The sequence below is a fragment of the Lissotriton helveticus genome, chromosome 11 (genome assembly GCF_964261635.1).
Source record: "Lissotriton helveticus chromosome 11, aLisHel1.1, whole genome shotgun sequence".
In the NCBI taxonomy this organism is placed as follows: Eukaryota; Metazoa; Chordata; class Amphibia; order Caudata; family Salamandridae; genus Lissotriton; species Lissotriton helveticus.
In genome coordinates this window covers 947867247-948155604 of record NC_136072.1, presented here as the reverse complement: position 1 = coordinate 948155604, position 288358 = coordinate 947867247, and positions in this window count along the sequence as shown.

Below are 288358 nucleotides of genomic sequence, written 5' to 3'. Positions count from 1 at the left end.
CGAACGCCGGACCCTGATCCGAATGGAAGGTACCACAGGCAAAAATCCCTACAAAGATGCGCAAATCTCTAATGACAGTCCGTGAATCAGCGCTGCGATGGGGCCAGACCCACACAAAGCGTGTGCATGAATCAACTGCAACTAAGATGTACTTATACGCAGTATCAGATGAAAAAGGACCGCAGTGATCTAAATAAACACAACCTAGTGGTTTATTAGATATGTACAACTGAGTCTGTGGCGGACGCGCAGCAGTCGAAGGTTTAATCTGCTGACATATGTCACAAAGAAGGACATAATCACGCGTCTGTTTGTACAGTCCCCGCCACCAGAAACGTTGTTGTAATTGAGTTACAGTGGCTGAGACGCCCGCATGCGCAGACGCCACACCTTCATGAGCCGCAGTAATCAAGTCCGCCCTGCGATCCGAGTTGGGAATCAAACGTTCACCAACATCAGGGATTTTCACAAAAGGAACCTTTTCGGGACTTAAGTGGTATGTGTACTTCGAAGGGAACCCCGAAGGATGTTTACTTCCCTTCTCAGTGGCAGCAACAGCTGCCAAGATGTCACTATCAATCTTACTTTTGGACCGTGTAACTGCTGCAACTAATTATGTAGACACTGCTTATTTCGCTGCTTCATCTGCAAGCGAGTTACCGACAGCGTGGACTCCCACACGCTGGTGGCCAAGAGTATGAATTACAAAAACGAGCGGCAATATAGCCTTAAGCTCTGCCACTCGAACCCAGATCATTTTATGTTTTATTGTGCTACCCTTGGAATCACGAAAGTCATTCTGAATCCAAAAGAACAAGTTTTCATTGTAAGACTGGACACAGTAGAAAGAATCACTTACAATAAGAGTAGTAACACTAGGATCTGCGTACTCCAACGCTAGTAGGAGAGCACGAAGCTCTGCCAATTGTGCGGTGCAATCTCCCAGTGGCAACGTGTGCACTTCACTGGAGATGAACTCATCATTCAACATAGCACCGACCACAATGGCGCATGCGGAAACGTAGGCATGTTTAGAGCCATGCGCAACCTGCGCCGACCCATCAGTGTAAATGATGCAATGGAAGTCCTCCAAAGGTCGCATAGCTAGAGGAGCAGGATGAACAAACTCATACTGCAAGTACTCCTGCGACCGCAACGAGGCGTCAAATATAAACGTGACATCCGTGGACGTCAAGGACGCAGCCCACTGAATCCCACGAGGGTGCAAAGGTTTTGAATTTGGTACACTGGCTTTCGTGACTGCCTCCAAATGAGGACAGGGTGTTACAACCAACATGCGTTTCCCTTGTGACAGAGCCCGTTCCTTAAGAATAGCCATCTGCACAGCTGTTAAAACCTTTTCCACAGTGGGAAACCGCATCTCAGCCGATGTGTACAGGTGTGACTTGTAAGCAATAGGTACTGTGTCTCCTTCATTAAAAGTGAGGTACGTGAAACCCACTGTCCCTGGTATTATTCTTATCACCAGGTTGGTATGGTTATCACGAGTCAGTAAGAATTTAGAAGCGAGCAGATCAGCCTGCAAGGACTGCAAGGTGGCTGAATGCTCAGGCAGCCAGCATGATTTCGAAAAATTTGGTTGTATCAAAGCATACAAAGGCTTGATACGCTGGGCATATTCCGGAATGTATGTCCTCCCGAAATTCAAAAAGCCCAGCAAAGACTGTAATTTTTTCAGTGTAGTTGGAGCGCGCAACTGTGCGCATTTCTCCAAGAAGTGAGGAGCCAAACCTCTACCTTCATTGTTGAGCTCATAGCCCAGAAACAACACTGTGTGCTCAGCAATGTGCGATTTTGCAAAGTTAAATTTGTAACCCATGTCTACAAAGTTACAAATAACAGAATTTACACGACACAGATGCTCCCAAATATCGTCGTCTGTGAGATATATGTCATCCACATACGAACAAGCATCCGGGTCGAGTGCCTCCAAAATAGAGACAATGCGTGCGGTAAATATACCAGGACTATTCTTATAGCCCATTGGGAGACGCCGGAATTGTTTTTGGACCCCAGCGCATGTAAAACTGGTCCATTGGGAGCTAAAGCTGTCCAATCTGTGGGCATAGAAACCGTTGGATATGTCAACCGTTGTTTTAAAACGCTTACGCACAAGACTATCCACTAGGGCAGAGCCGTGAGTATTCTGTACTGCACAGTTACGGCAATGCGAGTTCAAATGCCGGTAATCCAATACCAAACGATATGATCCGTCAGGCTTGGTCACAGTAAAAAGAGGATTATTCATCGGTGACACACACGTTTCAATAACTCCCTGATATTGTAATTGTTCAAGGATTTCTGCGACGGAAGCCTTAGCCTCACGCCGAATGGGATATTGAGGTTGAGGCTGCGGCTGAGACCGCAACGGAATTTCGTGGCAAGGGGATAATTTGTCCCAACCACATTGGTTACGGTACAGAGCCGGTGCGAGAGCCCGAGCCCACTCTTCTGCAAAATGCTGCGCATGCTCTTTCGAGACAGTGTTCGCGAAACTAGGGAGGATTACCTCCTCCCCTCGCGGCGCCGCGAGCACAAAAGGTGGGGGCCAGTCATCCTCCGAAAGCAAAATATCATACGTAGAAGACAGATTTTCCCAAAATACCCCTTTGACGGTACGCTGTATGTCACCTTCTATTAACAGGACAATTTCATAAAGTCTTTCAGGGGGAGCAAGTCTCGTATCTGCTGTTTCTATTACAACGTAGACATCAGTCGCTGTCACCCTCAGTAGTGGACGCAGCGCCTCTCTCACTATGGTAATCTCCGCCGCGCTGTCCAGCAAGGTCAGAGCCCACGTCAGATTCCGAAGCCGCGTTCTCACTATCTGTGGCATATCGATGCGCTAATAAGGCCGCGACTTTCTTTTTTGCAAACTGTGGTCTTTTAGGCGTAGAATCCTCCTGCTTCGCCGCGCCATCTGTCTGGCGGGACTGGCCACGTCCTTGTTGGCCACCACGTCCCCTACCGCCTCCTCCTCCACCGGTCTTCGGGGCCGATGAGTCCTGAAAGGAACGAGGAGAGCGTTGTTCAGAAACCTGAAATCTATCAGGCGATTTAATCATCGCGCGATCGCGCAAATCATATACTCTTTCAGTTGGCGCAGGAACTTGCGGCGCAGGATATGAATCCTGAGTCTGCTGTTGTTGCTTCCCCTGTCTCTGTTTTTTAGGCCAATTCTGTTTATTGGACTTGGGCTGGACATCTGCTGTTGCAGACTGTCCCTGTGGTTGTTTTTTCTCCTTAACTGCAAAATATTTCAGACCTCTATTTGTGCGGCCGATCGTTTTATATGCGGTCACAACTATCTTCGCTAACTGTCGGGGTTTATCGGCATCGGGCAGAGCAGCCAAAGCATTCGACGCCTGAAAGTTCACTGCATCTCCCTTGATATTGGAGAGAATGAGATCGCTCACAATCTCAAAAGAACCACAGAGGCGCATACCCAATTCAACCGCTGCTTCCGGTCTGTGATCATCCTGAACACGTTTAACGATCGTAGGCAGTACGGTCATAGACGGGGTGCCGAAACACCTCGTATAAACGGCCGCAAAAGTTTTTCCCCAGCTTTCACAGTCAACGAGCTCAGGAGTTAAATCCTTAGGCAAAGTAATCGTCAACATTCTATGTTTATCAGCAGGAGTAGAATTCGGAAACACAGCCTCCAGTTGATCAAACTTCTCGGCAAGCCAGAAAGGAAAGTCATCCTTATCATCAGGACGCTTACCAAAAACCGAATTGACCATAACTGGATTTAGTCTCAAGCCGCCATGTTCTGTTTGAACGGCCGGACCCCCCGGGGGACCTCCCGGGAGATGACGACCAATGTATTGCACTAATGCACAAATCACGGCAATCGAGACAACATGTAGTCTGCGAATATCAGCAAGGGGACACGCGCCGTGATTCGGGTGCGGGGTAAATCCACCCAAAGCAGGCCAATTCGTGCCTGAAATGGACAAAGGACCTAATCTCGCAGCGGACAAAGAGTGGGGGAGGGCGCCATCAAACCAAACGCGATGTTGCCAATGATCAATAGGTATTTCCAGTGCCCTGTACGGGGTGTATTCAGCCGGTACAGGGGAGGGTGTGTAGGTGTGGAACACACCAGAAGTTGCGTCCACTGCCGGAAACGTTACCCATGAGTAAAACAGTTCGAACGGGTACGCCGGATCCGCACACACCACTAAAATCACAGCCATGCCCTCCAACGGGACCTGGTATGTCTGTAGATGGGTGCGCACCGCAATGCGACTATGCTGCGCAATGGCCACAGCCACAGCCATGATTTCACCGGAACCACAGAAAAACAAAGTCAACTTTGTAGCACAACTGGGTAGTAATTCAAAGAAACCGTTTTAGAGAGAATCAAGAACACATGAACACTCTTTCGTTATACATTCATTTCAAACCAGAACGTGGAGTAAAGAAGAACACGTGAACATTTGAAATATTTATTTACTAATGTCATCTTCTAAGGCGCAGTATCTTAGATAATACAAGGAAACATATTATCAAAAGCAAAGTTATCAGCATAGTTACTAGTCCATAAAAAGCGAATGGTGACAGCATGTTAACATGCTGTAAATGAATAAGAGTTAACAGCACTTATTTCTCACCCTCCCTAACTCGCATATTATATTAATAGCTAAGAAGGTCTCTTTGGGTTGAATTAGGGCGGGCCCATACCTCAGGATCCTAGAATGAAGAGATCACATCAGCATACAACAGCTCTCTCTGCATGCGAACAGCATCAAGTGTGTTTGTGTGTGTCCAGCAAAGCAATGTAAAACCCGCCTTAAAGCCAAAGTTGGCAGAAGCTGCACTTATGTTATGTCTATGAAGGCGCGAAGATCAGACCTCATAACAATTCAGTATCTTGTTGTTCCTGAAGCTTCAGCACTCTCGGTACAGACATAGTTTATTGAGCAAAGCTGATATCAGAGTAATAACATATTATTCTCATGTAAATCACAACGAACTACTAGGTTGAAAGCTAAATCAACAATTAAGTGTCGTGTGCAGAAGCAGCAAAAGGAAAAATGGCGTTTAAACATGTAATGTGCCTATGCTAACTTAACGCATTATAAAGATATATAGTAGCTATATGACACCATGGTGGCCTCTTCCTGGCAGGATGCACCCTCGTTGGACCCAATGGTCAGCAAGATGATGTACCGGACAAGTACAGTCAACGTCTGCAGCTGCAGGGAAGTTTCTCCTTCTCCCCATGAGAGATGCTTTTTTTTTGTCGAAATGCTGGAAAGTCCTCCAAGACTTTGGGGAGGATGTTCAGAGACATTATGACTCGTTTCTTGCAATTGTCGAAGAACAGCAACCAGGCAGGGTTTGGCACCAATTTCATAGCTGGTCCACAGTTCTTGCATTTTTGCCTCTTCGTTGTCCTTCTTCTGTTCCCAGGTAGACTAATCTGCATTCCGAGTTGGAGAGGGCAACCTAAATACTGAATTTAGGGGGGTTGAGGGGAGTGTAAGTTAGTAGCCAACGGGCTATTGACCACTGTGACAACTAGACCTCCTTTGTGACCACGTCCCGTGGTGAATTGGCATAATCCTAAACCAGAGTTCCTAATTTCAACCAAAAAAAGTTGGGGAAACCCTTCCTTGACTGTCCACTTCAAGTGGCCACCTAGGGATGTGTCCATCCATTAAGTGTGACACACCTTCTAACTAATTTATTTTCCTGTCTGCTTTGGTGCAAAATGGGCCTCAGGGCAGGGGGTGTCATTCAGGACTGGGGGGAGCCAGGGTTGCATATCAAAGGTGGCAGTGGCTTTGAAGCCTCTGGCCCTGATATGCTGTATCACTAGCTATCCTGCTGGAGGAGGTGTGAACACCTTTATCCAGGGCAGGTTTTGTTTCTGGCCTCTGAGAACATGGGTTCTCACCTCCAGGTGGCCAGAAACTCGTCTGTGGTGACAGGCTGGACGATACCAGTCAGCCAGCATACCAGAGGTCTAGTAGGGCTCAGAGGACATGTATGCATGTCCCAATACTTGCTCCCAAGCAGCCTTTAAATTCGAAGTATTTGAAGAGCTTTACGGGCCTCCCGGGGTGTCCTTCCACGATCTGGTTGTGTCGCCTGAAAGGCTCGGATTTCCTTTTTGTTTAGAACCCCCGTTTTTACTCTGGCATTTCCCAGACACGTGCTCTAGATCACATCAAGAGCCTCCTGAAAGGCTCAGACTTTCCTTTTCTTCCTAACCTCTGTGTTTGCGGGCACATTTAAGGATCACGTGCATGGTCTGGTGTTCCCTGACTCTGGTGTGTGCATTGAGGGACGTCGCCCATTTTGTTCGTCTTTATTCCCCGTCCTCCCTGGTCCCTATGCTCGGCTGTACATAGAGAGTGAAATGGGCTGGATCCTCCCTCTGCATTTGGGGGCCATCTTGGAATGGACAAACTGACAGTATCCCACATATCTGGTTCAGGAATTCTCCTCTTAACATCATCCATGTGCCACTGATAAAATGTTACCATCGGACAATAGATCAAGTACAGCTGTGCCGCAACAGCGTGGGCAGCTGCAACATCTCTACCTATCTGTTTAAAGGGCACATTGAGTGCCCTGGCGGCCTTTCCCTCATTTACAGCTGAGCATCAAGTAGTGCCAGCTGCACCATTTAGGCCTTTTACAGTTGCGCAGCGAGTTGTGCCAGCTGCACCGTTTAGGCCATTAACAGCTGTGCAGCAGGTAGTGCAAGCTGCATCGTTTTGACCTTTTACAGCTGTGCAGCAAGTAGTGCCAGCTGCACCATTTAGGCCTTTTACAGCTGCGCAGCAAGTAGTGCCAGCTACACCGTTTAGGCCACTTTATCCATGGGGACAGTTCTGACTGAGTTAGGACTCTCGCTGCATTGGCAGTAGGCTTGAAATTATGGATTCAGGGCATTTGAGTCCCCCTCTGAGATGGCCAGTTGGCCAGGGAGACTGCGAGGTTTGTAGGGTGCCAGGTCCTTTTACGCGCATATGTGGTGCTAGGAAATGTTTTTAATTTTTTATGATTTACGCACCCTCTTCTGAGTACCTCTAAAGGTGGCCTTATGATGATGAGATTGTCGTGCATATTTTGATTTTGCTAGTCAGATTTTGCTCCACCCTATGATCTTTGCCCCTAATGTTAGTGATTCTCAGGAGATTAGGGTCCAATACTAGTCTGTTGATATTATGGGCGTACAATGCGGTTAGTGCCAAATGTGGTTCTGTTACATTACAGGCTGATGCTAAGTACAGTGATCACCAGTGGTCACTGGGTGTTCGTTTATAATCTGTTTTACTTTGACTACATTTGCTTTGTGATGGTTCTGACAGTGATCCAGTTGGTCCTATCATATGTAAACAATTCCCTTATAAATATTATCTAGTGCCAGGTGGCATCATGTATACCTGGATGAAGGGCCCAGCAAATACCCACCTCACTTCCCGGACGGCACATTAGTTCAGATATCCTCACCTGACGTCTGGAATATGTGCTCTCTTTTTGTTCTTATACTTCTCTTCACCACCGCTTTCCTAGTAATACCCTTCTCATATCCCGGCAGTACTCTTACTCCTCATTTTCCCAACATGGCCACCACACGAGTTAGGGCTGGAATTAATTGCCTCAAAATCATTTATCCTCCAGACCAGACTAAAGTTTCAGTAAAACGTTTGAAGCATAACACTATTGAACGTTTCCCTGATTCCCTTTTTGTTGATCAATTTTACAATGGTCGTCTTGGGAGGCTCAAAAACGATTTCATTTTCTTCACTCACGACACGCCCTCTTGGTCCACCAGCTTATATAATTCCCTTAACGTCACCTCCTCCTCTATCTCATCATGGGAGCTCAAATTAAATATTCTGTTTGTCTAGGGGATGCCTGGAAGAAGATGAGGTAGCACCAGTTTTTTGCCAAGGAACTTTAGGTAGGTAGAATCATTGGCCATGTGTTAAATGTTTTTGGTTAGCTCATTGGGAAACATTTTAGAAAGGGAAGAGCTACCCTTGTTTCGATATAAAAAGGTGATGTAGGGAAAAGAGGAAGTGGTAAAGCTGAAGAGGGGCGGTAATGTCCTTTGAGAAAGTGAACAACTAGACCTGTGATAATAACATAGTGTTATTGTCATTTTATTTTTCTTGTGGGGTGACTCTCCTTCCCCTTAGCAGAGGAGCCACATTTGATGATGAATTGTTGACAGATTACACTATAAGGCATTCAGTAAGTTTGTGACAATGTCTGTGAGTCTAAACTTGACATAATAAAACAAGCATTTAAACACAACACCTTCCCTGTGGCCTGTCACATTGGTATTATCCACAGTTTATTTATCACCCTGGAACTTCTTAGGTCTCCCCCTACCTACAGTGCTCGCTGTTTATTTATAAAAAGACATGTTAACAGCTTTTACCAAGCATAGAGTCTGCTTATTACTTACCATTGATTGACTGTAATTAACTTTTTATCACACATACAGCAGTGTAACATTTTCTGTGTTTTAGTATATTGTCGTATTTATACTTTGTAATGGTTTTTTACTAACTATACAATAAAGTATTACTATTATCATGCTGACTGTAAGTGTGACCCTCATTTGCTACTATTTGTTAGCTTGCATGGGCCTTCCTTCCTCTTTTTTGTTTGTCCCTCCATTGGAGCATGCTCCTAATATTTCCTTCCACTGATTAGTTTTAAGCACACCATGAGTGTGCATGTGTTTTCCAACTATCTTTGATGTGCATTTATTCCACGCCCCTGCACTCCATGTTCCCCAGCTCTGTGCTTCTTCCCTATCCCTCCATGATGTGGTGTCTCCCATAAGCTTCTTCCACTTGTGTTCCATGTTGATCTCTATCGCACGTGCCATGTACAGATCTCTCGTTTAATGTGTTGCTCCACATCTCCATCCCCAATGTCACTTTCCCTTGCCCGTGCCCTCTGTGCTTATGTCCCCCACCTACACCCTCTGTGTTGCTTCCCCCACTCACAATTTTTTTTAAAGTGCTTTTTCCTTTTTTTTGTGTCATTTATTGATCTAACTTGGATTGCTAAATAAAAGAAAAAGTGTGTATGTAATTTTGTAGGTGCCCATATGCTTCATGGATGCACCATCAGAATGACACAGCAGCCGCATCATAGTGCCTTTTTTTGTTTACCACTTTTGCCATGCTACACAGCAGCATCGTAGTTTCCATAATGGTTTTTAAAAACATTGGTAAAGCCAGTAGGTCCCAAATGCTTGCTTCATTTGTGTGGATGACAACTCCATTTGTTATTTCACAAACCAATAGAGCTCATTTTGCCACAAAAACACACAAAAGTTAATAGTTCAATTAATATACTAACGTTCTCCATGGAAAATACCAAATATATACACCTCACTTCCGTATGTGGTGCATGTACCTATCAAGCACATTATACCTTGAACATAGTAAGAGACGAACAGAATTTGATCAGTTCAGCAGTTGAAATTCCCTCGATACAAACAGGAAAAAAGAAGATTGTGTATCCCAGCTTATCGACTTCTAGATCACCAAGAATTGGAAAGTAGCATTAACGATTTACAACGTAGCTCACGCAGGGTGAAACATGAAGAGATTGAGTTTCCATTCCCCAACACATTTTACACCTCTTTTTAACCTCTTCTAAGTAATAAAATGTAACCTGCCTTGCTCATATCCTCACAAAGAAAAAACGGTACTGTTTAGTCCAAAGTTTAAATAACAGATATGTAAACATAGCTCAAAACGCATCATTTTCCATCCTCTTTTGCAACATGCATTGTTTTAAAACCATGAACGGTTTTGTTTAGCTTAGTAGCATGGCCAAGACCTGTATCCTTAGAGCGCTCAATAATTAAACTATTTAGTTACACGTATCAAGTAGATGCATTGTTGTGACATAGCACTATAGTCATACACCCAAATATGAATATACAATTAGAACAGATGTGAACAGACTGAATTAATGTTAGTTAGCATTTAGGAATAAGCAATGCCAACAAATATCTGCAAAATGATTGCATTGTTTGGTATCAGGTCGAAAAAAGACAACATTGGTTTGGGAGGTCAATAAGAGCTATCCAAGTATACAATACTTAAAACAGGTAAATACAAGAAGAGGCCTATGGGGTAGAGGGAGAGTGACTGCAAAAGGTGAGGAGAGAGGGAATTAATAAATGAAAGAAGAAATTAAGAGGCTGTATAGGATGACCCCATGTCACTAGGCCGATTTGTGTGAAAATGTAATTTCTTTTTCTGTTCCGAGTCACTGCTTGCAAAGTTACGTTTCTATATAACATGTTTGGACTATTTGGCTAAAATGTTCAAATTGTGTACCTGCTTTATTAATGTTATACCAGTTTCCAAACCTCGAACTTGTCTGCATTTTATTACATCATATCCCTGTTCTTTTGTTGAATCAATAAAGTAGGGGGTCGATCTTCTGTAAGTGACATTATCTTTAATTAAACGACCACCAGAACCACGCTTTCTGGTCTTTAACTGTCTCCATAAATGCAGACCAAGGATTCCGCCCTAGACTAGATATAAAGTCTGACATTTTAGTAATATTTCTGCCATCCGAATATTTTATTCTCATAAAGCAATCCTCAAACTAATACCACAACATCGTGCAAGCTGTATTCTGAGTTAATAAAAGGGGATGAATGCTCTTTCCTTTTGAAAAACCACTGGAAGGACCTATGCTGGACCTATTTTTAGGTAAGATGGACAGTCACAAAATATGATTGTGTTTCATATTAGCAAGAGATGATTGTCAAAACATATTTGCGATGCACGCACATTTTCAACTTGGTGCAATACTCTGTGAAATTAGAGAAATAATACAGTTTAATATTAAGTCCGGTTTGACTCGTGTCGGGGAACTGCCTTGGAGCTCGGAGCTCGGTGTTCTGAGCTTGCGGCTCGCATCTGTTGGTGGGACTATGTTTATTGGTGAGTGGCAGCAGCAGCCTGGTTCGAGCCACAGGGTTTGAGCCCCTCTGCAGAAGTAGCCCAGTGGTCTCATGACCGGGTGCGGTTTGCAGAGGATCTGCGCGGTGGCTGCGTTGCCTCACTTGCCCCGCCCGGGGACTCCTCCTGCAGCCCTGCTTGCCTGGCAGCTCCGAGCTAGAACGGACTGCAGCCTGCAGCTGGCTGGGTTGAGCTGCAGCCACGCGACCGTCTCTGTCTCATAGCAGGAAGCAGCAAATCACTGATGGCACAGCGGAGATGAGCGGCTAGGTGCAGGGGTGGCAAGGACCACCCAAACGACAACTCGAGTCGACCCAGCAGCAGTGGCGGCTGGTGACATTTGAAAGTGTCGAGGCGTAAAATTATTGATGGAACACACCGTGGCGAGCGAGCATAGCGAGCGAGCCTGAACGAACTAAGGAAGGTTCGGGGGGGGGGGGGGGGGGGGGGGGGGGGGTTCTCCCCCCGAGAAAATTTTGAAAAATTAGTAGGCAAATGGTGCATTTTCAAGACTTTCGGAAGCCACTGTGCTAAACAGAAACAGGCCACTGCCTCCCCTCAAACTATTGTCAGTTCCAAGGTCTCATGAATGAGCCATTCTAAATTGCAATAAACCACAATTAAAAAACGAGTGTTCTTTTTTAATTCAAAAACAAGTTATTTAAAACATATATCCTTTATTGGCATGAGCACTGACTGCTTATATTCAAACCCCATTGCCAGTGACCCCCCAGACAGCTCACCCCCACAACCTGCACCAGCAAAATAGATTGTACAAAAGATAGAAAACACCTAGGAATCACAGGAAATTCATATAGTGCGTCATACAGCTAGCTAATCATTAACATTCTTTTGAAATGCTCCTTTTAAAATCTAATATTTTGGTCTTTTGTAGTTTAAAAAATTACTGTTTTCTTGATCAGCTTCACTTGGTCCCACCAGGCGGTTAACACATGGTGAAGCACACACAAGCCATCTGTTGTGTGACCTGTGCTCTAATCATTCTGTGTACTGTTAGAAGTTCTTGGGCTGTGAACTGTTAACATCTAAATAGTGACTACAGTCTTGTATACACTCCGTGTATGCAATAATTTGAAAGTGGATCAATCAATTTCGGGCTATTGAAGAACAAGAAAAGCATGAAGAGCATCAACATAGGAACCACTATACGAATGCCATACAGTGCAATACAATTGTGAATAATGTACAGCTGTACACTAAAAAGAGCCAAGGGCCATACAACTATAACAATTCTTCATTTGAAGTTTAAAAACACAAATTGACTCAATTTAATTTGTCTCTCAAAATTAGCTCCAGTATGGATTTGCCTTGGTGATACATGCCTTTGTGCACTCATTTTCCATCAGAAAACTAAAGAAGTTGTTTCCCTGCATTAGCACTAAAACTGCAAACTGCCATTTCAAAGCACAGGAAATAAATAACAGATGTTGCCAGTACTCAATCTATGGTGCTCAAATAACTATACTTGAAAAGACTGGGACGCTGCGCCTGCCTTGCCTGAATTTAGAATTAAAGATCATTTCAGTTGGAAAGGGAATGAGAGAAAATGGCACTTATTAATCTTAGGCCTGCAAAAGAATAATCACACTGTGACTCCGGAGAACAACTACTGCAGTTGAAAGCTATTTCTTACACCGAATGCAACAGCCCGAAGCGCAAACGCTTAAACTTTGCACTGTGTGTCTACCCCTTCTCCCCACCCCGGCTGACATCTATGGCATACATGCAACCACACCCAAGAGGGCAGGATTTCCAGGTGCTAGAAAGCACTCCAAAGTAAACCTTTTTTATCCCAACCCTGATCTGAAACACCAGGAAGCCACGGCTTCCCAAAGATACTCACCCCAGTCAGAGAGGCATGAAACCATTCTTTCCACTAGGCCCCAATTAACTCACAAACACCCAACACAATATCACGAAGAAGGGTGTAACTTTGCCAACTTCCAACAGGCATGATATGAAACGGCAGGTAAGCCTGCCAAAAAGACCTATATTTAATGTGGAAACCACGGGCCCACCTGAAATTAATAAAGAGACAACAATAGCCCCAGTTATGGGCCACCTGGCCCACCCTCTATAACGGGCCTGCAGCGGACCACCAGCTGGGTGAACTCCAAAATAGTGCCCCCCATGTGACGACACTTGAGGCTCAGTTCATAAAGTACTGCATGGATAAAAGGCTTGCCTCGCCCTCTTACAACAAGCATTCTGCATGAGCGGCAACTAATTTTCCACTGACTTAGGCCAATGGCCTCATTCATTTCACCCATATATAAACCGTCATCTATTTCCAATAGCAAAACAGAGCACAAAGCTGACAACATCCCTTTGCTAAGTTCCAGTATTTCCTCTTTTTATGACAACAGCATACTGTGTTCTTATCAGAGCTTTTCTGGCTGCCTACCAGAAGTCCGCATTAGACTGTGCATGCCTGAGCTGAAAGATGCAGAAGAAGCCATTGTTACGCAGGCCCGAGCTATTGCTGTAGATCTCAGCTGCCACCTGCTGGGCTCACAGGCCCCCATGGAGCATCCATCTCCTGTCCCTCCCTTGTCCCTAGCTTCCTCCCTTCTCAATGCGGATGTTGCTTTCTCACCCAGCAGACATTTTTTACTCAGATACCCACTACTTTCGGACCTATTCCATTAACTATACCATATGTTACTGCCAGAATTGTATAGAAAGCGGAAATAAGTACAACAATTAAATGTGGCAAATTCATGCAGACATTCAATTTGAACTAACATCTGTCACCTACTTTACTATAGTCAACAAAGCTGGGCCCCGGCAGGCCCCCCATCCACAGACTCCTTTGGTCTTATGGTTTCATGCAAAATGCATTTCTTTGCAAAATCTGTTACTGCTGTACTGTTGTATCAGTCGAACTGCCCACTCCAAACACGTTACAGATGCAACTACAACTGCTGTTCATTTTACAGGTTCAAGCTCTGGGTCAGTTCTGGTAACCGTGACCCCTAACCCCATATTAAAGCGCTCTGAAGCTCCTCAAACAATTAAGTTCTGCAGTGTGCACTATACAAACAAATATAATTGGAGGTTTAAGTTTGCATGACGGCCTTAAGGAGGTCAAATAAGATGGTACATTATATACTGGCACATTCTGCTGCTGGCACAGTGCCTACTTTGGCTGGCATTCCTGCACCACAGTCGCTGCTGAATTCCAGCAGTAACACATGCTGCTGCCCAGAACCTGGAGAGCAAGGACTCCTAAACCTGGCTTTCTAGAACCCTGTGCCACATCACACAGCGAGGGCCTGACACATTAAGAGCAGGGGACGGGGCGTTTTTGTGACTTTCCAGGAATACTGTGAGCAGGCACCATTTTCCTGAGCACTTTGATATGGAAGAGACCCGTACTTACTATGAGGTGACTCACTTCAAGGTATGAATTACAATTAATTCCACTGCAGGCTGCCAGCACATGGTCTTGCCAGAGCACAAATGTACGCTTAAGGCAGATGTACAACCGCAAGTGTGTTTATTTTGTGCAAAACTATAGAATACTACAGAGGTCAACCGGATATTGAACGAGGTGGAGTCCATGAGCTGGGCTTCAGTCTGTGGTTGCCAATGAGTGTCCAATATCAATGTAATGTCTGATTCCTTCCTTTACCGCACAGCGTGCATGGACTCAGTGCGTTAAAACACCTGGGCCATAGATCCACGTGAACCTTGCAGCCACACGTACCAATCCCACCCAATGTGACTGCAGCCAACGCCTTGCCCCCACAAGCTGAATCTGCCACTTTAATCTGCAGGTTGCACACTTGAACCCAAGTATGGTAGCTCGCCAGATCAACGCATGTGCCACCTTACTCAGGCAGATCTCAGATTCAAACCCCAGTAAAAGAACTTGCCAAGTTCATACATGCATGCACTGTTGTTTACACAAGAGGTCACGACTGAACCCTCCCATTCTTTGTTCCAGCTAACAATAACGCTTCAATACAAAAGAGCCAAGAAGCAATGTGCATTCTTGGTGGGTGCTAAATAAACTGCAACTATTCAACATAAAAAAACCGTCATCAGTGCACCCTGTCCCTGTTCGATCAGATACAACAGGAAAATAATTTACTGAAAATCGGACAACATTCCCACAATAGATCATTATTACATGGATTTTCAACTTGAAAACGGTATATTAAACCGACATTAGAGCGAGAATGTGAGTCATTACACATGCACGATACTGCACTGCTAATCTTTGCTCTCTTTCAATTTTGGAGGGCGAGGCAGAAAACAAACTTACAATTCACTGCTCTGTACTCTAATAGTGTACAGCATTACCGGATGGGGCTGAGTTCTGCAACCCGTTTTTTTATGTATCTCTGATAGCATAGAGTAGAGGGGGACAAGTGGGTCCTGACATCACTATGAGATCGGGAAGACGAGAGGAAAGGCAACCAGGATCTTGAAACATAAACCAAAGTGCATTCAAGGAGCTGGAGTTATTGGGGATGAAATCGAGTGCAAATAAAATACTAATAAATAAAATATCATGATTAATGATATTTAGCAAACTGGTCATAAAAAGTCATCTTTCCTACTGATAGTCACTTTGCACCTGGGTAACGTCTGAAAATATTATTTTCGGGCCTATTGCACCTACTACCATCTCTGTATAAACACTTTTTAATCTCAAACAAACTTTGCTTTCTACCGACTAGCAGCACTGTACCCCAATAATTACAGCACTTGAGTGAAATGCACCGACAAACTGTCACGTGGGGTTCTAAAGGAGAAGTTCGCTCGTACCCCACTGTGAGAAGCCGTATCTGTGCGTGTTCATTTTTCTGAGTGTGGGTTTCTTTCCTAAGTGTGCTGTTGCCTCGCGGCATTCCTGAAGGCTGCGGGGAGGGTGTATTTATGTCAGGGGAGAGAGGATGAAGGGCGAGCAGCGATGTAGGGTAAGGAAATACAGGAGCAGCAGCGACGGGAAACCAACGGAACAGATGAAGGGGCAAACACGGAAGGGGGCATGTCGCATGATAAACGGGGCAGGAGGCAAATGGCACAGAAGGGCAGATTTTAAATGGGTAGACCTAACGTGGGGATACAGTCATACTGAGGAGTAATTAGTTGGAAGAGGCAAATACCACAGAGAAAGCTAGAAAGAGACGGCGGGCAAAGGGCAGTATTACCTCGTTACTCCGACCAGCAACTGCCAGTCACTGTAGACTCATGCGCGGGACGCCTGAGGTGGTCGAGTCTGCGCAGACTCGAGTCCTGCTTTCCTCCTGCCACACCCTTTCCCAACTCGTCACAGGGAGGGGTCCCACCCACGCCTTGTAACGAGTTGGGAAAGGGTGTGGTGACAAGCTCCAGTCTCTCTGATTGACGTGGAGGGTTAGCGATCCCGGGCTTGTTTTCAAAACGCCTGGGGCTAACTTAACCTCCACGCCATCAGGGGGTGGAGACTGCGTTCTGCAGCTAGGTCTTTGCCAAGCTGATGACATCACAGCCTTCAAGGTTGTGAGGTTCTCAGCCGGCAAACACCTAGCCTTAGCGAGCAACAACAGGACAGGCATGGTAAGTCATTTGACATGGTGACGTGAGGTCAATTAACAATTGAAATACTATTACAATGGTGATACAATACATATCGGTGAGTGAGTGTGGGGCATTCAGGGGAGCTTGTAAATCATGGGTATTGTTGTTTTTAAATAACTGCAGAGCAAATCCAGGATTGTAACGGGGGCGGAGCCCTTACGCCCTCATAGAGAAACCGCCACTGCCCAGCAGCCGTACAGCCTTTCCCACGGTTTTAAGGACAACCTCAGCAAGCAGGCCTCCAGGTGCCCTCCGGCACTATTGGCACAAAATAAAGTGTTTTTAAAAACAACACGGAAATCAATCCAAAAGTACCGTGAAGGTGAGGGGAGGGCAGGAGGTGAGCAGTGAGGTGGGGAGGGCTGGCAGAGATCAGTACAGGGGGATCTGCAGCATGAACCGGAGGAGCCTCTGGCAGCTTATGGTCTAATAGCTAAGCAAAAGCCAACAGCTAGCAATAAAGAACCAACCAGACGTAGCAAAACGCTACCCGCCCCCACCCCCACACACCTGAGGAAGTGGCCCAATAGAGGTGCAGGACAGAGGGGGTTCCTGTAAAGTCCCCATATTTGGGAATTATTCTCTGAAGCCCCATCCAATTTCCTAACCGACCTATCTCATCCACATCCAAAAGCGCCACTATATTACGATCGCACAAGATATAGAGTTGTGGAAGGATGAGATCAGGCAAAATAAGGTGGACCCTGAAGCAGCCTAAAAATCCCGGAAGTCCCAGAAACTTAGTGACACAAATCGAGGCGAGAGAGGACAAAACGCAAACCAGCCTGTAAAAGGAGTAGAACAGGATGCAAACCAGAAAAAGTCCCCTAATTTCAACGATTCTGACTTTGCTCAGGAACCTAGAAACTAGAGGCACTAAGGGGAAAAAGCACCAGCTTCTTCTTCCTCAAAAATCCTGGGGCAGCAATTTACTCAACACCCAGCGTCGGTGCTCCGGTGCTGATGACGGAACATTTCCGTCATGAGTCAATGTGATTTATGATCTTTCAGCACTGCAGCGAAATTCGCGCAGCACTGAAGAGGTTAAGTCCAAAAACCTCATTGTGCCTCACTTTAAAGCCTGTAATGCCTACAATGCCTGCAATACCACATGAGATTATACACGGACCTACAACGGTGGCTCCGATTCAGCAGATAAACCTAGATGAAGTAAAAGATCTGGAAGAACTAGAAGACCAAGAAAACTCATGGCTTAGACTTTTAAGCCTCACTTCCAACAAGGATTTATCGCAAGAAATAGTCACAAAAGAGACATTAGGCAGAGATGCCGATATCTCCCCAAAACAAAGGGGGAATAATTGGCTCGTGTAAAAAAGAAAATGCAACTACAGCTGCCCACACATCACAGAACATCAGTCAGTCACCAGTAATTATCTGTCAAACTCTGAATCAAACTTTGAAACAAAGCCGATATCACTACAAGATAAACGCCGCAGTGGCACTAGTAGCCACCCAGAGCTATTTAGGTCTTTACCACATACACTTCAAACCTCAGCAAAGGCACTCAACTTGCAATCGGACAGCTGGACATTTAAATAGATCTAAGGAATATTATAGCATTACATATAGCAGGGATAAATACTAAGTTGGATAAACCTAACAATTTAATAACAACAGCACAATCCAAATACTCAAAGCAAAGTCCCTGCACCTGTGGCCCAATTATTGATAAACTGAGCCTTTTACCAACTCTTTTAGAACAAACAATAGCTATTAGACAGCTAAATGCATCCTGCATCAAGCACACAGGCGCTGACAACAAAATACAAACAGAAACTTCCATACAGGCTGAAATGAAAGAGGATGACAAGGAAATAAAAACACCAGCTGAGTCACAAAGACCTATGGGAATGAAGGCCGTTCCTACGGGGAGTGAGCCAGGCACTATAGCCACACCAAACCTGGAGGAGCATACTTTAATTAAACAAACAAGAAGACAAAAAAAAAGCGAAAGGAAGGTGTGAGCTAGTGGCTACCACGGTCGCCCCGCCCTCCCTTTAGCAGGAACACTGTAGACAGTATGATTAGTGTTCAGTCTCTTTTATTAAGGCTCTCTTCCAGTTTATCCAAATGCTTCTTGGGTAAATATGTCGATTCACAGGCTTGGATTGTAGAGAAATGAAAGTCACAGATGAGGGTAAAACAATATGAATTCCTGGTCCACAGGAAAGTATCTTCTTGATAAGATCCCGTCCCAGCTGTGCTTTTCTCCTCAGAGGGATACTGGAAAAGGAACAAAAAACAGAAAGGACACAGTCAGATCACTTTGGTCTGATGCCATTTGTAGGGCAGAGTGCTCCTGTCACCCATGCTCTCTATTGTGTTATGCATGGGTGCCAAGAGGGATTCAGTGTTTCGGGATGATGTGACCCATAACTCCCGCCCACCAGACCCTTAAAGATAAAACTCATTCTTGGGGCCCTTGCCTGGACCCACAACCCTCCTGGGCCGCGCGGTTGGGAGCCCAGCCTCCTCTTCTCCTGTTGGAGTGCTGGACTCAAGGGCATTGCTCCTGGAGTGGTCTCCTCTTTGGTGCTACTCTACCTCAGTCAGGAGCGACTCTCCGCTCTCCTGCTTAATTTTCCTCTGCGTCACACTCAAGTCCGATTCCTGGCGTCTCCTTTTCGTCCATGGCTCCGAGGAGCTGCTGTATGATTGGTTGTCCATGGATTCGTGCTGGGGCCGCTGGACCGCTCACCCGGCTTCCAGCCTGGAACATGGCGGCTGCCATGTTGAAATCGGCGGTAGGACTGGCCGTCACGGGAGGGATTCCTCCCAGAAGGCAAGAAACAAATTAACAATAAGAGGCAACGAGCAAAGAACAGCGCTTCACCCGGCAGAGCGGGGGAGAAAGTACCACACTTGGGGGGTGTTTGTAGCGCCCTCACCTTGCCTTTGAGTTCGCCGCTGCAGCTAGCAGCTTGCCGCCGCACATCCTGTCGGCCGAGCGCAGCTCTGAGGAAGGCAGAGCCCGTGGACTCCATTGCCCAGGATCCTCAGCGGCCGCGCAGCGTGAAACCGCACCAGGAGGCGCATAAAGATCAGCGCTTCCCCCCGCGTCGCGGGAGCGCGCGGGAGCTGCCCGGGAGAAGCCCGGGACAAGGGCGGGACAGTCTATGACAGTCATAGACAGGAAGAGGCAGGGCTGGGCCATATCTCCTGGCCTATCTTGTACCGGATCTTTTGGACGTTAAAGACTCTTAATTCCGGTAAAGTGTTCCCCTGATATATTGTCTATATTCCAGGTTGCATTGTATTGGATATATTTGTGGCTTTATTTGCACCTCAGCTTATTAACCAAGGCTTAGGATAAACCATGCCAAGTTGTTCCAAGGAGAAATTTATATCGGGGTCAGGCCCTATTGACAATTACCTGGTGAAGATTGTTAATAAAATCAACAATGATAGGAGGGCCTCCCTGGGAAGGGACAGTCACCCTAACATTACACAAGTCCCCCCGACTCCTGTGGAGAGCCTCCCAGAGGCTGTTATCCCCGATTCGGATCCTACAGTGTTTACCCCGGTCTTAGCCCAGGTCCACACTGAGCCACCAGATGTAGATATACACATAGTAAGCGAGGACAATGAGGTTAATGAGGAAGCACTGCCTGTTGCCAGACCGGTTAGAAATTGCAGGAAACAACCAAACAAAAGGGGGGGCAAGCATTCCAAAAAAAGGGTAGATACACCCTTACAAACGCAGACCAATACAGAGGAGCCTAATAAAGTACAGGTTGAAAGCACCGTGACTAATAGTACTCTTAGTCCTGATCAATTTTCGCAATTACTTCACTCCCTGGAAGCAATGTTTGAAGCCAAATTAGAGCAGTTTGTTCAACCCCTAGTGCGGAAACTCGACAGTGTTACTGCCGAAGTTAAGAGGTTAGGAGGGTTGCTTTCAAAACATTTAACAACGGCTGACAGTACTAAGGAGGTGGTGATGGATATAGGAGGGCCAGAGCAGGTAGCTAAAGGGGGAAAGCAGCAGCAAGCTACCCAGCATTTAAAGAATATTGACCCAGTCATAACAGTTCCCACCACTGTAGCGAGTGAAGCCACACGAACAACAACAGGGCCTCCTTGTTCACCCAGTAATAGTTTGGTAAGGAGAAGTAGATCTATGAATCTACCCCCAGCGTGTTCCCCCTACATTGTAGTTTTAACAAATGTTCCGCCCCAAGACACGCAATTAGCCCAGACTCATGAGGAAACACATGATGCCCTTAAAAACAAGACTGTGTCATGGCTAAACAGGAATTGTGGTTTCCCTACAAAATTTGCCCCGGATATCATAACTACTAGAAGGGCAAATTGGATCGGGCCTTCTAAGAAGACCTGTAAAGGGGACTGTATAATCATTAATTTTAGACACCCACAACATGTGGCCACAGTCCTGTTAAGGGCAGCCTCACGGACGCACGATGATAACAGCATAGGGGTCAGTCCTCTTGTTTTTTTTTATAACCATCTAACTGGAACGCCCCCACATAGTGCGAGAAGGAGACCCTATACTCCCGTTATGGCTCAGACGCCGGTTTCATTTCAGGGACTCGGCGGAGAGAATCTTTCTAATTTTGGTGTGAGAAGGAGACCCTATACTCCCGCTATGGCGCAGACGCCGGTTTCATTTCAGGGACCCGGTGGAGAGAATTACTTTAACTTTGGGCCCAATATTCCTACACACAACAGATTTGATGCGCTTTCTACCCTGGAGTTGTGCGATTGACGAGAGGTAAAAAAGGGTCCTGGGGTAGAGTCACACCCTGTCTCGGCCCCCCGGTGCAGGACCATCTTGGTTTGACCCCTCCCGCTACCCTCTGTAACCCTGTAACATTGTGTAATGCTAAGGGGGTAACGGTTAAGATGATAAGTTGGAACGTCGCTGGCCTGCGTTCAAAGAGAGATGATATCAACTGGTTAAATTTTGTGAAACAATATGATATTGTGGCTCTTCAAGAAACTTGGGACAGAGACTGTGATTTCTGGTTAGATGGTTTCACCTCTTATTTTGTCCCTGCATCAAAATCGTCGGCCGGGAGAGATAAAGGGGGACTTGTGTTATTGGTTTCTGTGAATGTAAGAGGGACAGTTAGCAGGGTAGAATGTGCCTCTAATAATGTCTTAATCCTGGAATTAAAACTTACTAATAACACCAAATTAATTTTAGTAAACTGTTACAAATCTCAGCAAGGGGATTCCCCAAATGTACACTTGTTGTGGTTGATAGAGTTTTTAAACACTTATACTGTAAAGCAAACCACTTTCTGCCAATTCATTTTGTTGGGTGATTTTAATGTCCATTTATGTAGTCATAATTGTTTACTAGTGGATAATGATGGGCCAGACTTCACATCCCGCAACATTTTGAGCATACTAGTAAGGGGGAAGCACTGGAGAAACTCTTATCTAACAATGATTTGTTTGAAGCAGGGTTTTCAGATAAAAGTTCTCGCGTCCCCACAATCTTAGGCAGGGATTGCGAAACTATAATTGATTACATATTTCTTTCTTCTGGACTTTTAAAATATGTTGTTTCTTATAATGCTATACCCTCCCCTTTTAGTGACCATAATCCAGTGGCAATTGAACTGGTAAATGGTTTTTCCCTTTTTAATAAAACCACCCCGCCATCCGTGGTAGCTGAAGTAAAAATAAAAGATCAGGGGCGGAGATTAAACTGGAGTAAGGTTGTGCCAGAGGAGTTCTTTAATATCATTACTGCGAAGGCAGCTCAGGATTTAAATATCTGTGGAGATCCCCATTCTAACGGGGAGCAAGTAATATTCTCCTATGAAGCCATCTGCTCCCAAGTGGCTAAAGAAGTCACGACCAAAAGTCGTCCAGCCAACAATAACCTGGTTACAGGCTGGTTTGACCACAAATGCACTAAATCCCATAACCTCTTGAAAAAAGCACTCCAGGAGCGACCAAGGAATAATGCTCTGGTCGCCCAGCTCAGAAGAGAGTACTCAAGGGTAGTACAGGAAAGGAAAAATAAAATTAAACAAGACGCGTGGGTTGAGCTAATGGATAAAGCAACCCTAAAAGATAGTGCAAAATTCTGGTCTATCATTAACACGCCCATGTTTTCAAATAGCAAAAATAATGTTTTAGAAGTAAATATCGCAGAAGAGGACTGGTTGAGCCACTTTGAACAAATCTACGGTAGTCATTTGGAGTTAGAAATCTTTGTGGCCCCAGCCTCAGATTCTCCCGTCTCGCCTGTAAGGTTTCACTTGGCGGAAGTTGGAAAAGCAATTGAGGACTCGGCAGGACGAAAGGCACCAGGGCCAGATGGGGTTCCCTCAGATATGTATAAAGCTAACCCATTGTACTGGGCCAACATCCTGACTAACTTTTTAACTCCTCGGCCTGTGTTGGATTCCCTAAATCTTGGTCCCGGTCAACAATAATCCAGGTCTTTAAGAAGGGCCAAAGGGCTGATCCTAGATGTTATAGGCCCATATCCCTGCTAGATTCCTCCATAAAAATTCTGGGGAAGGTAATTCTAGCAAGGATAACAGGGTGGGCCTCTGACAATAACATTCTGTCAGATGCCCAATATGGCTTTAGAGCTCGGAGGAGCACGGAGGATCAATGTTTGAACCTACACTTAATAACAGCTAAGTACACCAAGGCTGCCAGGGGCTCCATTTATTTGGGTTTTAGGGACTTGTCCACAGCTTTTGATCTAGTCAACAGGTCAAAGCTGTGGACCATGCTCCTGGAACTGGGACTTCACCGGTCCCTTGTGTATTTTTTCGCCAAGCTGCATAAGGATCTGAACGCCTCCATCAGGATGACAAAAGAGGGGAAATGCACGTCCAGTTTTAAGTCCGGCAGAGGGGTGCGCCAGGGATGCATCTTGGCCCCTATGTTATTTACTTTATATGTAAACTCATTGGAGGTAAACCTGTTAACAGCGACTCCAGACATTCCGCGTATGGGAGGAACACCGGTTCCGGTGCTCCTATACGCGGATGACGCTGTCCTGTTGGCGAGGATCCCGTTGGACCTGCAAAGACTGCTGGACTCGTTTGGAGATTTTATGAAAAGCCTGGATTTGGTAGTAAACAATGGCAAATCGCATGTTATGTCTCTGGGGCCCTCAAAAAACAAAGTTAAGACCTTTTTTTGTGGTAGTGAAGAAATCACCAGAGTGAAGGTATTTACCTACCTTGGAGTAGTCTTTGATGATAAGGGTTCATGGTCTCCTCAACTCTCAATTAAGGTAAATTCCGTGAGAAATTCTTCAGCTGCAGTGCTAGGCTTTGCTAAAAGGCTGGGGGGGGAACCCTATGAGGCAATCTTAACAATCTACAAAGCCAAGACTATTTCCATCGTAAGGTACGGGGCCTCAATATGGGGATTCACTAAACCCGACGTTATTCAAACTTTGGAAAACAAATTCCTACGGTCCATCCTAGGCCTCCCTCAATCTACTGCTACCCACTCTGTCCATCTAGAATTGGGGATTGGTTACCTAGCAGATATAATTAAAATAGCCCCAATGCTGCTATGGATTTAAATTTGGTTAAACCCGAACCTCTCCCTAAATCATAGGATCTTAAAGGACTGTATTTTGCTCGATAATATGAACAAAATCCAGTAGTTGTCTTACATAAAAATGTTAGCAATGTATATGGGGCGACCAGAGATCTTTTTTAATCCGGAATCTCTTTGTAAGGCAGACTTAGAGTGGGTAAAAACTAATTTCATCAAGCTAAGGGAGGCAGAGCGGGAAGGAGTAGAACTACGTAAATCTTTGGTTAGGGGCCATGTTTTGGTTACCCAGTCAATAGCTATGTCACCTTACTTGACCATTGTAACAAATTCTTTTTATAGATGATTATTGACTAAACTTCGGTTTAACCAAATTTACACAGTACTCAGGGATTTGGAGGGTTGGAGTAGACCTGAAGATGCTGCTCCATGCAAATGTGATGACTTTTCCCCGCAAGACACTATGCACTTTATGATCTTTTGCCCATTGTACCAAGATGCCAGGAAAAGGTTTATTCTTCCATTAATGAAAAAGATGAATTTTATTCAGTGTAAACCTGCTTTATTGTTTTTACAACTGTTAGAATCCCCGGTAACTATGTTCTGTGTCGCCAGCTTTCTTGCCGCCTCTGTCAGAAATAAGAGGGTTAGACAGCAAGCTATCCAAGAACTTGAATCCTCTTAATATACAGACAATGTATTTCTATCAATTGCTTAAACATGGGATTGAATGATCATGTATTTTATTCGATTTTGAATTGCATTTTTATCCTGTATATTATATTTTTAACAGATATTTTTAATGTTTTTGTATTTGTATAGCATACTTTTATGATTTTAAATAATCGAATAAAGTGGTTTTGACTTGACTTGACTTGAGCAAAGAACTAAAATGTACACAATATTTAGTTCAACTAGAGACAACAAAAGACAAACTCAATGTTACTAGAACATCTGTGAGAATGACTGACTCCTCAAATAAGAACCACAATGAGTTGTCTATGGAGTCGGACACTCTGGAAGACGAGGAACCTCAGGAACGGAGAGACACTAATATCCACAGTAAGGTGGAGTCTGGAACAAGTGGAAAAACAACAGTACACACTTGGGGGTGCTTAGAGAAAAGGGACAACAACAAGCACACAGAGCAGCAACCTAATTAAGGGGGATTTCGAATTTTCTCTAGAAAAGGTATAATGGGAAAGCAGAGATCAAATCAAAGAAACACTGGAATATGGGAAGAAACGACAAGAAATAAACGCTGTGCGACTCGCAAACTTCACATGGCAAACGTTCAAGACCATAGTCATACAACCGAAGCTGAAGGACCAGACAGAAGGAATAACACATAAGAAAGAAGTATCTAACTCCCTGCCGAGCAAAGACGTAAAAACTAAGGACTGGACTCTCCAAGGGCAGATGGATAAAGCCCAAGGTAGAATGGCAACCTATGAGCCAGGGATCAGAGATCATGCAGAAAAATCCTTTGAAGACAAGCACCACAATTCGACACCAACACAGGGACATATGACTCCATCTCCCAGACTCACAAAAAGGGGTATCCAGCTACCTGAAAACCTCAGATTCAACACACACAATCATGAAAACTTCGGTTTAACCAAATTTACACAGTACTCAGGGATTTGGAGGGTTGGAGTAGACCTGAAGATGCTGCTCCATGCAAATGTGATGACTTTTCCCCGCAAGACACTATGCACTTTATGATCTTTTGCCCATTGTACCAAGATGCCAGGAAAAGGTTTATTCTTCCATTAATGAAAAAGATGAATTTTATTCAGTGTAAACCTGCTTTATTGTTTTTACAACTGTTAGAATCCCCGGTAACTATGTTCTGTGTCGCCAGCTTTCTTGCCGCCTCTGTCAGAAATAAGAGGGTTAGACAGCAAGCTATCCAAGAACTTGAATCCTCTTAATATACAGACAATGTATTTCTATCAATTGCTTAAACATGGGATTGAATGATCATGTATTTTATTCGATTTTGAATTGCATTTTTATCCTGTATATTATATTTTTAACAGATATTTTTAATGTTTTTGTATTTGTATAGCATACTTTTATGATTTTAAATAATCGAATAAAGTGGTTTTGACTTGACTTGACTTGAGCAAAGAACTAAAATGTACACAATATTTAGTTCAACTAGAGACAACAAAAGACAAACTCAATGTTACTAGAACATCTGTGAGAATGACTGACTCCTCAAATAAGAACCACAATGAGTTGTCTATGGAGTCGGACACTCTGGAAGACGAGGAACCTCAGGAACGGAGAGACACTAATATCCACAGTAAGGTGGAGTCTGGAACAAGTGGAAAAACAACAGTACACACTTGGGGGTGCTTAGAGAAAAGGGACAACAACAAGCACACAGAGCAGCAACCTAATTAAGGGGGATTTCGAATTTTCTCTAGAAAAGGTATAATGGGAAAGCAGAGATCAAATCAAAGAAACACTGGAATATGGGAAGAAACGACAAGAAATAAACGCTGTGCGACTCGCAAACTTCACATGGCAAACGTTCAAGACCATAGTCATACAACCGAAGCTGAAGGACCAGACAGAAGGAATAACACATAAGAAAGAAGTATCTAACTCCCTGCCGAGCAAAGACGTAAAAACTAAGGACTGGACTCTCCAAGGGCAGATGGATAAAGCCCAAGGTAGAATGGCAACCTATGAGCCAGGGATCAGAGATCATGCAGAAAAATCCTTTGAAGACAAGCACCACAATTCGACACCAACACAGGGACATATGACTCCATCTCCCAGACTCACAAAAAGGGGTATCCAGCTACCTGAAAACCTCAGATTCAACACACACAATCATAAAAATGCAAACCCTTCGGAAGGTAGTCAAGTGAATTGGCCAACGGCAATCATCCTAGAAACCGAGCCGGGATCTGTAGAACAGGAAATAACCACAAGAGAGACTGAGAGTAATTAGAAAAACCTGCCATCGATTGTAACTTCAGTACAACATACCAAAAAGGGTAGCAAGTACCACAAGGGAAATCATAGGTTACAAAAGTCTACATCAGTGGGAAAAGACAAAGAAAATGAAACTAACATCAACACCTGGCAGCATGGACTATTACAACAACAAATATTATTAACATCAGAGTATGAGTCCCAGGGGCTGCATGATATTCTAAAATGACTAACCACCACCCCTGTACTAAAACATCTAAAGTCAACCCACCTCTTGACTGTGGAATATCGCCAGAAGGGAAATGAAAACCTTAATGAACAAACACTTACAAAATGGCAAACAGCAGAAGTTGCCCAACTCATTATGAGCCAAAACCAACAAATTGACATATGGGGCTTAAGACTTTCCAAACCCGCTATACCACGTTATCCCAGCCCGTTAGTGGAAAATTCCACCCAGAAGGTAAACGTAGGGCTAAGCCAGTTTATAGAAAAATCACAGATATACTCAGTCCTCCAGGAAGCAAAAGGAAGGAGCCCACAGGCAAAACAGCTTAAAGAGGCCTTCATGGATAAAAAGGTGAACGTAGAACTTGACAATTACCACTGGAGCTAGCTCTCAGGAACCCTGAACAAAGTGAAAAATAATTGACCATCATGTAAACAGGTGACGAACCGTCAAGATGGGACTCTACACCGTCTCTCATGGAACATAGCTGAGTGAGAAAATTACTAGAAGAGGGCAGCCTCCCTCAAGTTTGGACGGCATGCAACATAATTGTCCTCCAGGAGACATGGGCACTGGAGGAGTTGCCTTCTTGTAGGATTTATACATTTCAACACACCGGCTGAGGAACATAGGAGACACGGACATCCAACCGGTGGCCTAGCAGTTTATGTGTCAACAGCCAACAACATTCAATCGGAGCAGATAGCCCCCTATGGACCCAACAGGCAATTAATAAAATTCTCGCTACCAGCTAAAGAGGAACCTAAATCCACACTATTAATTAACACCTAGGCACATCCATCGGTGCAAAAGAAGAAAACTCACAATGCTTTGTTAACAGACATAATCATCGACATAAGAAGCAGAACCCCTCCTGGGATATTGTCGTAACATGAGATTTCAACTCAAATTTAATTTAAACACCAGAAGAAGATGAGAAACTAGCTGCAGATAACAAGTGCTAAAATGCACAACCGCAGTTCCAATTTAAGGCGGGTCCTTTTGATCTTATAGGGCAACACCTGGTGAAAATGCTCGAATACCTGGGATTGAGAATCATAAACGGCAGAACATCGGAAGACACCCCGCCAAAGCACACTTTCTTTGGAGGGAAGTCAAAGCTTGATAACACAGCAATATAATTACCACTAATGCCTTTCTCACTCAATTCATTATTGAATTTATCACCAGAAGCGACCACTCATATCAACATATTTACATATTTATTTAACTTAGGAAAACACCAGAATGGTCAGACAACAGAGGAATGCATTTTCTCAATCTACCTGAAACAGTTGAAATGGACAAAAGAGAACATTGAGGAGTTCCAAACCAAATTGCAGAGACTCAAAATAGAAAGTGAAAATATCGGTCAAACTAAGATACAAGATTGGGTAAACTTCACAGAGTAACTAACAACACTTGTCACTGGCAAACCAAAACAGGTGTTGAGATACAATAACAACTCATCATTACCGATCAAGGTCCTCACACTGAAACGAGAACTAAAAAAAGCCATCAGGAGACTCAAAAGAACAGAGCAGAGCCCGACAGGTTGGAAAGCCACATGCAACCTAAGGAAGGTATACAAAAAGAAGCTATGGGAACACAAAAGAAGATGTGAGGACAATTCTGGGGCAAAACTATTATATAACGCGAGAAAAAAAACAATTTTAGTACATTCTGGGAAACAATAAGCAATCTGAATCGGCCCCTCAATTCTCTAGTCTCAAATGCACAAGAACATGACTGGGCAATATTTCTTACAAGAAGATTTACAGGTACGAAAGCTTCGGAACTCCCAGCTGGCAAGGAACAATAGTGAGTAAACCATCAAGACCAAATGGAACTAAAGAACAATGACATTGCCTCCACAGAAAAAAAGAACAATATTGAGTATCGAAACTAATGACTGTGTAGCCAGCGGGTGAAGCACAAAGGAAGGGATTTGTAGGCATGGGTGAGGAGTTTGTAGGTGATCCTCTTCTCGACGGGAGGTCTCTAGGTGTTGGGTCATGTGTTCGTGGCGCGGTGTCCCGAGGACGAGTCTGGATGCAGCATTCTGGATGGTTTGGAGTTTGTGTAGAAGGGATTTGTTGATTACGGCATATACAGCATTACCGTAGTCCAGTCTGCTGGTAATGAGAGTGTGGGTGACAGTCTTTCTGCAGTTGGGGGGATCCATTTGAAGGTCTTATGGAAGATGCGCAGGCAGTTGAAACTGGTGGAGGTGACGGCGTTGAGCTGGCGGTTCGTGGATAGGGCGGAATCGAGGATGATACCGAGGTTTCATGCATGGTCAGTAGGCGTGGATGGATTTCCGACGGCAGTTGGCCACCAGGTGTTGTCCCAGGCGGAGGTGCAGGGTCCGAGGATGAGGACCTCGGTCTTCTCTGGGTTGAACTTCAAGCAGCTGTCTTTCATCCAGGCAGCCACGTTCTTCATTCCTTCCTGGAAACTGAGTCTAGTGTCTTCGGGATTTTTCGTGAGTGAGAGGATGAGCTGGGTGTCATCGGCGTAGGATACAACACTGAGCCCATGCTGTCTGACGATGGTGGCAAGGGGAGCCCTGTACATGTTGAAGAGCCTGGGGCTGAGCGAGGATCCTTGGGGTACTTCACAGTTGATATTGGTGGGTTCAGAGAGGAAGGGAGGGAGTCTGATCCTCTGGATTCGGCCGGAAAGAAAGGTTTTGATCCAATTCAGGGCGGCTCCTTGTAGTCCCACGTCATGGAGTCTGGCTGTGAGCGTGCGATGTGAGATGGTGTCGAAGGCTGCAGAGAGGTCTAGAAGGATGAGGGCTGCGGTGTGTCCCAGGTCGAGTAGAATGCGGAAGTCGTCGTGGCAGCGTGGAGGGCGGTCTCGGTGCTGTGGTTGCTGCGGAATCCGGACAGGAAGGTGTCCAGGATGGCGTTCTCTTCTATGAAAGCAGTCAGTTGGGTATTAGCGAGTCTCTCTGTGACTTTGTACTTAGTACTGAAATGTTGGTTATGTTTGCCTAGGTGCCTTCATACAGATAGCACATTAGCTGCAAAGGAAACCCAAATGCACGCAATATGTAAAACAGACTTACCCAGCACACAAGTTCAAATGCTTTCCCAGTCTTAAACATCACATCAACTTAGATGATTTCTTTTGCATTTTAGTTGCCTCCAAGCTATGAACCTGTTTTGATCCTTGTGCATCAACATCCTGGTGTTTTACATATGCAAATATTGTCACTGAGTAACTCAACTGGAAACCCAAAAATTCCACATTCTTTACTATTGGTCAAATTGTTATTAAATGCAACTCACATGAGAAGAGTTAAAGGTAGCAAAGACCATCAATTCATCAAGATTTCTCTAATTTGAATACAGGAATAAATATGAAACACACAGTTCCAGATACAATTTTGTATTATCACAAAGTCACATAACCAGATTTTCATTTCAGTTTTGTAATGTTTTCTAGGGGTGGAAAAATAATTGGATCTGCAATGTGAGCAATGGCAAAGGACTCAATAAAACATCACATCAAACTGCCAACAATGGACAACCCCGGTCTAGTCCTTCAATTTAGTCCTATAGAACTATTAAATACAAAATGGATTATTATGTTTGCCCCTCTATGGGTTGCATATTTAATTTTTTGAGCTGGGAAGGAAACCAAAATACAAGCAAAACCAACTTTCCCAGCACAGAAGACAAACAATTTTCCAGCATCAAGCATCATGCAGCTCCTGGAATTTGCTTATCCCTGAATATACAAATAGCCTCAATTAGGTCATAATCATAAACTTTATTTCAGCTCATTTGACCATAAAAGTTCACAAAGCAGAACACTATATATAATTAAAAACATTATAGAAAATCATCCAATTCATAGCAATGAATTTGATAATCATAGTACATCAATCGTCAAATGGAATAGCACAATGCTCAGAGAAAAACACTAGAATAAAAACCTCTAAGAAGTCCTAAAAGGAAGCTTATTAGGGGTCTGCTATGTCCCTCGGGGTCATCTAAGTAGAGAATCATACGTCTTGAGGACTGTCAGTTCTATGATAAAAAAGCATGACGACCTATCCTAACAATCAAGATAAAATCCATAGTAACCACATAAATCATCATATACGAAATGTAGCACTGTGTTTAATAGCACATTCAATGTATGTAGCAGCTTAGAAGCAAATCTTTATTGTTGGTAAGGTTTGCAGATAAATAAACGCAGCTCTGTAGTAACGATGTTGGAGTCACTGAAAATGAGCAGCAGGTAGCGTTTCCTCAGGAACGACAAAAATTTACAAAATAAATACAATATAAGGTAGTCTGTGGGATTGGTCATCACATGGGCATAAATGGAGTTGTGAAAAATAAGTGCCTTGTGATGGAAAAGCAGTAAGTATGTGCAGTGTGCAAAGCCTGAGTCTCATCAGTAAAATTGGTGGTGTAAATTTCCCATTCATACTAAGTATGCCGCCGGACTTTCAACCAGACAAATCCCCATACAGGACTGGACCGCCGGTTTGTCTACAGCACTCCACATTCTGTTTTCCAGGCATCCATTTAAAATGCATACTTTAAAGTCCTATTAGAGCTGGCTAAAGCAGTGCTAGGAGACGTAAACAAGTCCTCCCAGCCCATGCTGCAGCAAGATTCTGTATATATTTCAACCAAGGAATACTCAGGCAGTGGTCGAGTGTTTAGCAGTCTGCAAGCACAGCCCTATTAAAATATGTCTGGCTTTTGGTCCAGATGCTAAACTAAAAAAGGAGGGGTTGGAACTGTTTACAGAGTTTAAAGCAGAACTCAAATCCATAAAAGCAAAATACAACTTGCCACAGTGTATATGCCAATTAGCAGATATAGATTTAAGGATTGCTCGACTGTAACAAGTCTGGATCGGAAGCCGAAGTGAAAATCCGAGTGTATGTTACGGTCTTCTGAACAAGGCTGCAAACGGCCTAACAGGATTCAACTCATAATCTTCGCTGTCAAATTAATCAGTGAAAGAGGGAGATAACAGTGGGGGTCCCTTTTTGAGCCCTTTTTAAAAATTCACTAGGGCATCATTGAGGACATTTTTCAGTAAAGGGGCCCACAGTGGAGTGTTCACTTTAATCATGTCTGAGAGAAGACCATGTGGACCAGGAGCATGCCCAGCCGGACAGCTAGCCACAGCCCACATGTCCTCTTCAAGTTTAATAACTGGACCCAGAGAATACTTTGTTTAACTCTGGTGCACACTTGAGCTGCTAGCCTGAGGCTGAGAAGGGACTAAAAGATTGTAATCAGGAATCTCTTGATTTTCTGAATATGAATCTCTCATCTTGCTTGCTAGTCTGCCTAGTCCCCTGTTCTTTGTGCCCTTTGACTAAGCACTCCTTCTCCCTTGTTGAGGAAAGATCCAATATTTATAATCTGGAGTCTCAACGAACCCGCTGAGAGTGTCCACTGTGCCAAGGGAGCCACTCACAGCTGAGGTATGGTAAGGCACCCCTTGCCAAAGCACTCCCTCTCCCCTTTTTGTGGAAGGATCCAGAATGTAGGCCTTGGAGTCTCAGAGACTCCTCTGAGAGAGTCCACTGCGTAAAGGGAGCCTCCCACAACTGAGATAGGGAAGTGATACCACTTCCCCTGGGATCACAGCTTACTGGACTTTGGACATTGCTTTGACTCATCTACTGGTTTGTGTTCCCCCGTCGCCCTTCCCCTCCTCTTTCCATGCGGTGTCCTTCACCCTCCCCTCCTCTTTCCCGCCTTCATTACCTGTCTACTTCCCCAGCGCCTTCCCCCTCCCTTAAATCTTTCCTCCTGTCTGCTTTCACCCTTTCGTATTTGTGCTTATTGTTTATCCCGACCATACATGTTACCATGCTCTAATAACTGTGTAACCTTTGTAACGATGTAACCTGTAACTTTGATCTGATGCTCATGTAAAGCACTCTGATACCTCTGGGTCTAGCCAGTGCTTTATAAAACCTTAAAAATGAATAAATAAATAAATAAAATGGGCAGCCCAAGATTCAGATGGAATAACAGTATCAATGCCTGGTTCACTTTTTGCCAAAAAACAGTTCTTTCCTGTATCCCAAAAGGTCTTACAGTCCCTGAGTTCACTTGCCTGGATCACTGATGAAAATGCTGCCTCTCTATTAGTATTCCTTCTGTCTTTGAGGGAATCTCTATACAGAAATCAACATCTCTGCACCACACCCTCATCTCTGGGGGATTGTCTTAGAGCAGCGAGTAACTGGTTGTGCGCCACAGTAAAATTGGCGTAAATCCCTTTTACAAGTGGCTTGCGTCCCCAATTGTGGGGGACTTAAAGAAGATCGAATGCTGCTCGACAGATCTGATTAAAGCTGTTGAGGAGTGTAGGATCCCACCCCTGTGGATAATCAGCTGATAGACAAGCCAAAAAACCAGGGTAAGTGGAGACCACTAGTGAGAAATGCGCATGCGCGGGCGGCAGCGCATGCGCATTAGTATCCAAGATGGCGGCGGCGCGATGACGAGAGGCAGCCCAGGGGACGCAGCGGACAAGGTAAGTGGTTTTATAATTCATTTTAAGCTAATTTAAGCATTTACTGAGGGCGGGAGGGAGGCGGGTGGCGGGCAACTTCGCTTCGCCCAAGGAGTGGGCGTAGTGTTGCCTGCTTCTCCTACTTTGCAAAGGGCGAAGTAGGCAACACTACGCCCACTTCGTGGGCGTAGCGAAATTGCCCGCCCAGGCTTAGTTTCAAGTGAGTTCCGAGAAAATGATAAACGTCACAACAATATTCAATATTGGAGATATTCTTCATCAATACCTATAATCTTTCCACACGATAAAAAAAGATGGAAAAGAAAACTCATATTAGGGTTAATATCCCTTCTATTAATAATTTAAATATATATAAATACCCATTTATATTGCTAGAAAAACCAAAGTTACTTAAGCCTCACATGAGTGGATTTATTGGTGGGGAATCTATTCTCACCTTGTTTCCAAACATCCAATATTGACCTAGTTAGTAGCGGCTCCCCTGTCACTCCACACGTTTATTGTGCTCCTATTTTAACCATGGTAGTCTAGAAAACATCCAAGACATAGAATTCTGTTAAAATGTACTATTATTAATCTGAATCCTAGAATTGATATGCTAGTCCTATAATACTGATGAAATCTACTTATTTGTCTTTTTGTCTCCCCAAAACAACTGCTCACCTCGATTTAGAAATTCCTATTCCTCAAGGATTTACTTGTCCTCCAAAGTTCCCCCGTAAACCAAATATCATGCCGAAGTAGCCTGAAAGAATTCAAGAAAACAAGGATTCTATTAATATTAATGGCTCCTCAGCATCTCTATTGTAATAACCCCCTTCCTAGCCCAATGTCTCACCTTCAAATTCCCGTTCGGAAGTTGCATCTTGCCTTCTCGACAGCCGATGTGATAAATCTCGCTGTAACTACACGCTCCCCCATCTCTGTTATTTGTACCCCTTCTTAACCAATCACAGAGCCCTATTTCTGGCCCCGTCAAACTGTTCTTGGCAGATTTCCTCAGTGGTCCGCACTCTCATTCACATGGGGCAGTACCGGCCCCATGCTCCTTTGCCCAAAACATGCCGGAAATGCTACAATTCGTATCCGGTTTGCTCTCCTAAACCAATCCCATTCCAGTATTCGTTCAATGCATGTTCTGATGTTTCGCCTAGCGTTCACATCGCTGGCCTCTTTGACATACCGCCGGAAATACTACAATAGGTTTCCTGTTATGTCATAATCTTTCTTTGGCCCGTCGGCCGGAAGAACAAAAGGCATTCATTAGGTAAATTATGATACAACTCGATTAATCCATCCGAGTTACGTGTACCATGGATTTCTATTTGGAAAATAGAAATCGTAGAAACAACATACGCATTCATGGCCTGCCAGACAAAACGGAGGGTGCAGACCCTCTCTCCTTCTTTGTCTCTTTTTTGCATAAGTTATTGGGTATTCCTGCAGAACCAGTGCTGAACATTCAACGTGCACACAGATTGGGCCGTCAGCATGCTGATACATCTACTTCTACGTTTACCCATCCAAGAGGAGTCATTTTGTACTTTTTGGAGTATACAGACCTACTCAAAGTCTTATCAGCCTCTAAACAAAAGTCACGTATCTCATGGTTGGGTCACAAGTTGTTTTTCTCACAGGACTATGCTAAGAGTACTGCTGAACAACGTAAGGATTTTCTAAAGATGAGACCAGAGCTTCGTGACCTTGGTGCTAGATACCGTCTCTTTCACCATTGTCTTTTCAAGGTCGCATGTAGGAATACAACTACTACTTATCCACTCGAATTAAAAAGTTTTCTCAACTTCTTTAATACTGATAATATGTATACGTCTAGCGCTTCTTCCTCTCACTATGGCTAATTATATCACTTTGATCGTTATTGTTGTAATCTTGACTTCTCGCATTGTTGGATAACAAGCTTCCTTTGTTCCCTTTTGATGCAATCAGATATATTTCAGTCCAAAATAATTGCTGCTAGGACTGTGCGCTGATTATACCTCACTACCTATTTGTGTGCATGGCTTCCTTTTTCTGCTTTAGGATTTTACAGCTATTTTTTTGCTCTCATTTTTCAGATTTTGATATAAATCTTATATTGTTAAGCTCATATTTAACTATATTCTCTTTCCTTATAGGTACCCTGGTTGTGTGTTCATCTGTTGCCTCGCACCCTGTAATATTCAGTCATATCTGTGCCTCCCTTTGTTAGATCTGGTCCTTCCAGGTGGTTTCATCCTCCACCCCCTCCTATTTTTGGATCTCTATAGGTATGTGTTCTTCATTTTTTGTTCTTCTACTTCTTCTCTTTCTTGTTTTTTCTTCTCTCTTCTTGCATTATTTCTTTACTATCTCAGTGTTCTATCCGGTACTCTCTATATTTCTCCTCTTCAGCATTTTTCTTTCCCATCTCCTCTGTTATTCTTCGAACTAAAGAGTTTTTTCTCTTTCAATTTTTACCCCCCCCCTCTTTTCCTAATTGTTGTTATTTTAGGTTTTTGGGCAACCTCTTTCCCATTTTATTCGTCCTCTGCTCTTTACTATCTTCTTTCCTCTCTTTTATCCTTATTCTTTCTCTATCTCCATATTTCTGATATTTACCTTCATTTTTCTAGTTCATATTGGATCTGGTTTCATCCACATTATTTTCTCTAAAGTTAATTCCCTGTTTACTTACAAGGTTATTTCTTCAAATATTACTTTACCTTTTTTTATTTATTTCCATTAATGGTTATTTTTCATCAAGGTTACTGTTATATCTGGCCATATTTTGCATGTTCTCTTAATGGTTTTTAGATGACATTAAATGTTGTTACTTGGAATGTCCGAGGTTTACATTCTCCAATCAAAAGGCAACGTTTATTATCACATTTGTCTAAATTAAACGCCCATATAGCCATGATTCAGGAAACACCCCTCACAGAATCCGAATACTTGAAATTAAAGAAAGATTGGGTTAGGGACGTTTTCTTTTCTCCTGGCGATGGCAACATTAATCGTGTAATTACACTATGTCATAGATTTCTCCATGTTAAACTTGTTTCTCAGGAGTCCGATGACATAGGTCGCTGGTTACTTTCAGACTTATTGATTGGGAAGACTCCCCCTCACGTTATTCAATATATATGCTCCGACTACAGGCGACTGTCTTTTTTGGTCCCATCTTGCAGGAAACCTGATGCAACTCCCTCATGATAACTTGATTTTAGCTGGTAATTGTAACCAAATCATTGATCCTTTCATTGATCGTAATTCCACGTCCTCTTTTATACCCTCCAAACCTCACAAATCATTTTTACACTCTTTTCATCAAAGACATTTAGTTGATGCCTGGAGATTGTGTAATCCCGCCTCGAGGGGATACACTTTCTTTTCTCCAGTACACCATACACAATCACGCATTGACCATATCTTCATTTCTCATGTCTAGGTTCTTCAGATATTGGCTCTATTCTGATCTCCGATCATGCCCCAGTTTCCATTTCTTGGGACATTCTCCATAAATCTTCTGCCCCAAGACGCTGGCGATTTAATAATTCACTTCTACTCGATCCTATCTTTACTTCTTCCTTTACATCTTTTTCCAATAAATATTTCTCTTTTAATGATTCGCCCACACTTCATTTTTCTGTTGTGTGGGACGTCTTTAAGGCGGCTGCACAAGATTTTGTCATTGACTATGTCTCCAAGAAGCGTCATATCCCCAGTAAATCTGCCAAAATTCTCTTTGCTACGATAAAACCACTAGAACATGCCTATTACACCTCGAAATCAAAGGGTTGTTTAGAAGACCTAATAGCTGCCAAACTTAAATTTATTAAGGAATCCAGGGATAATGCTTCCTTGTATTTATTTAAGTCTTTTTTTTTTTTAAGTTCAAGAAAGTGTTATTTGATATCAAAAACAGAAAGGCAAGGTGTCAATACAAAGTACAATGGAAATATAAAACATTGAGAGTTATAGGAAATAAAACAAGCATAAAATTGTATATAGTATCAAAGGGAAAATCCGGGCATTGGAATGTAAGAGGAAAAGGCATATAAACATTGATCCTAAAAGGGAGAGAATACCTGAAAGAAATAGAAAAATAATATAATAGGAAAAAGAGAGATGGAATGTAATGAGCGTTTAAGGAGGTTTAAGGACCTCTTGTTGCGAGGGCAGTGGATGGAACGAACGATTAGCACATGTATCCAAGTAAAGCGTGATGGGGAGCCATAAGTCTAAACGTTTTGCAGCCATATGAGCCGGAAAAACAAAAGCAGTATCTAGTCTATGGTTATGGCAAACATTAAACCACCACGCGTTGAAGGAGACATTGGTAAAGTCTTTCCAGTTTACCGTTATCTGCTGGAATGCAGCAGCCAGTAACAAGTCAATAATCTGAGACTTTAAATCAACATTGTCCCAGCAGGGGGAAAGGCTACCTAAGAAAATGTTAATGTAAGAGAAAGGGATATTTGTGTGAAAAATCAAGTTGATCTGAGCCCAAACCTGTAACCAAAAAGCATGAACAGATGTACACAAGAACAACATGTGAAACAGAGTTGCTTGTGGGGAAGAACAAGACCAGCATGTATGAGAGGTGTTGGGGAAGCGCTTGTGAAGGTCAAAAGGTGTAAAGAGAAGTCTGTTATAAATAAAAAACAAGGACTGTGTCAAAGTTGCCGCTCTTGAAGATTTACGTATCTTGGTCCAAATTTTGTCCCATAAAGAAATTGGCCAGGACGTGGAGAAATCAAGTTCCCAACATTCCTCCACTTTGGATTTGGGCCTAGGAGAGTCAGTAGTATGAAGATATTTATAAATGGAGGAGGCCTTTGGGGTCTTGTGCAAAAATGAGTGAAGTGAGGAGGTGGGAGTGGGAGAGGCAGGGGGCGGATGTAGCTGAGAGAGTTGAATGTAAGTCGCTAGTGCAGCCTCCTTAAGTAAATGATAATTGCGAGTGAAGGACGCAGGTGAGTTATAGAGGGAGCGGAGAGTGATGAAAGGCAGAAAAGAAGATGTAGAAAAGAGTTGAGAGACCCACACCAGGCCCTTTTGATGCCAGGCCTTCCAAAAGAAGGATTTGTTACAAATAAGTAGGGCGGTGTTATGCCAAATGGTGGAGGAAAGGAAATCAGCAATAGTCGTGGGAGGTGAAAGGGAGGAAGATAGGAGCAGTTTAGTAGTAAATTTGTGAATGGGGGTGGAAATGGAAGGGGGTTTACGAGAAAAAGAAAGACATTCAGCGAAGGAGAAAGGAGAAAGAAGAAGGCGTTCAAATTTAGCCCATAAAGGACAAGGGACACTGGGATCCTGCAACCAGAAAGCGGCCTGTCGCAACAAGAACGCCTTATGATAAGCAGGGAAGTTTGGAAAGTTAACTCCACCCTCCGTCTTAGGACGAGTAAGTCGGGCAAGAGACATTCTGGGCTTCTTCTTACTCCAAAGAAAGGACATCAGAATGGAGTTGATTTTTTTGAAAAATTTAGAAGGAATAGATATAGGAATATTGGAAATAGTATAGAGGACTATGGGAGACAACATCATTTTAATAGTGTCAAGTCGTCCCCACCAGGACAGGTAGAGAGGGTGCCATTTGGACGTCAAGTCCACTAATTTTTGGGTGCATTTGGATAGGCATAGGGAGACAGTATCTGAGATGGTAGGAGTGATGTGCAAGCCAAGGTACTTAATATGAGAAGGTTTCCATGTGAAGCTGGATGCAATAAAATCAGGTTTGAATGTGAATTTCGTTAAAGGGAGGATCTCACATTTATCATTATTGAGTTTGTAGCCAGATATTTGGGAATAGTCATGCACTTCAGCAAGGAAGGCAGGAATCGAATCAATGGGGTTAGAAATAAAAAGAAGGATATCATCCGCATACGCGGCTAACTTAATTTGAGAATCAGAGACTTGAAAGCCCTGGATATTAGGGTTTTGGCGAAGTCTGGACAGAAAGGGTTCTAAGCCCAAATTAAAAAGAAAAGGAGATAAAGGGCACCCTTGACGGACACCTCTACCCAAATCAAAAAAAGGGGATATTTGACCATTGGCACAAACAGCTGCACGTGGATTGGAATAGAGTAATGAGATCAGAGAAATAAATTTGGGACCAAAACCAAACCAATGAAGGGTGTGAAAAAGATAGGTCCATTCAACTCTATCGAATGCCTTCTCAGCATCAAGGGCAATGGCCGCAAGGGAATGGGGCAAATGACGGGACTTAGACAAAACATTAAAAAGCAGCCTGGTGTTGTCGGTGATAAAACAACCCTTGACAAAGCCTGATTGTTCTTCACCCAGAAGATCCGGGAGAAGAAGATCAAGACGTGCTGCAAGAGATTTCGCAAATATTTTATAATCAATGTTAACCAAGGAGATTGGTCTATAATTTTTACAAAACTGAGCATCTTTCCCTTCCTTGGGTATGAGGCAGATATGTGCATCAGAAAAAGAGCCCGAAGAAGAGCCCAGGGTGAGGAATGCATCAATGAGGGAATGGAGTTTAGGGATGAGAAGTTTGGAGAAGTGGAGAAAGAATTCAACAGTAAAGCCGTCTGGCCCAGGAGCTTTATCTTTCCGAAGATTCTGGAGTGCTGTGAGTAACTCTTGTTGAGAGATATTGAACTCTAAGTGAGAAAGGTCAAGCGGGAAGTGAGCTGGTTTTTGGATACTGAAAAAAAAAAAACGATCTAATGATTGAGAGGAAGGTTGGGTTTCGGAAGAGTATAAGGTATTGTAAAAGGCAGAAAATTCAGCAAGAATATCTGAATCCTTGTGTTTGAGAACAGAGTGTGTGTCATAGATTGATTCAATATTTAACTTAATATGCTTTACTTTCAAATAATTAGCAAGAATCTTCCCAGCCTTATTTTTACCCCCATAAAACTTTGCGCTTGACTTTAATAAGTATAAAGTTGCATTATCCGTGGAGTTTTTGTTGTTCTTATATATGTTTGTTTCCATTATGTTGTTGATACTTCTCTCCTATCTGAATTCTTTCCCTTTATGTATGTTCCCTTCTACTTCCACGGTATGCTCATCTCTTTTCCAATTACTCTGGCATCCTGTTTCTATTAGTAACTCTCGTGATGTCCTCTTCTCCTCAACTCTTTTGTTATCTTTTTCCTTCCACAGGTTTTATAGTTTACAATTTGTACATCCCTTGGTTTGATGGTTCGTTCACATTGGTTGTGCTGCCTCCCCCAGTGGGCGCTCCCCCCTCAGTCTTCTCCTCTCGTCTTCCCATCCCCGTGATCGCCCTTCCTCAGTTTCACCCTTCGTAAGTATGTTTCCCTTCCTTCCCTTATTCTTGGGTATTCCCTTTTTGTCATTGATCTTGTTATCTCTAGTTATTCTCTGTTTTAAGGTGTCTTCTTTTCCTCTCTCCTCCACTTCTGTGTTTCTACCTATTCTCACTTTTCTCTTTTCCTCCTTTCTCTGCACTCTCTTTCCTGTTTTCTTTCGCTCTCCCAGCATCTTTCTTTTGCCTATTCACCTGTATCTCCTCTTTACTATTTTTCAACTTCACCCTATCTTATCCCTTTATGGCTTTCTTACTTTGTTTATCCACTTTGTTATTCTGGGCATTTATTATTCTTCTTTGCTTATCGCTGATTCATATTTTATTTCTATGATATGTCACTCAAAATAGTCACATGGAATGTTAAGGGCATTAATTCTCCTATTAAGCGACAGAGAATTTTGTCACACCTTGCACGCTTAAGTGTTGATATTGCTTTTTTGCAAGAAACCCACTTATCTGCTGAAGAATCTGTCAAGTTAAAGAGAAGTTGGGTGGGTGATGTATATTACTCTCCAGGGGACGGTAGGCGTAATGGAGTAGCCATCTTATGCCACAAAAATCTTTCTCACTCTTTGCTTAACCAAGAGTCAGATGATGATGGTCGCTGGACTTTTGTTAAACTTTCAATTAAGAATGTTCCAATTTCCCTTCTAAATGTTTATGCTCCTCTACTGGTGATCCCACTTTTTGGCATGCCTTCTCACACCAGATTTATTGATAATAACTTTATTTTAGCGGGAGATTGCAACCAGCCTCTTGATCCCTTTTTAGACAGGCATTCCAAAGTTCATTTTGTTCCCAATAAGTCGCATAAACATTTTTCTCAAGCTATCTCTCAACATAAGCTCACGGATGCCTGGCGATTATGTAACCCTGACTTACGGGAATTCACTTTTTATTCTCCCTGCCATCATTCTCAGTCCCGAATTGATTACATTTTTGTTACTCATGACATTGCCCAAACCCTTACTCATGCAGAAATTGGTCCGATACTACTTTCAGATCATGCCCTCACTTTAGTTCAACTTGATATTCTCCCAAAGTCATGTGGACCCAGGCGATGGCGTTTTAATAATTCCCTTCTCCTGGACCCCAAGTTTACTGCATCTTTTACTGCATTTTCTGAAGAATTTTTTTCAATTAATGACACTCCCTCCATCCCCGAGCACACCATTTGGGATGCCTTTAAAGCTGCAGCAAGAGATTTTATAATTGGCTTTGTAGCAAAAAAGCGGAAGGCTGCTCGTAATTTCACAGCTACTCTTCTTCTCGACATTAAGAAATCGGAGCATTCTTATTTTACTTCTCGTTCGCAGGACAGTCTGACAGCTTTGATTAATGCCAAAATGAAATTTAACAAAAACTCCACGGATATTTATTTAAGTCTAGTGCTAAGTTCTATGGTGGTAACAACAAATCAGGCAAATTATTGGCAAATTGTCTCAAAGTTAAAAAAAAAATTATTTAATGTAAATTCAATCCTTGATGAGCTGCAGATACCCAAGTTTAAAGACTCAGAAAGTTTACAAGAATTCCACACATTTTATAATTCCTTGTTTACACCAGAGACCAATCCTATTGACAAATCCATCGTAGACTATCTCTCCTCCATCACTAAACCCCTGATCATAATTTAGATTTTCAATCATTAGAGCTGGATATTTCAATGAAAGAACTACACAATGCTCTGCGCACTCTCAAGAAAGATAAAGCCCCCGGTCCTGATGGATTCACTGTCAAATTATTTTTGCATTTCTCCCAACTTCTCTTCCCCAAAAGACTTAAACTTTTGACCTCTTTCTTACAATCGGGTACTGCTTCAGGTTCCTTTGCAGAAGCCTTAATTTGCCTCATTCTCAAAGATAATAATGACCCCCGCTTTTGTAAAAACCAGAGACCAATTTCTTTGGTAAACATTGATTATAAACTTTTCTCAAAATCCTTGGCCCTGCGAATAAAATCCTTCCTTCCGAATCTTCTAGGAAAGGAGCAATCAGGCTTCGTGAAAGGCTGCTTTCTAACTGACAATACACACCTGTTCTTCGATATTCTTTTGAAATGTTCTCACTACTCTGAGGTTTTAGCTGCCATAGCCTTAGACACGGAAAAAGCCTTCAACAGAATCTATTGGCCCTTTATTTTTTCATCACTCAAATGGTTTGGCTTTGGTCCCAAAATCAACTCTTTAATTTCTCTCTTATACTCAAATCCTAAAGCAGCTATATTCGTTAATGGTCTCACTTCTTCATATTTTAATTTGGGCAGGGCTGTCAATCAGGTCTGTCCTTTATCTCCTTTTCTGTTTAATTTAGCTTTAGAACCCTTTCTTTGTAAACGTTGTCAAAACTCTGACTTTCAGGGTTTAAAGCAGCAAATGCTGATGACATACTAGTATTCATGTCTAACTTGTCTCTTCTTTACCCGCCTTTTTATCTGAAACTCAGTCTTATTCCTCCGTATCTGGCTATAAATTAAATAATGATAAGTGTGAAATCTTACCTTTAACTTAATTTACTTTTAAAGAGGACTTTCAATTTACCAACTTCACTTGGAACTCTAAACATTTAAAGTACTTAGGAATATATTTCTCTTCTTCTATTCACTCATCAGTTTCCATTAACTTGGACAAATGCTGTTGAAAGATTTCTCCCTTACTGACAGATGGCATCCCTTGTACCTATCCTGGTGGGGGAGGCTTGATACCATCAAGATGATTTTATCCCCGATTTTCTTATTTACAATATCTAATTTACCAGTTACCATACCACAGAAGTACTTAAAAAATCAACTCTTTGTCGTCCTCTTTTCTCTGGAATAAGAAAAAAAACGTGTATCACTAACAAAGCTCAGTCGCCCTAAAATAGAAGGTGGGGTTAACTCTCCCAATTTTCCAACTTCAACAATCAAAAGGCCTTTAACTTGCATCAATCTTCTCATTGGCTTACCACTCCCTCCTCTAATTCCCCCCTTTGGGTGACGCTTGAACAGTCATTTATCACTCTTTCTTGAATACCTTAATTCAACCGGAAGCCTCAGAAGTTATCTACCCCTATTGTTAAGTTCACACATAAATTATTAAACCCACTTCTATTAGACAGCTTCTCCAATATGAATTCACTTCTCCATTACTCAGTTTGGCATAATCATCGCATATTGATTAAAGAAAAACCCATCTATTGGAAGTCATGAAGACAAAAGGGCCTCATTTGGGTTCATCAACTTCTTCAGAAGGAAAGAATGATACCTTTTTCTCGAGCTGAAATTATATTTAACCTTCCTACTTCATTTTCTAATAATTATCTTTTGCTACAACAAGCTTTGACTTCAGCTGTTCAGAATTCTGTCCCTTCTTTAAGCCAATCTGATACTACTCCGATTACTTCTCAAACTTTTTTGAGTTCAAGTCCCAAAAATATTTATATCCGTGCCTCTGGTTCAGGGTGCCGCTCGCAAACATGATCCCATGGTCGGGGTCGTATGTTGCAAAAATTGGAAAAAGGTTTGGCGTCCCAAGTGTAATTCACGGCGTTTTAAATCCTGTCAGTAAGTAAAAACGTGCCATTGCGGGCAGGCAATCATGGCGTCAACCGGAAGTAGAAAGTGAAGATGGTGCCAATGAAGTCTTCACTAGCCTAAATGAATATCGCCGCCATCTTAGAGTGGACAGGAAGAGCAGTCTACTAATGTTCTTAGTTAATAAAGCTATTCATACACAACAGGCTGATTACAGTGCAAACCAGAGAGATTAAAGTCTTGGCACTGTATTAAACAGGACATAACGTAGTGTATAGATGGAGGTACAAAAAAAATGTTATATTAAAAATGAGTGAAAATAGACGGACAGTGTGTTACAGGAATTGATTACAAACAACGTCCATGTAGAAAGTAGTGTGTGTGAGTGGGTGTGTGTGTGTGTGTGTGTGTGTGTGTGTGTGTGTGTGTGTGTGTGTGTGCGCGTGTGCATGAATGCAAGATCTTTAGACTCCAACCATTACTCCCTAGTGTTACACAACAGCTGCATACTACAACAAATGGCAGGCCTTGCTCCACAGAGGTCTTGATTTTTGGTTGAAATAATTATGTTTTTGTGATCCTCCTGACATGATTGAACTCAGGATATCCAAATCATATGTGGCTTTCAATGTCTTTGAGGAACCCATCAATGGCAGGGCAAGTCTTCAATGAAGCCCATGTGAGAATGAGGGGTCATGTGGAGTGGAGGTTTTTGGGCTCCTTAAGACCCAGTCTAGGTGCCTAGACAAGTTAGGATGGGCCTCCTCTACACTACTGAGAAGGTGTTATGTTGAATGCTCCACAACATTGCCCTTTCAGGAAATATTTAATTTATCCCTGATGATGATAACCAGTAGGAACCTCAATGTGATGTTGGTGACAAGCGTCAGCAAGATGACAATGATGAGGATGAAGGCATGAACTCATCAAAAACATCTTTGTCTGAAGGCAAATTGCTGCAAAGAAAAATATAATTTGTTTGTATTGACTATTGACATTTCCTCTATTAGGATTGCACCTGTTATTCCCCAAAATACTTTTCACATTTCTTTTTGCAGTTATATATATGAACTCGACCCGAAGATATTGGAGCACTTTACATGAGCAGCAGTTATGTTACACAAGAACAAATTGTTGGTAGGCACGGGGAGATTAAGTGATTTGCACAGAATCACAGGAGGCTGAGCCGATGCTGAGGCTCGAAACTGGTTCCCCATAACCAAATTTGGAAGCTCTGGTAAAGGCCACATCCTCTCCTCTGGGGTTTGTTCAGTATATTAAAATAATCTTCTATAGCTCAATATTGTTTTTGAAGATACGCCAGATTAGTTTTAATATCACAAATATAATGTTGACAATTTTCTAAGAAATGATGCTTGACAGCTGTTAATGTGGATTCTAAACAAATTGTTTGAACAAAAAACATGACAGCAGAACGTTAGTTACAATCACGTTTTTTTCTGCTCAAATCTGTCTTAGCCATCTCATCCTGTTATCTGCTAGGTCACTAGCAACTCATTGGTGGGTACTTTGAAGTGTTGCACAGATACCAGCCATAGAGAGGTATACAATGCAAGTTGCCTGATAATTGATAGAATGGTTCTGTACCAACTAGCTATACATATCCTCTTAGCCATGCAGTGATGACAATGTAAATGAGTTTAAAAAGATATACCTGACACATGTGGTATGTGTGCCAAAGTCTAGAACTCAGACTTGATGTTATCAACTGCAGCTTATCTGTGGAAATGTGGTGTAGTTTATGACTGTGTCTGAGGATGTCTATGTAAAACATGATCACCGTCTAATGTGTGGCTAAATACTACCATTTGTGTTGTTACTATTGTACTTAGAGGCCATGCTTGGACCAATATGTAACAGTGAGTTTATAGCTTCACAATAGGAGGAATCATTATATGCCCAGCATTGAAAAAGTAAGGTGTTATTTGTTATCATACTACATACAATGTTTTCTATTTTGGTCTATCTGTATTTCAAAATGTTGTGTCTTCTGTGCATGGTGTGAATGTAGACAAGGTTTAGTATTCATTTTTGACATGACCTTCTCCTTTGCTAGGATTTGCATGTTTAACACGTTTATATTTTATATTCAAATTTCAATTTGTAAAACCACAGTTGTTGTGCAGACTGAGCTTTCTTTAATTTTAATAGTTTTTCTCTTAAATTGAGTATTGTGTTTGTAGTCCAAATGAGCAGTAAGTACACTAATTTTAGCAAGAGGTATTGTTTGATAACAAAACAATTTTATGAATAAAAATCCTTTCAGATACAACTTGTTTCACCCATTATATCATTATAACATTTATTTACAATTTAGAACAAAATTATACCATAATTTGATATCCATTCAGATTTTTAAAAAATAACTTAACTTGTATGCTGAAAGCAAATTAACAATGAACCTGTTGTTGCTGAGACTACTTTCCCAGACAACAGTCCATGAGTGAATAGGAAATTTAGCGTGACCAGATGAACGACAGTCCATAAGATGCATTGAAATGGCATGAGGGGCGTGGTGACAGGTGAGCAGCAGTTTCCTACTTTCTGTGGAGCTGCCAGCTGAAGATGTTTTAGTGGTAAATTGTGCTTGATCAAGGAAACAAAACTCTGCTGTAGTCAATATTCTGTAGCCACTCTGCACTACAACTCTCAGGTGATGCCTCATGAAAATACTTTGGGCCCTCTAGATATCATTCTGAGATAGTTTTGAGACTGTAAGAGGTAAATAATCCAGACCAGCTGTTCCTTCTGCTATGTAACTGTACCCATCAGGGCTCTACTCATGGTATTCACATTGGTGACTATTTCCTTTCTTTCTCGCAGCAGTTTCTGCCCCAGCCTTTTGCACTCCCCGGCCCCCGGGTGGTCTTGCCTGGGTGGCCAAAGGTATAGTGTGTCCTGGCTGCACAGCAGATGTTATGAATGCAGTTGTAGGAGGATCCAGGAAAAGGTTAGCCACAGTGTAGGGCCGCAAGGGATTGTGGAAGCACTGATATAGGTAATGGGTAGAGAGCTCTGCTAAATGCTATTAAGGTTGTATTCTCAGGAAGATGCAGAGGGTGCTAGCCACACAAGTCTGATGGGTTTGGTTAGTCTGCACAGCCATCATAATCAACAGCAGCAAGAGTGCTGTTACCACTGAAGGCTTTTTTCTTGTTTCCTCAGGCAGAGTGGGCAACACAGCTGAGGTTGATGACTGTGCTCTTGCTTCATCGCCTTGAAGAAAAGTATAAAAAAATAAAAAGAAGAATGTAAAACTGATAGATAGATGTTACTATATAAATGGCAGTGTTAGACCATTGAACCTTTACCCTTTATACATATTTATAATGTCAAAATACTTATCAATGATTTTGTCAACTTACTGATGGAATTGAGGGGACAGATATAGATTATAAGTTATAAAACAAAAAAGGTTTGAGTGAAATATTGCTTGCCTCCCTTGTCTCAGGTGAAGAACTGTAATCTTTATTCTCAGGGGTCTCACTAATACAATTAAGTGAGACTACATCACACAGGAGCCTTAACAACTGAATGAGGCAGTCTAAAGAGTACAGAACACAGAGGCCTTTTATATGCTTAGGGTTACAAACTCAGCATAAAAGAAAGGGGCAGTCCCAGCTTCTGTGACACAGTTTTTAGTTTCCTTCAATTAAGTACAAAAACAGTCCATTGTATAACAAGGGGACTGCAAGCAGGTGGCCTGCAATCTTTAAAGGAGTGGCCATACGACATGGGACATTTTGGTCTAGAATACACTGTCATTCTCAAAGGCAATACAAAGACAAAGGCAGTAGGCAAAACAGTGCCTTTAGCCTCTTCAATTGGTTTCCATGTGAGAGCATATCCTCTATCATCTAAGGGTAGATAGCTACATGGGAATTCTATCTGAATGGATGTCCTTACATATGGTGGCATCGTCTAATGGGGTAAACACATTTTTTTTCTGTAAATGATTACGTATAGGTATGGGTTCTTTCCAAAGGAATTACGCAAAAACACATCACTTTTCAACCAACCAAACTCACGTGTCTTGTCAGCCTTAAAATCGCCCGCTACAATCCATGAATGATCTGTGGGCAGAAGCAAAAAAAAATACACAACACCCAAAAGAGAGACATTTCTCATAACAAACAAATATCCTTTATAACTTTTAATCAGAAGACACAGTATGATACACATTAATAAACACAAAAATAAATTTCCATTACTTAACTGTTACCATCTTGTCAGTCAGCTTGCAACATTAAGCTAAAAGTAAAATTGTTTCACTGACACTCCATGTTAACTTTGTGCCATAATTTCCATTGTGAAAAATAATTCTTAATTGGCAAATCGTTCTCACTTAGGCATGTAGCCTTCAAAATTTTAATAAAGAGCTTTGTCTTATTTTCTGTCTTAGACTTAATGCAATACCTCATTTTTTGTCAAATAAAAGCAACTAGCGGACATTATTTTTTAGAGCAGAGATACAAATGTATTATTTCTGCAGAGCATTTAGCATGATGTTGGGACTTTCAAAGAAACCCTTTTTTCATATTTTCCCTTTGGAATTTAGTTCTTTAATGTATTGAGAACAAATGCTTGTTGCAATGGTACTTATTTCATCAACCTTAAATGGATGAACGTCTCAATAGGCCCAGCTAAAGTTAAAACCTTCCACCCTGATCTTAAACTCAAACCTCTGCACCGGGCACATTGGCTCACTGAGCCATTTAAAAGCAAATCCAAATGGGAACAACCTGCAAATTTGTATTATACCTAAATGTATGCATTTACTGAAGCCTAAATCACTTTAAAGCTATTGTAAATGGCAAAATGCCCAAATTGTACCCAAATTCGACTTTGATATTTGGGGCACTTAAAAATAAAGATCCTACAATTGCATCACTTATTAATCATCCTCAGAATGTTCTTTACAGATTACAGAGATTGGACATTAGACATATCTCATGTAATTCCTTAGAAAAATGTGAAAAGTGAAATTCTATATGCTAATGTCCTCATTATGCAGTATAACATAAATTAAATTAAATTATAATGCTAGGAGGTCACAGTATAAGTATTAAGCTTCATGAATAGTAAAAAACTAATTTTGTAGCACTAATTTTTAATAATTATTTTTGCTTAATTAATAATTATTTGTAATAAACCCAATCATTTTTGATAATTCCACATATTAAGGTTCTGTAATTCCTCGAATCTGACTTCATCTTCTTTTTTTTTTTGCTCTGTGCCACGTAGGCCTGCAAAGATAGCCTGACGAACAAGGTGGCCTGGCCTCCCCAGGTCATGTACACATTAACCAGATTTACTCTGAAATAAACTGCAAGAAACTGACCTCTTCACCCGAAACTGACCTCTCAAAGCCAATTTCCCTGATTGATCTTTATCTGAGATTGCCAATCAATGTTCAAGACATCGTTAACTTTTTAGTTTCCTTGCACTTGCCTTAACTGGTTTCAGCATCTGTTACTGTTTCTTTCTTTTTAAATGTTTCTTCATTACATGGGTTAATTATTATTTAGCAACAGAGCCAAGAATATGCTTACAGAAATGCTTAAAGAGAGGAAAAAAAAACCTTAATTGAAATGTCTTCCTATAATATAAAATAATGAACCTTAGTTTTGGAACCTTTTTAAAACAACATTCTGAAATGCAAAGTTTCACCCGTGCAACTGAGGGCAAAGTCCTGGCTGAATAAATATTCCTGTTTATTTAGCTTGTCTCTCAATGTTTGTAACATAAGCACGGTGGCTGTCTATTTAAAACTAAAATAAAGACATTTCAAGTTTCAAAATGCGTGTGCAATACAGCAAGGTCCAATGTATTCAGATGATGTGTTTGCCTGTTAATATCTAATACAATGTATCTAAGGAAAATGCTGTAAGTTTATTTATTTTTTGCAAAACACCCAATTTCGTTTTTGGGGGCTTTTTTATTCCTAGTGAATGTGAATTTAAATTTTAGTTTTTAAGCATTTAGACATTTTGCTTAATAGACTGAAAACATCAAGAAAAAACCACGAACAGACATTGAGCTCATTTCAGACATAAACAGAAAAGGGTCAAACACTCAGGACACACAATACTGCGTGCTTTGGCCATTTATTTCGTGAATAGCGCCATCGCTATTCACTTACAGAAATTGTACTAATGGGAAAACTACATAGACATTTAAACACATATTTAACCCACATATCAATACTCAGGACAAAAACAAAGGACAGCCCACAGACTGTACTTAAACCAAACCATTTGTAAATACTAGTTGTAAGTCATATTTACAAGAAACGCTTCTCAATTGTGTTCCAAAAGACTGCAAAAACAGCCCAACAGACTGATGTATGTCCAAGAAGCGAAAATACTCTCAATTCACTAGCTTTGGTTGGCAGAACACCAAAAATCGCTCTGCATATCTTCATTCATAAAATTGCACAGAACAAAGGATCCTTGTATGTATTATGTCCATATTTTAATTCCCTGGGGATACAGAATCACCAAGGAAGAAATATGTTTGTATACCTAAACCTATTTAGGTATTCCTTCTAGGAGAGCCGGCTAATTAATTTCACATCACACTATGGACACTATGGTACTGCCAAGAAAAAGCAACACATTCTTCTATGTGAGCTTTGAAACAGGCATGCCAAAAATATTGCAGAATATACAATATTATAATCAAAGTAGTGCTTAATGTACTTTTCGTACGAGCACCGTTCAACAAAACCAAATAGAGAAAAATATCCTCATTACCTGTCTACACAAATTGCAATTCGCATATACAAACCTATACAAATCCAAAGTTGACCAACACAAATTCCAAAATTCCAAAGCTACAGTAAGCGTTACTAAACTACCTTACTCTTACCAATCAAAAGGCTGTCCAAATTCTAACTGCCAAGTTCTAAATGACCTAACGGTCCTTTTTTAGAATACTCACGCCAAAAAGGTTCTCAGTCAGGAGTGACATCATGTGGAGGATCAAAATCAGGAAGATCAGAAATATACTGGGCTGCAAAGACAAAGAATCTCCAGAATCCTTGTGCACAGAGTAGTAGAGTCCCGTCCTGTCCTCCTCAGTAGATTTCAGTCTCCTGACAAGATCACTCCTTCAGAAAGTCAATTCTCTGATGAGGCCCGCGTTGTTGGGCGCCATTTGAAGAACTGTAATCTTCATTCTCAGGGGTCTCACTAATACAAAGAACTTGGCACAGAAGCTGAAATATGAAAAGACATATTTATTAAACTTAATTAAGTGAGACTACGTCACACAGGAGCCTTAACAACTGAATGAGGCAGTCTAAAGAGTACAGAACACAGAGGCCTTTTATATGCTTAGGGTTACAAACTCAGTATAAAAGAAAGGGTCAGTCCTAGCTTCTGCAAGCATGCAAAATACCTAATATGGACATACAAGATCTGAAAAATATTAGCCAATAGGAGAACATTAAAAAAAAAGCATCATATAACCAGAATGTCCCCCTTACGTCGTGTTTCTGCCCAACCCACAAGTAAATTAATTACAGCACCTATAGGTCAATCAGTAATGGCAGGACATGTCTGTATGCAGTTAGGCCAGCTGGTGTCTGAGATTGATTTCAAAGCAAGGACAGAGGGGGGTTTTCAACACGTTGCAGTCCAAAGGGCAGAGACACTTCATGAATAGAGCAGCCTGTGTAAAGGCAACACAAAAATGACGACAAATGTAAAATGGAGTCAAAATTAAAGAACCTCACAGGGCCCATCGCACTGTGCCATAACAACATTGGGTAAGTACAATCTCGCCTACACTTGGATATAAGTATTATTAATGTTGAACAATCATAGAGGTCTTAGGAAGGCTAGTGCATGCATACAGTGCACTCTGATTGCAACATGCAGGATAGAGGATTGTTTTAAAAACATCAACTTCAGAATTATTTCTTTAGAAATAAGAACAAATAGAAATACACTGTGCTATGTTGTAATATTTATAAATCAGTAAACAATCAATGCTTTTCTGCAAGTGTGAGTCGAAGATACATAGGGCTGCTGATTCCCTGTACCTCAACTCACGCCCTTTTGTAGAGGTGAGTATATTAGCTAAATAAACGATGTATGAGAAGCTCTACCCTCAGTTCCTATTCTATCTGTATACTATCTGCAACAGTAGTTTTCTTCTAGACTGACAAACAATCTCTGTGCATCAGCTGGAAACAGTGTCCATCCACTGACAAACTGCTGTTAGTTGTGCCACAGTTGAGTAAGACAGCTGCACCAATCTGGTCAGAATACACAGGCAAGGTGCAGTGGTCTTGAGTGACTTATGTATATATATCACTCTATTTCCACATCAATGTAGATAAACCAATGGATGTTTGTTTGTTTATCTCTGGCTCATGGTCGCTGTTAGAACAGAGCTTCAAACAACAGGGGCTCAAATCCCTATTATCTCATCTACCAGTACAGTTAACTAATTTTAAATAATGTTAACAAATTTTCTGAGAATATTTTTGATTGTTAATGTGGAGTTGTGCTGCTATGTGCTGTCCGTAGTAAATTATTTGTGCCGTTTGACAAGTATCTTATTTAGTGGGAGCTGCAGGTGTTGTTGGTGAGGTGATTTTCCACTGACGGATGCGAACGCTATCTGAAACCTTGCACACTATTGCTGCCCTTCATGGTGAGGACCCCGCCGCCCCACTCCTTCGCATTCTGATGGCAGGAAACTTTAAATATGAGGAGGGACCAACAATTGAGGACTGAAGGACAGCACATGATATTCCTCCATCATGACAGATGACGGTTTGTAAGGCCAAACCCTAAAATATAGGGGATTGATAACCATGGGACTGACGAAGGAATGACAGTCATCTGACAAACTTTAGATCAGGCCCCATAATTTAATCTTGTCACCAACAGAAGAATCACAGTCAGCTATATCAGGGATAACGCATACAAACAAACTGTTATTTCTTTGTAACAAGAGACCACCCTCTACCTCATTCCTTTTGCAGAGATCTGTAAAACCACAATTATGACATCAACTTCAATATCTACCAATACAACTGTGGGAAGAAACTAAAACCACATTATTCTAAAGGTGAACATGTACTTTGCAGACAAACTGGTCCTACTCTCCGATGCTGTTAGACCTGGCCCACTCTGCAGTGTCACCCCCTAATGTTTTGCCTTTTACCCTCCACTTTTTGCTGAATCTGTTTTTGTTGGCTTTATCACTGCTAACCATTACTACGGTGCGTGTGCTCTCTTCTCTAAATATTGTTTGATTGGCTTACACCTGATTGACATACTTAATTTACTTGTAAGTCCCTTGAAGTGTGGTATAGCATATGCCTGGGCATGTAAATTTAGTGCTACTAGTGGAACTGCAGCACTGATTGTGCTGCCTACTTAAGAAGCACTTTAAAGCCTGTCCCAAGCCTGCAACTGCAGCCTTAATGCAGTTTTAAACTGCCAAGTTGACACTTGTTGAGTCCTAAACTCCTCTTTTATAACATATAAATCACTGCTAAGGTAGTCCCTAGATAGCCCTAGGCCGGATTGCCTTGCAATTGCTTCCAAATAAAAGGTTTTTCATGTACTTTTTAATTTTAAATATCCTGGTAGTGAAAACCACCTAAAATATTTTTTCAGTACTGTGAGGACTACCCCACCCATAGAATAACATTGGTGATTCCTTCTTACATTTAATAATCTGTAATTAACTACTGGGAGCATGTAACTATATCGTATTTGATGTTTTTTGAACTGTAATGAAATCCCTATTTAATGGTAAAGTCAGGTTTTTTTATTACAAAATGTCACTTTTAGAAAATCGCCATTTTCCATCCCCCAGCCCTTTTGTGCCTGCTGCCTGGTTTAGGTCACATGACTGAGTGTAATTGACCGTTAGACTTCCTCCCAGACAGTCACAGAGTTATGGAATTAGATGTACCTGAATGGGCCATCTGCTGGCAGGATGGTGGGCAGAGCTGAGTACAGCCCCACTTGCAACTGAGCAGGGTATGCTCTGCCATCACAGAAAGGCCAAATCACATCCACATTGTTAAGGCAGCCACCTTACAGCCAGGGTAGGGCAGTGAGGAAATGCCATGAACTTCAAAGACACTGTCTAGTAACTTCTCCCACCTTCCAGGAGGAGGGCACCAGGGTATAAAAATTGGACCAACCAATCTTCTAACCTCAGTACCTGCTCTGCACTCTGCAAGACTGCTTTGCTATACCTGAAAGGACTACTTTGATGCAAGGAGCCTGCCTTGAACCCTCAGCGGCCTGCTGCTAAGCCGTGCATCATCACCTGACTACCTGCTGGCCTCCTGTTCAGAGCCACAGGGACATAAATAGCTCCCACCATCTTGAACCTGCAGCTGGACCCAGCCTGAGTGAGACTTAACTCCTCCGGTGGTGTCCCATCAGTCCTGGACCTTGCTAAAGGTGCCCAGATGGCCAAATACTAAAAACTAAGGACTTAAACAAATGTTGGCCAAAAAATGCTCAGAGAACCAAGATCAGACTGGGACCAACTTGCTCATCTATCCACCTCAGGCACATCATTGGTCAGATTGACTCTGTAGCTTCTCCATCTATGAGTTTCCCTGCAGCAGCAAATCCTTTTCAAGGGCTCTTTGTCAAAGGGATATCCGGTCTTCTGGAACTGTCCATGGCTACAGCCCTCTGCCTTGATCCGCTGCAGATGTTCTGCTTCCAAAAAAGAGACTAAGTCCCAACGTAGATATGTTCATCACTGCTCCAACCCAAGGTTTCCCTCGACAACGCTCCTTCCTGGGACACCGCCTGCATGTTCACCCTTTGAACTTTACCTTCTCAGAACATTTTTCTCAAACTTTCTTTTAAGTCCAACGATAAACACTGGCTGTGCCCAACCACTTCTTTTATCCTAACAGCACTCCATCCCGATGGGCCATATTTTTTAACTTTGAGCCGGTCTCACGCAACTAGATGTCTGCAGTGGTGCTTTGAATAAATAGCTACATGTAGATGCTAGTTTTTACTAAAAACTTTAAAAATTCATAACTCCGGGTTTACTGATTGGCTTTTTGTTGTTTTGGTGTCAAATTTACTTTTTAATTTGGTGAGGGATTTGTCTTGTGTTGTGTCTTCACTTTATTGCTGTTTGATTTCTGAATAAATACTTTATGCATTGCCTCTAAGTTAAGCCTGACTGCTTTTTGTGCCAAGCTACCCAGGGATAAGCATAGGTTAATTTAGTGTCTTTTTGTGGTTCACCCTACAAATAATTGTGGCTGATGATTTGACCAGGCACACACCTCAGTTAACCAACAACCCGATTTCTCACACATACCCATCTGCGGATGCAAGAGAAGACCGTCAATGTGGCAACCATAATAGCAGCACTTGCCCCTAACATCAACTGCAGACAAAACACCAAGATCCTGAAAGCTAACATGGCTAGCATAACAGCAATCACTCTTGCAGGCATTGCACTGGAACAGGTTGATACCTTCACCTACCCAGACAGTGTCATACAGGGGAAGGGTGGCACAGATCCTGACATCAAGGCAAAAAAGCAGCAAAGCAAAAGCTGCCTTCATTCATCTAAAGAAGATCTAGTGCTCCAAGGATTTACCGATGCAAACCCGGATTAGTCTTTGTAACAACAATGCAAAATCGGTCATTCCGTATGGAGCAGAAACTTGGAGGACAACAGTGGCCACCACCAAAAAAGTCCAGACCTTCATCAACACCTGTCTGAGAAAAATCCTCCAAATCCACTGGCCAAACACCATCACCAACAACGACCTATGGCAGCAGACTTTCCAACTTTCCCACTATAAAGTCCTGCATAGAATCAAAATGCATATAATTCATCAGTTGCCTTGGGGAAAAGACGGGAAAACAAAGCTACACAACACTGTAATATTGACTAAAAATATAATTCCTCACTGAATGTGGATTTTGGGCAAATATGTCACAAGGAATGAATATAATAAAGTTGATCATCTCTATCCGAAGCCTACATAGTCTGCTAGCTGGTTCTGGCATACTATAACCCCAACAATGGTAGTAATTAGATTCCTTAGCCCTTTTGAATAGGTATGAAGTTTTTCCCTGCGAAGAACAGATGATCTTTGAGAGCAAACAGCCTGCTAGCAGAAGTTTGTCAGGAACTCAGAAAGTGGCTTGGCGTCTGGTCACCTTTGAAGAAGGTCGGCCCAATAGAAATCCTGACTCTGCTGAAGATTATTTAGGCGCAGAACTAGTTTGAGTGGTGTCTTGCTGGGAGAGAAAGAAGGTGTATGATTTCCATAGGCCAGCCCTTCATGGACCCTCGTACAGCGGACCTTGGGTTGTGTTATACTTAACCTCATGGCGGCTGAAGCGATTCCCCTGCAGTGGTGGGCAATAATAAAAACGGGTGTGGTCATGACGCGCTCAGCTCGTCATGAGCACCTGAGCGGTATATGGCATGATGACACATTGTTTTAAACAGAAACAGTTGAATTAATATCTCTGCCTTTCGGGTTTTCTCAGTAGACTAAAGATACAAATATATAGCACAGTAAATTAAAATCATCGGGTAGTACCATACAAATATGTGATAGGGTACCCCTAAGTAAAGGGGAGGCACTTATATTAGTTTGAATATATACACTTTACTTATTCAAATCACCATCAGCAGTAAACATTCACATCACACAGTATAACACAGAACCGAGAAAGTTGTTTTGCACTCAGTACTGATGGCATTTATCTGATGTCTTGAAGATGGAGTTTGAAGAAGGAGAGAATAGGCAGGGGCAATGAGATTTAACTAACATCATCATCCATTACAAACGTTATAGAACTGCAATTTGCCCTTTCGGTGTGCAATCTAATTTACAGAATAATTTCTTGTTTTAAATAAGATTAGTGTTGTAATGCTATAGATTCAGTTAGTTACTTAGCATGATATTGTGATGTATATAAGGTTCAATTAACACCATTTGTCCTGTTATGCACCTGTTCTGCATAGGTTCAATAGTTGATATTTAAACCGTAGTAATAGGTTCAGTTGAGAATAGATGCTGTAAGAGTTGAACATAAATCTGCTGCCTGGAGTCATTACCACAATTATCCACAAAATATGGTTCCCCTAACTTTTTTTTGCCCTGCACTCAAAAAGAAAACACCAAGAACAACTAACAGACCTAGTGAAGTGTAAAGGCTTTTAATGTTGTTACATTAGTCATGTTTTATTCAAAACACTGTTTTATCCATGTATAATTGGAACTTTCTCTTCTCTCCACGCAGTCAATGGGGCTCCGGGCTGGCGGGAGAGGGGGCCGTCCTGCTGGTGGTCCTGGACTCTCTGGCCCTACCCGAAATGTCGGTGCTTGGTAGAAGCAATTTGGTGAAAGCTGGTGCGCAAGGAAAGGCGCAAAGCAGTGCCCTGGTGACCGCGTCTAGGGGGTAGACGCAGTGGCGGGTGGTGACATTTGAAAGTGGCGGGGCGTAAAACTATTGGTCGAATACACCGTACTCAACGGACTAAGGAGGGTTCGGGGGGTTCTCCCCCCGAGAAAATTTTGAAAAATTAGTAGGCAAATGGTGCATTTTCAAGACTTTCGGAAGCCACTGTGCTAAACAGAAACAGGCCACTGCCTCCCCTCAAACTATTGTCAGTTCCAAGGTCTCATGAATGAGCCATTCTAAATTGCAATAAACCACAATTAAAAAACGAGTCTTCTTTTTTAATTCAAAAACAAGTTATTGAAAACATATATCCTTTATTGGCATGAGCACTGACTGCTTATATTCAAACCCCATTGCCAGTGACCCCAGACAGCCCACCCCCACAACCTGCACCAGCAAAATAGATTGTACAAAAGATAGAAAACACCTAGGAATCACAGGAAATTCATATAGTGCGACATACAGCTAGCTAATCATTAACATTCTTTTGAAATGCTCCTTTTAAAATCTAATATTTTGGTCCTTTGTAGTTTAAAAAAATTACTGTTTTCTTGATCAGCTTCACTTGGTCCCACCAGGCGGTTAACACATGGTGAAGCACACACAAGCCATCTGTTGTGTGACCTGTGCTCTAATCATTCTGTGTACTGTTAGAAGTTCTTGGGCTGTGAACTGTTAACATCTAAATAGTGACTACAGTCTTGTATACACTCCGTGTATGCAATAATTTGAAAGTGGATTAATCAATTTCGGGCTATTGAAGAACAAGAAAAGCATGAAGAGCATCAACATAGGAACCACTATATCAATGCCATACAGTGCAATACAATTGTGAATAATGTACAGCTGTACACTAAAAGAGCCAAGGGCCATACAACTATAACAATTCTTCATTTGAAGTCTAAAAAACAAATTGACTCAATTTAATTTGTCTCTCAAAATTAGCTCCAGTATGGATTTGCCTTGGTGATACATGCCTTTGTGCACTCATTTTCCATCAGAAAACTAAAGAAGTTGTTTCCCTGCATTAGCACTAAAACTGCAAATCTGCCATTTCAAAGCACAGGAAATAAATAACAGATGTTGCCAGTACTCAATCTATGGTGCTCAAATAACTATACTTGAAAAGACTGGGACGCTGCGCCTGCCTTGCCTGAATCTAGAATTAAAGATCATTTCAGTTGGAAAGGGAATGAGAGAAAATGGCACTTATTAATCTTAAGAAAAGGGGGTGGTGATGAACAGAGTGTCTGAATTAAGCAGACCACTCTTACCCAGTCCAAAGATCAGGGCTTGATCCATCACCGTTATTTAGCTCACTGCCCCATCCCAGCTCAGAACCTGGCTATATGCAAATTAGTCTGTCCCTGGCCCAGTGCATCATGGGAACAGGGCAGACCAAACTACCAAGCATATTCTTCACTAGAAAGGAGACAAGCTTCCGGGACCGGTTTCTGCCATTCCAGGCGTCGTCGACCCGGCTTGCTTGAATCCTGATGGAGCAGTGAGCAAGGGACTCATGTCTGAGTATACCCTTCCACGCTTATGGTGGACAAAATGATTAAGAAAAGGGGGTGGTGATGAACAGAGTGTCTGAATTAAGCAGACCACTCTTACCCAGTCCAAAGATCAGGGCTTGATCCATCACCATTATTTAGCTCACTGCCCCATCCCAGCTCAGAACCTGGCTATATGCAAATTAGTCTGTCCCTGGCCCAGTGCATCATGGGAACAGAGCAGACCAAACTACCAAGCCAATTCTTCACCAGAAAGGAGACAAGCTTCCGGGGACCGGTTTCTGCCATTCCAGGCGTCGTCGGCCCGGCTTGCTTGAATCCTGATGGAGCAGTGAGCAAGGGACTCATGTCTGAGTATACCCTTCCACGCTTATGGTGGACAAAATGATTAAGAAAAGGGGGTGGTGATGAACAGAGTGTCTGAATTAAGCAGACCACTCTTACCCAGTCCAAAGATCAGGGCTTGATCCATCACCGTTATTTAGCTCACTGCCCCATCCCAGCTCAGAACCTGGCTATATGCAAATTAGTCTGTCCCTGGCCCAGTGCATCATGGGAACAGGGCAGACCAAACTACCAAGCCAATTCTTCACCAGAAAGGAGACAAGCTTCCGGGGACCGGTTTCTGCCATTCCAGGCATCGTCGGCCCGGCTTGCTTGAATCCTGATGGAGCAGTGAGCAAGGGACTCATGTCTGAGTATACCCTTCCACGCTTATGGTGGACAAAATGATTAAGAAAAGGGGGTGGTGATGAACAGAGTGTCTGAATTAAGCAGACCACTCTTACCCAGTCCAAAGATCAGGGCTTGATCCATCACCGTTATTTAGCTCACTGCCCAATCCCAGCTCAGAACCTGGCTATATGCAAATTAGTCTGTCCCTGGCCCAGTGCATCATGGGAACAGGGCAGACCAAACTACCAAGCCAATTCTTCACCAGAAAGGAGACAAGCTTCCGGGGACCGGTTTCTGCCATTCCAGGCGTCGTCGGCCCGGCTTGCTTGAATCCTGATGGAGCAGTGAGCAAGGGACTCATGTCTGAGTATACCCTTCCACGCTTATGGTGGACAAAATGATTAAGAAAAGGGGGTGGTGATGAACAGAGTGTCTGAATTAAGCAGACCACTCTTACCCAGTCCAAAGATCAGGGCTTGATCCATCACCGTTATTTAGCTCACTGCCCCATCCCAGCTCAGAACCTGGCTATATGCAAATTAGTCTGCCCCTGGCCCAGTGCATCATGGGAACAGGGCAGACCAAACTACCAAGCCAATTCTTCACCAGAAAGGAGACAAGCTTCCGGGGACCGGTTTCTGCCATTCCAGGCGTCGTCGGCCCGGCTTGCTTGAATCCTGATGGAGCAGTGAGCAAGGGACTCATGTCTGAGTATACCCTTCCACGCTTATGGTGGACAAAATGATTAAGAAAAGGGGGTGGTGATGAACAGAGTGTCTGAATTAAGCAGACCACTCTTACCCAGTCCAAAGATCAGGGCTTGATCCATCACCGTTATTTAGCTCACTGCCCAATCCCAGCTCAGAACCTGGCTATATGCAAATTAGTCTGTCCCTGGCCCAGTGCATCATGGGAACAGGGCAGACCAAACTACCAAGCCAATTCTTCACCAGAAAGGAGACAAGCTTCCGGGGACCGGTTTCTGCCATTCCAGGCGTCGTCGGCCCGGCTTGCTTGAATCCTGATGGAGCAGTGAGCAAGGGACTCATGTCTGAGTATACCCTTCCACGCTTATGGTGGACAAAATGATTAAGAAAAGGGGGTGGTGATGAACAGAGTGTCTGAATTAAGCAGACCACTCTTACCCAGTCCAAAGATCAGGGCTTGATCCATCACCGTTATTTAGCTCACTGCCCCATCCCAGCTCAGAACCTGGCTATATGCAAATTAGTCTGTCCCTGGCCCAGTGCATCATGGGAACAGGGCAGACCAAACTACCAAGTCAATTCTTCACCAGAAAGGAGACAAGCTTCCGGGGACCGGTTTCTGCCATTCCAGGCGTCGTCGGCCCGGCTTGCTTGAATCCTGATGGAGCAGTGAGCAAGGGACTCATGTCTGAGTATACCCTTCCACGCTTATGGTGGACAAAATGATTAAGAAAAGGGGGTGGTGATGAACAGAGTGTCTGAATTAAGCAGACCACTCTTACCCAGTCCAAAGATCAGGGCTTGATCCATCACCATTATTTAGCTCACTGCCCCATCCCAGCTCAGAACCTGGCTATATGCAAATTAGTCTGTCCCTGGCCCAGTGCATCATGGGAACAGGGTACACCAAACTACCAAGCCAATTCTTCACCAGAAAGGAGACAAGCTTCCGGGGACCGGTTTCTGCCATTCCAGGCGTCGTCGGCCCGGCTTGCTTGAATCCTGATGGAGCAGTGAGCAAGGGACTCATGTCTGAGTATACCCTTCCACGCTTATGGTGGACAATAAGCGTGGAAGGGTATACTCAGATGTGAGTCCCTTGCTCACTGCTCCAGATGTGAGTCCCTTGCTCATTGCACCATCAGGATTCAAGCAAGCCGGGCCGACGACGCCTGTAATGGCAGAAAACGGTCCCCGGAAGCTTGTTTCCTTCCCAGTATAAGAATTGGCTTGGTAGTTTGGTTTGCCCTGTTCCCATCATGCACTGGGACAGGAACAGACTAATTTGCATATAGCCAAGTTCTGAGCTGGGATGGTGCAGTGAGCTAAAAAACGGTGATGGATCAAGCCCTGATCTTTGGACTGGGTAAGAGTGGTCTGCTTAATTCAGGCACTCTGTTCATCACCACCCCCTTTTCTGAATCATTTTGTCCACCATAAGCGTGGAAGGGTATACTCAGATGTGAGTCCCTTGCTCATTGCACCATCAGGATTCAAGCAAGCCGGGCCGACGACGCCTCAAATGGCAGAAACCGGTCCCCGGAAGCTTGTTTCCTTCCCAGTATAAGAATTGGCTTGGTAGTTTGGTTTGCCCTGTTCCCATCATGCACTGGGACAGGAACAGACTAATTTGCATATAGCCAAGTTCTGAGCTGCGATGGTGCAGTGAGCTAAAAAACGGTGATGGATCAAGCCCTGATCATTGGACTGGGTAAGAGTGGTCTGCTTAATTCAGGCACTCTGTTCATCACCACCCCCTTTTCTGAATCATTTTGTCCACCATAAGCGTGGAAGGGTATACTCAGATGTGAGTCCCTTGCTCATTGCACCATCAGGATTCAAGCAAGCCGGGCCGACGACGCCTGAAATGGCAGAAACCGGTCCCCGGAAGCTTGTTTCCTTCCCAGTATAAGAATTGGCTTGGTAGTTTGGTTTGCCCTGTTCCCATCATGCACTGGGACAGGAACAGACTAATTTGCATATAGCCAAGTTCTGAGCTGGGATGGTGCAGTGAGCTAAAAAACGGTGATGGATCAAGCCCTGATCTTTGGACTGGGTAAGAGTGGTCTGCTTAATTCAGGCACTCTGTTCATCACCACCCCCTTTTCTGAATCATTTTGTCCACCTTAAGCGTGGAAGGGTATACTCAGATGTGAGTCCCTTGCTCATTGCACCATCAGGATTCAAGCAAGCCGGGCCGACGACGCCTGAAATGGCAGAAACTGGTCCCCAGAAGCTTGTTTCCTTCCCAGTATAAGAATTGGCTTGGTAGTTTGGTTTGCCCTGTTCCCATCATGCACTGGGACAGGAACAGACTAATTTGCATATAGCCAAGTTCTGAGCTGGGATGGTGCAGTGAGCTAAAAAACGGTGATGGATCAAGCCCTGATCTTTGGACTGGGTAAGAGTGGTCTGCTTAATTCAGACACTCTGTTCATCACCACCCCCTTTTCTGAATCATTTTGTCCACCATAAGCGTGGAAGGGTATACTCAGATGTGAGTCCCTTGCTCATTGCACCATCAGGATTCAAGCAAGCCGGGCCAACGACGCCTGAAATGGCAGAAACCGGTCCCCGGAAGCTTGTTTCCTTCCCAGTATAAGAATTGGCTTGGTAGTTTGGTTTGCCCTGTTCCCATCATGCACTGGGACAGGAACAGACTAATTTGCATATAGCCAAGTTCTGAGCTGGGATGGTGCAGTGAGCTAAAAAACGGTGATGGATCAAGCCCTGATCTTTGGACTGGGTAAGAGTGGTCTGCTTAATTCAGGCACTCTGTTCATCACCACCCCCTTTTCTGAATCATTTTGTCCACCATAAGCGTGGAAGGGTATACTCAGATGTGAGTCCCTTGCTCATTGCACCATCAGGATTCAAGCAAGCCGGGCCGACGACACCTGAAATGGCAGAAACCGGTCCCCGGAAGCTTGTTTCCTTCCCAGTATAAGAATTGGCTTGGTGGTTTGGTTTGCCCTGTTCCCATCATGCACTGGGACAGGAACAGACTAATTTGCATATAGCCAAGTTCTGAGCTGGGATGGTGCAGTGAGCTAAAAAACGGTGAAGGATCAAGCCCTGATCTTTGGACTGGGTAAGAGTGGTCTGCTTAATTCAGGCACTCTGTTCATCACCACCCCCTTTTCTGACTTATTAATCTTAGGCCTGCAAAAGAATAATCACACTGTGACTCCGGAGAACAACTACTGCAGTTGAAAGCTATTTCTTACACCGAATGCAACAGCCCATAGCGCAAACGCTTAAACTTTGCACTGTGTGTCTGCCCCTTCTCCCCACCCCGGCTGACATCTATGGCATACATGCAACCGCACCCAAGAGGGCAGGATTTCCAGGTGCTAGAAAGCACTCCAAAGTAAACCTTTTTTTATCCCAACCCTGATCTGAAACACCAGGAAGCCACGGCTTCCCAAAGATACTCACCCCAGTCAGAGAGGCATGAAACCATTCTTTCCACTATGCCCCAATTAACTCACAAACACCCAACACAATATCACGAAGAAGGGTGTAACTTTGCCAACTTCCAACAGGCATGATATGAAACGGCAGGTAAGCCTGCCAAAAAGACCTATTTTTAATGTGGAAACCACGGGCCCACCTGAAATTGATAAAGAGACAACAATAGCCCCAGTAATGGGCCACCTGGCCCACCCTCTATAACGGGCCTGCAGCGGACCACCAGCTGGATGAACTCCAAAATAGTGCCCCCCCATGTGACGACACTTGAGGCTCAGTTCATAAAGTACTGCATGGATAAAAGGCTTGCCTCGCCCTCTTACAACAAGCATTCTGCATGAGCGGCAACTCATTTTCCACTGACTTAGGCCAATGGCCTCATTCATTTCACCCAGGTATGAACCGTCATCTATTTCCAATAGCAAAACAGAGCACAAAGCTGACAACATCCCTTTGCTAAGTTCCAGTATTTCCTCTTTTTATGACAACAGCATACTGTGTTCTTATCAGAGCTTTTCTGGCTGCCTACCAGAAGTCCGCATTAGACTGCGCATGCCTGAGCTGAAAGATGCAGAAGAAGCCATTGTTACGCAGGCCCGAGCTATTGCTGTAGATCTCAGCTGCCACCTGCTGTGCTCACAGGCCCCCATGGAGCATCCATCTCCTGTCCCTCCCTTGTCCCTAGCTTCCTCCCTTCTCAATGCGGATGTTGGTTTCTCACCCAGCAGACATTTTTTACTCAGATGCCCACTACTTTCGGACCTATTCCATTAACTATACCATATGTTACTGCCAGAATTGTATAGAAAGCGGAAATAAGTACAACAATTAAATGTGGCAAATTCATGCAGACATTCAATTTGAACTAACATCTGTCACCTACTTTACTATAGTCAACAAAGCTGGGCCCCGGCAGGCCCCCCATCCACAGACTCCTTTGGTCTTATGTTTTCATGCAAAATGCATTTCTTTGCAAAATCTGTTACTACTGTACTGTTGTATCAGTCGAACTGCACACTCCAAACACCTTACAGATGCAACTACAACTGCTGTTCATTTTACAGGTTCAAGCTCTGGGTCAGTTCTGGTAACCGTGACCCCTAACCCCATATTAAAGCGCTCTGAAGCTCCTCAAACAATTAAGTTCTGCAGTGTGCACTATACAAACAAATATAATTGGAGGTTTAAGTTTGCATGACGGCCTTAAGGAGGTCAAATAAGATGGTACATTATATACTGGCACATTCTGCTGCTGGCACAGTGCCTACTTTGGCTGGCATTCCTGCACCACAGTCGCTGCTAAATTCCAGCAGTAACACATGCTGCTGCCCAGAACCTGGAGAGCAAGGACTCCTAACCCTGGCTTTCTAGAACCCTGTGCCACATCACACAGCGAGGGCCTGACACATTAAGAGCAAGGGAGGGGGCGTTTTTGTGACTTTTCAGGAATACTGTGAGCAGGCACCATTTTCCTGAGTACTTTGATATGGAAGAGTCCCGTACTTACTATGAAGTGACTCACTTCAAGGTATGAATTACTATTAATTCCACTGCAGGCTGCCAGCACATGGTCTTGCCAGAGCACAAATGTACGCTTAAGGCAGATGTACAACCGCAAGTGTGTTATTTTGTGCACAACTATAGAATACTGCAGAGGTCAACCGGATATTGAACGAGGTGGAGTCCAGGAGCTGGGCTTCAGTCTGTGGTTGCCAATGAGTGTCCAATATCAATGTAATGTCTGATTCCTTCCTTTACCGCACAGCGTGCAGGGACTCAGTGCGTTAAAACACCTGGGCCATAGATCCACGTGAACCTTGCAGCCACACGTACCAATCCCACCCAATGTGACTGCAGCCAACGCCTTGCCCCCACAAGCTGAATCTGCCACTTTAATCTGCAGGTTGCACACTTGAACCCAAGTATGGTAGCTCGCCAGATCAACGCATGTGCCACCTTACTCAGGCAGATCTCAGATTCAAACCCCAGTAAAAGAACTTGCCAAGTTCATACATGCATGCACTGTTGTTTACACAAGAGGTCACGACTGAACCCTCCCATTCATTGTTCCAGCTAACAATAACGCTTCAATACAAAAGAGCCAAGAAGCAATGTGCATTCTTGGTGGGTGCTAAAAAAACTGCAACTATTCAACATAAAAAAAACGCCATCAGTGCACCCTGTCCCTGTTCGATCAGATACAACAGGAAAATAATTTACTGAAAATCGGACAACATTCCCACAATAGATCATTATTACATGGATTTTCAACTTGAAAACGGTATATTAAACCGACATTAGAGCGAGAATGTGAGTCATTACACATGCACGATACTGCACTGCTAATCTTTGCTCTCTTTCAATTTTGGAGGGCGAGGCAGAAAACAAACTTACAATTCACTGCTCTGTACTCTAATGGTGTACAGCATTACCGGATGGGGCTGAGTTCTGCAACCCGTTTTTTTTATGTATCTCTGATAGCATAGAGTAGAGGGGGACAAGTGGGTCCTGACATCACTATGAGATCGGGAAGACGAGAGGAAAGGCAACCAGGATCTTGAAACATAAACCAAAGTGCATTCAAGGAGCTGGAGTTATTGGGGATGAAATCGAGTGCAAATAAAATACTAATAAATAAAATATCATGATTAATGATATTTAGCAAACTGGTCATAAAAAGTCATCTTTCCTACTGATAGTCACTTTGCACCTGGGTAACGTCTGAAAATATTATTTTCGGGCCTATTGCACCTACTACCATCTCTGTATAAACACTTTTTAATCTCAAACAAACTTTGCTTTCTACCGACTAGCAGCACTGTACCCCAATAATTACAGCACTTGAGTGAAATGCACCGACAAACTGTCACGTGGGGTTCTAAAGGAGAAGTTCGCTCGTACCCCACTGTGAGAAGCCGTATCTGTGCGTGTTCATTTTTCTGAGTGTGGGTTTCTTTCCTAAGTGTGCTGTTGCCTCGCGGCATTCCTGAAGGCTGCGGGGAGGGTGTATTTATGTCAGGGGAGAGAGGATGAAGGGCGAGCAGCGATGTAGGGTAAGGAAACACAAAAGCAGCAGCGACAGGAATCCAACGGAACAGATGAAGGGGCAAACACGGGAGGGGGCATGTCGCATGATAAACAGGGCAGGAGGCAAATGGCACAGAAGGGCAGATTTTAAATGGGTAGACCTAACGTGGGGGTACAGTCATACTGAGGAGTAATTAGTTGGAAGAGGCAAATACCACGGAGAAAGCTAGAAAGAGACGGCGGGCAAAGGGCAGTATTACCTCGTTACTATGAGGACCTAGCCAAAAAATGCACTCCGACCAGCAACTGCCAGTCACTGCACACTCATGCGCGGGACGCCTGAGGTGGTCGAGTCTGCGCAGACTCGAGTCCTGCTTTCCTCCTGCCACACCCTTTCCCAACTCGTCACAGGGAGGGGTCCCACCCACGCCTTGTAACGAGTTGGGAAATGGTGTGGTGACAAGCTCCACTCTCTCTGATTGACGTGGAGGGTTAGCGATCCCGGGCTTGTTTTCAAAACGCCCGGGGCTAACTTAACCTCCACGCCATCAGGGGGTGGAGACTGCGCCCTGCAGCTAGGTCTTTGCCGAGCTGATGACATCACAGCCTTCAGGGCTTTGAGGTTCTCAGCCGGCAAACACCTAGCCTTAGCGAGCAACAACAGGACAGGCATGGTAAGTCATTTGACACGGTGACGTGAGGTCAATTAACAATTGAAATACTATTACAATGGTGATACAATACATATCGGTGAGTGAGTGTGGGGCATTCAGGGGAGCTTGTAAATCATGGGTATTTTTGTTTATAAATAACTGCAGAGCAAATCCAGGATTGTTTCGGGGGTGGAGCCCTTACGCCCTCATAGAGAAACCGCCACTGGGTAGACGACGGGTAGGTACCTGAAATAGAAGCAATGGAGATGGGTTGTGGCCTACTGGAACAACTCGCATGCAGTGTGGTGCTGAAGATCCTGAATTGTAAATACAAATGTAACCTGTGGTACAAAAGAATACTGCACAACCCAATGTTTATCAATGTGTGTTGGATTGGTTTAATAAAAGTTGGTCTAATGTTGACAGTGCATCAACAAATAAAGATTGCGTTATCTGAGAATTAATAAAGACTACACAGTGAATACCAGTCATTTGTATGGTGCCTTTTTGTGGTGGACAAAAGGGGGGTACATTATATGCCTACTATGAGAGGCCCCCCCACACCTAGGGGCAAGGGGCCTTTAGTGGTATTTGGGGCAAGAGGCGAGAGAGAGAGGCTGGGCAAGTGCACATCTGGTCAAGGGGAATGGGAGGGGTCACCAGGAAATATGAGGAGGTGGGGCAAGCTATTAGTGCATCACCTAGGTGCGCAGACTACCCCTCCAGGGAAAGGGCCATAAGGGCACTGAACACGAGGGAGAAGTCCTCTTTGTCCTCTCTTCTTGGGCGCCTAGGGAGACGCAGCCAGAAGCAAGTTGCCCACCCACCCATCCCTGTTTTAAAGGTAGAACTGGTGGGGTACTGGGTAAGGAAAGTGGTGGGGACTCCTTTTTGGCAGGGACTGGCTGATCCTGAAACAGGGACGGCAGTCAATGGGGCTCTAGGCTGGCGGGAGAGGGGACAGTCCTGCTGGTGGTCCTGAACTCTCTGGCCCTACCAGAGATGCCGGTGCTTGGAAGAAGCAATTTGGAGAAAGCTGGTGCGCAAGAAAAGGCGCAAAGCAGTGCTCTGGTGACCGTGTCTAGGGGGTAGACGACGGGGAGTCACCTGAAATGGAAGCAATGGAGATGGGTTGTGGCCTGCTGGTAAAACCCGCTTCCAGTGTGGCGTTGGAGATCCTGAATTGTAAATACAATTGTAACCTGTGGTTCAAAAAAATACTGCACAACCCAATGTTTATCAATGTGTGTTGGATTGGTTTAATAAAAGTCGGTCTAATGTTGACAGTGCATCAACAAATAAAGATGGCCTTATCTGAGAATTAATAAAGACTACGCAGTGAAGACCAGCCACTTGTACGGCGCCTTTTTGTGGTGGGAAAAAGGGGGGCAAAGTCTCGTGGGCCGAGTCGCACGTTATATGCCTACTATTAACTAACATCATCATCCATTACAAAAGTTATAGAACTGCAATTTGTCTTTTCGGTGTGCAATCTAATTTACAGAATAATTTCTTGATTTAAACAAGATTAGTGTTGTAATGCTTTAGCTTCAGCTAGTTACTTAGAATGATATTGTGATGTATATAAGGTTCAAGTGTAAAGGCTTTTAATGTTGTTACATTCTTCATGTTTTATTGAAAACACTGTTTTATCCATGCATACTTGGAACTGTCTCTTCTCCCCACAACTTTGAGCAGCTGCCTTTTCGAAGAAGGGTAATTCCGTTCACTGATTTTCTTTTTTTCTCCATATTTCTTTATAGATGTGTTTAGTCAGTTCACATTGAAATCTAGTGACCTCCCCAGACTGGCCATACAATTTGACTTTCTTCATGGTCTCCTTATAAAAGAAAAAGCAAAAAATAAATAAATCAGAAACTAAAACTTAGACCTTGCAAGGTATTGGGACTTAGCAGCCTCCTTGGAAAGAAAGGCAAAGACAGCCATTTTGTTGGAACTGTTCACATTTTCAGAATGGCTACAACATAGCACAGATTGTGGTCTGCCTTTTCCTTAGGGAAAAGAGCATTAGGTTATTTTGTTTTGCTAGCCCATTGTTTTGAAGGTAAATCTGATTCTTTCTGGACGGAGACACACATTCTCAGAAAATTCCATCCTTTCCAATGCATGTCACTACATGTTTTGCTTCTTACACAGATTTATGTGAATGCTCATTGTAGACAATTTTCCTGGATATATTTGTGAAAACACTATGATGTAAACTGCAAACTGCTCAATACAAATAGGCTGCACATTGTAGCAAAACAACTCATAAATGGTGGCTGATGATAGAGAACAAGCAACAGTGTTTTCGTTCAGCTTCTCAACATTGTCATGCAATTTCAAAGGTAATCAGTTCTGATAATTAATCAAATAAATATCCCGGGGGGCGTGGCCAAGCACGGACTGAAGATGGCCGTGCCGTAGAGGGGCTCCGCCGACCATCCTATCCCACGACTATCCTGTCATTGATCCGCTTTACCCCTTGACAGTTTCGGAAACCGGAATACCAGCGGAGCCCATCCCCCCGGCTCCGGTGCTCGTAGCTCACCTCACTGCAGAGGAATTGGTCCCAGAAGCTTCAGCCAGCACCGGGGCCAGAAGCGGGGATCCACATGGGAGAGCCCAGCCGGGCGAGGAGCTCCATCGTGCCCGTCGCCAGCTGGCGGTGGTGCTGCGATGTGTATGCCAGTTCAAGGATCCTGCCCCTGAGCGGCCTGAGGGATATCCCACCGGATGCCCGGCAACGGCAGCGCTAGTGCCCCGGGAGCAGTGGCTGAGCTCCAGAGCGGCACTTAAGTACCCCGATTGTGGTGTGATAGGGCGCGCCCGCGGCGAGGAGGAAGATGGTGGCAGCGCGACCCTGACGAGGGGTGCCTCCTGTTGTTCCCCCATCATCAGGTCCTCTGTTTGCCCCCAGGACTGCTGACACTCTATTTGGGGCCCGTGGCTCACTCCCTCTGCCAGCTGTGGCCTCCCCGGCGAGACACCTTTGGCTTCCCCCTCATGCAGAGTGGTGGCGCGATAGTTCTGCGTGCCTCTGTGTACTAGGGCCATAGAAGTATCGGCCACCAGAGACCGCTTGCGGACCCGGCGCGTGGACCATTGACCTGTTGGGGGTGCCTGGACAACCCCCTCTGCTCCGACCTCTGTATTCTAAACCAGTGGAACAACGAGATTCAACAGGTCATCTGTGGCTCAGTGCAGCCAGTAGTGCTTGCCCACGCATCCTTTGTATAGACTGTTGTGCTGCCTGTGCTGCCAGCCTGGACAAGAGGCTCACTTCCTTGTTTGGGGATCGTCTGGGGGTGTGGAGCATATGCTGGCACCCCCCTCTTTGCTGGGGGGTGTCTGGGTAGAGATGGACACGTACCTGTATCTACTGCCTTCCTGCCTTGACCTCTGATGATATCGAAGTTTGACGCTGTTGCTGGGGCATAGCTTCGGATCCCTCACTGTATTAATGACTGAGGAGCAAGTGTCTGGCACCCCTGGAAGGGATCTGTGGGTCTGGTGGCAGCGGTGAAGTCCTGTTGGGACACGCAGGAGCAACAGTGGGGTGCATGGTGATGTCCAGGGTGGAAGTATCTGCCACGTAGTGGTCACAGAGGGTGGAGTGTCCCTACAGGTGAAGAGTATCCTCCGCCAGCTTTGTCTCCGCCGTCCTCGTCCACCCCCTAACTGGGGACGTCTCGCTGCGTTTTGTGAATTCTCTGCTAGAGCGGTGTGGAGCAGTCGGAGATGGTACTCAACAAGACCACGGAGGACCACGGCCTCAAGACCAGGCAGTTAAACAAACTGGACTGCTATACTGTCCCTAACGATGCACAGCAGGTCCGAGCACCCAGCAACTCTGGAACCAGGGGACTAGGCGAGGAAGAGCAAGAAATCTCGCTTAAAGATGTTATGGCCGCCATCACTGGAGTTAAGACTTCTCTCGACACTGTGGCAATCGAGGTTAACTTCATCAGGGCTGATATGGGCAAACTAAACGAAAAGGTCAAGCAGGTGGAACTCACGACAGCCTGCCTGGTGGATGATGTCTCGCAGCTCTAGTGGGCAGTTAGGGAACTCCAAGATTTCCGCAAATTTACTGACCTCAAGCCGGGTGACTACGAAGGCCGCCTGCGTCAAAATAACCTACGCATCCTTGGGGTTCCGGAGAAATCGGAGGGGCAAGCACCGGACCTTTTTGTCGAGGACCTCACCCTCAAGCATCTGCAACCCAAGGGCCTCAGTAAGTTCTTTGTGCTTGAGCGCGCCCACCGGATCCCGGGCGGCCGTCCCAAACTGGGCGCTCCCCCAACGCCCATGTTGGCGCGGGTTTTGAATTTCCGGGACAGGGATGTTATCCTCCAAAACTCCAGGGCCGGCGCCCCCCTGCACTATGAGAACTCTGATATTTCCATTTTTCCAGACTTTCCTCAACCTGTACAGCGACAAAGATGGTCATTTATGTCAATCAAGCACATCTTACGGGACCAGGGTATGAAGTATTCCATGCTGTTACCTGCCCGTCTCCGAATTGAAGCGGAATGGGCGAGTGTGGTTTTTCGATCATGCCAAGGCGGTGGCAGACTGGATGGTGAGCAGGAGAGTGAGAAGCCCGGCTGACCAAGGAGGAGGTGGTACGGACAATTGTCAACCGGCCTGAGAGGTCACCCGTCCAGCGATTGGGCTATTACATTTTGTAATGTGCGGTGGGTGGAAGGAAAGGGTGTGGGGCTTTCAGTTTTCCTTGTCAGTTGGTAAGTGGACTTACTTGACAGGATCTATTTGTCTTGTGTGGGTATATCGTAGGCCTGTTGGGCTGAGACGGAGCAGACTCTGTCTCCCCCTCCTAAAGTTTTTTCTTTTCTTTCTTGAAATTTTTCTAGGGTGACAGGAACTCTGCAAGTTTTTTCATGGGCAGTTCTAGGCCCAGAGGGCAGGGCAGCGGGGTGGGGGGTGTTGGGAGGGATCGTTTACATTTTTATTTGAAGTTTTGATTGCATCAGCAACTGTTATTGACACATTGATCGGGGACATGGCATGTCATTCAGTGACATTCGTAATATTTGGATATGGCTTCAGTTGGTCAGAGTGGGGTCAAACTGTTGAGTTGGAATGTCAGTGGGCTGGGGGACAAGGTGGAACGTAGCGCGGTTTTCCAGTTCATTAAACGCCAGAATCCAGATATTGTCCTACTGCAAGTAACCCATCTAGTTGGAAATACATGTAGAGGGCTACGTAGACGGGCTATGTCTTACTTGCACATGCAGGGTTCACCATGGGCTCCCGGGGGGTTGGCATATTGATGAGAAAATCCTTATCCCTTGTGGTGCAGGACACTTGGTCAGATGCTAGAGGACGGTATGTTGGAATCTCTGGCATATGTCAATGTCACCCCGTCACCTTCCTTTCAATTTATGTACCCATGGGCCTTTAAGCAACCTCGTTCAGGGATTTGGGTATACTGCTGCTAGGGGTCGTGGAGGGCCACCTGGTGTTGGGAGGGGACTTGAATTCGGTGGTCTCTGGGGATCTAGATCAGTACCCTCTGTGTGATCTCCCTCGCTTGCAACACTGGCTGCCTGAATTCCTAGACTCCATGGGACTGGTAGATGGGTGGAGAGTTTTTCACCCTGACACGTCTCAGTATACTTTCCACTCCAGTGCTCACTGGAGTTTATTCAGAATTGACTATTTTCTCTTACCCGCATCCCAATTTCCTCAGGTCCAGGAGGTTGATGATCACCTAGCTAGGGGTATCTCAGATTACTCGCCGGTGTGGCTTCAGCTGACGTTTGGTCACCAACAGGTGGCCCCCATCAATCCATGGTACCTGCGTGATCCCCATATTTTCGGCGAGAACTGCTTTCGGCTATTGATAACTATTTTAATGAAAATGATGACTCAGTGGAATCCCCTCAGGTGCTATGGGAAGCGTTTAAGACAGTGTTACGGGGCCAGGCCCTTTCCTTAATTTCTGGGAAAAAGAAGGAACAGTGCAGAGAGTTGGTGGCACTGGAGGAGGAGGTGGGGAGACTTGAAGCAGAGTTAGAAGTGGACGTCACTCCCGATAAGCTCCACCTTCTCAAGCTCAAACAGCAGGACTACAGGGCACTAGCGACAGACCAAGCCAAGATCATAGGTAGAGTGGTTCAGGGATGACTGTACAAGGTGGGGGACACGGCCGGGAAACTGCTGGCCTGGTTGGATAAGAAAGAGTGGGCAAACAAATTAGTGCCTGAACTACGAGGGCCAGAGGGTAACTCCCTGACAAATCCGCAAGCTATTGTGGACTGTTTTGCGGCCCACTTTAGGGTTGTTTACACCTCAGTAGCCCCATACCCCATAGATGATTCCCGCCAGATGCTTACTGATTTTGCTCTACCCAAGCTGTCGGATGTCAAACACGACCTCATGGACAGCGACATGTCTAATGATGAAATAGCGGCGGCAATATGGGCGCTCAATCCGGGTAAAGCCACTGGCCCAAATGGACTGCCGATCAAGTTGTACAAGCTGAAACCAGATAAGTTGGCTCCATACTTGAGAGCCATGTACGAGGATTCAAGACATGTGGGTGTTTTGCCATTAGACTAGCATTCTGTCACTATTCACAAGCAGGGAAAGCCCAGGACTGACTGTGGTTCTTACCAACCGATATCCCTACTGAATGCGGAGCCCAAGATCCTGGCTAAGCTCCTTGCTACTCGCCTCTTGACAGTGATCGGGACCTTGGTCCACCCGAACCAATCTGGTTTCATACCGCGCCGTAATACAGCACTGAACCTGCGCAGGGTCCACGGGGTCTTGGGAAGGGCAGCTTCTATATTGGAACCAGTGGTTACATTTTCTCTTGATGCAGCCATGGCCTTTGACACCATCTAATGGCCGTACCAATGGCCAGTTTTGGAGAAGCTGGGGTTTGGTCCCAAGTCCATTCAATGGCTGCAGTTACTATATTCCCAGCCTGTGGCCCAAGAGGTGGTCAATAACTAGAAGTCGGATGTTTTTGGGTTGGGTGGGGGACCCGCCAAGGCTGCCCCTTGACCCCATTGCTGTTTGCCATAGCGTTGGAGCCACTAACAGCTTGGATACGTCAAGATCTAATGATTAGGGGTATGCGTTGGTCTTCAGACTGGGAAGAGCAGATTTCCCTTTATGAGGACAATATCCTTCTATATTTGTCCTCTCCTAGGAGATCCTTGATAGTAGTTTTGGATATCTTCACGATCTTTGGACGATACTCCGGTTACTCCATAAACTGGAGCAAATCCCTCCTGTTTGTGGTGGCGGGTGAGCTTCTGATCCCGCCTCGCGGGTGCCATCTACAAACGTGTTCCAAATGGTTTACTTATTTGGGAATTTCCCTCTCTCTGGACCCCTCTCTTCTCTATTCCCATAATCTCCAGCCCCCGCTAATCCAGCTGTGCAAGGATATCGTCAGGTGAAAGTCACTTCCCCTTTCCATGTTAGGTAAGGCCGCCCTTTTTAAAATGATGTCCCTGCCCCTGTTCCTGTATGCCATTCAAAATTATATGGATCCAATACCCACGTCATATTTCTGAGTGGTCGAAAGTCTCCAACGGAAACTACTGTGGAACGGTAAGCCTCGCATCGCCCTCGGCAAACTTTCCTTGAATTGGTATGATGGAGGCATCAGCCTCCTGGATATCAAATTATATTATTGGGCGTCTCACCTGTCCTCCATTAACCACTGCACCTAAGCTCTCAGACCTGGGCTACAACATGGATAGGTGGCTCCTCCCTGGAGGAACCTTCAGTAGAGCCATTTACTCTAGACCCCGGTGCTTTCCTCTTATGGGCCCCACTAAACACGCAGTACATGTTTGGCAGGCAGCTACTGCTCACCTAGGCTGGAGACGAAAACTAATGCTCGCATCACCACTATGGGATTCCGAGCAACTGGGTGACCTGTGGAAAAGTAAGGAGTTTGATAAATGGGATCTCATAGGTATTACCTGTATAGAGGATCTGTGGGACAAAGCTGACATCAAGTCTTTTACAGCACTGCAGCTGCAATATAACATGGCCGAATCGGAGCGCTTCTGCTACACACAGGTTCGACACGCACTTCGTGCACACTTACAGCCCGGGACCACACTGCCGGAATAATCCCCATTGGAGGATAAAGTACTAGATGGTCATCTCCCTGACAGCACTATTTCCCTGATATATAAAAAGTTGGTCAACAATCTCTCGGATCCTCTCCTGGCCCTCCAAGAGAAGTGGACTAGGGACGGCATAGAAATGGATGATGAGGAATGGCAGGAGGCAAGCTCTTCTCCCAGAGTCGTAGCAATTCCTACCCGCCTTCACCTGGACCACCTAAAACTACTCCACCGTATCTATGTAACGGGACCCCAACTGGTGCAAATGGGAAGGGTTGAGGAGGATGCCTGCAGGCGGGGTTGTGGCCAGATGGGGACCTTCTTTCATATAGTCTGGGAATGTGTACGGATTTAGCCCTACTGGCGTGACATCCATGACATCATCAATTATGTCCTGTCAGTGCGGCTCCTAACATACGTGCTGCTGCGTTCTGGACCCTCTGCAGGCGCTTAATGCTAGCTTTATTGGCACCTAGGTATAAGGCGTTGCCATAATCGAGCCTCGCAAGGATGGAAGCCTGCAGGATGGTCAGGCGTACTCTGGGAGGGAAGAAGCCAAACAAGGGCCTTAATCCTCTCAGAAGCCCAAAGCAGACTGCTGCCACTGCTCTTGGCTGCTTATCGAATGTTAGTCCGGTGTCGAACCAAACACCCATATGCTGTTAATAAATCTGCAAACACAGTTTTAAAAATTACCCATAACAAAAATAAATATAAAACAAAGGAAATAAAAGCAGAAATTAAATGGTTTCACATATCAGCCATGGCACTTAAAGGTACTAATTGTTAGGTAAAAGGTCACAAGCAATACGAAATTAATAACAATGAAGTTCAATGTGCACATATTTAGTTTAAAGGATTTTATTAATCGAAAAGATAGATTAAAATACAATAATCAAGGGCATATTACATAGAAATAGAATTAATGTTACTAAATCCTATGGGGGAAGGGAAAGGGAAAAAAGGAAGAAAAGAGAGGGGGAAAGAAAGATAGAAAAAGGGAAAGGAAATGTAAATGTCATGTTAAACCTTATAAGCAACAACAAAACAGTTATGCATAGAAATTGCTCTATAACCATAGGATAAAAGTATTCAAAATAACAGTAACTATAAAGTCAAGGAGGTTTGGATAGTTCTTCAGTTAGCGGGCTGTGTGAAGGTGTTATTTTAGCTGATACATTTAAGAAATCAGTAACAGGCAACCAGAGTACATCTCTCTTAATAGCAAGCGTGATTGGGTATACAAAGGCTCTATCAAATCTATGGTTGTAGCAAACTCCATACAACCATGCTTGAAAGGATACAGCAGAGGTATCCTTCCTTGATTTAGGGATTTGTTGAAATGAAACAGCTATGAGTAGATCAATATTACGAAAATCCGTAGTATGAGAGGACCAAACTTCAGAAATGATACCTAGAAGAATATGTGAGAGAGAGAAAGGAAAATGAGTATGGCAAACAGTATTGATTTGTTGCCAAACTCGGGTTCAAAAGGAATGAATGGTTGGACATGGAAATAACATATGTTTAAGATCGGCTGATGAGGCTGTACAAGACCAACAGGTAGAGGGGGGGGGTGGGATCAATATTGTGTAGTTTAGCTGGGGTAAGCAAAAGCCTATTGTAAATACAAATTTAAGTTTGAGTAGTATTTGCTGCTCTAGTAGACTTCCTTATTTTAGTCCAGATTTTATTCCATGTTGGAATTGAAAAAGATTCTCCCAAGTCAGATTCCCAACTTCATTCCATAGCTGATTTATCACGAGTAATGGGAATATCCATTAAGTTTTTAGAAATTTGAGTTGCGGACGGGAAGTTACATAAAAACGATTTTGTGATAGAGGATGAAGAGGAAGGTGTATGAAGAGAAACAAAAGAGTCATAAGAGGCTTGAGCAACTGCAATTAAAGACATATATTTGGATTGATATGAAGAGGGAAGGGGATAACGGGATTGCATTATTGAAAAAGTACTACATGCACCATCCTGAAATAGCTGATGAATCCACTTAAGGCGATAAGTTAACCAGTCTTTCCAGAAAATAAACTTATTATTAAGTTTGATATGTTTATTATACCAAATTGATTAAATTAATAATCTTGTACGATTATCTTGAGCTGATGAAAAAAGTGGTTGGAAAATTCTTCGAACATTTTTAAGGACAGGAAGAGATAGCCATAAGGGAGCTTGAGAAAGATAAATATATTCTTCAAAGAAAATAGGATGAAAAGAGAATTTTTCAATGTCGACCCACAAAGGGTAAAGATTAGAATCTTTTCCATTATCAGATAATAAAAAGGAAGAATGTTTAAGAAAAAATGAGGAGTGATAGGAATGAAACTCCGTAAAATGAATTCCACTCATGCGTTTAGGTTTTTTAAATCTGCAAAGAGACATTCTAGCCTTTTCATTATGCCACAGAAATTTCGAAAGATTACTCTATCTGCTTTTATAAAAGGTTTTAGGGATATTGATCAGAATATTGGACAAATAAAACAATGTTACGGGAATCAGCATCATTTTTATAGTATCCAATCTACCCCACCAGGATAAAAATAAGGGGTGCCAATGTGATGTGGAAGCAGTTAAAGTTGATTGTAGCTCTTTTAGATTTTGATATGTTTATTATACCAAATTGATTAAAATAAGAATCTTGTACGATTATCTTGAGCTGATAAAAAAAGTGGTTGGAAAATTCTTCGAACATTTTTGAGGATAGGAAGAGATAGCTATAAGGGAGCATGAGAAAGATAAATATATTCTTCAAAGGAAAAAGGATAAAAGGAGAATTTTTCAATATCGACCCACAAAAGGGTAAAGATTAGAATCTTTTCCATTATCAGATAATAAAAAGGAAGAATGTTTAAGAAAAAATGAGGAGTGATAGGAATGAAACTCCGTAAAATGAATTCCACTCATGCGTTTAGGTTTTTTAAATCTGCAAAGAGACATTCTAGCCTTTTCATTATGCCACAAAAATTTCGAAAGATTACTCTATCTGCTTTTATAAAAGGTTTTAGGGATATTGATCAGAATATTGGACAAATAAAACAATGTTACGGGAACCAGCATCATTTTTATAGTATCCAATCTACCCCACCAGGATAAAAATAAGGGGTGCCAATGTGATGTGGAAGCAGTTAAAGTTGATTGTAGCTCTTTTAGATTTTGATATGTTTATTATACCAAATTGATTAAAATAAGAATCTTGTACGATTATCTTGAGCTGATAAAAAAAGTGGTTGGAAAATTCTTCGAACATTTTTGAGGATAGGAAGAGATAGCGATAAGGGAGCATTAGAAAGATAAATATATTCTTCAAAGGAAAAAGGATAAAAGGAGAATATTTCAATATCGACCCACAAAAGGGTAAAGATTAGAATATTTCTCATTATCAGATAATGAAAAGGAAGAATGATTAATAATGAGGAGTGATAGGAATGAAAAGCCGTAAAATTAACTCCACCCATGCGTTTAGGTTTTTTAATTTTACAAAGAGACTTTCTAGCCTTTTCATTATGCCACAAAAATTTCGAAAGATTACTATATATGCTTTTATAAAAGGTTTTAGGGATATTGATCAGAATATTGGACAAATAAATGTTACGGGAACCAGCAGTTTGTAACCTGAATCAAGAGCAAAATCATAAACCTCTGATAGAAAAGCTGACAAGGAATTTTGTGGGTTTGAAATAAATAATAAGATGTCATATGCATATACTGAGAGATTCAACTGATTGACACCATACGAGAAACATGTGATGTCTGCATTCAATCAGATTTCTGTCAAAAAAGTTTCCAGGGCAAGGATAAATAAAAGAGGGGATAATGGGCAACCCTGTCAAACTCCTCTATGAAGATGAAATGTAGGACAGACGAGTCCTTTAGCCAGAATAAAAGATTTGGGAGAGGAATAAAGTAAAGAGACATAATTGATACATTTCGGACCAAAACCAAACCAAGTAAGAGTTGAGAAAATAAAAGGCCAACTGACTCCATCAAATGTTTTTTCGGCGTCTAGTGAAATTGCTGCTAACGATTTTTTAGAAGTGTTAGATCTACTAAAGACATTAAAAAACAATTGTGTATTATCTGACAAATGCGGACGATCAGGTCCGGTAGCTTTCTCTTATTTAATAGATTGAATAGCAGTAAGAATGTTCTTGAATATCATCCTCTAAGGAAGAGAAATCTACATTAGACATGTAGGTGCAAGAATAGAGGATAAATACTGAAGAATGTCAGTCTCTGAGGAGGCGATTCAGGAGTATAGAGGTTTTGATAAAAGTTTGTAAATTCCAAAAGAATATCCTCATTTTTATGAACTGTAGTATTGGCCGAAGTTAAAATTGATTCAAATTTAGTGTTTTTTTTTATCTTAAGATAATTGGCAAGACGTTTGCCAGCTTTATTTTGTGCACTGTAATATTTAGCACTAGATCTAAGTAGATATAGGTTAGCAGATTTAGTTGAAAGTTTATTGAAAGTAAATTTGGTCTTGATAAGTTCTTTCAAATCAGAATGGGCCTTTGTAGAAAAATAGGAATATTCCAAATGCTTAATACTTGAGTTAAGCAAGTGTATGGATTGAGAGGAGGATTTACGTTTCTAATCTACAAATGAAATAATTAAATCTCTAGATGCAGCTTTAAAAGTTTCCCAAATAAGTTGAGGAGAAGTATGAGGAGATTCATTTTCTATAAACAAAAGTGTCAGCAAAATTCTGGAAAGCGGGTGTAAATTTAGGGTCTACTAGAAGGGAGTTATTAAATCTCCATCTCCTAGTTCCTTCAATGGGAGGGAGTAAGTCGAGATCTAGGGAGACAGGTGCATGATCAGAAATTAATATAGACCCTATGTCAGAATGGGAAATGTGTTGGGTAAGGTCTTTAGAAATAAATAAGTAGTCTATAGGAGATTGAGAGGAATGAACTGGAGAGAAATAAGTTTATTCGTGGAGAGTGGGGTGACATAATCGCCAAGCATCAACAAGAGATCTTTGAGCTATAGTTGATGTGAATTGAATATGTATGAAAGACGGAGTGAATTTAGAATTAGAACGTCTATCTATAAAGGGGTCAACAACCATGTTGCAATCCCCACCAAGGATCAAATAATCATCAGCATATGTAATTAATTTGGATAAGATCTGAGGCCAAAAAAGCTTATCAGGATTAGTGGGTGCATATCAATTAAAAATGGCCTTAGGAATCTTATTAACAAGTAAAGAAACTGAAACCCATCTACCTTCAGAATCAGTGTCCTGATGTATAAGTTGAATATCCAAGCGTTTATGACAAAGAATAGCTACACCATTTCTTTTCCCAGAACCAGGAGAGGCAAAAACATGACCCACCCATTGCCGCTGAAGTTTGGCTATCTCTTTACTTGTCACATGAATTTCTTGCCTTAAAACTATATCACCGTTCAACCCAGCAATATGTGATGAAAAACTGTTGACATTTTATGGGAGATCACACAACTTTAACATTCCAGGATATAACTTTTAACAACATCTAAGTATACAAAACAGTTAAGAAAGTTTGATATAAAAAACTGCAATTAGCTAAGTATAATAATCAACTATAATTAATTCTCCAGTAAAAGGAAACCAATAGAGCAACAGTATAGATGAGAAATAATATAAAGTAGGAAACATAACCAAACAAAATCAAGAAATGAGCAATAATGAAACGTAAAGAGGGAGGCCCATAAGAGGAAAAGGAAAGGAAAGAGAAATAGGAGGAAGAATTTAAAATATGTATGAAGCAATAAAAAAGCAAATCAAATAAGAAAAGTGTGATAGGAGAGATACTATGAATAAGGACAGTACAAAGAGAAAAAAAGAAAAACAAGAAGACATACCACAAACATATAATGAACATGGGGATGTTGGACCCACATAAGGAAGACAGCAAAATCAAGTGGGACACTCCAAGACGAAGACGGGAAAGGGAGACATCATCCAGGTGCGAAAAAGGATCACATATCAGAAGACCACGATAAACCGCACCTCATAGTAGAAAAGAAATTGATTATAAGAGGTACAACAAAACAACACAACAACAAAAAAAATATAACATTATAAGTAGACTGCAGATAATAACAAACAACAAGGGAGCAATCAAATCATCGATGAACTAAGAACATCTGTGGTTTCTTTTCTGCAAGTATCCAAGAAACGCTCTAGGCGTGAAGGATCCTTATAAGTAGTGGTTTTAATGTTATAAGTGACCTTCATGAGACAAGGATGGAACAGACCATATCTAGCATTCAAACTGCGAAGAACAGGTCTCATGTCGAAAAAAATGGCCGTCGGTCTGCTGTTGCCTTGGCATAGTCCTGAGCGAAGAAGAGGTTGGATCCTTGCCATGCCAGGAAATGTTCCCTTTGTGTTTGGCAGTGTGCAAGACCTTAAGCAAATTGGTGTATTCCTAAAAATATAAAATGACGCCTTTTGGTTTAGTTGAAGAAGATGATGATAGTGGGTTTTGTCGCAAACAATGAGCTCTTTGAATATTCAATTTTAGAGTCTCGGGAAAACCCAGAAGCTGTGGTAAAAAGGACTGAAAGAAATTAAGAGGATCTGAGCCTTCAAGATTTTCCGCAAGGCCATAAATGTGTAAATTGTTACGCCTGTTACGATTTTCCAAATGTTCCACGTGTTGTTTAAAGATGTCAAATTTCCAGATGTAGAGAAGGCACTTGGTTAGTAACAGCTTGAACAGAGACCACTCATCATTCCAAGTGTGTAACATTTTGCTCTAAATGTGACAATTTGTCTTCAATACTTTGGAGACAGATATTTGCTTCCTCCATGCAAGGTTTGAGAGCACGTATTTCTTCCAAAATTAATTCCATAGATATTGACAATGGAGAGCTGGAAGGAAAAGGCGGGTCTTTCTTGACACGTTTACCAGATACATTTGATGAGGCAGAGGGTAATTTAGATGACAGCTTAGAAGCATTGGAAGGCATATTGGGCATCGCACCACCAGTAGCAGAATGACTAGGTTCCAAATCCTCCATATTCTACTGTAAAACGCTGAAAGGATTATAGAGCACGCTTTTGACATAAAATATACAAAATCAACAGGAATTTACTTGTGGAACACACTGACCAGAAGACACCTCTGCAACAAATTCCTTCAAATATATGGTATAAAACACTATATACCGTGTGAGGAGAGAAGAAACACACAAATTACATCATGGAAGATGAAATTCCCAGAGTCAGCAGTCACCAGAATGCTTGTGGGTCGACATGGCCATGCAAAACTTGAAGCGACTAAATATCATAAGGAGAAAGTGCCTGGGCGTCAAAAACTGAAAACGAAATGGCGGCCACGAAACACAGTGCGCAGCCGAGTGGGAGAAGAAACAGAAAGAAGCGCTCACCACAGACACCTGTAATTAGTTTTTAAAGATTCATTGTGCGATACGGGCGGTTTTGGGGTTGGGACAGCGGGCATCTATCTTCACTGGCGCTGAAGCCAGGCCCCCTCAATTTGCACATATAACCAGCCATACACCATCGCTGAGTAGAAACAAATACAGTTGTTGGATTTACAGCCCCATCCTGCATGCTTGGGTGAGCTGAGGCAAAATGTCACTGACCTGTGACTATACCAATATTTTTATGACAAGAGACTGGCCAGAAGGAACAAGGAGGGCAAGTAGGAAAACTGAGCAGAGCAATAAACAAGGAGTTGCTAAGAAAGTGGACAAAAAAGTGCAAGACCATAAATGGGAAATGGCAAAACAGACCCAGAAGGGACAAGCATAGCAAGAGGAGTTGGGGGGTGTGAAAAAGAAAGGACGATACAAGCATAACCACCATTTTAAAAGAAGACACTAAGTACAAAAGCAGTCACCAAAGGCGGACAGAGGAATGAGACAATGGCAAATGAAGTTTGACATAAACCAACCATTGAACTTTACGCTAAATCTGATAACTTGCAATTGCAATGTGTAACACCTTTTCTGGATTGTTAACAAGTATTTTAGAGAGACCCATACTACCTGAACTCAACTGGTAGCAAAAACAGAATAAAGTTAAGACATGGAATTTGAACATCGTCACTTAATGCTTAGAATAAATAAGTAGATCTCAACAAGTTTTGTGGTGCTGTCAAATACTTTAAGTAGATAAAATATTAATTCATTGATAAGTAGCATGAAATTTAAGATGAGCCTACAATTATCATTTATGAATATGTAGTTAAGTACCACTGCATACTATAAAAACTGTGTATTTACTTCCCTTTTCACAGATACATTATCACTTAATCAGACTTCTAAGTTTCTGTGAAAAAACATCCAGGCATAAAAAATTGCGCAAAAGCATGGATGCCTCATCCATCTTTTTTCGAGAACAAGATTTTTTTTTTAGGGTACATCCAAAGGCCTTATGTAAACCACAGTGGAAGAAATAGACAGGGCAGCAACACCTTAAAGAAAACCATTATGAATGTCAATAGGAAACAGTCAATATAATTTTGGAGCCAGGGTAGGAGTTACGGGTATAAATAAATTCTGCCATCTCACAGAATCAAGATCAGAAAACTCAATATTAAAATAAGAGTGCACTTAAACCCAGTTGCCTATTGGCAAGTACATTTCATTGTTTCACAAGTTACTTATATTCTTGTCCTCATCTGACGGGTTGCATTGAAGCAGAAAATGGTTCTGGGCATTAAAATAAAAGTGGTCCGCATTAGAGAAAGAGAAAACTAGTAACGTCGCCCATGGTTGCATGTTTGGGTCAGTTTTGAACTTATAAAGACACACTTTATATGTGTTTTGCAAGTTATGGAAGACTGCATTGATTTGAGCTTGCTATAGGGAGTGTTTGTTTTAATACCAGGGAAATCTACAGTAAAACAGGCCAAGCACACCATAAAACATGCAGACTGTTAGAAATTGGGTTGCTGGTTGGCTAGGGTGTGAGCACTGCTCAAGCAGCAACCACAATCCTAGCCAGGGTAAGGCACAAGTAACCCCAAACCCATCTGTGCTAAATCCCCAGGTAGCTTGGCACAGAACTGTCAGGCTTAACTTACAGAAAATGTGTAAAGTATTTGTGCAACAGCAAAACAATTAAAACAGCACACAAAATGACCCCACACCATTGCAGAAAAACAGAGAAACATGTGATAACATAAACAAGACCAAAATGACAAAACTGCAATCAGTAGAACCAAAATTGGAATTTTTAAAGAAAAACTGCAATATAGCGCTTAAAAGCATTATGTTTAACCTTCTGAGGTTTTGTGACAAGATTCCCGTTTGAGTTAGAGAGGCCTGCAGTGATCAATGAGAGGGTTGTGGGTGGTTATCGGGTTGGTGCAAAGAGCAGGCCAGGCCTCATGGATGGGCCAGCTGGAGCTTCATGCTGGTGGTCCTCCCTGGGCGATTGATACTTGCTGTGCGAAGAGATGGGCTGGTGGGGGCTCAAGCTGGACTTCAGTGCAAGTGGCACAGTTCCAGTGAAAACAGACCTGTTCATGGTCACAAAGAGCCCAAAAGCTTGATTTAAAAATCACATGAGTTACACCTAGGGTCCAGGACCTGAGAGGCACCACTTGGGGGTTAGGAACTCACTGCAGCTGTGTCCAGGCTCTAGTTCGGGAGTGAGTTATGTCAATGAGGCTTTCATAGGGAGACCAGCAGACTAGCACTTTGAGTCACTGTGAGTCCTTGGGTTCAAGATAAAGTTTCATGTACAGTTCTTCTTCCCCAGGAAAAGCATCCTTCCTCCCCAACTGAGTTTTATTTAAATGGCCCATATGATGCATTAATATCAAATGTTTTAATCACCAGAATCAGCTGTTACAAAATCAGCCTTAACAGATATTATTGCACATGGTCTGTTTCAAATAGCCACTGGATAAATGGTGAGCTAATCTATCACATAACATATTGAATATATCCAGATGTTGGCATGATGGATCCCACTTCATCTATAGCATCCAAGATTAATTCCACATGGTCTAAATTAAATGTAGAATTTCTTCCTTTCAGTGATGCTTTTATTTTTATTTAATTATTTATTTATTTATTTTATAGAGCGCAAACCAGACCCGTGAGGGTATCAGAGCGCTTTACTGGATTGAAGGGTGGTATACAAAAGAATTAGGAGGGGAGGGAACCAATTGGGTAAAATAGGTAGATACATTATACAAGAAAGAAGCAAGCAGTCTAAAGTCCCAGATACAATTGGGATACAAAAACAGATAGATACATTAAAAGAAGGCACTCAGTCTCTACTCTTGGGTGGGATGCCTAGGAGTGCTGGGTAGGTATCATCAGTAAAAGCCGTGGATAATGCTGAAGTGGTGGGTGGAACATGTCACTGAGGTTGTTGCAATGTGATTGTTACGTGAGGAATTTGCCCATTAGGAAAGTTTTGGTCTCCTTTTTAAAGCATGCCAAAGACGGAAGTCTTCTGATGGCGGGCAGGAGAGAGTTCCGAATTCTTGGAGTGGCCCCCGATAAGGCCCGATTGTAGGTTTTTTTCCTGAAGAGCGCTGGTTGGAGCAAAAGGTCCCTGGCAGATCGGGAGTTTCTGGCTCTCCGCATATCACGAGTTTCTGGGCGAGAAATGCAGGGGAATTGAAGTAAAGAGCTTTGTGAGTAATGCAGGCCAGTTTAAGTTGGATTATGGCCTCAAGAGAAAGCCATTTCACAGCTTTGAGGTGGGGAGAGATTTGGTCAAATTTCTTTGAGCCAGTTAGGAGTCTGGCGGAGGTGTTTAGGCAGGCTTTCAATGGGGCCAGAGAGTTCTTGGGTAGTCCTGCCAGAGTAGAGGATCCATATTCTAGTCTGGAGATGACCAGTGCCTGGATTGCCATTTTTAGGTAGGAGGCATCGAGGAAGGGTTTCAGGTTTGGAGATGACTAGTGCATGGATTGCCATTTTTAGGTAGGAGGCATCGAGGAAGGGTTTCAGGTTTCTTAGGTAACTCAGGTGAAATCTGGTAGTTTTGGCCATCAAGTTAATATGGCCCCGCATTTTCAAGGTGCCGTCAAGGGTTATTCCAAGGGATTTCGCAGAGTCAACAATGGTAGGAGGGCAGTTTAGCACTGTGATAGCCTTGATCCATTCCTGGATGTCTGGATTGGTTTTGGGTGGGGAGATTAGAAGAAATTCTGTTTTATTTGCGTTAAGTTTAAGCTGGTTGGTGGTGAGCCAGTGGACAGTCAGCTTCAAGGCCTCATTCAAGGAGAGAATGTCCTCAGGGAGAGAGATTTTAATGTAGATCTGTGTGTCGACGGTGTACATGAGGTTGGAAATATTGGCGGTGCATAGCACCTCTGTGAGCGGTTCAAGGTAAAGATTGAAGAGGGTAGGGGAAAGGGTTCATCCTTAGGGGACTCCAACCAAGATGGGAGAGGGAGCGGATAGATTACTGTTGATGAGGACTCTCTGTGAGCGATTTTTGAGGAAGGACCTAGACTATTCAAGGACGGTGCCATCCAAACCCATCCTGAGTTTGGGGCGTTCAAGGAGTATTTCGTGGTTAACCGTATCAAATGCCGAAGATAGGTCTAGGAGGATTAGGAGACAGGTTTTGCCTTGGTCGAGGGCTTGGAGGGCGTCAGCCACGATGTATAGGAGGGTGGTTTCAGTGCTGTGACAAGGTCTGAACCCGGATTGGAAGTCATCTAGAAGGTGGAAGTTGGTGATGTGTAGGCTCAGCTGCTGTTACACACATTTCTTCAGAACTTTGCCTAGTAGTGGCATGTTTGATATGGGTCTATAGTTGTCGTCGAAAGCTGGATCCAGTGTAAGTTTCTTTAAGATGGGGATGACTTGGCTAGCCTTAAGAGAATCAGGTATCGAAACAGATAGGAGAGAAGAGGTAGAGCCGACAGGTGGTGTTTAGGTGCAGACTTAAGTTAGTTTCCTAGGGCAGAGATTTTGTCGCTGAAGAAGTATGAAAATTCCTTGCATGATATTAAGGGTTTAAGCGTTTCTTTGTAGGTTTTTCTAGTTTGTTGGGTTGGTGTTTGACCAAATCAAATAGCTTGCGAGGTCTATTCCTGGCGATCTCAAGTTCTGTTCTGAAGAATTCTTTTTTAGAGTTGGGGATTTTCTTGTTGTAGGCATTTCTGTCCTGGCGGAGAAGTTTTCAATGGGCTGCTGATGGGTGCTGTTTACAGTTTGTTCAGACTGTTCAAGGGATCTTCTCTCCTTGTTGAGGGATCTGATGAACCCGGGATTGCTGTCTTTGATCTGGGTTCTTTTTAGTTTTAGTGGAGCAAGGTCATCAAGAAGGTAGGATATAGTTGAGGAATAATGATCCACGAGGTTGTTGACCGATGTGCACTGAGGGGGGGTCGGTCTCACAGCGCTCAGCCAGTTTCCAATGATCAAGGTTCTTGGTCTCCCTAAACCATCAATTTGGAAACACAGGTTGTGGTGTCCATGTCTTGTGGGTGCTAGGCTAGAGGAAGGTGATAGCGCGGTGGTCAAACCGATTGCATGGGTCAATAGAGATACGTTTTACCACTGATTCCTTAGCGATGATCCAGTCTAGGGTGGCGTCTTTCATGTGAGTAGGGACAGAGCAGGCTTGGGTAAGGGCTGGGTACTTAGGATCGTTCCATTTCAAGTTGAAGTCGCCAAGGAAAATGTAATTCGAGTTAGGGGAAACCTTCACTGTGATGATTTCCATGAGGTGGTCAGTGAAGGTATCATTCTTGCCTGGGGGGTGGTAAAAGATGTGTAGTCGGCACAGTTGAGAGGTGTTGTTGCAAGTGGAGAGTGCAAAGTATTTGCAGGAGTCTGTAGGGTCCGCCGGAAGTTCAGTAACAAGGAGGTTAGAGCAGTAGATGCAGGCAATGCCTCCCCCTTTTTTCTTTGAAAGCCTGTCCAGCCTTACGATGTTGTAATTGGGCTGGACTAAGAGGTCTTGGTAGGGCGATGAGGATTCCTTGAGCCAAGATTCAGATTGAACCACCAAGGACCAGGCTCTTGAGGAGTTTTAAATATTACTAGCTAATAACACATAATGCATTGTAACTCAGTACCAACTTCGGCTACATTGCTTCGCCAATATGCCTTTGAATTAGTCAAAAGTACAAAACACCATTGAGGGTGGGGCAAAGATGGAGGCCGTATTGGACGCTGAATGAATTTTCTCTGCTTAACAATCCCCTCTGACAACTTCCTGATTCATTTCTACCCCCTAGGGCAGGTGCTGCCACACACTGGAGACGCCGCTGGTGAGGAGGGCCACCTGGAATTGGGGTATTTGGCATGAAGGGGCTGTGGGAGAACAGCAGACTCCCTGATCCTCGGGATGCATCCTCATGTGTTGCCCTTCTGCAGCTGGTACGACACCTGCGGAGTGGTGCCAATGCTCTGATCAGTGTCTTATAGACCGCCTTGTATGCTCCTGAGGCCACCGCTGCGATACATGGAATTGATTGCTGAAGCTCCCTGCTGGGAGTGAGACTGCCCAGGGATTGTGATTGTGGCTTTTGTGCAGCCCATGGAGAGGAAGGCCTGCATCAATGGTGAGCCTCAAAAGTGACCCAAACCTTCCATTGTGGTGGGACTCCCTCCTCCCCCGATAGAATGTCTGAAGCTGTGTGGCAGGAGATATGGGGCTCACAGGCTGAACTGTATGGGCCTGCTTACGGTTTCCTGCCCAGAAGACTGGAGACCAGGAAACCCCAGCAACCCATTGGCTCCAGCTGTCATTTGCCGTTGAGGCTCAGACCTGGGGAGTGGCCCCTGCCTTATCTAGGTATTGAACCCAGGTACCATCGGGGTGCGGACCCCCATCTAATGAGAAGGAGGAGGACTAGTTGGGCATCAGCTTGGAGAACCTCCCCCACCTGGTATAAAAGTGCACCTCATCAAACGAGCAGAGCAGAACAGTGTCCCCGGACCAGTGGCAGGCATGCTGAACTGGTAGACATTTAAGGTCCACCGAACTGTGCTCTGGGCCCGATAAAGTCATCCTTGGTCTTTTCAGATTAGGGAAAATCATTGCCTGCAGACAGGTGCAGGCAGCACTACCTCTGGCTGCCACCCCAACACAGTGACAATGGTCAAACAACAGCCCGCACAGGAGTGGCATAGAGGGGGTGGCGAACATCACCAGCCCCTTCCTGCCAATTGGAAGCATCAAGAGATGCCTCTCCCACCACTGCACAATAGAAGGGGATTGCTTTGGTAAACTGCTATGGGCTTTTAAGGATGTGCAAACCGCCTTGAAACCAAAACTAGATTCCTTGGTGATTGATATGGGCCTACTACAAGCTAATCAAGCCAATCTAAGAGACAGAGTGGAGACGAATGAATCTACTTTGGCAGGAATGTGCCCCACCCTAATGCAGATGTAATCCCAAATCGGAGCTCTGCAAACAGAAGTCTCTCAACAGCATGACAGGGCAGAGAATGCAAAGGGCTGAAAGTGATGCAACAACATTCACCTGGTGGGACTACTGGAGGAGGCTGAGGGTCATAATATGGAGCTGTAACTGGAAGATTAGCTCCTCCACAATGCCCTGACTGGCAGTGGGAGAGTGATAGAGTCAGAGCTCCAGAGTCCCTCCCCCGGGTTTGTTACTGCAGCCAGTGGTGGCTCACCTTTTCAATTATCAAGATCTGGAACACATTATCCAAGTTACAAGGACTGGGGACCCATGGCAGGTTGATATTGGACTGTTGACTATATACTCAGACTATACTACAGAAGTAAAAAGACTCAGAGGATCCATAATGCCAGTTAAAAATAAATTGCAACAATTTGGTTTGAAATACTCCTCAATTGTTATGGCTAAAATGTGGGTAGTAGCTGCTGATGCTATATTATCCTTTACGAAAGCAGCGGACACCTGGGAATGGCTACAGTTGAAGGGGTTTCCCCAGTGTCCCCCCACAACTGGTCAAGACAAAAGCAGGCAAAGCCCACGTTTGGGAAGGTGACACCGCAAGCCTCCCAGAAGCAAACTCATGACTTAGCAAGCACTGCAAGAATGAGCCATGGTTACCTCTGTCGCCAGATAGCTGGATGGTCGACTACCCAGGCCAGAATTTGGCCTCTGCCCTGGAAAACAGTGGAGCTGTGATTGGGTCTGGACCTGACTCCGATGACAACGGACCTGACAATGTGACTTGTAGTAAAATAGACTGACCCCTTCTCTATTAGTCTGCCCCCCCAAGAGGAGAGATGGGGAGGGATAGGCCTCCCACTCTCAATGTGGAAGGGAGTGCATATATTGTAATTTCAACTGGGCTTGTTTTCACTACATTGTCACAATGATGCTCTCTTTTGCGGAGAGTCCCCTCTAACAGCAGAGGAACCTGACTACCAATGTAATGGTTATGGGTTATTGGTGGTTGCAGGCTTGTTCTGTCCTGACCAGGGATAGGGAGCTGTGGAGTCACTTCTAAGTTTATTTTCCATGGACCTGAAACACTATGCTGCAGTTGAGATATGGGTGGGGAAATGAGTAGGTCACATTGGGGTTTAACTTGCAGGAGAGGTGCGGTTATAGGGCAACATGACAACACGTCATTACACACAATTACACATATGCAACATCATTACCTGGGGAATGTCTTGGGAATGGTTACTCCTAGGCATCACCAATTATTATACTCCTACCTGTGACGCAGACAGATCCATATAGCCTATCTTCAAGAAACCCATATGTCCGCATCAAAAATCCTCAAATTGCAAAAGAGGTGGAGGAGCCAGATTATTGGCACCTCCTCCTCGGAATATGCCAGGAGGGACCCTATCTGAATGGCACCTCTGGTGCTGCTGATTGTAAGCTGGACTGTAGTGGATCCTCAGGGCAGAAATGTGGCAGTGGACGGGACCCATGACAGGGCACCCATTATTTATCAGGCCCTCCATGCTCCCAAAGGTAACCATCAACTGTTCCTAGTGAACCTACCTCCTACACTGATACACGGCAATCAGCACCAAGCATCTGGGGAGAAGATTCTCAACATCACCCTAGACAGATCTTTTCCTCCACTTCACTGAGCTTCAGTGGCCAGAACAGTGCATCCACTAAGTGAATGTCTTACATGTGGGCAAATGTATGACATATGGTGATCAATGCACCATTGCACCCAGGAGTACTCATTTTATTCCCCAATCCACCAACTGCATACTAGAATAGACCAACTTGTATGCAACTCTCAGATAGCCTCCCTGGTCTTAAGCACTGAGTACTTGGCCCTAATGCTTTCTGATCCCAACCCCATTAAACTGATGGCGAGTTGGGGAAACATCCTTCACAACGCAACTTTTACCACGCAGTGCCTTTACGACGCAACTTTTACAACGCAAACCATTACAACGCATTGCGCTGGGGGGCGCTCTAGGATAGGGAATACGTTTAATTTACTATCCAACACCTTCCCTAGTGTCCACGGGGACTGGAGTTGGAATAGTAAATTAAACTATTCACTGTCCAGCACCCCAAAGCGCTATGTGTTGTAAAGGTTTTCGTTGTAAAAAACGCATTGTAAAGGCATGTGTGGTAAAAGCATGTGTTGTAATGTCATACATCCGGTGAGTTGGGGTAGACAGCAGCCATCAATACCCATATGGAGACTGGACACACCAGTGTTGCAAGACGGAGCCTTTAGTAACACAGTCGGCACACACATACCTCCTCAAATTGCAAAAGAGGTGGAGGGGCCAGATCAGTGGCACCTCCTACATGGCATATGCCAGGGGTGTCCTTATCCGGGTGGCACAGAGATGCAGCTGATTGCAAACCACACAAATGTGATCACATCACACCAGATCTCATCCTACTCAACTGTCTCTCTCTCAATGCAAGGATCCGGTACAAGATAGCCTGCTTGATGCAGAAAGCGCTGCATGATAAAACTCCCACTTACTTGGCAAAAACACTTTAGCTATCTGGTGTGAACCATGCCCGAAGTAGTTCCAACAGTCTACTGTTGAAACCACGAAAATTGTTTAAAAAAAGAGCCTACAACCGTGCTTTAAATCCTTGTGACAAAACACGTGTCGGCTGGCTGTTTATTTGAATTAAGTCGTTGCTTCATTAAAATAACTCTTCAAACATTATACTGGTGTTGACCGTTGCAAATTGTGATCCAAACGAGACTCTCATACCATTGCTATACCCCCACTATGTGTGCCCGGAACTGTGCTCATTCTACAACCGTGCCTTCTCCGCTCTTGCTACGAGAATTTGGAACGCTCTCTCTCCTGAAATCAGAGCTAACCCCTCGATCGCTTCATTAAAAAAAAAGTCAAAGGATTACTCCTGAATATCGGCGATAATAGACCTGTTATCAGCCAAACCAACTTTTATTTCTTGTTTACAGCATTGGCCTACCTTCTTATTATTTAATGTGCATTCTATGTAACCTCTTATCAGTTTATTATTCTCTCTTTGACAAGTCTAATCTGTTTGCTTCAATGTATAGCGCTCAGATACACTGAAAGGTCTTGTTCATGCTAGATTAAACTTTTCAAATAAATAAATGAATAAAATAAGTAGTGGATGCCGAAGGCAGATATGTGGTATGGAGGGGATCCTTGATGGGGCACCGATCGCTCTTCTGGCACTCTCTGCACCCAATAGTAACCAACAACAGTTCCTGCAAACCTACCTGCTACACTGATTTTCAACCTAGCAGCACTACACATCTTGGAAAGAGATTTTAATGCTGTACCATACATCACCCTAGACAAATCTTTTCCTTCTCTTCAGGATACATCCGTGGTCAGAACAGCTTACACATTGCATTGAGCGTTACAAGACAGAGCTCACACATAGCTGCTTATTTCAAACTGCTACAATGCGGGGACTGTGGCTAACACTTTCATGGTGGTCATATGGGGTCTATGCAACAAAACCTCATATAGTGCAAACACCTGTTACAAAACCAGATCCTTGAACTTGAGTGTACTATATGAACAGTGGAGACATGAGCAGGGTGATTGCAGGGTACAAGAATGAGGTATTTCCCCTCCAAAGGTAACATGGGCCGGTGGTGGCTAGGCTTGGAAAACTAGATGAGGCAGACTACGTGGCTCGGCAACAATAGTGGCTTGCTTTCTTAACAAGTGATGGGTGGTGAAAAGGGGCAGGGGTAGGGGAATATAATCAATAAATAAATAAAACACTTACCTACTGCAGTGCTGCCGACCGCTGTCTCTGGATTCTTCTCCTCAGGGTTCCCTGAACACTGTGCAGGCTCCTATACGCCAATAAAGATGCTGCTCTCATGAGAGCTGTGCCATGATTGGCCTGAGCTGGCTAGTTTTCCACTTGCTCAGGGCCTAGGAGCCTGTGCCTCTACCCCACCCATCTGTATAACACAGCTTGGTGGAGAAAAATCAAAGAACACATGACAGTTTGAATGGCAATAAATAGCCGCCCAAACCCTCATGTGCACTTTACAGTGTGCACTGATCCTCCCCCTGAACTCCTCATGGCGCTGCCCAGACTTGGCTCCCTGCAGCAGAAAGAAAAAAAAAATGATGATAAAATGGTTTTATTATCATTTTATTTTTTCTGTTTCTGTCTGCTGCCTGGCACTTGAGCAGAGAAGTCAATGCTCCTCCACCATAGCGAAGGAGCTGCCGTTGCTAGGCACCACTCAGAGGGAGACAAGGTGGGATGTATATTGGCATGGCTCCTGCGGTCAGCGGCCTCTAGGATGCCAATAACCGTGATCAGATACCTGACAGGAGAGGTTTTGAGCATGCAGGCTGATATAAACCAGGTCTTTCTTGATTACTATGCCTTACTCTAACAAGCAGAGGGACCTCTTTTTTCAGAGCTCCTTGGAGCACCACACTCTAGACGAAGCACTAGCTAAAGAGGAAATTAATCTTTCTATCACTGTGATAGCAAACAAGAAAGCCCACAGAAAGTACGACCTCCCAGTGGAGTTCTACTCAATGTACAGAGCATTTTCCATCAGTGGACGGCTGATACCAGACCTGGGACCACTCACCTGCTCGTTGCCTCGCCGCCTCTGGGGTGCTCACGCTGCAGTTCTCTCCCGCCGCAGCGGTCCAGTGAAGCCTGTGGACGCCGCGGGGAGACAACAGCTCCCAGAGTGCTCGGCGATCACTTCCGCCCACTTCCGCCTGACAGCGTGCCCGGAGGCGCTTCAAAAGGCGTAGGCTCCATTTGAGGAGCGGGGGCATTTTCCATCAGTGGACGGCTGATACCAGACCTGGGACCACTCACCTGCTCGTTGCCTCGCCGCCTCTGGGGTGCTCACGCTGCAGTTCCCTCCCGCCGCAGCGGTCCAGTGAAGCCTGTGGACGCCGCGGGGAGACTACAGCTCCCAGAGTGCTCGGCGATCACTTCCGCCCACTTCCGCCTGACAGCGCGCCCGGAGGCGCTTCAAAAGGCGTAGGCTTCGTCCGCGTCGCGGGACGCGCGCGGGCTTGCGCCGGGCTAAGCCCGGGCAAAGGGCGGGCCCTCTGAGGCCCTCAGAGGTCAGCAGTGGTCGGGCGGGCCACCCATCTAACTTCCATTGGAAGGTGAGACTTATCGTCCATTATGGGGGAACGTAACAACACCTCCACTAGTACAATTAATATGGATACGAAGATTACCGAAGCCCCTGCATCACTACAACTTTCCTTTGAGAGTCTCCTGGAAAATGCGTTTAATGAGATCGCTGAGACTGAAAGGAGATTTTCTCTGGCCTCTCAAAGTAATGGCCAATCGACCATTGTTATAAGTCCTAATCACACTATACCCCTATTGCCAGAAGTAATTATAGTAAAATCTAGCTCTGCGGCGAGCTCATCTATTGCATCGCAAGAAGGAAACACCCTTGTTATAGCTACTGATGTTGCTAGCGATTCTGCACCCTCAACCGTAAATATTAAGACTGCAGGAGCAAAACGTAAAAGGGGCCCAGCAAAGACTGTTTTAAACAAGAGGAAGCAGCCCCCTAGGAGTGTTAATCAGCCTACCCCACAGAGTATGTGGTCTAGGGGGAAAAAGCGTCAAACAGAAGCCCCAACAGTTTGTTTGGATATAGGGGAACATTGTGATACCGTGATAACAAATGATGGTACTAATTCAATCTGCACACAGACGGATTTTCCTATTGAAAATGTTCATCAATTTAAATCACAGGGAAACCTTATAGAGACTGTTGCAGATACAATTTTTAAACAACTTGAAGGTCAAATGATGAAACAATTTAATATTATTTTTAAAAGGTTTGACAGACTGGAGACTCTTGTAAAAAATGATGAAGCTAAGAGGAAAGGGATGGTCTGTCTAGACCAAATTAGAGGCGACCGTTTGTTAAAAGATTTAGAGTCTATTACTAGTACTCTATCTAACGGAGAGCCTAATAAAAATTGTGATTTAGCTAAAATTCAAGGGGCCACAGGGGTACCAATTGTTAACATTCCCTCCTTGACACCAGCGGAAGCTAAAACAAAGCAAAATGATTCTCCACAAATCTTGAAAATCCCGCCTCCCATTCCTCCACCATCTTCCGGTCTGATTAAAACCACAAACATTACCAAAAAGAGCATTTTCCCTACTGGTACAGCTAAGCAGAAAGTACCTACCAGACCTGGCCAGCACAGGGCTCAACCTGAGGATAATAGACCAATAAAACATCAAGGTCCAGCTTTACATCTTCCTCCTGAGTCGTGCCCTTATGTCTTGGTTTTGGCCGGTATACCACCACTTAGGGAGGGCCAAAGCGAATCTTGGGTACAGTTACACAACAAATGTATTGACTGGTTAACTAAGCACAAGGGGGTTGGCTACGACATAACAAATGAAATTCTCTCTGCTCGCCGGGTGACCTGGGTCGGTCCCCTGTTTAAAAATATCAATGGGGACTGTATCACAATTAACTTCAGGAATCTGGGCGTAGTAAAATATTTACTAAACAGGAAGAATACTCAGAATGGTCCATCTACCGTGGTGACCCCCTTACCTCTGAATTATTTTTACAGACCCCCCAACAGATTGTTGCAATCACCACCAACATTCCCGTTATATAATAGATTCTCAGCATTATCAGACCAGGGCACTTTAGATTGACTGCCTGCAATTCTGGAAGATTCTGCTGCAGTGTTGCCCTTTGCTGATGATTCTTTAAAGACTGTAGATTCTGGGACGGTCTTGTCATTGCCCCACCCTCCTCTGCCATTAAACCCTCAATGTGATCAAGTGTCTAATTTAACAACTATTGTCACTTATGATGTTTGTCCTCGTGTTTGTGAGAATTTGTCCATTGTAAGTTGGAACATTGCAGGGCTAAGGGCAAAATTAGAAAACAAAGCTTGGAAGGATTGGGTAAATTGTTATGATGTTTTAATGTTCCAGGAAACTTGGAGTACAACTAATCTGTTATTAGAAGGGTATAGCTGTCACAACAGTATTGTGCCATCCCCACCCTTAGGCCGTCCAAGTGGGGGTTTATCAATTTGGATAAAAATAATAGCAGAGGTAAAAATAGAAGCAATACAAACTAATAACCCAAGTTTTATGGCACTGGTATATGTAAGAGAGGTAAAATTATGTCTGATAAACTTTTATAATAATGATTTTTTATTCCATCCGAACCGTAATTTTTTAGACTTGTTTAATTTTTTTTTTTTTCGATGATATAATAGAGGGGCATAAATACGGGAAGTTTGATGGGATTTGTTTAGGAGGGGATTTTAATGCTCACATCCATTTAAAGAATCCCCCATGCAGGAGAGGTGTAGAATTATCCGATCTCCTTGCAACTAGAGAACTCTTAAATTTGCTGGTAACGACACAAGCACTAAACCAGTCCCTACATACATTGGTCATGGGAGTGCAACAACTATTGATTATATATTTGTTTCATCTTCCAATGCCGATGTTTTATCAAAGGCAGAGGTAGTGTGCAATGTATATAGTGATCACTACCCAATTGTGATTCATTTGAAATTATCAAGGGGGAAAACATCACATAGGGAAATCGGCGCAGCTAACTTGGCGGCGACAACGGATGGATTAAGGGTTGTTTGGAGGGGTGTGGATAACAGAGGTGTTTTGGGCACCGTAATTAGGAAATATCCTGTATTGATCTCGGACTGTCTAGATATCGATAATTGCGGGGGCAACTTGATTCAATCTTTTGGGGAACTCTGCTCCGCAATAAAAAGCGAAATTTCCAAGCCAACATCAAGGAAAGCTGAGGGAGCCCCAAAATGGTTTGATGCCTCTTGCTCAAAGGCAAACCGCGATCTAAGGGTTGCTCTCATGGCCGAACCACAGGATATTTCCCAGGTAAGGCTTCTGAGAGCAAGATACAAATCCACGCTGCGCACTAGATCAAATGAACTAGTTAAAGGTCATTGGGAATCTTTAGCACTTTCAGCCGCCCTAAAAGACACCCCGGGTTTCTGGAAGGAGGTAAAGAAGTTAAGATCACTTGGTTCGAATATAACATCGATCAATTGTAATATCCTGGGACCTGCGTGGGTGGAGCATTTTTCAACGATTTATACTGTACCTGATCACCCTGTAGTAAACCTTCCTCCTCCAACTCCCTTAAACATCACATTGCTTGAGGTAGAGGATGCTATTACTGAATCCGCCAGTAATAAAGCACCCGGCCCAGATGGTCTTTCCATCGACCAATTAAAATGTGAAACTAATTTCTGGGCTCCATTATTATGCAATGTTTTTAACAATTTAACAAATGAATCCATCCCTGAAACTTGGTCAAATAGCACTATCGTCCCCATCTTTAAAAAAGGTAATAGGCTTGACCCTGGGTGTTACCGCCCAATATCATTGATTGATAACACCTTGAAAGTATTGGGCAGGGTAATTTTTAAAAGAATTAGAACTTGGGCGGATGAAAGTTCTATTCTTCACCCAAGTCAGCTAGGGTTTCGTAGTAAGGTGGGCACGGTAGAACAGTGCCTAAATTTAAACTTGATAATGGCCAAATATACAATTGCCAAAAAATCCCCCTTATATTTTGGTTTTATGGACCTGAGTTCAGCTTTTGATTTTGTAAACCGCTCCCGTTTATGGACTGCCCTTCTTACTTATGGTTTAGATGAAAATTTGGTGCATTTCCTATCTTACCTTCACAGCAACCTAAGAGCCCGTGTGCGCATTAACTGTTATGGTGAAGTTTCAGATGATATTTTAATTGACAGGGGGGTCAGACAGGGTTGCGTCCTGGCCCCGCTGCTTTTTATCTTATATATTAATGAATTGAGCAGCTCATTAGGAATCCTAACTAAAGATGTACCTTATATTAAGGGCATGCCGTTACCCACCCTTCTTTATGCTGACGATGCGGTCCTAATGGGCCGCACTCCAAAGGCCCTGCGTACTCTAATCTCAGGGTTCGTTAGCTTTATGGCTGATCTGGGTTTAAGTACAAATTTTAAAAAATCCCTTATTATGTCCTGTGGCCCAAAGAAGCATAAAATTACAAGGATAACCTCAGGGGAGAATGTTTTACATAGCACATGTACTTTTCCATATTTGGGGCTGGTGTTTTCGAACAGCGGTTCATGGCAACCGCATGTTTCTTATGCCAGAAACAAATTTGGTAAAGCCATTAACTCCATAATTTCTTTACGCCAACCCAACCATGCGGATGTGATAACACCATTAATTAAGATTTACCAAACACAATGCATCCCTACCGGCACTTATGGTGCCGAGGTATGGGGATATACAAATTGTCTCCATATCCAGACGGAAGAAAATAGATTCTGTCGGAAATCGTTGGGAGGAGTTATATGTGCTTCAAATTACATATGTCATAGTGAATTAAGCATCCCCTATATTGAGGATTTTGTTAGATCAAGGCCTGCCCTTTTTTGGTTAAAGCTATGGACGAACCCGGCAGCCATATTGACCCAAGACATAATATTAGACTGCTTAAAATGTGATAGGGCACATTATATACCATGGTTAAAAGCAGTAAAAGAAAGCTTAATAGATGTTGGGTATGGCTATTTGTTTACATCTCCCAACCTTATTGATCGTTCTCATAAGAAGTGTATTCAAGGGGCTTTGTTTAACCTGTACAGAGAGAAACGGGAAAGGATACACTTCCCTAAATGTACAGTTGCCAAATATTTGGGCTATTCAGAGCTCATTTCTAGTTACACTGCCCCACCCCGGAAATACCTACGTTTAAATCTTGGTAGGTGGAATAGAAGTTTACTATTCCGTTTCCGGGACGGCAGTATAGTAAATTTGTTAAATTTTCCACTGGGTTATAATAAACATTTGGAAACACTAGGTTGTCCTTGTAACCCGTGTATGAAACAAAGCCTCATGCATTTCATGTTTTTCTGTGATTTTTATAAATTGTTTACTATGCACTTTTTAATGCCTTATTGCAGGAAACACGATCTGGTTGATTTTAAGATTGCTATGAGGAATCTGTTAATGTTAGGTACTGATGAAATTATTTTTAGAGTGAGCTGTTTTTTAAAGGCTTCTGTTCGCTCACGAGCTACTTTGAGTATTGATTGATAGGAATTCACAATCTGCATATTGCACCTTATATCACCTTCGTTTGTTATATGTTTTAAGCTGTGTATATATATATTTATATGTATCTGTATGGATAACTGTCGCTATTTTTAAGATTTTTTTTTAGATTGTATATATTGCCTTGTCTCTTTTTAAAAAAATGTTTTTGCACTTTTTGCACATCAGACATATCATCATATTTGCCAGTTGTCTCATTTCTTGTATTGTATTGCATGTCATAACAATTGTTGTGTACTTTTATGGATTTATTTTTTTCCGAATAAAGATCTTTGACTGACTGACAATGTACAGAGCGACCCTAGTCCTGAAACTACACCAGATGTCGCACAATGGCCAGAGAAGAGGGTGCCCTCCCCTCATAGATGTGGGAAGCGAATATAGTCGTCCTGCCCATGCCAGGTGGAAACCCATTGGAGGTACAGTCCTACAGGCCATTGTCCATTCTAAATACAGATTATACTAGACTTGGAAAGGTCATGAGAACAGATTACTGCCCTTTCTCCCCATGCTGGTACATCAAGATCAGAATGTGTGCATCCCGGGAGAAACACATTTCTAAACCATAGACATCTTTTCTCCCTTATGGAAGAAAATCTGCAGTCGATGCTTCCATGCACAGCACTTTCTCTTGATATTGAGTAGGCTTTTGATACCTTAGTGCTGGCCTTATATGTTGGAAATGCTAAGATGCATGAGGCTGGACCTGGAGAAAATGCTTTCGGTAGCCCTAATTTACGCCAACCCTGTTACCAAGGGACGCACAGGTAAAGAGATCTCAGCCACCTTCGTAGTAAAAAGGGGCAAAAGATAGAGATTCTTCATTGTCACCGGTTTGCCCACTCGCAGGACTCTTCCAAAAATGGGGTCCACAATGGGGGAACCACTTGGGAGATTATATCCCTGTACGCGGACAATGCATTGATGTATCTTTGAGATGTAGACAAAGACCTACCAAGCTTGATGGAAACTTTAGAAGACTTTGGTAAAGGATCAGGGCTTCGGCTGAATTGGGAAAAGTCTTGCCCGTTCCCTATGCACAGACTTACTCAATTGAAGTGAGATGCACTGCTTGTTTGGCATTGGATGGGCACCTCAATCCTTTCAGGTATCTGGGCCTTAATGTTTACCACTCAGATGACAACCTCATCCAAGTGAATGTGGGTGTAGTTGTAGCCCTCATGCATAAATCTTTGGTATTTTGGGGCTTGCTACCACTGTCAGCTATCGGCAGAGTAGCCATCGCCAAAACACTGGTGCTGCCCAGGTGACTTTGCTACTTTTTGGCCCTCCCAATTACTCTGCCTAAACAATTCTTTAGGGACCTAGGATTATGCTCTCTCAGATTGGATTTCGGGGACTGGCCAAAAGAGAATGGTGCTCTGTAAATTGTATCCCCCACTGGAACATGGCAGATTAGGAGCACCAAATTATGAGTTTTATTTTGAAGCTGCATAGTTGCAATGGCCGCTGCAAGGAGCGACTCTTGACCTTCCTGGTAGGTCGCCCCTCCCCCGCTGCAGCTCCGCCAGCACCCCCGCTGAAGTGTCCTCGCCCCCTGCCTAAGTCGAGGCCCTCCTCCACCTGCAGACTTCCACCTGCGCCTCATTCCTGGTGGCCACTGGTAACCGTGGATTGTATCTGTTATACTGTGCCTTCTCTGCCTGTCTGGTCCTCCTCTGTGCCCCCTTGTTCCCTGCTCGCCGCTCTGTTCTGTACCCCATCACTTGATTCTGTGCCCTGTTTTCTCTGCTGCTGCCCCCTTTAGTTCTGTGCCCCGTTTTCCTCTGCTGCTGCCCACTTTGATTCTGTGCCCCGCTTTTTTCTGCTGTTGCCCCATTGCCTGATTCTGTGCCCCTTTTTTCTCTGCTGCTGCCCCCTTTGTTTCTGTGCCCCATTTTCTCTGCTGCTGCCCCCTTTGATTCTGTGCCCCGCTGCTGACTTCCATGCCCTCCTGATCCCTGCCCCTGCCCGTTTCCTTCCTGAAATCTCCCCGCTCCTCTCCCCTTCCCCCGCCACTGCTTTCCCTGCAGCCCGCCCCCTCCACGCCCATTCGCTGCCCCTGCTACCACCCCTCCCTCCTCCCAGCTGCTCCTCCCACCCCTCCTCCCTATATATGACGGCCGCGTTGCGGCCACGCGCAGCTGGGGCGCCTAAGGCAAGATCGTCTGCGCCCATATGCACCTGGACCGCGCCCAGTGCCAGAACCCCTGCCCCCCACACCAGCCACAAAGACCGCTGCCGCTACGACGCCAACACCCTCGTTGCTCTCAACCCAGGAAGGACCCACGCCTGCTGCAAGGCCACCCCAAAGCGCACCCACGGTTCATTCACCTGCCTAAACTGCAGCTTCTCCTGCCCCAAGACGCTTGCCACAGCGGAACCCAACCAGCTTAGATGCATCCTGATCAACACCCGCTCTGCACACAAACACACCGTCAATCTCTGGGACCTACTCGACACCGCATCACCGGACGTCGCCGTCCTGACCGAGACCTGGTGGAACGAAGCCTCCTCGCCAGATATCCCCATAGCCATCCCCGATGGGTACAAGATCACCTGCAGAGACCGCAACAACAGGGCCGGAGGAGGAATTGCTATCGTCCACAAAAACACCATCAGGGTCTAAACGACACCCTCAGCACCGCCGAACACGTGCACTTCCAGATCAACACGGACCGCAAGACCACCCTAAGAGGCACCCTTGTCTACAGACCATCAGGACCTCATCAGCACGCACGCGCTGACCTCCACCGACTACATCCTCCTCGGAGACCTGAACTATCATCTGGAGAACAACAACTCCTCCACCCTGATCGACAACCTCGCCAACCTCGGACTGAAACAGCTTATCATGACGCCGACCCACATCACTGGTCACGCGCTTGATGCCATCTTCTCCTCAAGCCCCCATGTCACCTTCAGCCACGCCTCCGAACTCACCTGGACAGACCACCACTGCATCCACTTCTCCTTCCGTAAACCCCTCATACACCAACGCGCCCTTCAGACCCCCTGCCACTGCTGGGGCAAAGTCACTGAAGAACAACTACAGACAAGCCTCGCACTTAACCACCGACCAACCCCACCAACCCTGATGATGGTGCACTCACCCTCGAACGCTGGATGAACGACTGCACCAACACCGTAGCCCCCAAAAAAAATTCACCAACAGAGACACCAGCAAAAGAGTCAAATGGTTCACCCCGGAACTCCTCGACTCAAAGCGCACCTGCTGGAAATTGAAGAACATATGGCATAACGACAAGAAGCCGGACAGCCGCGCCACCCACAAAGACGCCATCCGCAACGACCACCACCTCATCAGGACTGCCAAAAGGACCTCCTTCACAGACCGCCTCGACAACAACTCACAGAACAGCAAGGAACTCTTCACCATCTTTTGTGTCCGCACAGGTTTTCTTCATAGGATTCCGCAGCAGCCACAGCACCGAGACCGCCCTCATCGCCGCCACAGACGACATCAGGATCCTTCTTGACAACGGCGAGACAGCGGCCCTCATCCTCCTGGATCTCTCCGCTGCCTTTGACACCGTCTGCCACCACACACTACGCACGCGACTCCAAGACGCAGGGATCCGGGAGAAGGCCCTGGACTGGACCACCTCCTTCCTCTCTGGCAGAACTCAGAGAGTCCGCCTCCCCCCGTTCCGGTCCGAGGCCTATGAGATCATCTGCGGTGGAGAAGTGTGGCTCAATGGTTAGAAGAGGTAGACCATGAAGCAGAGGTCAGACCCGGGGCCAGGGTTCAATTCCCGACGCGGCAGGGTCTTGATCCCAAAATGTCCACGGACTCGATAATTCTCTCTTCGATGCCTGCTCGAATCATGGGTTCACACTCTGCAACTCCGGGCAATAGCTTGCTTAATCTCCTCTATGGCCCCCCGCGGCGGGATGCCTGGCTTTCACCTCCGGAGTGCCCAGTACGGGTTATCTCACAGGGAAAAACCAGGACGGGTTCCCAAAGAAAGCGCTTAGAGACCGTTGGTGATAATGCGCTATATAAATATAAATTACAATGACAATTACAATTACAAGCATCTTCCCTCAGCCCGACGCTGTTCAACGTCTACATGGCACCACTAGCACGCATCGTCCAACAGCACGACCTCAACATAATCTCCTACGCCGAAGACACTCAGCTGATCCTCTCCCTCACCAAGGACCCTCTCACCGCCAAATCCAACCTCCACCAGGGAATAAAGGCAGTCGCTGACTGAATGAAGGTAAGCCGACTTAAGCTGAACTCAGACAAAACGAAGATCCTCATCCTCGGGTCCAACCCCTCAGCATGGGACGACTCATGGTGGCCTGCATCACAGGGGACCCCCCCAACCCCCACCGACCATGCACGCAACCTGGGAGTCATCCTCGACTCGAAACTCACCATGACCTAACAAGTCAACGCTGTCTCCTCTACCTGCTTCAACACCCTCCGCATGCCCCGCAAGATCTACAGATGGATCCCGACAAACACAAGGAAAACAGTCACCCAGGTCCTAGTCAGCAGCAGACTCGACTACAGGAACGCCCTCTACGCCGGTGCCCCAACCAAGCTCACCAACAGACTGCAAAGAATCCAGAATGCCTTATACGCCTGATCCTCGACGTCCCGTGCCGCGACCACATCACTCCCCACCTGAGGAACCTGAAGTGGCTCTCCGTTGACAGGAGAATCTCCTTCAAGCTCCTGATCCACGCACACAAGTCACTCCACAAGACAGGACCAGCCTATCTCAACAGTCGACTCTCCTTCTACGTACCCAACAGGAAACTCCGCTCTGCTGACCACGCCCTGGCCACGGTCCCGCGCATCCGTAGATCCACTTCCGGAGGCAGGTCCTTCTCCCACCGCGCCGCCAAGACGTGGAACACCCTCCCCCTCTACCTACGACAAACCGAAGACCTGCTGACCTTCAGGAGACAACTCAATACCTGGCTCTTCGACCAGTAGCAGCAGCACCCCCCCCCCAGCACCTTCAAACCCTTGCGTGAGTAGTGCGCTTTGCAAATGAAATGATTGATTGATTGATTGGCTATCAGAGGACGTCAACTCCGAGCGGTAAAGCATAATGCAGCAATTGGGAAGCTGCACAACAGTAATATAAGGGGTATTGGACCCCGATGGTCTGCTATACTCTCTGGTAAGCATGGGCGGATTTTGCGAATCTGGCATTCGCGAATGTGCGTATTTAAGGATTCGCAATCTGCAAAATCCGCGAACTCTCGCGAATTTGCGGATTTTTTTTTTTTGTGTTCGCAAGGGTTTCTGCCAGTTCGCGAGGATTTTGTACCAGTTCGCAATTGCGAACTTACTTGTCGGCTCGCAACGGCCGCGACTATGTTGTTTCTACGTCTGGTTCATCATCACAGCTTCACAGCACCCTCTGTTTCACCACTGCCACCCTCTGGTACACCCATGCCACCCTCTGGTACATCACTGCCACCCTCTGGTTTGCTTATCACTGTAGATTATGGGGGTGAAAAAAAGCAAGCACACCTGCCCTGCTTCAACTGACATGAATTAATTTGGGGTTGATTAATGTGTCACTGAATTTAAACTGCCAGTCTGGCATCGCTTCCTTATCTGTAATTTGCTTTCTGTTGCAGTGCAATTTTTTTTCACAGGACCTTTGTGGCCTACTTGTAGCTATTCTATGAGCCTGCTGTGAGGGTCAGAGCAGGGTCATAGAATAGTTGCAAATAGGCAACTGAACTCTGGAGGGGCCCCTCAGGAAGCACTAGAGGGAATGGTTACAAATGTTAAGATTGAACTTTTGCACCTGCTGAGTGCTTTCAGTTTTGCAAAAATCGTTTTTCTGCAATTTCGCGCGATTCGCGGGGCACGAATTCGTGCGAGATCGATTTCGGAAGCCGCAAATTCGTGCGAATACAGGATTTGTTTTTTTGCGGCGTGTTTGTTCGTGTGATTTTTTGCGTGTTCGCAAGCCGCTTGTAGCGCAATGTTTGCGAAGTTACCCTAGTGGTCGTACATGGGCGTGGCCATCTTGTTTGCGTGACGTAATTCCGTTTCCGGGCGCTATGTGTAATCTCGCAAAGTGTGCGGCTTGCTAGTACAATTTCGCGTGTGATCGCGAGGAAAATCTCACGCGAACTTACCCACGCGGTCGTGAACGAGCGCGGCCATCTTGTTTCTGGAACGCCCCCTGATTGCGCAGGGCTTTACAACGTGATGCATCTCCCATATGCGTCACGTTGTTAATATACGCCGCACCATGGCGCCTCTTTTGTTCTGCCGCTGCGTCACAAAAGTCACGCAACAATGGAGCAAAAGAGCCGCAAGGGGCTTCTAAATCAGACCCTACAGACTCAAGTCCAGTCCTTCCTTTGTACACATGGCGATAAGAAGAAATAGTGGTGGTGGATTGATAGTTTGAGTATTCACTGATCTGCAATCACGATGGACTTTGTCTGTGACTTCGCGTGCTGTGGACTGCTGCCTGCCAGTCCTAGGCGAACCTTTTTAGTAGTTTGTTTAGTGAGTTACATAAGAACTTTCCAAGTCGACGGTCCGCAAATCAAGCAATACTAATAACGTAGTAGACCACATGAGATCGGCCAATATATCCTGTGGAATAGTTGTCTATTTGCTATTTCGCCAAAATATTTTGTATTGTTCTTTTGAAATGTTTGATTTGGTTGACAACAATCATCCATGTTTTCGGGTCTTTCTTTCTTTCATGTTGTACATCAGCTCCCCCCAGGGGCAAGAGGACAGAGGAGGAGGTGGTTGCTGCTGCTGTAGAAGGCCAGGATCGGCCAGGCGAGGGCTCCTTTGCTGGCCCCAGTAAGTTTTCATTTTAATATAGAGTACCTATTTTTTCCTAGCGTTCCTCATTCGATTTTTTCTAAATCGTCTTTGATCTTCTTTTAGACTGTATCTAAATTCTTATCCTGCCTCGACTATGACTCCCTGTGGTATTACTAGATTATTATTATTAGTCTGTCTATGTAGCTAACTAAGATTGCACATTTGGCAATTCCATTGGACTCCCATTCTAGTCAGCAATAGCTGTATGCACTGAGCCTTCCCTGGAAAAAGGAACATTTTTACTTTAGATTAGACAGTCACAAATTATTACATTGTTTTCTGTTTTTTTTTCACATTTCTTTACTCCTAGACGAAATATTATATAGTAGTGAGTGGTGTATTCTAACAATCTTAAATGTACTTTGTAGGTGGAACATCTGGTGGCGGGGCCAGCGCGGAGGTGGTGGTGGTGGTGGATGATGACGAGGAGGACAACACTTCTGGGGAGGAGGCGGTGCAAGTGCCGGACGACACCAATGTGCCTGTGAGGGTGCACACGGTGGTGGCGGGCAGAGGTAAGCTATATATTCCTTACTTATTGAGATTGAAGACTGCAGAGTGTGCTTTCTGCACGGGTGTATTATAAATCAACCAGGTAGTAGCCTCCTCTAAATGTACTTTGCCTTAGCTGTGAAGCTTTTGGCGAGAAGAATGCCAATCAGATCTGAGATGAACTTGATGGATGGGATGAACGAAAAGCGAAAGAAGGGTGTAAGTAAGTGTGGAAGGACGAGAAATTTAATGATGACTGGCAAAGAAGAATGATATGTGTTTGCTTGGTCCCCGAGGTGGCTGAGAAGGAAAGAATATGGTATGGTGCATGGCTGGGTGAATGATGAAGCAAGAATGGGTGGAAGGAGAACAGCCTTGGTGGGTGAAACAGAAACTGTATGTGTGCATATACTTTGAATGGATGGATGCCTGGATCATGGTACTATCTGACTCTCAGATAGCATATGTGTATCTAGAGAGAGTAAGTAGACGGTCACTTGATGAACTAAGTGTTACTTTGAAGAGCATGTAACACCGCACCCGCACGTCCGTTCCAGTGTAGGAAAGGCAAGGAAAAGTAGTTGTAATTTTGTCCAAATACTACCATGAATAGTAGCAGTAGTTTGTATTGCAACTGCAAGCACAGCATATATCCGGTTATTACGGGGGACCCTCCCTACCTCTCTTAATAATTTTAGTTTAGTAGTAGTACGTCATTCATGTGTGGGTGTATCACTGTTCACTCAATAAAAAGCAAAGCACCTAAAGTCATCCCATATGTAATCAAATATACATCCCATGTGAAGTGATAGATAATCAGATTATTTAGTTTCTTCTTTTTCCTTTTCTAGTACTCATTTGCACTGTAGGGTGAAAGTTAAATTAATTAAGCAGTAGCCCTTTTAACAGAGTATTCTCAGTGCCACCTGTAATGGAAAAATATGAGCTTCACCACCTGCATGTACTGTACCGGTACAGTAACGCAAGCCTGTCTCACTCATCATGGTGTGCGACTGTTTTTCTCGGGTGCAAGTTCACTGCCTGGCATTATGCCGGCTTGCAGAAGATAACGTACCAATTTTCCTAAACAAGAGAAAAGAAGAAGAATAAGACTGGTGTATTGTCATAGTCGACTGTAATGGAAGTCCATAGTGCTCGTAGAATGTGTTCCTTAAACTCACACTAATGTTAGAGCAAGGATGAAGAAGTGGGAGGTTAGATAGATACTGGCCTCAATAGTTATGTACTGTGCTTTCAAGTTGCTAGTTGTACTGTGACACAACTTTCTGCTCAATCATTTTGTGTTAATCTTAAGAGCATTGGTTACAGACTATGTCTTTCTTTCTTTATATAGTTGCTCCTTCCAAATCCAAAAAACCATCAAGGAAGGAGCAGGCTCGAATGGCCCGGCAACGGAGGCTGGATGCCACTGTCGCAGAATATCGGCGGCTGCTGGCCCTGGAGGAGGAGGAGGACACGCAGTCTACTACTACATCTACTGCGACAGCTGCATCCTCCTCCGGGCCCACACGGGCTGCCAGCCAGCGCAGTGCTCCAGCGGTACGGAGTCAGGCTACCAAAGCCAACCGCCACCGCCGAGCAGCAAAGACATCAGCTGCCCCCCACAGGAGTTGCAAGGCACGCCAGCGCCGCTTATCCCTCAGAGTGTCCTACCTGGAGCAGGAGGTCTTAACTTATAAGAACTTGGTGGAGGGCCTCCGCTCCGACCATTCCACCCTCCGCAAGGAGTATGATGCCCTGGCCGCTACAGTGAACAGCATCCTGCCGTAGTGTCCCTTGCCCCCTTTTTAGAGACTTTTGGGGGGTGGGATTTGGGAGTTGGGTTCTTTTTGGGACTTTTGAAAGACAATCGTTGGGGTTAGGGAGGGTCTTGAGGGAGATTATTTTGTTAGGGCTATACAAATATACTTTTTGAAACTTTATCTGAGCATACCTGTTTTTTACTGCTTTTGAGTCTGGTGGGTGGGGGTTTAACAGTAAGTTTGTTTTCCTGAAACTTAAGTCTGTATCATTTTCTTCCTTTAAGTGTAAATGGCTAAATGTTTTCAACACTAAGTGCCCCTCACAAAGTAAGTCATCCCCCCTTTCCCACCATGGATTTTCTTCAAATCACTTGCAACCAAATTACACATTCCCACGAGTGCTCTAAGACCCCAGAACTCAGTTGCAAAAATCAAGAACACCCCGAAACACATGCAATCCTGCTGCTAGGGCTAACCCTAACAAACCCTAAGTTACAAAAAGTGACAAAAGGCTTTCCCGCATGGATGTTGTCCAAACCAGTTTTATCCGGTATTAGACCTTCCCAGCAATGGTCCCAGAGCCGTAAACCCAGGTGAAAACAAGTGGAAGACCCCCAAACAGCCAAAAAGCAAAAGTACAAAAATTGGGACTTAGTCACTTTCCTGAAAATTTCCAAAATCACTCAGCGCGCGCTCTGCAGCTAGGCCCTAACGCCCCTCTGCCTCCATGGATTCCCTTCAAACCTCTTGCAATGAAAAGTATCTATACCCAGCAGTGCTCCCAGACCCCGAAACCCACCCACAAACACCAGGAAGCCCCCCAAACAGGCCCCCGAAAACGCTACGTTGAGCGAAAAGTCAGAAGATGCAAAAAAAATTTCCTCATGGATGTTGTCCAAACCAGTTTTATCCGGTATTAGACCTTCCCAGCAATGGCCCCAGAGCCGTCAACCCAGGTGAAAACAAGTGGAAGACCCCCAAACAGCCAAAAAGCAAAAGTACAAAAATTGGGACTTAGTCACTTTCCTGAAAATTTCCAAAATCACTCAGCGCGCGCTCTGTAGCTAGGCCCTAACTCCCCTCTGCCTCCATGGATTCCCTTCAAACCTCTTGCAATGAAAAGTATCCATACCCAGCAGTGCTCCCAGACCCCGAAACCCACCCACAAACACCAGGAAGCCCCCCAAACAGACCCCCGAAAACGCTACATTGAGCGAAAAGTCAGAAGATGCAAAAACTTTTTCCTCATGGATGTTGTCCAAACCAGTTTTATCCGGTATTAGACCTTCCCAGCAATGGCCCCAGAGCCGTCAACCCAGGCGAAAACAAGTGGAAGACCCTCAAACAGCCAAAAAGCAAAAGTACAGGTGATTAAAGTTGTAATTATATTAACTGTGCAAAACAAAGAAAGACAGAAACACAGGAATAAAAGTGAATAAGTAAGAAAAAGAAAATTTTGGATTCATTGGCTCATTTTCAGTGCTCGGTGTCAGGGAAGAAGAGTTCGTCCTCATACTCTGCAAATTCAGGCAGGAGTAGGTCAGTGTCACCTAACACAGAAGAAATTCCCTCATCTACGTTGCTGTCCGCCTCGTCTTCTTCCGTCGTGCAATCTGGTACTTTGAAATCTGGTGGTATGAGGTGCTCATTCATCTTGATCATTGTCAACCTCTCCACATTTTTGGGCGAGAGGCGGGTCAGTTTGCAAGTTACAATGCCACCAGCAGCACTGAAAACACGTTCAGAAGACACGCTTGCGAGTGGGCAATACAAGTAATGTATAGCCAGGTTGGTGATCTCTGGCCACAATTCTTTTTTCCCATGCCAATACGCCAATGGGTCAGCATTAACATAGACCTCTGTTGAGTCATTCAGATAGACCTGCACCATCGACTCAAAGTTCTCCACAGTTCCTCCACTTTGCTGAATTTTTGCTCGGACCTTTTGAGAACCAAACCCAAGCTCAGCTAGCCAATCTTCTTCACTATCATCACCCGATATTTCTGTTGTGTCTGGTGCAGATGATGCGGTTGCCGGTGTCTTTAACGGCTGAGAGGTCACTTCTGCCACAGCCACAGGTGCAGAAGTGGAGTCTTTTGACTGGGGATGGCCTGCTGATGCTGATGTACTGCCTTTTCCTTCAATTTGCTTCCGTTCTCTTTCAAACCTCATGGCTGACAAGGCTAGCCAACGTTTGTACTTTGTAACATCTTCATCACTAAAAGGAAATAATGCACTGCCTGCCAGCGCCTTTTTGTAGCGTGGATGCAGAATAGTAGCACAAATGTAATGCTGTTCTGAGTGGATCTTTTGAAGATGTTCATCGCCAAGTAGGCGCTCTAATAATTTCTCCGCCAAAACAAAAGCTTCTTGATTTTCTTCATCTTTTTGAAACTTAGAAGACACTGCCTTCAGTTTGTGCTCCAGCATGCGGAACAATGGGATAGCTTTTCCCAAATTACAGTCCTCCCTGCTGACTGCACGCGTGAAGACCTCAAAAGGACGAAGCATGTCTGTCAGGCTTTTAACTAGCTCCCATTCTGCCGCATTTAACCTCAGGTCCTTCACAGCTGTACCCAGTGTTAAGAAATACTGATCGAGTACCGTAAACTGCTCATACAGACGCTCAAGCATGTAGAAGGTTGAGTTCCAACGTGTTGGCACCTCCTGGATGAGTGCTTTCACTGGCATTCGACGTTCATGTAGCAGGCGCCTCAGATGCTTCCGGGCCTTAAAAGAATGGCTGAAATGGTTGCAAATTTTTCGGCAGGTGACCACTAACTGGCATGCTGGACTGTCTTTATCCAAGAATTTTTTAACAACCAGGTTTATACAGTGCGCCAAACACGGCACTCTGAAATAGTCACCCAGATCCATGGCCTTAACTACATTGGCGCCATTATCCGTGGAAACATAACCAATGCCGCGTTTTTTTGGGGACAGCCAGTGAAAGACCTTTGTGTTGAACTCATTCAAAATGTTTTGTGCTGTATGACGTTGCTCCAAGCCAAACATGGCTAGTGGTGCATGTTTCCGAGCAGCTTTAAAAACTTGGTCCAGGCCAACACCTGCGTTTAGCTTTGCTTTAACCCCTGAAAAAGAGACCCAGTGTGCAGTGATGCACATGTAATCAGTGCCTGCGCCACTGGTCCACATGTCTGTTGTCAGATGTATAGTGTGAACAGCACTCTTCTGCAAAGCTGCCCCAATCACTTCCAGCACATCTTGATGTAGTGCTGGAACCGCAACTCTGGCAAAATAGTACCGGCTAGGAACCTTCCATTTAGGACAGAGCGCTGCAACTAATTCTCGAAAACCAACACATTCTACAAAAGAAAAAGGGAGAAGATCCAGCGCTAGCATTTTAGCCAGCTTAGTATTATATAGACGCGCCGTTGGGTGGTTGCGTTCATATGGCGCGTCTGAAAACAACATGGTTTTAATGTTGCCCTGGACCATTTTATGGGATGATGATGATGACTTCTTCGACCCAGTTACGCTCGCTGATGAACTTTTTCGCCTTGGTGTCTCACTCTGTCCCAAACTCTTAGTGTGGCTCACAGGGGGTGTGCTGACAGGGGTACTGGGTGTAAGTGAAGTGTGTGACGCTTCTTCCTCCTCGTCATCATCAGATGGAACATCAACGTTTTCTCGACTTGCAATTCGGGCTTCCTTGATCTCCTTTAGGTGCGCAAGCCATTGGACAGGGGGCTGTCTCTTAAGATGACCTCTCTGGCCTCCAGTCCCATAGTTGGTACCAAGCTTACCATGACTAACTGCAAGCTTACAAATGCTACAAATGGCTATGTTTTCCCTTTTTGGGCAAAGACTAAAGAAGTCCCAAACTGCGGACTTGAAATGTCTGTGGGGCCGGAGGAGGCGATACTGGTGGTGTCACTGGTCATGCTGCTAATGCCAGATGAAGTGGAGGATGTGTATTGCTGAACTTTACTACGTTGTGCACTTTCACCACCACTAATTGAGGTCGAGGTGGATGGAGGTCCCTTCTGGCGAGTAAGAAATATGGAAGCGGAAGGTTGTGGTGTACTAGTTAACTTCAATGATTGTGGTGTTCCCATTGCCTCCTCGTCGACTTCATCATCACGCTCAGCAGCTTGTCGGGCTAGGGTCAAAATGTCTGTTTGCTGCATGCCCGCTGGGGCTTCAGTGACGTTAGTGATGACTGCGTCGTCGTCGTGAGAGTCTTCAGCAGCAGGAGTATACACCACTTCTTGTTGAGCGTCATCACACTCCCTAACAATGAGAGTTTTGACGACCTTCCTTTTACGCTTAGCTACCTTTGTCAGATCATGGTGTGCCTGAGCCTCACTCTCAGACGCCAGTGGTGCTGGTTCCCAAGTAAGATCCATATCATCAGAAGGAGGTGGGCTTGAAGAAGATGTAGACACCACCTCCCTTGATCTTTTCCTTGCTCGGGATGCGGAAGACAATGAATGATCATCAGGAGGAGTGGCTTCCTCGAATGATACCTCGGCTTGATTGTCGATTTCCAGATGTGCCCCTACTTCTGGAGGAACAACTATTGTGGCCACTTGTTGTGCCCCTCCATGCACCTCTGCTTGCTCCTCTCCTTGCGCCGCCTCTCCTTCCACATGTACTTGGGCTTGTACTTGCACATGTGGTTGTTGTTGCGGCTGTGGTTGTTCAACACTCGTCAGATGAGTTACAACAACAACGTGTGTTGATTGAGGGACATTGCTGCTACTTTCTTGCGATGAGCCAACATCACTGGTCGATGGTGATTGAACAAGTAGACTGGCTACCTCTGCAGCACTCAAGGGCTTGGACTTAAGTTGGCGTGGGGGTGGTGGCACTGAGCCCAATGGAGCGGGGGTGCTGCTCCCAGCTTGGTCCCCAGCAGATCCCGCTGCTGCTGCAGGCGTACTTTTTTTTTTATTCCCCAAAAATGTGGCGGGCGGCACACCATTCTGCTTCGTAACTTGCTTCTTCTGCTCCTTTCTGGCATCTTTCTTGCTAGAGGAGCAACGGGGAACTTGTTTTGGGGCCATCTTCTTCAGATGTCACTCTGAACAGCAGGCCGCAGTTCCACAAGTTGCAGAGTTGTCTGTGGCCACACATGACGTTGTGCTGCACACACCGCAGCAGGACTTCTTCCTGGCACTGGTGGTTCTCTTGTGCACCTAAAAGCAATGGAAGACAGAGGAACATCAGTTATACACCCCAAAAAGTCGAAAAAACACACAAAAATCAACACAATCCCAGCCCATCCATGGCCTCAATGATGTTTAAATTCAAGAAGACACCCCACAGAAAGACTAGGCCCATGCACCACTCACTACCCCTGGGCAAAAGGCCCCACCAGCAGCCCCAAAAAAACAACAAAAACCACAAAACTCAGCACAGTCCAATGCCATCAAGGATGTTTACATTAAAGAGAGTGAGACCCCACAGGCAGACTCAGTCCATGCACCACTACCCCTGGGCAAAAGGCCCCACCAGCAGCCCCAAAAAAACTACAAAAACCACAAAATTCAGCACAATCCCAGCCCATCCATGGCCTCAATGATGTTTAAATTCAAGAAGACACCCCACAGAAAGACTAGGCCCATGCACCACTCACTATCCCTGGGCAAAAGGCCCCACCAGCAGCAACAAAAAATCGACAAAAACACAAAATTCAGCACAATCCCAGCCCATCCATGGCCTCAATGGTGTTTAAATTCAAGAAGACACCCCCCAGAAAGACTAGGCCCATGCACCACTCACTACCCCTGGGCATAATGGGTGAAAGTTAGGCAAAATGGGTGCAGGCCTCAGACACTGCCTCTCTTCAAAATGGCCCCTTGAACCCCAAGCACATGTTGCCTGTACCAGCACTCAAGATGGCCACCACCACCACCCACATGGCCAGTCCACATCAACAGTACACCCCAAAAAAAACGAAAAACACACAAAAATCACCACAATCCAATGCCATCCAGGATGTTTACATTAAAGAGAGTGAGACCCCACAGGCAGACTCAGTCCATGCATCACTACCCCTGGGCAAAAGGCCCCACCAGCAGCCCCAAAAAAATCGACAAAAACCACAAAATTCAGCACAATCCCAGCCCATCCATGGCCTCAATGATGTTTAAATTCAAGAAGACACCCCACAGAAAGACTAGGCCCATGCACCACTCACTATCCCTGGGCAAAAGGCCCCACCAGCAGCAACAAAAAATCGACAAAAAACACAAAATTCAGCACAATCCCAGCCCATCCATGGCCTCAATGGTGTTTAAATTCAAGAAGACACCCCCCAGAAAGACTAGGCCCATGCACCACTCACTACCCCTGGGCATAATGGATGAAAGCTAGGCAAAATAAGTGCAGGCCTCAGACACTGCCTCTCTTCAAAATGGCCCCTTGAACCCCAAGCACATGTTGCCTGTACCAGTACTCAAGATGGCCACCACCACCACCCACATGGCCAGTCCACATCAACAGTACACCCCCAAAAAAACGAAAAACACACACCAATCACCACAATCCAATGCCATCCAGGATGTTTACATTAAAGAGAGTGAGACCCCACAGGCAGACTCAGTCCATGCACAACTACCCCTGGGCAAAAGGCCCCACCAGCAGCCCCAAAAAAATCGACAAAAAACACAAAATTCAGCAAAATCCCAGCCCATCCATGGCCTCAATGATGTTTAAATTCAAAAAGACACCCCACAGAAAGACTAGGCCCATGCACCACTCACTACCCCTGGGCATAATGGATGAACGCTATGCAAAATGGGTGCACCCCAAGCACATGTTGCCTGTACCAGCACTCAAAATGGCCACCACCACCCACATGGCCAGTCCACATCAACAGTAAACCCCAAAAAAACGAAAAACACACAAAAATCACCACAATCAATCCAATGCCATCCAGGATGTTTACATTAAAGAGAGTGAGAGCCCACAGGCAGACTCAGTCCATGCACCACTCACTACCCCTGGGCAAAAGGCCCCACCAGCAGCCCCAAATAATCGACAAAAACCACAAAATTCGGCACAATCCCAGCCCATCCATGGCCTCAATGATGTTTAAATTCAAGAAGACACCCCACAGAAAGACTAGGCCCATGCACCACTCACTACCCCTGGGCAAAAGGCCCCACCAGCAGCCCCAAAAAATCGACAAAAACCACAAAATTCAGGACAATCCCAGCCCATCCATGGCCTCAATGATGTTTAAATTCAAGAAGACAGGGTACCTTCTCCTGGGTTCACTATGACACAAATAGTATTCTTATACCATTCATGGGGGCATTAAATAACGGCGCAAGGGGTTGCAGTGTTACACCAGTTACCAAATTTACACATTTATGCTTATGGTGCCTAAAAGTATCAACAATGACATGAAACAGTAGTGATTTTTATAAAAATATTGATCAATCATTTATTGCAAAACAGATTAAAAATAAATAGTGACATGTACAGGGTAGAGGCCCAATTTATCATGAAATTTTTAAACAAAAACATACATCATATTTAAAAGGTTGCTATTATAGCAATGTATTACGCAAACATTATACCATCATCATTACAATAAAAAAAAAATTCTTAAAAAAAAGTATGTCATGGGAACAAAAAAGTGTCGACGCGGCGTTTCGGTGCCTCTTTATTCTGCACCTTCTTCAAGGACTCGTTCGCAGTTCAATTTTAATCTATAAAAACATATAGTGATACATAGCATTAGGCCCATGTTTTCGTACATTTGCACTTAGATAGTAATAACATTTTTACTTCTATCCTAATATTTGGTAACTCTGAACACCATTACAACCACCCTTGGATTCCTAAGCATTCGTTTTGTTAGAGAATGCCGGGGATGGAATAATACAGAAATTCTATAGGGGGGTCTAGTTTTATTTTATAGACACCTCAAGTTCTACTATCAACAGATTTTTAGTGGAAAAAGTGACAGACTAGGTTCTCTTTTAATCTTAACCTACTGCTTGTTTATTTAACTTACCCAGGTTCGTTTTTCCTGGTTGTATTTCTTATAGTGTGGCTGAGCACGTTTTTCATCCGCTCACTTTATTCATCCTTTTTTTCTTTTTTCTAAAAGGGATTGTACCATATATCAGATAACTATGTTTGTGTTACATTCGTCTAGATTTTGGTTGGCAGTTATAGGTTTTTATATAAATTTTTACCTTGTAAAAACACCTTTGATGAGGCGTCACTTGTTTTATAAAAATGGGGGACACGCTTCAATCCTGTTAGGGGATGTATTTTAGTTATAGCGTTAGTTTTCTGGTAGGCTTGCTACAGCATTTAACACTTTTTAACTACAGTACCTAATCTCAGCCCTCTATGGACTGCGTCATTATAAAGGCAAATTTATATGTCTTACCGGACCACCTTTTCTTGATCTTATCTGAGGTTGGGAGGACGCCTCTGGGAGCTACCTTCTGCTGGTTTCGTCAACCACTTGCTCTGCGGAGTAATTTGTTATCTTTATTGCTCTTACTGAATTTGATATGGGACTAAATGCATTTTTTAGAAAGAAGTTCTTACCTTTATGGTAAAAACGAAATGGCTTGTGTTTATTTCCTTTTCCTCATATATTCATCTTAGTGGGGCTTTTTTGACACATTAGCGGTCCACTCTAAGTGAAAGAATGAGATATCATAACATGAAAATGCAATGTGGTATTTACTCCTTTTTAAAAATGCATTTAGTCCCATATCAAATTGAGTAAGAGCAATAAAGATAACAAATTACTCCGCAGAGCAAGTGGTTGACGAAACCAGCAGAAGGTAGCTCCCAGAGGCGTCCTCCCAACCTCAGATAAGATCAAGAAAAGGTGGTCCGGTAAGACATATAAATTTGCCTTTATAATGACGCAGTCCATAGAGGGCTGAGATTAGGTACTGTAGTTAAAAAGTGTTAAATGCTGTAGCAAGCCTACCAGAAAACTAACGCTATAACTAAAATACATCCCCCTAACAGGATTGAAGCGTGTCCCCCATTTTTATAAAACAAGTGACGCCTCATCAAAGGTGTTTTTACAAGGTAAAAATGTATATAAAAACCTATAACTGCCAACCAAAATCTAGACGAATGTAACACAAACATAGTTATCTTATATATGGTAAAATCCCTTTTAGAAAAAAGAAAAAAAGGATGAATAAAGTGAGCGGATGAAAAACGTGCTCAGCCACACTATAAGAAATACAACCAGGAAAAACGAACCTGGGTAAGTTAAATAAACAAGCAGTAGGTTAAGATTAAAAGAGAACCTAGTCTGTCACTTTTTCCACTAAAAATCTGTTGATAGTAGAACATGAGGTGTCTATAAAAGAAAAACTAGACCCCCCTATAGAATTTCCGTATTATTCCATCCCCGGCATTCTCTAACAAAACGAATGCTTAGGAATCCAAGGGTGGTTGTAATGGTGTTCAGAGTTACCAAATATTAGGATAGAAGTAAAAATGTTATTACTATCTAAGTGCAAATGTACGAAAACATGGGCCTAATGTTATGTATCACTATATGTTTTTATAGATTAAAATTGAACTGCGAACGAGTCCTTGAAGAAGGTGCAGAATAAAGAGGCACCGAAACGCCGCGTCGACACTTTTTCGTTCCCATGACATACTTTTTTTTAAGAATTTTTTTTTATTGTAATGATGATGGTATAATGTTTGCGTAATACATTGCTATATTAGCAACCTTTTAAATATGATGTATGTTTTTGTTTAAAAATTTCATGATAAATTGGGCATCTACCCTGTACATGTCACTATTTATTTTTAATCTGTTTTGCAATAAATGATTGATCAATATTTTTATAAAAATCACTACTGTTTCATGTCATTGTTGATACGTTTAGGCACCATAAGCATAAATGTGTAAATTTGGTAACTGGTGTAACACTGCAACCCCTTGCGCCGTTATTTAATGCCCCCATGAATGGTATAAGAATACTATTTGTGTCATAGTGAACCCAGGAGAAGGTACCCTGTGTTTTTTATATATTGTTGACCCATTCCTTTTCCTGATAGAAAGGGTAGCTCCCATAAAACTTTTTCTAAATTCAAGAAGACACCCCACAGAAAGACTAGGCCCATGCACCACTCACTACCCCTGGGCAAAAGGCCCCACCAGCAGCACCAAAAAATCGACAAAAACCCCAAAATTCAGCACAATCCCAGCCCATCCATGGCCTCAATGATGTTTAAATTCAAGAAGACACCCCACAGAAAGACTAGGCCCATGCACCACTCACTACCCTTGGGCATAATGGATGAAAGCTAGGCAAAATGGGTGCAGGCCTCAGACACTGCCTCTCTTCAAAATGGCCCCTTGAACCCCAAGCACATGTTGCCTGTACCAGCACTCAAGATGGCCACCACCACCACCCACATGGCCAGTCCACATCAACAGTACACCCCAAAAAAAACGAAAAACACACAAAATTCACCACAATCCAATGCCATCCAGGATGTTTACATTAAAGAGAGTGAGACCCCACAGGCAGACTCAGTCCATGCACCACTACCCCTGGGCAAAAGGCCCCACCAGCAGCCCCAAAAAAACTACAAAAACCACAAAATTCAGCACAATCCCAGCCCATCCATGGCCTCAATGATGTTTAAATTCAAGAAGACACCCCACAGAAAGACTAGGCCCATGCACCACTCACTATCCCTGGGCAAAAGGCCCCACCAGCAGCAACAAAAAATCGACAAAAAACACAAAATTCAGCACAATCCCAGCCCATCAATGGCCTTAATGGTGTTTAAATTCAAGAAGACACCCCCCAGAAAGACTAGGCCCATGCACCACTCACTACCCCTGGGCATAATGGATGAAAGTTAGGCAAAATGAGTGCAGGCCTCAGACACTGCCTCTCTTCAAAATGGCCCCTTGAACCCCAAGCACATGTTGCCTGTACCAGCACTCAAGATGGCCACCACCACCACCCACATGGCCAGTCCACATCAACAGTACACCCCAAAAAAAACGAAAAACACACAAAAATCACCACAATCCAATGCCATCCAGGATGTTTACATTAAAGAGAGTGAGACCCCACAGGCAGACTCAGTCCATGCATCACTACCCCTGGGCAAAAGGCCCCACCAGCAGCCCCAAAAAAATCGACAAAAACCACAAAATTCAGCACAATCCCAGCCCATCCATGGCCTCAATGATGTTTAAATTCAAGAAGACACCCCACAGAAAGACTAGGCCCATGCACCACTCACTATCCCTGGGCAAAAGGCCCCACCAGCAGCAACAAAAAATCGACAAAAAACACAAAATTCAGCACAATCCCAGCCCATCCATGGCCTCAATGGTGTTTAAATTCAAGAAGACACCCCCCAGAAAGACTAGGCCCATGCACCACTCACTACCCCTGGGCATAATGGATGAAAGCTAGGCAAAATAAGTGCAGGCCTCAGACACTGCCTCTCTTCAAAATGGCCCCTTGAACCCCAAGCACATGTTGCCTGTACCAGTACTCAAGATGGCCACCACCACCACCCACATGGCCAGTCCACATCAACAGTACACCCCCAAAAAAACGAAAAACACACAACAATCACCACAATCCAATGCCATCCAGGATGTTTACATTAAAGAGAGTGAGACCCCACAGGCAGACTCAGTCCATGCACAACTACCCCTGGGCAAAAGGCCCCACCAGCAGCCCCAAAAAAATCGACAAAAAACACAAAATTCAGCACAATCCCAGCCCATCCATGGCCTCAATGATGTTTAAATTCAAAAAGACACCCCACAGAAAGACTAGGCCCATGCACCACTCACTACCCCTGGGCATAATGGATGAACGCTATGCAAAATGGGTGCACCCCAAGCACATGTTGCCTGTACCAGCACTCAAAATGGCCACCACCACCCACATGGCCAGTCCACATCAACAGTAAACCCCAAAAAAACGAAAAACACACAAAAATCACCACAATCCAATGCCATCCAGGATGTTTACATTAAAGAGAGTGAGAGCCCACAGGCAGACTCAGTCCATGCACCACTCACTACCCCTGGGCAAAAGGCCCCACCAGCAGCCCCAAATAATCGACAAAAACCACAAAATTCGGCACAATCCCAGCCCATCCATGGCCTCAATGATGTTTAAATTCAAGAAGACACCCCACAGAAAGACTAGGCCCATGCACCACTCACTACCCCTGGGCAAAAGGCCCCACCAGCAGCCCCAAAAAATCGACAAAAACCACAAAATTCAGGACAATCCCAGCCCATCCATGGCCTCAATGATGTTTAAATTCAAGAAGACAGGGTACCTTCTCCTGGGTTCACTATGACACAAATAGTATTCTTATACCATTCATGGGGGCATTAAATAACGGCGCAAGGGGTTGCAGTGTTACACCAGTTACCAAATTTACACATTTATGCTTATGGTGCCTAAAAGTATCAACAATGACATGAAACAGTAGTGATTATTATAAAAATATTGATCAATCATTTATTGCAAAACAGATTAAAAATAAATAGTGACATGTACAGGGTAGATGCCCAATTTATCATGAAATTTTTAAACAAAAACATACATCATATTTAAAAGGTTGCTATTATAGCAATGTATTACGCAAACATTATACCATCATCATTACAATAAAAAAAAAAATCTTAAAAAAAAGTATGTCATGGGAACGAAAAAGTGTCGACGCGGCGTTTCGGTGCCTCTTTATTCTGCACCTTCTTCAAGGACTCGTTCGCAGTTCAATTTTAATCTATAAAAACATATAGTGATACATAGCATTAGGCCCATGTTTTCGTACATTTGCACTTAGATAGTAATAACATTTTTACTTCTATCCTAATATTTGGTAACTCTGAACACCATTACAACCACCCTTGGATTCCTAAGCATTCGTTTTGTTAGAGAATGCCGGGGATGGAATAATACAGAAATTCTATAGGGGGGTCTAGTTTTATTTTATAGACACCTCATGTTCTACTATCAACAGATTTTTAGTGGAAAAAGTGACAGACTAGGTTCTCTTTTAATCTTAACCTACTGCTTGTTTATTTAACTTACCCAGGTTCGTTTTTCCTGGTTGTATTTCTTATAGTGTGGCTGAGCACGTTTTTCATCCGCTCACTTTATTCCTCCTTTTTTTCTTTTTTCTAAAAGGGATTGTACCATATATCAGATAACTATGTTTGTGTTGCATTCGTCTAGATTTTGGTTGGCAGTTATAGGTTTTTATATAAATTTTTACCTTGTAAAAACACCTTTGATGAGGCGTCACTTGTTTTATAAAAATGGGGGACACGCTTCAATCCTGTATGGGGGATGTATTTTAGTTATAGCGTTAGTTTTCTGGTAGGCTTGCTACAGCATTTAACACTTTTTAACTACAGTACCTAATCTCAGCCCTCTATGGACTGCGTCATTATAAAGGCAAATTTATATGTCTTACCGGACCACCTTTTCTTGATCTTATCTGAGGTTGGGAGGACGCCTCTGGGAGCTACCTTCTGCTGGTTTCGTCAACCACTTGCTCTGCGGAGTAATTTGTTATCTTTATTGCTCTTACTGAATTTGATATGGGACTAAATGCATTTTTTAGAAAGAAGTTCTTACCTTTATGGTAAAAACGAAATGGCTTGTGTTTATTTCCTTTTCCTCATATATTCATCTTAGTGGGGCTTTTTTGACACATTAGCGGTCCACTCTAAGTGAAAGAATGAGATATCATAACATGAAAATGCAATGTGGAATTTACTCCTTTTTAAAAATGCATTTAGTCCCATATCAAATTGAGTAAGAGCAATAAAGATAACAAATTACTCCGCAGAGCAAGTGGTTGACGAAACCAGCAGAAGGTAGCTCCCAGAGGCGTCCTCCCAACCTCAGATAAGATCAAGAAAAGGTGGTCCGGTAAGACATATAAATTTGCCTTTATAATGACGCAGTCCATAGAGGGCTGAGATTAGGTACTGTAGTTAAAAAGTGTTAAATGCTGTAGCAAGCCTACCAGAAAACTAACGCTATAACTAAAATACATCCCCCTAACAGGATTGAAGCGTGTCCCCCATTTTTATAAAACAAGTGACGCCTCATCAAAGGTGTTTTTACAAGGTAAAAATTTATATAAAAACCTATAACTGCCAACCAAAATCTAGACGAATGTAACACAAACATAGTTATCTTATATATGGTAAAATCCCTTTTAGAAAAAAGAAAAAAAGGATGAATAAAGTGAGCGGATGAAAAACGTGCTCAGCCACACTATAAGAAATACAACCAGGAAAAACGAACCTGGGTAAGTTAAATAAACAAGCAGTAGGTTAAGATTAAAAGAGAACCTAGTCTGTCACTTTTTCCACTAAAAATCTGTTGATAGTAGAACATGAGGTGTCTATAAAAGAAAAACTAGACCCCCCTATAGAATTTCTGTATTATTCCATCCCCGGCATTCTCTAACAAAACGAATGCTTAGGAATCCAAGGGTGGTTGTAATGGTGTTCAGAGTTACCAAATATTAGGATAGAAGTAAAAATGTTATTACTATCTAAGTGCAAATGTACGAAAACATGGGCCTAATGTTATGTATCACTATATGTTTTTATAGATTAAAATTGAACTGCGAACGAGTCCTTGAAGAAGGTGCAGAATAAAGAGGCACCGAAACGCCGCGTCGACACTTTTTCGTTCCCATGACATACTTTTTTTAAAGAATTTTTTTTTATTGTAATGATGATGGTATAATGTTTGCGTAATACATTGCTATATTAGCAACCTTTTAAATATGATGTATGTTTTTGTTTAAAAATTTCATGATAAATTGGGCATCTACCCTGTACATGTCACTATTTATTTTTAATCTGTTTTGCAATAAATGATTGATCAATATTTTTATAAAAATCACTACTGTTTCATGTCATTGTTGATACGTTTAGGCACCATAAGCATAAATGTGTAAATTTGGTAACTGGTGTAACACTGCAACCCCTTGCGCCGTTATTTAATGCCCCCATGAATGGTATAAGAATACTATTTGTGTCATAGTGAACCCAGGAGAAGGTACCCTGTTTTTTTATATATTGTTGACCCATTCCTTTTCCTGATAGAAAGGGTAGCTCCCATAAAACTTTTTCTAAATTCAAGAAGACACCCCACAGAAAGACTAGGCCCATGCACCACTCACTTCCCCTGGGCAAAAGGCCCCACCAGCAGCACCAAAAAATCGACAAAAACCACAAAATTCAGCACAATCCCAGCCCATCCATGGCCTCAATGATGTTTAAATTCAAGAAGACACCCCACAGAAAGACTAGGCCCATGCACCACTCACTACCCTTGGGCATAATGGATGAAAGCTAGGCAAAATGGGTGCAGGCCTCAGACACTGCCTCTCTTCAAAATGGCCCCTTGAACCCCAAGCACATGTTGCCTGTACCAGCACTCAAGATGGCCACCACCACCACCCACATGGCCAGTCCACATCAACAGTACACCCCAAAAAAAACGAAAAACACACAAAATTCACCACAATCCAATGCCATCCAGGATGTTTACATTAAAGAGAGTGAGACCCCACAGGCAGACTCAGTCCATGCACCACTACCCCTGGGCAAAAGGCCCCACCAGCAGCCCCAAAAAAATCGACAAAAACCACAAAATTCAGCACAATCCCAGCCCATCCATGGCCTCAATGATGTTTAAATTCAACAAAACAGTTGTATCATGCACCCATAACCAACCCTGGTCCTATTTATTTTTTATTTTATTTAATACATTTGTAGAGCGCAGCTGTCACCTGGCAGGTATCCTGGCGCTGAGAGTTTTACACCTGAGTTGGAAGCAATGGGGGACTGTTTAGGGAAATGAGGGAAATGAGGTGGCGGGAAAACTAGGGGAAGAGCCACGTTTTGATTCGCTTTCTGAAAGGTAGGAGCTGTGGAGTTTGACGGATGTCTGCGGGCAGACTGTTCCAAAGTTTAGCAGCAGCCACTCTGAAGGATCTTCCCCCGGTCCTTACCTTGTTGAATCTAGGTAACGTCACAAGGCAGGCTGTAGCGGATCGTAAAGTTCTGGTGGGGGTGTACCAGGAAAACATCTGTTGTAGGGATCTGGGGCCTGATCCATGTAAAGCCTTGAAGACCAGGCAGAGAGCCTTAAAAGCTATCCGTTGTTTCAGAGGAAGCCAGTGTAGCTCGGCTAAGGCTGCTGTGGCCGAAGATCTCCTTGTCCAGCAAAGGGCCAGTTTGGCTGCTGCCGACTGGACACGTTGGAGTCTGTACAATAGTACAGCTGGGGACTCGAGCAGGAGAGCATTACAGTAGTCAAGGCGACTAAGAATAGTACACCTGACTATCAGCGCTCTGGCCTGGGCGGGGAGTAGTGGCAGGATTTTGCGCAAAGAACGCATAAGGGCCGAGCAGGTGGAGACTGTTTTGGTTACCTGTGTTTCCATGCTTAGGTTATTGTTGAGCATAACGCCCAGATTGCGGACACTGGTAACCGGCTGTGGTTTATCAGAGTTTTCCGGGGGCCAGAATTCCACTGGAAAAGGACGAGGGATTCGGCTCCTGGGACAGAACAAGACCTCGGTTTTCGAGGAATTGAATTGCAGGGAATTCAAATGCAGCCAGCCGGCTGTGTCTCTTAGGCAGTTATGGAATGCTGCTATGGGGATAGAGTCTTCTCCTTCCCAAGAAAGAATAAGCTGGGTATCGTCCGCGTAATTTACTGTTTTCATTCTGTGACTTCTGATTAAAGTGACCAATGGTTTTAAATAAATATTAAAAAGGATCGGACTAATAGACGAACCCTGAGGTACACCATGAGGGACTGGGGAGAAGGCGGATTGAAAAGGGGGAAGGGATACAGCTTGTTTCCTATCTCTGAGATAAGAATGGAACCAGAGCAGAGCTGTGCCACCGACCCCTGCCTCTCGCAGTCTCTTTAGTAGAATCACGTGGTTAACCGTATCGAATGCGGCAGACAGGTCCAATAGGATTAAGGCCACTGCATGGCCCCTGTCTGCACGCATACGAAGTTCTTCCATGGCTGTGAGCACTGCTGTTTCGGTGCCATGTGCTGGTCGAAATCGTAATTGGAAGTCGTCCAGAACGTGACTCTGCTCGAGATAAGTTGATAGGCAGGCGCTAACCCAGCGTTCCACCACTTTCGCTGGAAAGGGTAGAAGCAAAATAGGTCGAAAGTTGGAAAGACACTCTGGGTTCAAGGATGGTTTTTTCAGCAATGGGGTGATGAGTGCTCGCTTCCAGGGGGTGGGGACGAATCCGCAACACAGCGATTGGTTACAAATCTTCCGGAGGGTGTGGAATAGTTCTGTTCCGCACGCCTTCCAGGTTTTTGGGGGCAGTGGGTCAAGGGGAGACCCAGAGGTGATTCCGTGTGCCAGTCTGTTGAAGTCCTCCTCGGGGATAGGGGGGAGAGCCGGTAGACCTTCCCTAGGTAGGCAGCCAGGGCTTGGTGGATCACAGTTGGTGGTGTCGACTACGGGGGAATTAAGATTGTTTGGCGGTGGGGGAGTTGCCAAATTATTAATGATGGTCTCAATTTTGTCCGTGAAGAACTGGGCGAGATTGTCGCAGAGGGTCTGTGAGGGGGGGATGATTTTCTTAGCGCAGTCAGGGTGGATGAGGTTATCAAGGATCTGGAATATACTTTTCGAGCTATTAGCTGCGTTAACTATAGTGGAGCACGGAAATCCATTGTCTTCTTTTGGATCATAGTTTGGATGTTTTATTCCTTACGGAAACGTGGCTTACCACAAGTTCCGACCCCGACATTGTTAATGCTCTTCCCCCGGGATACCTTATGTTTCACCTTGATAGGCCGGATGGGAGAGGGGGTGGAGTGGCCATTGTTTATAGAGACACATTTGTATGCAAAGCAGCAGACTGCGGTATCAACAACGCGGAAAGCTGTCATTTCACTCTTTGCATTTCTTCGACTGTCTCCATCTCTGGCCTCTTGGTGTATCGGCCTCCCGCTACGCTAGGGAATTTTGTGGATTCCTTTATGGAAGCTGTTATCCCACTGGCTGCGGCATCGTCCAACTTTCTCACTCTTGAGGACTTCAATTTTCATTTTGACGACCCCAATGATGTGGTGGCAAGGGATCTTATAAGTTCGCTTGGTGTACTTGACCTACATCTTGTCAATATGGGAGTCACTCATAAAAGAGGTCATCAGCTGGATGCGGTCTTCGCAAATTCGGCGAACTTGCAGCCCCTCCAGATGTTGTCACCATTTCATTCCGTTTAGTTGGTTGCCTGGGAACCGGAGAGATCCTCCACCTAGGCAACATACTGTGGATCGTCTCTGGTCGAAGCTTCCGGTAGACAGGTGGGCGGAAGAGCTAGCCAGAACCTGTCCCCACCCTGTAGATGACCCCAACATCGCTGATCAGCTCTTGGGCAATTGGCTAACTAACTCTTTGGACTTGCTGATCCCGAATAAAAGGAGGCTTGTCAGGGAGAGAAGAATTGGCTCTGCTCCCTGGTACACCCCCGAACTTAGGTGTATCAGAACCTCTTGTAAAAGGCTTGAACGTGCTTGGAGGAGAGAGCAGACGGAGGAAAGTCGGGCCTTCTACAAGAAGGAGTTGAGGAAATATAAAAGGGCACTGAAGGACGCTAAAAAGGTTTTCTTTCGCGAGAGGATTGCGAGGGCAAGTAATTCTTCAGGAGAATCGTTTAAAATCTTTAAAGAACTTCTGAAAGCCCCGACCCCCCCAGTGCTACACGATAATCCTAAAGAACAATGTGAGGATCTGGCCAGATTCTTTCACTCTAAAATAGAGAAAATATTATCCTCCTTACCCTCTATCCCTCTAATTCAGGAATCAGTTATTAGTTCTATAAACTGCCCGACTGAGTTTACATCCTTTGGCTCCTTCTCGGAAGAGGAGGTTACAAAGGTCCTGTTGGAGATGAAGAGTGGCTCTCCGAGCGATCCAGTCCCGATGAAACACCTTAAGCCCGTGGTTAACATCCTGTCAACTCCTCTGACTGATCTCATAAACCTTTCACTCGCTCAGGGCATAGTGCCACAGAGATGGAAAAAGGCTGTGGTGAAAGCCTTATTGAAAAAAACAGGATTGGATCCATCTGATTTGACCAACTTTAGGCCAATTTCACTCCTTCCTGGTTTTTCAAAAATTGCTGAGAAGCTGGTCAACCGTCAGCTTTCTCACCATCTTGAAGCTAACCACCTGCTAGGAGACTCCCAGACTGGTTTCCGCCCCGGCCATGGAACAGACACTGCCCTGCTGGCAGTAGTGGAGGAGGCAAGGAGCACTCTAGATACAGGGGGGTCAGTGGCAGTGATCCTCCTGGACTTGAGTGCCGCTTTTGACACCGTGAATCATCAGGTGCTCCTCCAACGGTTGTCAGAGGCAGGTGTCTCGGGGACAGCTTTGAAATGGCTGGGTTCTTTTCTTGCGGATCGTTTCTACCAAGTCTGGGAAGGGTCAGAGCAATCTGCCCTAATCCCTCTTCAATGTGGAGTCCCGCAGGGCTCATCGCTGAGCCCTACCTTATTTAATATTTATATGACTCCACTTGAAAGAGTGGTCGCCCCTTCGGGGGTGAAGATCATCAGCTATGCTGATGATACTCAGCTGGTGGTGGGCCTCACGCAATTGGCGGCACACCCTGAGGTATTACATGACTGCCTCGACGATGTTTATCGCTGGATGTCCATCTCTGCTCTAAAGCTTAATGGAGGTAAGACCGAGCTAATGCTCCTGGGCAACTCCAGTCCTTCCATCATTGCGAGTTGTTGGCCCCGGTCTCTTGGCGACCCACCATCCCCCAAGAAGGAGATCAAATCCTTGGGAATATGGTTGGAAGACGATCTGTCCTTCAGGACTCATGCCAAGATGACCGCAGGGGTCTGCTTTGGTTTGCTGAGATCAGCCCGAAAGGTGTTACCTTTGCTTCCCGCTCCATCAAGGAAGCTGTTGATACGTGGCCTAATTCTATCTAGGCTCGATTATGGGAATGTGTTGTTTCTCGGTGCCCCTGAAGCTACCTTCAAAACCCTCCAACAGGTGCAAAATGCAGCTGCGAGAGTCCTTATGGATGTTCCTAGAAGGCAGTCTGCTGCTCCGGCCCTTAAAGCGCTCCACTGGCTCCCCGTGAAGGAGCGGGTGAAATTTAAAGCGCTTTGCACAGCTCACAAAATTTTATGTGGTAAAGGCCCTCCCATTCTTGCCAATATGGCCCGTCCCTACAAACCCCCTCGTCTGTTGCGCTCTGATCAAAAACATCTCTTGCAGTCAGCGAGAGTAAGAAGAGCCCGGTCTGGGGGCAGGCGTTTTTCTGTGCAGGTGGCCTCTCTTTGGAACTCTCTGCCCCTCAAGATTCGCTCAGAACCCCAGATCCTATCATTTAGGAAGCTGCTTAAGACCCATCTGTTTCCCCGGTAGTGATTAGCTGAGTCTTTCCTTTTTTTTTCCTGTGGTCTGTTGCGCCGGGATGCCCCTGGGTAAGCCGAGCGCACTACAAGTTTCATATTATTATTATTATTATTAGCAGTAATAGGTCGATTTGCTCTCTATGATGGCAGATTTATATTCGAGGAGCTTGTTTTTCCAGGTGGTTTTATTAGTGTCGCAATAACCTTGTCTCCACTTCCTCTCAGCCTGTTTGCAGGCAAGCTTGAGGTTCTTCAGGGCATCATTATACCATGGCGCAGGTGCTCTGCCTTTAGGTTTACAACGTTTTAGTGGAGCAATAGAGTCCGTGGTGGATACTATCTTCATGCTAAAGGCTCTGTAGTTGTTTTCAACCGAGTTGGTTGATGAGAAGCTATCTTCCACATTGAAGACAGTGGTGGAGGAGCTCAGTTTTTCCAGAGCTTTCCAGTCTCTGTACGTAAATTCTGGTAGAATGCGGTTGTTCAGTTTTCTAGTTTTTGTGCAGGTAATATAAAATGTGATAAGAGCATGATCCGTCCAGCTCATAGGCAGAATGTCATTCACATGTGTTAAACCAGGACTAGAAAAGATAAGGTCGAGTCGATTGCCTGCTGAGTGGGTAGGTTGCTTGACCAACTGGTGAAGTCCCACGCTGTCACAAGACAGCAGGAGGTTTTCTAGACCAGTGTCTAGGCTACCGTTTGGCCAGAGGTTAAAATCCCCCAAAATGATAAGTTTGTTATGGGAGGTTGCCATGTTCGTAAAGGTAGTGAGTAGTGCTTGCTGTTGATGGGAGGTAAAGGACCCTGGAGGTCGGTAGCAGATGATCGCCGTGAAGGTATCTCCTGGGTGGCAGTTTATGGAAAGGCCGAAGAGCTCAATCCCAGCCACTGGATCTATATCTATGGTGTATATCTGCCAGGAGGCTCTGAAGATAATGCCTACTCCGCCACCACGACCCTTGGGTCTGGGAAGGTGCAAAATATTAAAATCTTGCGGGCAAGCCCATGCTAAGTCAATGTCGCAGTCGGCGTGAGTCCATGTCTCAGTTAGAAAGAGGACATCTAAAAGGTGGGATTCTATAAGGAGATGGATTTCGTTAGCATGCTTTGGTAGTGATCTAACGTTCAAAAGACCTCCCAGGAGCAGACCCTTAGGTGTGAAGTCAAGCAGTGGAGAGGCTGTGTCGGCAAAGGTGAGCTTACCTTCATGAGCGAACCCTTGCAGATTAATCAGTGTGTCCCGGGTGTACTGTGGGGGCTGCGGGCCAATTTGGGCAGAGTTGGCGGCGCTGGTCGCGTCCTCGTCGTGGACGAGCGCAGACGAGCTTGCCTTTAGCGCGCCTTCGGCGCGCAATCGGCGCGCCCGCTGCGCTCGCCCGCTGCGCTCGTCCGCTGCGCTTCCGGTATGGACTCATTACTAGTAGTGGTGGTTCAGGCGTCGGAAGGGGGGTGTGGCCAGCAGAGATGGGCGTGTCTCTAGGCTCCCACGGCGTGGGAATGGCGCCAAGAAGCGATCGTTTTGTGCCCCAACAGCTCTAATATCAGCTGCTCGGCGAGGCTGGGGTAGGTGCCAGAATCATTAATGTGCAAAATAAGGCAAGTTTAAAATGACAGAAATACTATGTTAAAAAAATCGCAGTATCAGACTCCCGGCTTTTCGCCTCAGGAGTGTCACTCTCAATAGGGCAGCGCTTGTGCTCAGCGCGCTCTATTTGTATCTGTGGTGGGGGGCGTGGCCAGCAGAGATGGGCGTGTCTCTAGGCTCCCTCGGCGTGGGAATGGCGCCAAGAAGCGATCGTTTTGTGCCCCAACAGCTCTAATATCAGCTGCTCGGCGAGGCTGGGGTAGGTGCCAGAATCATTAATGTGCAAAATAAGGCAAGTTTAAAATGACAGAAATACAATGTTAAAAAAATCGCAGTATCAGACTCCCGGCTTTTCGCCTCAGGAGTGTCACTCTCAATAGGGCAGCACTTGTGCTCAGCGCGCTCTATTTGTATCTGTGGCGGGGGGCGTGGCCAGCAGAGATGGGCGTGTCTCTAGGCTCCCTCGGCGTGGGAATGGCGCCAAGAAGCGATCGTTTTGTGCCCCAACAGCTCTAATATCAGCTGCTCGGCGAGGCTGGGGTAGGTGCCAGAATCATTAATGTGCAAAATAAGGCAAGTTTAAAATGACAGAAATACAATGTTAAAAAAATCGCAGTATCAGACTCCCGGCTTTTCGCCTCAGGAGTGTCACTCTCAATAGGGCAGCGCTTGTGCTCAGCGCGCTCTATTTGTATCTGTGGCAGGGGGCGTGGCCAGCAGAGATGGGCGTGTCTCTAGGCTCCCTCGGCGTGGGAATGGCGCCAAGAAGCGATCGTTTTGTGCCCCAACAGCTCTAATATCAGCTGCTCGGCGAGGCTGGGGTAGGTGCCAGAATCATTAATGTGCAAAATAAGGCAAGTTTAAAATGACAGAAATACAATGTTAAAAAAATCGCAGTATCAGACTCCCGGCTTTTCGCCTCAGGAGTGTCACTCTCAATAGGGCAGCGCTTGTGCTCAGCGCGCTCTATTTGTATCTGTGGCGGGGGGCGTGGCCAGCAGAGATGGGCGTGTCTCTAGGCTCCCTCGGCGTGGGAATGGCGCCAAGAAGCGATCGTTTTGTGCCCCAACAGCTCTAATATCAGCTGCTCGGCGAGGCTGGGGTAGGTGCCAGAATCATTAATGTGCAAAATAAGGCAAGTTTAAAATGACAGAAATACAATGTTAAAAAAATCGCAGTATCAGACTCCCGGCTTTTCCTACTGGATACTGTGGCTACCCACAATATATTTTATTTAATATTCTGAAAAAGTTCCAAAATTGTAGTTGCAGCAACTGTAATGCCCCAAACAAACTTACTTGTGAAAGTTGATTTCTAATCCAAAAGTGATCCAAAGAAAGTCAAAAAGGCCTCAAATCCAAATATCCAGCAGCATCCACAAAAAGTAATCCTTCCAGGTCAAGGTCCAAATGAAAGTGACCAGCACATGAAGAAAGCACTGGGAGGAGCCTGCTGGACAGGAACAGGAAGTTGGAGACTGTGGGGCACTTCCTTCTCCCCCTCACCCCCCCAAAGAAAATGGACTCCTTGCAAAAATAGGTGCAGGCAAATGTCAACCTGAGGAGTGATTCTGATAAAAATCATCATTTTCTGAAGGTTTATGCTGTTTGCTGGTGGATTTCTTGGGCAGAATTGCAAAATCTCTATTTCGCGAGTGCGAGATTGTTGCTGCCCGCCGCACCTACGTGTTCGCAATTGCGAACTCTTGCGATGCGTGCTGTGCAAGGTGGCAAGCCGCGATTACGTATTCGCGGTCGCCATACTCCCGCGGATCCCGCAGCAAGATCCAAAATGGCGCAGCACTCGCAAAATATCGAGAAAAACAACTCGGCAAACGCTGAATGACGGAAAGTGAACACCGTGCGCCACGCCGCGCGCCACAATATTGTATCACCAAGCAAAAAAATCCGCCGCGTGCGGATTTGCGGATTTTTGGCAAATTCGCGAGAGTTCGCGGATTGCGAATTTGCCGAAAATCCGCAAAATCCGCGAGCAGAACGGATTTTACGCCCATACTTACTCTCTGGCAATTTGGGCAGGGTTGCTAAGTAGTGCTGGCACAGATATGTTCAGTCTAAGCGTGTCACCCTGCCATATGCATCAAACTTACCAATATAGGCTCTTCCAGCTCTTCACACTATGACTGAGCACACCAACACCAGACTGTGAAGGGAAGCTTTCCTCATAATGCTAGGAGTCCTCCACACTCACAAACCTTTTACTGAGCTTCCAGGAACTAGAAGAGCATTATGGCATCAACGAGGGTCAGTTGCTGCTTTTTAATGCACTTTTGACCAAAACAGGAGCACTATGGGGACCTGAGCGAAATGAACCAGAACCCTTCTCACCTTTGCAGATCTTGATCATTCATGGGAGTGCTAGTTGGGCGGTCACGAAGATGTATAAAGTGCTGCTGAACACACAAACAATTACTTTTCCTGCTCTTAGTGGCAAAAAGGGCGTACTCACTAGGCCATAACCTTACAGACTGAGAATGGACCGTAGCACTTGAACATATAAGCTGGGTATTTTGAAATCCTCATTTAAAATATACACAATTCAGCTATGTAAACCAAACGAAGCTTACAACTATGCAAATTCACCGAATGTTCCAGATGGTGGACCCCAGGTGCCCAAGATGCCCATATTTGGAGGCGGATGTCTACTATATGGTATGGGCTTGCCCCATTATGTAATTCCAGATGGTGGTAATATCACACCTGATGGACATAACTGGATGGACACTACTTATTGATCCCTTTCAATGTCTACGAAAACACGAAACCAAGCATGCCATGAAATATACTGGCATGGCGTATATGTTGCCAACGCAACACATAGCTATGTCCTGGAAGGAAGAGGATGCCCCTCTTGTGCAACACTGGCTGGTGGACCTGATCAAGTGGCTGACAGCAGAGGTCACGACCTGGCACTCTGTACACATTCACATCAGAAAGGCACACTGCAGTGGGACGCCTGGGACACATGGTAAAAAAAACTCACAGCTACGATGAAGCATAGGCCCCCATGTGAGAGGGATCATGTTATGTCTGTACGATGTGTGCAGGGTGAATATAACATACTTTGATGTGCTGTTGTATGAGTGTGGTTGGTGTGATAGTTTTCCTTTACCATATGTTATTCATGCCTCAAGCATAATTACGCCTTATTGTATTATTACCTGGTTCTATCTCTAATGTATCCACATGACAAATGTCAATAAAGGCCCACTTGAAAAAAAAACAGTACAAAACGCTGTGTGACTGTGTGTATATTCCTGGAACTTTAAATATCTTCATAGATGCTAAATGAGCCCATGGACCTTCCAGCCAACAGTGCTATATATGTTAACATTTTAAAGCTCATTCTTACAATTTTAAAGCTGAAACTACAACATAAAGGTGGCTAACAATGGCTAAAAAAGCAGCATTGGCTCAGTTTGTCAACCTGGACATGGGCCCACATTGTTATTATATATGTATATGTATTTCTCTTTCTTGACCAACTAAATACTACAATTACAAGAATGATCTCATAATCTACGGAGCAATGTGTAATCAGGCTTCAGCGCAGGTTGGGAAACTGAATTATCTCTGTTTTGATTAAGGGAAGGTAGAGAATTATGGTAACGCTGCTTTGTTTGTGCTTTTGGAAGAGCCTACTGCCCTTGACACCATAAATCACAAAATCCAGCATGAAAATTGAGGTTGAGAGGTGGATGTCCAAGCTCTAAATGTGTGTTCTTTTTTATTGGAGGTAGAACCTCTGACGTTTCATGCAACCGGATACGTGCTCTACTATTAGAAGATGAATGCCAGTTCCCCAGGTCTCATTGTGTCCCAGTTCTGTTCAATGGATATGGATATGGAAATCCTCTCCATCATCTGCTACTCTACAGTAGGTTTGGGGTTTGACAAAAACATGGGTAGCACCCAGTTGATCATTCCACTTTGCAGCAATGATGAGAAAAAAATAACATAATTTTAGTTATTTATTTTTATCTATTTATGTATGCGTTTTTATATAGCGCGGACTTTACCCGAAGGTGTCAGAGCACTTCACAATAGGAACAGAACTGATACATGAGAACATTACAAGTGAACAAATTACAAAAGCAAACGTTACATTACATGAGGCAAAAGTGACAATAGTGAGCAAACAAAATACAAGAGGTAGCAAATGGTGCATTACAGGAGGAAAAAGTGACCTGTGTGCAGGTTACAAAAGCGTACAAAGTACAAGTAGAGGTATTATACTGCAATAAATGGAGGATACTCAAACACAAGAACAAACGTTACATAGGCAACACTGGCACTTTTGCAAGTATCGAAAGCAAACAAAATGTAAGAGGTAGCAAACAGTGTGTTACAAGAGAAAAGTGAAGTGTGCATGTTACAAAAGAGTACCAAACACAGGTAAAAGGGTAATACTGCAATAAATGGCAGACTCTCAAACCACAAGAACACACTGGGAAGGCGCTTCCATAGTCATGGAGAATAGAAATTTCCTATACTAAAAGGTCTTCCTTCAGATAATAGAGAGGGTCCATAACCTTTAGTGATAACCTTTAGTTCTGGTCAAGAACCTTTAGTGATAGTATTAGTTTGGCACGCAGCTGCATGTCTGCTCTAAACTCCAATCTAGGTAAGAAGTTAAGAGCTTTTAGAGGGTTGTCAGTAAAATTGGATCAAAAGATCAAAGTACTCGATAATCTTTGGAGGATCACCCACCTTAGGTACTGGGCATCTCGTCTGAAAACCCACCTAAGATCTTTCTTGTGGAGTGGATGAATTGCTAGTAGGTTTGATAGGTCTGCAAAAAGCAAGATTGATAGTTTGGTGGAGAAGGTGCATAGGTGCTTGCACTCTCCCCTCAATCCTTTAGTTCTACAGTGGAGTTCCCTGGCATCTGAAGATGGACATTGTGGGTTCGAAATGTTTAGTTTCTCAAGTTGATTCAACAAGGATTGTATTTCTGAGTCTTCGCCCAGACACCTGTTAAATAATTATCTGAGAATGGGACCAGTGTCAAGGGTGCCTAGTAGTACTCCCCTGGAAGGATGAGGCAGAGTTATAGGGGTCAATTTTGCTTTTAGCAAATCTCGTCAGAGTCCCTTTCTCTTGTTAGGATTAAGAGAGACACAATTACTCTTTCTCTGACTTGCTCTGCAAGGAGAAGTAAAAACTGTTAGTTCCATTGGGAGTGTTCAAATACCTTTTTCCTTAAAGAGGCACGTCCAGAACCTTACTCTGTCTTAGACATGACCATGAAGACTTGCTTCACAAAGACTTTTCTATGGGGATTTGCATGTTACCACAGGATTAGATATCACTGATGGATTTCCAGGAGTAAGAATTCACAGAAAAAACATTTTGAGATTCACTAATCTACACTGATCTATCGTGGTTGACAAAGCTTTTCTTATTCTTGAAAGCTGAACTGAACTGAACTGAAAACTCATAAGTATTTCATGGCGTTGGACTGGCCTGTCAGACATTCTGACACAGACAGACAGGTTCAGTCAAAAGGGCCAGTGTGTGAGTGTGCGGCCCGTGATGTGTAAAAAAAAAAACGCCGGCCCACACATTAGCCCTTTCCAGCTGGTCCATCTTGCAGTGCTGGAAATCCCACCAGAAGAAAGCTAGAAAAGAGTGTCTATCTGTCAGTGCCAGAAGGCCTCAAAGGCCAGTGTACTGTTACATCATGCTTAAGATGCGAGTACTTGCAGGAAGTTCTTTCTGTAGGAGGTCTGGCAATTTAGGAATATTCAGGAATAATTCACATCTAATACAGGAATTATACAGATCTAGATATCGAAAAAACATTTGTGAGTTATTCATGGTCAGCTGGTGACATGAAAAAAGGTTGCACCTGTTAAAGCATGCAAGTTTAGTCACTGTGGTTCTTTTCCTGTGGTCTTGGTATCCCTGGGGATCTGTGAAGCCTACTCAGGGGGTCCACAATGGCTTAGAAAATTAAATAGTATTAACAGATTATTAAAGTGCATATAAATATGGAAGCAAAATATCAAATTAGAACATCTAAAACGTTTTTATAATTGTGAAGGAATTTAAAATTGGAAGGTAAAAGTTAAGTTGATTGGTGGGAGCGGCACAAGTGCATCAATATAGTGTGGGCGATAAGTGGCCTCAATTAAATTGAGAAAAGCTCCAACCTCACATTAAAATTATTTTTTTTTTATATTCCTTTTTGAATTAAATAAAATATTTAATTATTTGGGCATTAGTTTAATAAATGTTTGGTTCTGCAATTTTGGAGGTACTGTTTCGGGTTCAAATCATTAGAAAATTCTTAACCTGGGGTCCCGTCTTACGGCAGTGCCTTAGTGGGGGTCCCCGAATTTCAATAATGATTCAGAGGGGGACCCTGGGTTCTAGGAATGATTAAGTGGGGGTCCATAGAAGTCAAAACGTTAAGAACCGCCGTTGTAGCACAAATACACACACATAGATAGTTTTGTAAATACTCATGAAACTATTTTAATGAACGGGCATTTGAAAGTTATGCCTAGTATTCAAACTGCAACTCTTGTGAGGTTCTCCCAGTTTATATTTGTGTTTAAATGTTACCACTGTTCCAGCCGCTTATCGAGCTTTTATTGGCAACTTGAATAAACGGTGCTACATTGTTGCTCTCTTTCTGCATCTCTGGCATCCAAGATCGACAGCTCAGCAAGGGCGCAGGCGAACACTGGGGGTCACAGCAAAAGGCCTCGCACTGCCTACCGTAGTTCTCCGAGCCCAGACAGTATTTTCAGCCTTTGTCATCAATATTCAAAAGGGCTGCGGCACTCTACAGTACAGAGATTTACACGTTCTGTTTTCAGAGTCGGAACATCTACTTTAGTTAACTGGAGTTAACCGTGAAAATGTGTAGCATCTCAAAAATTAAATAAATAAAAAGCTCTGTGGGTAGTAAATTAGTAATTACAAACAGCTGCTCGACTGCCCAGGTGCTGGATGGGGAAAAGTATGAGAAAGAAAACATATATTAACGTGCATAATCTTTTAGCAGGGAATGCTTTTGCTCCATTTCACAGAATTTCAAGCAAGTGTCTGGAGGGCAACAAAAATCTATTTCCCAATACTACTGCTGCAGCGTATTTTTACCAATCGACTGTCCTTCCTGGTACAGACAGTGTGACATTGATTTTTTTTCTAGAGCATCATCCAAAAATCTATCAATACAGCAACATCTTTACAAAAACTAAAACCATTAAAAGACAGACTAGTCTTTTTCTCCATTTAAGCCGAGGCACGTTTAGTGACAAGCATGTAAAAAAATGTGAAGAAAGCTAGGAATTGCGTCTCAAAATGACGAGTGGAAAATAAAAATAAAATAATAAAAATAGGCCATGCTCGACATCGTTTTGCAAATCTTGTCTGAGTGCAGACTCCACACTTTGACCCAGAACAGAATAACCAGTCCAGTGCAAATTGTGCCAGACTCAGAGATTGTCCCTGCGATTGGTGGCAGGAATATCGACCACAAATCGTTGTAGAAAAAATTCTATTAATAAAGTTGTTATATGATATGTTACACCCCCGGGGCCTCATTTATGAAAAGTGACGCCTGCATAGCCGTTTTTGCTGCCACGTTACTTGCCTGCCTGCCATCCGGAGGAGCTCCGCTCCAGGAGCATCGGTCAGGAGACTTCTGCCTGCGGGGACCGGGACGGGACTGCGAGACCCAGCATTCACAGCGCCTTGACCAACACAGCGCAGCTGGTGTCTCTTCCCGCCCCCAGCACTCCCGCAGGCTAAAAGCGGCTCGCGGACCCTGCTACACGGGTGCCGCCTGCATAGCCGTTTTTGCTGCCACGTTACTTGCCTGCCTGCCATCCGGAGGAGCTCCGCTCCAGGAGCATCGGTCAGGAGACTTCTGCCTGCGGGGACCGGGACGGGACTGCGAGACCCAGCATTCACAGCGCCTTGACCAACACAGCGCAGCTGGTGTCTCTTTCCGCCCCCAGCACTCTCCACTTAGCCCCGCCCTCCCCCGCGGACCGCGGGACGCGCGCGGGACGCAGCTCGGGGCGAAGACCGGGCAAAGAGCGGGCCGTTTGAGGCCGTTCGAGGACGGTAGAGACCGGACCGGGCCAACCCCATTTCACGTCTGTGACCCCCTCTCCTTATAACATCCTAAGGACTTTGTCCGCATCCACAATCAATGAGTAATATGGAGACAAGGAGTAAAGCCAATCTGGCTGGCGCTGGATCTACCACGGCCCAAGGTAAAATTGACAATTATTTTCTCAAGGCGGGTTCCCTGATGATTGATGACATCACTGTTTTAGAAAGACGTATCTCCCAAGAAATCGATTGGGTTAGGAGATCATCTATGGGCATTATAGCGTTGGCCAAAACCCCTGAGGAAAGGCGGAATACAGTTGGTTCGCTGGATGGAGCTCGTGGAGCGGACCAACCACCCACTAGTCTAGATCTTTCAGAGGAAACCTTAAGTGACCTCGAAGACATGAGTTTACTGTCACTTCCACTGACCCAAATCGTACAACCTCCAATATCCATTATTGTGGGGGAACACAACGAACTAATTCCTAACTCATCTAGGGAAGAACCGTCACTGGTAAGGAACACCTTAGATGTAATTGATCCATCAAGTACAGCTATGGGTGCAAGGGAAGGAGCAATACAGAAAAGGAAAATGGGGAAACCGAGTCATAGAGAAAGGAAGGCGAAAAAGTCGAAGTTAAGTACAACACTTAATAAACCCAGTACTGACAACACTAGACATGAGACTCCAACATCAGTTAGAACAGAGCTCCCGCCCCCAGTTATTGCTCCCAACACATCCACCGAACTTCCACCTCCCATAATAGAGAATAACTCGGAGTTACCCGAAGAGGATATCACACTTGCAGACATAGGAAACCTGCTTAGGTTATTACTCAGTCCTATAGAAGCCCGCCTGATTAAAATAGAAGCGAGGCTTATTAAATTTGAGAAATCCACCTCCCAGTTCATGGATAGTTGGAAACCTGTGAACACTTGCCCCATAGTACCTAGTGTAGACCCAAAACACAAGAAGGGCCTCGAGTCTCAGAACTCGACTAAGAAAAACGGGGCTGAAAACGCGAAATCTTCAACTATAACTGCAAACTCAAAACCAGTTCATCAACACACACCCAGTCTAAAGCAAAATAATCCCCTCTCCGCAGCTCAACAACCAGCTACACCTGTGGGTGAATTCCATAATCAACTCCCTAGCTCACAGCAAACAGCTGTAGCTACTGATGCAACTCAGTCGCAGTTACAACATACAAGCGCATCCAAACTCCCACCAACTAATACACAAAACCCCCAAGATCATAACATTACATTCCAAAAAATACAAAAAACAGTAACAGTAAACCTTCCACCAGAGGTAGCTGCATACACCGTTATTCTAGCTGGCGCTCCGGAGCTAAAACCTGCGACAAGCGAAACAGGGGCCTCGCTAAAAAATAAAGTAATTAACTGGTTATCCACATACAGACCACTTCCTAGAGGCATGACAAGCGATATTCGTATGGTAAGGAGAGTTTCATGGGTAGGGAAGACGCCCAAATCTATCAGTGGCGACTGTATACTAGTCAGTTTTAAAGAACAAGGAACAGTTTCCTATATTTGTGGTTGCTTCCCAGAGGACGAAGGAAATAACATCCATCCACTCCCTCTCTCGTTCTTTTACCCATTAAACACCCACACAGCTAACGATCAAAGATGGGGACACCCACATGAGCCACAAGGAAACTGGGGGGGAAACCTGGGAGCGAGGAGAAACCCTTATATTCGAATGCGAATGACACCTAGTTACCCTTTGATTCATGATGAGGCTCAGGGATGGGAGACCGTCAAAAGAAGAGGAATGGGAAGGGGTGGCTCTGAACGAGGAACAACTTGGCCCCTCAGACATTACCAGCCCCCATTTCTGCTGATTTTCAATCGATTTGATTGTCTTGAAATGGTGGATTGCCAGCATGCTTCTGAAGACAGGGCACCCCCGTACCCACCCGAGCAAGCCGCATCTAACTTCTCTGATGACGGTGGGCATAAACCTTCAGACCCTATCCATCGGGAGGAGCATTCTGCCCCCAGTAATTCAGAGACTCCCCAACAGAGAGTAGATAGGGTATCTGAACCAGAGGGTCCATACAGGGTACAAGGGCTGATACAGGGGACATCCCCAAAAGCCCACATAAACCTAATGACAAACCATGGTGCAAAGGGAAACAGCCAGTGTGTCCCTCAAATATTAAAGCTCCTCTCATGGAATGTCGCAGGAATGGCAAACAAAATAGATTCCCAATTATGGGCTGAATTAATCAACTCCAAAAGTGCTTGCCTCTTCCAAGAGACCTGGGCAAGAGAGGAGTATACCTACAGGGGCTTTGAGACATTTTCGATACCAGCAATATGGGGTGGGAGAGGCCGACCATCTGGTGGTCTAGCAATCTGGGTGGCATCAGATCTGGGCTGCATAGCTTCACGATATAGCGTGGACTCAGAAGACATTCTGGCTGTCCTCCTTGAATGGCCTAGATCATTCAAACTAATCATAATAAATGTCTACTCTAGACGAGTTTCCATATCTAGCACCTCTAAAACCATTGTGGAACTGTCCTCTCTTCTAGAAGCTATTCCAGAGGGTATATCATACTTAGTAGGGGGAGACTTCAATTCACATTTTGAACCACTACTGGGCCTACTTGATGGACCCTCCCTAGAGGAGGATTCAAGTTGGCAGGTTCCACCGACAGTGGCCCCCCCTCCGAGAGCATGGACACCATTAGCCATGCAGATAAATATGCTTACCCTTACCCATGGCCTTAGGGCTTGCAATGGTCGTGTCAAGTCCGATATCCCGAGCAAATGCACGTACAATAAAACCGGGAGAGAATCTAGATTAGATTACTATCTGGTACATCTAAATGCTTGGAAAAGGGTGGTTGACTTCAGTGTAACATCTAGAGAGGACAGTGACCACAATGCCCTGGAACTGGATTATGCCATCCCCCGCATGGAGGATCGGTAATTAAACAAACAAAAGCCCAGAGAAGGATACCTCCTTGAAAACAACAGAAGGAGGATAAGATGGGAAAAGCTTTCCACTGGTGAAGACAAGCTAGCTACCCTCTATGCTAGGATTATCCCAATCCTCGCTGAGGCATTTGACCTTTGGGCCCCAGTGTGCACGCAGGAAAATAGAGAGGACCTTGCCCACGTACATGAACAATTAATAAAAACACTTGAGGCAGACCTCTTCAGCAGCAGACCACCCAGGACCCATGGATCACATAAAGGCACCTGGTATAATACCTCTTGCCGAAATGCCAAACGTGACCTTCTATTTACCATTAAAGCTGGAGGTCCAAGGGAGGAGATCCGCATTAGAAGGAGGGCATACAAAATACTCGTGGCTAATGCTAAGATTGAGTGGGATCTCCAACACTGGGAGAATCTCTCGGAGTTATTAGTAACAAGAGACTCCCGTAAATTTTGGCGAGTAGTCAACCATGGTTCTGAAGACCTTCCCTCGGCAACCAAACCAAACATCGCCCCTAGTGTCTGGCAAAATCATTACCAGTCACTATATTCCTCGGAGCCTGGAGGGATAGAACCTCCGCCTCCCACCATCCGAGATAATCAGGCCTCGGATCCTTTCAGTGAGAAAGAGATTAGGATGGCGATAGCGGGGTTATCCTCAGGAAAGGCACCTGGCCTGGACGGGGTGCCGGGCGACCTATTCAAACAGGAGCCAGGAATATGGGCACCCTATCTGTTAGTGTTATTCAATGCAGTGCTTGGGGGGATGGAAATACCTGATACTTGGCTGGGGGCGGAGGTGGTCCCGATTTTCAAAAAGGGCTCGCCTCTGCTCGCAGTCAATTATCGCCCAATAAGCCTCATTGATGTCTCCCAGAAGTTATTTGGTAGATTAATACTTAACAGGTTACAATCTTGGATGGAGGAGACCGATATCCTAAGTCCTCTGCAGGCGGGATTTAGAAAAGGAGTTTCTACAGTTGATCAAATACTCCGAATGAACATCATTTATTGGAAGACAGTACTGATCGAAGGCGGCACATTATACGCGGTCTTCGTGGACCTCCGTGCTGCCTTCGATCTGGTCCCACGGGCCAAACTGTGGGAGGTACTGTCAGAGTTGGATGTCCCAGGAGATATCCTCCACATCTTAATTAGATTGCACACAGGCAATTATGCCCGAGTTAGATGTGGGAAAGGTGGTAGGTTGACGGAAAGGTTCCCCGTTCGCAGAGGGGTACGGCAGGGTTGCGTGCTGGCCCCGACACTGTTTTGCCTCTTTGTGAACGGGGTCATAGAGCATCTGAGTAGGATTCCCAACATTGATGCACCACAATTGAACGGCAGCAGGGTGCCCGCGATTATGTTTGCGGACGACACCCTGCTGCTGTCCAAATCGTCAATGGGGTTACAGAGGGTCTTGAATGGGTTCTTGGGTTTCTGTAATGAAAGGGGCCTTGAAATAAACCCTTCAAAAACAACATTTATGATCCTTAACCCCAAGCCCAAAAATTGCCCAAATCCCCGCCTAGGCTCTACATTTCTGGAAAGGGTCCACACAATAGAATATCTCGGAATAACCCTAAACCAGAATTTAACATGGCTGGCACACAAAGCAAAAGCAACCACAAAATTAGCTCAGAGGGCGGGAGGCATTACAAGAATTGCTAAGAAATCCCCTCTTAGCCCGCTGGTACCTGCCATTCACATTTATAAAGCTCAAGCTCGGGGGGGCATCATCTATGGGGGCGAGCTCTGGGGTCATACTCCGCTACACACCATACAGGTTGCAGAAAATAATTTTATTAGACAACTGGCTGCACTCCCCCCAACCACCCCGCTTCTGCCCCTAAGACTGGACTTGGCACTGCAACCAATTACTGAGGAACTGGGCCTTATACCGCTGACCTATTGGCATCGCTTGTGGAGCAGTCAGGACCTTGTAAATTATAGAAATGAGTTGCAGGAATTTCTTCGGTTAACCAACGCCACCAAAATTCCCTGGTTAAAGTACATCAGGGATATGTGCACGACTCTTGGAGTGCCAGAGCTATGGACAGAGCCGGAAAGTGCGTCCACGAGGATTTCTAGAAAAGCACTTTCAAATCTATTTTATAGCTTTATGCTCCAAAAAACATTGAACTCCACCCGGGAAGGTTCTTTAACCGACACCTTCATCAAAACAAAAGACTTATATTGCCACGAATACGCATTAGATGGCATGACACCAGTATTCGCACGGAAGATCTATATGCAATGGAGGTATGGATCTCTCCCTTTAAGGTCCCTCACAAAATCCTGGGTTGGCAGTTTGGAGTCAGGGGTCTGTCCGGCCTGTGCATATAAACTGGAAAGCGATCTACACGTGGTCTTGTTCTGTAGAGCCTATAGTAGAATTAGGAGCTACTGGTTGGTTCCGCACTTAAAAAACCTGGGCTTCAGAACATACGCTCTGGCCTACAGAGTTTTAAAGACAGATCTATCTGCACCAACAGTGTTTGCTATGGTAAAATTCCTGACCGCAATGTGGCGAGTGCGTGCAAGAATAATCAAGGACACTATAACTGTGTGAAAAACCTTTTTTACTCTTTTGTATAAATGGTTTGATTCTGTTTTTAAAAAAAAGAAAAAATGGCACTTTATTAAGCACTGCCCTAATCATCTTCTTCGGAAATTGTATCTTAAAAAGGACAGTATATTTGTATAATATTTTTAAATTGCTTAAAAAGTGATCAATTACTGTATATCTTTTATGATCTTTTATGTTCGAAATAAAGATTTTTGAATTGAATTGAATTGAAAAGTGACGCATCGCTGCATGAAAACAGCGATGCGTCACTTTTCACTGCGCTCTCCCTGCGACATGATTGATGCGTCATATTTATAATATGACGCATCATGTCGCAAGGAGTTACAGATACGTCAGTATTTCTGACGTATCTGTAGGCGCAAAAGTGACGCATTTGCTGGAGTGTGTCACAAAAGTGATGCAACTTCAGCAATGCTTCCTTTCACATGGGGAAAGCCCCATGTGAAAGGGCGTGCATCACTCTGATGCCTGCTGTGAGGCAGGCGCAAGATTTTGACGCAACAGCGTCCTAAAAGTGACGCAGTGAAATCTCATAGATTTCACTGCGTCACTATTTCGAGGCTTTTTGCGGGTGAACACCCCTCTGCATACATTATACCTGACGCAGGTATAATGTAGCGCAGGGGTTTACAAAGTGACGCATCTGCTTAGATGCGTCACTTTGTAAATAGTGCGCATCCGGAGGCATGTTTTATGCCGCCGATGCGTCACAAAAAGTGACGCATCGGAAGCGCAAAACTCATGCACGGCCTCATAAATGAGGCCCCCGGTGTCTGGTTAAATGATACACAAATTAAAAGTGATTCCGCATTCCTAGTTGTTTGAAATGTTGTTGGGTGCAAATTATACATCAGTTAGTTAGTGTACACGGCACACAAAAGAGCAGTGTAAGTGGCACCTGCGACTCATTGTAATTACTGACAAAACAATTGGTTATACATTCTATTATTTATCAATGAATGATTGTTTCTCATTCTACTGTTTTTGTGTTAAATTCTCTTTGAACAATGTCAGTCATACCATGAACAAGACATTTCTGGTTTAAACGCATAGGTGATGGTTATGGTGAAAGGTGTACTGGTGAAATAAAATCGTTTGAAACGATCACCTCTTTGGAGTCCGGTGTTACATTCTGTTGGGAGAAATATAATTTTCACGGTCTGCCTGCCATTGACGCTGGAAAAAGCTGCGAAAGTTGTGGAGGAATATATATATATATATATATATATTCACTGAAAAAACCATAGGTTATAGACCATATATAGTTAGGAATTAGCATTTAAAAAACCTTATTTTACTCACACAAAACCATTGAAATTCCATATATAGTTAGTTGCACTAACTATATATCGCGCACCCGCAATCCACTGCTGATCATGTCACATATTACATCATTCATGACATGGTCAGTGACATCACTGATGACATCACTGATGACATCTCAAATGACATCACTGATGACATCACTGATGACATCTCAAATGACATCACTGATGACTACATCCAGTGACTGTATAAGTCTGTAAAGTTAAAATATGTCTTACATATTGAAGAATTAGTGGATGTATAAGTGTCTGGACGAAGGATTTAGTAGGTGCATGACTGAATGTATGAGTGAGTGATTAAATGTGTCTCACTGAGTGCATGGGTTAGTGACTAAACTGTCTTAATTTGTGCATCATTATGTCTGTTGTTCTGTAAACTACTGCATGTGTTGATCAGTAGCTATATGATTAACTATATGGGTTATTGATTGATTGTCCAAGTATTTGTATGGGAGACTGAGTGTGTGTGTGGCTGGCTGGGAGGTGTGTGACTCTGTGCAGATCAATGTGTACTTGTATCAATGATTGTATAAGAAAGTAAGTATGTGTTACTATATGTTTGAAAATGTAAGGTGCTCTATGTTTAACTGTATAGACAAGAAAATGGAAGTGTGATTGATTCTTTACAGGACTGACTAGGTGTGTGAGTAACTCCATGGATGAGTGGCAGAGTGTGAGTGTCTGTATAGGTGTATGAGTGCATATGATAGTGTTGTAAAGATGAGTGATTGTATGTATGAATGATTGTATGGGTGAATGAGTGAATGTGTGTGTAGACGTAGGAATCAGTGAGTACGTATGTAGTAACTAGTATTGGTGTGTCAATGGTTTCAAAAATTATACTCTGTATTTAACACTGGGTGAAACAGAGGTTATATTAAAATGTGAGGAGATGCATTGTATTGTCACATGAATGATATCATCAGTGATGTGGTCATTGATGTCAAATGAGATGTCATCAGTGATGTCATCAGTGATGTCATTTGAGATGTCATCAGTGATGTCATCAGTGATGTCACTGACCATGTCATGAATGATGTAATATGTGACATGATCAGCAGTGGATTGCGGGTGCGCGATATATAGTTAGTGCAACTAACTATATATGGAATTTCAATGGTTTTGTGTGAGTAAAATAAGGTTTTTTAAATGCTAATTCCTAACTATATATGGTCTATAACCTATGGTTTTTTCAGTGAATTTTCAAGGTTTTGTAAATGCTAATTCCTAACTATATATGGTCTATAACCTATGGTTTTTTCAGTGAATTTCAATGGTTTTTTAATAGCAAATATCATAAGCTGTCGAATGTCAAGTACGTGGTAAGTGAAAACATTTTCGTGTTTATGCACACTGATCTGCTTTGAATGGTGCCCCCCCCCCCTCATTTCTATTAGGAGTACTCTCTCTTTGCAGATAGTGAAAGGTAGTTAACGCAGGCATTTGCCCCCGTTGTAATCCGTCGTGCCTGCTTCTCTCTCCATTTGATTGATTGTTATCCAAGTATTTACTGTTTTAGAATTAGTTCTCTTTGGTTCATTCTCTATTTACAAACAAACACAGAGTCGCAATACTCTGTTTAGTCTTTGCAGATAACGAAAAATCGTGTAAAAAAAAAGAAAAGGAATCGAGCAAAATCAGTAGGCCACTAATGGGATCTCTTTTTGACCTCGCTAAAATAGAAACATTAGGAACAACCCCTCATGACAAATACAAAACTAGTGAGATGAACTGAACTCCACACAATGATGGCTGCAAAACAGCTCGGCTCCGCCACCCACCCCGCCCAAAATAACGATAAAGAGCGGCTGCCATGATTGGTTGCGGAATGACCACGACGGAGCTACGAAATGGTGCTGCTCTCATGCTAACCCCAGCTTCAGTCTGAAACATCCAGAAACACTGTAGACTACCAATTCGATCAGTTCCGATAGCGCCCCAATGTAACCCGGTAGAGAAGAACTAGCCCTCCCCTCTTTGACTGATGGTTCTTGTTGCCTGTCCCTTCTGTTGTCATTTAACAGAACTATTTAGCCTGCTGAAAGGGGTAGTGTTTCGACCGCTGGTTGGTGGAGACATTTTGACTATATTCTGGACCTGCGTTGTCGCGTAATGCGTCATATGACGCGCCGCGTTAGCGCATCCGGAAGTCATCCGGGGCGCGCAGCGCGTAACGTAAGCATAACAAGTCATGTGACTTGTTAATAAAACTTTTCATTGGTTCATTTTACTTTTCTTATTCTAATGATGAAAGCCTTGGTCATATCACCTAAAAATTACGCTTTTAATTACATCCGAACATTATTTTCTCTTAAATATATGTTATAATGTTCCAGGCTAATGTACTTTCCCGGAAATTTTACAACTGTCCTGCAAGTAAAATATATTCTTTTTTCGAGAAAAAGAGCGTTTCTTCGTCCCATGACGGAGCCGTTGAGCAAAAGAGGGTCGACCTGCTGTCTTAGTCGCCGATACGCCTGAATATGAGATTCTTATCGATCACTTTATGTTGCAGGAATAGAAAACACAACAGCCCTTGACCATTTATCTTTACTGCGTTCCTTCGTATTATACCTTTTACCCTTCATGTAATTGGTCTGCTTTATTTCACTTGCCTTTTAATGATTCTAAAACAGTGACTATTATTAAAAACTTTACCAATGTATACACTACTACCATGTTTTCTTTTAAAAACCTTTATTGTGAAAATTTCATTATACAAATACGAGCCTATAACCACGTGGGCCTGCCACGGAGCAAACTGTAATCGTATATGATGAATAGACATTTACACTGTAGAGGAACGTAACGGGCGGGCCATTAGGTTGCAAAAACTAAGGTGTCTAACAGTTACGGAATCGGTGGACGTACATTTTATAATTAAAATACGACAGGGCCAGTTACAATAAAATTATCTAGATATACATTTGCGGGCAAGTACCATGGGTGACGTTAATTCGAATTTTCAACAGTACAGTAATCAATAACACATCAGAACTTAATATCAATAGGGATGTCGAAATATTCAATCAATTCTCGTCCCCGCCCGCCATGTGCTTCAAAACTGCATACGTATCTCGTGATTTCAAGGTTCTGCAACCAGTACACAACAAGGAGTTACGAGTCCCATTTATTCCGGCGCCATTTTGGGCGAGGACGGGCAGGTCCAGGATATAGTCAAAATGTCTCTACCAACCATCGACTATGATGATGTTCATATGCTGTATTTATTAGAGTAACACTCATCTGCCCACATGAAATTAATTTACCACAATCTAAACATGTCATTTTAATCTTTCCAAAGTTCTTCTAAATATTTGGGACCGTTTCCCTTGCCTCTGAAGCTCTCAGTGCCACTTCTTTGATGAATGTACTAGCAGGTCAGGGGTTCTCCTCCAAATCTCTCTTTTATGCAGCACTATAATTAATTGGTGCCACCTCTCCATTTGACGATGCATGGTATAGTTACCACAACTATATTTTTTTTTGGTTCCTCTGGAGAGTTCATCGTGGCAGATGAAGCGTGTAACATACCGGGCATTTACCTTTTTTTGCATGTACAGGAAAGGAAAAAAAAATCGAGCGTCCGAGTTCTAAGGTGTCCCAGGGCCATTTTAGTGGACCAGGCCCAAATCCAAAGAACAGGCCGCCATTTTGAGAGTCCTCTTGCAGCCGCCTGTCGCTGTAGCATCAAGAGCGGCCGAAACTCAGCTGAATGGCAACTGAAACGGTAAAGGGGCGCCCCACTACATTTCAGCATTGTAGGATGACCACACCAGTACAGCAACTTGCTAGACATCACCTCGGTGCCACCCGGATCTTGGCGCCCCACTGCAGATGAAGTGCCTCTCAACTATGAAACCACCACGGTGACATCCGGATCTTGGCGCGTTGTGCTGCCTTCGGCCTATTCGCACATCGGTCCGCTACTGACGCCATCTCACAGGCTAATGGGGTGACCCACGCCGAGTTTCAGCATTGTAGGATGACCACACCAACTTGCTAGACATCACCTCGGTGCCATCCGAATCTTGGCATCTCAACGCCTAGTGGTATCTTCCATACAGAAAATATTGTTACGCTGCCTCTGGCCCCATTCGCACATCAGTCCGCAACTTAGACATCACCTCGATGCCATCCGGATCTTGGCATCTCAGCGCCTTGTGGTGTCAGTCAGAAAATATTGTTGCGCTGCCTTTGGCCCCATTCGCACATCAGTCCGCTACTGACACCATCTCACAGGCCAATAGGGCGCCCCACGCCGACTTTTACCATTGTACGATGGCCACACCAGTGGCACAACTTGCTAGACATCACCTCGGTGCCATCCGAATCTTGGCATCTCAACGCCTAGTGGTATCTTCCATACAGAAAATCTTGTTACGCTACCTTTGGCCCCATTCGCACATCGGTCCGCAACTTAGACATCACCTCGGTGCCATCCGGATCTTGGCATCTCAGCGCCTTGTGGTGTATTCTCTTCAGAAAATATTGTTGAGCTGCCTTTGGCCCCATTCGCACATCGGTCCGCAACTTACACATCACCTCGGTGCCATCCGGATCTTGGCATCTCAGCGCCTTGTGGTGTCTTCTACTCCGAAAATATAGTAGAAAATATTGTTGCGCTGCCTTTGGCCCCATTCACACATCAGTCCGCTACTGACACCATCTCACAGGCCAACAGGGCGCCCCACGCCGACTTTTACCATTGTACGATGGCCACACCAGTGCCACAACTTGCTAGACACCACCTCGGTGCCATCCGGATCTTGGCATCTCAGCGCCTTGTGGTGTCTTCAAATCAGAAAATATTGTTGCGCTGCCTTTGGCCCCATTCGCACATCGGTCCGCTACTGACGCCATCTCACAGGCCAACGGGGCGCCCCACGCCGACTTTCAGCATTGTAGGATGGCCACACCAGTGCGGCAACTTACTAGACACCACCTCGGTGCCATCCGGATCTTGGAGCGTTGTGCTGCCTTCGGCCTATTCGCACATCGGTCCGCTACTGACGCAAACTCACAGGCCAACGGGGCGCCCCACGCCGACTTTCAGCATTGTAGGATGGCCACACCAGTGCGGCAACTTACTAGACACCACCTCGGTGCCATCTGGATCTTGGCGCGTTGTGCTGCCTTCGGCCTATTCGCACATCGGTCCGCTACTGACGCAAACTCACAGGCCAACGGGGCGCCCCACGCCGACTTTCAGCATTGTTGGATGGCCACACCAGTGCGGCAACTTACTAGACACCACCTCGGTGCCATCCGGATCTTGGCGCGTTGTGCTGCCTTCGGCCTATTCGCACATCGGTCCGCTACTGACGCAAACTCACAGGCCAACGGGGCGCCCCACGCCGACTTTCAGCATTGTTGGATAGCCACACCAGTGCGGCAACTTACTAGACACCACCTCGGTGCCATCCGGATCTTGGCGCGTTGTGCTGCCTTCGGCCTATTCGCACATCGGTCCGCTACTGACGCAAACTCACAAGCCAACGGGGCGCCCCACGCCGACTTTCAGCATTGTAGGATGGCCACACCAGTGCTGCAACTTGCTGGACACCACCTCGGTGCCATCCGGATCTTGGCGCGTTGTGTTGCCTTCGGCCTATTCGCACATCGGTCCGCTACTGACGCCGCCTCACGTGCCAACGTATTTTCTCCTAATTTTACACCCTATGCCGCATAACAGGTCATGTGACTTGTTTATAAAACTTTTCATTGGTTCATTTTACTTTTGGTTTCCTAATGATGGAAGGCTTGATCATGTGACCTAAAAACAACACTTTTCATAGGATGAAAACTTTTTTTTTTCCCCAAACGATGAAAGCCCCACCTTGTTTCTGGATGTTTCAGACTGAAGCTGGCGTCAGCATGAAAGCACCACCATCTCGTAGCTCAGTCGTGGTCATTCCGCGAGCAATCATGGCAGCCGCTCCCCACCAGAAGCCTGCAGGAGTCGGAGCCCCCAAAACTTTTGATGAATTCTCAAGGCGGAGGGGACGCTTTCGAGAATGAGGTCCAAGACCTAGCAGACAAGCGTCCGATTTCCAAGGTGTCCCAGGGCCATTTCAGTGGACCAGGCCCAAAAAGGAAACAGCCTGCCGCCATTTTGAGAGTCCTGTGACAGCCGCCTATCGCTACACCGCCTTAGTGGGCGCAACTCAGCTGAATTGCGGCTTTTGACACAGTGGACCAAAAACGGACGGAATGGCAACTGAAACGGTAAAGGGGCGCCCCACTACAACAGACGAGACTCCACCTGGAGAGGCCCGTTCACGCCGCCTCCCCCGGGGCGCTCCACGCCGTTATTCGGAGCAGCATTGTAGGATACCAAAACCAGTGCGGCAACTTACTGGACATCACCTTGGTGCCATCGTTCTGCTGCCTTGGAACTATTCGCACAACAGTTTGCTACTGATGACCCACCCCCCGCGACGCCCCACGCCAGAAATCTGGACGTTGTGCTGCGTTGGGACTATTCGCACAGCCGACCGCTACTTCGTTGTTTTTCCCTAAAAATGTTTATATGTTATTACTATTTTTGTTTTCTTGTATATATTTATAAATTATTAAAGTTTTATAATCTTACTACTTTGTCGGAGTGCTATATATTTATATGTGACACATAATTGTAAAAACTTTGATGTACAAAGAGTCATCCCTGGAATCTTCCGCTTCAGGCTCGGTCCCCTCCCCAATCACAATACAGGATGGTTTTCAGATAATAGCAACGCTTCTGCTGTGACGGATCTCATCGAGTGTGGGCCTTGATCTACTATAACTCCTTTGAAGAGGGGTGATTCTTTACAGCTGTGGCCATAAACTACATCTGCAGGGCTAGCTGATACCCTAGGACCAGCCTGGACAATCGGACACAGAGGAAAAGGAGTGTCAGAGGGTGCGGTAGTGAATAGGGCGAAAGGGAGGTGTCGGGCGGGCACAGGGTGTGATTCTCAGGGAACAGCAGCGCAGATGGGGGAGGTTTATTACCCATGCATAAGACAGAGAGCGGGGGTGACCACTGCCTGGGGGAGATGCTTGCGAGGGTGGGGAGCCATGCTAAGGATCGACAGCGTGCACAGAGTGGGTCTGGTCAAGGCATCTAAAATGGCTGCCGTGCACGACAAAAGTGTGGCATTTGAAAAAAGACAAGATGGCGCAGACAATGTTTTTCAACACTTCCTGATTTCCTTCGAATCGAACGTTAACAGACGTTGGGGCATATTACCAAAGTTAAGCGATATTTATCCCTAACGATGCTTAGCAACGATTTTTTTACCGTCAGAAATTATCGCAGATAAACCTTGCTATTATCAAGGTTTATCGGAAATACGATAAAAAACGACCGCAATGCATTAATATCGCTGAAAACTCAGCGATATTCATGCATTACCGAGCTAATGCTCTTAGCCATGTTATCCACCTCCCATTGGATAACATGGCTAAGAACTGCTCAGGGCAGGTGGTAGCTTTTAGAGATATTCGCCCTTATCTCGAATATTTCCAAAAGTTGATAATAGGAGATAGCGATGTTAGCGACTGTTTCCAGTCGCTAACATCTTGGCATGCCCACTTTGCATGTCATTAGTGATAAATATCACTCACATGCAAAGTGGGGCCCAAGATGGTCGCTATCTTCTACTAGCCGTCGCTAACTGGTGTTAGCAACAGCTAGGTAATACACATATAATTTTATCTCCGCGAAGCGGAGCGCTGTTACAGATATATATCTTGTTTCTGAACGTTAATTTCTCAAAATGCACTGAAGCACATATATTGAGACCTAGCAAAGGCACATCGGGCTACCAGTCCCTACAATTTTGCCAAGTTTCGTGCAAATCCATTCAGCTGTTCGATCCTACCGAGAGACAAGATGGCGGCCGCTACGGACTGTTTGGAATGTTTACAGACACCGGAGAGCCAATCAGCTTCGCTTCGCAAAGCTCCGTAACGCGAAAAGTACGCGAAGCGGTGCGCTGTTACAGATATATACCTTTTTTTGAACGTTAATTTCTCAAAATCCACTGGAGCACATATATTGAGATCTAGCAAAGGCACATCGGGCTACCAGTCCCTACAATTTTGCCAAGTTTCGTGCAAATCCATTCAGCTGTTCGATTATTATTATTTTTATTTTTTTTTGCCCCGCGGGGCCCTTTTAAAACCTCCACATCAAACCTAGGGGGTGAGCGACAATGTACTATGCCCCCTTATGGTCATTTGCCCCTTCGCTTTGGCCTCCTCTTGTCTCTCGATCCTACCGAGAGACAAGATGGCGGCCGCTACGGACTGTTTGGAATGTTGACAGACGCCGGAGAACCAATCAGCTTCGCTTCACAAAGCTCCGTTGCGCGAAAAGTCCGCGAACCAGAGCGCTGCCCGGTCCGCTGTTACAGATATATATCTTTTTTTAAACGTTAATTTCTCAAAATCCACTGGAGCACATATATTGAGACCTACAAAAGGCACACAGTTATTAGACATAGAATTTTCAAAAAACCCATAGAGAAAAAATCCTAACTATATATACCTACTGGCGACCGCCAGTAGGTAATATATATATATATATATATATATATATATATATATATATATATATATATATATATATATATATATATATATATATATGCTTTTATTAGTGCATAAAGTGGTACATGTCTATATATATATATATATATATATATATATAGACATGTACCACTTTATGCACTAATAAAAGCATTTGTAAAGAAGAAGCCAGACTCTGGCCCATTTCTGCTGTCTGCTTACCTGTCTGTGCTCGAGGCACTTTGGAGGCAAGTCGGATTGCATATTTATATATATATATATATATATATATATATATATATATATATATATATATATATATATATATATATATATATATATATATATATATATATATATATATATATATATATATATATATATATATATATATATATATATATATGAACGCTCGGTAATCTCTCCAAAATCCTCAGAAAAGATACACAGCACTCACGGGATCACACACAGCGGGTTTATTGCCAAAGACAGACGCGTTTCGGGAAAGCTCCCTTCTTCTGTGTCAAACCATAGCAAGTTTAGCGCCACCATTTTAAAGTCAGTCGTGGTTAATTGAAACAGATGAAGGACATTGCACGCCTTGTCAAATCGTGGGCGCCATCTTGTAAATAAAATGTAAAAAACTATCGCCGAGCTTCCCAAGCACAACTTAACACATGATGATAGCATCAGTGTTCTAGTAATACACTTGGGCGGACCATAAATGCACACTTAAATGTCTAGATGTGCTTGGGAAGCTCGGCGATAGTTTTTTACATTGTATTTACAAGATTGCGCTCACGATTTGACAAGGCACGCAATGTCCCTCATCTGTTTCAATTAACCACGACTGACTTTAAAATGATTGTATTCCTGCTCCTAGGTAGGTATGGTTAAAAATGGGGTGAACACTGTGTACCTATCTTTAATGAGAAGGGATTTAGTGTGTGGTCGACATGTTTCGAGCTTCTTCTAGCTCTTCCTCAGGACCACACAGGGACCAGTCCTGTGTTTGCCACTCCTGTATAAACCTTAATAGGAAAACAGTAGGAAAGTTATGGTGAAAAGGTGAATGCTGCTACTAATAAAGCATGTATTTTGGATACATACGATTGCTAGATCTCGTTGTATATCTGCAAATGGAAAAATAATAAAGAGAAAACATTAGACATAGCAGCCCCCTTCTATCGAGTGGGGGTACACATCCTGTTCTTCCATACTGCGCTCATATATTGGTGGTATGCCCCATACTGGGGCGTGCAAACTTCCAAGGCGCATGTGGTTGTGCCTAGAAGAATCTTAAAAACAAGCGGTGGAAATGCGTGGCGTGAATTCACACATAAAAAACAACACAGGACTTAAGTAGTGACAATTATAAAACAGCCCATGTTTTGCACAAATTGAAAGAAATGATTAGTGTATCTCCAAATTTTTGAATGAGAACATGAATGAATGGACGAATTACAATTTGTCTATGAATTCTGATTAAGGACGAGTACAAAAAAAAATACAGTGTTCAATAGATAGATGCATGGATGGATAAATAAGCAAGCAAGACAGGGGCAAAGAGTGAATATGAATGCCATGATGGGCACGTGAATAAATATCCATGTAGAGGGATCAATGGATGAATGAGTAACAATGGATGAAAAAGAGAGAACGGATGTGAAAATCAAAAACATTTGATCAGTGATGGATGAAAAGATAGGTTTTTAAGTGTGAAGATGAATGGACTGATAAAAGAATGAGTATGTTTAGTGATTTAATGTTTGGACCAAGAAACATGTGAGGCTGGATGAATGACTAGAAGGATTAATAGATGATTGATAGTGATGGCATATGCACCTGTCACATTCATACTCAATGCACATGCCTTTTGTGCCCTGCAAATTCACTGTACTGTGCAACCATAACACTGGGACTCAAGATAATGGTAACAAGAAAAGGAATGAGTGGCCAACGACACCGCTGACTACTCAAGACTAGTTAAAGGTACTAAGAATCACAGCAACCTACATGTCATATTTGAAACTGGGGATTATTCCTACTTTAGAAGCAAATCTACTGAGAAAGCTGCATTTTCTCAAACCATAAAGGAGTAAACAGACATATTTCTCATGCTAATGTTCAGTATTTTTATGTAATAAATTGTTTCACAATTAGCATTTGGATGTTGTGCCTTTTCCCTTATGTTTTGTCTTCATATTAAGCAGTACATCTGCAGTTGATGACCTGCTAAGAGATGCAGATTTGCCATGGGTGTTGTGAGAGAGCGCACTTTGGAAACCCATTACAAAAGTGACATTATAGATGCACAGGCCTGTTTCTTTTCACCACTTATAATTTGCGATGGCTGGAGGTGTAGGTAAGCCAATGTTGGGACGTCATGCATATAGTGTACATGGGGTGTCCTTTCTAAAGTTTTCTGTTGCATGGCATATAGTTAAATGGCGCTCTGTAGTCAGTGTTAACACATTAGATTAGTGTGCTTGTCTGGATACTAGGAGAGTTGTGCAGTGGAAACTGTTACCTGTATTAGTAGCATTATCCGTGGGTGATGTTAGCACATTATCTTGCTTATCTTGTTACAGTGAGTGTCGAGCATTGAATGAAAGCTGTTAACTGCATTAGTGGCGATATGATAGGGACAGTGTTAGCTCATTACTTTAAACTGCTTACCTTGCTAGAATATGCACAAAGAGTGAGATTAAGTGGGAGGTCATTTGTTGATAAATGAAGTAACACCTTTAATTGCTTTACTTTAAATGTGTAGCAGTTTATTTTATGCAGTGTGTTGCAACTGAAAACTGGCTTGCTTTTGAAAAATATTCTGCAGTTTCTTTCTTGTGGGAAAGAGTTCACTGCATTTCAAATATGTAGCTCATGGAGAAGAGTGTGTTACTGTCTCTGTATATTCAACCTGTAGATTAGTGTTCTTTAAAAGTAAATAAAAGGGTGTTCTGACAGTATTCTGTTCACCCGTTGCACTAGAGATATGAGAGATGGCTGCGGATCCCTGGGACACCTGGGTATCAACGGTGGTGGGAGAGGTGTTGAATGGGAAATCAAGGTTTTAGCATTATGTTTAGCCATCGTAAATGTTCCTCAGATTGCCACAAATATACTGGCAATAAGGCAGGTGCTGGATCCATGTTGGAACCCCGGAGTAAGTCAGGAGTATTTAAGCCACATGAATTGGCCTACTATGTTTTCATAAAACAAGTGTGGAAGTTTTTTTCTAAATGCACAATTTTGAGTGACAAATTATTTTTGAATACTAATGATTATTATGGTGGACCTAGTCATACATGATGAATTAAATAATGCTGCAATTAAAATTATTTTTATTAGACAAATTAAAGTGTGTTTATTAATGTAGGTTATTTGTGCCACATTTAAGAGGGACACCATTTTATAATTATGGATGGTGGTTTGGTGTTCTGTTTATCTTGCTCCTGCTTATTACCCCTGCCAATTCCATGCCCCCTGTGTGAGACTTCTCTCCCCACAGTCTTCGCAGAGCACAGGTCACTACGGCGTAATTATTTCCCTTAGAGAGCATGATTGTAAATAAAATGTTATTCCTGTACTGAATGTTTCCATTCCAAGGACACATCCGCAGTAGCTTCTTAAGCGGGTCTGCTAGAATATACTGATGTACGGGCCTTCGTTTGAAAAACATTTTATATTGTGCATCTCTGGACAGCAAAAGCACGAGAGCTGCTGGAGCCTTACTAAAAATGGTTTAGTGTTATGTACCCTATTGTGGCGATTCTGATTTGCCCAATATGTGTTATCCCTAGTCATGGCATGCTGAATCTGCAGTTTTTGGTTATTACCTATTCATTAGAAGTGTATAAAAACCCATTGATTTTTGAGGTGAGCCTTTATTTTTTATTTCCTCCTAGAGATGATTTCCATGTTTCTTAATGAGTTTGCCATTCTTTTGTACTTCGAATAATTCTGATTTCTAACTATGTACTCTGTACCTGAGCCTTCATGGCATATATTCTGCATTTCTCTGTAATGCTTAATTTGAGATTTTCTTTAATAAAACCCTTTAACTTTTTGATGATCTAGAACTCAGTTATTGAGTGGTTCTAGTTACAATTTTAATAGTCTCCTAAACTAATTTTGGGTCTGATGTTGAGAAGGCTGTTCTTTCATGCTAGATCAGTATTGTGCGGACAGACCTCTGAAGGGAATATTTCAAGATTTTAAAGATTTAGAGGTTCAGAGTTCTTCTCCCATATTAGCATTGGCATAGCCAATAGGTCTGGAGTTGAGTTCAAGATGTTTGTCTTTGTCAGTGCTTGTTTTGCCATGATTTTTGTGCAATATTGTTTGGGATGTGCCAGGCCCTCCCCAATAAAAAAAAAATGGAGAAAAGAATAAAATACATACTTTAGTCCAAAAAAGCATACATTTCCATAGTGATGCCTGCCATTGCTTGACACATGAGAAAATGTGAATGATGCACAATAGGGCTTTGTGGGGAGTTTTGGGCCAGGGGGTGCAGCCAGAGCCCAATTGGGCTTGTTTGGGCTACACATCGGCTGGTATTGGGCTGATCTTTGGCTGGTTTTGAGCTTGTTTGGGCTACACATGGGCTGGTATTGGGCTGGCTTGGGCTGGTTTTCGGCTAGGAAGATATTTAACCAGCCATTTTGTGACTCCAGCCACCATTTCGGTGGGTTGTCTCAACAGCCGGTTGGGGACCAGACAGGGAAAGTTAATTTTTTTGGGGAAGTTCATTTTGTTAAGGGTATTCTGGCGCCATTGATGTCGCGCTTCGTGCGACACTAGGATGGCGCTTTCACATCTTGTCAGGGGCGGACCGCTCAGACATGAGGCGACCTGCGTGAACGGTGAGGCCTCTGAGGCGTGCGGCAAGCAGGGTTGCGGGCCCGAGGACAGCGGCATAATAAATCTGAGGGGCACGGCCGCATGTCTGAGCCGGCCACGTGTCAACATCAGCAATGGCTGTGCCTCAGGGTATGGAAGCACGAGTAGGGGGAGAGCTTTTTTGAAGTAAGTAGGCATCAGGGGGCAGAGTCTCACTTTTGCAAAGCGGCCCATAACGCTGAATGGGGCTGCTAGGGCTGTGTGCAGCCGGTGCTTGACCCGGGTGGCTGGGGGAAATTTAGGATACAGAGCATTCTATGCCCAGTTTGTAATCGCTCACTTGAAGTGCAGGCCCCCAGGTGGGGGGTTAGCGGGGGGCAGGAGGGGCACCATGGCGAGGTAAGGCCCAGTGGGAGTGCACCCATGGCGTGGGCAGCAGCCGAGATGGTCCCCTGTGGGTGGGGTGCAACGGGGAGGCGGAGTCGGTAGGGAGGAGGTGGGGCTGCTGCAGGCCAGGGCGGGGAGACCGCAGTGGGGATTTGTACCGCCACTGGAGCAGGAGAGCTGGCGGGAGGCGGACTCGGCGGGGCTCCATCAGCAGGGGCCGGATGTGGAGGGGTGGGTGGGGGGAGCCATGGAGCAGGGAGGAGTGCAGGGGGTTGGGGAGCATAGCTACCAATGGCCAGGATTTGGGCGGCCGTGTGAGCAAGCGGATGGTGCTCCTTGGCGGGAGTGAGGGTGAGGTGGGGTGTGAGGGCAGGGTGGCGGGAGGATGGGACCATCGGGGGGAAGGGGGCTAGCCAGAGGGGCGGGGGTACACTTGTCCGGGACTGGGGGGAGGGTGGCAGAGGCATGGTGTCAGCTGTATCCAGGGTGTTACGGTCAGAAGTAAGGGCTAACCCCGGCATGTCGGAACCCACATTTCATTGGCAGGTGCGGCAGGTGAGGTGCTCGGGGAGTTACATGCGGCTCCACTCCACCGAGAGGATGGGCAGGATATGCCTCATGCGGGCTGCCGGGCTCCAACGAGGGACCCGCAGGAGGTGGTGCACAGTGGGAGATGACCTATCTCCCATGTCACCACCCCGGTGCGTCGGTGTGGCCCTGGGCACATGCATGGGATTCATGGATGACAAAGCAGGATGCACGGGCTGGAGTCCGTGGAGGACCGCCCAATGCTATAGAAGAGAGTCTGGGATTGAGCAGGCTGGAGTCCACGGTGGGCGGCCTTTGCCAATCCACAATGATGGTGTGGGAGCAGAGTCATGTGGGCTGGAGTCCGTGGAGGACGGACCATGGCTATAGGATGTGAGGAAGAGAGTGTGGGATTGAGCTGGCTGGATTCCACAGCGGGCGGCCCTTTGCCAATCTACACTGATGGGAGCGGGAGGTTTCGTGCGGGCTGGAGTCGGCGGAGGACGGCCTTTTGCCAATCCGCAATAATGGTGTGTGAGCAGTTTCCTCTGGGCTGGAATCCATGGAGAATGGCCCGTTGCTATAGGACTGTGATGGAGGGAGTGTGGGATTGAGCAGGCTGGAGTCCATGGTGGGCTGCCTTTGTCAATCCATGATGATGGGGAGCAAGCACTTTCATGCAGGCTGGAGTCTATGGAGGATGGCCCATTGCTATGGGACTATGATGCAGAGAGTGTGGGAGGAGGGGAGATCAGAGCGGGGGCGGGGGTAGGCAGGGGGGACGTCAGTAATGAAATGTGTAGTTTTTCTACAGAACAGTTGAGACAGTCGGCGCAAGTGAAGAGCGTGGCGCTCCCACGGACAACTGGTTAGGCAGCTGGATCTGGTCAGGACGCCAACCTTGACGCCAGGTAAGGCAAAGGAGCGCACGCAAGGGGACGAAAGCTGGTGGGGCACAGCGAAAGGGGGGAGGACACCCAGTTTTGCACAGGAAGTAGGGTATCAGTGGGTACGGAGGCTCGGGGGTAAAGGGGGTGGTGCGACGGTGGAAGGGCATTGAACGTATAGAGTTCGAGGGCAGGGATGGCGACAACCAACCCCGCCGAGGGGGCGGCGGGAGTAATAATTGCGTGTAGCGAAGGGACAGATAGTGTGGACAAGGAAGGGACTAAGGGGAGTTAATACATTCAGAGAATAAGGTTGCCATACATGGGGATTAACAAGGCCTTGAGAGCCCACCTTATGTTGGCCACCACAGAGAAGATCTGAAGGGCGAATATGGGGGAACGGAGCTGGGGCTTGCCAAGAGCCTGCGCGGGACAGGGACATTGCGAATGGGTAGGTAGCGTTTCTGATTTTCGCCAGTGTGTACTGTGAGAAGTACCCTGCCGGGTCCGCTCATTATGTAATTACATAGACGTGATTAGATGGGCACAGGTGGCGTACGGGGTTGCATGGTCCCATTACGAAGAGGAACTGCAGGGCAAGGTTGGACTGGGAACCGGAGGCTAACTGGGGGGGGTAGGGGGCTGGTGGGCAGTGACAGCATTCTCTCTCAGCCACACAGCATACTGCACAGCTCGGGCAAAGGCTAGTCTGCACATTAAACCGAGCTGTCTTGGGGAATTTTATCGTCCCATCCACTGAACAGGGACGCCAAACGCTTGCGGCGGGGTTTCTTCAGGAGGGTGTCCGGTGGCACTATGGGGGTCTGAGGGTCACACGTGGGCTGAGAAGTGGTAGTCCGAAAAAATGCGCTGTTTCATAGGGCAGGCAGAGGTGTTAGGCTACGTGCGGGAGGGGTGTATGGCAGCTCCGTTAATGGGTAGCCCCATGCAGTACCGGATTGTTTCCCCATTTGACGTGGTACCACGGGGGGAGCCGGGGTGGTACAGGGTGATACATCACGCGGCAGAGCCAGAAGGAGCGTTGGTGAATGATTTCATAGCGGCCGAGCTGACTGCAATGTCTTACTCCTCGGTAGCCCGACATCTAGTTGCCACGATAAAGTGTGACTAAAAGTCAGCCTTTAGATTGTACCCACACACCTAAGGAGTAGTAGTGGTGGGGCATACAGTTTGAGGGGTCCAATTTGGGGACAAGGCGCTGCCAAGGGAATGTCTCCATAGCCGGTGCTGTATTTTAGCACTTTAGTACATTCCTGCAGTAGATTAACATGGCGACCCGTGATAGAATCAGATGGATGTCCCACTGGAGGAATAGGGGATGGGTATTGCTTTTCTTGAAGTTGGGGCCGCAGGTAGTGGCCTTGATAGGACGGGCGCGGGAATAGGCACACAAGAAGGTGATTTTTCACATGGACAATTTTGGCAGTAGCCCGGGTGGTGAAAAGGATGCTCAGGTGCTCCAGTTGGTGAGAGTCTTGGGTTGTAGGGTTGGTGCACGATATCTTGTTTCAGGCAGAACATGTGCCGGAAATAGACAATGACATGACAGACGTTTTGCCCTTTTCTCAGTGGCAGATTTTCAACGGCTAGTCACAGAAGAGGTTTAGGGGAGGAAGCCGGTTCCAGCAGGGAGGTGGTATGTGGAAGACATAAGGGTCGTACAGTTTGTAACAAGGCCCCTGGCGCCAGCTGCGGGAAGGCATACGTGCATGCATGGGCGGAATTTCTCGACACCAGTTATTTGTACATGCCTGGCAGAGGTTTGTTTGGGTAATGTGGCAGGCAAGTGGTTGGCCTAAAAAATTTCATGGAAACTTGTGGGGGGCAGGGCGCCCTCGGCAGGGTGAAGTAGGCAGCTAATTGCTGGAAGGTTGGGCGCGTAAGAGGCGATTGGGCGGCAATCACAGACGCAGCTGGGAGTGGTTGGGGGCGGGACGAGATCATGCGCCTAGGGCGCTGAAAGTCAGACTGTTCTAGAAAACCCACATGCGGCTGCGGGGCTTCGGGGGAAGGGGACGCATGATGTTTATTTCTTTCCTCATATATGTGTCTTTTCAGGTGTGTCAGCAGGGCCTGATGTGGCGGAGTTATCGATCTGCATCATAGGACACCCCTTTTTATTCAAGATGTATAACGTTATGAGTTACAATTGGAAACGGGTTGAATTAGGGTTTTGGATCAACGGTTGTTACAGTGTGCCTGGGACGGAAGGGGGTATGAGGGGCACAAGTTGGTTCCCAGCATTACTCAGGATGATTAGGGGTGGGGTTTGTCTGGCTGGGTTGATTATTCATTTGGAGGAGAAGTATCTTGTTCAGTGTAAAGGTTGGGCCCGGTTAAAACTGAGGAAGTGGTATTTTGCTGATTAAACAGCAGTGGTCAGGTGGCTGCATTATCTGTTGGAGTTCATTCCAGGAGGCAGTGGAGGGGGCAGAGAGACCAGTTCCGATAATTAAAGACAGAAGAAAGTTCAACCGGAACATGCACATTTGATGACAGGGATAGCAGAGGGGAGTGGTACATCCGGAGCTTAGGTGGGCAGCACTCTATTTTCAGAGAAGAGTGGGTGCATGTGCCCCGCTATGTTTTGGAGTTGTGTATAACACAGATTAAGGAGATTTTGGCAGGGTTTTGTCTGGTGTCCGAGATGACAGGGTGCCTAGTGGGGAGGATCAGAAAAGTCTGGGGCCAGAATTTTCTGAGTGGCGTTTTTCCTGAGTTATAGTTGGTAGATCTGTTTACAGTTACAGTTTATTGGTTGGAAAATGTCACTCTGGGAGCAAGCAGGAAGGGGAAGTAGCATAAGAAGGTTACATAGATAGTTATGTTAGGAAATGATGAGAAGTTACAACTTTATCGGGGCAGCAAGGAGGACAGATTTGGTGGTTTAGAAACGGTTGCAAAGAGGAAAACTTTAGGGGAGAGGGTGGTGGGTAAGTCAGGAGGAAAATATTTAGTGAGGTTAAGTTATGTACGGCACAGGCCAAGGAAAATGATTGTAAGATGCACCTGTCTTCAATAAAGCGGCCTTTTCCACACCTAACAAACTGCGTTGGTGGTCTGTGCTGCCCCGCCCTTTTTTGGCCCAATAGGGCTTTGCAGGGGCGGCCGACCAATGGGAGGCCTGCCTCCCTCAGGGAGTTTTGGGCCAGGGGGTGCATCCAGAGCCCAATTGGGCTTGTTTGGGCTACACATGGGCTGGTATTGGGCTGATCTTGGGCTGGTTTTGGGCTTGTTTGGGCTACACGTGGGCTGGTATTGGGCTGGCTTGGGCTGGTTTTGGGCTAGGGGGATATTCAACCAGACATTTTGTGACTCCAGCCACCATTTTGGTAGGTTGTCACGACAGCCGGTTGGGACCAGGCAGGGAAAGTTAATTTTGTCTGCCCTCCCGCCCCGATTTTCACTGTCTTTTCCCTGGGAGTTAGGAGTGGTCTGTTTGGCCTTTTGGGTATAGGTTTATGGCCAATGCTTTTGTTTGGATTGGGTGGTTTGTTGGGTACAGGTGCATCGGGTAGGGAAACATGTACATTTGGTTGTCGCTTGAAGCAGGTGCTGATGTTGTTTTTGATTTATTGTTTCTGGTGTGCGTTTTTCCTGGGTAATAGTTGGTAGATCTGTTTACAGTTACAGTTTATTGGTTGGAAAATGTCACTCTGGGAGCACGCAGGTAGGGGAAGTAGCATAGGAAGGTTACATAGATAGTTATGTTAGGAAATGATGAGAAGTTAAAACTTTATTGGGGCAGCAAGGAGGACAAATTTGGCGTTTAGAAACGGTTGCAAAGGGGAAAACTTTAGGGGAGGGGGTGGGGGGTAAGTCAGGAGGAAAATATTTAGTGAGGTTTAGTTTTGTACAGCACAGGCCAAGGAAAATGATTGTAAGATGCACCTGTCTTCAATAAAGCGGCCTTTTCCACACTTAACAAACTGTGTCTGTGTTGTTGGTCTGTGCTGCCCCGCCCTTCCCTTTTTTGGCCCAAAAGACCATTAGATGAAGATAACTGATGAACGCCCTTGTAATTAAGAATCACACATTTATTAGTTTGCTAACAATAAAAGGTCATGGCTATGTGAGACCTTACCAAGAACATTTTTCAAAAATCCAAATGGTAGGAAAAAAACAGCAGCATGCTGGAAGCATAATCATGTTTCTTCTATTTATCCTGCAAACAGTGCACAGTGTGAGATGAAGTCACACTTTTGTTTCCTTATCCAAACAATGAATCAGTTTAATCCACATACTACAACAATTTGTTACAAAACCTCTTAGGAATCTAATGCATCTATTGACCTTTTTTGGCTCAAATGCATAGTAAAGCATGCCAATTCTAGAATCTACTACAATCATCACTTTTCCCTGGGTCCATTCTACACCCTGACTCCCTTGAAATCTACTCTTCAATGGCAGCAAACGAATAAAGAAAATTAAGCCAACCAAGTCCAGGCTCAAATCAATTGCAAAGAGGCATATTTTCCATACTGTCAGGATATGAATACTGTCCTTCATCCCTAGATCTTCAACATTATCTGAGCTAGAGGTTGGACAAGGATAACATTTAGTGGTGGAAACAGCGGGAGGTCCTGTTTAATGTTAAATTCTACATGTATGTGCCATTTGCCCGTTCCAAATCATTTTGGCTGAGACCCCTTTGTACAAAGCCTGTATCCGTATGTTAAACTGAGAGGTGAAGTCCATTCACCACAGGTCGAGCAGCAAAGCACCCAGTGCACCAAATCAAAGTGTAATGTGAATAGGGTAGAACACCTCAGCCAGGTAAAAACACAACATGAGCACAAGAGACGAGCTTGTGTACCGCCAGAGAAAGCTAACTATCCAACATGTACATTCATCTCATACTCTCCACTTACACACGAAAGGATGATGTGAACTTTTCAAACTGGGACAGACTCTTTATAAACACTTATAAATAATTAATGTGTCCTTTGTTTTAACTAAATGATGTCTTTTTTCAGAGTATGTACAATTGTGCTGACTGCATATTCAAGAGTATGTCTTGCCAGTAGCACAGCAGGAAGACACAGAGCAGTGGAGCGGCAGTAATACTGTGCACAAACATGTGCACCAAAGTTATAATCAGGTGTGCAATTCGACCACTAAACTATTTTTCTAAAGCTCACTAATAAATAATATTCTCTTTAATAACTGTGCTTCTTTGCAGCTTTTTATCGCTTTTTTTCAGAAAATATCAAATGCATGTCTAAAAAAAGTCAAGGTTTTTTGTTGTTTTTTTTGTATATTGTAATACCTTTTTCTCTATGAGAGTTTCACACCCGTGGTGTCTGACATGTATGTTTATTTTCGACTGCTCAGCGCTGCCGCCATTTTTCTAATTTAAGGAATTCTGTGAGGTTGGCACCTACCACCATTGGGCTCAGAGAATACAATATCAGCGATCAGGCAACCAGAATAATATTTGAAAGATAACTGATTCTAAGATTACCTAAAAACAGATCTCACCATTTCACTATTAGATAAAAAAGTAACTATGTGAGAGAGATCCTTACTGTGTCGTGCCCCTCCCTGACCCCCGCTGCCCCCTCGCCCAGACCATCCCACCCATTTTACAATTCATCTAATAGCTGAAAGCAAGCATAGGAAGCTGTTCAGTGTACGCCAAATACAAACTTAGATTTTCAGCAAGGTTAGCACAGTTGGGAGTTAAATTACTCACAGTCTGATATTCTGAGCTCAAGAACACAATGCCACATTTCTGGACAAGGTTCAACAGCATGTGCTAAGTAAAGCGTACAGGCCACAGATAAAATGCCATGTCATAGTGCAAACTGTAAGGTCTAGCAGAATACATAACCAGAAATTCAATAAAAGAGAGAGACACCTTTTGGAATACGTGCCCATAGGGATATGAGCAGTTACCAGAATTAAACAAAACATCCCAAATATACAATGCTGCATTTTACATAAGAAGCTAAGCAGGGACAACAAAATCAACCATTGCACAAACAATGCTACAATGGAATTAACTACAGTGTACATGCTGTAGAAGCATACAAGTCCACAGAGGGTTAACACTTGAAAGTCAATGCCCTTGTCTAGCAGGCAGCCAATATTTCTATCAATGAATTATGCAGCAGCACTAGTAATGACCTAGTAGGGAGAGCTATTTAAAACAAACCAATCAATTGTGTTAACGGAAAACTCAAGGGAAAACAAGACACCACTCGCACAGCTTGTATAGGAGACACTGCTGATAAGAAGCCCAGAATAAAACAGGATATTTTAGACCAGGTCATCCTTTTCTTTCTGGGAAAAATTAAATATTAACTCATGCAGAACACGGACAATTAGTTGTACGATGCTCTACGCGCCTGGGATCTCAAAGAGGTTGCATTACAGAATTAAAACGTTGTCAAGAAATCTATTTTGAGGCACAAAGCACCAAGGAATAAACAAGGATTTCACCCAAATTCTGGAATAGACTATCTCATGAGAACCGCAATTATTTTGCTGCGCTGATTGTTAAAAAATACAAATCTAATATGTTGCTACTTCTGGTTGCTCTTAACAGAAAGCTAGAATTGTAAGTAACTGTAGCAATCATTGACATAGCCCACAACGTCAGGGTTTTTTTTATTAATGAAAGTGCTTATTAATGAGTGAACTAGTTTGCATTTAGGTGGGGGCAGTATGGTTGCACAAGTCAGTGAATTCAAGTATTGAATGAGAATGTGGGTGATTGAATCAGTAAAGGTTAATGATAAGGCGACTGTTAAAGAAAATAGGTAGTGAGGGTAAGCAGGACACCACACATGTAGAGACAGACAAAGCTTGCAGACTACGCACATGCCTGAGTGATGCCTGCACGCACAGTAACACATGCGTGCATGCTTCCAATAAATTCAAGAACACACCACACACACGTACATACACACACACAGACTACATCCACAAAGGTGTCAATGTCTGCCTATTTTACAAGCACAAGGATGGGAATCCATTTGTGCTATTTTCATCACGTTCTTGAGTATTTGGTCCTACTGAGCAGGGTAGAGCACACGCCCAAGAGGTGGCAGAGTTTGAATTTGTCACTGTGTTGCTCTGCCAATACAGATGTAATGTGAACTATGCATGTACTCAGGGCTAGGACTACTATCACTACTTCTCACTGCTGCTGGTGGCATAAATGTATGACCCTGTGTATTCTGACAGTTGTGGAGTGCATCCTGGAGAATCTGAATGTGAGGGGGTCGCCAAGTCCAGCTAACAAACTCAGAGGGTCATAAGTGCACATGATGGGCTAGAACTGCTCTCCTTTGTGTTTCCTGTGACCTTCACTATCCTTCAAGGAGGCATCACAAGTGGTTGACAAAGGTGGTATTGGGTTCAGTGGCATGTTTCAGTTCCCCAGGTTTTTAGTTTTCATTTTGTGATTTCTATTATTGCTACCATTCCAAAAGTTCAAAAAAAACGTTATTTCGGTCGCTAGGACCATAAAAGTATACAAATAAACAAACAATAGATATAAAAATTTGAACAGGTGGTACAGTACAAAACATCGAATTCTAAAAGTATTTAGTTTCCAATTTATAAGGACATGAAAAAATTGCCAGATAAAAGAGGGGGGGCACATGAGGTGGACATAAGTGCCAGAGCAATCAATTCAACTAGTGTAGGTATACTCAGCGGACAAGAGATAACAGAAGTATTTCAATAAACAATTAAAACTACCTAGTTATGTTAAAAACACATTCAGCATAAAAGCTTTTGTAAAAAGAGCAAATTAAAAAGACTGTATCCCTAGTGTAATGACCACTTGCTGCACACTTATGTTGATGATACATGTTGATTGGCAATTTATAATTGTTTTTCCTTTTCAATGAAACCCCATCTCCTTCGCCACATGGGCTTGGAGGTGTCATACTTTAGAATTCGAAAAGCCTTCCTACAATGCTCAAACCCCAAATTCCGGCAAAGTTGTACTATCCAAAAACGCATTGCTTCCTGGTATCCAGGGCAAAAGAATAAAACATGCAGTTCTGTTTCCTCTTGGCTATTGCATGCAGGGCACCCATGATCAGATTGCCCAACCCATTTTGCAGTGAAAGCACGTAGGGGTAAGGTACTGTGTCTGAACGGCACATACAGTTTCCTTGCTGCCTGTAGTAGAATATCGTCCAGGAAGATTTCGGGTTTATAATTATCCTTCCCAGTGAGAAACTGGTTTTGTAAGGGAACCCAGTTTTGGGTTTGACTGAATCGCCTCAAGCTTTTGGGTTCTATAAATCCTCGGTAATATAGCTTGGGGAACCAGGGGCTAATCTCCCCTGATCTGCTCCACAGAGTTGGTTTGCCTTACTTTTCACATTCTTGATTTACATGTGCAAACCAAGGAACCTCTTTCAATAGCCCAGGGTAGGATAGTAGCTCGTTAGTTTCTGACTGGAATGTTGCTAATTCACTTGTCGCCCACAATCTTCGCCAAAAGGTTAAAGGTCTTAAGGCAACCTCGTCTTCAATCGGGGAGATGCCAAGATCTAGCCGCAAGGGGATTAGCGGGGTACTAGCTGGAAGACCCACAATTTGTCTAAGGAAACTGTTCTCCACTGCTATTAAAGGAGCGGGAGAGCACTGTCCCCAGAGTTCCGCCCCATATGATGTGGCTCCCCTCGCTTGCGCCCAGTACATCTCAATCACGGGGCCAATGAGTTTAGTTGATGACTCCCTTGCCATTTTGGCTATGCCCCCAGCGATCTGGGCTAGCTTGAGCTTGGCTTTAGCTATCTGGGCTGCCCACTGCATATCTTCTGTAAGAGTGACACCCAGATACTCAAACACAGACACCCTTTCCAATGCTATCCCATTTAATTGTGGGTTGGGCCATGTTTTCTTGGGGGGATTAACAATCATGAACTTAATTTTAGTGGTGTTAATCACCAAACCCCTATTGTTGCAGAATATGGGAAACCTCTCCATTAGCCTCTGGATACCCATCGGCGTCTTGGACAACAAGAGGGTATCATCAGCAAACATCAATGCTGCCACCTTGATGTTTGCTAACTTAGGGGCATCATTGTCTACGACCTCTGCAAGTAGTGGAATGAGTGCGTTAACAAAGAGGCAAAACAGGGTCAGTGCGAGCACACAGCCCTGTCTCACACCTCTGTCAACTGGGAGCCTGTTGGTTAATTCTCCCCCCCCTTCCACATCTTACTTGAGCATAGGTGGCATCATGCAGCTTAATACGCAGGTCAAGTAGGTAAGTTGGAATCCCCATATCTCTTAGGACCCCCCGAAGTTTGGATCTGGGCACCAAATCAAAAGCCGTTTTCAGGTCCACGAATATCAAATAGAGGCTAGCACCCTCTATTGTTACAGTCTTCCAAGTAATTAGTTGAAATCTAAATACTTGGTCCACGGTGGAGGTATTTTTCCTGAATCCAGCTTGATAAGGGCCAATGATGTCATTTTCTTCCAGCCAGCCCTATATCCGTCCTAATGTTACCAGTGCAAACAGTTTTTGTGTGACATTGATCAAACTGATCGGTCTGTAGTTTGCAGGGAGTAATGGAGAGCCCTTTATGAAAATTGGGACTATTTCTGCCCCGGCCCAGGTGTCAGGAATGGGCATACCGTTCATAATGGCACTAAATAGCACCCACAAATAGGGGCCCCAGATAGTTGGTTCCTCCAGAAACAAATCCCCGGGCAGTTTATCAACTGTGTGCTTTTCCAGCTGGTAGCTTTTCTATGACCTCACGTAATGTTATCCCATCGCACACCTCAATTGCCTGTCTAGAAGCTAATACTGGTGAATCCTTTGCACAACTAGTCTCTATTGAAAGTGTGTCCATGGGTTCTCTGTGTGCGTCCTGTTCTGGGTCGATTGCATACAGTGCCTGGAAATGCTCAGTCACAATTCTGCTGGTAGATTTGGTTGACCCGCAAGGTTACCCTCCTTACTACCCGTTCTGACTATGGCCCAAATTTTTTTCATGTCCCGGGTCAACAGGGCGGTTTTAATATCCGTCCATTTATTTTCTTCCCAGGCCAGTTTAGCGCTAGAGACAACTTCTTTGTATTGAGCCCTCATGATTTTGGTTAGGGACTTATTTTTCCCTTTGATAGCCGCTAGTAACGCTCGTTTAGCCTTACGGCAGCTGTCATTGAACCACATATGGATTGACGTTTTTTTGGGGGGGGGCGGGTAGTAGGATCAAAAATATCAGCTAAGTTGTCTATCAGCTGCTTATGGAGTGTTGCAATCAAATGGGTGTGGGCTGGTTTATCCCCATCAACCAGAGCACTGCCAAGTTCCTGCAGGGTTGGAATAACCATTTCATATAATGCTCGCAACTTCTCATGAGATTGTTTAATTATCCCCACTTTATTCTTCTCCTATTATTAGCAAGGGTTGGCCTGTCATCCAAGGGAGCCTCAAAAGCAGGAGATATGCCTGAATCCGGGACCTTCAAAGATAATGTCAAAGCATTATGGTCACTATCAGCATGTGAAATGACCTTAAAATCCATGACCCTATGCCATGACTTACACTCTACCAAAATGTAGTCTATGTGAGAAGCCTGTCTGGTTCTGTTAAATGTGGGCTTACTCGGCCTGTCCGAGGGTGTACGGCCATTACAGGCCCTCAGGGAGTGGTCTAAAAGGATGGCATTGGTTTAGAATATTAAAGGAGACCAGGTCTTAGCTGGGTGACCTTGTGGATCGGGTATGGCCCACTGCAAGTCCTCCTCATTAGTGATGACATCATAAGTACCTAAGAGGGGTTCAAAATGGCAGTTTAAGTCTCCCCCGACTATCAATCGCTAGTTAGGCAGCAACATCGGAATAAAGAGGTTTAACTCTTCAAGAGTTTTTGATTCCTGGGCCAGGCTTACGGTCCGCGAATAGATATTTATAATGGCGACTCTCAGTTTAGAGGGAAATGTGACAAAGCCCACCCTTGCACAATGCTCGGTTGCACATGTCTCCTGGAACAGGCACACATCAAACTGGTCCACAAACAAGCCCCATTCAGGACAAGAGAGTTTGCCCTTAATGCCAGCCAGATTCCAGGATAGGATCTTCAAGACTCAACCCAAGCTAGAGGCTCCTCTCAATGATTATGGGGGGGGGGGGGTCAGTTATGTTTGAACAGTTTAGCAACTTTGTGGTATCATCAGAGAAATTAATGGGGATTACGTCCGGAGGGGGGGCCACAGATGGAATACTAGGCGCAGCAAAAGGGGAGTGGGCCTCTATCAATGCACCATGGTTTGTTGTGTTCACTGAAGCTATGTTAATAACATTTAGTCAGTCTTGGTTGTCAAGCCCGATTACACTTCACACCTATTTGTATTCAGAGTAAAGCTGGGTGTCTCATTTAAATTTCTCTTGGGGGGTTTATAAAATAGCCAAGTGGCAATGCCCAGATATAAGTAGAAGATAATGGGCAATGATCCTCGGCCTTTAAAATCGTTTGAGCAACAGATCGAGTCCGAAAGTTAACCACCACACAGTCCCCCAGTATGTTCTTGGGGGACTGGCCCACCCACGCCACTCTGCGGACCATAATGATGTTATTGAACATGGCTGCCCTAAGCCCTTTGTGTCTAATTAGCCAATCAGCTGTTTTATTCCTCAACTGTACCCAAGATTCAGTTTGGTCGGATCTTAGCGCAAGTACACCGGCCAGGACCACAACCAGGGGACAAGCCGCCGGTGGTAGATCTAAAATATCCCGTGCAGGCTTATTGGGCACATGGGGTAACGATCTGGGACCATCTCTTTGTGGTGCTTGTACTTCCCTGTGGGGGGCTCTTGAGAGGGGAGAGTTTGGGGACCTGATTGCACCCTTTTCACAGACCCACTCATCCCTTGGGAGCCAAGTGGAAGATGCTGGGCCTGCACACAATCGGTGCGCACATGAGGGACACCTTTTTTCGCCACTTCGTAGGCCTGTTCCCTGCTTTGTCCCCTAGGACACAGCAAGGACGATACTTCTGGGCTCCCCCCTCCTACATCACTGCTACGGGTCCTAGTCACCTCTGGATTCGCTATCAAGTAAGTGCCCTGTGACAAAAGAGATAGTTTTCCCTCAATTGCCCCCAATCTATTCAGAAAAGGCGCTAAAATGGCCGTTATCAGCGTCTCAATATGCTTCCAGTAATCTAGGTTGCTTTCTCGGTCCCCTGCCATAGAAATACCAGCGGTGTGGGTGAAGGGCACGTCATTATCAGATCTCAGAGTCAGCTTTCCACTGGCCCCTGAGGATCGAGATTTAAATTTGGTTTTGGCATTGGCTCTGGACCTCAGAGCTGCCCCACCCCTTACACGCTTAGCAGAATGTTCCCCGGTTCCCCCCTCTTGGTTGGGATCTGTCCCCGATTTAAAAGCACCTCCCGCAGCTTCATTATCGCGAGCAGATCTTTTAGATCTGGTGACTCGGTCACCTCTATCTACCCATGACGATTTTGGCGGGGGTACTTGCTGGATGGTCAGGACAGCAGGAAAATCTGGCACAGGCACCTGGGGTGAGCCCATCGAGACCGTCAGGATGCTTACAATGGGGGAAAGAACTCTAACCAAACCACTCGATCCCCTCGGGTTTACCACCTCAACTACACCCACATCAGGATTCGGTTCGGTGGCAACTGTCCTAACCGTACCTGCATCAGTCGGGTCTGTACTGGAGTAAGTTATGGTTCGAGGAACTACTACTGGTGATTTAGCTTTACTGATGGCCCCTAGAGATGATCTTTTTTGCTCCATAAACGGCCCCAAGGAGAGTCTTTTCTCAGTTAGGAGTATTTCGTGCTGCAAACCAGATTCTGCCCTGTTTAAAAAAGCATCTAGGGTGCCTGCCACACCACCACCAACCCTCTGCCCGGGTATTTTACGTTTGGTGGCCATTGATGAAATAAACAAGATCCACAAAGAATAAAGTCATGTAAATGTCACTGACCGAGTCCTTAATGGTCCTTAGGGATGCGAACAGTCCAGATGAAAGGGAGGTGGCCCAGCCCAGCCTACGCCGGCTACGACGGGCGCTGCGGGAGCCCTGTTCTGCTTAAAAGCACCTCCCAGCGTGCTGGAGTGGCATCGGGGGCGTGTCCCCAGTGGTGCCGCTAGGAACTCTGGATGTTGTGTTCCCGTGCGGAACAAAGGGATGGCCCAAGTGACTCTCCCGGCGATGGATGGCATGGAAACAGCATCTCCGTTTTACAGGGAGATGTAAAGTGCCCAGATTCAGCCTCCGATAAGTGAAGGAAGGTTCAAACTCAAAATTTACTGCAATGCTTCTTTCAACCACTCCAGTACTACGACTTTGCCACTGCACCCAGTTAGCTCTCACCTTCTAAACACAGCCTACCTTCTTTTCACCTAATTTTTCTACCTGAAAACAGGCTCACAGCGTTTTCTTCAGTTTTCGGTAGTGTAGCGACGACGATCTCAATCTGGTCAGCTCTACACAGTTGCTAGCCCCAGCTTGGGTAATTGAAGAGGATCCCACAGCCTCGACCTCAGGCAGTACGCAACAATCTGAGGCGTCGGCTAAGACGGCAAAAGCGAACTCCAGCAAGCCGACTAGAAGCAATTATGACCACTACCACTGCGCATATCAAACGCAGCTGGACGATATTCAACAATCACATTCCGTCATCCGCTTTCCATGACTAAGCCAGATCGCCGCCGTACTGAAAAGTAGACGAGAAACCACATGGATTTCACCCACAGTTCTCAACATTCCACAGCACAGACGTGTCGGCTCACACAGTGCAACCTTGTGCCACACAATATTGGTTCCCTTTACGCAGCCATCCTGTGAAAAGCCATTTTCACACTGTAGAAAGGAAGGTGGTCTGCATGTCCCCGCACAGAAGAGGTTTCCAGTACCTCTCGGGAGGCTCTGAACAGCCGATGTCCATTACTAACTTTAAAAACACTCCAGTATACAAGTGTAGCCTTTGCAACCTTCTATTTGTTTTTGAGTGGGGGAGAAGTTGTTGGGTTGAGGTAGTTCTTGGCAAGAAGCCCTTTCACCTCATGTCACACTGTGAAAGTTGACAGGTCTACAAGCATCAACATGTAAAAGGAGGCTGGACAAGGCATGTTTCTCACAATCAACATAGGCATCTGCAAACCGGGCCATCCAAGACCCTTCACCACAACTTACTTGCTTGCTTTTCCTGTGACTGGCCAGGGTGGAACTCGGTCCCCCAGCAATCTGCAAAGAGCGGGAGGTAGGGCAGCCCTCCCACTGCTGTAAGTAACACCTGGTCCGTCCGACAACGCAGGCTCTGCAAACTGGGCCGTCCAAGGACCTTCACCACAACTCACAGACACCTGTTTTTTCTGTGGCTGGCAGGGGTGTGACTTGGTCCCCCAGCCTTCTGCCTGGTGAAAGAGGCGGGGTCAACCCTCCTGCTGCCGTAAAGGGGGCTCTTCCATCCTGCAGCGCTGGACATACACGGCGTGTCCAGGCCAAGGGTGGCCCTGTCTGCACCAGTTAAAGCCCAGAAGAGGCCAGGCCGGGGGACCACCCTTGGTCTTGTCATTTGCTTTGCTTCATAGGTGGGATGCGCCCCAATTCTAGGGTCCAAGAAGCACCAAGATGGGTAAGAGGAAATTAGGAGGGGGCTGAATACAACACAAACACCCTCCAAACCCACTTTATTGGATAGAATGCTGCAGCAAGCTATGACGCTAATTAACAATGAGATTGATCATACAGAGAGAAGGCTATCCCTTACATCTGCTGTGGTTGATGTCCCTAATAGTTCTATGGTTTCACCCAGCCCTATAGCTCCTCTACAAACTGCTCAAGTGCAATCTTTTATGGACACAGTGGCACAAGATTCAAGTGCTATATCGATACCACTAAGAGAATGTTCTCCCAATAGTCCACCTCATTGCAGGCAGGTAAAACATCCGAAGTGAATACCTAAATCTAAGGCTAATAAAAAAAGCTACTCGAAGTTCCTTACCTCTTAAGTCCCCTGATTTAGCCTCAGCCTTAATAGAGGACAGAACAAGCCGGGGAAGAGGAAAGACAGAACTTGAAAGGTGGCTGGTTGTTGGAGGGGGAGATCTTGGCTAAAATTACATTGCTTCTATGGGCTGAACTACTACCAATATTTGCCTAACTGGATGTTTTAAATAATACCATATTGGATATTAAGAAGTCGTTGGGCAACTGGGAGCAAGCATGTTCTTTTTGTGATAATTATTATTATTATTATTATTATTATTATTATTAGTATTATTATTATTATATTATTATGATTATTATTATAGGACAGATAAAGGAAGGTCATGTACCAAAGCTCCTTTAGGTAGGCTTGAGAATCATTCCTATGGGTCCCCGCAACCTTGTCCACCAGCCAAAATCACACATTTCTTTCCCAGAGTCCCTAAAACAGGTGGGAATTGTCCTAATTCTCACCCATATCCACATACTCCGAGGGGCACCATAGCTCCTAAGAACAAAACCCGATTGGAATAGTCACCTCCCATAGCACTAAAGGGTCAAGGAAGTGAAGAGAATGAGGAGAGGGGAGAAGTCTGAGTGGGAGTACAACCGGTGATAGGATTGCCCTCAGCCTCTTGCCCATACATGATCATTCTTTCTGGCATTCCAGGCTTAAGGAATGGTCAAAAGGAGTCATGTGAGCAGTTATTCAACATGACTGGGAACTGGTTGGGCCGCTGCAGAAGTTTTCCGCCTAGATTGTCCAATAACATCTTGATGTTAAGGTGGGAGGAGTGGATTGTACCTAGGAGGTCGGATGTACAAGGAGACTCCATTATTGTTAATTGTAATACTCATCATTTGGCTAAAAGCTTGTTACTTGGGAATTTGAGTGCCCAGATGGAATTCAGCAACATTGTTTTATTGCCTTTGGGTTATCCTTATAAAGTAAATTATCAATCGAGTTGGGCACCTTATGTATTCTAGTGGGATCGCATAAATAGCCGCAACAGTAAAAGTAGGAGCCCAGTGAGCATGTCCAGCTTTTCTGGTATGCCTACATATAACCGTTTCGATGCTATTTCAGGTGTAGAATGACTTTCCAGAGAAGAGAATGGCCCCCCTCAGGATGATCCCAAAGAGGAGATGAATTTGTGTGTTAATGATATAACAGAAGATGGCAGGGGAAGGAGTACACTTGAACACTCCAATAAGGAACTTGTCCATGCTTAGTTGGAACAATGCAGGGTTAACCTCACTATTAGCGGATAAAAGAGAGGTGGACCTATATAAACCATATGGGATAGTGTGTTGATGCGAGGATGTAAAGACAATGCGGGCACGCCCAGCGCCAGTGCGGCGAACTCAGTAGCTTTGGAGCCGCAACAGGCCCTCTGACACGCTTCTCCGGCGATGCGACGGTGACCTTGCGGTGGCGACACGCCTCTCTGGTGATGTGTAGTGTAACAGCTTCGATGAAGTCACGCTTCTTTTGCGATGTGACTGCAACATCGCCGGCGGCGACACGCTTCCCCTCCCCGGTGATGCGATGGCAACAACTGCGACTGTGACACCTTTCTCTCGATGCATCGCGCTTCCAGCTTCCAGCTCCCAGCTCCCAGCTCCCAGCGACACACAGGCTTTTGTAGACAGAATTCCCAGCAAGGAAACTCTGAGGGGAGCTATAGGTGAAGTCTTTTGTCCCTGAGACTTCAGTAGGCGGCAAGCACATGTTCAAGCCCTTGGAGCAATATTTTGCAAGATGATGAAAGTTCTTTGAAAGTTCCTTCTTCTTTCCTTGGCAATGAAGAACCACTGAATGCCAACCCAGCAAACAGCACACTGAAAGAGGGGCAGTCCAAACTCATGTAGCTTCCTTGGTTCTTCTACTTGGCAAAAGGGTTGTCTTGTTCCCAGAAGTGATCTAAAGTTCTTGGGTCTGGGTCCCGATATTTATACCCCAAAATCCTTTGCTCTCTGAAGGCAGAGAGGCCTCTGCCTAGTCCAAACCAGTTTTGGAGCACTGTGTTTACATGACTCCTTCAGTCCTTTCACAGTGCAGGGCAGAAACATCAGATGCCCCACAGGAGGTGGAGCCAGCATTGTGGAGAGAAGGCACAGCCCTGGAGCACTTTGTTGACATGAGTCCTTCTCTCCTTTCACAGTGCAGGGCAGAGACATCAGGCCCACCACAGTTTTGTGGAGGGAAGGTCCAGCTCTACTCAGGTCCCATGTGCAATTCCTCCCTCCCATCTAGATGCAGATCTCTCTATTCACCACTGGGTTGACCCCTCCTGTCTCCAGGAATCCCCCAGCCCTGTCACTCACACTCCAGACAAGGAATGCACAACCTAGCAGAGGCAGGCTTGGATAATTAGACAAGAAAATACCTACTTTCTAAAAGTGTTTTTTTCAAACACAGAGTGTTAAAACCAACTTTATTAAAAGATGTACTTTATCATTCTTTGTTCAGGCATACTAAATTCAAATTTCTACCATGTTCCCTGAGTCAGTTAGGATTATAAGATGTAATAATTTAACTGCCCATTCTGGCCTCTGGAGAACAGATAGCCTTGCAATAGTGAAACACGAAAATAGCTGTAATTCACTATTAGGACATGCCACACACTCTAGGGCATGTCCTACCTTGTCTTTACAATACACCCTGCCCTTGGGCCTACCTTAGGGGTGTCTGATATAAAGAAAAGGGAAGGTTTAGGGACTGGCAAGTGGGTGCACTTCTTAAGTTGACATGGCAGTCACAGACTGCACTCAGGCCTTGCAATTGCAGGCCTGAGACACACTTTACAAACTACTTCTGTGGGTGGCACAACCAGTGCTGCAAGCCCACCAGCAGCATTTGATTTATAAGCCCATGGCATATGTGGTGCACTGCATTAGGGTCTGACAAGTAAATCAAATAACCCAATCATGGAGTCACTAATCAGTACATCAATATAACATAGGGAGCACTTGCACTGTGGCCCTGAATAGCAGTGGCACAGTGCCCAAAGCATATAACCAGCACAACATATAAAAACGGAGGAGGCAATCAGTAAAAATGGAAGGGAGGCTCACGCCAATGATGCCAAGTCTAACACGTGTCCCCTCTAGCTGAAATGTGAGGAGAACTACCCTTCCCCTTGGGAGTTCTCTTCACTAAGGCGGAAAAATCTGGACAGACCATCAGCATTGGAGTGTTCTGTACCAGGGCGGTGTTCCACTGTAAAGTCCATACCCTGTAGGGAAAAGGGCCACCTCAACAACTTTGGGTTCTCACCCCTCATCTGCATCAACCATCTGAGGGGCCTGTTGTTGGCCTGAACCAGGAAGTGAGTCCCAAACAAGTATGGTTTCAACTTCTTCAGTGCCCAGACCTCAGCAAATGGCTCATGCTCAGATGCACTCCACCTCTCTTCCCATGGAAGTAACCTCCTACTAATAAAGGCTACAGGTTGGTGTAGCCCCTCTTAATTAATATGTGATAGAACAGCCCCCTCACCATGCTCTGAAGTGTCTGTCTGAACAATGAGTTATTTTGAGAAGTTGGGCGCCTGAAGCATGGGTGTTGTACACATAGCAGTCTTCAGGGCGTCAAAAGTCTTCTGACAGGTGTCAGCCCAGTTCACTTTCTTGGGCTGCTTCCTGGAAGTCAGCTCAGTCAAGGGTACAAAAATGTTGCCATACCCCTTGATAAACCTCCTGAAGTACCTTGTGAGTCCTAAAAAGGCTCTAACCTGTCTGAGTCTTTGGGGGTTCCCATGCCAGGATGGAATCAATCTTGAGTTGCAGGGGCGGCACCTGGCCGCTCCCTACCTGGTGTCCCAAGTATACCATCGAACCCTGTGTGATCTGGCACTTACTCACCTTGATCATGAGGCCTGCTTTTCACAGTGCCATCAACACATCCCTGAGATGGTGTAGGTGTTCTTCTCAACTGGCGCTGAACACTGCAATGTCGTCCAGGTAGGCAGCACTGAAATCCTCCAGTACAGCCAACACCTGGTTGACCAACCTCTGAAAGGTGGCAGGGGCATTCTTCATCCCAAAGGGCATAACCCAGAATTGGAAGTGCCCATCTGGTGTGAAGAATGCTGACCTCTCTTTGGCCCCATCACTCAAGGCGATCTGCCAGTACCCAGACATCAAATCAAACATGCTGAGGTACCGGGCAGCCCCTAACCGATCAATGAGCTCATCAGCTCCGGGGATGGGATGCGCGTCATTCCTGGTAACTGAATTGAGTCCTCGGTAGTCCACACAGAACCGGAGTTCAGGTGCGGCACCAGGCTCGGCAGCCTTTGGGAACAAAAACACTGCGCTGACCCAAGAACTGTTAGAGGACTCAATCACCCCTAAGGCAAACCTTTTTAGAGACTTCCTCCTTAATGTAAGCTCTGACCTTGTCTGTCACCCTGTAAGGCATGTGCTTCACAGGAGTACTGTCTCCAGTGTCCACATCATTAACGCACCACTCTGTGACAACAAGAATCAAGGAGAATAAATAAGAGAATTGTCCCAATATAGAAAATAGAAACCTTCTCAGGGGTCCCACTGATACTTGGTCCTTTTAAACCAACAAAGAAGAAATTGGCACAGAAGCTGAAATACAAAAGTAACATCTTTATTATCCTCAAATGAGGGAGACTACGTCACACAGAAGCTTTAGCAAACTGAATGAGGTAGTCTGAGGAGTACAGAAAACAGAGGCCTTATATATGCTTAGGGTTACATAGTCAGCATAAGACCAAGGGGCAGTTCTGGCACATGTAAGCATGCAAAATGACTGATATGGACATGCAAGATCTGCTTGCTCAACAAAGTGGGAGGAGCTAACAGTTGCTAATTCTGGTGAACACATCCTGACCTTTACAGACTAGGAACAGTTGCAAGGACAGCTGCAAGCTCAACTGAGCATGTGCGAAGGTGGAAGATGCTAAATATAGTTCGTTTCTAGGCAGATTACAAGAGCAGTCAACACTGAGGGAGGACAGAGCACATGGCGAGCATGTGGCAGCACATGGCAAACAAGATGGCTGCCAGAAATACAAAATGGCTTTCAGCTCATGCTAACAAATCCCTGCAATATTTAACAGATAGTCCTTTTAGCATGAACTAAAGACATTCCTATGATCCAGTAGGAACATAGAAAATATTTGCACATTTATTTTCATAAATTTATCAATATCCTAATTCATTGCTAGGTGGGCAATTTCCATTCAAAACATTTCATCAAGGGGGTATATATAAAGTATAAGCAGGAATGCAAAGAGAAGGGAGCATTGGGTCATAATTAGCATTCAGATAGCAGGAGAAAGTAATGGCCACTATTACAAACAGAATTATCATTTTTCCTAGTCCTAAGCTAAAGCAAATACTAAAACCGTCTAGTAAAACATTTTCAGGGCTACTTGTCCATTTTCCTTTGATGAGGGCTAGAACATCAATTATATTTGGGACTAGGAGGACCCCACCGGGCCATAGGAATTAGAACGAAGAGCTGCACAGGGCTGCTCCTCCTTAAAAACGGAACATCCAAAGGGGTACATTATTGACAAAAAGAAGAAGTCCTTGGGGAAATTGTAGCCGCTGTACAACCAATCAGAGGGGAGTCTTCTCCCTGTGTCCGTTTGAGCCTCACAGGCAGGCAAGCTCTTGTTGTTTCCACGGTGGAGCTGCACAACTCGCAACTCAAGAATCACAGCCCAGTCTCAAGGGAAAAGTCTCTTCTTTAAGGATAGGGCAGTCACCCACCAGGGTGCCTGTCCAGTGTCTCAGGCAGTGCACCAGATTTCTTCACTTCAATCTAACAGGCCCCAGAGACACAGCACCTGTACCCTAAACTCAAGTCCTTCCCTAACTCCTGTATTGCTCTGCTGGTGCACTGCTCATTCATTGGGGCCACACATTGCATCCAGTGTGCTCAGGTATCTCTTGACCAACAAACAAAGGAGCAAACTTGCATTCACTTTGGGACCAGGATTCAGAGGCCTGATGCTAGGATCTCTGAAGCAACCCTTGTTTCAAAAGGGGGTCACCTTAAGCAAAGCCTCCTCGCCATTCTGGTCAGTCTGTGACTCTCAGCTGGGCAATAAATACTTGAGCCACAATTTCTCCTTTCTGATTTGTGACCCCGTCTTTCACCCAAGACAGTGGCAGGGGTACACACTTGATCACAGGGCTTCTGCCTTCACTGAGGTCCTAGTTGCCAGCAATGCCTATGCTGGTTACCTTCACTTTGGCTTCAAGCTGGACTGGTGCTGACGCAGACTCCCCAGGCTGAATCTGATGTCCGGGCCCCTTTGGCAATGGTTGTAAAGCAGCAAATATCTATTGGTGGACAGAACAAAAGGCCTTTAGACAAGGCACAGAAACAGACTATCAGCAGAGAGAATAGTTTCAGAATATTTCCTAGTCTTGGGACGCCCCATATATTAGCAAAGTAGACAACAAAAGAATGCCCGGCCGCCTCGTATCTTAATGGTACGATTCTTATAACAAGACCAAATGTCAATTAATCAAACCTGGTCAGGTACTTTTATTTATACCCATCAATCATTAATTTACTTTTTCAGAAAGTGCATGTTTTTTCTAGGCAAAAAAAGATATGTACATTAACAACATTACATTACATTACCAAACTGACAAATTTTAAACAAAAACATTTAACAAAGAGGCATCCATACAGCGTAGAACCAAATGACATACACATTAAATATTCACATTTCAAATAAACAGAAAACAAAGCAGAATTTAATCACAAGAGAAGCAAGATGTAAATCTGTATTTCACAATGTCAATGAATGAAAAAGTGACTCTTGTTATAATACAGACGCGTTTCAGGTTCGAGTAGAAAGTTGTCGAACCCTCATCAGGGCTTTGTTAATTCTCTGTGTAGGATGCAAAAAAACAATAAAGTTTTATTGACAACCTGTATGCCTCATCATTTTTAGAGTCATCACACTCGTTGTGTTTATTAGAACATAGAGGGCTACCTTTATCAAAAAGACGGGCAGCCTTTTCGTTCATGCCTACTGGCTAGCGCTCTTCTCAAATTCAGTTTTCTGAAAATGGACCAAACGAAAACTAAATGAGCATTGTCATTGATCTGCATGTTATTCACGTTCAGTGCTAAAGCTTAGTTTTACATACCTCCACGTGCACCGTCCGGCGCCTCTTGGAGGGAGGAGATCGTGGAATTTGTGGAATCAATCCTAACAAGAAAAACGGGGAATTTTTAGGCTTGGTTCATTGCAATTCGAAAGTGTGCCATGACTGGATCCCCAGCTGAAGCGTACTCATACCTTATTGATGTGTCGTGTTCCACATTTGAATATTGGAAATCAATCCGGGACCGTGAAGGATCTGTCCAAAAACGGATTGCTTATTACAAACCAGTCTCAGGATATTTATGTCTAACAACGTCGCTCTCATAGCAGTGTAAAACATGCAACTGGCGTACCTGTGATTCTGTTAAGTGCGCTGTCTCCCTCCCTTAATTTGCTTCAAAAACTCAACGGGTCAGCCCAGCTGGATCTGATGTTGCGGTTCGTGAATTATTGCGCACTGCGGGGCAAAAGAGGGCAAAAGTTCAAAACTCATGTCCACCGCGTTCTTTGGGCGGGTCGCGGTGTGCTAAAAAAAGTCTTAAAATTAGTGCCGCGTTCTCCTACCTTAGTTGAGGCATCTCTCAGCTTCCGGCTCAATATGGCACTTAAAAATGAATATCCTATAATTGTTTTGCATAATAGTCATCCTCAGAATGTTCTCTAGATAGCCCAGGAGTGAAAAATTCAAAAATACATCATATATACCCTTATAAAAATGAGTTTTTTACGCCTGCGCAGAGTGATATTTCATATGCAAATTACCTCATTACGTGGTACAACACAACTTAAATGCAATTTTAATGGTAGGAGGTCACAGTATGAGTATTAAGCTTTATAAATGTTGAAAAACGAATTTAAAAGCACTTATTTTTTAATAATGTTTTCATAATTAATAATTATTATTTTCTTTTTAATAAAACCAATCATTTTGATAATTCCACATAGGAAAAGCAAGCTTCATTCCTTGCCTATCATATTTAGATGCATTCATTCATAAGCCTAAGCACAGAAGCCTAACTTGAAACATGAAAAGTTTTGCACCACTTTTTAAAAGGACAATTATTTAACATCAGAACCACAAATATGCTTATAAAAAGGCTTTAAAAAGGAAATACTTACTTTAAATGTTTTCCTGTTATCTAAAATAATGACCCTGATTTGTGTAACTTTTTAAAACAGCAGTCTGATATGCAGGATTTTACCCCGTGTTTAACTGACAAATTCCTGGCTGAGTCAACATTCCTGTCTCTCCGTGGCCTACAATCAAAACAACAGCTGTTCCTCAGGGGCAGTTAAAACCCAGCTGTTGGAAAGCTTTTTTCAGTGTTGAAATGGAAGCACGGTGACTGTCTATTTAAAACTGAGGCATTTCAATGCATGTTCTATAATATGTGTTTTAGTACAACAAAATCCAATTTACTCAGATGATGTGCTTGCCTGTTTATATCTAACACAATGTGTCTAAGAAAATGTAGTAATATTTTATAATTGTTTATTTATTGCAAAAACACACAAATTCGTTTTTGAGGCCTATTTTATTCCTATTCAATGTGAATTCTAATGTTAGCATTGTGGCCGTTTGTACATGTTCACATTTGCTTACTCTATACATTTAATAGTAACATGTAGCTATTTAGCATATCATATGGTTGATTTCTGGATTTTTATTTGATTTTTATTTTATATTAATTAAATTACATTTTGCAGAACAGACTGATGACAGCAAGAAAACACAAACAAACACATTGAGCTCATTCCAGACATATACAGAAGGGGTCATACACTCAGAACACATTATACAGCGCGCTTAAGAGCCATTACTTCACAAATAGCACAATCACTATTTACTTACAGAAGTATCACTAATGTGAAACCACAAACCACATACACATTTAAACACATGATTAACCCACAGATCAACACTTAGGACAGAAACAAAGGACAACCCACAGACTGTACTTAAACCAAACCATTTGTAAATACTAGTTGTAAGTCATATTTACAAGAAGCCCTTCTCAATAGTATTCCAAAAGACTGCAGGAAAAACAGCCCAACAAACTGTTTTATTTTCAAGAAGCCAAAATACACTAAAGTCACTAACTTTGTCTGCCAGAACACCCAAAAATTGCTCTGCATATCTCCATTTATAAAAGTGCACAGAAAAGGATCCTTGTTTGTATTATTGTCATATTTTAATTCCCTGGGGATACAGAATCACCAAGGAAGAAATATGTTTTTATACCTAAACCTATTTAGATATTCCCTCAGTTGGGCTGGCTAATTCACTTCACATCTCACTATGGTACCTCCAAAAAGCAACACATTCTTCGAAGTGTGCTTGAAACAGGCATGTCAAAAATAGTGCAGAATATGCAGTATTATAATCAAAGTAGCACTTAAGGCACTCTTCGTACGTTGCGCCATTCAAACAAATTCAAACAGAGAAAAATCTCCTTATTACCTGCCTACGTAAATTGCAATTTACATATTACCTACATACTAATACAAATATTGGCCAATCATACTAATCCAAAGCCACAGTAAGCGTTACTAAACTACCTTACCAATCCAAGGCATCAAAAACCAACAGCAAGCACCACAGAACGACTCTTACCAAACAAATGGTTGTCCAAATGCTAACTGCCAAGTTCTGAATGACCTAACGGTCTTTTTTGGAATACTCACGCCAAAAAGGTTCTCAGTCAGGAGTGACATCATGTTGAGGATCAAAATCAGGAAGATCAGAAAAATACTGGCTGGAGAGACAGAGAATCTCCAGAATCTCTGTGCACACAGTACCTCTTTAGTAGAGTCCTGTCCTGTCCTCCTCAGTAGATTTCTGTCTCCTGACAAGATCACTCCTTAAGATAGCCACTTCTCTGATGAGGTCCACATTGGAGCACCATGTGTAGAAAATAGAAACCTTCTCAGGGGTCCCACTGATACATGGTCCTTTTAAACCAACAAAGAAGAAATTGGCACAGAAGCTGAAATATAAAAGTAACATCTTTATTAACCTCAAATGAGGGAGACTATGTCACTCAGAAGCCTTAGCAAACTGAATGAGGCAGTCTGAGGAGTACAGAAAACAGAGGCCTTATATATGCTTAGGGTTTCAGAGTCAGCATAAGGCCAAGGGGCAGTCCTGGCACATGAAAGCATGCAAAAGGACTAATATGGACATGCAAGATCTGCTTGCTCAACAAAGTGGGAGGAGCTAACAGTTGCTAATTCTGGTGAACATATCCTGACATTTACAGACCAGGAACAGTTGCAGGACAACTGCAAGCTCAACTGAACATGTGCGAAGGTGGAAGATGCTAAATATAGTTTGTTTCTAGGCAGGTAACAAGAGCAGTCAACACTGAGGGAGGACAGAGCACATGGCAAGCACGTGGCAGCACATGGCAAACAAGATGGCTGCCAGAAATACAAAGTGGCTTTCAGCTCATGCTAGCAAATCCCTGCAATATTTAACACCAACAGTTGGTGACAATCTTGCTGCTGATCATGAGTCAGTGTGGCAGAGAGACTGATACCATCAACTGACACATCTTGCTTTGTTGCAGACAGGAGGTCAGGGAGAGGCTCTATCTCATCATCTGTCGCTAGGAGCATGCCACCTCGGACCTTTCTAAGTGGGGCTTCAGGCTGTTAACATGTAGGACCCTCAAAGGGTTCCTGGGAGACTGCAAGTTCATCAGATAGGTGACATCACTCTTGTGCTCCACCACCTCAAATGATCCAGTCCACCTGTCCTGGGGTGCACAAGGCTCTACAGGGGTCATGACCCAAACTTTCTGTCAAGGCTGAATCTCAATCAGAGTGGCATTCTGATCGTACCACTGCTTCATGTCCTCCTGGCTGTCTGGCTTCCAGATATGTCTGAGCGAGCTGTCTGAATTGCAGAGTCTGGTTCCTGAAGGCCAACATGTAACTGTTTACATCCTGGGAGGTTTCCTGGGAGATTGCTCCCAGCCTTCCTGACCGGACACAAAGGTCATCTTACCGGGTGTCAATACAACAGTTCAAAGAAGCTGAACCCTAGGGACTTTTGTGGCACCTCACAGTAAGCAAAAAGAAGGCATGGCAAGAGGACGTTCCACTTACGCCTCATAGGTTCATCAAGACCCATAATCATGCCCTTAAGGGTCCGGTTGAATCTCTCAACAAGCCCATTACCACGTGGGTGTTAAGGAGTGGAGAACTTGCATGTAACACCACACTCCTTCCACAGAGACTTCATATAACAGGAAATTAAGTTTGTACCTCGGTCAGACACCGCCTCTCTGGGGAACCCCACACAGGAGAAAATCCCCATCAGTGCACGTCCCACCACGGGGGCTGTCACTGTCCTGAGCGGGATGGCTTCCGGGTAACGGGTAGTATGGTCCACCAAGACCAGGATAAACCTGTGGCCCATGGCTGTCTTGGGGTCCAGTGGCCCCACAATGTCAATGCCCACCCGTTCAAATGGGGTACTAACTACAGGGAAAGGTTAGAGAGGAGCCGTGTGCTTCCTTCCACTTTTCCACTGAAAAGACCTACAAAGAGTATCTGAACTCTTCCGCTTCTGGGGACAATAAAAGTGGGTGCCAAGCCTTTCAAAGTTCTTGTCCTGAACCAGATGTCCAGCTAAAGGCACGTCAGGAGCCAACATTAGTAGGAAGGCTCTGAAGTGCTGGGGTACCACCAGCACATGGGCTGACCCAGGCTCAGCAACCTTAGGCTTGCTATACAAGAGGTTGTTCTCCCAGTAGATCCAATGTGATCAGACTGATCACCTGCTGCCTGGTTTGTGGTCTGTTGCCTCAAACACAGAAGGGCACTTCTTCTGTTCTGCACAAAATTCCTCCCTGGAGGGGCCTCCTTCTTGCTGCCAATGGGTCAGCTCTGGCAGGCCCCCCAGTAGAGCAATTTGTTCCCCTAAAGCAGAGGTCTTCAAACTTTTTGATGCCGGGACCCCCTTGTAAAACCTTTTTAGGCGTAAGGACCCCCTTCCGACAAAAGTTTCTAGAAACTGGTACTCCTCATCATCAACTTTTGACAACCATAAATGCGCCTGTTAGACCTCATCACATCCCTCCATCATTCATCCACCCACACTTTCACACTTCCATCCACCCTTTCATCCTTCCAGCCATCCTTCATCCATCCACCCTTTCATCCTTCCATCCATACATCCATCCTTTACCCATCCATCCATCCATCCATCTACCCATCATTCATCCACCCACCTTTTCACTCATCCATCCATCATTCATCCATGCAACCTTTTATCCATTCATACATCCATCCACCCTTTCATCCTCCCTTCCATACATCCATCCTTTACCCATCCACCCTTCCATCCATCCACCCATCATTCATCCACCCACCTTTTCACTCATCCATCCATCATTCATCCATGCAACCTTTTATCCATCCATACATCCATCCACCCTTTCATCCATATATCCTTCATCCTCCCACCCTTTCATCCTCCCATCCATACATCTATCCTTCACCAATCTATCCTTCATCCATCCACCCTTTCATTCTTCCATCCATACATCCATCATTCATCCATCCACCCTTTCATCCATCCATTCACCCATCATTCATCCACCCACACTTTCACACATCCATCTATCCACCCTTTCATCCTTCCATCCATCCATACATCCATCATCCATCCACCCTTTCATCCTTCCATCCATACATCCATCCTTTACCCATCCACCCTTCCATCCACCCATCCACCCACCTTTTCACACATCCATCCATCCACCCATCATTCATCCATGCAACCTTTTATCCATTCATACATCCATCCACTTTCATCCTCCCATCCATACATTCATCCTTCATCTATCCACTCTTTCATCCTTCCATCCATACATCCATACATCCATCATCCATCCATCATTCATCCATCCACCCGTTCATCCATCCATCCTTCATCTCTCAGTGGTAACAATGAGCAGGCAATACGAGTCTCGTAGTTAACTGCCAAGGGTCTGCTTTCTGGGCCCTGTTGCTTTCTTGAACAAATTGTGCACTTTAAACGCCGCTTGGTGCTGGGTTTAGACTAGCAGGCTTCTAAGCGCATTCGCTCTGTACCTTTAAATACATCGATGCACATTGAGTCTGGGTGATGAGAGCAGGGTCGCACAGTGTGCTCAATTTGGCAAATGAGTATTAGAACCCTGAACTCTTGATGCCCTTGTCTGCAAATAGATACCTACATGAATATCTCGCTAAAACCAGCAAAGGCAAATGTCACCCAAAAAAGGCCTTGCCGGATCAGCTATGCAAAAAGTGCTTCAACTACTTTTTAATAGCCACGCACTCCTTTATTTAGCACCTGCTGTGCTTTCCTGAGGCAAATGTCAATAATTTTTGTGTGCAATCCTGCAATCCTGTCCTGTTTGTAAGTGCTTCCAATACTAGTAGATAGAACAATCGTGGCGCAGGTAGATAAAAATGTGTCCAGGAACACACAGCTCTTTTGCAAATGGAGGATCTGGGATTACATGCAGGCCAAGTTATGCAGAAGGCGCCATTACTGCAAGAGGGCTACTTCCCTTTACAGGAAAAATGCAAAGCAAATACCGTCAGCTGCAATTGATGATTGCCACTAGAATAAAACAACGCGTATTACAGAAAAAGGAAACTCACTCCCTGCAAAAATCCACTCTGGAAGGTAAAATTACCACTGACTGTAAGCACATTTCCATTGCCAATATCCACCATCGAAAAAGATAGGCCAGAAAATGAAGGAATGTACCACTCAAACTAAGAACAGTTGTGAAGCAGTTTTCTAACAGGTAAAATCGACTAAAAGCTTCCAAAATAAGAAATGTAAGTTGCACGGGCAAATAAACACTCATCTAATGAGGCAAGAGAATTTTGTCTTGCAAAGGACTTTTTCTTCCCTCAAATAAAAGTGTATTGTTGGTTTGGAAGTAGTTTTACCAAAAATAAATGTTATCATCACAATTATACACATATACATGCTCTTTGTTGTCTTCTCCAAAATGGAGACATTGGTACTCATAGTGTTTTCGAAAGCATCTGGAGCACCCAAAAAAAGTCGACAAGGAGCAGATATTTTAAATATAGGATGCATGAGAGGGAATGGCATCCAGGGGTTCTGATTACATCATAGCAATCCATGCCTTCAAATGCTACAGGAACAATAACAAATGGCAAACAGTAAGAAAACCTTGTGGCTGGGTGGTTCAGGCCTGTGACTTCCATTCGATTTTCACCTCAGAGAGAACGGCCCCCTCCAACCCCCAAGCCCCGCTCGCATCTTCCTTTGTGGACACAGTACATTAACAGGCGTGCTGGGCTCAATTAAGCTGGTACTTGACCCCCCACAGCAAGACCCATCCCCCTTCATCAGCTGGTGAGGAGTGTGCACAATAGGTTTGCTTCTCAGAGCAGCGCCCAGTGCGAGGCTCTGTCTGGGACAACCGCCTCGAGCTGATGCCATTCAACAATCCTTGCGTGCAGACAATAAGGCTGGGGAATGCGCGACCCCCTTCCCAGGACGCCACGGCCCCCCTGGGGGTCGCGCCCCACAGATTGAAGACCGCTGCCCTAAAGGTTCCAGAGCATCCCCCTAAAGGTCTGCCTCCTCCTGGATGGTGGGAACAATGAGGGCTGGTTTCCCACACCCCTACCTCTTCTCTTTAAGGCAGTTTCCTTGGCCATACTTTCAGGCTCCAGGATCTCTTAAGCACCCTTGGCTTCCATAGACCGAGTGGTCACACACGCCCAGGCAGACCCAACATCTCTAAATGAGCCCTCTTCTCCACCTTAGCCCAAGGGGAGCATTCCAAATCATTGCCTAACAGACAATCAACAGGCATGGCTGTCCACACAGCTACTTGAAGACTACCAGAGACCCCCCACTCAAAGGGAACCTGAGCCACCTTGCAGTGGGAAGAATGCATGGGGGACAACCTGCTCTTCAGACACCAAGTGACACTTGACAGATGTCACACTTGCTCCGGTGTCTCTAAGAGCCTCCACTCTATGGCCATTGATAGTCACCCACTGCCTGTACTTTTTAGTGTTATCAGGCAGCTGAGTTTTAGGGACCATCTCAAAGTCTCCTAATGAGACATGGGACATTTCTTCGGGACCCTACCCACTTTGGTCACACTTCCCCTCTATTCCCCAGGCTACACTGGCCATCTGACGGGGGGTGTATGGGGTGGCACATACTGACCCTTCTGGGGACACCAGGGATCATACCAATGGTGTCCCACCTGCTTACACTGAAAACAGTTAGCTGGCCCCCTACGAACAGGTTTACCTGTCGGGGCTCTGACTTCATCTAAGGGGGAGGCTGGGAACCCTTACCTTGGTTCCCTTGGGAATTACTTTGGGGCCCTTTCTGGAACTCCTTCTGTTTACCCTTGTCACCCACACTTCTGCTGGGGACCCTGCCCACCTTTGGCTCACTCTCCTACATGACCCTTGTGGACTCTGCCACCTCAGCAAGCTTCCTAGGGTTAGTCAACTTGCTATCAATAATGTGCTGGCGTAGCTCTGGAAAACAATTAGCAGACAAGTGCTCACTTGCAATTAAATCATAGAGCACTTCAAAAGTATCCACTTTGCTACCCTTCGCCCAACCATCAATAGCTCTGCAGAAGAAAGATACATATTCTACCCAAGTTGTTCCCTCCAGTTTCTTACAGTTCCTGAACCGCTGTCTATGGAGTTCTGGATTCAAACCATATCTTGTCATCAGTGCTTCCTTCATTTGGGCATAGGACATCCTATTCTCACTGGGAAGGTATCCCTCCCCTCACTCACAAAGTGGCCCCACAACCCAGCTCCCCAATTCTTCTCAGGGACCTGATGGGGCAACATTGCTATTTCATAGGCTGCAGACCACTGCCCAATATCTTCATTTTTATGGAAATCTTTGATGACATCCTTGGGAATAAATGCCCTGCCTTCCCAAGGCACAGATGGTGCACTTCCACCAGAGAGATTGATCTCTAGGCCCATTGCATTGATCTCTAACTCCCTCAACATCCTCTCATGTTCCATTCTCATTCTCTCTCTATCCAAGGACAATCTGTTTTTCTCTGCTTCCTTCTGACCCTCCATCTTAAGCTTAGCCATCTCCAACTTGTGTGCCCTATTTCTCTCCCTGTCGTCCAACTCTCTGGGGGACAGGTCTTTGGAAGAGATACTACTGCCAGGTGGGGACGGTACCCCTCCCCTGGCTGGAAACACAGGCCTATCCAGTTGCCCATCTGCATCCCCAGCTGCTCCACCACAAGATCAGGGGCATTTCTTGCTTCTACCCAGGCCCTCAGCACCTTTTGATAGTCATCCTTTTTAGAAATGCCTGGTGTAGCACCTTTCAAGTTCTTGTGAGATGCTTGAGCTGTTTCAAAGTGTAGGTTTCCAACCTCTCTTCCTCAAAATCAAGATCTATAGATGCAACAGATGCTGGTCTACTCATGGTAGTAACAATTGGGAGTTTTCAGGAAAAAATAAGAGTCTAAGGGAAAACAAATTCTACCCAAAAAAATATGTGGTTACGTTTGGTCTGCACTCTCTAGTAGTGTGCACCAATTACTGTATTGAAACAAAAATGCAGGTCCAAATCCTCACCGCTGACCACCAATGTTATAACAGGGGGTCTCTACTTGGCAATGTTGTACACCTTTGACCAAATAGGGATCCTTGCCTCTAAGACAGGACAAGGGGTTTACACACCTAGATAACCCCTGCTCACCCCCTTGGTAGCTTGGCACGAGTAGACAGACTTATCTCAGAGGCAGTGTGTTAAGCATTTGTGAATATACACAGCAATACAGTGAAAACACTACAGATGGGCACCACACAGGTTTTATGAAAATAAGTATTCTTTACATAGACTTAACACAAGATGACAAATGACAAAAATCCACAATACTGTTCTTAAAGTTGACTTAAAGATGGTAAAAGTCCTTTAGTTCAAGTTGGTGATAAATGCGACACAGTTCTCACAAAAGTACCTGGATGCGTAACGCAAAACAAACAAAAGGCTTGCAGAGTGGGAGATGAGTCGGTTCCGTGATTCGGGGGAATGCTTGCGCAGAGTAGGGGGATGCGTCTTGATCCTTACCGCTGCGCAGGTGATGCGTAGATTCTCGTCCTGCGGCCTGGTTGCGATGCGAGACACTCCGGGTCCTTGATGCGTTGACGTGAAGACGATGCGTGCACGCCCAGTGGCCTTGCGGCGAACTCTGTAGCTGTGGAGCTGCGATAGGCCGTGCGACCCGCTTCTCCGGTGATGAGTGAGGTAACAGCTTCGATTAAGTCACGCTTCATTGGTGATGCGGCGGCAACCTCTGCGGCTGCGACACGGTTCTCCGGCGATGCAATGGCAACAGCTGCGACTGCAACACGTTTCTCTTGATGTGCCGCGCTTCCAGCTCTGAGCGACACGCAGGCTTTTGTAGACAGAATTCCCAGCAAGGAAACTCTGAGGGGAGCTGGAGGTGAAGTCTTTTGTCCCTGAGACTTCAGCAGGAGGCAAGCACAAGTTTAGGCCCTTCGAGCAATATTCTGCAAGATGATGAAAGTTCTTTGAAAGTTCCTTCTTCTTTCCTTGGCAATGAAGAAACCACTCTAGGCCAACCCAACCAACAGCACACTGGCAGAGGGGCAATCCAAACTCCTGCAGCTTCCTTGGTTCTTCTCCTTGGCAAAAGGTTTGTCTTGTTCCCAGAAGTGATCTAAAGTTCTTGGGTCTGGGTCCCAATATTTATACCCCAAAATCCTTTGTTCTCTGAAGGCAGAGAGGCCTCTGTCTAGTCCAAACCAGTTCTGGAGCACTTTATTTACATGACTCCTTCCTTCCTTTCACAGTGCAGGGCAGAAACATCAGACGCCCCACAGGAGGTGGAGCCAGCATTGTGGAGGGAAGGCACAGCCCAAGGTGCTCCACCTTGTTGACATGATTCCTTCTCTCCTTTCACAGTGCAGGCAGAGACATCAGACACAGGGGGTGGAGTCAGCATTGTGGAGGGAAGGCCTAGCCCTATTCAGGTCCCAGGTGCAACTCCTCCCTCCCATCTAGATCTCTCTATTCACCACTGGGCTGACCCCTCCTGTCTCCTGGAATCCCCAGCCCTGTCAATCAAACTCCAGACAAGGAATACAAAACCTACCAGAGGCAGGCTTGGATAATTAGACAAGAAAATACCTACTTTCTAAAAGTGGTATTTTCAAACACAGAATGTTAAAACCAACTTTACTAAAATATGTATTTTATCATTCTGAGTTCAGGCATACTACATTTGAATGTCTACCATGTTCCCTGAGACAGTTAGGATTATAAAATGTAATAATCTAACTGCGCATGTATAACAGGTAGCCTTGCAATAGTGGAAAATGAAAATGGCTGGCATTCACTATTAGGACATGCCACACATGCCAGTGCATGTCATACTTTATACTTACAATGCACCCTACCATTGGGCCTACCTTAGGGGTGTCTGATATGAAGAAAAGGGAAGGTTTAGGGAACGGCAAATGGGCACTTGCCAAGTCGACATGGCAGTCACAGACTGCACACAGGCCTTGCAATTGCAGACCAGAGAAACACTTTACACGCTGCTTTTGTGGGTGGCACAACTAGTGCTGCAAGCCCACAAGCAGCATTTGATTTACAAGCCTTGGGCACACATGGTGCACTGTACTAGGGTCTGATAAGTACATCAAATAACCCAATTGTGGAGTCACTAATCAGTACATCAATTTAACACTTGCACTGTGGCACTGATTAGTAGTGGCACAGTGCCCAAAGCATATAACCAGCAAACCATATCAAAAACGGAGGAGGCAATCAGTAAAAATGGAAGGGAGACTCACGCCAATTAGGCCAAGTCTAACAGGAGTGCTGCTATCTTTTCCCCATAATATTAGGGTGCTGGTAATCAATATTCATAATTCACCATCTACAGAGATAGACTGGACGTAGAGCTTAGAAGATTCTGCGAAAAAACATTGCTAGAGTGGTCATTCTCACCAATAGTCCTGCTGTTTGGGGATTTTTACTTACATTCTTATGAGACATCTGGTGAGAAAAGGAGGGATTAGGAACCTATGTAGAGTGCAAAGCGGATTCATTTCAGACCTCAGGTTAGGGTGATAATCTTAACCTACTGGTCTCAGAGATAAACCTTATTAATCTTTTATCTAAAGAAATGTATGATTCCCCATAGTCTTCCCAACTTTCAAGGGTAGAAGTAACAATACAACTTATCCCAGAGGACTTTCTGAGGAACTTGGGCCCAGATGTAGGTAAACCGATTCTACTGATTCTAAAATACCGAATTTTACCGAATCGGTATTTTAGAATCGGTAAATGGTATGTAGATAAAAAATCGGTAAAAAATACAGAATTGGTAAAAATTGGTATTGGACATTCGGAAAATACCGATTCTGTATTTACCGATTCTGTATTTACCGATTCAGAATCCTCCATGCATTCCTATGGGCCTTTCGCCACATAGGAATGCATTGGGAATACCGAATCGGTAAATACCGAATCGGTAAATACAGAATCGGTAAATACAGAATCGGAAAGCAAACAAAAGTGAAACTTAGGCAGGCAGCCAATCAGGTGCTACCACCCTCCCCCTCCCTCCCAGGAAGTGGCTACAGAGGCAGCTGCAACTAATTAGAAGCTCCTGGAAAAGGCAGTTGGAGCAGAGCCGAGTCACTGAGCAGCAGAAAGGGTTTGGTGCACTTTTAAAAGTGTAAAATGGCAAGCAGCAAGGAAAAACAGCAGCCTGAGAGGAAGAGGAAACTCAAATTCAGCAACATGGAGTTGCAGGTCCTTGTGGAGGAGGTGGTGAAAATACACCACAAACTGTTTGGCAGGCTGTCCCTCACTGTGGCAGAACCTGCCAAAAGAAAAATCTGGCTGGAAATTTTGGACAAAATAAATGCAGTTGGGGTGACCACCAGAGACACAGAGGACCTGAAAAAATAGATTGTATGACCTCAGGAGCCAAACCAAAAAGAAAATGGCTGAACATCACAACCAGGCATCCAAAACTGGTGGAGGCAAGAACCCAGCACCCCCCCTTACTGACCTGGAGGAGATGGTGGCCTCACCCATCGAACCGGACAGCGTCTGCGGACTGGGAGAAGTAGACAGTTCAGCTAGAGCTGCAACCAAAAAAGGTAAGAGACATGCACAGCATACCCCTCCATACCATCATACTTACCTGTACCTTTGTGGCCCAGTGAACCCCAGTCCAGTACTGCTAGCACTATACAGGGCCAATTTATGATGCGATATGTAGTCAAGAGATGCAATAACATGTCACACAGCACAACAACCAACTAGTGAAGTAAAGGACTGCATAGAGAATATAGCCAATGTGATACACATTTAATTGTAGTGACTGTGAGATAGTAGCGCTTAGCTAATGTACGCTCATATGTCCACAGGTGAAACGTCTCGCAGGCGCTCGCAGGAGACTGAAGGCACACCACCTGAGAGGGAGGACAGTCAGGAAGCAGGTCCAACTACCCACACCGTACCACAGGACACAGGTGCATCAAGTAGCCATCCTCCTGCACAAGACACAGAGATGCCTCAAGACTTCCTGGCGTTTCCTGACAGATCACAATCCCCTCTATTGCTGTCATCCCCAGAAATGCCAGCATCACAGCATGAGTCCACACCTGCATCACAACCCAGCAGGAGGCATGTAGTGGCCCCACTCCTAGGAATGCAGTCTGCAGCAGCTGACAGTGAGGGCGATGACACACACAACTTGCCTGCAGATGTCAGCACTGGTACAAGGCACTCCAGTGCAGGGGTGGTCCATAGTGGTGCTAGACGCCGCAGAGTCCAAGAGAGGCCAGCAGATGCACCAGTTGAGGGTCCAAGTGTGTTCCGTGGTCTGTAGGGGAGCATGGTGAGAATACGGAGGATGCAGGGAAGAGCCATCCAGGCATGCCAACGGCAAATGTGGTCCCTGAACAGCAACATTGGAGAAATAGGAAAGGGCATCAGTGAGCTGGTACAAGTCAACAAAGAGATGGCAGCAGAGATGCGCATAATTGGCAACTCGGTGCAACTGCTATGCACCAAACTAGACACTGATTTCGAGGCAAGGCGCGGAGAAAGGCAGCGTGGTCATGGACTAAATAAAGTCATCAACCGCCTGGCCACTACCACATCCCTGTCATGCAGGAGAAGCAGTAACATGCAGGAGGCCATGACCCAAAACACCAATGAGGTCACTAGGGGCATGGGCAGGATGACCAGTGATCTTGAGGCGCTGTTAAATGTCCAAACTGCACATACAGCTGCTCTGGATGTGCCTGTCAGTGAGGAGAGCACAAGCAGGAGCAGCATGGGAAGCACCCTTGTCCCTGAAACAAGGAGGAGCAGGCGCCACGCTGAGGCCACAGGCCAGCAAGACAGTGAGCAGGGTGAGCAACCTACAGGTGTTACAGGGAAGCGAGGAAGGAAATGACTTTTAAAGTTCATGGTGATGTGAACCAGGACTGACATCATTGCGGTTAAATACTTTTTGTTGCACAGTTGTGCCTTAAACATCTACCTCTTTACCAAATTAAACTACATTTGGTGCATACTCCAACCTATCTGTGTCTCTTAACTTACTTAAAAGTAGTTGCGTGTGATCTCATCCCGCCTGTGTCTGCCATCAGTAGGTGTTGGAAACTCCAGATGCGTGTGGTTCAGGCACTGCTTCCTCATCATCATGGTCCTCATAATCTGAGAGTTCCACTGCTGTGCCCTTCTTGACCGCAAGGTTGTGCAGCATAGCACAGGCTGCAATCATCTTGCAGCAGATGATTGGTGTGTACTGGCGGGCACCTCCACTCTTGTGGAGGCAGCGAAACCTGCTCTTCCACATGCCAAAGGTGCGCTCCACAATGTTTCGGGTTGTCTTGTGTGTCCTGTTATAGCTCCTCTGACTTGGTGTTGTAGGGTTGAGGTAGGGAGTGAGGATGAAGGACCGGAGGGCATATGCACTGTCCCCTAATGGCAAGAGAAAGAACATTACTCACGTGCACACACACACATCCACCTGTAATACGTATCAAGGGAGTTTCACACAGTGTGTTACCTAGCAAGTATCCTTCGCCAAATTCCCCCGCTGTCAGGCGTGCGTAGATCCCACTGTTTTGGAAGATGTAGGAGTCGTGGGTACTCCCGGGGAATTTGGCTACTAGGTCAGTGATCATGTACTTGGAATCACAGATCACCTGTACATTTATGGTGTGGATGGACTTCCGGTTCCGATAAATGTACTCTGTGGCAGCAGGTGGGCATATTGGTATGTGGGTACCATCAATACAGCCAATTATGTTTGGGAAATGCGCCATCTGATAAAAGTCTGTCTTTGTCCTTAGCAGTTCTGCATGCGTTGCAGGGAAGCTGATGTAGAAATGCATTCTCTGCAACATGGCATCAAGGAATTTTTTAAAGACACGTGACAGACAGCTCTGGGACACCCCACCTACCACAGCAACCACACTCTGGTAACTCCCAGAAGCGAGCAGGTGTAGGTTGCACAGCACCTGCACATGGGGGGGATGGCATGTGCCCTTGTGGTTGGATGTTCCAATAGTGGGTGAAGGTCCCTGATTAGGTCCAGGATAGTTTGGGGAGCCAGCCTGTACCTTTGGAGGATCTCAGGCTCTGTAAGCTGGAATAGAGTGATCCTCTGGCTGTACACCTGCTCCTCCCTCCTCCAGACCCTCTCTCCTTCTGCCTGTAGCCGTATCCGCCTCGCAATGAGATAGTATGCTGCCATTCTGGTGAAAATGTTGCATTTTGGGGCCTTTTTTATACCATGCACCACCTGATTTGAATCCATGGTAAATACCGACTCTTAAATACCGAATTTCATGCAAATTCGGTATTTAAGAGGTTTCCTACATCTTAAAAACTCATTTTACCATTTCTTATTTTCCAAATCGGTAAATTTACCGATTCGGTAATGTTTCCGAATCGGTATATTTTCCGATTCGGTTAATTTTTCCGATTCGGTAAATTTACCGATTCGTAAACTTGTCCGATTCGGTATATTTTCCGATTCAGAAAGGTTTCCGAATCGGAAACGTTACCGATTAGGTAAAATTACCGATTCAGATGTTTTCGGGTCCCCTACATCCTGAATGCCCAATACCGGTCGGTAACGGCCGAAAATCGGTAAATTCGGCCGTTACCAACCGGTATTGGCTTACCTACATCGGGTCCTTGGTCCAGAAGTGTAGTTGGGATTTTGAGGTGTGTTTTAATATTGATGCTCATGATCGTGCCATTGTAGACTCATTTTTTACTATTTGTACTGAGGTCCAGCAAGCTCTGACTAGACACAACACCAGGACACTAAAACTAGATCCTAAATGGTACGATAGGAATTGCACTAGGGCCTATAAAGATCTAAAGATAGCCCTCAAATCAACACCAAGGCAGACATGCGCTGTTAGTGGCTAGGAGGGCACATGCCTTGGCTCGCAGGATTAGATTAAGTGCCCTGAAGAGAGAAGCTTGAGATACGCTTAAGGAAGTTTGCAGTAAAAGAAATGGTGCAGCCTTCTGAAAAGTTGTTAACCAACCCTATTTAATGAGGGAACAGCACCGAATCTGAGTGGAACTATACCTGCTAAAAGTGGGTAGATAATTTTGGATGTGTATATGTGAGTGACAGTGATTGTAATCATATTGCATGTCTGGCCAAAGGAACTCAACCAATGACTATTTTGAATTGGAAGAAGTGAGGGAAAGCACAATGGAATTGTCACCTGGGAAGGCTTAGCGTCCAGATGGGGTTCCAGGTGATCTTTTTAAATCATGTGCAGATCTATGGACCCCATTAATTACCCAACATCTAAATGTGGCAGCACGAGGCCACATTCCCTCTTCATGGAAGCAGCCAGCTATAGTACCCATCTTCAAAAAAAGGAATCAAGCAGATCCAGCGTGCTACTGTTCAATCGCTTTGACAGATGCAGGAGCAAAAGTGTTGGGTAGGATCTTGCTGAAGCGATTAACAGGCTGGGCTAACAATAGGAATATCTTGTCTAGTCGCTGCCGGCTTTAATCGCGGGTGGGGGATAGGGGGTCACACAGGGAGAAGGGGTAATTTAATAATAAATAAAAAACATACCTGTCTGCCTTCCGGGTCTCGAGTTTTCTCGGCTCCTGTTCTCCTGCCTCCGGTAGGAACAAGAAGCAGGCAGCCTCCATCCCCTCCCCTGAGGCAATTACAATGCTGCAATGGCAGCGTTGTGGTTGGTGGGGATGACGCCCAGCCAGGGGCTTGCGGGGAGTCCATTTTATCTATGTAGGCTGCATTGCAGCCTCCATGGAGTAATGGCAGAGTGTGCTTGAATGGTTTGGGTGACGAAACATTCATTGCACCCTCAGGAGTCGGCAATCCACCCATCCTCTGCTCGGAGAGCAGCCCCACCCAACCACAACTAAACATAAAATGGCGATAATGGGAAGTTATTTCCATTTTATGTGTCTGCTTCTCGCACTGTGAGAAAGCAGTGGGGCAACGGTCCTCCGCCCTAGTGGGGGAGCCGCCCCTGAACTTGTCAGAAATTAAATATGGATTTAGGCCGAGTCGAGGCATCCTAGAACAGAATTTGAAGTTATACCATTCCGTCAATAAATACACTGTGTTTAAAAGGGAAAGTAAACGGACACTGAAAGGTAGGAGGAGGGCCTGAGGGATTTTAAAGACCAAGACACATTCCCTAGCTACATGTACAAAAACAAAAACAAAAGAGTGTCAGAGGGTCTAACTAGTCTATGTGTGGGTCATTAAGCTAACAGAACCGCGTCAAATCATCTAACCAAAACAAAAAGAAGAATTGCTGGATACCAGTGATCACTTACAGGTTATCCATCAGTCACCACACGGAACCGCCCTTCATCATTTGGCATTCCTGTTGTTCACAATCATTGGTACGTCACTGGCTCAGGCAAGCGGAGGTCAGTTGGTATAACCTCCTGAGAGCCAAGTGGCGGCCAAATAGTGGTAGAGTGTCACTAGCTACCCATCAATTTATTTGGTGGGTGACTGATTTGCAGTGCTGTGAAAAGGGGTGTGTGGATAGGGTGAGTAAAGGTGTATAAAATTGGGTGAGTGAGCAATAATAAGAAAACTTTATTAGATCATATGCTCGCTCCGCCAACATTAAAAAGCAGCATAGGTAGTTTTAACAAATATCTACCCTGATATTAAATTGGTCGACATGTTTCAGCAAACTTCTGGGGACTAACGAGTCCATTGCTTTCATCAGGACCGTAAAAACGTATGAAGGCTACTGCAAAACGTGGAGTGAAGTGGAAGAATGAAATTAAACGTGACTTTATACTTATATTTCTTACAACATGAAAAAAGATCACCTGATTTATGAGGTGTATTCTTTAGTTTGTAGAAAGTATACTCGTCACATGATAGTAGGAGTAGAAGGCTCCACCCCGCCTGGCAACGGCTCAGGAGTCGAGGGAAGCACCGCACTCTCCGTCGGTACTCCGTTGCCTCCGTCTGAGCCAGTTGGGGAAGTTATACCATTCCGTCTGAGCCAGTCCCCAACTGGCTCAGACGGAGGCAACGGAGTACCGACGGAGAGTGCGGTGCTTCCCTCGACTCCTGAGCCGTTGCCAGGCGGGGTGGAGCCTTCTACTCCTACTATCATGTGACGAGTATACTTTCTACAAACTAAAGAATACACCTCATAAATCAGGTGATCTTTTTTCATGTTGTAAGAAATATAAGTATAAAGTCACGTTTAATTTCATTCTTCCACTTCACTCCACGTTTTGCAGTAGCCTTCATACGTTTTTACGGTCCTGATGAAAGCAATGGACTCGTTAGTCCCCAGAGGTTTGCTGAAACATGTCGACCAATTTAATATCAGGGTAGATATTTGTTAAAACTACCTATGCTGCTTTTTAATTTGGCGGAGCGAGCATATGATCTAATAAAGTTTTCTTATTATTGCTCACTCACCCAATTTTATACACCTTTACTCACCCTATCCACACACCCCTTTTCACAGCACTGCAAATCAGTCACCCACCAAATAAATTGATGGGTAGCTAGTGACACTCTACCACTATTTGGCCGCCACTTGGCTCTCAGGAGGTTATACCAACTGACCTCCGCTTGCCTGAGCCAGTGACGTACCAATGATTGTGAACAACAGGAATGCCAAATGATGAAGGGCGGTTCCGTGTGGTGACTGATGGATAACCTGTAAGTGATCACTGGTATCCAGCAATTCTTCTTTTTGTTTTGGTTAGATGATTTGACACGGTTCTGTTAGCTTAATGACCCACACATAGACTAGTTAGACCCTCTGACACTCTTTTGTTTTTGTAAAAGGGAAAGTATACATTTAGCCTTCATGGACCTCAGCACAGCGTTTGACACAGTGGTGAGATCTAAATTGTGGTCTGTCCTGAGGGACATTGGGGTAGGCCGTAAAGGCGTTTTTGCATGATTTGCACATGGGGCTCAAAGTCTCGGTAAGATACGGCGCATTAGGGTAATGAACTGTGGACTTTCAGTTAGGGAAGGAGGTCTGGCAGGGTTGTATTTTAGAGTCTATGCTTTTTTATCTTATATGTCAAACAATTAGATCAGATGTTCGAATGTAGGACACTGAATGGTCACTACCTTGCTGTACGCCGATGATTCCGTTCTTATCTCCCATACAGCTAATGACTTGCAATTGTTATTATGCCCATTTTATGATTTTATGGAAAATCTGGACCTAAAAATCAATTACTCTAAATTGTATACCATGACCATCGGAACCAGAACTATCAAGACTAAAACTTACGTAATAAAGGGTGACAATACAGGCAAGGTTGAGAAATTCTGCTATTTAAGGATCTTGCTGCATGATAAATTGTCCTGGGACCCTTTATTGAAATCACATATTCAGTTGTTTAATAGGGTCTCCTTTAGTATTGATGAATTTTCCAAGCATCTAGGCTACAGTCATATAAAGTCTGTATTACACCTCTATAATGCTATGTGTGTTCAAACCGTAGCCTTTGAAGCAGCGATCTGGGGTTATAAATGCTCCATTACTGTACATATAGCAGAAAATAATTTTTTAGAAAACTGTTACGAATTCCGCAGAATGTCCCTGCAGAAATAGTACACAATGTAAGGTAGATACACACTAAAAGATAACATGCGCTCATCCTTTGTTAGCTTGGCAGTGAACAGTCAGGCTTATCTAAAGAGGCAATGTGTAAAGTATTTATACAACCTACACACATTAACACAGTGAAAAGACCGCAAAATTACTCCATACAGTGTTAGAAAAATAGTTAATAACAGTATGAGCAAATGAAGACCAACGCGACAAAAATCCAATTGGTAGAACGGAGTTATGAATTTTTAAAGATTAAATCAAATTATAGTGCTTAGAGTCATAAAGCACCAACTGGGATAAATCCAAAGTGCAGGCCGACCACGATGGAGGGCAGGCCAGCTACGGGACTCATGCAGGTCCTGCTGAAAAAGTATGTTGAATGGAGGAAAATGTTGATGTTGAATACTCAATGTGAAGATCGGAAAAGGCAAGGCGTCATCAATCCCATGGATGCAGGCGATGCGTTGTTTCCTATCTGCACAGACGATGTAGGCAAACCCCTTTATGATGCACGTGATATGTCAACACTGAGCCACGCAGTATGCCAATGTTGATCAGTGCAGTCCATCAAAGCGATGTCATTGAGTGGCAGTTGCATTGACACCAAGGGCTATGCATCAGTTTTGATTGGTGCAAAGTTGTTGCTGCATGTGTGTTGATGGATCAGCACAGCAGAAATCACCTTTCAAAGGTGCAGGGCTGGATTGGCACCACTTGGCAGGGCAGGACACACACCTAGTAGAGTCCAGATGCTGTTGCAGAGTTTAAGGAAGTCTTTGATGGCCCTGAGACTATAGAACAGGGGGCAAGTCAGCAAGCCCATGGAGTCACTCTGGGTTCAAGTGAGATTAGCCCAGTCCTTGTCCTCAGCCGGGTAGAGAACAGCAGGCAGCAGGGCAGCACAGTAAAGCAGAGAAGAAGTTCTTCCAGAGCACCAGTCAAGCAGACTGGAAATCCTTGTAGCACTGCAGTCTTTACTCCTGGCAGAGTTCTACAAAGGTCCAGTTGTGTACTGTTTTGGTAGGATTAGAGCCACAGTACCTATATGCAGTTGAGAATTTGAAGTGTGAGTGACTTCATAGAAGGGTCTTTGAAGTGCAGACATGCCCATTCTTCCCAGTAGGGGGTAATCAGCCCTTTGTGTGGGAAACAGGACACGGCCCATACAGATGTGTCAGCTTCGGCTCCCCCTTCCTACCAAGAAAGAACTATCTAAATGCAGATGAATGCAGAGGAGTTCTCTGTCACACCTACCCTTCCTGTGTTTGTGGCTGTGTAGAGGGAATGCACAAAGTGTAACAGTCACCCACCCAGGCATGTATTGAAGCAGGCTGCAGGCACACAGAGCAGTAAGAACAGAGAAATGCCCACTTTTTAAAAGTGTCATTTCTAAAATAGTAATGTTAAATCCAACTTTGGTATTAAGAAGGATTTATCATTACCTTTCCAAAGATATACAACATGATGGAGCTATTCCTTTCTGATCAGGAATTACTGCTTAAACGTGTATTGAGGAATTCCCAATGTTAGACTATGAGAGGAGTAGGCCTCACAGGAGTGAAAAAGGAATTTAGCAGTTTGTCACTACCAGGACATGCAAAACCTAAAAGTACATGTCCTACATTTTCCTGACACAGCACCCTGTCCCATGGGCTACCTAGGACCTACCTTAGGGGTGACGTGTATTAAAATGGGAGTTTAAGGCTTGGCCAATATGTGTCTGTGCTTCTCCCCTAAACAGGGTAACATTGGTGTATACACAAATGGCATATGTAATGTACTTGTAACTCCCTTGTAATGTGGTATACCCTATACCTAGGGCTTGTAAATTAAATGATGCTAGTGGGCCTGCAACACTGTTTGTGCCACCCACATCAGTACCCCAGCAAACATGTAACGTAACATGTGTATTTGTAAAGCACACATTCACCTGTAGGCACCTGGGCACTGAACAACAGATGTTTATTGTTACCCAACTTAATAGTACTCAATTTAGTAACCTCAGGTGGATGAAAGGCTGAGTGGATCCACCGGGATTGGAACCTGCGGCCATGAGGTCGAAAAGAGGCCCCTGCAGGGGCTGCATTAGTCCATTGAGCCACCAGACTCGGCTATTTCAAGCTTACTACTGCAGAGCCTGTGTGTGGAATTGTACTGCCACTTTGACATGGCATTCGAGGCCCTCTGGAAATCATGCACACCGGTATTTCGAGATAACCTAGTAACTCTTTGGTGGTTTGCAAATTAACTGTTATATGTATCCACACCCTGAGCTAGAACTAAGGCTTAGAGATCAGCCTAGTTAACTCCGCCTTTTGTTTTACAAGAACAAGATGTGAAATTCCATTTGTTGATGTCACTTTTATTCTGGATTTTCTGAACAATCAAGCAGATCTTGGAAAGTCTTGTCATATTGTTAATTGGTATTGTTTAGCCAATTCTGCAGAATATGTTTGCTTCGCCGGTAGACATATCAATGAACGTTTCCTTATTTATAAACTCCCTCGAGGAGTTGTCTTTTCAAACCTTCTACTCCAAAATATTACAATTAAAATAAAAACTAGATATCATGAGAAACACATTTGAACGTTTTTGTTCACGACAACTGAATAAAAACACATAAGGTGCTTTATGGTGCTGGAAAGTCACTAACCAGAACGTAAATGAAAATTAAATCTATGAAAAGATTTGAGTTGTCATCAATTGTTTGCGTAGTTTTAGTGGCTTTACTGTAAGGTTATGTGATTATCTCGCCAAGGCGAAAGCTGGTCTGATCTACTTCCCTGTAACTCTGATTCTGAATAAGGGAATTCAAGCAGAGGTGGAATAGAATCTCCAACAATGACCCAAGGCAATTCAGATAATGGCCCGGTCATTGTGCCACACATTTCTCATATTTATTTTTGTGACCATTTTCACTGGGTACTGTGAAGGGGCGCCTGGTCTATGTGTCATTAGTAATGCTGTCTCTTTTCAGAAACGAAATAACAGTGCAGAGGCTTTTAATATCTCGAGTTTCCTTTTTGAAAGGTGGTACATCTCTGGGAGTGTCTCCAAGGGGAGAGGGAAATATACTCATTTTCATCACATCATCTTTAGCTACTGTGAAGGGTAACCAAATATTTTTTACCGCCAATCGAATATTTTATGTTTTTAAAATAATAAACATAGCTAGAAACATAGAAATATGGCACCCAGTCTTCGTTTCTCTGTAAACGCAGCCTCCACAATATGTCCATTCCAACACAGGACAGCTCCCATCTTTCGTTTTATTTAACGTCTTCCTTGATAGTATGCCTTTCTGGTCTGCACTGCATTTTTATATATCAAGCTCTCTCACCTCCTAATCGAAACCTATTTACCGCTTCTTCTATGTTACAGATACCGTTGCCATTTGTTCTCGTGTGCTTGTGCCTGGGATGTTTATTTAATGGACAAATAAATAACATATGCCTCGTGCTCTCCATTGATTGGGCAGGCACACAATCTTTGTTCTCTAGGATGTCCTGTCTTGGGTCCCATCAGCCAGTGTAATTGGAGCATGATGTCGGCTTTGGCTCAGCCTTGCCTTCCCTCTTCAGGCACTAGAATGAAGTATGACTATCAACCATTTCACTATTTTGTTTTGCTCATAGAAATTCGGTAGGTGTAAAAAGCCGAACCTTTGCTTGTTAATTAACAAACTTCGTCTTAGGATATTACACGGATCGGGATCACAATTTAAACTTCCCAAGAATCAGATCTATCCATAGATGTTTCACGCCATCTATAATTTGCAGTACTTTAAGCGATCAAGAGTAAGAAAATAAACGTCAAACTGCTTTGCAATACTCACATGGGGGCAGATTTACGTTTCCTGGCGCATCCCTGCAAATCAGCTGGGATGCGCCAGGAAAGATGCGTGATGCAAGTTTACCCTTGCGCCACCACAGATGCGCCGCATTTACAGTGCAGTGCATCGTGTCGCATCTGCCGTTGTAAGGTTGGCGCACCGCTGGAGATATGTCGGGGGCGCAACGCAACTCCAGCACTGTCCCAAACTGGCATAGCCACAACATGGTGCGTCACTCCTTGCGCCTGCTTATAGCAGGCGCAGGGTGTTGGCGCAACATGGCCGTAAAAGTGACTCAGTGAAATCTTGTAGATTTCACTGCATCACTTTTACATGGCGTTCTGGCGACAGAACGCCGACCCTGCGCCAGAATGCCCACATGAAACCTGACGCATATTTCTTGTGGCACAGGGCTATAAAACGTGACACATCTACCTAGATGCGTCACGTTGTAAATAAGGGACAACGTGGAGCATGGTTTACGCAGCTGCTGCGTCACAAAAGTGATGCAGTGGCGGCGTAAAAGTGTTGCAAGGGGCGTGTAAATCTGTCCCATGGTGTGGAAAGTTGCCGCAGACGAGAATGGGGTTAGATCAATGAGGGCCATTACTATCTATGTTTACAAGACAATGAATGATATGGGTTCTGAGAAGCAAATTTCCTAAAAAACAAAACACAACGCACCGCAGTAATCAAAATTGCTGTGTTACATTGCATGGAAGGGGGAAAGCAAGACAAAGCCATATCTAACAAGATATGACCCTGTTGTTTTCTCCCTTTGCGCTGGCACATTTTAAGTTGATTTGTACCACACTCACACCATTGTATCATAATCGAAAGATCTGTTTGTGATGTTTAGTAGAGATTTTGTATAGAAAAGGTTCTCTTCCAGTAAAAATATACTACACTTTGAAATATTTTAAAATTCTTCTAACATTGCGTGTGAGCTGTATGGTTGAGCACACATGCAAAGTTAGGAAAGTCATTGAGAAATAAAAAAGTTTCTCGAAGTTATGCCGCTTTAAGGAGGCATACTTTTTCGTGCAAAGTCCTGTCTACCTATTTTAGCCCCTTGGAATTACCGCCGCGGCGCTGAGGGGGGAGGGGTGGTCGCACGGCGCTACCATGCTTGTGACAGAACCACTCCGTCACGAGCCACGGGCGCACTGTGCTTATGACGGTGTGGTTCCGGAGCGGCTGCGGCGTGATGGAACCACTCCGTCATGAGCAGAGCGCGCCCGTGGCTCATGACGGAGTGGTTCCGTCACTAGCACGGAAGGAGTTAGTAGATAGGGTTTTGGATCAAAATCCATTGGTGTTGTATGGGAATGCCCATGTACCACCAATGGGACGCCCTCATAAAGAAAAGTAGTGCAAATCACTACTTTGCTTTCTGTTAGGGACACTTTCCAATCACATTTCAAGACTTTACGCTGATTTGCATTGCTTTTTCTGACATTGCACTGATGCAAAGCCTTCATAAATCTGGCCCTGAATGTGGAAACCATCACAAACCAATGTTTTAGGCCAATCCATGTTACAATCTTTTATGTATAAGGGATACATATTACCTGTTCTCACATAAGCACACATGTAATTCTTCATCATGGTGACTAGCTTAGGTTACGTAACAAAAGAGAGACCTTAGAGAAAGTGTTTATGTTTGACCCTGTGAAAAGCAATGTGAAAGTCAATGAAAAAACAGTAACCTTGTCCCTCTGTCTGAATATATGATGGTACAACGCATGCAATTACAACGCATGCTTTTACAACACAGTCTTTACATCGCTTCCATTACTTTACATGATTTAACAATGCATGCCATGACAACACATTTTTTAAAACTACCATTCCTACGCATTCCAAGCAAAGCATACCTTTACAACACATACCATTACAACGCATTAACCAGTAACAGCATCTGGAGAGAGTGCTGCGGGGCGGTGAGGCGGGGTGGGGGAGGGGCAGGATTGGGGTAGTAAACTCCAGCTCACAGCCGACCAGGGAAATGTAAATAAATAAATAAATAAAAATAATTGCATTGCGCGCGCAGAAACACCAAATGGCGATGCAGCGTGTGCAATTAAATACATTTTTATTTATTTATTTATTTACATTACTCCAGTCGGCAATGAGCTGGAGTTTACTACCCCTCACTCTGCCCCTCCCCACCCGCAGAGTTCCCTCCAGGAGCCGCTACTGCGCATAATACTTTTAGGGCAACAGTAAAGTAAGTGTTGGATAGTGTAGGGGTTAAAATTACTATTCCCACTCCAGTGAGTGCAACAGTAGGGAACGTGTTGGATAGTGTAGGGGTAAAAATTACTATTCCTATGTACCCGAAAATCCATACCCACCCTAATGCTAAAAACATCTCCATTATTTACCTTATAATGCGTTGTAATGGCATGTGTTGTAGTGATATGCGTTGTAATGGCATGCATTGTAATGGCATGCGATGTAAAGGTTGCATTGTAACAGTTGCATTGTAAAGGTAGGTCATTGTAATTACTGCATTGTAATGGATGGTTTCCCCCCTGTCTACTTATTAGACATCAAAGCTGAAAATGATTTTGGTATCCAATCCAATAAAGAAGCTCAATAGATGACAGTATCTGACTCCTCACATGCTTGCAGATATTGTCAAACAGAGCATATCTTTTCCCCAGTTCATCCAATAGGAAAAGAACACTCTACCGTCTAAATTAGATTTTCAAGTTTTGCCTACAGACAGCATTAGCTTGTTTCTAGAGACTGCATGATGCTAATGTACAGGGTCGAATTGGGATCGCAATTTTGCCCGGGAGCTGCCATAGTGTCCCACATTGGTGGGGCATGCCCTTTAATGAAACACCATTTGGTTACTCCTAAAGGTCTCATTTGTAGAGAAATGTTTGGTAAATTTAGCCTTTTCAAGTTTATAGAGCCAGTACCATTGGAGCACTGCAATTCTGTGTAACAATCCTTCACAATTCTTCACATGTCCCTCCTGGTGTAAGATGCATGTTATAGCACCAACTCTGAATCACGTTCTGGGGGACACATGCATGATAACAAAACACAACCAACCAGAAAAAGTTGCGTAATACCAAATGGCCCTCCTCTCGCAGGAAGAATAGAGCCACGTGTTCGAGCATAACAGGGCCTAAGCCCTTAAATAGACCCGAGGAAATTACGTTTCAGAAAAGCTCCTCTATGGATGGCAAAAACCATGAAAATTATTACAAATCAGCAAAAAAGAATATATAACCTGAACATGCTGGAAAAGGGAATCCTTCTGCACAGAGAAAGAAGTGTCAAGTTTGCAAATTTTGCTTAAGCCACGAGCAGGGCCTAGCTTACAATGATGCTCAAACAGTTCTCATTTGAGAAAGCACATTGCACAAAGTCTTAGACATATTCTGAAATCAACACACACACATGTTGCCACATTATGGCCTAGGACCTAAAACAGAGTCCAGTCGGAATAACCTATAAACTACAGCCTAAAACTAACCAAAATGTACTAATGAATATTCCTGGCATATAGAGAATTATGTCCCTTGTCTACATTTTGGATGATGCCTTGAAAATAGAGTTAAAATGTTAATTGGCACACAAATGTATTAGTTAATTGTGTAGACAATTGGTCAAAAACTCTCTAAAAATGGTTCCTCCCTGTTCCTTCTTGCTTCAGAGGGAGGGATTGGCTAGCAACACATTGCATTTCTGTGTGCTGGATGTGGTAAGTCAGTAAAGCTATGGTGCAGACCTACTGCACTGAGTCTAGTGGAAGATTTTCTGAATGTGGTGGGACAGCGATGTGGCTTTGATTACTGCTTTACTCAGCCTTCTTTGGGCAGCCCTGTGGAGAGTGGGGTGTCAAGGTGATTAGATGGCCGTCTTAAGTTGGAGCTTGGCCTTGTGGTGCATCTGGTTAGAAGAGTAACCAAACAGAAAAAACTGGGTAAACACTCTGTAGTTCTGTATGGGAGGTTCAGGACGGTGTTCTTCCTAAGGCTCGGGAGTTGGGCTGGGTCACTGAATTCCTATGCATGGGTTCCTTCCTCCTGGGAAGGGTAGTAAAAAGTTGGGGCCTAAAGAGATGAAGATGTAGGCTGAAGCAGCACCCTGTTGAAGCAGGTCTTATGGGCTGAGTAGGTCTTCACTTTGACCTCCTGTTGCAACTTCTCCATAAGATGCTCCGGGTGGTGGGTGCTATAGAGTCCAACTTGAAGTTGTCTGGTGCAAGCTGCTGGCCAGCTGATTTTATGTCCCTCCAATGTGGGCATGGTAATCAGGAGGGGAAAAGTAAATCTATTAATTCTTAACCCCACTTCAGTCCAGAAAGTGCCTCTTACTGGCTGACTGAGGAAGGGGGTGTGGTCAGAGCAGTGAGACAGAAACCTATAGGCCTGCTGTTTTCCCCCTCATGCAATCAGTGAGTGAGCGGTGTGTCCACATGGACATTTGAGTGTCTTTTTCTTCTGAGGATGGAAAGGAAAGCCAAAAACATCACTCAACAAGATTCCCCATTACAAGCTGAGGAGGGAGTCACTGGGAAATATGAATGAAATGAAATGTTATCTTAGTGCAAGCTTAGACTCTCCTAGAATAACAAAAAGAACATGGAAGTAGAATGGTGCACCCGACAAGAGGTACGGAATGGCTTAAGTGTCAGAGCGCAGCCTCCACAACATAAGAAAACCAGACATTGAGGCACTAAGGGGAATTAAATGGAAATTTCGCATCAGAAAAGCTGTGTTAAAAATTCGGATGTGGTTTTATAAAGCGTCATCAATCATGAACAAATGGTTATATTTTATTGTTGTTTTTCCTTTTGACAGTTTTATATAGTGTGAATTCAGTCAAAGAAAAAGGCAATATGAGTGCTATTCATGAGCACCAATTACAGTACAAAAGATCTGATTTTTTATTTAAGGGCCTGGGAGATGAAGTGATTTGCCCCAAACCACAAGTGAAAAACAGTGAGGCCCCTCCTATTACAAAATAATTCACCAGGCACTCAGAACAGGAGCACCCAAATAACAGAATGGCCCCTGCTAGTACTAAAGTACTCAACCCTACCCAGCCCACCACGTCCTCAGGGCAGTGCGGAACATACCACAACTGAGGTTTCCACTTCCCCGCTGCAAGGGGGCAATCTCTGCATCAACAGCGGGGTCCGAACTTCCCAAATAGTGAATGAGGTCCCCTCGCACCAGACCTCTGGGAGAACCCACCAGAAATCAAGGGTGCTCTCACCTACCTTCCCTAGTCCACACTTGAGGTGTCAAGATGCGGCAGAAGCCTAGACAATCTGAAGCTGCTCAGAGGCCATCAGGTAGGCTGCAGGGGGGAGACTCTGACCAAGTAGACCAAGCTGGTCACGCCACTCTCGGGAGATTTCCCTTCACCATCGCCGCGGAAGATCTGCCTGGGGACAAGACACATATTTCCTGCTTGAGTAGAGGCCAGTCAGCATTTCATCCCTGGGGCTAATGGAAGATGCCTTGCGATGTCCTGTGGCCAGAGACTGACTTCACTGGTGGACGTCCAGGTCGGAAAGAGCCCTGCTTTTGAGTTCACCTGCTGCTGGTAAGTGCTGTATGGGCACACATGCTGCGCTCCTTCCTGTGGGGGACTGCCTGTCCCTATAAATAATTGATGGAGCGGGGTTTTCACGAAATGAAACCCGCTCGGATTGAACCCCCATAGTGTAAAGTACTAATCGTGTGATGTACAAACTATATGCGAAAAAGGCTAACACGAGGGAAAATTAAACTGCGCAAATGTGAACTAAGATGCTGCGTAGGCCGCAAATGCTTATGACTAATGGAAAATAATAGACTAATGGTGCTTGTTTTATTTTATACTAATTTGCGTTTAAAATAACATTTTATGGGTGCGCATGGGTATAAACGGGAGATATGCAACACACAGGGTAGGTACATTCATGGTATAGCATTATAAATGATTAATAATAACTGTGATTGCTTCCCCTAGAAGTATGATTTTCTGCTCAGCAGAAAAGGCCCGAGAGTCATTTTAGAAAATAAATGCGTTTTTAAACTGTGCAAGAAAGGGGATTCTGAACCTGTCCGTCTTTCATGGGTCCTGTGTGCCTGCCAAAATTTGCGTGGAGAAACAAAATAATCTTCGGTGGCGGAACACTTCCTTAGAGAATGGCATATTTCAACAAGCAAGGCACAAAAGTTGTTACATGACCAAGATGGAGGAAATGTGTGAACAAAGGAAGTTTGAAATTGTATTTACTTATGTGGAAGTTGATAAAATGAATAAAACGGATAATAGTCTATTTTGCAAGGTTGTCACGACGAGAGTGGTGTGACAGTACAGCCCCTTCCTCAATGAATAGAATGAGGAGAAATTGTGTGTTATGATACATTGTGGGTTGGTCTTTCTTGGGATTTAGAGTATAATATGGCTATCTGGTGGGAGGAGTTAGGTTAGTGTGATTTTCTACTTTGCGAGAGGAGAGGGCTGCGTTGCTGTCTCCTATTCCTTATTGTGCTGGCTGTTCCTGTTTTGCTGAATCCTGACTTTAGTCTTTGCTCTTCAAACTCTTCTTAAGGGGCATTTGCTACTCTCACGGCCAGAGGGTAGTTCACTAAATTCCTATTGTAGTTTAGTATAAATATCTGAATTTGCATACTCACTCACTCAGTGCATCGATTATGAGATGTTCTTTGTCATTTCTCATTTATTGCTTCTTGTATGGTAATCAATGGTTTGAGCTGTATTGTATTTGATGAGCAATCACATTATTTTAGATAAAGCTTTATTAATTCATAAGTGAATTTGTCTTTATTAGAGTTTGCTTATTATGATGAGCATGCAAACTTATAATTCTAGATCCAAGTATTAGTTTGCCAAACCCTGATTACATAAATAAAGATCACATTGCCAAAAAGGATAATGCGAGGATGATATGGTAATGGAAATTGGTAAGATTGGTATTTACTCACCCAGTGTGAAAGGACTTGTAGGGTAATGAACTGGGTCTAGGTAATGAAAAACTATTAGTCCCTGAACTCTGGATCAGTTTTGGTAGCAGCTTGATTATTTTAATTAATTAATTTGGCAAATTAATAGGTTGGAATTAATGATTTTGGTTATTGATACATTGTGGTAGCGTTTTATGTCGTCTGGAAGAAACAGGTACCGAGTTGCCCTGAGATCCCGGGATGTTTTAGCCTCATTGGCAGAGGAAGAGTGTCGATAGTACACACTAGAGAAGTATTTGTCTTCTTGTGTGATATTAAGCAACTAAAGTGGTTGTTGATATTGCTTAGGGAAGCTATTCAGAAGTTAGTAATAGTGTGAGATTTTTGGGAACCTTTGGAAAGCTCACCTGAAGAAGTCCAGAGAGTCTTTCGCTCGATTAAGAGTGGGGTAATGCTGGGCGATATTCCACTAGAGGTGAAAGTAATTCTTTGAGTGATTGAACTATCACTTTTTTTAGTGGGGCAGAAAAAGTAGCAGTGTTTTGTGTTGTTTCTGATCATTTTTATTTGAAAAGATTTTGTAAATTCATTGCTGCAATATTTTATAAAGGGAGGGTCAGTAGAAGGAGTTATACTGACATCACAGAGAGCCGCGCTGGTATTGGTCAGTTTGTGGAAATGTCACCAGAGAGTATTGTGTTGTTATTGGTTGGTTGGTGTGAGTCACGCTGGTATTGGACAGTGTGAACGAATAGCGTGAGTGGAATTACGGAAGGACTTTCTGAGTTTAGAGAAACAAGAGAGAGTTAGAATGAAGTTATTAAGAATGATGAAGACTTTCTTTGGAAAAGATGAGCCTATACCTATTAGAGAGTGAGTTCTTGTGCCACCTGCTGGTTCACCTGCTTCTTTTATGACATTAGAGCGAGGATATCAGACGTGTACATGGTTGGAAAATTGGGTAAAGTATACTGAAGGAGATTGAAATATGGCTTTCCCAGAAAATTTTAAGTTGAATGTGAGGGTTTTAGAAACCTTGAGATATCAGATGAATCAATTAAGACCAAATCCTAGACATATGCAGTATGAGGCGCGTGAGGAATGGGAACATGGGGCGTATATAAGACAGAGAGACAGAACTGCAACAAAATATAGGAATACAATGAGTATGTATTCAGAAGCAAAATGAAATGCTCAGAAAGAAGAAAAGATGGAGAAGAGATGTGATCTCAGAGGGTTTATATCCGGTGATTATTGCTGAGGAGCAGGCTGGAGGGAAATGCAAGGAGAAATGGAATAACGTAGACAGCACAGAAGCAGATCCAAATGAGATAGATGATGAGTTACTGGATGAGTTGTTATTAAATAGACCTCCACCATCTCAGGAAGATCAGGAAATAATTTCTTCAAATGCTCCTTTGATTGAAATAGAAGCTCCACAAGCTTCACAAGCTCCAAAGTCTTCACTTAAGAGAGATATAGATGCAGTTAATAAGGCGAAAGATGAGTTGACACAGAAAATTAATCAAATGAGTTTGAATGCAGAGACATAATCAGTTCCGGTGACAATTGGTTCCATTGTCCCATTGTATAGTAAGGCCCAAAATATTTCATGAGTACATGCATTACCGGTGCCTATGAGTAATGATAGGAGTAGTAATGGTGTTGGAGGAAATGAGATGGGAACCCTAATTGATATAACAGAAAGACAATGGAAACCCCAAAGAGAAATGTGCAAGTAAAACCTAGGAGATTGTTGCAGAATGTGAGAGAAGTGACTCCTACTGCAGGGGGATCAGTAGGACCGTCTCCAGAAGAGTTAGATGAATGGATTAGGGGGATGGTGTCTAGTAAAGTGAACCCGAGTGTAGATTTGAGTAGATTAAAAGCAGATTTAGAAGAGATGATCCAAGGTACGATTAGTCAGCGAGATTAAGTAAATATCAGGAAGGAGAGTTCTTATTCTTGTGTAAGAACATCACGATGAGAGCAAAGAGTTTACATGAGAGGTTTGCTGAAGTTGCACAGACATATGGAATGGACATTGAGAAATCAAAGACTTTGCAAAAGACATATAGATTAGATTTTAGTGACAAGCATTTGGAGAGTTTGAATGCTTCTGGTAAACAACTGCAGATAAAAGAGTTGATTAATACCTTGAAAAGATGGAGTGAATTGGAACGCTGGAAAGGCAGATGGGCTAAAAAGACGAAAGAGGAACTTGCGGATAAAGGTCCAACTACATCTCCTTTGTTTCCGATGAGGGAGACAGAGTCAGGAATAATGACAACTGAAATGATATATCCAATGAGAGAAGGTTCGGGTGGTGTATATGTTCACATACATTGGTCAAGGTCAAGGCAAGACATATTGTCTTTTACGAAGTAGAGAGGTTTGTGAAGGTTTCAAAAGTTTTGATGAAAGAATTAGATAGTTTGTTTGACATTGGGGTTCCGGTGTCAAATTGCAATAGATTGGCCGAAAGAGGAATATCCTAGAGATGTTAAAACTGGAGCCCAGTCAGATGAAGTGATGAAAAAATATAATCAGGTAATTACTAACTTGAAGAGTAAGATTTCACCATAAGAGGCAGATTGGGTTAAGACTGATAGAACAACTCAGGAGTCAAAAGATTCAGTACCTGCTTTTTATGAGAGACGTTTACAAGTGTTCAAACAGTATGGTGGTTTTGAGAGCATAACTGACAAAGATATGGGACACTTTGTATATAAGTTTGCGTTTGGATTGACACCAGAAATGAGTAACATGATTCAGCAGCATTTGATTGTTGGCAAAATAAAACAATGGATGAAATACAGTGATATGCAAAATATTGTAGTGATGATATTGAATCAAGACATAGGAAATTGAAAGAGAAATTGATGTAGGCACAAATGAACGCAGCACAGAAGAGTAGGAATTTTGTGGATTATTCTCAAGCAGGTTTTCAAGCAAAAGGACAGAATAAGAATGTTCAAAATGGTCAGGTTTTTAACATGGGTGGTGTTGTGACAGATAGTGGTGTTCCTGTTCAAGGAAAAGGTAGAGGTAAAGTTAATAAAGAAGATATGAGAAACTGATTTCCTTGTCATGCGTGTGGAAAATGTGGACATTGGTAGAATGAGTGTAGGACCTTATCAGGGAATTATGGAATTAATTAACATGTTAATCCACAGATGCAGAATGAGGTGATTATGAATCAACAGCAGCTGCAGCAGGCAACAGGTAGTTACACCACAGGCACAAATACCACAAGCTCCTATGTTGATGATGTGCATGCTCAAGAGATACATTGTAAATGCTGGTTTCCATACAGGAGAACAAGTTGGTCAAAATCAAAATGTACAACTGGTTCCACAATGCTGGTTACAGTGCCCAGAGAGTTATTCTGATACATCTCAATGACGGTGACTGACGGGGCACCAAGAGTGTGTGCTTGGCGTATCTCTTGAGGTAGATCACTGTAGTCCTTTTGTGGATTGAAAGGTTGAAGGTAATGTAATTACATTCCTTGTGGACACTGGTGCTACCCGATCTACTGTGAGAAAAACAGAAATTCCAAACCTACCCATCTCAGTAGATAGTATCCAAGTTGAGGGCATTTCAAATAAGTTTATCAAAACTCCAGTGACAAAACCAAAGAAGGTTCACATAGGAGAGTTTAGAGGTTTACATTGGTTTGTGGTATGTGATACAAGTCCGGTAAACCTATTGGGTAAAATGAATTGCACCATCTATTGTACACCAGATAGCATTGCATTCCAAATGCCATATGAGGATGTTGCATTTAAAGTTATAATGGCATGGCAAGGAACATAGGTTAATGATGTGTTTCCTTTATTTACAGTGAAGGATTTGCCTGTTGAATTGAGAGAAACAATGATGAGAGATGTGTGGGATTTTTTTAGGGAAAGACATTGGATCCATGAAAGGAGTTGATCCTATTCAGATCTTAGTCAAACAGGGAGCAGAATTTCCAAAAACGTCACAGTACAAAATGAGTCCTGAGACTATTGCAGGAGTGACAGCTTTAATTGAGCAAATGATTAAACAAGTCATTTTGAGAGAGATGCTAGGGAGTCCTTGTAAGTCACCTTTTATGGGGATTAAGGAACCGAGTGGAAAGTACAGGATAGTTCAAGACCTGAGAAAGGTGAATAAGATTGTAGTAGCTTGTTGTTTAATAGTTCCAAACCCAGCAGTGATTCTGTACCAAATTCACTGTGACGCAGAGTGCTTCATAGTGATTGATTTGTGACAAGCGTTTTCTCGATACCTTTGCACCTGGATAGCCAATACCTCTTTGCATTCTGGTTTGGAGACCGGGTTTTGGCATGGTGCTGAGTTTCTCAAAGGTATACAGAGATAATTCAAAGTGTCTCGCGTCATTGGTAATGCCAAAAGACTCCGGGTTGGTGCAGTACATAGATGATTTGTTGGTCACAGATGCAGCTGCTCTACTGAACCATTTGGCAAGAGGTGGGCATAAGCTAAATAACAATTTTGTAAAAAAGAGGTTCAGTATTTGGGGCACAGAATTCAAAAAGGAGTCAGGAAATTATCACAAGATCGAATTGCTGTGATCTTGTAAATCGGTCCTCCCAGAACACAAAAAGAAGTTCAAAAGTTTCTGGGCATGGTTGGATAATGCAGAGAAAGGATCAGTGGTTTCTCACTGACAATCAAGCCATTACAGCGATTGACACACAAGGATGTAGTCGATCCAATTCATTTGGATGAGGAAAGTATGAAGGCATTTGTAGAGTTGAAATATAGTCTTTTTTGAGCACCTGCATTGGGAATGCCAGATTATAGCAAGGACTTAGCACGATTCTGTTGTGAGAAAGATGGACGTGCACTTTCAGTCCTAATGCAAACGCATAGAATGGCACGTTGTCCATTGGCATATTTTCATATGTTTATGCTACTTTGGATTCAGTAGCTGCAGCATTGCCAGGTTGCTTGAAAGAAGTGGCTGCTACTTGTGTGAGTTTGGAACAGAGTGAGTCAATTGTAATGGGACATTCAGAGAAAGTGTGTGTGTCACATTCTGTTGAGATTTTGTTCACAAGAACTCGGACACAGCACCTTACGAGTAGTCGATTCACTAGATATGACAGAGTGATATTGGGAGCGGAAATGTGACTGTGACAAGATGTATGACACTAAACCCAGCAACTTTGTTGCCAAGTTGTGAGGAAGTGGTGGATAATGCAGACCATGATTGTCTGGATGTGACAGAGTTCTGTACTAAGCCAAGGCCAGATATAAAAAAAACATCATTGGTAGAATCAGATTGTGCAATGTTTGTAGATGGCTCTTGCTTGAGAGATGAAAGGGGCGCTCTTTGTGCTTCTTATGCTATTTGTTCCCTGGCCATGGGTCTTGAAGCATCATACCTGAAAGGACTAAATTCAGCACAAATTTCGGAACTGGTTGCTTCAACTAGGGCATGTATAATTGGCAAAAGTCTGAGAGTAACCATATTTACTGACAGTCAATATGGTTTTGTGGTGGTGCATGACTTTGGACAATTGTGGATGCAACAGGGTTACCTAACTTCCTCCGGATCACCAATCAGGAATAGTACAGATGTAAAGGATATGTTGGTTGCACTACAATTGCCTAAAGAAATTGCATTGGTCAAATATCCGGCACATATGCCTGGAAATTACTGTGTGACAAGTGGGAATCGGTATGCTGTTCAAGTGGCACGATTCTGTGGCAAAATTCAATTTCAATAAACAAAGGAACAGAAAAATCAAATACAAATTGTCACCTAATGTTCTTTTCTGTAGAAACATGGGAGGAAGTTAGACAATTTCAGGAGGAAGCTGGTGAAGAGGACAAAAATCTGGACCAAAGTAGATTGTACACGAAGAGTAGAAGATGAAGTATGGGTGTATACTGACGGAAGACCAATAATGGCAGATAGCTCATTGTCTCAGATGGTGAGGATGTATCATGGCTTAACACATGTAGGGAGAGATGCGATGATTAGGCTTTTCAAACAGACTTGGCATAACCCAAAATTTAGGGTCATTGCAGAGAGTCTTTGCCAGAGATGCATAGTATGCCAGCAGCAGAATCAGCGGGGAAAAAACTGTTGTTAGTTGGGGATGAATTGGAAAAGCCACCCGACCATTTACTTGATTACAGGCAGATTTCTTCGAGATACCTCCTTGTAATGGACTAAAATATTTATTAGTTGTAGTTTGCTTGTTCTCTCGTTGGGTAGAAGCATATCCAGCAAGACAAAATGATAGTCTAACTGTTGATGAATTGCTTTTGAGAGAGATAAAACTGTAGTTTGGATTCCCAGTCTTTTTAGAAACAGTTAGAGGGACACACTTTAACAATGTAATCATTCAAATGATTTGTGTAGCATTACAAATTGAGCAAAAGCTGCATTGTACCTATTGACCAGAAGCATCAGGTGTGATTGAGCAGATTAACAGAACTATAAAATCAAGACTTTCAAAAGTTTGTGCACCCACAGCATTGAAGTGGCCAAATGTTTTACCCTGGTTTTGATGAGTCTCAGAAGTATACCTGATAAAAAGACTGGATTGTCTCCACATATGAAGTGATTATGGGGAGAAGGATGAGACAGCAGAAAGTGCCAGCATATCAACTGATGAATATATCTGAAGATCTAGTGCTCGATTATTGCAAAGGACTGGCTGATGTGATGCGTTCTGTGTCTCATCAGGTTAGAGAAGTTGTAACCACAACACAGCAAGAACAAGCACATGACAAGTCCAGGAGAGTGGATTCTGGTGAAGAAGTATGTGAGAAAGTCATGTCTGGAGCCACATTGGCATGGGTCATACCAAGTGATACTGGTGACAACAACAGCAGTGAAGTGTGGTGGCTTGCCAATTTGGATAGATGCGAGACACACAAGAAGAGTCCCAAGTCCGCTTGAAAGACTAGAAGAAGAATAGGAAGAGGGTCAAGAAGAGCCTGAAACTGAGCCTGAGTTTGAACCTTAACTTGAGCAAAGTCAAATAAAGTGGGCACCAGCTACTGCGTCTCGTGAGATTGCTGTTGATGTCAATGAAGGAGAAGTGTTGAAAGAAAAATGAGATCAAGAACAAGTACAGCAGAGAAAAGAATCTAGCAAGAGGAGTTGTGAACTTGGCTCTGAAACTGGTGAAACTGTGCAAATTAAGAAAGCCAGAAAAGAAGATGTGCAGCCAAAGGGAGTGAAAAGACTGAAATACACTCTGAAAGAAAAGACACCAGACACAATATTAGAAGTATTGAGCCAAACAGAACAAAGTGACTCAGAAGAAGATACAGTTTGGAGAACAAAAAGATCGAGAGTTCCAAACAAGAAATACACAGCACCTGATTGGATATATGTGGTGTCCGAAGCAGCTGAACACACAGATCAGTGTGTCGAAAATACTGTTGCAGAATTAAGTCACTAAAACAGTTACAAGCCACCATAAATGAACTGTGTAAAAATTGGGGTGAAGATAAATGTAATGTTCACTCGAAGGATTGTGGAATATTAAAGCTGGAAATGAAAAAAGAGAGATGGGTGAAGCAAGAAGACTTAAAAAGTGTTTGGATACACTGTTTATTTTTAGTTTTTAGTTTTTTTAGTAAATCTTTCTATTATGGCTGAGGTAAATATCACAGAGACTGGATATCAAAACCGGAGTTTTAAACGTAGATGTATTAATGCTTGCTTTATTCATGTTTTATTGCTAATGATGGTTTGGTTAACATTATTTGTTGTTGTGCCTTACTTTATATTTCCTACTAGAAATAATAATACTAATAGTGTGTTCAGTGAGAAAGTAGATGTGGATAATCTTAAAAAAAAATGACAAACTAACATAGAAAAGATCATAGATGATAATGTCTATCATCGAGATAACTTGATTAATGACTTTTCGTTAAATGTTTTCACAAAATTATTGTATGAATATGTTGAGACAATGGATGCGAGAGATTATTATATGTGCATACGACTACCATTGTCTGTCTCAGAGGGAGTGACCTCTCATCACTTACCTTTAACATATGGAGTTTGTTTCTTTTAGTGTATTATTCAGTAGGTTTTATGAAAGGGGTATTTTACAATATTATTACTCGAATATGAATATGTGATGTAACAACGCAATTAAAATGATCGCGGTATGTTACATCCCAGTTTTTACAATGCAAGTCGTTACAATGACTTGCGCTGGAGGGCGCTGGACTTAGGAATAGTAAGATTTACTATTCCAACACCAGTATACGTACAGTAGGGAAGGTGTTGGAATAATAAATCTTACTATTCCTTAGGTTAAAGGGCCATCCAGCGCAAGTCGATGTAACAACTTGCGTTGTAACAGCTGCGTTGCAACTGCATCGTGGTGTACTCACCGCAAGGCTGTTTCCCCTTGAATATTGATCTAGTGTTTTCTGAAATTCCAATTAGAAGAATAATGAATAGAGGGTCTAGTGTTAGAAATGCTGAGTTTATGTGTGAGTTTTTCCATTCGACTAAAACAATTGACACAGAATATGCGCATAAAATTACTTTACCTGCAGATTGCATTAAGAGGAGATTGAGTTTATTAATCTGGTAGATGATAGAAGACAAAGTTTTAAGAAAACAGCTGCTGAGCAGAAGTCCCATGTACCTCCGTGGGCTTTTAGAGAAGGTGATTATAAAAAGGGTGCGACATATGCTGCAATGACTCTAGATTAGCATCATAAAAGAAAACTTTGTTTGCTTGTATTAAAAACTGACTTTAATAACTATTTAATTGGTTCTAGTGAATGTGATCACATTTTTCTAATCACAGGAGGAGGTACTGATACTGTTTTCTCTGTAATCTATTATGTGTGTGATAAGAATGCCTATTACAGGCTGCCTGCACATTGGTGTGGGTGTTGTTATATGGGAATAGTTTTTCATAAGGTCTATCATTTAGACAAGAGTCATGGAATCAATGAAAGAAAGAGTGAGCTAACTCATAGTAAGAGGGGAATTAGTGCTGCAGAAATTGTGGGTGATATTTTTGAAGCATTGATACCTTCAGTTGGGGTAATTTTCAATTCACACAACATTCGGAGTTTGTTTACAGTGGTTGATCATTTATCAACAGACACTGCTGGTGGGTCCTTGATGATTGATACTGAGATAGTTGCGATAAGGTCTATGGTTTTACAGAATTGAACTGCTCTTGATGTATTATTGATGAAAGAGGGTGGAGTCTGTAGCATGTTGAAAATCCAACAATGTTCCACATATATCCCTGACATAAGTAAGAGTTTAGAGAGATATATTAAGAATAGTACACATTTGCGGGAAGATTTGGCAGAACTGAAGGTTGACCATGCTTGGGAGAGACTTGATAAGGGTTTCTCCGCTGTGGGAAATTGGTTTTCTACCTTTGGTAATAGCTTACTAGGGAGAATACTAACATCGATAGTTGCAGTACCTACAGGAATACTAATGCTGTTATTGATATATAAGTGTTGCAAATGTAAGAAAGGAACACAGGATGTTAAACGAAGAGCAAGAAAGAGGAAGCGGGAAGAAATAAAATTAGAAGAAAGTAGATGAAATTACTATGAAATAGTAGAGGATATTAATGGAGTTATGTTAAAACTACAGTTTTTAGATGACAAAATGGTGACAAATTGTATTGTGGGTTGGTTTGGTGATGGGTCAAAGTCGCCATCAATGGGGGGATTGAAGGAGCGGGGTTTTGGCGAAATGAAACCCACTCTGATTGAACCCCCATAGTGTAAAATACTATTTGTGTGATGTGAAAACCAAATGCAAAAAAGGCTAACACGAGTGTTGGACTTGGCCATTTTTGCAGGGTCATCCCTGAACTTTTTGCCTTCCTCCTAGGCTCTTCTGACATGGTGTTGGTGGTTTCAGGACTCTGGCCACTGTTGCACTGCTGTCCAGTGTAAAGTGCGTGTGCTCTCTGTGGTAACCATGGTAAGATTGGTCTACACCTGTTTGGCGTATTTAATTTACCTGTCAGTCCCTTGTAAAGTGGCATCTCAGACACCTAAGGCCAGTAAATTAAATGCTACTTGTGGGCTTGCAACACCGGACTGATCGCCACGCCGCTCGTCTGCTTCCTGAGATTGATTCTCCACAGGACCAATCGTTACACCGCTAGATCGGTACATTAACTGCTCATCGAATCCATTTCCTCTACCGGACCCATGCTGCTTTCGTAATTGATCCCCCGATTGCGCCTTCTCTCAGCAATCCTTGGTACCCTGGAGTCCTGCCCCTAGCCCTTCGACTCTCCCGTGATTGCCGCCCCGGACTCCCTAGATTGACATGGATGTCCCGCACTGCAACCAACCCAGTCTTGAAGAAGATCACGATTCAAGTGGATCAAAACGCTGTCGACCATTCAGCGCGATCATAGGCGCTTCATACAAAGTGATTTATGAACAAGACAAATAGAACTGCACTCTCCAAGTCACCTGAAATCTTTTGTCGTCATTTAATCACTGTATATATTTCTCCACCAGTCACTTCGCGCCGTTCTTGCTGATCACATTGTCACTTGCGCCGCTACCGTGTTCTTCACTCACGCACACCTAGCACCAAGTACAATTTGGGTTGTTATCCATTGTTTTAATTACTTAAGTGCAGTGCTGCTACAACTGCCAATTGCCTTTTTTTCCTTCCTTTCTTTATATTCCTACATAAAATGATGCCCTGCGCACATGTTATAACCAAATATGAGTCTCCTTATTTCCTTTTGATAATGTTGTATACATATAATTTCATCTTGCCTTTGAATAATACCAGTTGGGATATTATATGTCTGTATATCATACTTGTGGGCTTGCAGCACTGATTGCACCACTCACCAAAGTAGCCTTTCAAACCTGTCTCAGACCTCTGCCATTGCAGGGCCCGTGCATGCAGTCTTACTGCCGCTGTGACGTGGCACATGAAGTGTGTGTCATGTCTGTGACCCGCCTTTTGCTGCATGTCAGTCACACCTAATGTAGGCCCTAGCTAGCTCTACAGGCAGGGTGCATTGTAGGTAAAAGGTAGAACATGTACCGTAAGTGTGTGACATGTCCTGGTAGAGACAAACAGCCATTTGGTTTCTCACTGCTGTGAGGCTGCCCTCTCATACTTTGGGGATTCCCTGATAAGTGTTTCAGTGGTAATTTCTGATGTGAGAAGAGCAGAGTGGTCACGTTTGGTATGTTTGGAATAGTGATAATAAATGCTGTGTAATGGTGTGCACAGATTTATAATCACTATCTTAGAAACACCACTTTTAGAAGTTGGCATTTATGTATGCTATGTGTCTGCCTGCCTGATGTAGATTGCATTTCTGGCTCTAGAGTAACAGGGGCAGGTGAGGTATGTGGCTCCAAAAAGGGCAGAGTGAGCCAGTGCTAGACTGAATAGGATATCTGCATTTGGAGTAGCGGGAGGAGGAGTGCCCTGACCCTGAATAGGTCTGTGCCTGCCTTGGTGAATGCTGGCTCCACCCGTGGTGTGTCTGATGACCGGGCCCCCACCTGACAAAGCACAGTAAACAAAGTGTTCAACTACCCCCAGAACTAGTTGAGAGTGGCTCCTGAAGTCCTGTGCCAGGGCAGAACAAAGAAAAATGCTGTATAAATATTGAGACCGTGACCCCATGTAAAGTGTGCTGTTCTGGTGCTTACTTGCAGCTGACACGCTGCTAGCCTGCCAGGAGGAACCATCGCTGGGGATGGACTTGTTGCCCGGCTAGGCAGCTGATGGGTCTGCTGGCCTTAGAGCCCCAGCATCCTGACCTGCCTGTGATCTTTTTTGCCAAAGCTTTGCCCATCGACAAGCTCCAGGACGAGAGGAGAGTGCCGACTCTGCAGCGCTGGCCTGCAACTTGCTCAGAGGGAATCACGGCATGGGGATTCCCCTGTGTTCCCAGAGGTAAATCGGGAGCCCACCCCACAAGTTGGTGCCTTCGTGAGTGCGGCAGGAGCCTACACCGCATTTTTGTGCTACTCTGAGCGGGAGCCCGCCCGCATTCTCTGCTGAAAGGAATCACCAAGAGCGGCAAAAATGGAAGCCAGGCACCCGTGACTGACTGTTGAAAGGGCCTGCCCAATGAGCTGAGAGGAGGCTCACGGGCTCCATGTCCGCCTTCCCCGCCTTGGACCTGAGTGAGGAGAAGTGGAAGACAGGCTGAGGAAGCGTGACGGGGCCTCGTCATCGGCGGGGCTGGCGAAGGGAAACCTAAGAAGAGGTCAGGCATCATGGAGGCCTGAAGGTGGGCGGGGCCCACAAGCAAGACAGAGAGGCAAGGATTAGGTTAGCATGATTTTTTACTTTGTGAGAGGGCTGCGTTGCTGTCTCCTATTCCTTATTGGGCTGGCTGTACCTGTTCCTGTTCTGCTGAATCCTGACTTTAGTCTTTGCTCTTCAAACTCTTCTTAAGGGGCCTTTGCTACTCTCATGGCCAGAGGGTAGTTGCAATGGCGAGAAGATCATGCTGTGTAAATATATATATTATATTTGTCCAATCCTAAACACTTCAACTTTCATTAAAATGTAATTGCGTGAATTTGCAACTTGTGTATATGTAACTCTAACCACTAGTATCTGTAGTAAACGTTTGTACTTACTACCATTCTTATGTGAATTTAGAGTTTTTATGTTTATATCTTTTATGTAAATCATGTAATCTGAAGTCCTTATGCTTTGTACCTGGTGCTTTTGCAAAGTGCTCTGACACCTTCAGGTAAAGTTTGTGCTCTATAAAACTGCATTAAATAAATAAATGGCCTGGCCTGGCAGGTGAGGGGACAAAGCACACAACTCAGCTGCTGGGCCATCCTTGGGGTGGGAGGAGGATGAGGTGAAGAAGATGTGAGTTCACAACATCTCCTGGCCCCCACAGCGAGCCCCATTCTTCCTTGTCCACTATGCCTGAAGCGTTGTTGGTGAGGTATTTGTTAAAACACTGTTTCTGTGCTGTGTGGGCCCCAGGGGAGCCGAGGTGAAAATGTCTCAATGGCCTGAGCAACACCTGGCATACAATCACCCACTTCCCAGCCCATCATCAGCGTGATTGCTTGGCTGGGCAGGAGGTCAAGGAGAGGCAACAGCTGATAATCGTTGAATGGCCTTATCACATGGCCGCCTAGTGCGGCTGTTTTACTCTCCCTGTCCACTGCCCTCTGTGGACTGGGAAAGGAAAAATATGACGGCCCACAGGTGGCACTGAGACACCGGCCCTTCGGCCAATGCCTGAGTGCCTGTAGTACCAATCCTTCCCTGCTAATATACTAAAGAAAACAAGCACAGAGATGGCACCCTACAAAACATTGTGTATAGAGGGAGTGGGCTAGGGGCCAGCCCTTTTCAGTGTTTGTCATAGTTCGAGATTTCTAGCCTGGCAGACTATAGGGCCCATGCTATTTCGTGTAATTTTATATAATCCCATTAGGTAGTCCTCACTTCAATTTCCTTCATTTCCTAATAATTCTTTAAGCCACTTTCCCATTTTCCTGTCATTTCCATCATCTTCCTCATTTTTATTCCACCTGTCTTTGAAACACATGCCTGCTGTCATCCATCATCTCCACTTCTGTCTTCTCATGGCTTGATCCCACTCAAGCCACATTGCTCCATCTGCAATTTGAATTCCTGTGCCAGCATTGCTCAGGCCTTCGATAAATACTTTTTAAGAAATTGGTTATTTTCTTAGTGCCTGTTTCACAAAATTTGAAATAGAGCACATTATCCCCTAAGTGGAGTGGTGTGGCTCAGTGGTTAGAGGCGGCAGACCCAGAAGCAGAAGTCGGCCCGGGACCAGGGTTCGATTCCTGACGCGGCAGGGTCGTGGACCAGGGTCAGCGGACTCGATAATTCTCGCCTCGGTGCCTACTCTAACCAGGGGTCGTACTCGGCAACTCTGGGCATTAGCTTGCCTAATCCCCACAACGGCCCCATCAACGCCGGGGATGCCTGGCTCCACCTTGGGGATTCCCAGCAGGGACCATCCCACAGGGAAAGCCAGAACGGGTTCCCCAGCGGTATACAGCGCCAGGACGCCGGCTGGCAACAGTGCGCTTTACAAGTATACACATTACATCACATTACATTACATACTGTCCTCTCACTGAATTGCCTGTCTTAGTGAATGGAGTCTAACTAGACAGGAATGCAGCACTCACTTGATTCCATCCCATCTACTCCAAGATCCAGAAACAGGACCTGAGAAATCATCTGCTGCAAACTCCTTATAGAGAATTCAAGCACACTGCTTAGCTGTCAACCTGCTGAAAGCAGCAAACTTGAGTATGGTAATTGACACACATTATTCTGCAATCACCTAATCATTCTGTCCCCCAAACACAGCATACAGAGGGGAAGAGCAGACCAGACAAACAAATCAACAGCCAGTGAATCTAAAGCAACTCATTTCATACCACTCCATTACTCCAGACCCAGCAGCTAGTTCCACAAATAGAGTCTGATTGTTTCTTGCAGTCAAATATGGCTCATTACATTGTGATGTGTTACATTGCATGCTTTTACAATGCGGTCTTTACAACAACTGTGTTGTTAGTATGGGATGTATTTACATCGCAAGACATTACAACAACTTGCACTAGGGGGCGCTCTGGATGGAGGAATCATATTAATTACTATTCCTGCTCCAGTTTGCGCAACGGTAGGGAAGGTGTTGGAATTCATTCCTAATACCTCAGCGCCCCTAGTGCATGTCGTTGTACTGACTTGCAATGTAAATGCATTGCGTATTAACAACGAGGTTGTTGTAACAACCGTGTTTTAATAGTGGCACGATGTAATGGCAGCGTTGTAAGTGCTGTTTCCCCTTGCAACCAGTCTCAATGCATGGAGACTGATCACTTTGGCAGCAGCAAACAGTGGATACCTGACAATAAGAACTTAATGCTCATAGTGTTATCACTGACCATGGCAAACATCTGCATCGGGCAGTTTGACCACTTACTGCTCTAAAGATATGGCCCTCCAAACCCACACTGCCCATTTTCTTTGTATACCAGCATTTTACCCTGTCCAGTATAAATCCAGGACCACAAAAAAAGTGGACAGGACACTTTGTTCCCTGCACCAAGAAAGTATATAACTTAACCAACACTTAGTTCAAGATGCCTATGAAATTGATTGCTACAAGTGCTGTACATTACAGCCTATAATACCCATCACCTCAGTTGTGGAATATCCCTTGGCACATTCTGTCTAGGAGCACAACTCACTTGACCCCACATGGGTGACTATAACAGCCTTTTATTTAAAAAAAATATGTTTTCTTTTAAAACTGAAGATATTGGCTAAGATTAACACTCACTAGTTTTTAATCACTGCCATTTGAAATTAGAAGCCTCAAGTACAGATCACAGCTCAATACAATTGGAAATCAGAACCCTCAAACACAGATCATAGCTTTCCCTAAAATTTGCTTCTTGCCAAACAGAACATGCTGCTCTTTTCTTGCCCACAACATTAGCAAATGCAACCATTGCATAAAACCAGGGATGGGAAGGACAATCTATACAGGGACTATGAAAACCAATGCCCTCAGCATTGACAGTGGATCACTCTCCTCACCTGCTGCCCAACCACAACTGCATGGGGCTCATGGCAGTAACAGAAACGTTCAGAAATCCTTCAGGACTGAGTTGTTCAAGAAAACTCTACTCTCAACTCTATCCCTCAACTTAAAACGTGCCATGTGGTGCATTTGCACAGTGGTGAAGGCAGGGGGCGAGCCTGATGTGACAAGTGAGCTAACGCGCTCCGTGGCACGTTTTAAGTTGTCGGATTAAGTCCCCTTGAATCCTGAGGGTCCCTGGGGGCCGACTAGCCCACCAGGTACCTTCAGTAAGTGCAACAGAGTTGCATTACAGATAGGTGTAAAAAAGGAGTGTGGCCTAGGGCCACCTCTCTGCAAGGCAGCTCTGTGGTGCTTAGTGGAGGTACCTGGTGGGCTAGTTGGCCCCCAGGGACCCTCAGGATTAAAGGGGATTTAATCCCCCAATTTAAAATGCACCACAGTAAGTGCCACGGCGCTGCATTGCAAAGAGGTGTAAAAAGGGGCGTGGCCTTGGACCACCTCTCTGCAAAGCAGCTCTGTGGCGCTTACTGGAGGTACCTGGTGGGCTAGTCGGCCCACAGGAACCCACAGGATTCCAGGGGACTTAATCCGCCAACTTACAATTTGCTAGGGGGCGCGTTTGCACAGTTGTGCAGGGAGCGGGTGGGGCCTGATATAAGAAATTAGCAATCCTGCTGTGTGGGACTTACTGGTGGTAATAAATGGGATAGTTGGCCCCCAGGTTGACGTTGGGGGCTAAATACTCCTCCTGTTACCTCCAGTAAATCCCACACAGAGGCGTTTGAAGGCCACACTCAACTTTCTCCACCACTCTGCAAAAGCGAATGCTATGTCTTAGTTAGAAATTAGCATTTAAAAAACCTTTGAAATTCACTGAAAAATCATAGGTTTCAGGGACGTTGTAGTTAGAAATCAGCATTTAAAAAACTATTGAAATTCACTGAAAAAAACATAGGTTTCAGGCATGTTATAGTTAGAAATTAGCATTTAAAAACCTTAGAAATTCACTGAAAAAAACATAGGTTTCAGGTACGTTAGAGTTAGGTGAACATTTCTCTCGAAAAAAGCAAAGAAATTCCCCAAGTATAGTTAGTTCAGATAACTATAACTTGTGCACCCGCAATGCACTGCTGAGGACGTTAATATTACATCAAGTTTATTTATTATATGATTACGGAACTCACAAGAGATCCACATAAAAGACAAAGTATTACATTCTAAAAAATCTTCAATAAGGAACATTATATAAACAACGGAAAAATGTTAAAAATGTACAGTGTAAACTGGACAACAAAAACCTTCGCCTAATACAGATTCAAAAAGCATTTGAAGAAATTATATAATTTAAAACAAAACATTTCATTGGGGGGGTTATTCATAGCCACAATGAAAGCAGTAGCAGATAAAATATTCAATTGGAAGCAGATGGGTCTTAGCCACTTTCGCCTATACGACATTAAAGCTGGGCAAACAAAGATGACATGAAGAAAATCCTGATTTTTCATATTGCAAAGATCACATAAAGCAGATGAGCCATACCATCTGGATAAGAGAGATCTCAAAGGAAGCAAATCCTGCCTTAGTAATAGCACCATACACCTAACACCATGAGGAATATTCCAATGAACATAAGGTTGCGCTTTCCTCATCAAACAGGAATCAATAACTGGAGAGGTGCTCTTATTCAGAATGCGAAACTCTCTATCCAGGCTAAACCCTAATTCCCAAGATCTTGCCTTCAGAAGGGATTTCAACTGATATGCCGATAAAGAGAATAAAACAGCTTCATCTAGTTGTTAATGGTTCACAGCATATCTAAAAAAATTTAGAATCAAGGAATAATCATTAAGATTCCCCAACAGCTTAGTTTTAATGAGGTATCTTAACGTACCAGGTTCACCCTTAGCCAGGCTAAAGACCCAGCGAACACTCCCCGCTAGACCTTGAACCCAGCTGCTATGTAAACCAAGTTCCTGTCTAAGAGCAGCTGTTGAACTAGCTGTAATGATGGTTAAAAGGCTACGTAGGATTTTACCTTCAGAGGAGTTTAAAAAACTCCAACTTTTAATATCGATTAATTCCATTCCATAAAGTAAGGAGGCAGGTATTTTTGCACGAAATACCTCCAACAATATCGAAAAGTGTCTTCTGCCTGTGGCATTATATAGGGAGACCAAGCTCTTTCCCTGGACGATAGCTTTCCGGATGTTATTAGCTATGTGAGCTTTTTCACTTAAGTTGCTCATAACAATTTTGCCAAGGAAAGTATAGGATTTTACTGTTTCCAATTTTTGGCCCCCCACCGTCCAATGAAAGTTCGCATATTTCGGATTTTTCCTGCCCGATAGCCACATCACCTTACTTTTTGCGATATTTATTGTCAGATGGTGCTTTCCTGCGTACTTGTGTAATGCATGCAGGCGATTATTCAACCCTTTGGGTGTTAGATCAAGAATCAAAATGTCATCTGCATACATAAGACATGTAATTGAGGAACCCCCCAAATTCGGTGCAATGCCTGTACTTACAGAGAGAACCTGCGGTAGATCGGCTATATATAGGGAGAACAGCAAAGGAGCCAACAGGCAACCTTGCTTTAACCCATTGGATGTAGGGATAGTTCTAGATAAACCTCTTTCCCCCCCCAACAACACTCTGCACCAGGTATCCGAATGCAAAGCACGAACCAATCTGATGAGGGTGGATGGCATCCCCAGATCGAAGAGCTTTCCCCACAGTAATGATCTATCCACTTTATCAAAAGCTGTGGAGAAATCGATAAAGGCGCCATAAACGCGCCCTCCACGAACCTTAACATATTTCTCCGTTATTACCTGAAGTGCAGTTAAATTATCTAGGGTACCGTGCCTCCTCCTAAAACCGGTTTGTTCATAGGGTAAAATTTCAGCCATAGACACCCAATCATTAATTAACTTAAGAAGGCATTTTGCAAAAACCTTACCAATTGCATCTAATAGTGCAATTTGGCGATAGTTTTGAGGGAGATCTCTGGCCCCTTTTTTAAATAGAGGAACTAGTATACTCCCTTTCCAGGATAGAGGAACAGTACCACTAATAAAACAAAATTTAAACACTGGATATAGGATTTTACTCCATAGTTCGCTATGTTCTTTTAAAGCAGAAATCGGGACCTCATCCGGACCCATCGCGCCAGAAGAGCGCATGCCCTTGATAGCTGATTCGATATCCTTTTTGGACGGTGGATCATAGGGGAGAGTGTCCTCGTAGAGAGAGCAATTATCCTGTTGCAAGCCATTACTGCTGTACAAATGTTTAATGCATTGAACCCAAGTCTGCTCTTCAATAGAGATTGGCGTGGGACTAGATCTCGAGCCGCAACCTTCGGCATATAAAGACCAGAATGTCCTTGCATGACCCTTATGAGAGGATTCCCGGAGTTTGATCCATAAAGAATCGTCCTTATCTCTTTTTAATCTAGCCTTCAACCTTGATCTCCTTCTTTTTAACAGGACTAATTTATGATGCCGTTCCTTGTTAAATGATAGATATTGCCCCCTTATCAATTTATTTATTTCAATATTTAATTGTCGAAGTGGTTTGGGGAAAACAATATGTTTTTTAATAGGAGGAACTTTCTTTGCAGTTAAGGTTACTGATTCCAAAAAGTCTGAAAAACCGAGAAGTTCCCTCCCGTCCCACTGGGACAAATTCTCCACGGTACATACCAAAAGACTCAGCAGATTCTTAATGACCCCAGGATTCCAGTAACATTTCCCTGTCTTGGCTCCAAAATTCACCAAGTTAGTATCAATGTGCCAAGAATCCGACAGGGGAGGATTGAGATCAACTGTAATAGTTAATACCTTGTGGTCGCTTAGTTCAGAATTAACAACCAGTACATCCTTCATATAAGAAAAAAAGGAGCTATCTGCCACTACATAGTCAATAATTGATTCTCCATTTTTTGATTTATGAGTAAAAGCAGCGGGGATGTCAGATGGAAGCCTACCATTTATTACTATGCAATCCACTTTAGAAAGTCCTTCCAAAAATAATTTCCCTCTTTTGTTGGACTTAATATTCGCCGGGAATTGAGCTTGTGGAATATGGAGAGACTCTTCCTTAAACTTGTTCCCGAATATATCAAGACCACAATTAGAAAATTTACAGTTAAAATCCCCTAATAACAATATATATGGAGGGGATGGGACCTCCAAAAGTTTAGATATAAATAAGAAAAGAGTTTTTAGGCCAACATTAAAACACGTATCAGGCGGAATATACGTGTTTATTAGAACAAGAGACTTATTTGAACCATCTTTAACCAGATTTTTCAAAGTTATTGCCTGGAACAATTTATTCGGGTCTAGAAAATGGGAAAAATTCCAATGAAACTTATTGGAGAGTAAACATGCCATTCCACCCTTCGCGTGGCCTCTCCTGGAGGGAAGTGCACTACCATCTAAAACAAAATAATCTTTTTCCATCATTAGTTTACCTTCCACCCAGGTCTCCTGAAGGCAAATAATATCAGCTTCTAGGGAATGTAGGAATAATATGTTTTCCGGACTATTATTTAATCCCGCAATGTTCCAGGAAATAATCTTTAAATCAATGTTAAAAATTTAAGTCAGATTTAGAGGTAGAAGAGGATTTACTTGAGAGAATACCAGGCAACCAACTCCATTTAGATATATCATTTATCAAAACTGGTTTGGAAGGGGGAGGATTTTTGTATAGTACTTGTCGTTCGTTGTTTGCTACACAAATTGTTAAATCCTTAGTCTTAGCTGAGGACCAATCTGTAGTGATCGAATTTACTCCTTGGATGGTTGACAAATTAGTGGGTAGGTTGTTACATCTATCCCCCTAATTTGTAATTCCTCAGCCCAGTGTAGGATGTGATTTAATACCAGTTTCGAATGAAACTTAACCCTAGCTGTTTTCCCCATAGTAGAATTCAGAAGTGTTACTAAGTCCAGATCGGAAGTCTGAATTAATTTCAGACTCTCGATCTCTCGGAAACACTTGAGAAGTGCCGATCTATTTAAAATAAGATCGGTATCAAAAAGAGGAATAAAGTCCAAGAAGGTGGTATCAACAATTTCGTTTTCCTGAATAGACAAGGGGGGGGACAGGCTCCAATTCTGGTAAATCCTGAAATGGCTTAGCTAAAGGATTAAGAATTGGTGGAAAGACATTTACAGGGAAAATTGATTCAACAGGTTGTGAAATCCTCGAAGGTCCTGCAGAATCAATAGTAACATTCACCAGGTCCCCTTGTGATACCCCAGCAGAATCATATGGGAAAATTAAGAGATAATTCTTTCAAACAGGATTTTTGGGAGCAACCTTAACATCATTATTTGGGGGCTCAATGAATGCCTCTTTACCTATTTTTAAGTGTGGAGTAAATATAGGAAATACAGGAGGCATTTCTATATTTTGCGTATAAACTGGGTCTGTCAAAGGTTCTATCGCATCGTCAAGAATGGCAATACAATTGCTTCCAGCAGACACTTCATTGTTGACAATGAGACCCTCCGGAATAGTCGCTAGCATATTTCCAATCCGCCCAACAGAAACAGGATTCGAGTCCCTTTGAACTGGATCTAAAGTTTCCATTTCCTTAGTTATCCTCTTGTCTATATTCGTATTCAACAATAAGTTGTCGGACTCAAGAAGCGACCCAAGAACGGACCCCCCTTTATTGTGTAATAGCATCCTAAGGATTTGGGTTACCGTATATAGGACGCAATCTTAGCCTCCAACAATTTTTTCCAATAAGTGGAGAATAGAAGATAACAAATGTTCCAAAGAAGACAAGGCTTTAGAGATTAGATTATCATTGCCAAGAGTAGTCGGAAGGATGTTATTCAGATTAGTACTAGGGCTAGACGAGAGGTTTAGCTGAGCTAGTGAAAAATCTGATTTATTAGAAGGGGTGCTGCTGTACAGATGGAGCCTAGGGGTAGGGGGAACTTCATTGTCACTTGTCGTAACCATAGCTTTAGCATGAACGGATTCAGCGTACCTCTTTTGCGCCTGTAAGTCAATATCAGGTAAGGTAAAATCACCCTCCATAACTAACCTGGAAGAGGAGGGGCCAGGAGACACTTTTGATTCCTCCTTAATCGGAAGAGTTGGAATAAGCACTGTTGACTCAGGTAAGTTTAAGAAAATGCCATTAGAGGATTTTAGAGTGTTAGAACCAGAAGCCCCAAAAGGGAGCTCCATTTGCCTCTGTAAATTAGGCATAATAAGAGGGGGACCCTCCACTGTTTCAAAGGCGGGGTTCCCAGAATGAGCCGATAATTGAAACTCAGTCAAATTGATATTATCATTGACAGGGAGAGGAGCTATCTCTGATACTTTGTCCTTTAGATCATCGGGATTTGAAGTATCAGACAAAATTTTATCCTTTCCCCTTTCCCATAGATTAAACAGTTGACATTGACCTTTCAATTGCAGGGTAGAATTAATTTTATTACGTAGGGGATTCGATTTCGTTTTGGAGCCTGACCTCCCCATTAATACACGACCTGAATGAAGTTTTTTTGCTGTCATATGTAAAAAATAAGATAATTAAAACAGCAAAGAAGTACAGCTAAAATACACAAGAGTAATATAAAACTCTTAACTTTAAGAGACAATGAATTCAATAAATAGATATATGAAACTCAAGCAAAAGGGACGGGGCCCAGCCCAGCCTACTTCAGCCTCTGACGGCCGCAGACGGCCCGCCCTTTGCCCGGGCTTCGTTCCGCGCTTCGTTCCGCGCGCGTCCCGCGTGCGCGGGTAATGTGCTGATTATGACCGTATGCACTGTGGGCGTGGCTACAGGAGAGCGGGCAAGGTGTCAAGATTTGGCCTCGCAGAGACTCCTGGTAGTTTAAGTCCCTGCCGTCACGCTCGCAGCCCTGTAAACTTCCACCAACCCCAGAGAATGTCCAGGTGAAGCGGGACCCGCATAGCGGGTCCGTCGAACTGTAACTTTAAAATCAGCAAGCAATACACAACAGAAAGGTCAGAGTCCTCTGCTCCGTTATCAGCAGAATGCAGGCGAAGGAGAATATTACATAATTCATGACATGGTCAGTGACATCACTGATAACATCTCAAATGACATCACTGATGACACAAGTGACTGTTTTTCTTTAAAGTTTCAATATGTATTATATATATGGCAAGGTGTATTAAGCTGGCAGGGACTGCGGGGGCCTTCAGGCTCCCGCCGCTGTCCTCAATGAAGTAGCCTGGCCCCGGGGGATGGTGTCCCTGGGGCCAAAAATTTACTGGGTGGGGGGCAGCTCAGCCCCCCACCTTCAAAGAAAAAAAGTAACCCAGTAGATGGATTCGGGGGCCGAAATCAGCCTCAGGAGTGTGGCCGCGCAGCCCCTCCCCTTTTAAGAAACAAAATATCAAAAAAGGCAGGCACCGTGGGATGGAGCCCCCTGGGCTGAAATTTGCCCAGGAGGGGGGACACTCAGCATCCTCTCTTTGAATTATTAAAGATTAATAAAGACATTGGCTTGGGAGGGGGGCTGCATTGCCCCCCTCCCCTCTTTTAATTACATTTTTTTTTATAAAAGGGTCAGGCTCCAGGGAATGGGGTCCCCAGAGCCCAAAATGGGCCAGGGAAAGGGGGCCATGGGGACTCCTTTCCTAAACAAGGAACAAGAAGGGAAAAAAGCTGGCAACTCACCGGAGGCCCTGCCCCCTTCCTCCACTGCGTGCAAACGTGCCTCCTGGCAGGCTCCTGGTTGGGGGATGAAGTCCCCTTCACTGCTGAAGGTTCTTAGGGGCCAACAAGCCCTCTTGTTACCTCCAGTAAGCCCCACACAGTGGGATTGCTGAGAGGTGGTTGGAAAACATGCCTCTTTCCCCCACCACTCTGCAACGCAAACATGCCTCTCAGCGCACTGCTCGTGGAGGTATAGGGTCCCTTTGCCTCCTGAGTGCCTCAAGACTAAAGTAGACTTCTTCCCCCAAAGGGTAGTGTGCCAGGCGGCGTGATTGCAGAGTGGTGGAGAAAGAGGGACTGGTATCTGATTACCTCTCAGCAATTTACCTGTGTGGGTCTTACTGGAGGTAACAGGAGGGCTAGTTGGCCCCCAAGGGTCCTCGAGAGGCAACAGGACTGCATCCACCAACTAGTAGTGCACCAAGAGGCATGTTTACAAAGTGGTGGAGAAAGGGGGCGTGGCCACTGAAAACCTCTCAGCAAACACACTGTGTGGGACATGCTGGAGGTAACAGGAGGCATTGTTGGCCCCCAGGAACCTTCCATAGCCACGGGGACTTCATCCTTGTACTAATATGTGTGCCAGGAGACACATTTGGTGGAGAAAGGGGGCATGGCCTCCTATCGGATTGGAGCAATCCCACAGTGTTGGACTTGCTGAAGGTAATAAGAGGGGTAGTTGCCCCCCATGGATGTTTGAGGGCCAGCTACACCTCCTGTTAGTTATCCCACACAGAGGAATTGCTAAGTGGTCTTTGGAGGCCACGCCCCCTTTTTCAACCACTGTGCAAATGCAGCTAGTGGCGCACTACTGGCAAAGAATACAGCCCCTTACATACATATTTAGAAAACTATAGATGTCACAGAGACCATCATATACCAACATACAAACATATGCAATCACACCCCCATATAGTGACTAAGATACTCATTCAGATACATGTAGAACAGCTGACACTTTCAAGTCTACCATTCGGAGAAGTAGCCCTTGCATTATGTATTGCGCCTGCTAGAGTTGAACTTGTGCATGCAGTTTTACTGCTAGTGCTGTGTTCTCATCTAAAGCTCCTAGACAAGGCTTAAACTGCACTTCAACATGTAGAACTCACCACTAAGGTAGGCTGTAGCTAAGCAATGAGGCAGGGTGCTTTGTGCTTAAAAACTAACATACGCACTCTGAAGATTCAGTGACCTATACGTACTCATAGAGATGCATATGCTCAATAATACATCCACCCTGAGACCCAGACTTCAATCTCACATATCTGTAGAAAAATAGACAGACTCTGGAACACCCAGTCAGACTGTGACAGAAGAACTTAAACATTCACTCACACCAAACAGGCAGAACTGTTATGTATCTAGTGCTAATGGAGGCAGTTGCACACACAGTTAAATAATCCAATACTCACTAACACACCCAGGAGGCAATGCTTGCAGCCCCTTACATACACATCTAGACACCTATAGTTGTCACAGAGAGGCAATCATATACCAACAAACTTACATACATGTGCAATCACACCCCCACATAGGGACTGAGACACTCATTCAGATATCTGCAGAACAACTGACACTTTCAAGGCTACCATCCAGAGACGTAGCCCTTGCATTATGTTACAGGCCTGGAACACTTAGGCCTGTGGATACAGTTTTACTGATAGGACAACCTTCTCATCCAAAACTCCTACACAAGGCATACACTATTCTTCATATACGTATAAAGCACCACTACGGTAGGATGAACTGGACCATAGAACAGGGTGCTATGGGCCAGATGTAGCTCGCCAATTACCGGTCGGTAACAGCCGATTTCGGCCGTTACCGACCGGTATTTGGGAATTGACATGTAGGGGGCAATTTATTTACAGAATCGGTATATTTACCGAATCGGTAAATTTACAGATTCGGTAAAATACCGAATCTGTAAATATACCGATTCTGTAAATCAATATGTAGGTGGCACTGTAATCAGTGCCACAGGCCCTTACCGAAGCGTTATTTACCATGGAATACAGTATTCCATGGTAAATAACGAATTCCAGTGTACATGCACATCTGTGCATGTACACCTGTGCCGTGTGGCACACAGACATGCCCTAAGGGCATGTATGTGTGTCACGTGACACACAAGCCCGAAACAGGGGTGCAACAGGGTGTCAAAGTGACACCCTGTCCCCCTTGTAAAATCGGTAATTTTACCGATTCGGTAATTACCGAATCGGTATTTGCTATTGAATCCTATGGGCTTCAAGGCCCATAGGAATCAATGGCAGATACCGATTCGGTAAATACCGAATCGGTAAAATTCGGTAGTTACCATTCGGTAAATTGCTATTACCTACATCTGGGCCCTAGGTGCGTACAATGTTTGGCATGTACTCTGAAACTTCAATGAGGTATATGAGACTCTTACAAACCCACACAGAAATGTATAGGGTAATGTTAGCTTTATTAGAATAAGAAAACTATTTATGTTGGTAGTTAAATATTTTAAAAATGTAATCTGATACTAAAAAAAATAAAAGATACATTTATTTATCTTTTTTTCTTTTCAGACCTCAATATCTACTTAACTACAGACAGTTGCAATGCCAATGAAACTGAGAGAAGCAAGAGACAGAAGCAAGAACTCTATCTCCTCAGAACAGAGAAAAAAAGGAGCAAAATGGGGAAAAAGAGGTGAAAGAGAAAAGAGCTGCTAGTAAGAGGACAATGACAGTTCTTTAAATTGTATGTGCACAAGTGGAAAGAGTGCAAAATCTAGTAATTAAAAAATAAAGTTTGAGATGCCCTAGGGAAGGAGAAAAAGTGGATGAAGAGGAGACTAAAAAATCTAACAAAAAAAGGAAAGACTTTAGCCAGGAGGCAGCGACAGTTTATGTAAATCAGAGTTAGAATGTTTCATAGCAGAGTAATTCTAAATCTAATTAGAAGTATGAAGAGTGTATAAAAGAAGCGAACCAGTCAGGCACAAGGAACGTGTTGAGAATGTAGTTGATAAGGCCTTTGCTTTCAAAAGGAAGCTATTTATTTTGATTCTAAACAGAATGAAGACACTGGACAAAATAGTGTTCTGTATGAGGGGACGAAGGCAAAAGAAAAGACCTGTGAATAGAGCCAAATACTACAAGTACTGAGCCTTTCTTTAACAGATAAAACTACTTCCAAGAGAACACATTAGTGCATGCGGTTGATGAATCGAGTTGATGTTATGAAGTGAAGCATGGTACTCCTATTCCAAAAGAAATAATCAAAGCTAGAAATGAGGAAGAAGTGATTGATGAAAAGACACCGGGAAGACGCAGACACGCCCCTGTATATTAATAGAACTGAAGTTGTGTTTGAAGTATTCAACAGCAATCAATTGATGTATCGAGAAATTTCCTACATAATATACGAAGCAGAAGTCTAAAACAGAGAATAGTGGCTTTACAAGGATTAGATCCATGCAAAGTAAAGAAGCATACTAATTTACAAGGACACTAACTAGCATGTCTCTTAAAGAAAGTGTGCCAAAGTACCTTTCATGATTTCGGAACGTTAGGTGTACACCACTCAGAAATGCAAACTTTAGTTAGGAGGTGTTATTATATGAAAACTCCTGCCCTGTGTTTAGGAGAAATTAATAGAACTCCTTTGCATGGTACAGTGGCAAAGGTAAAAAAGATTTGTGATGATGTACATGTGTGTTTGTTTGGTCCTGAACAGGACTGTAGCGAAAATGGGGATTTGTTATCTACAGGTGAAGCAGAAAAGGAGACAGGTATTACAGTTCATAATTGTCAAGAGGATATTAGAAAGTTGAACAGTGTTTCTTCAGAAAAACCAAACTGTGTTTGCATTTGTTGTTGACATGCTCACTACAAAAGTCAAACTCAGACTGTCAATTTGCATTTAAAAAGAGAAAAAGAGAACAATAATCCATGGCAACAATTTACTGTTATCTTATTTGTGGAGGAACAGTTTGATTTGTCCACATGTTTAGGTTGAGTGTTTATGAATCTATACTTACACAACATATACATCCATTACAAGCTATAGTCCGTATGGAGCCAAAGACAGGGAGGTTGCCTCCAAATAAGCTTCAGAAAAGTCTTAAATGTAGAGTTCTGTACTTGCCATTAGAGTTCAAGCAGAACATTGAAACTGTAGGGGTGTGAGAGATTTGGAAGAAGCACTAATAATTCTAGTCAATTGTGTCCCTACCAAAAGCAAAAAGATAAAGCAAGAGGTAGTAGATGTTAGTAAAGTTTAAAAAAGCAACATTGTATCTGATACCAAAAAACGTTTCTTATAAAAATCTAGATGTTCTTCAAAATATTACACACATGGAGGATGTCACATTACCATTGACAGGTCTGATTGAATAGGTGGCTCAATACAGATCAGAAGAAATTAATGAACACTTCAATGTTCACCCTCTACATTCTAAAGAGACCATTGGTGATGCCATTGATCTCTTTCAAACGAAAGAAGCAGAATGAGTTCCCTTAAGTGTGTGGGAGATGAGTTGAGAAGCTCGCTGTTTTCCACATCTGTTTCCTACTGGAGTAGGTGGTAGATATGATTACCGTCCTGTTCTAATACCAGCACCAGAGTTCAGATCAACTAGACTATTCAGAGGATCCAAAATTCGCCAGTGTATCCCCTACAATGCGAGGCAACTTGTCTGGGCTATCCTATACAGTAAATCAAATTCTCAAAACAGGATTAAGTCTGCAAAATCTGTCAGTAAGGGAATTTGTAGAAATATGTTCACAGAAAAAACGAAAACCTGGATTTCAACTTGACTAATTTGATGGTGTGTCAATGTGGTACTTACAAGTATTGGGATCGTCATCATGGTGAGCTGAAATGTATTTTGAGAAACGTAGGAGCGCATACTTGGTTTTTAACACTCTGTACTAAGTATGTGTGGGATAATCTGCTTGAAATCCTAAGGGAAGCAAACTCAAATATAAAATACATCAATCTGAAGACACCAGGAGAACTCTGCTCCTTGCACCCTGTAAATGTTTGCAGATATTTTAACCACATATTTAAAGTCACGATGGCTTTTATCTGCAACAAAACTAAAACCCTCTTAGTGAAGTGACTAATTTCTTTTGGCGCAAAGAGTACCAAGCAAGAGGTGCTCCACATGTTCACATGCTGCTATCGGTAAAAGAAGCCCTGAAGTTTTGAACAGGCACTGATGAGTCTGTCTTGTCTTTTATAGAACAGTATGTGATATGCAGCATCCCAAAAGATACTGCTGACAAGGGTTTGAGACAACAAGCTCTACTATTTCAAACTCATGGATGTGGAAAATAATGTTGTGGAAAATACAGATACAAAGGACATTATTTACACAAGATGTTGCTTTGGATTTCCACGAACTGTGATCTCAGAAGAAAGAGTGAACAGCTTTTTGTCTGCAGTGAGACACGAAAGTCACCAAAAAAATACATCCAACCTAAGAGCTGAGGCTTCAAAATATAAAAATGACAACAACCATGTCATTCTGAAGATGTAGAATGAAAATATGGATCTACAATTTGTTGAAGACAACTTCATTGCTGTTGCTCGCTACATACCTTCATATATAACAAAGTCCAGAGGAATTGTCTGGGAAAGCCTATGCCTTGCAAGCACTCGTAATAGAGTATTAAAGTGTTTCTCAATACAGTACCTTGCAAAATTTTGTCCCAAGAGTACAGACATGTGGAAGACTAAAACGCTGGATACACACTACTCAAGAAGGAGTCTTCACCCGGAAACATGTGTTTATAGGAAGTACTTAAGCATTATTCACATAGACCTAATGTAACTGAAAACATAGCAGAAGGCAGATATGCATTCATTGGATGAGCAGTTGTTTAGTGAGAAATCTAATTAACCACAGAACGCTTAACAGACAAACGGCAGAGAGAAGAAAGTTTCTCTACTTGGTACTTTTGCAGTTGTTCAAGCCTTGGCGAGCTGAATAAAATGTACTTGGAAAGAATGACTGTTGTGAAGACTCATTCAACGTTGTCAAAGACACTATTAAGTGTTCTGTCTTTCCAACCAATCTGCAAATGTGGAAAGATGGAAAGATGAGATTGAACAGGAAGAAACCATCGCTGTTAGATAGCCAAAGAGAGTTCACAAAGCAAACAAAGCTCTGCACCAGCAAGTCAAGATTCTCGTGGAGAACCAATAATTCAAAATGAAGCAGCTATAGCAATAAATGAGGTGGAGAATGCAGTGCAGCAAGTAAGAGTAGAACATTTGAACAATGGACAGAGAGAAATTTCAGTGCAGTTAAAGATAAAATAGAGCATGGATTTCTTCACGAGAAGAAACAACATGAATGTATTGTATTGTATTGTATTGTATGTTGCTCTTGTATAGCGCAACTGCCACCCTACGGGTATCCTGGCGCTTCTTGAAAAAACCTGATCAGATGGAAACGGCATATAGAAGGCTGGGTAGTGGGCGCCAAGGTCTCAGACTTTAGCAAAGAGCCAGGTCTTAGGCTCTTTCTAAAACCTATCAGAGAGTCGGATTGCCTGATGTTCTGGGGCAGCTCATTCCACAGCCGGGACGCTACTGTGCAGAAAGCCCTGCCTCCCATCCTAGATCTCTTGAATCTGGTGGTTGTTGCCAGGCTTAGACTGGAGGAGCGAAGAGACCTGATGGGCTTATACCATGTGAATCTTTCCTGCATGGGCAGGGGGCCCATGCTGTGTAGCACTCTATAGACGATGCACAGAGATTTGAATGTGACTCTGTCCCTTACTGGCAGCCAGTGAAGGTCTCTCAAAGCCATCGTAGTAGAGAAGCTGCATGGTCTATTGAGTGCCAGCTTGGCTGCTAACGACTGGACTCTCTGCAGTCACTGCAAGATGTATAAAGGGGCACCTAGATATAGGGAGTTACAGTAATCCAGTCTGGCCAGGATTATACTCCTTACCACCAGAGGTCTGGTCTCATCGGGTAGGAAAGGTATAATCTGTCTAAGTGCTTTTAGCAAGCCAAAGCAGACACTAATTGTTTTGTTTGTTTGTGATACCGTTTGCAGGTTTTCATCAAACAAAACTCCCAGATTGCGTACGGTCTTAACTGGAATGCAGAGATCGCCCCCTGGGGAGAACCCAAGCTCGCACGGTAGTTGCTGATTCGGTTTAGCCATCGAGCAGTAAACTACCTCCGTTTTCCCCTCATTAAGTTGGAGGGAGTTGGCACTAAGCCATCCAGAGACCCGACACATGAATTCTTGGAATGTGTCCAACGACACCGCATGTTTCCCTTCAAGGGAAAAACACCAATTGGGTGTCGTCGGCATAGTTGATCAAATCGATCCCATAAGATTTTATGATAGGAATCAAGGGCTGCAGGTATATATTAAAAAGGATAGGGCTGATTGACGAGCCCTGTGGCACTCCATGGAGAACCGGGGCCTTGGGGGAAGCATACAGAGTCATGGTCACTACCTGTTGTCTACCGAGCAGGTATGATTGTAACCATTTCAAAGCTTTGCCTCTCACACCCAGTTTCTCCAGTCTACTTAGCAGGACTGCATGACTAACCATGTCGAATGCGGCTGACATGTCCAGTAACACTAATACTGATGAGTTACCATTGTCGGCTCGCATTCGCAAGGTGTCCAGCATGGTTGCAAATGCAGTTTCTGTCCCGTGACCTGGACGGAATCCAAACTGATCCCTGTCTAGAAGGCAGTTATCTTCTTGATAACTTGACAAGGACCTACTAACAACCTTTTCCAGGACTTTTATAGGATAGGGAAGCAGAGATATAGGCCTAAAGTGAGCTGGAATTGTTGGGTCCAGTGAGGGCTTCTTAAGTAGGGGAGTTACCACTGCCTGTTTCCATGCCTCCGGCACTACTCTTTCCTCCAGGGACTGGCAGCAGATCAAACACATCCAGGGAAATAGCTCTGGGCCATACTCCTTCCAGATCCTATGAGGAAGGGGATCTAAAGGGGACCCAGAGGATATGCTGAGCGCCAAGCTGTTAAAAAGCTCTTCTGTGAGAGGTGGAAAGCTCTCCATGGATGATACTGCTGGTAGTTCCTCCTCTACCATCTGAAGTAATGTGTCCTGACAGCTAGCCTTACCCTGAGCAAGCCCCCCCACAACTTTGGTAATCTTTTCTTCAAAGAAGATGGCAATTTCGTCACAGAGTTGTTGAGTTGCTACCACCTTATTGCTCATGCAGGCAAAGTTAGAAAGGTCTCTTATAATATTAAAGAGGGTTTTTGTGCTGTTCGGTGACTGAAGTATGGTAGTGGCATAAAAAAAAGTGCCTTTGTTTTAGCAATGGCCCCTTTATATTTAGCCTGCGCTGTCTTTAGCAGTCTCTTATCAGACTCTAAATAGAGTCTTCACCACTTCCTTTCTGCCTGTCTACACTGAATACGTAATGATTTCAGCTCCTCACTGAACCAGGGGGCTGAAGGCTTCCTTCTGCTCTTTATCTTTTTCAAGGGGGCAAGTTTATCAAGGGTCTCAGTGATATGGTTAAGGTAGACATGATAGTTCTGGTCTACCGAGCCGTCTGGATAAAAAAGTGTCTGATTGGTAAAGGTAGAGTTTATTTTATCTTTTGGTAATTTGGACCAGTCCCTTCCCTTCCGGTAAGTTGCAGGGCAAACCTGTTTATTCACCTGGCTAGATACAATAATCTGAAAGTGAATCAGAGAGTGGTCAGTCCACCATTGGTGTAAGATGCCAATCACCTTTGTCTCAGTCTGATTTGCGACCACCAGGTCCAGTACGTGTCCGCCTAAATGGGTTGGTTCCGATATCAGCTGGTCAGGCTGCAATTCTCACATATGTATTGTAGACCCTTCAGGTGACTCCCCAGGGTCCTGTTGCTCCATAGCTTAAAGTCCCCTAGGAGCAGCAGTCTGGAATGGGTTAGAGCAAGGGCAGCGATAGTATCAAACAGTGCCTGGTACTGCGTGTCCAAACCTAGCGGCCTATAGCAGATCATTCCAGTTACTATCCTTCCTTTAGTTTCTTGCAGGGTAAAGCCCAACAGTTCTATCCCTGCGACTTCGTCAATCTGTCCTTGTAGATCACCCCGACCCCCCCACCTCTTCCCTGGGGCCTGGGTTTGTGAAACATCTTATACCCACCCGGGCATGCAAGACCCAGCTCAACAGAGGAGTTCGCACTGGTCCAGGTCTATGTAATAAAGAGAGCATCCAGGTCCATATCTTCCAACAGACCCGACACCTCCTGATGGTGTTTAACCAAGGCTCTACTGTTGATCAGGCCACATACTAAAATAGCAGAGGTCTGTGACTGATCTTTTTGGGTCCCTCCCCTTACCTACTTTCCTATATTCAGTAAAGCCTCCTTAGAATACTTTAATCTGGCAGCATTCCTAGCGCTAAGCGTGGCCGGGGCGCGGACGGCGCGTCGCTGCGTGTATTCGCTGCGCGCCTGCATTGGTCTGCTTAAATAGGTAGCCAGTTGCAGGCAAGCCAACCACTAGAGCGCTAACAAAGATGGCGCAGGGGTAAATAGTATTCCCCGAATCCCGCTAAAGCAGCGGAGTGCTTTTGAAAGTTAATTTTTATGGTGCGAGTGAGAGGACGTGAATTCTTGACAATTAAAAAGGTATTTAAAACAGCAAATTCAACTACAAAGTCCCGCAAAATTTCCCGATGTTAATTTTAGTTCCCTGTACCTTGTGGCAACAAAAGTACTTTTAGCAGCAGTAATTCGGAAAACAAATAAAAGTAAGGTAGAGCTCATGCGAGCACCACCAGCACAGAGCGTTCTCAAGATGTTTTTCAATGTTCCTCATATAAACCCATATTACTCTACATCAGTGGACAAGCTGGCACTATGGGAAGCTTTCTAATTAAAATTCTCACCGGTTATCTACAGAAGACTACGGATTCAAATGTGCCATGTGTAGTAACCAAGAGTGGAGGGTGGTGCACAGCGAGTTTTGAGGCGGTTCTGGAACCGTATTATAAACGTTTTTGGGTGCACTCGTGGGTGGTGTTTCCGTCCAAAACACCAGAATTAATCATAAATAGTTGTGTATGCATGCGCGATGCAAAATACATCCCCAGGTGAGGCACTCCGGGCTCAAATAATGATTCAAAGGTTGATTATTCAGATGTTGAGATTTATTTAAACAAAGTTCATCACGAGTATTGAATTGATATTGCTTTCATATCAAACAAATGTCTATCGTGTATATTTTTCACAAGAAGGATTATCAAGGTGAACAACTCCGATGCATTTCGGGCGGGGCCCTTTCTCGAGGAGTGCTGTAAGGAAGACGGAAAGGAGTGAGGATGGGGATAATGAGATGCGCTGAATATATTAGTTAGGTGCCGATCAATAAGTGCTCTGTGCTGTTTATAAAATGGACATAGTGTGCATATGAAAGTGCCGATTCGTGAACTAGAAAGTACGTGCCCATAAAGATAAATGGACGTGGGAAGATGGCCAGGGTAAAGCGAAACGCAAATCAACTGCATGACTTACTTCTATTCCATAGTAACGCAGCGCGCTACTTCACAAAGTCTGGCGTCTAGCGAGAACGCTACAGTAGAGTGAACGGGGAAAGAGTGATGGAGGCTGAGGGGAATCGAGATGGACGAAGGACTGGGGAAAATAAACGAAGGACTAGAAAGGGTAAAGGTGTGCGATGACAGCGTGGGGGCCATATTGAAACGGTGTGAAAAAGCAAGGGAAGTTACAGTGTGGGTAAATGATGGGACATATAAGAGCAATGTACAGTAAAATGATACAACATGTTATAGATAGCAGCTATATTCACTCTACTGTAGCGTTCTCGCTAGACGCCAGACTTTGTGAAGTAGCGCGCTGCGTTACTATGGAATAGAAGTAAGCCATGTGTAGTAACAGCACCAACAGGTTTAATAGCACATAACATTAAAAGACTTACTTTACAACGAGTACAAATACTGCCTGTTTAACATGAAAATAAACTGGAATACCAGAAATTATCTGGTGACGCTTCCCATTATGTATCAAGTTAATTGAAAAACAGAAGCTTCTACTCATTGATGATCTAAGCATCTAAGCATGGTATCGACTATATTGCGTGCCTTGATACACTTAAGAATGCAACAGATTTTAAGAACAAATTATTATGTACTCTGTGAGGAAAGCATTTAATTGTGCTCAGTGTCCTACTTCAACTTACCCTGGTAAAAGGACAACCTGTTTCAAAACACTTCTCCATAATAAAACAAGAAATTCTCTGGGAAGTATTGGCAAAGTCAATCTTTGGTTAAGCTTTGAAAACAAAGAATTCATGAAAAATATGCACCAAGCATCTGATGTAAAATATGGAGACATACTGAAGGATATTGGAGTGGGAGTACTGACAAAAGAGGGGAAACTTGCTTTGAAAAGTCACTTTATCTACCGTCTATTCCCATCTAATTTTATAAGCAGCAGAACTAATGTACAATGTCATCAAAGAACATAAATCTAAAGTTTGTTTAAAGTCAACACTTCAAGAGTGCTCCAGCTTTAATGAAGAATGACTACAGCTGGAGAACAAAGGGGCATATTTACAAGCCCCTTGCGCTACCGGTACGTCACTTTTTGTGATCTACTGGCGGCGCAGTGTGGTGTTCCATATTTATAAGGACACATAAAGCCACCCTGCATAGCTTTTCGTGTCCTTGTAAATATTGCCTCTTTTCAAGCAGCACTTTGCGTGAAAGGAGCGTTCCCTTGGTGTTGCTGTGGGTGTTCCCAGGCAACACCCATGGATTCTGCCACATTCCCAGATTTACAATGTTTCATAAACCTGGAAATTTGTCAGAATCCTATGCCTCCTCAGGGGAGGAGTAAGGAGGTGCAACAAACTTATTTCTCCTTGTTTTTGCCTATTTCTATGTGTGATGCATTCTGCAGCATGCATAGAAAGAGGAATACACATCTTGTTTTTGTGCAGGAAGGTATTCCTTCCTGCACAAAAGCAATCATCCCCACAACGAAGGTACTCTTGCACCATGGTGCAAGGGTGCATGCATTGGTGCATGGCATCCAATTGTGCTCCAGTGCAGTGGAAAGCTCAGTAATACATCATATTGGTGTAATTATGATGCATCCCTTTGCTTCGGAAGTAATGCAGCTCGGTGCTCCCAAATGGCATGCAGCACTGTGCTGTATTATTTCCTGGTAAATATGGCTCAAGATATTTTGGAAAGTATAGCTATTGACATCAGGGAGTCACTATACTACAAGCAAAATTTAATTATTTGGACAAGCATCCAAAACTGCAGGATTAGAGAAGGATTTATGTGTAAGCAAAAACTGTCGGGTAATTTTACATTGTAATTTAAATGTTGAGGAATTGTTAGCAAATGGTGCAATGGGTAAGGATATTGATTTCATTAAATTCCCAAATTAGGATGAGTTTGAATACTTGGCTATGAAATTTGATCAAATTGATGGTGAAAAGCAAATTGACTGATGGGTTGACCGCTTTTTTGCTTGTAAAAGACTTATACGTGTGGCATTAGCAGTTCCCACACTCTCCAGTATATGCTGTAACCACTCATAAATCATAAAGTTTATGTGTAGATACAGCTTTTGTTAATATTTAAAGTTCTGTATTCAAAGTAACCGTGGGTGGAGAACTACACTCTGCACGCAGAGTGTGCGAAGATTTGCCTACTCCGCGTTCCAGGGAGAACGCAGAGTAGGCAAATCTCTGCACACTCCGCAGTGGAGCAGAGTTACGCCCGCCGCCCGCCTCCACTCCCTATTAAGGTATAAGTTGCAAGTAATTGAAAAAAAAGTAAAAGCCACTTACCTGTTTACAGAGGTGTCCCTGGGATGCCCTCCTCCTCTTCCTCGCCATAGAGGTACTGCTTGAGAGAAATGCGTGGGCACCAGTGCATGCACATTTCATGTGAGAAACGCGCATTCAGGGGCACGCGCATGCACAGTTCTGTCAAGCAGGACCCGTATGGCGAGGAAGAGGAGGAGGGAACCCTGGGGACAATGCGGTAAACAGGTATGTAGTTTTTACTTTTTTAAAATTACTTGTAACATATCTTAATAGGGGGTGGAGGTGGGCAGCATAGCGGAGCTCAACGGAGTTCCACAGAGCTTGTTTCCAACTCCGTGGCCCTTCACGTAGCCCCGCTATGCGGACTACGCCCAGGGTTAATTCAAAGAAGGAATATCATATGTAGCATTATCGCGATTCATAACATTGTCCAGGTTAGTTTTGTCATTGCTCATGACAATGGTAACGACAGTCCTCACAGACAACATATTTATGTTTGGAGAAGATCTATACCGACAAAGCAGCGGGACAGCGATGGGATTTTCTTTCAGTCCCAGTTACGCGTGCCTCACTATGGGGTGGTGGGAGCAGGAGAAAGCATGGAATATCGCAAATGAGGAATCAGTTAACAAAATTGTAAACTGGAAGAGATTTATTGATGACCTTCTAATAATCTGGGATGGGAGCAAAGCAGAATTCGAGGAATATTTTAAAGTGATGAATAACAGTACCTACGACCTGAAATTCACTTATACCATAAGTAAAGACAGGGTCATATTCCTGGACACTGAGATTTACATTAAGAACAATCAAATCCACACCACATTACATAGAAAGGTCACAGCCACAAATGCGACTTTGAAAGCAACCAGCTTTCACCAGAAATCTCTCCTATCCAGCATCCCTTATGGGGAATTTTTGCGAATTCGCAGAATTTGCAGCGAAGAAGAAGAATGGGACACACAAAGCAGTAAAGCAGCAGAAGGATTTTTGAAGAAAAAATACCCGTCAAAAACAGTTTTGAAATGTTGGGAGAGAGCTAACAACAAGACACGAACAGAATGTCTAGCGAAAAAATCTTGTGAGGAAGAGAAATCAACGGAACCAATCAGGATGATAATGGATTATTCACAAGAAAGCAAACAAATTGAAACTAATCTCAGAAAAAATTGGAAAATTCTACAGCTGGATACGACAGTTCAGAATCCGATGGGAAATCACCCTACTGTAACATACAGAAGGTCGAGGAATTTAAAAGATCACATGATTCACAGCCATATTCCAGAAAGGAAAAAAGGGAGATGACTGGTTAAAAACTAAAGGATTTGTGAACTGCTACTCGTGCAAGATGTGCCAAATAGCTAAACCCACAAAAGAAATAACTTTGGCGAACAACAAGAAATGGGAAATATGCCAATTAATCACATGCAAAACACCCTACACCATATATGTAGTGGAATGTCCGTGTCCCAAAAGATATGTGGGTAGCACAACGTGCGAATTAAAGAAAAGAATAATGGAACACATGCGAGCAACCATTCATAAAGATCGATCCAACGCAGTAGCAAAGCATATGGAACAAGAACACCAGGGAGATTGGAAAAAACTGAGATTCCTATAAATCTATTCTAAACAGTTTTTCCCGAATGTTGAGACCTGAGCAACATGGCTGATGCCCGATGGAGTTTGCTAGACAACTAATGAGGGGATTGGCCCTGGTTTCCCCCTTAATCGTCACCTACCCAGCTGGACAATGGACACAGTTCTTCCTCGTATCCCTGCTATGGCTCCTTCCTCCGCTCCTTTCCTATAAATTCTCTCAACCTCGTTAATTGTTTACTGTACCTTACTATGTTATTGTAACTGATGTAATTTGTAATGCAATGTTCCTCTGTTATAGCGCTCTAATACCTATGGGTCTAGCCAGTGCTTTATAATCCTTTTGATGTACCTTCTAATGCAAAGTTACCCGGTTAGCGCTCCGATACCTCCGGGTCTAGATAGCGCTATATAACTGTCACAAATCAAATAAACGTTAAACTATTTTTTCCTGAACGCTGAGACCTGAGCAACATGGCTGGTGACAGGTGGAGCTGCTTGATAGCTAATGAGGAGATTGGCCCTGGTTTCCCCCTTGACCGTCACCTACCAGGCTGGACATTGGGCATAGTTCCTCCTCGTCTCCCCGCTGGTACTCCTTCCTCCCCTCCCTCCTACGAATTATTGAAACATTGTTTATGTGTACTGTACCTTACTATGCTCTTGTATCTGATTTAACTTGTAACGCAACAATCCTAAATGTAAAGCGCTCTGATACCCTCTTGGGTCAAGTTCGCGCCATATAAAACTTTATAAATAAAATACATCTAAAAAAAATAAAACTGCACTTTGAATGTACATTACAGCAAATAACAACATACTCGCTTGTGGAGAGATTGTAGAAGTAGAACTCATCAAGGGGTACCGGTGCTAGGCGTTCGCCCTTCTCTGCACACTAGTCCACAGACCAATAAGTAGAAGTTGGCACAGAAGCTGGAATATCAAGAAAATAGTTTAATAAACCTCATGGGGTGGAACTACATCTATACAACACCCTTCAGCAGTGTATGAGGTAGCACAAGGAGTAGAAAAACCATGGGTCTTTTATACCCACACAGGGGCTTAGAAAGAGGCGCTACAAGTACACATAGGAATAGCTTTCTACATATATAGACATACAGAAAATGCTCAGTCAACAAAGTGGGAGGAGCAAGGAAGTTGCTTGCATCCGTTGAAACAGTCTGACATTTACAAAGTAAGACAGGTGCAATAGCATCTACAGGCTCTTCTGAGCATGTGCAGAGTTAAAGAAGCTAAATATAGCCAGTTCTTGAGCAAAGCACAAGGGCAAGTGTTAGACCTGGCATCTTTGGCGTGGTTTTCCCTGTCTTTTTGCCTCTACCTCCTGTATTTTTTATGCTGTGCTGATTTCGTTTTTGCTGGTTTAGATGCTTTGGGCACTTTGCCAATGCTGATCAGTCTAAAAGTGCAAGTGCTCCTTGAGTAAATTGTAAGTGTAATTGGTTATCCATGATTGGCATATTTGTATCACCAAGGAGTCCCTAGTAAAGTGCACTTTGTGTGCCAGGGCTGGTGATACAAATGCTACTAGTGGGCCTGCAGCACTGATTGTGCCACCCACATGAGTAGCCCTAAAATGGTGTCTCAGGCCTGCCACCAAAGGTCCTGTGTGCAGTCTGTGAACTGCCATGTCAACCTAGCCAGTGCCCCCACTGACCAGGCCTAACCCTTCCCTTTCTATAAACATTGGTCACCCCTATGGAAGGCCCAAGGTACACCCTTGGGCAGGGTGCAGAGTATGTGAAAGGTAGAGCATGCACTGGTGCAGGTGACATGCTCTGGTAGTGAATTACAGCCATTTTCGTTTTTCACTATTGTAAGGCTATCTTGCCCTATAGGCTATCATGGGGAATGCTGGCTACAGTGACTACCTGCATATCTTTCCATTGGAGCAAGAAAGGACATGCAAGTCTGGTATCCCTGAACTCAGAATTGAATAACACATCTTTTACGAAAGGTGGTTTTTAAATTCTGTGTTTGAGAACAGCATTTTTAGAAAGTGGCTGTTCTCTTGTCTGACCTTTCTGAGTGCCTTGGCCTGTTTGTGAATTGACTGTCTGGTTTGTGAGTGGCAGGGGCTGGGTAGCTCCCAGAGGCGGAGTGGGCCATCCCTGGGTTGAATAGCTCCATCTGCATCTAGAGTGGTGGGAGGGGGTAGCACCTGGGCCTGAATAGGGCTGTTCCTGCCCTCCACAAGGCTGGCTCCACCTCCTGCTGGGCTACTGATGACCCTGCCCCTCTCTCTGAAAGGAAAGGAGAGGCCAGGAAAACAAAGTACTCAAGGAACACTCAGAACTGGTTCAGACCGGGCTCAGAGACCTCCTGCACAAAGGGAACAAAGACTTTTAGGGGTAAAGTATAGGACCCCAGACTACAGAAAATTAGATCATCCTGGAATCAAGAAGGAAAGTAGAAAGCTGGAAGATTGAAGAGGAAGGACTGTCCTGCTGTGCACTTGTGGGCTGACCTGCAGTTGCTTTGCTGCCAAGGAGAGGCGAAGGACTTTGCTTCGTGCTGTGTCTCCTTGCTTGAAGAGATCTCCAAGGGCCTGAATAGAGCTGGCTCTCTGTTAAAAAGTCCCAGGAACAAAAATACTTCACCCCCAGCTTCCCTGAACTCTACTGAGAGAGTTCTGTCCTCCCTAGAGTGCTTGGGCCAGTTGTGGTGCCTCTGGAAGTTGTATCTGTGTTTGGGAAGCTGGAAAAGAAGATACTAAAGACTTTCTGCAAATTCTTGTTGCATCACTCACTTGCGGAGCGCAACCCCGTCAGTGCGAGGAACTTCCTGCCGCCGCGAAGATCGACATCGTCGTAGCACCTGTTGCCACTGCAAGAACCGATGCATCCTTCGCTTGCGGAACATATCGCTCCGGTGCGGGAAGAGTATCATCACTGCGAGTATCTTCACAGAGCCTGTCGTCCCTGGGTGAGATCGTCGCACCGCTTGCTTGCGGACCGCATCACGCCGCTGAGAGAGTCTTCGCAGAGCTATCGCATCGAGGGGCTGCGAGAGGAGTAGATTGACACTGCGCCTCGCATCGTCGCCGCACCTGAGATTGACGCTGTTCCAAAGATCGTCGCACCGTACCTTTTGCGAGCCACATCCTACAAAACCTGCGCACCGGAATCCATACAAGGTATTGCATCCCTCCCCATACAGACCGGAGTCATCGCAACACGCCCGCTGAGTCCAGCGGGGTTGTCGCATCGCCTCCCAAGGGTCTCAGGAGTGACGAATTGCTTGTTTTTCAACTCTGCAGCTTTCACTAGGAACTTTTGTTGTATCTAAAGGTACTGTTGGCTAAAACGTGACGCAACTGTGGATTATTTTAACGCAACCTTAAGAACTCTTTTGAAACCATATTCTTGAACTGTGTATGTTGGATTGTTGTTGTTTTGATCTTGGTTAGTTTAGATTAAATACTTCTATTTTTCTAAACTGTTGTGGAGTCCATTAGTGGTGTTTTCACTGTGTTACTGTGAGTGTTGGTACAAATACTTTACACATTACCTTTGATAAGCCTGAATACTCGTGCCAAGCTACCAATGGGGTGAGAAGGGGTTCTCTAAAGAGTGTATCCTCCTTACCCTGACTAGAAGCAAGGGTCCCCATTTGGACATTGGTACCTACCTCTGCCAACTAGAGACCCCCAGATTTAACAGCAAACAACTGCGAAGAAGGAAGGAGCACATGGTGAGCACATGGTCAGGCAAGATGGCTGCCGGAAACAATATGGCTTCAGCTCAATGCTAACAGTGATCTCTGCCAACTTTCCACAAGATACAACATTTGAGAGAGATATCCAAAAACATACAAATAGAACTATAAAAAAGCAAATTATTGTATTTTACAATATGTTTTTTAATCCCCCTGTAATTATTAATTTATATAACATATTTGTGACATAGCAGGAAATGAATTGATGAACGTTGTAGAAATCATTCTTGTCTATGATCATATGGATGATTATTGTGCAGATTAATGTAAAGGCAATACTTGAATCAGTGGTCTAATTACATTTAAATTGAAGGTGAGGGGTATTTTGGCAATGGCCCTTTAAATAGTCACTCTGTAGTATTCACTCAATGCCCCAATAGAAGGCTTCCGAGGAAAACACGTAGGCCTTAGTTTTTTGTTTGGTAGCATGATGTACTTTCGCTATAAAAGAGAAAGAACAATAAAAAAATGTACCTGAAGGATCCGTTTATGGCTGTGCAGCTTTCCTGTCTACCGAGTTCCTAGGATTTGGGTTTGGATGTTTGAAATGGTGTATATATCATCATGAAATATATATATATACACGGTAGCCACAATCCTGAGAACGATCCTTCCCTGAGCCAAAGCAGGTATGGACCACAGCGTGGAGGTAAATTTCCTTTTATTATGCAGATTCAAACGTGCAAGTGCATAGTATTTACAAGGAAGTGCCCAGCCTGATGCGTTTCGACAGCCTAACGGCAGTCTTGATCTCATCATTATAAAAAATACAACAAAAATAAATTACATAGTTAACATATATTAAAACGTATGAATATTATTGTAAAATTGCTAACAGTTGTTGCATTTCTCTTAACAGCGTTTTAAATTGTTATAAATATATTTTGTCATTATAAATCACTTTAAACATCATGAATATTGTAAAAATAGAACCTTAAAAAGTTAAATTAAAGGCTATACATTTCTTATGCTAGCTAAAATATTACAAACATTGGAAAAGTAAAGTTAAGAATTTAAATGTGCATATTTACTTGGGGTAGGTAATAAATTCTGCTCTGCCAGCTTAGTTCACCGTTTTTTTTGCCCACTCCACGTTCCACTTGGAACACGGAGTTCCAGCAAAACTCTGCCAACCAACTTGTGGTGGGGGGTTTTCTCATGCACGGCTCTCCAGAGTTAAGTTGGTGAGTGAGAATTTGCATACCCTAGCTCGATTTTTGGGTTCTAGAACGCCTCCCGGTGAGATTTCTCAATGCTGGTTGTTGCAGCAGGTTACGAACATTTTTGGTAAGAAAGCTTCCGCTCGAGTAGAAAATGTACTCGAGCAGCAGGGGTAAGCACTGCCCTCTGATGTGTCATGTGGTGCAGGAATGTCTAAAGAACTATAGACCAATCTCCTTGCTTCAGTTCCCTGCAAAAATTGTTGAACGTTGGGTTAGCTCCCTCCTTTCCAATCATCTGGAGCAGCACCAATTTCTGGATGAAATACAATTTGGCTTTCATCCGACCCACGGGACCGAAACGGCACTGATTACCGCCATGGATGATCTTCAAAGGCGTGCAGACAGAGGTCAAGCAGCAGCTTTGATTCTGCTTGACCTGTCTGCTGCATTTGATATGGTAAATCATGAGATCCTCCTGAGAAGACTGAGTGAGGCCGGAATGTGTGGCTGTGCCTTGCGATGGTTCCGCTCCTTTTTGCAAGATAGACAGCAGGCGGTGTACCTCCCCCCTTTTCAATCTGCATTCTCTCTGGTGTCACAACGGGTTCCTCAGGGTTCGGCAGTTAGCCCGATCTTGTTTAATCTTTACCTGAAACCCCTGATTGCATTGATCAAGTCTTATAAGATCAATGCAATCAACTACGCAGATGACACCCAACTTATTCTGTCTTGGGAGGGTGAGGAGTCGATCCCGCTGGAGACACTTCATGACTGTCTGCGGGACACTGCCGGCTGGTTACACAATAACTCCTTGCAGTTTAACGCTAGCAAGACTGAGGTGCTTTTCTGTGCTGGAAATCAGATTCCTCTCCCTTTTCCGGATAATTTCTGGCCTCCAGAAACATCTATAAAAGTTCAACCGCTTACCACTGTCCGTAATTTGGGCGTCATATTGGACAGCAAGTTGAGCATGGAAGCTCTGGTAGCGAAAACGGTGTCCTGCTGCTTTGCCCTTATCAGGTCCCTTCGAAAGATCTTACCGCTACTTCCCTCGCAGGCCCGGGCTTTAGTGGTCAGGTGTACTATCTTGAGTAGACTCGATTATTGTAACGCCCTACTGCTAGAGTCTCTGAGTCTGCTGATAGACAGACTTCAAAGAATTCAGTCCGCCGCTGCCAAGCTGGCCCTCGGCTGGCCTAGAAGATCTTCTGCCTCAGCGGCGCTGGCTGAACTCCACTGGCTCCCTCTTAGGCAGAGAGTATTTTTCAAATCCCTCTGCCTTGTTTTTAAAGTCCTTCATGGGCTTGATCCTAGTTCACTGCAAGCTAAATTCGTATGGTACACCCCAACCAGAGCACTCCGCTCAGGGACGGCGCGTCTGGTGAGAGTACCCAGATTTAAGAAAGCCAGGGCAGGGGGTAGATTTTTTGGAGTTGCTGCTGCTAAACTCTGGAACAGTCTGCCCTTGGAGATCCGTCAAATTGAGGAAATTCTCCCCTTTAGGAAACGTGTTAAAACCTGGTTGTTTCCAAAGGTTTAACCTGAAGGTACTCCCGCCACTGCCCTCTGTTTGCCACTTTCTGTGGAGCCTCAGTGCCAGGATGCCTGTAAGGTGATAGTGCGCTTTATAAATCACTCAAACAAATAAATAACATTTGTGCTGATTTGCAGCGTAGAACAATCTCCCACTGCTAAAAAACATTGCGAGCTGTGCGACATGCTGTATTTTGCCCGAGAGCGAACTACGCAGAATCTCGTGGAGGTTTTATATACCTCAACGGAATTCCACAGAGTGTAATTGCCAGTTACACCCACCCTTAATATTTACTGTTCTAACAACAGTCCCTCAAACATTGACGAAAAGGCATTCATTAATGGTAGTCATATTCACTATTTGAACCCCAATTTCATAGACATTGGGAAAGTATATGCATAGGAAGATGGTTCACGTTTCTAACACCAGGCTCACTTGTTTTGAGGAAAGGGTATATTTATGGGGGCGAAGGTTGATTTATTATTCTACCTTCAGTCCTATTAACATTGGTACACATATTGGAGGGTGTCAGATTTACTAGTCAAACTAATGCTCAAACTTAAGACTTTTTAAGTGGGGGTTGAGGTTATATTTACTATTAGAGCTCCAGTCCCGAATACTTTGGACGCAGTACAAATATATGGGGGGTGGGAGGGTGAGATTTATTTTTCTAATAGCTCAACATACATTGTGGGAAAGCAGATATAATTAGGGGTGTTACATTTAATTTTCTAACTGTTCTGCTGTTTTCATCTTTGTGCTTGTGCATGTGTACCTTGGGACACAGATGCAAGTCCCTTACACAGGGATTATGGGCAGTATTTTAGAGTGTGTTTTCTACATTTTTTTTTAATTATTCACTCCATCTACATGCACCACCCCATATAAGAACCGTAATGCAAGTCAATAAATGTGCCAAAGGGTCAGAACTGTCCCTGTCATGTGAATATAGAAGAAAATATTAAAACGTACAATAACATCCAGTATTTTAGTAAGATACCTAATATGAGAGGGAAATGCGATTGAAAGAAATGTGACACAAAGGATAGATTGATAACAAGTAATCAGGATTACTCATGCATAGAAAATCTCAGCATCCTTCAAAAAGATAACAATTCTTACTAATAGAGAAAAAGCAACTCCTACACAGGTCTAAAAGGCTTTGTACATTGGACCTCCACCACAGTACTGAATGCTACAAGGTATTTTATTGATTTAAAAAGCAAACACTTCTTTGAGAATTGTTTCCTCAATTAGTCAAATATTATTCATAACATCTATGATGTTGCAAACAAACATTTCATTCCAATAAGGGTAATACAAAAATACTGGGACCGATTCACAAAAGCATTTAGGAGTAAATAAAGTAGATCTTCTGTACTACTCTGTCACTTAGGGCATGATTATGATGTCAGGCGGATGACACTGTTGCAATCTCTGGACCGACCGACCTCCGGTCGGCGGTCCGGACACCGCAATTACAGCGCTACCACACATGGTGCGGTCGCTTACTCCCATTTCTCTATGGGAGATTGTGCTGCAGCTGTAAACCAGCCAAAGCACAAGCTCCCATAGAGAAATGGGAGCCTGGTTAAATCCCTGCACTGTGAGCCTGCCACATAGTACAGGGGTTTACAGAGAGGCATAACAGGTGCCCCCTAGCCTCCAACCAGAGGGCCAGGGGGCAAAGGTGCCCTGCCAGGGTCCCCCAAAGGCACTTTCTAACAACATATCCATGTAGGAAAGGCTGACATGGATTTGCTCTTGGAAAGTGGTATCATAATCCCAAAGGTGGAAACGCCTTCCTCATGGGATTATGCGGCCCTTCTGACTGGCCAACGGGCTCCTCGAGCCAGTCGGAAGTCATCCAGATTGACCGGTCAGTTTTGTAAAATGGTGGTTGGAAATCATCACCAGCGATAACTGTCTGAAAGCCTCTGACCAGAGATCTGAGGCTTTCCGACTGACATCCTAATTAGCCCCTTAAAGTTACAAGCCTTTGGGAATTGATCCCAAAACATCTAAAACGGTAAAAAATGGGAGTATTCAGAGAATATTCAAAAGCAGTTTATATAAATAGAAAAGGCTGTACCTTCTTTACAATTTTAGTATTAGGGAGCCGGGCGTTTAGGGGCCTAATCACAGACATGAAAGTACATGAAATATCGCTCCTTCAAAACTACCTCCCAAACTCAAAAATATTTGAATTAAAGTAAAATGATTGCATGTTTTTTTTTCCCAGCGCACTATCACTTATTTGTGTCTCATGAAAATGAGTCCTCATGGTTCTGGCAATTCTATTAAATGTTACGAGGTAAAAAATTGATTAGGCACTGGTATGGCTGTACATTGCTCCCAATGTTATTTAATTAGCAGTTAATGCTAAGCTTCTGTATGAGTTGAGGGGATTATGAAATTGATAAAACCTGATTTTAATATAGAAGTGAACGTGTATCGTTCCTTAATATTTGATACAGTATATGAAATTATACATGTTATGAGCGAAATATATGGGCTGTAGTTTGACATTTGGTAGTTTAAAGAGAACTGTTTCAGTCTCTGTTCCATAATGTATTCACTTACTCACAGATGAACTTGTGTCTTGTAGAAAGGAATGTGGCAATCAAGATGGGGTTTATCCTGGATCTTGGGTCAGATTATCACATCCATGGTGGGTCCATGATCATCTCCTAGGCCTTCTGCCCTCTACAGTGATAGCTCAGGATTGTTAAGGGGGTTAGTAGGAGCTCTCAGTTTTACATCTATATGCAAATGTGAGTATTCATCTTTTGTATGGAACATAACATATAATTGTAGAAATCGTTTTTCCGGTTGGAATCCTCAAATTAACAATGCAAGTTCATGGGCAAAGTTTCCAGCTAGAAGGTGCATTTTTAGCTTCCGTTCAGTGTTTTGTGGAGAGTGATTTGAGAAGACGTAAGGCAGCCAGAAGAGGACAAAGCTAGATATGTTAAAACAGCCTCAAAGGGAATTAAGGGGTTTCGGTTGACACACTGTTTCAAAGCAGGTTGCGAAATCCAGGTGGTTTAGAATTTTAGGTTGAAGAGATTGAACAGGAGGTTAATTGGTTGAGGGTTCCTCCAGAATGCCCTCTCTGGCCTTTTAGCTAGTTTTCTGCTATAGAAATACTATATACATCCATACATTCATAGTAACATGCATACTTACAAACATACTTGTTTCACAGTGTGCTATATTTTGACAAAGGAGTGATATATTAAAGCAAAGGAAATTTAGAAAAACAGCTAGGATTCTAGGTTCAGCTCTATTACTGAGAATACATTTGTTGAAAATATAATGTGTGGTGGTTAATCCTCTGTAAATTCACTGGGGCAGGTTGGTCATACTTCTTTCTTCTTAAGAGCCTACTTTTTGACAATACTTTCATAGTTTCGTTTATTGATGTCTTCATTAAACTCTATCTTCATTTAGATTAATGATTTTTGTGTTGTGGGAGGCGAATTTTGGGGCATATTATCATAGATGTGAACACATTTAACATGGGCTGCGATTGGAATTCATGGAGCATATTATCAAGGCCATTATCGCCGCTTTATCGGCAGTTTCCTGCCGATAAAAGTGGCGATAATGTATCGCCTGTCCTTGATAATATGACCCTCTATGTGTTAAATATGGATGCCTAAATGTGTAATCCTTTGTCTTATACTATTACAGTTAATGTTACATTTGATGGATTACCATCTTACTTTTTCATGTTTTGGCAACCTATACAAATTCATAATTTCTTCTAGTTTGTTATTAGTTTGGTGGGGGGCAGAGCTACATTTTGTGTTTACTTGTTATTCTGTTTTTCGTGCCATTCTTCTCTGATTTTTCAAGTAGGATAAATATTCGTGTCTCCTGCTTCTATGACAGAACTGTCTGTCTCGTGTTCGAATCCATACAAACTTTTCTTCCTAGCAAACACTGTGCCTCACCCGTGTGTCTTCTTTTGATGATCCATATTTTGGTATAAATGTTGTTCTTCCTATGTATCTAATGCATCACTCTACAAACCTTATGTGCATCAAGCGCTGACCTGAAAGAGCCACATCTCATTGTAACACAAGCGTTTAACCACAGAAAAAAGCTGAGTTTGTCTGCTGAAATTTTTAAACAAAAGTTACTTATTTAGGTTAATTTCCAAATTGCATCTGTTATTGGATGGTACAACGCCCAGACTCATTGGCTATTGGTGAAGGAGAGGTGAATAAAAGACAATTAGGAAGATCGAGTCACATGATCAAATATATTTCATGCACATTTTTCTAATACTCTCATGGACACATTAATGAATATGCAATTTGAAAAATTAATGATAGTAGTGCTTTTAGTGCCACCCTGTGCTAATGTTGGAATTGATTGAAAGTCACCCTTCTCCATTAGAAATCCAAAAACCCCTTCTCCATTAGAAAGTCAAAAACTGTATTCCTTTTTTTTGGTTACTGAAATTATTAACAAGGTGAAGTAGTTAACGATTTGCTGTTGACTGATTTTGGAAGGTATACACAATCTAGTTTTTTCTGTTCGTATCAGATAAATATAGTCTCCTTTATTTAGCTTTATGTGCAGTTTATTGTTTGAAGCAGGCCACAAACATTGGAGCACCCTCTAAAAAGGACAGAGGTAAACAACACACGAAATACAAATCTAAGCAACCGAATACAATATTGAAACATTTAACCGTGCAATGCAAAGGAAACAGATGCACCTTCCTATTTTTGTAGAACAGTCTGGACTATGACAGAAGCCCAGGATTCCAAAAATGCACTTCCTGTACCAGTAAAGCTTTGCGGGGCAGTGGGGGGGGGGGGGGGGGTCGGGGGAGGGCTATATCCTTTTTTATGAACGTGTTGATTCTGCAACTGCAGGAATGGTTGTCTTTGCGGTAATCTCCAACCAGCTGAGTTCACCAACTTCAGGGCCAAATAGGTAGGATGGTCAAGGTGAATCACCGCCTTTTGAACAAGCGCCTGGTATTTTAGTCTACCTCTCTGATTGCCGCAGTGTGTCTACACTACACCAACATAAGGTGTGGGCAATGTCAAATGACACTCCACTTCCACTCATATTTATTTGAATAAAAACGGATGTACCGTGTTAGCTCCACAGCAAAAGCAGAAGTGGGTACAAAAACCACAATTTTATTTTCAAATGTTTCAAGTGACATTTTCGCAAGAGGATGCTATGGGAGTGCACATGACATACCGCAGTAGAATAAGAGATGGATGCACACAGTTATAGTTAGTTATTTAATATAGCGCTGAATCACCCATGAGGGTATCTCGGCACTTAGGCTGTGGAACCCTGTGAGGGGCGGAGCCAGGCATCCTAGCGCTGATGGGGCCTTTGTGGAGATTAAGCAAGCTATTGCCCAGAGTTGCAGCGTGGGACCCATGATTAGAGAAGGCGACGAAGCGAGAATTATCGAGTCCGCGGGACCCTGCCGCGTCGGGAATAGAACCCTGGTCCCGGGCCTGATCTCTGCTTCAGGGTCTGCCGCCTCTAACTAGTGAGCCACACTTCTCCACATAACCAAGATGTTGTAATCACTCACTCTCCTGTTCCTCTTTTTAAAGCACTGACCAAGTATGCAGTTATAACCCAAAAACCATTATGGACAGAAACATCTTGGATACATTTCGAGCTATTTTTCAGACACAAAATAAATGTTGACACATCCAGCGATCACATATTTATTTTGTGTCTGAATAATAGCTCGACACTCACAGACCCAGTGACACGGAGGGTGAGGGGAATGCAACGGATATGACCAGCAATTCAACATCTTCTTTGGAGGCCTCCTCCAATGAGTACTCCCTAGTGGTGGTAGATCATACTGCTCCTGTTACCCCAGCATCTCTGTCCACCACCCATCCACACAAACACCCACCTTAGAATACACACCCAAAAAACACAGATTCCCACACTCAAGCACACAACAGACACCTAGCAAGCTAGACACACCCAAACGTGCACGACAAACACCAAAACCCACAGGCCCCTCCACTCCCAATAGACACATGCACATCAGACAATGCCACTTGCTCTACCTCCCATACCCAACTCCCTCCCAAACACCCTACTCATTTTCCCATGGATGATGTCCTTTTTACCCTTGCCCTAACACCTCCTAAGCCCCAACCCACCCCTAACAAATGCAAATCTACCCCTCCCACACCCCAACCCACCCCATCTGCACCTCAATTGCATAACTTTGCTTAGTCAATCTGCCCCATAGATTTCTCCTTTCTTATATGTCAAAGAGTGAGCCATATCTTTTTATTTCAAACGTATTTATTTACACTAAGTTAGACAATACTAGATGTAAGAAAATCATAGTGAATGCAATAAAATCATTAGCACAATCAAATATTTAAAATGCTAACAAACAGGAAATTCCAAATGTTTTAATAAGAGCTAACAAACAACTACATTTGAAGTTCAGCTTGTGTTTTTTTGAACGAACACTCTGAAATCTCTAGATCTGTGATGGTGAGTTCACTCTTTGTTGATCTGATGTTCTGAATTCACAGACGGGCCACTAAGGGGACCAGAATAGTGTTCTCCTAGAAATCCAGTTTCACTCCTAAATCATGAGAACAGTCTTTGTTACCTCCCTCGCCAGACAGCACCACACCTCAGGCCACAACAAGAGAAGTTATCCTTTAATGAAGTAAAAACATGTATGATGAATGGGCTGTGTTTCTGAATAGGCACAAAAACAGGCTTTTATATAATGTTGCTGAATCTGAGGAAAGGTAAATATGAATAAAGTTGAATTATATTCAACTATTGTGTGCCCCAATCAAATAACAATTATCAGTAATCCACAGAAAACTTTCATAGAATGACTTTATTAAGGCATAGTCATTTAATGTTCCTCTAACATGAAGCAGGGATCTCAGGTCAAAACGTTTATAATAGCTGATATTCACAATGCCAGTATTCTCAAAAATATAAGCACACCTGCTCACATGTGCATACACACACAAACACACACACCTGTTATGTTGGTGTAACGATTTGGACTGAATCCCTTTCATAGATTGCGCACCCTTATGATGCTGTAGTTGAATTATCCCATTTGATTGGGCATTGTTGTTCGGTTTTCTTTATGGTTAGTTGAGATGTATTCAATATATCATCTATTGTAATGATTTTGATGGGTAATGCGCAAGTTAAATATGTTTGATAATGCTAATGAACTTTGGGGTTTATCAAGTGAATAGACGGGTTTGACAAAGACATTATCTGATATCTATTGAGCTTGTTCTTTAGCTGTCCATTGTCCAACGTATGTTAATAATTTTCTAGGCTTCATCACTTGCCACATAAATAGCTAGTATGCAATGATGTACATGTGATGGCATGTATGTTCATGTAACTTTTTCTAAATTAAAAATAATGTTGGTGTGGTGAAGATGAGTCCTGTTTAGTTGGCAGCTTTTGACAAATATATGGCATTGTTGCCCAGCTGAGGTCATGAGGGGGCTAGGTGGTCTTTCTAGTGTGTGATTCGTAAAGTGATGTCTGTAAAGTATGATATTTGTCTTGCTAGTGTGTAGTAGGTGGCATGCATGCACGGCAACATTTGGAAAGCAGAAAGCTGGAGATTTAAAAGAAAAATCAAAGGTATTTTTTAATATCATTAACTTTATTCAGGTGGGGTAAGTTTCAGGAGGGAAAATGCTAAATCTAAGACATTTTTGGCGTTAGAAATTGCAAGCCTGACGCTTGAGTTTGGTCTACTGACATGTGTGGGTTTGCCATGGTGACAAGTGCTCTTGTGTTAACGATGATAGCCAACTGCATTGCATAACTGTGTTATTATTGTATGTATGTGTTCTTTTCAAGGTTAGTGTGTTTGTTTCCACCTTTGCATCTGTTACTGCTTGTTCGCACACATTTGGGTTTCTCATGGTCATATAATTATCTGCCTAGCATATTCACAGTAGGCGCAGTAGCCCAAAAGTTGAAATGAGTAAAGTGCTCACATTACCTAGTGGCCATATTGGTTAGCCCACATTTTTGGCGCAGTTAGCACTCCAGCTTCTGACTCTCTCCTCCCGGTCACTACTTAAGGAGTGCTGTGGCATGGTCGAGAATCAGACAAAAGTAGGGTGTCTTGATGCACCTCCTATGCCTACATTTTTTTTAAAATATTGTATATTTCCAAGTTTGGTAATTTGTTGGGGGACCTTGGTCCTTTTATCTTTTTTATATTCACTGTGAGTTTTTAATTTCGTCTGTGGTGCTCTTTCTGATTGCGCTCACATTTCATAGTGGCCATCTTGGTCGGACTGCATTTTGAAAGTGGTTAGCGATCCAGTGCCTGACTCTGCTCACAGTTACTACTTAAGGGCGGTCGTGGCACAGACATGCAGTGGGCGTGCCGCTGGTGCATCAAAGGCAAGCCTGTCTGCACCCGTTCATGCCCGAATGGGCACATGGGCCAGAAATGCTGTCCCTTTCAATCTTATCAAAGTGGCCTTCTCTTCCAGTCAGTTCAAGGCGCTCCACCCAGCCAGTCATGAAGTCTAAAGACACCTCGGTGAGCTCCATGAGGTGCAACTATTGCACTTTTCAGATTCCTACCGGTGAAAATGTTCCTTGTCCCTCTCAAAAAGCTGACTCTACCACCCCCAATGTCATCAGGGAAGAGGCCTGAGACACATGTAATGCTAAAGTCATGAACGTTTGCTTTTATAACATCAGCTATCACTCCATACCTAAATATCAGTTCACTTCTTCAACTTACTCTTGGATAATGTGCCAGACACAGTGTTTCTCACCGAAAAGTGGCTTACTACGGCCTCATCCCCATACATTATTGAATTACTTCCTTCTAACTACTACATGGGCAGGCTTGACTGGGTGGATAAGAAAGTGAATGACATTGCAAATGTCTTCAAAGAGCATTTCCAATGTAAGACACAAGCTCTCTCTTTTCCAGACTGTGAAGCCTTTTTCTTTTTTCTTTGCCTTGCCAATAATTTTACTTTGTCAGGTGTCCTGATCAATCGCCCTCCGGGTTATGTAGGCTATTGATGCTCCCGCAGATAGGATGCCTTCCCTCCCTATACCCTTAGATTTGCCAATTTTAATGCACTTGGTGATCTGAATATTCACTTGGAGGACGTTACCTATGACTTTGCATCCTCCCTTATAGATGACCTTAGAGCCTTGAACCTTTCCCCTTAATGATTCTGCCCCTACGTATAATGCTGTACATCTGTTAGACCCCCTTTTTTTAACCTTAAAGGTCTTAGGACAGGCATCAGCCCCAGGACCATCTACTCTTGCTATGAACTGGTCTAAGCCCGATCTCTTTACTTTCAAATCCCTGCTCCTTGATACTTTACCCAGTCTGGGCCAGTATTCAGGATTCCCTTGATTCGATTCTGCCAGCTAAATCTACCATCTCGGCCATACTGCAACGTCCAGCCCCTTGGTTTAATGACACTCTCCAGCTGGAGAAAATCATGTGATGAGGAAGACAGGTTTTAATATAGATCAGAGATGAAAGATTACCATAAACTATGTAGAACTACTAGTGATACTTTCTATTCAGATAAAATAGTTGCTGCTCAAAATTGCCTGAAAACTCTTTTTAGAGAAGTTAAAATGTTTTAGAAACCTAGAAAAATGTCCCCTCACCCTCCTTTTCACTGAACAATGCGAAGAACTAGCCTGTTTCTTTGAGACAAAGGTGGCCGGTATCCAACTTCCATTATCCACTGCCCAAACCCTCAAGCCTACATCGGATTGTAGGATTATTGACACCACAAATCTGGTCACGTGTAAGAGATCTGACACTGTAAATCCAACTTCCCATTGTCCTAATCAATGCCTAGACTTGTGTGCTCCTATTCATGTTTCCATCTTTCGTACGCTTTTGGAATCCACAAAGTCTGGCTCTCATCTGGCACCCCTCCCCCGCCTATGTCAGTAAACGTTGCCCTGAATCACTACAAATTATGACCACTTTTCTTAAGTCTGCACTGCAAGAGGGTTAAATTCCCCGAGTATCGAAGGATGCTATGGTTCTGTCCCTACTGAAGAAACTGAGTCTGGATCCGGCCAATTAGTCAAAATACAGGCCAATCTCGCTGCTCCTCTGCTCTTTAAAGTATTGGAAAAACATGCTAACCGGCAAATCTCATCTTTTGTGGAGTCGCATGGTCTTTTCTGGCTGTCACAGTCTGGATTCAGACTACTGGGAGATACAAAGCACCTCAGACTGCTCTTGGACAGTGGTGGCATGGCGGTACTGATCCTGCTTGACCTGAGCACGGCTTTCAACACTGTGTCTCACAAAATACTTCGGGAACAACTAGAGCACATTGGTTTCCAGGCCAAGCATTGTCCTGGGTGGCTTTGTTCTTGCAGGATCAGACCTTTTAGATTTTTTCCTCCAATTCTGCGTCTAGCTGTCATCCCCTTTTTTCTGGAGTTCCCTAAGGCTCCGCGTTGAGCCTGATGTTATTTAACATCTATGTGCATTCCCAAGCTCACATCATCGAAGACTGTGGCTTCCTAATTTTTTCCTATGCTGATGACACTCAGATCATCATATCCTGCCATCCACTGAGGTTCACGGCATGGACACCCTGAATTCCTTTCTCCTAGAGGTTTCCACCTGGATGAGCAGTTACTCCTTGAAGTTAAATGGTGATAAGATTGAGGTTATGGTGGTGGGCAAAAACTCCCAGTTGTAGGGGTCTCACCATTGGCCTAATGTCCTCAGAGCCCCTCCTTTGCCGGTTTCTAAGGTAAAGAACCGGGGTTTCTGGCTGGACGACAAACTGTCTATGAAACCCAAATCTCCAAGGCAGCCTCTACTTGTTTGCAGTCCTAAATTGGCTAAAGAAAATAATCTGGATGCTTCGTGGACGGCCATCCAGGCTGAAAGAAAGCAATATTTGAAAAACTGCTTCATTGACAGAGGTGAGAGCACATGTAGACATGCTATGTTAGTTTGTTTAAGACCAATGGACATTAGAATGAATGCTAATTTTACAAAAATGTTGATACTCGTAAAAAAAAAAACTGGACGCCAGTGAGTAGAGCCCAGTAAATGTTCACGTTTTTAAATAGTTATGGATATATTTTGCATTTTATAAATGAATTTGCACATAAATAATGAAATTAGAACTGTTACTATCCATATTAAGTTTTTTTTTGTAAATGATGGTCTGAATTAATGTTTATAACTTACCTTTGGAGATTATTTGAGAAAACTGTTCGAATAAGACTATTAAGAATTTTAGACTGATTTATGATGTTTTAAAGGGTGTTAATTAAAAATTGATAATCATACAATACATTTTACAACTACAACCATCAAGGCCTTTATTTTAAAAAGGTTAGACTATGGCAATACTCTCTACCTGGGGACTGGCAAGACCTCAATCAAAAGCCTACAACTGATCCAGAATTTAGTTGCTAGATTACTACTTCATCCCCTCAATCACACCTCTATGTCTAGCCTTTTATGTTACTTCCACTGGTTCCCGATTAAAAAAGCATACAGTTCAAGGCCCTATGCTCCGTGCATAATGCTATGTCAAAGACGGGACCATGCTATCAGCAACAGCCAGTGAAACCCTATTGCCCCAGCTGTTCTCTTCAGTCAAGCAACTTCTGCAAGTTCCCCATAATTTAAAAAAAAACATCAGAGCGGTCACTCGTTTTCTTATCTGGGCCCCAAGCTCTGGAACTCACTGCCCAACCTGCTGAGGAGGTCAATCCTTGACCGCCATTCGTAACTTCTTTAAACATGGTTTTTCTATCTCTGGCTTGTGTCTGGCTAAGTCACGTATGTATATCTCTAGCAGTGGGAAACCCTGTGGGTTAGCTACACACTCTCGAAAACCTTATAATAATAATAATAATAATAATAATAATAATAATAATAATAATAATAGAGCTATGCAAACATTTCAAAGCAACTTGTGCACTAGCATTTATTCCTACTTGTTAGCAGGTGTTTAGGTGACTGTAGTCATATAAGTAACTACAGAGCACCAGCCTCAGCAGATGGGCAGTGAAGTGTTGTGCATGTTTGCACCAAAACAGTGTAAACCCAGATTGTCCAGTTCTCCAAATGGTAATATGATTTTGCTGGAAATAATGGCAACTGGGCAAAAGTATGCCAAAGACGCCAAAAATGAGAAGGAGCAGCAAAGTAGGTGGCATGAGCAGAACCAATGCAAATTTTTTGAGGTAGGGATAGTGGCTAATGTTGTATCTTTAAATCACATGAGCATAATAACAGTTAAAAGAGAAATCAAAGTTGCCAACCTGAGCGGAAGGTATACTGACTTTTAAATACCCAGATTTCACCTGCTGATCTAGGCCAAAAGATTCATACTTTGAGAATGGATTCATGCCCCAAACCCTTCTGTTTCTCCAAATGGCTTCCAATGGTGGATGAATTCTAGTCACGTGAGCCCAAGTAAGGTAGTGGCTCAAACCCTAACCAGACTGGCACCCTATACCTGTGAGAGTTGCTTCCTTGACAGAACAAGACAAGCCAGACAAGCCCCTTGCCCACACACCCCTGTGAGAGTCCAATCCTTTCTTGAAGATCCCAGAGATGCTGGTTGTTTCTTGTTTATGTGAGATTGTATCCTTCTACACTCCTATAATTAGCTCCCAGACATTTTTCTTTTCTTTTTTAGTACGGAATGACTTATCAGGTAAAAATATCCAACACTCAAAGGACAAGCAATGTTGTAGCAAAGGACTTTTGCCCAGATTTAGAGCTTGGCTGATGACTTACTACATTACAAGCATGATGGGTATACAGGCACCTTATAAGAAGTGCCATAACATATAATGCACTTGCAACAAAGTGGAAGAGATAACCATCACGTTTGTGACCGAGTACCCTGTCCAACAAACTATAAATCAGGCCCTCAGACATTGCCATTGGTTTGGTGAGGACACCGAAATGGCATAGATTTAGTGGGATGCAAAATTATTTTATCAATTTTATCCCAGCTGTTTTCTGAAACATTTAAACTGTGAGCTTTGCAATAAAACAACTTTCCTTTGCATAAGGAAAGCATCCTAAAACATACGAATCCACCAGTTACTAAACATAAATTGTATGGATGACGTATAGTCAGGTCCACTGGAATTATGCAGCAGGGGAGGACTAGATTATGCAGCAGTGTCGACTAAATTATGAGGCAAGAAAAAAACAAATTATTTGCATAATGTACCACATTTTGTGATAGTATTACTTAGTTTTTTTGTCATTTTTACACTTCCTAATGCTATCTGGCCATATGTTTCCACTCATTAAAACCTGCTGAACGTCCAAATGCTGTAATAAGCGAAGAGAGAAAGGTGACTAGTCATCCTTTTAGAAGGGTCTACATCTGCGCTGCATTAAATCCTGCTGCAATTTAAGTAACTTCGGGGCATATTATCAAGGACCGGTGTTAAAATTATAGCCGTTTTATCGGCAGGAAACTGCCGATAAAATGGCGATAATGGGCTTGATAATACGCCCTTGTTAATTCCCATAGAAGCCCATGTTAACATCAGAACATGGGTTTCTATGGGAATTAACAAGGGCGTATTATCAAGCCCATTATCGCCGTTTTATCGGCAGTTTCCTGCCGCTAAAACGGCTATCATTTTAACACCGGTCCTTGATAATATGTCCCAAGTTCACTTGCTGTGAAACTTTAAATCGTTATTTTCTATCATTCCCCCTTACAGTAATAAATGTAGATCTAATAAAGGTGTCTATTTAGCAGGGATCCATTGGGCAACACATTAGGCAAATCCTATTTACACAACTATATCACTGAAAGAAAAATAGCCACAATATATATGAAATGGGGTTGCAATTAAGTACCCTCCGTTAGGCACATCCAACTTTTTCTATATATTCCTTCTCTATGTGAAATGAAAGGGCCGAGGTGTCACACACCCTCCACCATTCGTGATGGGCAACAAAGCAGCATAACAAAATCCCTTTAAAAAAATTACAAAAAATAGAACACTACATTATTGTTGCTTTGCAACTTTGACATTCACTTTTATTAGAACTGTTATTGTGAGAGTGGAAATGTAAATAAATTAAAGAAAGACAAATGGTACCCGAAGGCTTTGTGTGAATCGTTGTGATGTTTCAGATGCATGTCAACTTGAGATAAGTTTTGTATCCTAATTAGAATGCGAAAGATTGTCGCCGGTACCCATAGAAGGATAATGGTACAAGCTAGATTTTAACTCTAGACGTGAGATGTCCATGAAAAAGCTGAGTCTTCCATTTTTATTTGGCCGTCTGAACCCCGGAAGGAACGCGAACGGTTGTGCCTTGCTGCCACGAGCCTCACAAGTCCTTATGCAGCAGAGCCAGCGCGCGCCCCGTATTAATAATCGTGAAGAGGAGGAGCAGTAAATCCACAAACTGCCGATTTGCACAGGGCCAGCTCTTTTGCCGGTTATGCACCAGCAACCTTTACAGCCCATTAATTACTTTCTCTAATAAAGTTTGACAAAATGATAGGTTGCCCATGAAAAGTGTTGCAATAAATACATTTTCTCTAACTTTCAAGCATTCTTGCAGGCCTGGCTCATAAACCCCTTGCACGGTTCACTAACTTTTTGTCCACCAGTAACTATATTTCTCCGCCAAGGTAGGAGAGCTTCGACGTTAAGCTGTACTTAGCCTAAATTACAGAGCCTTACAAAGGAGTGCTCACGCGGACATCCGGACATATAAAATAACTGACCCATGCTTGTAACAATGATTATTTTAATGCGAGACTGCTTTCTGCAATCGTCTAATCAGATTGCAATATGTTTCAATGTTTATTCATCGCCTGTCATGTAACATACCTACTATACTCATTATTCCCACTGTAAACCAGTCATGTCATGCTGGCAGTGTAGCTTAGTGAGTTAAACGCCCAGTGTTAACACATATGGTGAGCGGTAGGTAAATACTTTAAATCTTGGCTAGACTATCTCGGAATTCCTTGCTTCTGATTTCGATAGGATGAATACCGTTACATTAGGTAATAGTTATACTTCTTAATTCTTGAGCTTTGAAACGGCAGATGTGAGCTATGAAGGGCTACATAAAAACATATAATTAAAATAAGTTCAGAAAATAAAATATTGACTGTGGTGGTCCGCACATACCGCGTACTGGCACTTAAAATGGGGGCTCACCTCAGACTCAAAGCCCAGGTTCAAGGCTCTAATGCATACATTTTTATGCGACGAAGTAATCCAGTGACTGATATTGCAATAACTCCCCGAACCCTCCTCCACATCATAAGCAAACAAAGGGACAATTGTATTATATGAGAGCATTTATATAGCCTTTTGTACTGAGGTGTGCTGGTTGATGCTGATGAATTGCATATGCACTGTGGGTAAAGAATGGGTCCTAAAAAATATAAGGGTATCTGTGATCCCTCATCTTTGGCTACGGGCTATACTGGTATCTGAGGTATAGAACAGAATAGAACATAATTTGAATAGAGTTGAATAGAAACTTTATTTGCTGGATTACGTAAAAAAGAAGAAAACACATAATTAAACTATTACTGACATTAAACAGAAATGAAAGAGACTCAATGTTACCATTATATACACACACACACACACACACACACACACACACACACATCTATCTATCTATCTATCTATCTATCTATCTATCTATCTATCTATCTATCTATCTATCTATCTATCTATCTATCTATCTATCTATCTATCTATCTATCTATCTATCTATCTATCTATCCATCCATCCATCCATCCATCCATCCATCCATCCATCCATCCATCCATCCATCCATCTATCTATCTATCCGTCTGTCTGTCTGTCTGTCTGTCTGTCCGTCCGTCCGTCCGTCTGTCCGTCCGTCAACCTACCTGCCTACCTACCTACCTACCAGTCTGTCTGTCTGTCTATATATATATATATATTCACTGAAAAAAACACAGGTTTCAGTGACTGTATAGGTAGTATCTATTTATCCTCACAAGTTGTTCGTATGACCTACTCTCTTACACTCTGCACTCCATAACTTATCTCTTATTCAATCATCATCACTTCCATGCTTGGAGTTTTATCACCCGCTTGGTATTAGTAGAACTACAAAAGGCACCTTCGGCAAAAGAACAATATTCAGTCTAACAATGACAGTTATGTATTACATTCAGTTTTATTTAAACATATAAAAGAACACCTTTCTTCATTAGTTAGTTTAAAAATGGTTAATTCTTAGTTATGTTTCAACTCGTACACTGCTTACAGTGTAGGATTACATGTACTGTATGAATCACAATTTACAATATACAATAACAATATTCAACATTTCATTAAAAACTTTACATATACACTTTTAATAAAACCACAGAGGTTTATTTCTCGCATATTATTAATCATGCCCTGGGGAGGTAGCAGTCCACAGGGCTGCGGGGGCCCGCATATATTTTCCTCATTGGCCCCGGGCCCTGGCCCAACAGGGGGCTTATTAAAACAATGCGCGGGAGACTGTGCTTTGTTTTTTTTAAAAATCAGCGGGATTCCCACACCGTACGCAAATCCCGCAGAAAAAAAAATGCTTTTTTTCACCTTTTGTCTTGTGACTCGAGTCACAAGGTGGCTGCCAACACTTCCTGGTTTGAAGTGTTGGCAGCCAATCAGAGACAAGCTTGTGATCGGGAGTGTTCGCGGATCCACCGCAGTCACCAGATATATATATTTTTTTATTTCTCAGGAACTACTGAACAGATTTACACCATTTACAGCAAAGAATGCACTCTGGACAAAGCTACCTCTCTGCCAAATTTGATGTAATTCCGTTTAGCAGTTTGGGCTGTAGACGCGACAAAAGTTTCCTATGGAAATTAAGATAGAGAAAAAGTGTTTTAGGACCCCACTTTTTTTCTCGGCCCCCGCTTGACGAATCACCCTGAAACTTTTAAGACAGGAGCTGACCGGAGCACCCCATTACTTTTGAAAAGTTTATAAAGTTTATGAAGATTCGTCAACCGGTGCCAAAGATATTGGCAAAAGAAAAAAATTACTTAATATATATATCTATATATACATATATATATATATTTATATATATATATAAACACTCCATCCAGCTCCCACAAAAAACTCCATAGAAGAAGGCATGGACACAAGGCTGTATGGATACAGCAACAATTTAATCGTTCAGGACACCCTCAACCCATGAGGTAAAACAAGAGACGCATTTCAATGTTTGTGTGGTGTATATATATATATATTCACTGAAAAAAACATAGGTTATAGACCATATATAGTTAGGAATTAGCATTTACAAAACCTTGAAAATTCACTGAAAAAACCATAGGTTATAGACCATATATAGTTAGGAATTAGCATTTATAAAACCTTATTTTACTGACACAAAACCATTGAAATTCGCATATATAGTTAGTTGCACTAACTATATATTTCGCGCACCCGCAATCCACTGCTGATGATGTCACATATTACATCATTCATGACATGGTCAGTGACATCACTGATGACATCACTGATGACATCTCAAAGGACATCACTGATGACATCACTGATGACATCTCATTTGACATGACTGATCACATCACTGATGACATCATTCATGTGATAATACGATGAACTTCTTCAGACTCTAATATAACCTTATATACACTCAGTGTAAACAGACACTCACAGAGTGTCACTCATCCATGGAGTTACTCACACACCTAGTCAGTCATGCAAAGAATCAATCACACCTCCATTTCCTCAACTATACAGTTATACACACCTTACTTACTCAAACAGATACTAACACATATTTACTCTCTTATACAATCCCTGATACAATTTCAGAATGATCCATACAGCCACTCACACATTCACTGGCTCTTATGCACAGTTATTTATATATGTCAACTCTCACATATACTGTGTTTTACATATGTTCTTACTTTGACATGTAGCACTGAGATATCCATTCACTCACCAATAAACTCATGCACACAGTCAACCGCCCATACAGCTGTTCCCACATGCACTTTTAAACCCATACATCTAGTGAATCAACTGCTCACACATCTATGCACAGAGTCATACACCTCCCACACACACACTCAGTCTCCCATACAAATACTTCGGCAACCAATCAATAACCCATATAGTTTCTCATATAGCTACTGATCAATACATGCAGCAGTTTACAGAACAACAGACATAATGATGCACAAATTAAGACAGTTTAGTCACTAACCCATGCACTCAGTGAGACACATTTAATCACTCACTCATACAGTCAGTCATGCACCTACTAAATCCTTCATCCAGACACTTATACATCCACTCATTCTTCAATATGTAAAACATATTTAAAGTTTACAGAAACATACAGACACTGGATGTTGTTATCAGTGATGTCATCAGTGATGTCATTTGAGATGTCATCAGTGATGTCATCAGTGATGTTACTGACCATGTCATGAATGATGTAATATGTGACATCATCAGCAGTGGATTGCGGGTGCGCGAAATATATAGTTAGTGCAACTAACTATATATGCGAATTTCAATGGTTTTGTGTCAGTAAAATAAGGTTTTATAAATGCTAATTCCTAACTATATATGGTCTATAACCTATGGTTTTTTCAGTGAATTTTCAAGGTTTTGTAAATGCTAATTCCTAACTATATATGGTCTATAACCTATGGTTTTTTCAGTGAATTTCAATGTTTTTTTAATAGCAAATATCAAAAGCTGTTAAATGTATTCTTCTTTTAAAGGAAAAATATATTTTATATGTATTTAATATAATTTTTTTATGTGTATATATATATATATATATTTCTTTTTTAGTTTCGCTACCGGTCCGCGCACCGGGTAGCTTCCCGTTAGCTCATTTTTATGCCGCGACCCGGTCCGCGTACCGGGAAACGTACCGTTTGCACAACTGCCGTGTTCGAGAACAACATCGTGATGCGTCGCGAAAGCACGACGTATCGCGTTGCCGCGTAATGCGTCTTATGACGCGCCGCGTTCGCACACTCGGAAGTGCTCCGGTGCGTGAACGAGGCGTGAAGCGCAGCTTACCGGAAGTGCTCCGGGCGCGGAGTGGGACGCGTAACGTAAGCGTAACAGGTCATGTGACCTGTAAATCACACTTTTCATTGGTTTAGAACTTTTTTTTGCCCAAATGATGAAAACCCCTCCTTCTTTCCTCACTCTGACTTTCATCTTTGTGAGAGGAAGACCTGTTTTTGCTTATTAAAATAATGGCATCTGTAGTAGCTGCAGCTGGTGGACCCCCACCACCACCACAACCACCTAGGAAGGAAGGACCACCTCCACAGTTCCTTCCCAACCCAGAGGAGGAAGAGGAAGAAGAAGAGGAAGAGGAAGTAGAGCGGAGGCAGTTCTTACGTGAAGAGCCCCGGAAATCCCACCACAAAGACAGTTTTATTTGGCAATTTTATTCTTTTCCTCGAGGCCAAAAAAAGTGAATGCTCGACATGTGACATGTCTCATTTGTAAAGATGTTTTATCTAGAGGTACAGACAAAAAGTATAGTTATGGTAACTATACTATGCACCGTCATATGCAGAGGTGGCATCCACTGAATTACAGCGTTGCAGAGATGCGTCACCTCCAAGACAACCCACCAACTCCTGTGGCCAGTACATCGGCACAGGTAACTCTGTCGGGACCAGAGGCGAGGGAAACGGTCCCAAACATCCAACAGAATTTTGTGCACATGAAGATAGTGTGCCTTTATTGTGGTGACCTACTTTCATGTGCAAATATGAGTATCAATTTGATAAACAGAGCATTTGAAAACCACAAGTGCTCAAAACGCCCCCCAAATTTTTTTTTTTTTAGCTCCTGTTGAGCCCTTTCTAATGCCTGTTTTTCGTTCTTCCCCCCCCAAAAAAACCAAAAAAAACCTTAAAATTGTTCAAAAAATACAAAAAAAAAATGTTCAGAAAAATAAAAAAAAATATAAAACAACAAAAACATAAAAAAAGTTCTTTTCAGAACTACCTCCCATTTTAAAAAAATTACTAACATTTTTAGCACTCTTCACTTCATTTTTCTCATGGGTGCGCTTCCCGGTACGCGCACCGGTGAGCGCCCCGTTAGCGCAACACAAAAAAAAGAAAACAAGAGAAGGAGAGCATAAGAGAAAGAGAAAGAGAGAGTAATGTTAAGAGACAGACAGCAAGAGAGAGCAACACAGATGTACTGTGTAATACATAGTAAAACAGTGTAAAAGATATAACAAAGTGTAAGAGAGAAAATGTAAAAAATATAAGGCTGTGAAACAAAGAAAGAGAGAAGAAGAATACTAAAGCAGAGGCACATGAAGAATGTGAGTGTCTGTAAAGAGTAAAAGGAAAGAGAAAAAATGATGTACAAATAAAAGGTAATAACGGAACCAGATTTAAATAACACTGGTAAGGGAGAGAGAGAAAAAAGTAGTGTGCATAAATAAAGAGGGATGAAATAAGATGGATAACATGGAATAAAGTTAAAACATTTGGATTGACAGAGAAAAAAACTAAAAGAAGAAAAGAAGAAGTAACAGAAAGGGAATAATTGAAGCAGCAAAGAAATGTAAATAACGTAATGTGCTTGAACTTCAGGGAGAAAGCATAATGAACAAGTAGTGAAAGAGTGAAGAGACAGAGACAATTACAGTAAGATAGACGGACTGAGTGAACGGGAATGAAGAACTGTGAGAACAGAGGTACTGAGAAAAGGAGTGGAAGGAGTGCAGTAAGTAAATCACCCACACAACACAACAGCTACCCTACCTCAAAGAACTCTAAAATATTATTTTACTGTTTCTCTTTGATTTCCCCTTGTTACGCTCCCCGGTGCGCTACCCATAGTAAAAGTAAAGAGGGGTGATAGAGGGAGAAATATTGAATTAGGATAACACATGGTGAGTGACAAATAGAGATGACAAAGAGAGTAAAAGGAACAGTACCTGAATGGGCTTGAGTACAACAGCAAAAAAAGATAAGTAATGCAGTGTGTGTGACTTACAGGGAGTTAGTGGGTGTAGGTCAAAGTGTGGGTGTGTAAGGTGTGTCTGTGGGTGTGGTTGTCTGGAGTGTTTTGGTGTGGGTAGAGATGAGGGTGTGTGAAATATGTGTGAGAAGTGTATGAATGTGGGGTGTATATGTGTTCAATGTATGTGTGTCTATGGAATGTGTGTGTGTTTTTGAGGAGTGTGTGTGGGAGTTTTTTTTGTGTGTATGATGTGTAGGTGTGGTGTGTGTGTGGGGTGTAAGTTACAGGTGTGTGTATGTGTTGGGAGGGGGATGAGGTATATGTGTAGGAGTAAGGTAAATAATTAAGAAAAAGAGAATGAGTAAATAAGCAAAGGAAGTGAACAGAGGGTAAGTGAAGTAAAGAATAGGGATCAAAAGAAGGTGAATATGAGAGGGTAAATAATGAAAGGGGAGTAAACATGGAGAATAAAAATAAGTGAGAGAAGCAGAGTAAAAACACAGGAGTGAGGTAGATTGAGAAAATGTTAGTGACCTTAAAGCAAAGGGTGATAACAAACTACATTTTTTTAGTCATACTTACCATATAATAAATGTAACTATAATTTTTTTTACTACAGTTGGTATCTGTGAAAGAGAGAAAAAAAAAGTTATAATTAGTAAAATATGTATTTTAAATTAAAATATACAAATGAAGAGCTAAAAACATCATAACACTCTATTTAGAAATATAGTGAGAGTGAAGAACACAGAAAGGGAAATAAACTAAGTTAGAAGGACAAAAAAAGGGAAAAAGAAATAGAAGGAGAGCAAATTACAATGAGTAAGGCATATAGATTCACTAAGAAAAAGAGAGAGAAGTACAGAGAAATGAACTGAAGGTAAGAAAGATACTAAAACAATGTGAGTTAGCAAAACTAAATCAGGAAACACAAGTAAGTAAAAAGATAATGACTAATTTCTAATTTTCTAATTTCTAGGTTTGGTGAAGCGCAACAGCTACCCCAGCAATGGGGCGTCCCGGCGCTGAGAGACAGACTCACACCTACAAGGCGGGGGGGGGGAGAGGATGAAGGCCCTAGATAGCAGGAAAAAGGTGGGTCTTGATAGCTTTACGAAAGACTGGGAGACAGTCTATGGAACGAATATTGAGGGGGAGATTGTTCCATAGTTTGGGACCGAGAACGCTAAAGGAGCGACCTCCAGTGCGACAGAGCCTAAATCTGGGAACTGCCAGAAGAAGTTGGTTGGAGGAGCGAAGTTCGCGACCGGGAACATAGGGTAGGGCCAAGTTTCGCAGCAGAGGGGGGTTTCCCTGTTTGACGATCTTAAAGATCGTGATAAGAGCTTTGAATTTAACTCTGTGTTCCACGGGCAGCCAGTGAAGTTTGCGGATGGTAGCTCTGGCTGAGCATCTGCGTGGGAGACCGACCAACGTTCTGGCCGCCGCGTTCTGGATTCGTTGGAACCTAGCCGTTTCTGCTTTGTTTGCTCCCAGGAGGAGGACGTTAGCATAATCCAGGCGTGACAGGATGGTTGCCTGGATAATTAGCTGGCGAGACAGAAAACAGTCTAATTAAGGATGCATTTAGAAGAATGAGGAATAGAAGATAACTGAGAGTAAGTGAAGAACAGTCATAGAGTGAAAGGATGAAGGGAGACCGAATAATATACAACAATTGAAGGAAATGGACTAAGGAAGTTATAAGGTAGACACACTAAGAGAAAAACAGAGTGAGGTGGAGTACAATGAGTGAGAAAAGAAAAAAAGTAAGTGAGCAAAAAAAGGAAAGAAAGGAGAACACGACTAAAACAGTGTGTGGTATCCTCTACTGCAGCTATCTTCCTTGTTTGCCTCTTACCCTGTGTTCCAACATAGAATGGTGTTGGTCAGAATGCTGTATCTTGGTTACCAGCCATTTGCCAGCTGGACTCTGGAGGATGAGGTCCTTTGATTACAACCTGCATTAAACTATCAACTGTTATAACTTCAATCTGTCTCTTCTTCATTTACAAGAGGATACTACATTTTGGCGACGATTGGACTTACCCACATCTAAGGACCTCAACTCAACTCGGCTCTACAACCACTTCCACAATTCTTTCTTACAACTTTATCATCATAGAGTCCCCTGGCAACTTCTACCATCCACATCTCAACTATGCAAAGAGTGACTACTTTAATTTAATACTCAAAAGAAGAAAATGACAATTGTGAGTACTTTAAAAATTCTCTACCTGCTTCCCTCGCAATCTTTGAGGTAATTTGACTGTGTGAAAAGCGTGCTGCCGTTTACCATCCTGTCAGAGGACTTGTGACGGCTCACTCACCTTTCACAACCTCCCTAAAAACCGAGGGTAACTTAGCCTTTAAATTTCAATTGTGGATGACTTTGTTAACTTTAAAAAAAAAAAATATCATCCTCCAACGAGACTGCCAGCGCGCTCTGTTGACATTCAAATCACGCCTAGCAACGTGACTCACCTGCTGTTTCCTCCGTCACCGCATTCCTGCTGTCTTGACACGGAACCAGCCATCAATTCCTCACGGAAGGAGAGTGACGTCCTTCCTATGCAACGCACATTCCGCGTCGCGTACTGACGTCATCGTGCAGTCGGCCATGTTTTAAAAAAAAAAAAAGGAGGTGAAGAACTTTATTATTTACGCCACGACACAGTAAGCACAGGACACCCGCTGAACTTTCCCCTGCTGCTGCTACTGCCAGGCAAGTGTACTTCTTATTGTCTTCGTTCTTCAAGCCGACTCACTAACTGTCTCCTCGCTGGTCGGCACAGCCTTTCAACTCATCTCGCTGATTGGCACAGCTCAAGCCGATGATATTTCCTTTCAACAATAACGGTACACTGTACACCCTTAACACAGTGTGACTCAGTTATTGCTTACAAACGCTTCTCTACCTGTGAAGTGATAATCCTCATATTTACAGTACTTACATAACATGTTGAACTAATAGGAAAATTAACAGTAATAATCCTCATATTTACAGTATTTACATAACGTGTTGAACTAATAGGAAAATTAACTTATTATATCGTTAAGATCCTCTTTTACTTAGTTCTTTATACACGCATAGAAGCTCCATCACCTTATTAATTTACCTGCTCTTTTGCCAACATGCAAAATGTCACTGCTCCTCCTTTCTTCCTCTCAGAACCGGGTGATCCCCCCATTCCTTGGCTCAAGTGGAAAAAAGTCTTCGCACATTATGCGAGGGTGTGTGGTACCTCACTCAGCGCTGAGAGGAAGTCTTCCCTTTTTATGCACTGTTTAGGCTCAGAAGGGCAAGATGTTTTCGAAAATTTACCAGACTTGTCTGATGCCAGTTCTCTTAATGAATATGAAGTGTGCATAAAGAAGATGGATTTACACTATCTTCCTAAATTGAGCATGGTGTTAGAACGCTTTCACTTTGGGAAAAGAATGCAGAGGCAGGACGAGACAGTTGAGCAATATGTCACAGCTCTTCGTAAACTTGCTTCTACCTGCTGTTTTGCTGGAACTTTGGATGAACGCCTCAGAGACCAACTAATGCTTGGTTCTTCTCTGGAAAAAGCTAAAGACAGTTTGTGGCAAAAGGACAATCCCACTCTTCAAGAGGTGATCGTGTCACTTAAGTTACATGAACATTCAAATACCTGCTCTGAAGTGATTCGGAAAAACACTTCGGAAGAAAAGAAGGGTTCTACTGAAGTCAAAGAGATAAAGACATGCCCGAGTTCTAGCTCACAAAAGTCATCCTCCCACGATGCAGGAAATTCAACAGATAATAAGGGTAGTTCAAATTCAAAATTATCTAATGTGAAATGTTATCGCTGTGGCAACATGGGCCATCTGGCCAATGCCAAAGATTGTCCAGGGTTAAAAATGATATGCTCGTTGTGCAAGAGGAAAGGCCATTCATCAAAGTGTTGTAGGTCGGGGAAAGGGCAAAAGAAAGTAAGAGAAATTGATATCTTTGATCAAACTCAAGATGAATATGTTGTCTCTCAAATCAACGTAGTAGATATGGATGGTCCTATGGAAAAAGTATTAATTGATGAGTGCCCAGTGGAAATGTTGTTTGACTCCGGGGCAAAGATCACCTTGATACCAAAACTATTCTTTGAGAAATATTTACTTAGGAAGGTGAAGTTACTTAAGCCTGACATTATTCCTAAAGGATATGGAGGCCAAATCATAAATCTCTTAGGATACTTTATGGGGACCATTGATTTTAAGGGGAGAGTTACTGCAGGGAAAATTTACATTTCCATGAAGGGTGATTCTCTCATTAGTTGGGCTCATCAAAAAGATCTTGGAGTCTATCTTGACCCCAATCAAAACCCTTCTGTGTGTCTAAGAGACATTTCTCCCAAGGTAGAGGTGGTTTCTGACAACAGTCATTGGGCCCAAAGGTTTCCTGGCGTGTTCAATAAAGAACTAGGATGCCTAAGAAAATATCTCCACCTCATTAAGTTAAAAAAGGACTCTGTCCCTGTTGTTGCAAAGGTCAGGAATGTTCCACTCTTGGTACGTGACAAGATGAAAGCTGAATTAGACAAACTAATAAACAATGGTGTGATTGAGGAAGTAGAGGGTACTGAATGGGTTTCGCCAGTGGTTATGGCTCAGAAGGCCAATGGCGAGGCAAGATTGTGCATTGATATGAGAGAATTGAACAAAGCAGTCATAGTTGACCACTACCCTCTGCCCAACATAACTGAAATGATGTCTTCCTTGGGCGGGGCCACCTTTTTCTCCACCTTAGACCTCTCCTCCGCTTACCACCAGGTTAAGTTGCACCCTTCTTGTCAGGAGTTTACCACGTTTATCACTCCCTTCGGCACCTTTAAATTCCTTAGGATGCCCTTCGGCTTGATATCAGCTGCCTCTGTGTTTCAAAGGGTGATGGAGGGCATCCTAAATGGCATTGAAGGTGTTAAAGTCTATCAAGATGACATTTTAGTACATGGTATAGATCGTGATGAACATGATGTGAGAGTATCAAAGGTCTTGGAGAAACTGGAAATCGCCGGCCTCACTCTTAGGCTTGACAAGTGCAAGCTAGGTGTAGAAACCATCGAATATTTAGGACACTTAGTTACTGGTTCAGGCATCAAACCCAAACCCTCATTAGTAGAAGCCATTTCCAATCTGAAATACCCCTGCTGCAAAGATGAATTAGTAAAGTTCCTGGGCATGTCTGAATTTTACAACAAGTTTGTTCCTGGGTTTGCTCAAAAAACAGAGAGAATGAGAAACTTGTTGAAGAAAGGCCAGGAATTTCTCTGGGACGAAGATTGTTCATCTGAATATGATCACATCAAAAGCTGTCTAAATCATGCCCAAGATTTGGCTAGCTTTGAACCCTCTAAAGAGTCCTTCATCATGACCGATGCGAGTTGCAAAGGTATAGGTGCGGTCCTTCTACAGAAAGGTGAAAAAACTGATAACACCATTCTTTTCATTTCGAGGCCTTTAAGAGGGGCCGAGTGCAATTACTCGGTCATAGAAAAAGAAGCCTTAGCTGTGTATTGGGCTGTTCATAAACTTAAGAAGTTTGTTTGGGGTAAACACTTCTCTGTAATTTCTGATCATAAGCCCCTTAAAGAAGTCTTTGGGAAAAAGGGACTGGATTGCATCTCTCACAGAATAAGGAAATGGGTAGTGGCCCTGCAAGATTTTGATTTTGTTGTCAGTTACTTACCTGGGGCCAGTAATATTCTTGCTGACTGCCTATCGAGACTTACTGGGGAGGATACAGCTGATCACCTGGTTAACGCCTCTGAGAGTAGTGAAGATGCTTTTGACAATCTCAAAGTATGTGTTGTCACCGAAGGTGTGATCACGGAGGGTGAGTGGACGTCTGAGATGCTATCGGATCCTACTCTTCAACTTGTTGTCGGGTTTCTACGTAATGGTTGGTGCCAGAAGAAAGACTGTTGTGATGAAATTAAAGGGTTCTGGGGTGTAAAGGACCAACTTTCCATGCTAAATGGCTTGTTAGTTAGAGGTAGCAGACTAGTACCCCCAGTGAAACTTAGACCTAAGATAATTGAGTCTGCTCACTCTAGTCACATGGGCATAGCCAAGACCAAGGCAAGGGTTAGAGACACATATTGGTGGCCGGCCATGGACACAGAAATTGAAAGATCAGTTCGTGATTGCGTACAGTGTTCTTCTAGTGATAAGATTTTGAAATGCAGAACACAACCCATGACTGTCAGGAAGCAATCTGAAGGTCCGTGGGTTGATATCTCCTTAGACATTCTAGGTCCTGTCAAAGTGAATAGCCAGGATAAGTATGTTCTTGTGTGTATAGACATGTTTTCCAGATAGCCCTTCATAAAAATTGTTTCTAGAATTGACTCTAACTCAGTCATCTCGTTTCTGGATAACTTGTTTGCTCAAGAAGGCCTACCAAGCTCAGTTCTCACTGACAATGGGGTACAGTTCACCTCTGCTCTTGTAGAAAAGTTCTTAAGTGAGAGGAGCATTGTACACAAGCGTGCTGCCGTTTATCATCCAGAAAGCAACGGCGTAGTCGAGAGATTCATTAAAGTTCTTAAGGAATCGATGCAATTAGCTCTTGTTTCTAAAAGTTGTTGGGAGGAAGCTTTAGAAAAGAAAGTCTGCGAATACAGATTCACTGCTCACTCTTCCACTGGTGTAACCCCTTTCATCCTGTTCAAAGGTAGACCTGCCTGTACCCCTCTCAAACCTTCTTGGGTTTTAGGTAAACTTGGTCAAACTGATGACCCTAGCCATGACGCATCTGATTCTATCTCTTGGAAAGAGAGAGAGTTGGACAGGATGATCAAAAGGAAGTATCAGTATGATGAGAGAAAAGCTGTAAAGAAGACTGTTGTGTGTGTAGGAGATGTAGTAAGGATCAAACTACCTGAGAGGAAATTTGGGGTCTCAAAATTTAGCAAACCTATAAAGGTTATAAAGGTTTTAGGTAATGCCATCAGAACTCAAGACCATAAAGTATGGAATCTCGGCAGAGTTGTTGTCTGTCGCTCTGTTGGTCCCATTCAAGAAGCCAATCCTTCTTCCTCATTACCCTCCTCTGGTGGTGCTGTGAGGAAGTCCACGAGGAAGAGACATAGCTCTTCACGCTTAGAAGGATTTGTTACTACCTGATTTGAGTGGCTTATCTCATCCCTCATATCCTCCTCTCTCTTATTCCTTCTCTGCCTATTCTTTATTTATATGTCTTAGTAACCTTGTTAATAGGAGGGAGGTGCTGTGGTATCCTCTACTGCAGCTATCTTCCTTGTTTGCCTCTTACCCTGTGTTCCAACATAGAATGGTGTTGGTCAGAATGCTGTATCTTGGTTACCAGCCATTTGCCAGCTGGACTCTGGAGGATGAGGTCCTTTGATTACAACCTGCATTAAACTATCAACTGTTATAACTTCAATCTGTCTCTTCTTCATTTACAAGAGGATACTACACAGTGCTACTGAGAAAAAATAATTTGGTGATGAAAGTAAAGAGAAGGACAATGAAAAAAAGGAAATGATGGATAGTAACGGAACCAGAGTAAAAGAAATGGGATGAAGAACGACGAGAGAGGAGCAGTGAAGTTGTTGTAAAAGAAGTGATAGAAGGTAGATAAACACAAGTGAAAATAACACAAGTAGAGTGAGGCACTGAGTACAGAGAAGTAGTGAACGAAAAATAGAGAGAAGAGGTCAAAAGTAAGAAGCAAACAAAGATAAGCGAGGGAGAGTGGATGTCAGAGAATGAGAATACAATTTAATTTACACAATCCAAACTATAGAATAATTTCTACAACATGTTACATAGTTTATTTTTGCTGTTCTCAGAATGTATTGAATTTCACTTAAAGCAGTGAGTTCAAATTACTCATCATATGACAGCGGGGGAAAAAAAACACAATCTAAAAGATTGTGTTTTAAAAAAAACCTTACATACTGACAAACAACAAATGTACGCTAATCTTTGATTGACTTACTTTTCCTTGAGGCCAAATAGTATATCATGAAGGTCCTTTTCTCGTTACATAGTATTTTGC